At 31.7% G+C, this 288358-nt stretch overlaps 20 protein-coding genes across 43 annotated transcripts in view; 7 read left to right on the top strand and 13 right to left on the bottom strand.

Moving 5' to 3' along the window:
• Nucleotides 1-803, top strand: part of LOC148229867 (venom protease) — a 7348-nt gene extending 6545 nt beyond the window's left edge. Inside the window, exons 8-10 of one of the 2 annotated variants that reach the window (XM_088197946.1) lie at nucleotides 1-22; nucleotides 95-279; nucleotides 348-803. The exon at nucleotides 1-22 is cut by the window's left edge and continues 80 nt beyond it. In XM_088197946.1, the coding sequence (XP_088054072.1) occupies nucleotides 1-22; nucleotides 95-279; nucleotides 348-491 (351 nt within the window). In that variant the 3' untranslated portion in view covers nucleotides 492-803. The remainder of the gene's footprint in view (nucleotides 23-94; nucleotides 280-347) is intronic. The other variant, XM_088197947.1, reaches the window with a different exon arrangement.
• Nucleotides 804-2316: 1513 nt separating this feature from the next.
• Nucleotides 2317-43709, bottom strand: nab (NGFI-A-binding protein homolog). Its single transcript, XM_088197933.1, has 9 exons — nucleotides 43586-43709; nucleotides 43347-43510; nucleotides 7098-7199; nucleotides 6255-7027; nucleotides 4516-4649; nucleotides 4353-4443; nucleotides 2834-2913; nucleotides 2690-2768; nucleotides 2317-2627 (listed from the first exon to the last, which is right to left on the bottom strand). The coding sequence occupies exons 2-9, from the start codon at nucleotides 43459-43461 to the stop codon at nucleotides 2454-2456; spliced, it is 1548 nt and encodes a 515-aa protein (XP_088054059.1). The 5' UTR covers nucleotides 43462-43510; nucleotides 43586-43709; the 3' UTR covers nucleotides 2317-2453.
• Nucleotides 43710-49701: 5992 nt separating this feature from the next.
• LOC148229865 (kinesin-like protein Klp61F) lies at nucleotides 49702-55618 on the top strand. The gene is made up of 16 exons (XM_088197896.1): nucleotides 49702-49944; nucleotides 50013-50163; nucleotides 50239-50391; nucleotides 51213-51520; nucleotides 51594-51842; nucleotides 51906-52159; nucleotides 52229-52458; nucleotides 52520-52683; nucleotides 52742-52881; nucleotides 52949-53247; nucleotides 53324-53491; nucleotides 53700-54140; nucleotides 54216-54438; nucleotides 54510-54655; nucleotides 54733-54948; nucleotides 55016-55618. Exons 1-16 carry the CDS (start codon nucleotides 49865-49867, stop codon nucleotides 55118-55120), a joined length of 3327 nt encoding a protein of 1108 aa, XP_088054022.1. The 5' UTR covers nucleotides 49702-49864; the 3' UTR covers nucleotides 55121-55618.
• On the bottom strand, nucleotides 55479-71931 carry mas (trypsin-like serine protease domain-containing protein masquerade). 7 transcript variants are annotated; one of them, XM_088197920.1, is made up of 13 exons: nucleotides 71801-71876; nucleotides 71479-71563; nucleotides 71206-71389; nucleotides 61231-61380; nucleotides 61028-61159; nucleotides 59823-60049; nucleotides 59541-59759; nucleotides 59013-59271; nucleotides 58674-58880; nucleotides 58288-58606; nucleotides 56510-56787; nucleotides 56281-56435; nucleotides 55479-56214 (listed from the first exon to the last, which is right to left on the bottom strand). In XM_088197920.1, the coding sequence occupies exons 3-13, from the start codon at nucleotides 71297-71299 to the stop codon at nucleotides 56047-56049; spliced, it is 2208 nt and encodes a 735-aa protein (XP_088054046.1). In that variant the 5' UTR covers nucleotides 71300-71389; nucleotides 71479-71563; nucleotides 71801-71876; the 3' UTR covers nucleotides 55479-56046. The 7 variants fall into 7 exon arrangements, with proteins under 7 accessions (XP_088054046.1, XP_088054045.1, XP_088054049.1 ...); XM_088197919.1 differs by having other exon boundaries at nucleotides 71206-71413; nucleotides 71530-71563; XM_088197923.1 differs by having other exon boundaries at nucleotides 56281-56432; nucleotides 71206-71413; nucleotides 71530-71563.
• Nucleotides 71932-77978: 6047 nt separating this feature from the next.
• Nucleotides 77979-81220, top strand: LOC148229863 (uncharacterized). The gene is made up of 7 exons (XM_088197984.1): nucleotides 77979-78068; nucleotides 78206-78436; nucleotides 78497-78600; nucleotides 79200-79286; nucleotides 79595-79684; nucleotides 79759-79844; nucleotides 79901-81220. The coding sequence occupies exons 2-7, from the start codon at nucleotides 78221-78223 to the stop codon at nucleotides 80041-80043; spliced, it is 726 nt and encodes a 241-aa protein (XP_088054110.1). The 5' UTR covers nucleotides 77979-78068; nucleotides 78206-78220; the 3' UTR covers nucleotides 80044-81220.
• A 1066-nt stretch (nucleotides 81221-82286) lies between these two features.
• On the bottom strand, nucleotides 82287-91295 carry LOC148229862 (NADH-cytochrome b5 reductase 2). 4 transcript variants are annotated; one of them, XM_088197967.1, is made up of 5 exons: nucleotides 91224-91295; nucleotides 85034-85244; nucleotides 83230-83348; nucleotides 82770-83169; nucleotides 82287-82694 (listed from the first exon to the last, which is right to left on the bottom strand). In XM_088197967.1, exons 1-5 carry the CDS (start codon nucleotides 91230-91232, stop codon nucleotides 82522-82524), a joined length of 912 nt encoding a protein of 303 aa, XP_088054093.1. In that variant the 5' UTR covers nucleotides 91233-91295; the 3' UTR covers nucleotides 82287-82521. The 4 variants fall into 4 exon arrangements, with proteins under 4 accessions (XP_088054093.1, XP_088054092.1, XP_088054091.1 ...); XM_088197966.1 differs by lacking the exon at nucleotides 91224-91295 and adding an exon at nucleotides 85678-85823; XM_088197965.1 differs by having other exon boundaries at nucleotides 82287-83169.
• Nucleotides 91296-94739: 3444 nt separating this feature from the next.
• On the top strand, nucleotides 94740-108792 carry LOC148229861 (uncharacterized). The gene is made up of 13 exons (XM_088197911.1): nucleotides 94740-94881; nucleotides 94954-95063; nucleotides 95130-95313; nucleotides 102939-103019; nucleotides 103088-103210; nucleotides 103283-103561; nucleotides 103627-103776; nucleotides 103836-104144; nucleotides 104209-104435; nucleotides 104500-105025; nucleotides 105098-105211; nucleotides 105289-105451; nucleotides 107157-108792. The coding sequence occupies exons 1-13, from the start codon at nucleotides 94825-94827 to the stop codon at nucleotides 107558-107560; spliced, it is 2727 nt and encodes a 908-aa protein (XP_088054037.1). The 5' UTR covers nucleotides 94740-94824; the 3' UTR covers nucleotides 107561-108792.
• A 3435-nt stretch (nucleotides 108793-112227) lies between these two features.
• LOC148229860 (FK506-binding protein 59-like) lies at nucleotides 112228-118731 on the bottom strand. Of its 2 annotated transcripts, none has more exons than XM_088197936.1 (7): nucleotides 118436-118731; nucleotides 114299-114441; nucleotides 114033-114153; nucleotides 113559-113963; nucleotides 113225-113481; nucleotides 112934-113051; nucleotides 112228-112860 (listed from the first exon to the last, which is right to left on the bottom strand). In XM_088197936.1, the coding sequence occupies exons 1-7, from the start codon at nucleotides 118653-118655 to the stop codon at nucleotides 112835-112837; spliced, it is 1290 nt and encodes a 429-aa protein (XP_088054062.1). In that variant the 5' UTR covers nucleotides 118656-118731; the 3' UTR covers nucleotides 112228-112834. The 2 variants fall into 2 exon arrangements, with proteins under 2 accessions (XP_088054062.1, XP_088054061.1); XM_088197935.1 differs by having other exon boundaries at nucleotides 112941-113051.
• A 1554-nt stretch (nucleotides 118732-120285) lies between these two features.
• On the bottom strand, nucleotides 120286-128631 carry Pex23 (tectonin beta-propeller repeat-containing peroxin 23). Its single transcript, XM_088197895.1, has 17 exons — nucleotides 127816-128631; nucleotides 127176-127757; nucleotides 126985-127109; nucleotides 126756-126909; nucleotides 125931-126380; nucleotides 125710-125869; nucleotides 125509-125645; nucleotides 125230-125441; nucleotides 125050-125158; nucleotides 124611-124757; nucleotides 124399-124549; nucleotides 124116-124315; nucleotides 122200-122409; nucleotides 122030-122128; nucleotides 121837-121969; nucleotides 121591-121767; nucleotides 120286-121522 (listed from the first exon to the last, which is right to left on the bottom strand). The coding sequence occupies exons 1-17, from the start codon at nucleotides 128467-128469 to the stop codon at nucleotides 121338-121340; spliced, it is 3885 nt and encodes a 1294-aa protein (XP_088054021.1). The 5' UTR covers nucleotides 128470-128631; the 3' UTR covers nucleotides 120286-121337.
• Nucleotides 128632-131132: 2501 nt separating this feature from the next.
• LOC148229858 (uncharacterized) lies at nucleotides 131133-132475 on the top strand. The gene is made up of 5 exons (XM_088197992.1): nucleotides 131133-131277; nucleotides 131700-131809; nucleotides 131887-132011; nucleotides 132073-132149; nucleotides 132218-132475. The coding sequence occupies exons 1-5, from the start codon at nucleotides 131181-131183 to the stop codon at nucleotides 132346-132348; spliced, it is 540 nt and encodes a 179-aa protein (XP_088054118.1). The 5' UTR covers nucleotides 131133-131180; the 3' UTR covers nucleotides 132349-132475.
• Nucleotides 132476-137520: 5045 nt separating this feature from the next.
• On the bottom strand, nucleotides 137521-139831 carry Ldaf1 (Lipid droplet assembly factor 1). The gene is made up of 5 exons (XM_088197995.1): nucleotides 139710-139831; nucleotides 139457-139627; nucleotides 138212-138485; nucleotides 137928-138140; nucleotides 137521-137865 (listed from the first exon to the last, which is right to left on the bottom strand). The coding sequence occupies exons 3-5, from the start codon at nucleotides 138246-138248 to the stop codon at nucleotides 137735-137737; spliced, it is 381 nt and encodes a 126-aa protein (XP_088054121.1). The 5' UTR covers nucleotides 138249-138485; nucleotides 139457-139627; nucleotides 139710-139831; the 3' UTR covers nucleotides 137521-137734.
• Nucleotides 139832-144910: 5079 nt separating this feature from the next.
• Nucleotides 144911-223995, bottom strand: milt (trafficking kinesin-binding protein milt). 12 transcript variants are annotated; one of them, XM_088197906.1, is made up of 14 exons: nucleotides 223799-223995; nucleotides 219406-219481; nucleotides 202752-202875; nucleotides 188826-188930; nucleotides 188646-188750; nucleotides 153377-153453; nucleotides 149402-149777; nucleotides 148996-149126; nucleotides 148089-148408; nucleotides 147769-148011; nucleotides 147560-147696; nucleotides 147278-147490; nucleotides 147043-147205; nucleotides 144911-146972 (listed from the first exon to the last, which is right to left on the bottom strand). In XM_088197906.1, exons 6-14 carry the CDS (start codon nucleotides 153425-153427, stop codon nucleotides 146021-146023), a joined length of 2586 nt encoding a protein of 861 aa, XP_088054032.1. In that variant the 5' UTR covers nucleotides 153428-153453; nucleotides 188646-188750; nucleotides 188826-188930; nucleotides 202752-202875; nucleotides 219406-219481; nucleotides 223799-223995; the 3' UTR covers nucleotides 144911-146020. The 12 variants fall into 12 exon arrangements, with proteins under 12 accessions (XP_088054032.1, XP_088054024.1, XP_088054025.1 ...); XM_088197898.1 differs by lacking the exons at nucleotides 219406-219481; nucleotides 223799-223995 and adding an exon at nucleotides 214005-214510; XM_088197899.1 differs by lacking the exons at nucleotides 202752-202875; nucleotides 219406-219481; nucleotides 223799-223995 and adding an exon at nucleotides 196826-197477.
• A 2774-nt stretch (nucleotides 223996-226769) lies between these two features.
• On the bottom strand, nucleotides 226770-229556 carry LOC148229855 (intraflagellar transport protein 81 homolog). Its single transcript, XM_088197926.1, has 10 exons — nucleotides 229360-229556; nucleotides 228896-229289; nucleotides 228714-228835; nucleotides 228516-228647; nucleotides 228311-228442; nucleotides 227928-228248; nucleotides 227602-227772; nucleotides 227403-227528; nucleotides 227065-227334; nucleotides 226770-227005 (listed from the first exon to the last, which is right to left on the bottom strand). Exons 1-10 carry the CDS (start codon nucleotides 229504-229506, stop codon nucleotides 226841-226843), a joined length of 1980 nt encoding a protein of 659 aa, XP_088054052.1. The 5' UTR covers nucleotides 229507-229556; the 3' UTR covers nucleotides 226770-226840.
• Nucleotides 229557-229672: 116 nt separating this feature from the next.
• Nucleotides 229673-231730, bottom strand: LOC148229854 (PXMP2/4 family protein 4-like). 2 transcript variants are annotated; one of them, XM_088197988.1, is made up of 5 exons: nucleotides 231403-231730; nucleotides 230634-230846; nucleotides 230326-230459; nucleotides 230116-230247; nucleotides 229673-230053 (listed from the first exon to the last, which is right to left on the bottom strand). In XM_088197988.1, the coding sequence occupies exons 2-5, from the start codon at nucleotides 230782-230784 to the stop codon at nucleotides 229883-229885; spliced, it is 588 nt and encodes a 195-aa protein (XP_088054114.1). In that variant the 5' UTR covers nucleotides 230785-230846; nucleotides 231403-231730; the 3' UTR covers nucleotides 229673-229882. The 2 variants fall into 2 exon arrangements, with proteins under 2 accessions (XP_088054114.1, XP_088054115.1); XM_088197989.1 differs by having other exon boundaries at nucleotides 231323-231703.
• Nucleotides 231731-233951: 2221 nt separating this feature from the next.
• On the top strand, nucleotides 233952-237066 carry LOC148229853 (peroxiredoxin-6-like). The gene is made up of 5 exons (XM_088197986.1): nucleotides 233952-234079; nucleotides 236171-236327; nucleotides 236448-236665; nucleotides 236729-236804; nucleotides 236876-237066. Exons 1-5 carry the CDS (start codon nucleotides 233997-233999, stop codon nucleotides 237002-237004), a joined length of 663 nt encoding a protein of 220 aa, XP_088054112.1. The 5' UTR covers nucleotides 233952-233996; the 3' UTR covers nucleotides 237005-237066.
• A 963-nt stretch (nucleotides 237067-238029) lies between these two features.
• On the top strand, nucleotides 238030-240086 carry LOC148229852 (salivary endonuclease-like). The gene is made up of 4 exons (XM_088197942.1): nucleotides 238030-238188; nucleotides 238255-238979; nucleotides 239508-239699; nucleotides 239766-240086. Exons 1-4 carry the CDS (start codon nucleotides 238128-238130, stop codon nucleotides 240033-240035), a joined length of 1248 nt encoding a protein of 415 aa, XP_088054068.1. The 5' UTR covers nucleotides 238030-238127; the 3' UTR covers nucleotides 240036-240086.
• Nucleotides 240087-240979: 893 nt separating this feature from the next.
• On the bottom strand, nucleotides 240980-244493 carry LOC148229851 (uncharacterized). Its single transcript, XM_088197916.1, has 3 exons — nucleotides 244236-244493; nucleotides 244026-244170; nucleotides 240980-243239 (listed from the first exon to the last, which is right to left on the bottom strand). Exons 1-3 carry the CDS (start codon nucleotides 244266-244268, stop codon nucleotides 241165-241167), a joined length of 2253 nt encoding a protein of 750 aa, XP_088054042.1. The 5' UTR covers nucleotides 244269-244493; the 3' UTR covers nucleotides 240980-241164.
• A 3202-nt stretch (nucleotides 244494-247695) lies between these two features.
• LOC148229850 (uncharacterized) lies at nucleotides 247696-254640 on the bottom strand. Its single transcript, XM_088197949.1, has 8 exons — nucleotides 254397-254640; nucleotides 252841-252960; nucleotides 250715-250820; nucleotides 250467-250638; nucleotides 248506-248622; nucleotides 248286-248431; nucleotides 248034-248223; nucleotides 247696-247961 (listed from the first exon to the last, which is right to left on the bottom strand). Exons 1-8 carry the CDS (start codon nucleotides 254546-254548, stop codon nucleotides 247837-247839), a joined length of 1128 nt encoding a protein of 375 aa, XP_088054075.1. The 5' UTR covers nucleotides 254549-254640; the 3' UTR covers nucleotides 247696-247836.
• A 5710-nt stretch (nucleotides 254641-260350) lies between these two features.
• LOC148229849 (uncharacterized) lies at nucleotides 260351-263502 on the bottom strand. Its single transcript, XM_088197976.1, has 7 exons — nucleotides 263409-263502; nucleotides 261503-261608; nucleotides 261256-261427; nucleotides 261078-261194; nucleotides 260864-261009; nucleotides 260616-260805; nucleotides 260351-260531 (listed from the first exon to the last, which is right to left on the bottom strand). Exons 1-7 carry the CDS (start codon nucleotides 263462-263464, stop codon nucleotides 260407-260409), a joined length of 912 nt encoding a protein of 303 aa, XP_088054102.1. The 5' UTR covers nucleotides 263465-263502; the 3' UTR covers nucleotides 260351-260406.
• Nucleotides 263503-270722: 7220 nt separating this feature from the next.
• The window catches only part of LOC148229848 (uncharacterized), a 20625-nt gene continuing 2989 nt past the window's right edge, over nucleotides 270723-288358 (bottom strand). The window contains exons 2-11 of the mRNA XM_088196951.1: nucleotides 274802-274950; nucleotides 274532-274739; nucleotides 274344-274469; nucleotides 271751-271805; nucleotides 271470-271645; nucleotides 271353-271404; nucleotides 271131-271288; nucleotides 271007-271062; nucleotides 270895-270942; nucleotides 270723-270816 (exon numbers count right to left, since the gene is read on the bottom strand). Coding sequence (XP_088053077.1) covers nucleotides 270759-270816; nucleotides 270895-270942; nucleotides 271007-271062; nucleotides 271131-271288; nucleotides 271353-271404; nucleotides 271470-271645; nucleotides 271751-271805; nucleotides 274344-274469; nucleotides 274532-274739; nucleotides 274802-274950 — 1086 coding nt within the window. The 3' untranslated portion in view covers nucleotides 270723-270758. The remainder of the gene's footprint in view (nucleotides 270817-270894; nucleotides 270943-271006; nucleotides 271063-271130; nucleotides 271289-271352; nucleotides 271405-271469; nucleotides 271646-271750; nucleotides 271806-274343; nucleotides 274470-274531; nucleotides 274740-274801; nucleotides 274951-288358) is intronic.

Here is a 288358-nt window from a genome sequence, read left to right as displayed (position 1 = left end):
GGATGGGGTGCAACGTCTTTCCGTACGTTTCATATCAATATTTGTATTACATTCAATGGTATGTTGTTATTTATTTGTTATTTTATATATAAAGAGGGTCCACAATCGTCTCGCCTTCAACAATTACAAATTCCGGTCGTAACCAATGAAGAGTGTAAAAATGCTTACGCTCGTTTTACGTCACAAGTCATAGATCAAAGAGTTTTGTGTGCCGGTTACGCACGAGGAGGCAAAGACGCTTGCCAAGGAGACAGCGGAGGACCACTTATGTGGCCTCAGGTGATTTAAAGAACAAACATTTGTGTCTGTGCTAATTGACTGCAATATTTACCGGTTTTTATTTGCAGTTCCCGCCCGGTTTGGATTCTATTCACTATTACTTGATCGGAGTTGTGTCGTATGGGTTTAAATGCGCCGAACCCGGATACCCCGGAGTGTACACAAGAGTTACTGAATTCGTACCGTGGATTCAAGCACACTTGAACGACTAAATTAGAACAAACCAGATAGATTTATAAGAAAAACATTTTATTTATTATTCAGTAAGGTGTTACATCAAAATAAATTATCGTTTTATTGACATATTTTAAAAGTTTATGTAAGCCGGTTGTGATATTTCTTGAATAACGTTATTTAATTTTCTCACAAATAGCTTTAATGATATAATGAAACAGTATTAATAATTTTATTTTATATAAATCGATTTGTTATTGTATAAGGAGTGTATATTAAATGTAATGTTGATTTTTATTCATTTATATTTTGAAATATTATCCATATATATTTTTATAAAAATAACGCAATATCTCGTTTTATTCAGTGAATATTTACAAATTTATATATATATGACTATATAAAGCATTTTTTGTATAATTAAGTAATAATACATCATTGCGGTTCTTTTTTAAGAAATACAACTTGATTATAAATATATAATACATATATGACGTTATAGTGTAAGACTGGAAAGTAATCAATTTGATATATTTTTGAAGCAATATAGTCTATTTTTTCGTCTATGAATGTCGTAGAGGTTCATTTCACAATTGTTCTCATAGTTGGGAAGTATAGAATCAACATCAAACATATCCATTTTATAATATCTGTATATAAACAAAGAACAGTATAATAAGACTATTAAAAGTCAATAAATATCATAGTAATGTATGTAAATTGTAGTCTGTTCACTTTCAAGAGTCAATGGACAAAAAAAACATCACATGCTCTTAAATTTATGATTTGTGGTGTTCGGTAGAAGAGATGCACTGATTTGTATAGTGACATAAGACAATATTATTTTATTGCATTGAGTCTTTGAAAGTGAAAAGACTATTTGTATGTACTAGCACGATAGACCAGTAGTATAATTCCAAGTGACCAATACCTGAATGACCTGGGTTCAAATTTCATATGGACACGACTATTCTTCGATTTCTAACGAATCTGGGAGATTGTATTTAGTAATTGTTGTGTAATTATGTTTCTGATCCATCATTATAGATAAGGTTTTCCTAGATTTTTCTAATCTCACAGATTAATATTGTGATAAATAATAAAAAAATAAAGCCAAACTTAGTCATCCATCGTGACATCTATTGATTTGTAGTCTAGTTTAAAAAAAGTTTTAAAAATTGTTATGTTTTTTACTATCTTGATCTTGAAAATTTAATTAAATGAACTTCTATTAAAATAGTCATTAATATATCACGTTTTATTTGCAAGCTAGCTTCAAATGTCCCAAGAAAAGTTATATTTAACTAACCCACAAAAACCAGTGTTTGTCGTTAGTGAGTAAGGTTAAATACACGACGCCACTGATTATTACTTAGATTGTTTTCTATTATGATTGTATCTAAATAAGAAAAGTCCACTAAAGTTATTTTATTCCTAGACATGTCCAAAACTATATTTTAGACAAAAATCATTTAACAACACGATTTCATGACTTTTCATATGCCGTTAAAATCTATTAAAAAATGTGATATGTCTGATACTGAGTCTAGATCAAGTATGAAGAAAGTGTTACTCATATTAAAACAATAAATACAAAGACTTATTCGAGTTTGCTGTCAAACAATTGACACATGTTCTTGAATTTATAATTCATCATTAAAAGAAAAGCATTGTACCGTTGATTAGATAAAGTACAAAAATGGCAAATACACATATTTAATTTATTATTTATATACAATTATGATTATCAGTCTAAAGTAATCGAGGAACTTTAAGTTCAATTTTTGTTTAAATTAATAATTCTAACGTAGAAAAATTGCAAAATTTCACACATGCACCATATTGGATATCGTCGCCTTACTTTTATATTTACATATACCGCCTCAGCTCAAGATCATCATCGACGGTATAAAACTCAACTATACTAAATTATGGCACTTTTAAGTGATACAATACGAATAATAGCACATTAATCTATGAAATTAGGCACTGGTTATGTCTCAGTTGTCTTCAATCGACGATCCGCTCTCACGTTTGGGCAACAGAGTTCGAGATAATGCTAGAGCTGGATTTGCAACAGCAATAATGTGATCACCGCTGGCAGCTACAACCCTGACTTTACTTTCTTTGACTATGCATTCGCTCTCAACGTCGATTCTATTATCGTCTTGATCCTTAAAATAAACAAATAATATAGATTTGTTATGCAGAAATATGTGAATGTTAAATTATATACCTGAATTGGCGGAGAGCTTGAGTTACTGAAAGAATATCTAGAATCGCCGTCGTCGGAGTCGACCCTAGTCCAAATTCCTCTGTAAATTTATTTAGTGTTATATTTATAGATAATATTAATTAATAACTGTGATTGATAACTTACGAGGAATTTGTGTATTGCAATTTAGACTGTTCTATTTCACCGTCGCCTCCGCGTCTGCCTTCGTCCGAATGCGGTTTATCCTTAAATGATTTATTATTCATATTATAAACGTTGTGTGTAATCAAAGTAACGTTAATAAGCATGCAATGTTATTTAAAAATAATAAAAAATAAAAAGCTCACCTGAACATTGAAGAATGTTAGATTATTAATTGTATGAAAAATAAAAAAATAAATATAAAAAAGTAAAAGCAATTAAATAAATACAAATAGGTATAAAAAATAAGCATCATACATTTACATAATGATATTTGATTTTTAGTTAAATAATTTAAAAAGCAAAGTATATCATTATTATTTATAGCTTGACTGGATTCCATCATTTACTTCTTTGAACATCTTTGATTTTCCAAAAAGGTGATAGTGCAAGTGAGTTTATAATGATATATTGTATTTTATTAGTATTGAGCACGTTTAAGCGTTTCAACATATTACAATAAATGTTTCAGCTCAAACTTTACATATTACAATTGTATATTTATTTTGGAAAACATAACTTAAACCATCTTAATCATAATACTTTTTAATAATAAACTTGAATTGTAAAGGATTTAGTACAAGCACTAAGTAAAACATTAATAAATTTACTCAACAATACAGTATGTATGATAAATGATTGATTCTTAAGTTTACTACATAGCAATTTCCTCTAAACTTAAACTTTATTTACTATATGTTGATGGATACTATCTAAGTAAAAAAAAAATAGTGTTATAATAGATTTTTAAATGTATGTGATGCTTATTTTTTATGAATGTGACGTCAAGAATTAATATCAGATATGTACATTTTTACACATTTACAAAATTAAATTGATTAAACAATTGTTGTGACGTGATCGGCTATTAACTGTATATATGACACCACTAGGTGTTATATAGATCTTAATAGCTTCCTACAACAATAAAGTTAGTTTTATTTTTAGACATATACATCATATGGTAACATTAAAATTATACTATTTCATGATCTTATATTAAATTTAATACAATGCCACAAAAGATTCTGAATTTTTTAATTTTATTCACAAGTAAATGTGAAATGTCTGATATTGATTTTAAACGTAATACATTATACAATAATAGTAAATGCTTAAACATAATATGTGCATAATATTATTGTCATACTTACGGTTTATCTACGGTTTTATATACATATACATACGATACAATATCGACCCAGATAAAGAAAAATATTTTAAAGCATACGGTTTGTACAATATATTAGTTAAATATTTACAAAATAATAGTAATGTTTAAGTTAAATTAAATCATATTCAATTGTTAATCTCATTAATTGTTCCCCAATGACTAGATACCGAGTGGTTAGTTGAAACAGTACGAAACCGTGACGGGTTAGATGTTAGAGTGTGCAAAGCTTAGCCGTAGTGTTATACTCTTTGGCTATTTGGGTCGTGATCTTCTCTCGTCAGAAGTCAAATCCACCCGCTCAACACGAACCTGATCGCCTCTCGGTCGCTTCACGCCGACGCTACCACCACTGCCTCCGTCTGACTCGGATCTAGAGCGGTTGCTGCATGTGGATGATATTCTGTAAGTAGAACATATAGTAAAGTTTATTTTAGATTGTATAATGGAGATGTTTCTATGTTCAGTAACTCACTGAGAGCTTCCTTTCGAATAGTGAAATCCTGAAAGTCTAACCACTTGCCTAGCCAAAGGGAATAATTCGTCCCGTCTTGTGAGGAGCGCCGGTACGGCTCTGCACATTTGTGCAGCGGCTTCATTTACGGATACCTGAAAATAAATATTAATGTTTAGATTATTTTACATATTTAAAGGTATAAAATAAAATTAATATTAATCAAAAAAATAAGTAGCCCCTAAACCAGCATCAATAAAAATTTGGCTAAAAAATAAAAATTTTGTGACCGCACAAAAATTTATTGTATTAAAATGATTTATGCCTTTGAAATAATATTTGTATTATCTAGTATAAGAGCTTCATGTGAATCCTAAGTTCTTCGTCTCTCATCCTAGTCGAACTTCCAAATAATAAACTGTTAGGTGAGTCTACTGTGTGCGAGGGGAGGTGGGAAACAGTTACCAACCATGGAGCTACGCGGGTAATACCGAGGCTGAGCGACAACAAGGCAACTTACTTACAGGATGTCATTTTAGATTTTTCCATGGGACGACTACAAAAATTGGCTAGTCAGTATTCGTTTTTTTACTATTTCATTAAGATTTATAGTATTTCATTAAATTCAAGGGGGTCCCTGCTTAGAATCCATGTAAAAATCAATAAAACCGAAACGTGAAAACGCTCGGTTATGTAGCGTCCATATTAAATATTTTTATAACAATGTTTATTGCTTTTGACTTCTGAAAAGTGATAATTGCTTTTGCGCTCTCCTATTGACCAAAATTCGGTTTGAATACACTTTGATCAGCCCTCTTATATTAGAAGTCCATAGTTATATCGGTAAGGATAGCTATCATATTTTAAAAATATACTGTAATATCGAAATGCAGACCAACTATGGAGCAATATGTGAGTCTATACTCATTCTTCCGCTTATTTTTCCCTGAAAGATGAGTTGCCCAAGTTTGTATTTTGGACTTGAACTAATGAAAGTTCTAAAACTATAATTAGTTTTAGAGCCTTCATTAGCTTAGGTTTGGGTTTGAACAGCAACTGTCAAATTGAGTATCATAGACATTTTAGAGCAGGATATTAGCGCCTTTCAACAAGTGGGCAATATGAAAATAAATTAGCTACACAAAGTAATGGACGATCACGTGACCAAAGCTACGATTGATTATTTTTAATTTTCTTAGCTTAATATAAGTTTCCTTGAGGCACTATATATTTTTTATGGTCTTACTTTATAGATTGCTATATGTTATTTAAAGTTATTTATAAAAATACAAAAGCATGGAAGCAATATATAAGAAATATTTTATTTTTATTAGGTAATGTAAAAAAATGGTATCCTTTTCTATTTTACTTAATCGTAATAATACAACTAAAATATTTTCTTGATAGGAAATAGCTTTCATAAATTTTGTGTAACATCTCTAAATAAAAAATAAAAATATAGAGATATAAAAACATTTACAATCAAATTTATTACCAAATAACTTAGACTTAAAAATATATTTATTTAGGTATTATATGTACTGATATTTTAGTAGCATAACTTATTGATTACGTAAAAACATATCCTATAATATTATTTTATTGCCCACATTTATTTATATTATGAATAGGGTTGAAATAACGTAAAATATAAGATGACCATAACCCGTTGAACGATTTTCATAAATCAAGTTTACGATCGGATTTCGATATTACATTACGGATATGATATAAATTTAGAGATAGAGATATTACACTACCTCGTGCAGAGTAAGAGGTTTTTCCGGTTTCCTCTTGCAGTCGAATCTTCCGTAAATAGCCGCATATTTCCTAATCTCCTCCATTCTTCTCGGGTCGTTTTCGGGCATCATCATTACCGCTTCCAAATCTTTGCACATCTTCTTCTTAGCGTTCTGAGGTTTAGGCTCCAACTGAGGCAAATGCTTACTCAATCGCTCAGCGGCAGATGCTAATCTTTGTATTTGAACTTCTAAGAGACACGGAGTCATTTGAACTGGCGAGCAGTTCACCGAAGAAGGACTAGAGCCCGAAGACGGAGGACAGGTTGGAGTTTGAGACGGAGAATACGATCTAACGTTGTTTGTGTTTGAGGAGTTGGTGGTCGTGGAAGTGGCCGTGGCTGTTGTTTTTGTGCTATTTACATTCGAGTTGTGTATTGGACTTGCGTTGGGAGCTGAAGAGTTAGAACCGCAGCTGGTTTCTGGTAAACCCGGAGAAGGACTGTATATTGGTCTACTGTTTTCGGGGCTAGGAGCTGCTGGTCTTTGTATGGGAGGAGGATGAGCTGGAGTTATGTTAATCAGTCTTGGACTACATGATAAGAAAGGACTCTCGGGCGGGCATATATTTGGTACAATTGGGATTTGAAATATGGCAGGGTTGGTCACCCATTCTTGTAAGGCTTTTTGAAAGCGTCTGACGTGCAAGGGTTTAGAAGCCATTCCAACTAACGCCATGATTTCTAGAAACTCTTCTTCGCCAGCGTCACATAATTGCTGAACATCATCTCCACCTATACAAAATTTAATAATTATTGATCAACTCAAAATATGTATATTCCAAAGTGATAAAAGAATAATTACCCATTTCTAATAGAGTGTCATAGTATGCCAGAAGACTAGCTCTTTGCAAGACCCTATATAATTGAAGTTCAGCTTCGTTTCCAGGCGAAGTTGTAACTACCACTGCAAAATAAATAAAAAAACATTTTATATAACATACGGTACAACGGTAGATCGTATTGTGAGGTAGACACAAAAGAAATTTGCATAGATTTTTTTTCTGCTAGACTTGAAAATCCCTTACATTATATTAGCGACCCTTTTATTTCTAATATAAAAAGAAGTGAGTATATTCTTTATATGGCTCTCAAATACAATTATTATTTTATCGACCATGACGAGTTCTAATTAAATAAAGAATTAATTTAAATAGTTGCTCGCAATTTTCTTTCTTGCTTGGTAGTATATTATATCGAAATATATTTTTTAATGCAATTATTTTAGACAATTTGAATTTGTATTGAGTATGCGACTATTTGCTAATCGAATATAATAGTTTTGTTAATTATTTAATATTAACAATATATTATCGAAACTTTAAAAAGCAACGGAGAGTATTTTACATAAAAATAGTAAGCCTACGCTAGAAAAATATTGTTGTGTTTTATAAAAATAACAATCGTGTTTTACCCTTTAGCTGCAACGGTGTTTTTGAAAATTCTACATTATCATATATTCATTAGTTCTTGATATACAAAAATATAATTAAATTTCTTAAAAACTGTTTTATGCTATTGTAATATTAACGAATTAACAAGTTCACAAATTAATTTACTTTTTTGAGAATCATGATTTTGATTAGCATTGATTTTACATAGTGACGAACAACGATATAACGTTGTTTAGCGTTGTAGCATTAAAAATACGATATAATCAGGGCTCAAATAAAATACTTTTAAACGGGCAACAAAGATTTATAGAATTAGTCTTTTTATCTTATTTAAATAAGAAACAGTTTTGAATCTAAATAGAATTTTCCTATTTTTTAATATACTATACGTTATTCCTGCTGCTTGAATAGCATTTTGTATAAAATGCTTTAGGGAGGGAACGATTGTGATGGCAAAAAAATGGCATTCGTTAACCGACAATCCAGGTAAAGGTGAGCTTCCACGTGGGGTAAGGTTTCGTAACGGATCTTTTCATTCGTTAAAAACTGAACCCCAAAAGTTAGAACCCGCCAACCATATTAAAACTGACTGGTACCGAAAAAAATCATCAGGGGTGGTGGAAGCAAAAAAACTCTGGGGGTTGGATAAGAGCGGCTCTCAAACCACACCCTCATCACACACACATTGAAATTAATTTGTAATAGTTTGAATAGAATTAAATTTTGCTAACTACATACAATGTCACTAAAAGAAATGCTGTAAAATTTATCAAAATATCTTTATAAAAAGTGTACGTACATAAACAACTATTATACACATGTATATGTATATGTTTTTCGCTTAAGAAAAAAACGGTGCTCGGATTTTTACGGACATGATTATTTCGGACAGGATTTTTGCGGACATATATTATTCCAGACAAACATATTTTTAATATTGTATTAAAAAAATAATTAAGGTAAACTTTTAGATTGTTGAATTTTTAACTACGGAGTTCAATGTAGCAATTAACTTGAATTAAATATAATGAATCAATATTTTACTTTGTGAAAAAAATACGATTTCAATAATAGAAAAGTAATTAAAATAAGTTCGAGATTGTCATTTTCTGCGATTTTTCACGAAGTAAAAATATTGCTTCATTGGGTTTAATTAAAGTTTATAGCTACATTGAACTATGTTTTATAATTACAAATTCAACAATCTAAATTTCTTAAAATAAAATATTAAAAATATTTTTTGTCCGGAATAATCAATGTCCAAAATAACCAGTGTCCGCAAAAATTCTGTCCGGAAAAATCAGTGTCCGGAAAGTTCCTGTCCGCAAAATTCGAGTCCGGAATAATTCTGTCCGGTAAAATCACCGAGCTGAAAAAACAGATGAATCTGGAATATTTGAATATTTGAAATATCAGGATTTATTATTCAATATTTAATATTATGATACTAAATTATAATATCAAAGAATAAAATTAACCACTTAAGGTCATCAATATTTTAATTATTTAAACAGCTAGAGTTTTTTTTATTTTTTATACGGTGATTTTAGGCCGCGTAGTGACATATTATTGACTTTTTCAACAAGCGAAAACAGTACTTTTGTAATTTGATACTTAAGAAAAATTACTAATATTATTTTTCTTATTTATATAATATGGGAGATGGGGGGGGGGAAGTAATATATAATACATTTAATAATATTTATGTTTTAAAAAATAGATATAATTTTTAATTTTTTTGTTTAATTAAAATTATTTTTAGGTATAATAAATTGCTTTTATAACAGAAGTATTTTATACATATTAAAAAAACATTATATTATTTTTATTCGATGTAAAAAAACTTGTAAGGTCTACTTAATTTAAAAAAAATACCCTCACTTATTATAATGTAAGGCACTAAGATCAATTGTGACGTCACAATTTTTTTGTTCGTTTCTCACGCGTTTTTTATCCGCGCAACAAAAATGCATATCATGTATAACAAAAATAGCCTTTCATTATCCCTTTCGTTCGCCGCAAGAAAATATTACATACAAATTTACATATAACAAAAAAAAAGAGAGTAAAACAATAATGATCCGAGTTAGGAGTAAAAAATGATATTGGACCAAAAAAACGGGTCCTATCATAAAAAACAATAGTGAAAAAACGCGTGAGATGAGCTCGATGGAATTTGAATACAGAACAGGGGAGATTGTTTGGACAACAGGGTTACTAACTAACCCACCTGTGTTTTTTCACCCGACAGGTAAGCGAGTAGTTGATAAAAAAAACTCATCTCGCCTAGAGAAAAAACTAATTATGAATGCTTCTTCGTTGCGAGCAACGAGTTATGGGAAAAAGTGAGAAAAAAAATCGGAATGAGTGAAAAAAACAATAAAACTTAAAGGGTGTCGGACTAGACGGGAATATGTTTTATAGCACCGGATAAAACGTGAGAACTATCAAATTGGTGATAATGGAACAATGTTATGATATATTTGTAGAGTGCCAATCAAAATTAAGTATTTTTTACAGAAAAAATCCTATAAACATATTATTAACAACCAGTCGGTGACTAATACCTGCAAGAATTCTAATATCATATGGACTGTAAGATCGAAATAGTGATTATTATATATTTATACTTGTAATAGATCTTCAAAAATTTGGTTTTCCTAGACGTCTGAAAAAAAAAGTTTTAACAAAATGGGAAGCATTGAAACTGATATTTCAATTTTATGTAATTATAATTTTTTAATTGTTAAATTTATGCACCAAGCCTTTGTGAGTTCTATTTGGTCACCGACAATACGTTTGTGGTTCAATCGATGGTTCAAAATCTATTCCACAGATATTTTGGTCCATCACATTCAGAGCATTAATGAAGTGTTTGCTTAATGAAGCTCAATTCAATTTTAAATTAGTCAGAATATTTTCATTACATATTGTCATCATCGTCTCACGGTGGATCTGGTTGCAATCAGGATATACCAACCGAGATATATAGTTGGGAATTAGGTCTGATGATGTTTGTTTCGCACGGGTTAATTATTCAAAACCGTAACGCGGCGCACAAAGGACTAAGGGCAATTAGGATGTTTTCTGGGTGTGGTCCGTCCTGTGATCAAACATTGCGGCGTGAATTTGCATCGGAATAATGTATAGGCATATAGTGATGCAAAAAGGAGGATGCGGTGCGTTAAAAAGGAATTAGCTGTCCTATGATCTGAATCACAATGGGACCGGCAGCTTCCGAGACGAGATACTTTGCACATTCATACTACTATTGTCTGTATTGTATTCAAGAAACTGTCGAACGCACATGATGGAACCAAAACACGCGATTTCATTAAATACATATTAAAATATAGTCATTTAATCTTAATTTAAATTAACCAAACTAACATGTTCGAGTTAAATTGAATATTTATAACTCTTTTTATTTCAATTCCATGAGAGATTTACGCTTTTAAAAACAAACCCTTTAAAAGTATCTCTTGGAAGTGTCATTGTTTCATTTTCCCAAAAATAAAATACCAATTACAAGTGATTCATAAAAATAGTATCATTAATAAATATTTTACATTTTAAAACTATGACACATTGATATTCCTACAAAAAATATTCTCAGTATTTTTTATATGTAACTAGCATTTTAATACAATATTTAATTTAATCTCATTAGTCAAATAAATCAGTGGTATTGTCAGTGATCCAATATGGAACCTAATGTTTTTCAATTTATATTTTGTCTGTGAAATCAGATTATTATAAAATTATAATTTCGATCGATTATAGCAGATTTGGTTTTCCTAGATTTTCATAATCTCACGGATGAATATCGTAATGGGTAATTAAAATAAAATCAGTGACACCTATTGATTATAAGCTCCAACACTAATTTATAATTAATGAATGTCACTGATACACAGACTTTAATTTCAGTCCGGTGTCTCACTACTTACTTAATAGTTTTTGATTGTGTTAACACCGTTGTAACATATTGGGTTAGCACCATATTGTTTTAGTTTATTTCATCTTAATTAAAATTGCTTTTAATATAAAACCACGAGAATTAATACTATCAAAAAAGTTTTATTTGTGTGTTTTCTTAATTATTTTATTCTAAATCGACAACGTTTAACACTCTGACCGGTATCGCCGTACATGTACGGCAATTGATCTTTCAATTATATAGTTATATATTTAAAATTTGATTTAATGTAAATGATTTTTATAGAAAGTAATAGCAATAAATTAAAGAATACGTAAATAAACATAACAAAAAATACATTATATTATTTTTTTAAATATACATTGAGAGCCTCTGAATTGATATGAAAAAAATCCACTGAAGCAGAAAAATGTACAAAAAATATGTAAGGTAAATAACCGAAATTTAATGTTAGATAGTGTTAAAATACATTAAAACAAACTAATACAGAATCGTAGTAAAATAAATCAAAGTAATTATATGTTGAGAAACACTGATTTTTTTCTACAATTTACTATTCGTTAAGTATTATTTATGTGTTTTCTAAATTATTTCATTTTAAATCAACAAACATTATTATAAAAAAAAAGAATTCTTCATATTAAATAAATTATCTTATCTTTGTAGCAAAAATGCTGTTGAACAGTTTTGCTTAAAAAAATATATATACTCGAAGTTCCATTCAGGTATGGAATGTCAGAATAAGAGAAACAAGTTGTTGAGTCTATTAAGGTATTTATCGAATGTGACAAACATTTTATCGGTGTTGTTTCAAAAATTTAATTGAAATTGTCTAAGATCAAAATTTATTTATATGTATTTTTTAAATTATTTTAGTCCAAACACGATTAGCAGTATGCATGCGTGCATGCGCAAGTATGCTAAACGACTCCGTCCATTGAATACCTAAACATCGTCCTATATTTTGCATAAATTAACAAAAAAGGGCGAAAGCGAAACGATGACACGACGCGGGGCGAAAAAAATGACACCCTATTGATTCTTCTCACACTTAACGGGGTGAGCGAAGAAGTCGTTTTGCATACGCCTTTGTCTCTTTTTTCAACAGAGGACACACTTAATCCCGATTACGTATGCATATAGATGCATCGCCGACCCATTGTCTATCGGGCAAAAAACGTGAATAATTAAGGTCGCTTATCACGAGAACGAAGTAGCAAAAAAAATCCGTGCACCTTCTGAACAATTGCCCGGGGGCACTCTCCTTGCGTTCAATATCGAGTTTTTTTTAGATTTTCGCTCATGGGAAAGCAACGGCGGCGGTGAGAGCTTTGTTTTTTTGGACGCTCCCAAAATTTGCATATGAATTTTTTTAGACACTGAGAATCTTTGGAGAGACTCTATGTGAGAAATGGAGACGTGATTGCACATATAATTAACCGTATGAATCAAAAGATGAATGTGTTTTAATAAAAAAAAATTGCACATACCCTTCTTAAAAAATATTAATAATAAATTACAAAGGGATAATTTTTTTTAACTTTCTTTAACGGGTGCAAAAATTAACAATACGTGTTTTTGATCTAAAGTATAGTTGGATTATTAAAAATATTTATGCCTAAAATCAATATCAGACAAATTACATTAAAGTATTTTTAATTAAATTATGTATTGATTAGATTTTGTGGTTAAAGTTTGATTTGTATACGAAAGTTCTATAAATTCTTAAAAAAATTGCTTCTGTAAATATCTTATTATACAAAAATTTGATAGTCTTGTTTTAGAATGGCAACCATTAAATCTGTTCTTACTATATACGACCTACCTCAATTTGATTTAATCATAACGATATTCATCGGTGAGATTAGGTAAATCTAAGAAAATATAATGTGATGAGCAATCGAAATGATAATTATTTAATAATCATAAATTTCGTTCTCAAATTATGGGGTCATTAATTTCATAAATTTATACTATAATATAAAACGGATTGATCACCCCAATGCAATTTGTGATTCAAAATAATCAAAACAACATTAAAAGATTATCGCGTTCAATGGGGATGATTTCGACAAATCAATAATCGACCTACCATTGAGAGAGATTGATGAGGGTTGAGAAGGGTCACTAACCCATGAACAGGTATATACCGCATATTTTTTATACACGCGTATAAAAAGTAATACTTCTCAATTTGTATTAAAAATTATAATAAATCTGTATTATTATTTATTATATTATTAAAATTGTTGCATATAAATTAATTGACTTAATTATAAGAAAAAAATATTTTAATAGAATGATAAATATTTTGAGATTTTATAATAAATTACATATTTTTAAAATTACGTAAATCGATATTTAATGATAATTTGCATCCCTCGTATATTATTACAAGTAAGAATATTAACTGTGGGTTTGAGCAAGGAGGGTAGCGGATGAAGGGTTAACGCTCATATTTTTTACACGTGGACTTTTTAGTTAACCACACAAGAGCGCAGGTGGGTACTGCGTTGAAGGGCAGGATTAGGAAGTGAATAAAAAAATGATTCCATGTCATTATATCGCTAACACGAAATATAATAAAATATTTCGTAATGAGAGACGTATATATCAAACTAAATATATTTGATGAATTAATTAAGAAATATTAATATATTCTTTTTTTATTTAGAGCTCATCATTAATAACTGTATTATTATTTCAATAATATATTTAAAAATTGATCTTGAATCTTTGATTTATTTTAAAAAATCAATCAAAAAAAATCTTAGTAATTTTGCTATACCAATGAAGTCGCTTACTTAAAAATGTGATCATGATATAGCATCAATTGTACCATTAAATATACATATAAACTAAGTAAAAAAATTTTAGTAGTAGTTTTGACATATGCATATATGCAAATCACTCATTGTATAAAACGTGTTGCTTGTTTAATATGCACGAGAAGATTTTTTTTAACAAACTTAATATCGCATAATGGACGATTTTTTATTGTTTAATATAAAAAATATAATAGGTAAATACGGTCCTGGGAAACTTATACGAGAGAGTACAACAAACCAGGAAGAAGAATAACCCATCTTCCGCGTTTTATTGCTACAAAAAATGCACGACGAAGGGTTGAAAAATAGTTTCCCGAGCTTTTTATATGCGACCTTATTCTGTTTTAACTTAAATGCACCCCAAGTAGATAGTGGCTTGATTGCAACAAGGGGCGCTTTCGTCGTTTTGAAACCGATAAAAATATCTCATTTCACGAAATAGTCGCGGGTCATTCAAGCCAAAACAAATATGTATAATTTTGACCCTAGTCCATCGTTCTACGAATCTCAATATTCAGTTTATATTTTAATATATTACTAAAAATTTCTAAATTAATCGATGCAAAATAATGATTTTACATTATTCAACTTTTTTTAGATTTCTATTAAATATTTTTTTAATACACAAATAATGTATACTGATATTTTTAAATGCTGCAAATTTAAAGAAAAGTAGTGGCTTTTAATCTGCTTAATTTACAGTTGCATTCAAGGCAGGTAGTGAGGAAAGAGGCAGATTTATATGAAAACATTTACCGATTATCAACCAAAATTTGTTTGCCATTATAAGTATTATGACCGAATATGTTCAACTTCTTTAAACATATGCCGATTAGCAAAAAAATAATAATAGAAGGATCAATTACTTAATAATGTTCATATTAATAAGTCTTTGGTAAGGGTTCGTTCACCGGCTAAATAAAACAATAGTTAATGTTTACATATAAATGATCCCATAAATTCACAGCTTTATTTAGGGCAGGTAGTACAAAAATAGAGCCAGATTTAAAACTCAAAAACATGGTTTAATAATACAAGTTTTATGACTGACTCGAGGAATAACGATTGCAAATATTTTTTTTCGATTTCCTTGAATATTTATCGGTCAACAAAAAAACGAAGACTTAAAAATGATTATATTATGAAGTCTTAATAAATGTTATAAATCTAATCATTTATTTGCGAAACATTAGAGAAAATATTATGTAATGAAAAGTGACGCATTAAATATTTTAGTCAAAAGTATAATAATATCTCATTTAAGATTAATTAATAATTATATATTCGTGTGTTTTAATATATGTTCTAACATTTTTTGGGTTCGTTTATATTTTATATAATTTACATGCATAAATATTGCCTCAAATTGATGTATCAATTGAAAACACCGAGATACGAGAAACACTATAGGAAATGATAGGCGTTGCAGCAGTGTAAACACAATCAACAGACTGAAATTAAAGTCCGTAAATCATGAGCATTTATTTTATTAATAATTTTATTTTATGTTTTTCTCATTGCGTCATTATGGTTATAAACATAATACAACTTACAAACAATAGATGTTACTTTGCACGAACTATCTCGATTTTAATTATTCATCACGATATTCATACATGAGATTAGGAAGATCTAAGAAAACCTTATTTGTTATGTTTTTAATTATATAATAATGACTAATTCTGATAAATCAGTAGGATTTATATGGGATTTGAATCCAGATCTTCTAGACATTGTGACTGTACTATAGCAAGGCTATAAAAACTGCATCTTAAAATATTTAATTCATTGAGAATTGTTGATTTTATGAACTAGTGAAAACTTTGATATAGTTTTACATGTAGTGAAACGTATCCTATAATAATAAAATAAATAAATTTATTTCACTAGATATTTTAATTTGTTTCATTATAAAATTGTAATAAATATTGTAATTAATAATATTTTTATTTATTATATTAGTGATATTTTACAGCTACTCATTATTTCTCTATTTACTGCATAAGACAATTTTTATTTTTATTAAAGCATTTGATAAAGTTAACCATACTTTACTTGTAAAAAAGTTATCTAATTTCGGGTTTTCTGAAGATCTCATAAATCTATTCTCAAATTACTTGACCAATAGATATCAATTCGTCAAGTATAATAACTCTTTTTCAGAACGATATAAGACCCCTACTGAAGTACCTCAAGGATCCAATTTGGGTCCATTGTTGTTTTTATTGTTCATTAATGACATAGAAACAGCAATAGAGCATTCAGATTTTTTATTATATGCAGATGACTTAAAAATTTACAAGAAAATGCATTCGATTTCTGATTCCCTCGATCTACAGGAGGATCTCAACTCTATATGGAAATGGGCTTGCTATAACCAATTGCCTTTCAGTGTAAAGAAATGTCACACAATTTCATTTTCAAGGTCGTTAACGCCGGCAAAATATTCATACCATCTAGGCAGATATTTTCTGAAAAGGTTTTCTTCAACTAAGGATTTAGGAGTGACTTTCGAAGAACGTTGGAAATTTAGCCAGCACATTGCAGTGACTCATAGCAAATCCTTAAAAATGCTCGGTTTTATCTTGAGAAATGCGCGTTACTTCAGGAATACTTTAGTATTGCGCACTCTTTATGATACTCTAGTCCGCAGCATACTAGAAACTAGCTCCATCATTTGGATCCCAGGCGTAATGAATCAATGTAATGAATTGAAGCTGGAAAAAGTACAACGTAAATTTATTCGATATTTATACTTGAAGGAATACGGGTATTATCCGTTCTTGTTTCCCTTGCTTTTATTTTGGGAGCCCTGGGATACGTTTCTTTGTCGACTCGCAGAAGTATTTATGTACTTAATTAAACACTTCTGGAAATTGATCAAGGGCATCGTAGACAATCCTTCAGTGCTCGAGCAGCTTCAAATGTGGGCTCCTGAAGGTGGTTATAGTTCTCGGTCGCGTCCACTATTCTTGCCTGTAAAGTCTAGAACTGGAGCACTTGCCAACTCTTCTCTGGCCAAGGCTATTCATCTGCTCAATTCTGTCCATAGAAATATTGACATTTTCTCTTGCACATATGGAGTTTTGGTTCAGTTCGTATGGGACAATGCACACCTGTTGAGGTGATTTGTGTCTGTTGTTTTGTCTTGTTTATATTTGTATGTATTATGATATATTTGTACTTTTGACTATCGTGACGCATTGGGTTTGCCTGTCAGGTCACGATGGTTATAATTTTAATAAATAAATAAATAAATATATAAAATAAATAACATATTTGCAAAGAACATTGGATAACTAGTCATAAAGTTATTTAATTCGACTATTTTCAATGAAATACTACAATGCTCTGGACTTTTAAAATAGTTCATTAATGAAATTCATGAACTATTTTGAAGTTTGAGAAACTCTTGTTAAAAAAATAACATTTATATATCACCTTGCCGAGCGACCCCCGGATAATAATAACAGCGATGATTCCTTTCGTTAAAACTACATAAAGGGGTTAAGGTCAGATTCTATCAGTCGTATGGCGGTCTTTTAAAACAAGAAGAAAATACATTTCTGAAGTCATACAAGAAATTTGCTCTGACATAATAATGAGTAACGGCACACTACCACGCCACTTTATGACAGCCAAAAATTTGCATACCCGGGCTATGGCTTTTCGAGGAAAGCCTGATTTGAAATTCATCATGTAGTCTTAAGTTTTTATTTTATTTTTCTTCTTTCCATAGTACGTTAATTAAGAACGGTCAACTTCATCTACATACGACATGCGATTGCCTATGGACGTTGAATAAAAAACTTCCGAAAAAATTAGGAAGGGTTCGAGCGGACAAAGGTGCGCATGCCCTTTTCCATGGGAACGTACATGGTCAGTTTAAATATTATTTATCTTGTATTTTTTGTCGATAGTAAAAAACGCGATTACGTAGTAGACAATCTTCATGTTTTATTTGCTCCTACAGGGTTGGAGGGTTAACGAAGGGATGAATTTCCATACGGCTGATGGGGCTGTGGGAAGTGGACGATACTTTTTGTGGTCAAAGTCCGTGTTTTTTACGACCGTCTCATAAGATATAAATCTGTTGAGTGTCATCGATCAAAGGGGTACAACTGAGCAACGCAAGCTGGACCAAAATGAGATCGAATATAAAGATTAGGGTAAAACGAGCGCTGCGACAAAATGACAACTGTGCTGCGTGAACCGAAGCGTTTATGGAAACAATAAAAGGCTTGGGTATGTAATTATTTATGACTATAAAAATTATTTCCTGTGTCACTCAAAGTATGTATTGGTATTAAAGATTAAGTGCAGTTAAAACATAAAACTAGTTAAAAATTTAACTGAGAGTATATTTACTACTCATGAAAAATGAAATTTATTTATAATAATTATTATTCTGATCTATACATATGTATATGGACTTTTCGAAAAAAATAATAAATAGTCAAGATTTATTCTCTGCTATTTAATAAATAATAATCTCACATTTTTGCGTCTAGACGAAAAGATTTTTTCTTCATACAAACACATACATTTTTTTTGGTAGATATAAAAATTTTATCGAGTCCCTATAGTAGACCGACGATGATTCGTTTTTAATTAATACAAATGGCCCAAAGTAGACTTCCCGTTCAGCATATGTCTCACGTCCGCATCGTTTCATTGTGGCCATTACGCCGTCGAGGGATGACACAGTAGAAAAATAATGCGTCATAAAAAGCACACACACACACTGTACACAAAAACGCAAAGTATCAAAAAAGCTCTTGGGTGTTCATTCAAATTAATTGAAAGTTGCCTTAAAAATCCATTAAGGTTTTTATTGTGTATTCATATATTGAAGGGTTAAGACGTCGGCCTTTAAAAAAGTGTGTAGTGAAAAAACTACTCACACACTGAGCAGTGGTCACGGTTGAATAAGTCGTGTGTAAAAAAGTTTTCGTTTGATGGACGTTAACTGATATAATGCCATACGAATATTGTAACGTTTCAATGAAAGGAAGAAGGATGCTACCGCGGCGGTGGGAAACTGTCGGTGTGCGTGCAAAATAACAATAAAATGTTAAGAGCTACTGTGCATGCGTGTGTGTAATCAGAGTAAGTAACGATATGAATTAAAATGCCGATTACCAATTTATTTTAAATCACTTAATGCTTTGCACAATAAATATATCACCATTAAATACATACTGGATTATATAATACTATATAACGGCTTTAAAAAAACGGGGATCACAAATAAATTACTCTTAAGCCAGTCCATGCATAAAAAAAATGTCATTATCTGTCAATAGCAAAGGAATTCGGCCGAAATTGAAAAATGTTTCCCATGGAGCATATATAATTTTCAGGAAAATTTTAAACCGTTACAATTTACGTAGTCTAATAAGTTATTTGTTTGTAAAGCAAAAATGTTTGATTAACATATAAAAATTACGATATAAATCATCTGATATTGAGCCTTTGAAGTGGAAAAGACGACTATAAATGAAGACAGCTAAGCTATAAAAACTGTTCTTAACATAATAATTTTAAACTATAACTAATAATTAATAAGCGTCATAAAAAAATAATTAATGTCGTCTTAATAAACATCATCTCCAACAACAATTCAGTTAAAAATATGTTTTGCGAGTCTAGAATCATTCAAGGTATTTCACACTGAGTAAATTGCAATAAAATTTATTGTAGACGTCATATACAAACTAGCTTTAATACACAGTTTCGCCTGGAATAGATTTAAACTCATTTTAGTCAACCTGTTATTACAAGTTTATTTAAAATTGTCTTCACATATTGCAGTAGCACGTAATCGATGTTTTTCACGTCTCTGTTCAGGTTCTTTAGCGGTTTAATTGCTACGTATACTATGTAATAAAACTAAGTTTGTATTTTGGACTTGACCTAATGAAAGTTCTAAAACTATAATTAGTTTGAGAACTTTTATTAGGTTAGGTTTGGGTTTGAACAGCAAATGGAAGTTTCGCAACTGTCAAATTGTGTTTCATAGACATAGAGCAGCATATTAGCGCCTATCAGTTAAATTATATTTTCGCTATATCTACTGGTAAAATTGGACTTTACTAGTAAAAATTTACATAACTTCATATAGAAAAGTTGAAATAATATAATTTTACCAGCACCTGCCAGATAATTTATATTTTTACTGATAAAAATATATATCTACTGGTGAAAATATATTTCGATATAATTTTACTGAAATGACATATTTTTAAAAATATTTTCGGGACTATTTTTTTTAGATTTTCTTTTAGGAAAAAGGACATGAAAGTGCATGAATAAGTTATTTATTTTTCTGCATTAAATCTAGTTGTCAAATTACCGATAATACAATCTATAAAAACATTAAATTTGTGTAATTCAGCTGGTGCTGTTGATTTTTTATTATAAATGTATTAACAATTTATATATTACTGTAATGACACAATTTTACCACCAAATCTCATGATTAAAAACTGAACGATTAAGGAAACACATTTTTTTTAATTACTCCAATTTAAACACTTTTGGTTCCGTGTAACGCGGCGATGTACAATCGCATGATTGCACTTGACCTACATTTGGAACCTCTTCCATTGCCCATGCACTGTTTAGATTTTCACGTTTAATTTATAATATAAATAAACGTTAAAAAGTACATAAGAATAATATTCCACAATAGAAATAAAAGGATATAAAAGGGTGAATATAAAATGTTTACAACACCTGAATTACTTCAAAACTAACGAGAAAGTGACGGATGGCTCAGGATATAAGGTGAAAGTGTTATTAATACGATTATACGCTGATGATATATATAGTAAAAATATTATTACCATATTTTTTATTACTATACATATAACACGAGTATTGTAAAGGTTAATTAAAATCAATTTTTTTTTAATTAAAATATTTTTATTTTAAATTAAATTTATTATCGATAGAATTTACTGTAAATGGACTTACTATATAATTGGATACTTTACAGAAATGCTAAAAACTATATATAGTTCATTAAACGCTTCTTTAAAATTTGCATAGCGTATGTATCAGAAAACCTAAAAGTAGTGTTAGCCAATTTACACTTAAACTTTTCATTTGCAAATTTATATAAATTTAAATTCTTGTTTTTTAATACAAATGAAATTGAATTATTTTTTACAAGTTATGAATGCATATTTTGATTTAATAGCAATTTAGATTTAACTCATTATAAATTATTATAAAATCAAATATTTTAAAATTAAATTTGATTGAATTAATATTAATAAATTCAACGTTTTACTGTAACATTACGTTACATCATGATCAAAAATGTGTATTTTTTACACTAGATAGCTTTAAAATAAAAATATATACCACAGATAATAAAAACCTTCAATGTAAATATAATAAAAACAATTAAAATTTGAGTTTAGTCAATCTGTTACGACATGTAGCTTTTTAATATTAATGTGTACACTTTATTGGGAAAGGATATTCAATTATTGAAATTAAACTAGATCCTTAACATAGACAAGCAAAAAATAAAGATTGCGAATAAAGAAAGCGGAACATTGCCTTCAAAGCACCCAATTTCTAGGTAGTACTTTCACAAAAACATTATTATTCAAAGGGATTGTAGTTTTTTGAAGCGGCTCCGTTTGAATTAAATTTTTTTTGCAAAATATTTTTGACTTTATTGCTTCTTGAACGTTTGAAAAATATTAGACATTTATCAGTAAATTTAGATATTCAATCTGAGTTTTCAGATCGAATATCTAAATAAAGAATAAGCAAATAAATAACGAAAAATCAACAACAGCACCAGCTGAATTATATAAATTTAATGTTTTTATAGATTGTATTATCAGTAATTTAACAACCGAATTTAATGCAGAAAAATAAATTTATAATTCAATAGATTTCATATGGTAATTCCTAAAAGAAAATCTAGAAAAAACAGTCTCGAATCAAACCCGAAATTTTTTAGAAAAATCATATCGGAATACATTTTCACAAGTAGATATATATTTTAATCAGTGAAAATATACATTATCTGGCAGGTGATGATTTCATATTTTATATACATATGTATATATAATATATATGCATATTTTAGAATACGTCAGTATATTATTTCTGTATATATATATATATATATATATATACAGAAATAATGTCTGTATATATAACATATATTAATATTTTTATTATTATTATTTATTTATTAAAATTATAACCATCGTGACCTGACAGGCAAACCCAATGCGTCACGATAGTCAAAAGTACAAATATATCATAATACATACAAATATAAACAAGACAAAACAACAGACACAAATCACCTCAACAGGTGTGCATTGTCCCATACGAACTGAACCAAAACTCCATATGTGCAAGAGAAAATGTCAATATTTCTATGGACAGAATTGAGCAGATGAATAGCCTTGGCCAGAGAAGAGTTGGCAAGTGCTCCAGTTCTAGACTTTACAGGCAAGAATAGTGGACGCTACCGAGAACACTAACCACCTTCAGGAGCCCACATTTGAAGCTGCTCGAGCACTGAAGGATTGTCTACGATGCCCTTGATCAATTTCCAGAAGTGTTTAATTACATAAATACTTCTGCGAGTCGACAAAGAAACGTATCCCAGGGCTCCCAAAATAAAAGCACTGGGAAACAAGAACGGATAATATCCGTATTCCTTCAAGTATAAACATCGAAGAAATTTACGTTGTACTTTTTCCAGCTTCAATTCATTACATTGATTCATTACGCCTGGGATCCAAATGATGGAGCTAGTTTCTAGTATGCTGCGGACTAGAGTATCAAAAAGAGTGCGCAATACTAAAGTATTCCTGAAGTAACGCGCATTTCTCAAGATAAAACCGAGCATTTTTAAGGATTTGCTATGAGTATCTGCAATGTGCTGGCTAAATTTCCAACGTTCTTCGAAAGTCACTCCTAAATCCTTAGTTGAAGAAAACCTTTCCAGAAAATATCCGCCTAGATGGTATGAATATTTTGCCGGCGTTAACGACCTTGAAAATGAAATTGTGTGACATTTCTTTACACTGAAAGGCAATTGGTTATAGCAAGCCCATTTCCATATAGAGTTGAGATCCTCCTGTAGGTCGAGGGAATCAGAAATCGAATGCATTTTCTTGTAAATTTTCAAGTCATCTGCATATAATAAAAAATCTGAATGCTCTATTGCTGTTTCTATGTCATTAATGAACAATAAAAACAACAATGGACCCAAATTGGATCCTTGAGGTATTCCAGTAGGGGTCTTATATCGTTCTGAAAAGGAGTTATTATACTTGACGAATTGATATCTATTGGTCAAGTAATTTGAGAATAGATTTATGAGATCTTCAGAAAACCCGAAATTAGATAACTTTTTTACAAGTAAAGCATGGTTAACTTTATCAAATGCTTTTTCAAAATCTGTGTATATGACGTCCACTTGAACACCAGAGTCCAATGATCTTGAAACATAGTTAGACAAAACCATTAGATTAGTGACAGTGGATGGAGATTTACGGAAACCATGTTGTTGGTCGAGAAGCATACACCTGCAATGATTAAAAATGTATTTATGCAAAACAATTTCAAATAATTTTGCAGGTGATGAGATCAAAGCTATTGGCCTGTAATTGTCAATCTGAGATTTGGGACCCTTTTTATGAATCGGAGTGACTTTTGAACATTTCCAAAATTCTGGAAAACAAGAGGATCTCAAAATTAAATTAAATTATTTTAATTAATATGATTTTAATTAAAAAATATAATGTTTAATACATATTTTTACATAAAAATAGATCAGAATTTTTACCTAAAAGCATCTATGATCAAAATTTTTGCTTTGTGATACTTTTTTCTTGTACGAAATTTTCGTTCGCAGTTACCATTTAATATTACCGAAGCACATTTTTTCACAGATTTGTATGAAGCAGTAAAAGGAAAATTAGCAAAATCGCTTAACCATAAGTCATCCAAATGTGTATGTTTGATATTTTTTCAATAGTAATTAACCTGATATCATATATAAAGTTTCTATAAATATACTGTTTGCGAAACGAAGGAACAGTCAGATGTAATTATCTATATAGCAAATAAACTTCTGACTGTTCACTGTTAAGCATATGTTTTTAGAACAGTTATTTTTTGTAATCATTCACATAACAAACAATAACCCCAAAATAACAATTTTAATTCTGATATTTTATAATGTATTTATGGTTTAAATATATCAGAAATTTATCTTAGTAACACTGCAGCTTTTAACAAATCGACGACGATATTCAGTTTTTCACACACACACATAGAAACAACACAATAGACTCAGATCATCCCCTCCATTTGAAATTTAAACAATTTTTTAACCCACAATCCCTATTTCGGGGTTGGTCCCCTCGCTAGTTTTACCCAATCAAAAAACTAGTTTTGGCGAGTTTACGCATGGGGTGGGTTATATTCCGCAAAAAATACTCACACACACACAAACCAATGGTGTTTATAAAGGCACACTTACATGTTCACGTTTCGATCCTGTTCTTTGCAATGGGGTGGAAATTAAAATGCGTACTTAGATAGATAGGGTCATATGTTTTAGCGTAGTCGCTAATGATAATGATGATACACAACGGCAGCCAGAAATCGAATAGGATAGCAATAAAACAAATCGGAAAAGTATTGACGAAAGCTGCCGCCTGTTCTTATGGTCAGGGCTATCGTTGAACATCTGTCTGGACAGCCGCTCGTCTAGTTATTATTACGATTTGAGGCAATTACCCAGTCTCGCCGCGAGCATGGTGCTTTTCGATAATGGAAGTCTCACATGGTGCGCCCATTCAACCCTATCGTATCGAATGCGTAGAGACACTATTAAAGCTTTGTTTGATTGACAAGAACATTATGCTGAATTGTTTAAATTAAATTTGATATTGTTTTATATATAAGTTCGTTTCACCAGAGCGATTTGTCGCCATTACATTTTCGACACATCGACCTTTGAAACAATGCCCTTCTTCCCAAACACAAAAACAGCTACCAAACTCCATGCATGCTAAAAAGAAGTTGAATACGTGTAGTGAAAAGGAAGCGAAGAATGCGCTGGCGCCCCTGCACCGCATAGCATACCAGTTCGTTTTTGAAGGGGTCTGGCAAAAAAATGGCAGCACCGACATCGAGTCTGCACGGCCGAGGAACCGTTTTTTTTGCAAGCATATCGGCTCTTCGTTAAGTTAGACGTTTGATTGCATGCCGGATGCCAGCACACTCGACGCTGCTGAAAGAGTCGGACCTTTATTAGCCATCATCACGCCACGCCACTGAATTTGCACGGTGCATTTTATTTATGTGTATGTGCTGATGACACGATCGCATTTGTGACCTTAGACTCGCTGATGCGTGTCGTTGGGTTATTTTTGGCTGTGTTCTACTTTTAAATGGATACTACAAGGAGTATTATTATAGTTTTTAATACTATACACTCTAGAAATGTCATCGAGTCTTAAAAAATAAATACAGCATGTTGTGTATGTGTATTCAGGGCCGCCGAAAGCGAACCAGGGCCCTGGGAAAATAATAATTCTGTGTCGTAATATAATTTTTAGAATGAATATTAACAGGGACTTATTTAAAAGTATTTGTGATCACTTTTTAATATTTCCGTGTCAACAAGTTTCATAGTATTTTATTAGATGACATGTATTTTTCTAGCTATATTTAAGAGGGTTCAATTTTTAGTATCGTATAGAACTATACGTTCTGTATGAAAAAAAAAATATTTTTTTTACAAAATGGCGGCCAATGTAAAAATCAAAAGTGTCATAACTTTGCAAAATAAAATCTCACTGAAAAATTTCGTAGATAAAAAGTGTTTTAAACCTTAATTTACATTTAAAAATTTTTTTTAATTATTTTTTTTTAATAATAAACGAGTCTTAGGGTATATTGACCGAGCCCCCGTACGAGCTTTTATGTGACTTGGCATATAGTTAACGCTTGTATTTGGTTCCTTTTAAAGATATAGACTTGAATTTTTAATACGAAATAGAGCTTTCGAATATACTTACGATACCGTTTAAAAAAATTAAAAATTAAAAAAATAAAGTTTTTTTTTTCCAAAACACGTTTAGTGTTATGAGTCGATCGACCCACCATACATACGCTCATAAGACTTGCAATATAGTTAAGGTTAGTGTGAGTTTATTTATACATATTTAAAGTTGAATTTTGGTGACAGTATAGAATTTTTGAGCATTCTGTATATGTTTGTTAGCAAAATCCAATGTGTAATTTTTTTGCAAAATAGCGACAAGTATAAAAACTTAAACACTCGTAACTCAGTAGGTATTTTAACGAAAAGATCGCTATGTATGAAACGTTTAAAAGCCTAAACTTGATCTAAATAAAATATAAAAAAAAAGTTTTTTGCTTCAAAACAAGCGATGTATCAGTTCGATCGGACCCCTATACGAACTATTTTGAGACTTTCAGAAGAGTTAACGCTCTTAACTGCTTGGTTTTAAAGATTAAAAAATAAATTTTTAGTATCGTATAGAACTACCGAGCACCCCCTACGTTCTGTATGAAAAAAAAATATATTTTTTTTTACAAAATGGCGGCCAATGTAAAAATCAAAAGTGTCATAACTTTGCAAAATGAAATATCACTGAAAAATGTCGTATGCAAAAAGTGTTTAAAACCTTATTTTACATTTAAAATTTTTTTTTAATAAACAACGAGTCTTACGGTATATTGACCGGGCCCACGTCAAAAGCAATACTATCTATCATGCAGTGGTAACGCTCGGATTATGACTTACAATAAGTCAGAATCCAATAGGAGTGCGCAAAAAACAATTATCCTTTCTCAGAAGTCAAAAATCCACGTCAAAAGCAATAAAACCGTGCCGACGCCGTCGCAGTTCTTTTGATCTGAACCGGAAATTCACTATATGGCAGCACTACAGCAAAGAAAACACGACTAATTATCGATTAAATTTTATGAGTAGATATTTTAATCATTTTTAACACCAAATTAAAATATTTCGCATAAATATGATTTCAGAAAATATGTCGCAACGGTAGCTAATTGTGGCATAGAAAGGGTTAATTCGTACATACTATTATTTATTCAATAAATTATATTACGATGTCAAAAAATATATAAAATACCAATTTTGTCATCAGGGTCGGAATCATTATTTTCCCTGAGCCCTTATCTCTCACTTACTCTCGTCACTTAATACGCGAGCGAGCGGAAGGGAAGGTATCTCACGGTACGCGCCTGCTAGCTACTCCTCTGTTTTTAGTCACAAGTCACCATTTATTTGTTCATTTTTGATTAAGGCTAATTGCGTTTCATTCTAAAAATATTTAGAGATATGGCTGATTCCTTCTTCACGATTATAATTATAGTATCAATGTTGTCTACGTAAATAGTTTAATTGCAGTTACACATTTACTAATCATATACGATCTCTAACATACATAAATTCCGAAAGCCGTCGCAATGGGAACGCTCGGTAACTAGCGTTCCCACTTAAGCTAAAAGTACATCTAGGAGACCAGAAACTATACTTTTTAGGTTTGCAAAAATATTTTTCACAATACCAAAAATGCATTGAAGAAATGATTATTTGATTTTTAGTTTGATTAAAGTACGTTCTGAATATTCTCTACGTGATATGACAACGGTCAAAGCGTTGCAACAAGTTAAAGACAACCAACAACTACTAAATAAGCAGTGAGGTGCCAGATTAAAATCGAATTCTGTAAATCAATGACATCTATTTTATTAATTATAAATTATTATTATAGCGTTCAATCAATAGATACTATTTATCACGATATGTATTCGCGAGATTATAAAATATGGGAAAACCTAATCTGCGATCATCGATCGAAATTATACATATATAATAATTGCTAGTTCTGATTGTCTTGTCAAGATTTAGTTTCATTCAATTGCCACATCTTGTGATTTCAATAGCACTTTGCAGTTTATTGGTAGCAATAAGCAATAAAATTGACATATAAGGTATATTACTCTTTTAAGTCATTGTGCGAATCTTGTATTCTGAATTTGAAAAGCAAAAACTAGCGAATGCCCCAATCGGATCCCAGGGCCCCAAGTCGACAAAAAAGCTCGCATTTTGACGAACAAATGACAGGAGGTACCGCGTTTTAATTAAACATGAATCATTGTGTGTTAAAATATTCAACTGTTTGGGAAACGTCGACTGAGTCCATTGTGCGATTTTTTGCCCGGCAGCAAAAAACGGAATCGGAGGTCTGCGAGGTCCGGCCCTCGGACCCTCATTCAAAATTCAATGCGTGCCCTAAAAAACTAGCCACCATTTAATATCGCGGCGCGCGTTTTGCACAGGTGAAGAAGGAAGGAGTAGAAGTAGAAGAAGGGTTGCTGGCCCCGTGGCGCAGTGGTTGCATTCCGCACAGTCGTTTTTGCACCGCGGCGGTGCGGTCGCAATAAAAATTTTACGGCCCGATGCCTTTTGTCGGAAAACTGCGGCACTGTTGAGCACATTTTCTTTAGAATTGCCATTCTATGCTATATGTTCACTTAATTTAATTTCTTATTGTTTGAGAATATCTTCTGATAAGATAAATTAAAACGAAATCTTGACCACTAGTATGTCACTTTTGAATCAAAATATTTTTTGCAACTTATTTATTTTAAAATACAAAAGCAGTTTTAAAATAGGTCTCATTTTTAAAAATTGTTGCATAATCTCGACTTTGGAACAAAAATGGTCGATAGTGAAACTTTTGTATAAATTTCGGGTAATAAGTGCTTAAAATGCCAACAAAATTTTGTGAAAGACATTTAAATATGTACTACAATTTCGGATGATAAATTTATTTATTATGTAGTTTCGAGTATATTTTTTTTAAATAGTCAAAATCAATTAAGCACATGTTTGGTTTCACATGTGTAGCGATGATGTACAAATGCATAGAAATGCTTGACCTACGTCTAGAACCTCTCCCACTGCCCATGCAGTGTATCCTGAGTTGCTTTTTGGAGTGCACGCGTATCGCTGAAGGTTTTTCACGTTTACTTTATAAGTCAAAGAAACGTTAAAAACTACATGTGAATACTATTTGGTCGTTTTATTACAAATTTCGTTCTATGTCTCAATTTACGCAATATTTTCTGGAACGTATCTACCGTGTAAATCGAGGGATGAGTGTTATATTTAAAAATCTCTCTATATAGTAATATATTATGTATATTACAAAATTATGTCAATTACAAAAGCTCAATAACTAATTTGAATACTTTATTTAAGTATAGAAGAAGAATAAATACACGAGGGAGATTTTCGTCTCCTTCTATATTGAGCGCAAATTACTCATTATTCAAATTATGTTGTAAGCTTTAAGTTTGACAAACAAGTACGTTACACCAACAAATATATTCCTTGCAAACTAATAGAATATCGAAGAATGATTAAGGTTAGATTAATTGGAATACCAGCACGATGTTATAATTAGGTGACCTGGGTTCAAATCCCATATGGACCCTAGTGTTTTTTTTTTAATTTTTATTGTGTCTGGGAGATTCAAAATAGCGATTTATATATAATTATAAATTCAATCGATAATTACACATTAGGTTTTCCTTAATTTTCCTAATCTCGCGTATAAATATCGTGATGAATAATTAAAATAAAATCGAGCTAGGTTATACATAGTGACATCTGTCAATCTAAGCTATAATAATAGTTAAAAATTAATAATAAAAAAACGTTAATTCACAGTCATTAATTTCATTTTAGCATTTCATTATTTACTTAGCAACTTTTTATGTGTTTATCCTATTGTGCTGTATTGGTCATACGTCTGTCATTTTACACATTAAAAATAAATATTGTATAAACCTTGCTTTTAAAATAGTCTCACAAATAAAAATCGCATATAATTAAGTCAAGCATTCTTGCTAAACAATAAGATACCCTATTTCCGAAATATTTTGTTTGAATCATATAAAATATTCGCTATCCATCAGTGTGGGAGAGCAAGGGATTCTTGAATTAAAACCCAAACCTCTCGGACTGACCGTCTGAGGTAAAGTGCGAGGCACTGCAAACGCAATGCATGCAGTGCAATGCAATGCCGGCCCACAAAGCTGATTGCCCACCCATAAGGGTTGGACTCGTAGGGCATTATTACCGGTAACGGCAGTGGTGCACGCAATGGATTCAATGTAGTTTATACTTCGGTGTATAGTCAAAATACCCTACTGATTCTCATAACCGCCAATTTCTCTGCCACAAGTATGATTATTAAATATATAAAGCTACATATAATGCCTTAAAAAATATTATTTTAAATAACAAAGATTTAATTATATAATATATAGTTTAGTTTTTATATTTAAATTAGATAATGAATTACTATTGAAAAATAAATTAAGATAAAAAATGTTGTAAATTTCCTGAAATATTATTAAAAAGAGATAGGGTTATTATTATTTGTAAAATAAATTAAAGTCCACATTTGTGCAGAAAAAATAAGAGCCGTACAAAAATACTGTTGTATGGTATGTGATTTTAGTAATAAAAATATATTATTTTTTGTTATTGTTTAAGCGAGTTATTGTAAAATTATGTTATAAATATAAGGGTTTAAAATAAATATTTGTATATAATATACAAAATTTGGAATAGATTGTATTGAACTTAAAACATATTTATATCAGGAGTTTGGGCTGCCTGTATGGTATAGTAGAGCCTGTTATAAGCAGGGTCCTAATATTTATACATCACTTATACAAAATTTTGCTATGACTTGTTCATGAAACGATATTAACAAGCTGAACAAATGAACAAAATTTTTTTTTGAATCATAACTTTTTAAAAACGAATTTGGAATAAAAATTTTTTAAATGTTTTTTGAATTAGCTATTGTAAAATAACTAAACATTACATTGTATGTCGTGTACCAATAAAATAAAAAGTAAACTTGTGATTAAAAAGGTTACGAGCCACTGACCTACTTTAAAAGGCTCGAGACCATTTCAGGGCCAAATATTAGCGGCAAATCTTCGGAAGATCTTCCAGATAAGTTCAGGATTGACGAATGTCTATAGAAAGGTCGACAGGTGTAAGTAATAAAATAAAGACTTGTAATGTGTTGATTATTTAGAGACAAAAAACAGATAGAGAGTAGGATATCGTTTTTTTTATTAAATAGGTTAGTTAATATTATATTAGAAACATCTTTGCTAAAGGGTTAATATAAATAAATACGTTGCCGTAAATTCTCAGTTTAACGTTTTTGTATGAAGTTGAAATGAAGTAATGAAATAATCTGAAAGACAAACAATACTTTTTAACCTTTAACTACTTCAATGTGCTACTATTAACCAGCCCAATAAATCAACACTCGAATTAACATATAAATCAATTTTTATTACATATATTTACAGCAAACAAAACGTAAATTAATAAAAATTGACAAAAATTCGTAAACTAACTCTGGAGTCTTAGATTGAAAGAAATTTTTGTAAAAAGCTTTTTAGGTAGTATTACACAAATAACTATGCTGATTCATTAAAACAGCTTTTAGACTATTACTACAAAGATATAATGATCACAATTAATGTTTTTCATTCACATATCGATTTTTTTCGGATAAAAGTATAGGTAAAAATTTGGATGAGAGGTAGCATCAACATATGACTAACATGAACACAATTTTCAGTAGAAGTAAAACGATAGGTTATTGATGGCTAACTACTTTAAATCCATTCAAAGAGAAACTGACATAATAACTAATTAATATAAGATAAAAAATGTACAATAGTATTCAAACTTGATTTATTTTATAGTTGTTAAGTATTTTTTTTTCTTGTACATACATTTATTACCATTTCAACTCATTAGTATTGTATATCATTAATTTCTTAAGGAAAAACATTTTTAGATGATTCGTTTTCATAAAAAAAAATAGAATAACTACATATACTATAACTTGAAGTGATACACCTAATTATAATATATAACAAACTGAATTCAAATCAATCATCAAATATAAATTTAAGGAATACTTTCAGTCTCTTAATAAAGTGTTTCTTTTAAGAAAAAGTGCAATATAGGGATTTATCAATACTCGAGAATTCTCATAAAATGTTTTTTTATTACAAAAATAATTCATACTAATATTTTTAAATGGTTTACAACCGCTGAAATTTTGAAGAAAAGTAGTAGTTTTAAATCTACTAAATTTATAGCTCCATTTAGGGTAGGTAGTGAGAAAAGAGACAGATTTAAATGAAAACATTTACCGATTAACACTCAAAATTTGTATGACTGACTATATGAATAACGATTAGTAAACATTTATCGATCAACAAAAAAATCAAAAGTAGGATTAATGACTCAAGAAGGTTTATATATAGTAACTAATGTGTTTTGCAGTACCTAGACCATTGTCTCTTATCTGCTTAACTATTTTTGGTGGATGTTTGTATTGACAAAAATCACATTTGAATGTTTTTTTTTTTCATTCTTTATTTTCCATTTTTTTTATTCATTTACACACATATATACATATGTAAATACACACATACATACTAGATCATTATTTGGCCTAACAGAAAAATCAAATTTAATATTTTTTTAATAAATTTATATTGGCGCCTTAAATTAGTATATTAATTTATTAACTGTATTATTTTATTTATAAAGTTCAGATGGTTAATTATTGTCAATATTTTTTTATTGGATATTTTACTCAAAAATTTCCTTTTATTTCATGAATATTTTGAGGTTTAGTGCAATTCATGCAATGAAAATATTATGGTAAATTATCTTTTGGAAAGGTTTTCCAAAAGCCTAATTTTCGTCTTTCGTTTAATCACGTGTTTTTATTATGACTTTTTACAGCAATATTACGAGTGACAATCGAATAAAGAACATCTAAACCGAATTTTGCCCAATAGGAGAGCGCAAAAAACAATTATCCCTTCTCAAAAGGCAAAAATCCACGTCAAAAGCAATAAAATCGTGCCGTCGCGGTCACAGTGAGAACGCTCGTTACCGAGCGTTCCCACTGCGACCGCGCCGACACGATTTTATTCCTTTTGACGTGAATTTTTGCCTTCTGAGAAGTGATAATTGCTTTTGCGCTCTCCTATTGACCAAAATTCGGTTTGAAAATACTTTGATCAGCCCTCTTATGTTAGAATTCTATAGTAATATCGGTAAGGATAGCCATCATATTTTAAAACTAGGTGTAATATCGTAATACAGATAAACTGTGGAGCTATATATGATATGCGAAGTTTGTTTGTACTTATTCTTCCGCTTATTTTACCCTGAGAGAAGAGTTGGCTTTGTTTGTATATTGGACTTTCTTGAAAGTTCTAAAACCATAATTAGTTTTAGAACTTTCATTACGTTAGGTTCGGGTTTGAACAGCAAATGGATGTTTCGCAACTGTCAAATTGAGTTTCAATGACATCTTAGAGCAGCATATTAGCGCATATCAGTTAAATTATATTTTTGCTAGTAGAAATATATATCTACTGGTGAAAATGTGTTTGGACTTATGTATATTTAGTATTAAACTCTAAGCGACGTTAGAGGAAATAGAAATACTATATAATAGTACCACGCACGAGCTAACAAATTATAACGTTCAATTAACGTATTACCATACGGTATCCACAACAATGTTATTCAAAACTAAGGTTACACACGTCGCCTCTCATCTGTTCACAGTTCGTTGGTCCAGATTTTTTTTCTATCTCAACCCCCTCGATTTTTTATGCATCTTCTTCTTGAACGATATGCAAATCATCTTGATTGTTTCGTCTGCATCGGCATTGTCTAGTCTTCGATCCGAACCATCAGATATAATATTTGTGTTCCACTACGCGGGGCAAAAAAGGATAGCAGCTGCCTATTGTCCGAGCGGGTTGCTTTTTTCTGACCCCGTTTTGCATCCTCGTTTTATAACACAAAAATTACACGCGGGACCATTCAACGCCTGATATAATTTAAGACGCCCGTTAAAAATGAATAAATTAAAAAAAATTAAGATATCCGAGTGCGACTGTATGAATGAATATGTTCAGTAAAAGTTAGTAGGTCATTAAACGCCACCTGTAGAGTGAGCGAATATGTCATAATATGATGAATAAGTTCAGGCGGATGATTTTTTAAATGTTCATATCAATGTATAAAACTCAAAAGGATTGACGAATGTCCGTAAGTATTGATGTATTTAGAAGAAAAAATATATGCATATAAGGAATTCGATAAGAGTGGACGCTGCGTCAAAGCTGGCTATGTGCTCTCGTACGATACGTCGTTAAAATTGATGTCTGAGATAAATATGGCCAATGATCCATTTCCATGTTGGTCGACGGGTTGCATAACAGAAAATTCCGCATGGCGGTGTATATGTGTTGTACATACAGTGGGTATGTAAGTGAGTGGTTGCCGCAGTGGTATGATGTAGTTTTTACTTCGCGGAAAAAGATGTCGTTTTTATACTACCACTCGGCTCGGGGGGAATATCTCAGCCAGGGGTAAAGAACAAAGCTCGAAAAGGAGCATTTTTTTATAATTTATATGACATTGTACCGTATGATAATAACCAATACTTTAATGCTTTATTACTATCCTAATTAACTGACAATATATATCTCCTGTTATTATTACAGACAAAACTTAATGAGACCATTGTATGTGCTTACTTGCAATTTTGAAGATGTAAGACAAATTTTGACTGGGTACTATTTTATACATAATATATACGACCTAGCTTGATTTTAATTTAATTGTGATTAGTCTAAAAGACATGGGTTTGAATCTTATAAATAGTGTTTTGTAATAATTTCTATCGTGCTTGGGAGATCTGAATTAGTAATTATTACATAATTATAATTCCAGTCGATCATTACAGATTAAGTTTTCCTAGATTTTCCTGATTTCACGGATGTATATCGTGATGTATAATAAAATAAAATTGAGTTACGTCTTGCATCAAATAATTATAAGCTGTAATAATAGTTTATTATTAGTAAATTAGATCCCACTGATTTATAGATTTTAATTTCAGTCTAGTTTCTCACTATTCAGTAGTTGTTGATTGTGGAAGCTTACATAATGACAATGGTGTATATGTTATATCGAATCAGTGAAATAGCTTATTGCGCGAAATGGCAAAATTTTTGCCAAATATCTGAAAAGTGCAAGCCCGTTGCTTCATTCATGAGTAAGGTAAATTATCTGCAGAATGTATGCATTAAGCCAATGCTTTGTTAGCACTTTTTGGAACTAAGCCAATGTCATCTTTGACAGTTGCCAAACGTCACGTTTATTGAAGAGTCCAAACCAACGGTCGTTCACACCCAACCTGTCCATAATACCTGTTAATAAAATTTGTACATCGTCATATTTCTAGATTGGTTGTTTTTTATATAATTAAATGACATTTGGTCTAGTTACGTAAACCACCACCGGAGCGCTACTATCGCACTTAGCCTGATAGACTATAAGAGATTAAAAATTGCCCATACACCATTGAAACTATATAAATATTGAAAATATCTGTTATAAAAATTTGTACGTCGTCATATTTATAATTATATACTTTTATGACATTCTAAATAAAGATGAACATCGCTGTAGTTATTGCTTGATTTAATTATATATAATCAAATGACACTTGTTCTATATAGTTACGAAAAACACTATCGGTGCACTTTGCTAAATGCACAAAATAAACAAAACAATTCCTACCCAATTCACACTTCCTGCAAACAATCTACCTAATTACTGAATAAAGCAATGGTAAATTTTTAGCTATTTCGCGCAATAAACGATTTTAGCTGTGTGACATATACATAACCATGCAGTTTTTTAGCCGATTTAGTGATTTTCATTATTACATTATTACTTTTTTCAGGATAAGGCCATTTGCGAAGTTCTTAAATATATTTGTTAATATGCTGCAGAGTACTAGGCTGAATTAATTTATTTAAAATGTTTCAAGTCGCAAAAATATCCGCCATGGCTGACGCCAACGCCGTTAAGACCAAAAACGGTTGCGCTCCGCGCGGCTCCGTCTGGTCTGCGGAGTGCAATAAAAAGCGCAGCCGAACGGCGATAAACAAAATAAAAGATGGCCGCCGCTGCCGCTTTCAATTTTTTTTGCGCGCTGGTGCATCGCGCTTTTTTCCCCCACATGCAACCCCCACCGCATAAATATTGTTTATTGTTATTGCGCGTCTTATGGCGAAACTATCTTGGTGTCGGGCGCGTTTACTACGCTCGTAGCATCGCCGGACGACGTAGCGCTACAACGGAGCACACATACTACGACTTTTATCGCCCAGACGACTGTATTAACGCGGCGCAGATATAAAAACAGCTATTCCTTTACGCAGTAAAAGCTTTAATGTAGTAGCATAGTGAGAGGCTGGCATCTGGGCAGTCGTTGAAAGCGCCAACGGGCTCTAAATTCGCGCCTTTTTGTTAATTTTGAATATTGAAAATCATACATTTAGCACAAACTAAGAAAATATATATACATATGTATATGCTCCCTACAATCATATATACACAATTTTTTAACACTGCTAAATACAGGCAACCATTAAATTTTTCATTATAAGTTCAGTTGATAATACTTGCTAATTGACTGCAGTTTATGGATCTAAATATCATAGTAATTGTCATTTTTTGGCAAAAAAAGTGATGTTTCATGAAAACGCTTATCCACATTCTAAGCTACTTCTTTAAATTAAAATATTAAGTTTTTAGCCATCTCTATATTCCTCGGCCCTTGTTCCAAATGATTTCCATTTTTAACTAAAAATAAAAGTCCATCTAGATGTCTAGCAATTCAACTAGGTTTACAAAAATGCATTGAAGAATTTTTGATAAGATTTCTTAGATTTTTAGTTTGCGTTAGCGCAATGCGTTGCAACAAGGTAAACACAATCAACAACTACTAAATAAGTTGTGAGACGCTAGACTGAAATAAGAATATGTAAATCAGCGACATCTATTTTAATAGTTATAAACTACTTTTACAGTTTACAATCGATAGATGTCATCATTCACGACCAAACTCGATTTTTGTTAATAGTTCATTCGATATTTATCGGTGGAAGAAAAATCTTCTTATACATATGGTATAAAAATCTTTCACCTCAAAAATAGTGAAACTTCATGTATGTACTAAAATATAAGGCTTTAAAAATATTAAAGACGAATAATTCAAAACAAAGCTATTTTTGCAATATCAAAGACCAATTCATGAACTCAGCATCATCCTCAAGATCAAAGATGTATTTATAAATGAAATTGTATTATGTTATAATTTTGACTAAAACTAATAGTTTGCAGTCCATAAACTTAAAAAAATATGCAGAATAAAATTGGTTTATATCAGTGCTAGAGAATTTAATTAAAGTAAAATAATATCAAACCTAGTAAAAATAACCTAAAAATATTGCGTTACGCAACCAGCTATCCTGTGATGTACACCAGGTGTACATTTCATCATACTATGTGTATAACTTTGTATATATGTTGAATAAAAATACACTATTTTTGTATGTACACTGAGTATACATCACCAGCTTGCGTTGTTTTTTTTCACCATAAGAGTGGTTAATGAAAAATATCTTAAAAAAAAACAAGTCAAATGGCATTCGTAAAAAAACTATAGTTTCACGATGTACGGTTAAATAATTGCTTAATAAAATTAAATAGCATTTAAAAAAATTGTTTTAACTACTTTCACTTCCACTCCCCTCCCCAAAAACTTATTGTTACCTGGTCTATTTTTATAGTATTTTACACATATCTACTATTTTTTTATTTCATTATAAAGTCATTATATAGGCATTCCTACATGTTTAATAAATCATTCTTGTAAGTCAAAAATTAAAACAGTAACATATAAATACAGTCTTCGAAAATGTATTGCCGGCAATTTACGGCCAGAAATTAATCGCTAGCAGTTGATGGCATAAACAATTTATAGCCTACTAATAATCACTAGCATAATTTACCGTATAGAAGAAATGAGATGTATTTATATAAACTCACTTATTCAGTAATCGATTGACGGTGTGGCAAGTCTAAAAATTAAATTCTTAAATCAAGACGTATTTTAAGAGGTTGTCTATGAAAGTGTTAATGAAACCCAAGTTGACATTTGCGAAACATCCATTTGCTGTTCAAACCCAAACCTAACCTAAATTAATTAATATAATGGGTGTTAAACAATTATAATTATTCTTAGGTTTGGGTTTGAACAGAAAATGGACGTTCCGTAACTGTTACAGAGAAGTTATATTTTCAATAGTATGAATTTAATCTTATTAACTAGTCAGTTAAAATGTATAAAACAAAATATTTATAATTCCACTAGGCAATATCAGTGAAACTATATTTATTTACTGTGTGGATGGTAAAAATTACACCTATAGAAAAACATATATTAAATTTAAATGACGAATAAATTTATGTAAAATATTTTAGCGATTATTTGTAATCTGTTAGCGATCATGGCGGTAAACTGCTAGCGATTAATTGCTGGCGGTAAATTGCGGGTGATAAATTTATCAAGTAATCATTAAAAATTCTATTGTCACTGAATCCAATACTGTAAAATGTCTAATTAAGACTATATATAAACGTACAAAAACACGCATTTACTGTTTTATAGTATCGATACATTTTAACGAAAAAATGTATGATTCGCTATTCATAAAATTAAAATACTTGCAAAAGTTATGAAAAAATATATAGATATCGAACATTTATAATCTGTTCGCAACATCTAGTACAACGCGCATAATCGTAAAAATGAATGCTACATATTTATTATTATATTGCAATGAGTTTATTTATTGTTTGTATTTTTTGCCCCAAGCGTTACAAGCGTTTCTTTTATTGCAGTAACATTTTAATCAATAAAATAATATCCCCTCGCTTTCTTATAAATATATAATATTATATAAAACAAGCCTACCGACTTATTACGAGTAAATATCTCGATAATTGCACTTGATTTATCGCCGTTTCGCAATAATTCAGACAGTGGCGCAATTTATTTTTGCGTCTATTAACATGTTACACATTTACCGTGTTGCCAGTACATATTTTTCCATAATTTTCCATTTTTTAAGCGCCTCGCCCCGATGCAACGTATAGTTCGGGACAAACAAGAAGGTGAAACGTGTTAGTGTTAGTGAATCTGTGAGCATATCCGTACTAGTCCTTCTTGATTGGTTTGTATACATGTATTTGCAACGAAAATAATGATTTATTGTCGTAAAATGCATTGTATTGGTTGACGGGTTGTCGTTTGAGCGAAGTCAGTTGAAACTTGACTTAGGACGAGGCGGTCAATTGTTTTGTAAAGAAAATACAGAGTGTTTATAAAGTATGTAGATATGTCGGAATACAATAAGATGCGTATTTTTAGGTAGTGCCTAAAATACGCATAACAGTTATGCAGCAGGTAGTCGCCTTGACAAAACTGGGGATCAACCCAGCTTACAAAATTGTTCAGAATTACAAAACTAACGAAAAACAAATAGTTTTAATAAATAAGTGATAAGATGTATTCACAATTAACAAAAGAATTTAAATTAAAAAATAACATAAATAAAAATTAACAGAAATATTTAAATTTTCAATGAAAAGCGAAATATCTTTTTTTATATTCTAATTTTTAAGTTTATTTTACGATTTTGTAAAAACAAAAATAATCTAAAATTATTTATTAAACGTTTTTCTCTAAATATTAGTAGGTAAAAAATAATATAAAATAAATTAATAAAAAACTGTTAAACACTCGATATACACCCTGTGACTAATACAGACGCATTTCACCTTCTTGCTTGTCCCGGACTATACCTTCGGCTTAATTGCATCGTCTCTGCTCTATAAAACTTTACAACGCAGGAACAAATTAATTAACATTGGCGACAAAAAACCAAAAGTACGTACAATAAAGCAAAAAAAAAACATACTTAAACGGCCGGTGTTGTCAGTGCATGCAGCTTGACTTTTACACTTATAAAACCATTCGGCCGATTCGAGATGTATCATATCGATATGTGCTAACGTAAGTACTGTGTAAAAAGTTGCAAATAGTTCACGTGTGACGAATTATTCAATTCGCATGTTCCCGTCGATGTTTTGGAGTCAGATAAGAAATCGGAATTTTTTTATTGGTCGCGGTGCAGCGATCTGATAAGTGATAATAATGCATCGCTTTTTAATTGGTTGAGCTTTATCAAAAAAGGTTACCGGAAAGTCGGTGTAGCATGTAGCATCGGATGGAGTGAACGTTGCACGTAGACACATCACAATTATATTATACATTGTAAATTAACATCAATTAATTAGGAGCTATCACAAAGTATGAATGTACCAATAAATAAGTTACTTTCATCATACAATGTAGAAGACACAACAATTACCTAATTAAAAGTCAAATTTCACGTGAAATATTTACCTTAATTCATAGTATATTATAATATTGAAATATACTTGTTAAATAAGTGAATATAAACTTCTGTGAACAATTTAAAAATATGTTTTAAAAAGCTAATAATCTGTACGGGAAAGGACAGTAGAATATGGAGAATGAGGCAAAAATTCTAAGTTAGTAAGCTTGCGATCTTGCATTACCATGGAGCAATAAGCAGGGCCGCCGAGAGCAAACGCTCGTTACCGAGCGTTCCCACTGCGACGGCACCGACACGATTTTATTGTTTTTGCCATGAATTTTTGCCTTCTGAGAAGTGATAATTGTTTTTGCACCCTCCTATTGACCAAAATTCACTTTGAATATACTTTGACCGATACTCTCATATCAGAAGTCCGTAATAATATCGGTAAGAATAGCTATCATATTTTTAAAACAGTGTAATATCGAAGTGCAGACAAATTATGGAGCAATATGGGATATGAATTGAAATGAGTTGGCTTAGTTAATTTTTTGAACTTGACTTAATGAAAGTTCTAAAATTATAATTAGGTTAGGTTTGGGTTTGATTACAAAAATGGACGTTTCGCAACTGTAAAATTGAGCTTCATAGACATTTTAGTGCAGCATATAATTTCACTAACGCCAATCAGCCCTTTTATATTAGAAGTCCATAGTAATATTTGTAAGAATAGCTATCATATTTTTAAAACATAGTGTAATATCGAAATGCAGACAACCTATTGAGATGCGATAAAGAAATAATAAATAAAATTATATTATTATATAATTATTATTTTTATGTATTATTTAAAAAACATGATTTAATGTAAATTATTTTTAAAGAAAAACCATTAATTAAAGAATACTAAATAAATAAACATAAAAAAATTATAAAAAAATATTGAGAGCTTCTGAATTGATATAAAAAAATCCACAAAAGCCGAATAATATATAAAATATATGTAAAATAAATTAATGAATCTACGACCTAGCTCGATTTTAATTAATCATCACAATATTCATCCGTGAGATTAAGAAAATGTAGGTAAACTTAATTTGTGATGATCGATCGAAAATATAATCATATAATAATCACTAGCTCCACAATAAAATTTTAAAAAAATACCAAGGTCCACGTAGGATTCGATCCCAGGTCTTTTAAGTCAATAGTAAGAGACTTACACCACTAGTCTATCGCGCTGGCTTAAAATTATAATATGTAAAAGTTTATAAATAATTATATGCATATCACTCATTATGTGTATTTTTAAGTTTTTGATCGACGTAAATTATTACGCAATTTTTGCTGAATTACTCCGTTGTAACGTATTGGGCTTACGCCTGTCAGGCTACAACGGAAGTTTTAAAAAATAGTATTGTAAATATACTATGTGTGTAATTAAAAATAATATGAAATGTTAGTCACAATCAGAGCTACAAACCATTTCATTGAAAAGTTACTAAACATTTATTATTTAAGAAAATAATCACTTAATTTATTTTTAAAACTCTATCTCACTATAAGTTGCGGAAATTACAACTAGAGGTAAAAGTGGAACGCAAATAAATAAGAACCACTTTAATAAACAGGTTTAGAATAATTTATCAAAAGTCTTCACGCTTGCACCACTTCGCGTCGCAAAAGAAATGCGAAAACTTGGTATGAACTTCGTAAAGATTTAACATAAATTTTATGTAGGTGCGTTTGTTTTAAGATAAGCACTACACAATAGGAAGAGGAGCACATTGACCGTTTCGTTTCGTTTTTTATCAATACTTTGCGGTTATAAAATTCAGGCAGCAGTAATTAACTACATTTTCAACGTTCGCAGCATATCGGGTAGAAATGCCGCTATATAATAATAAAGCGCAATATTTTCATGAATGAACCAAATATTTTATATGTCATTAAAGCGTTTTGGGGACTTCCGACTTACACTATTTTTAGAAAATTGGTAAAAAAAATTTTAGCACTATCTTAAGAATAAATAGCAAAAAAGTAATGAACCAAATAATCAATATAGACGAATAATAAACAAAAACGTTTAATTTACTTTGTTCAGATGTATTAAACTATCTTGATACAAGAATATAATATATTTTAAATAAAATTATGACTTTATAATGAAAGCTCATTTATTATATCTATATTATTACCTATTATATAATAAAGAATGTTCTGCCACTTAATATCCGTAGTTAATTAGTACGTATTAATTTTGATAAATAAATTACAACTAAACACATTGTGAGCAATTGCTTTGAATAATTAAAAATATATAGTTTGTGAGATGAAATGTTGGGAGCCGCTGTAACGTATCGCGTGGCTTATGATCTTACGAACTAGTGAAAAGTGTGTCGTTGATATAGCGAAAAAAAATAGAAACTCACTGGTTCCATTGGCGTTCCTTCCCAATATTTTGTTGGAGTTGCCGTTGAGGGTGTCGTGATGGGGCGCGTGCTCGGGGGCCGCCGCCCGGGGGCTGCGCGGACCCTCCATACACATACGACTAAATATGCTTAACACTCTCGACGACAAACATCAAAACAAACGCCTGAAATATCATATTTGCAAACGTTTTAATCTACTTTAACTATAGTTTATTTTTTAATATATTTTCTTATCTTACGTTAGCTCTTTTGGTTCGCAATTATAATGCCGTATTAAGCAATATTCGCGAACGACATCTAACGCATGTAAACAAAGCAATTAGCCACAAGCGGATACGTAACACGCGAGAGTCCGCATGCAACTGACGTCGAATGCATTCGTCCCCTACGGCTACCCCCACCAGCCCATCAGCCTATAAACCCCCGACACAGACACTCCCCATGCCCCCACTATCACTATATTGCGCAATATTCACTGACGTCTCTACGATTTTATATCTGGGGTTCATTTTTTACGTAATGGGCGAAGAGACTTTATACACGTGCACTTTTTTATTCAAATATTTATTATTATTGTATAACCAATTATTATCGGCAACAAATACAAATACAATAATTTTATCATAAGCGGTCAGTAAGCTTTTATTTTATTTTTTATTACAAATTGTCAACCTGACTTAAGGTTTCCTTAATCGCTTGGTCATGGTTCGACTTTCGAATTTGTTTAGAGATAGCAAGTCAAAGATAATGACGATGTATTCACATCACTTTTAAATTCTATAAAAGTGTTCTGACATGTCGTTAATAATTGTGTATAAATAATTAAATGTATAAACAAAGGAATAAATATTGTTTAGAATTTATTTTATATGCCAACAACGTTTTGCTACATAAATATGTTGTAAAATTCAAATATGTTATTAGGTACGAACGAATAATGAGCACCCCATGAATAAATTCTCTGCAACGAATCTACTTAAAATGCGGATTATATAATTTTTTACCTCCGACATGTCATTTATAATTGTATATAAATTGATAAAACGTATATCCAAATTGACTCTCGAAAACAATAAAGTATCAAAATAAAACTTAAATAAAAATTAATTTATATCAAATTTTTTATCTCGGTGTAGTACAGTATTAAAATGTAGCTATATATATTATCGTAGAAATATGTAATACAATCAATAGATAAATATGTGTAGAAATGTCACTCCTTTCTCGAGTAAATCGACTTCGACAGAGTTTTGCTTCCAGTAATATCATGCCATCATATATGTATATGTTTCAAAAGCTCTACTCATGACACTGTAAGGAAAATTGGGCATGATAAAAGCATTCATCTTTCAAGTCTTCGTTCATTTTTGTGGCTTACACTGGCAAATATATTTTTCAGTTTCTTATGACTTATGTATTGTTGCCGCTTGAATGAAAAATCGTTATCTCATTGTGAGACGTTATCCATCGAGGCTTTCAAATAAAAATGTAAAAGTGATACTTTGAAACTTACCTAAAAGTGTTACTTTCCATACAGATGGCACTGCTCTTAGTGGTTTATGAAATAATTATGTAGTAATTATGTGTCAAGTTAACTTTCTTGTAATACTTTGTATGCTACTAATAAGAACGTTACACGGTTAAGAAGGTTTAATTGGATTTGTCAGTGGGAATTATCACAGTGTTCCGTACGAATTATCGTTAAACGCCAAAGAAACGCGTCGCGTCTAGTTACACACGTTTTTGCGACAAACCAGCGCATACGCGAAGCTGCGGCGAGAAATCCCGATCGACGAGTATTTGTACGGATCGATGTATGTAAAAAATAAAAGTAAAGTTCCCACAATCCCGTCGGCGTGTCTGAGGCTCGGGTCGTGTAGCGCAATATGGACACCAGGCCATCTTCGGACACCAGGAAAGCGATGTTAACTACAAGACAAGATGGCACTTCTTGACTCGCTTCACTTAAGATGACGCCAACTGGCTTTCAATCTTATGTAACAATAAAGATTCGTTTCAAATTTGTATTGACATTATAGCGTCGTTCGATCATTAAAGATAAAAAGAGCATCGAAAGTAAGTAGTACTATAAAACATAATATAATATAATAGCATATGAAATGTTATCTATAGATTTAGAAATCTGATACAATAAATCTATTATTTGAGTAAAAAGGTTAGAGAAACACAGATTTTCATATCCAATAAGATACAGCTAACTATTATCTAAATTTTTAAACCAATTATTTTTAAGCGCATTACGTAAATGATGAAAAAGTTGATTTTGCGAATAAAATTGTATGTAATTAAAATAAATTAAGAGTTTTAATTTATTTTAATTATACATATGTTCAACACTTATTGTAAATTAAGTAATTATATTGCTATGCGTGAAGTTATTTTTTTTAACTGTGGGATATTGCATCAATGCGTTTACAATAACTAAAAACATGTTATGCATTATTAATAAAGGTCATTTTTAATTTCTTTATTTGCATTGAAGCAGAAAGATTATTAGGATCAAAGCTTTCAATATCAAAGCATATTTTCAATACTGTATTACCGAATAGAAGTAATTTATAATTTGTTGTAGGACCGGTTAATGTATTGCCGTTTTCAATTTTTCATGTGCAAATAGCAACTGAAAATTTTGACCTTCTTTTCATTTTCCTTTCAAAAAATATAAAAACTTATGTTCCGGATAGTTTTATATTTTATTAATCATACTATTAAAAAAAATATTTAAATGAAAATTTTATATTAAAAAAATAGCTTATTTTGCCGTGCAACAAAACATTTTTTAGTTTTTTGCTATAAACAAATAAGGATAAGTTACTGGTCAATAACCATATTATATTTTACAATAGTAAGCTAAAAAATATTAATTAAAAATAATAGCTATAAAAAATTACTACTTTCTTAATTAGAGTTACGAAAAATTAATTGTATGCCTCTAAAGCAAGATGTGTTTTCATTTGCAAGATGTGTAGGTAAAAGCAACCCATCCCAATCTTTGCGTTCTTATATTTCACGCGACAAATGAGCGGAGCCAAAATAAATAAAATCTTTTATTACAGAGCACTCTTCGCGTGGCATGCGATTTAAATATAATATTGGGCGTTATCGTTTTTTATACATTTAAAAAAATTAAGTAAAAAATCCGCGAATATCCCCAATGTAGCCCTGGCCTAGCTCCCAGCGATTTTATTTGTTCGGCTTTCTTAAACCACTTGTCAAAACTTGTTTCCAACAACAGCCAAAAATAATTAAACGTTATCACTTTTTAGGGACTTGCGAAAAGATAAGGAAAGTTCATACGTTTTATTTCTATCTAGATGTGTAGCTTACTGTTTTTCCCTCGTAAGTCATTAGTAAGAGAGAGGTGACAGGTTTTAGGTTACAATTGCAAGTCAATGCATATTTATGCCATTGGCAATGAAGGCATAATCTAGCTTATTTTATGTTCCAATGTGTTACATGACATGAAAATTTATGTTAGCGCCCAAACGCTAACAGGTAGCTCCTCCGCGACGCTAGCTCAGTTAGCGTGCGCGTTTTGAGAATGAGTTTTTCGCGCGGTGCATTCGTTTCGGCGTACGCGCACGCTCGCCGCGCATCGGAAGCAAAAAGCGGTTCCGGCGGCGGCCACCGTCTTGCGTCCGTTTTTTCTCAAGTTCTCATGGCCTCCGGAGGCGGGCCGAGTTTTTACGATATTCGAATGCCTCCCCGCCGGCTTATATTATTAATAAAACTGCTCACATCGCGCGGCGTCGACCGGTCCGTCGCTTCATCGGCCGTTTTCATCATCCTTTTCACAATTGCGGGATTGGATTTTTTACTCCCCCGATACGCCACCATATATATAAATCGCCATAGTTTTACGCCGCCCCTGACAAATTCCGAGCTTTTTCCAATGTTCGCCGAGGTAAATTCAAATACAGGCTCAATAATTCGTTCCTTGAAGTCCTACGATGTTGTCGAGTTTTTTTTAATTGAGAAGCTATCGAGGTACCGAAGCATTGTTTTTTTTTACTTGTCTGGTCTTAATTAAGGTTTTTTGCTGTTGCTGGTAACAACAAAATTGCATATCTCATTACGTTAAAGAGAAATGAGTAAAAATATATTTAGCCGATGTTTCAGGTAAAATTGTAAATAAAAATTCTTATTAAATTCTATTTAGATTCTATTCTAATGGGTTTTCATTGTATATTTAAACATCCTAACAAGATTCCAATCGAATAAAATAATCTTATAAAAGTCTTATTTACATTGTATAATTTACTTTAGCGAATAAACTTCGACACGTATTAATATATTCCCGATAATACCTATTGATATTTTTGTTTCTGTGGTAAAGCTCAAACGAATAAAGCACTATCAGAAAAATGCCAACGTAGAAAAAAGGCGCAAACGATAAATTAGACACACATAAAATAAATTATTAATTTTTATCATTATAATAGAATAGTTAATAAAATTCAAAAGAGCTGTCAATATATTTTTATTTTCAGAATTAAAATATGGATTAATATTAAGTTTCTAAAATATGTTTTTGTATGCTATGTAACGTACGTTTTATATGGTGAACAAATTATTGAGAACACGAAAATTCCGCAAATATTATTTTTTATAATATAAGTGGTATGTAAGTTTTCGACCCAGTTGTGTTTGAAAATACTGGAAATTCATACTTTACGATTACATGTATCAAATGCTGAAATATGGTATGGTTCATATTATATATCCCTTTTTTTTTGTTTTATTCATATTTTATCATCAATATGCCTACTCTGGTAAAATAGAACAACCCATAAAAAACGTAGCAGTGCTCTTTTTTGAAATTCCAAAGTAGAATCAGGCGATCCAGAATTGAAAAATAAACAGTATGACGGATCGCTAGTATTCTGACTGATGTATTCTGACCATTTAATATAAATTCTGACCCAGGCAATATAAATTCTGACCAAAACCATGTTAAAATTCTGACCCGAAAAATACGAGCCTTTTATTATTTGTGCTTCCTTGTTCTGATTGTAAATGAATCGCATATTTAGACGAATTAGAAACAGGGATTTCATTGGGGGGGGGGGCTGTTTATATTTTGAACAAAATTATAGAAATTAAAAACATTACTATATTTTTTATATTAATCAATCAATCGTAATAATGATAAGTATATCGAACGTATATCCGTATCGTGTGCTTTAGAGCTAATAGTAGGGGCGTAAACCCAAACTTGCCATCTCTTACTCAGTTATAAGTAATGATAAAATGGATAGCTCTCGAACTGGCTGTGTTAACGTAAATATGTTTTAGATAGTTAACATACAATAACAAGTAAATACATAATATTTATTTTAAACAGTCAGTGCACCAAAACTGCGAGCCCATATATCTGTCATGTGATTGGTTAATCGCCCTGTGGGGTGGTATCGGTATGTGTAAGTTAACACAGGACAGTATTAGATAGATTTCTTAAGAAATATAACTATTGCAGAAGGACTCATACCGTCAACTACTCCGTTAAAAAATTCTTGATACAAAAGTGATGAATTCAATAACATTCTATAATTGAAATTGGAATAAAATATATGTTTTTGTTTGTCTATTACAAAATGGTAACCAATCAAGACACTAAAAAAATTGTTGTTCCATTGAAAAAATTGGTACTTGCTAGTTAGCACGGAACCACGCTGAAAAACCACCAGTTGCTAATCCACACTGTGTTTATCGTGCTGTTAACCATCTTACCGTTATTATATTCGTTTTGGTTGGGTTTGGACAGCATATGGACGTTTCAAAACTGTCAAATTTGAGCGTGGCGCCGTGCTATCTAACAAGTAGCAAAAAAATCTTAGTTTAATCCTACTATAGGCAATTGATACATAATTAAGTCGTTGCTTTCAGTACGTGAGCTATGGTAATTACCGCTCCGATGAGTATTTCGCTAATCGCAGGTATCCAATATGGTGCTCTGGCTTTTCTTCTCTTCATAAACGATATATAAGCGGCAATTAAGAACTCAGAATATGCACGAAAATACTCGATTTGATATAAAATAAAATTATAAGTAAAAAATCTTTAAAAAAAATTATTACAACGATATAAGAATTTTTTAAAACCTTAATTTATCGTGAAACATGAATTTAAATTTGAAGTTCCTCTAAATTGGGAGCCGCTGTGGAGTAATAGAAACCTACACCAAAACTATTTTAGCTTCAGAAACTGCGAATAAAATTAAGATCTTGTGGAGTAAAAATTGAAAAATAAGTAAAAATTCCATTAACATATTTTGGCCAAAATAATAAAATTTGGATCGTCGCGTCGTCTATGGTCCGATCAACTAACGTCATCTATGGTCGCGATCGAGTCGGTAACGCAGGCGACTGCGTTTATAGCGACGGCCGTTGAATCACATGACCTAGCTGTCCAATCAGATTCAAAAGCGCTCAACGGACAACGGTCGGAGACAATCAGTACGTTTCTGAGTTCGGCGGTTCGAAGTCTCGGCCTTCGACATGAACGCGTCTTCGGGACAGGCGGACCGCCCGATCAAGAAGGACAAGAACCAGAACATCCAGGTGTTCGTCCGGCTCAGGTGAGGCTATTCCCTTCCTCACCGCGCGTTTGTGTTCGCGTTTCGTTACCCTTTGTTTGTGTCCTCAGGCCGCTGAACGCCCGGGAACGCGACATCAAGTCCATAGGGATCGTCGAAGTCAGCGGAAACAGAGAAATTGTGGTCAGGCAGCCGGCTTTGGATAACAAGTTGACCAAGAAGTTCGTATTTGATAGAGCGTTCGGTCCCTTTTCGAAACAGGTAAACTAACTATTGACGCACAGTGATGAATAAGAGTTGACTTATATTCGCTTGTTTGATTCGTGTCGATTTCAGGTGGAAGTGTATCATGAAGTCGTCAGTCCGCTCATCGAAGAGGTTCTCGCGGGTTACAATTGCACCGTGTTCGCTTACGGCCAGACAGGCACGGGCAAAACTCACACGATGGTCGGCGAGAGTTCCAGCGACGGGGATATACCATGGCAAAACGTAATATTTTTTATTTATATTAGTGCCTAACAGTTAAATTATATTTTCGCTGGTAGAAATATACGTATGTACCAGTGAAAATCTATTCTGGTATAATTTCATTGAAATGACTTATTTTAAAATATAATTTCGCGATAGATTCGTGACTGATTTTTCTAGTGGGGGGGGCAAAAGTTGGTCAGTCAGTATTCATTTTTTAATATTTCCCACTAAAATGGTTTAAAAAAATATAACAAGCGAGCGTTTCTGATGATGTATGATGTAAGACTTGACGCAAGACTGCATTTAAATTTTCCATTTTGTATTGATGGATTATTGTGAGTTATTTTTATACACATATTTGGCGATCCTCTTGAGGCCCCTCGATCCTATGGGCCCACATACACTGCTTGTCTGCCTGTTTTAAGTGTTGCTGGGTTTGGTTTTTGAGAACATAATAAAACAACCATCTACATATTTAACATCTATAATTTATTTGGTATGTCATTTTTATTAACCTTAAAAAGAATCAAAAGCACTTGTATTTCGCTGCTTTATTTATGAAAATCTTCAATATTGTGTTACTCATCCAATTGCACGTAAAGATTTGTATAAAATAAAATGGTGTAGTTTCCTTCAAAAGCAGTGTAGAGAGGGTCCTGTGAGCCCTATCATATTTATATCAAATCTACGGTGAATTTGAATTATAATATAGACATTCCATTTTTCATCTGATAGTAGTGGGACATTATTTTTGTCTTTCGTAAAGTAGTCTTCTTCCAATTGGAAAATTTTAAATGTGCTATTAAAATTATAATGACTTGTTTTATTATTCAATTAAGGATCCCATGGCTGGTATCATTCCTCGTTCGTTAAGTCAGCTGTTCGACGAACTCAGATTAACGAACGCCGAATACACCGTTCGCGTTTCATATCTGGAGTTGTACAATGAGGAATTATTTGATTTACTATCGTCGTCCGAAGACAATTCTAAATTGAGAATATACGAAGACGTCACTAGGAAAGGCTCCAACATTGTAAACGGACTGGAGGAGATGACCGTGTACAACAAGAACGAAGTTTATAAAATTATGGCTAAAGGCCAAGAAAAGAGGAGGACGGCCTCCACTTTGATGAATGCGCAATCGAGGTGTTAAACTCATCACAATCGATTTTGATAATCTTTTTTACCTTATTATTAAGAATTTATTAACATTTTTTAGCCGGTCTCATACTGTATTCACTATAACGGTACACATGAAAGAGAATAGCGTCGATGGCGAAGAGCTGATGAAAATCGGCAAGTTGAACTTGGTGGACTTGGCCGGCAGTGAGAATATATCGAAGGCTGGCACTGATATTCCATCGAAGAAGGAACGAGCGCGAGAATGCGTCAACATCAATCAGTCTTTGTTAACGTTGGGCCGTGTCATAACGTCTTTGGTGGAGAGACATCCTCATATACCGTATCGGTATGTTATAATATTATCATCTATAGGTTTTATCATATTTGTAATATCGGTATTATTTTATAGTGAATCTAAGCTAACGCGTCTCCTGCAAGAGTCTTTGGGAGGAAGAACTAAAACGTCTATCATAGCCACGATTTCGCCAGGTCATCGCGACGTCGAAGAAACGTTGAGCACTTTAGAGTACGCTAACAGAGCTCGCAACATTCAAAACAAACCAGAGATTAACCAAAAATTGACTAAAGTGGCAGTGCTGAAAGAGTACTCGGAAGAAATCGATAGACTCAAACGAGATCTGACGGCTTCGAGGGAACGAAACGGTATTCGCTTTGCCTTTTATTGTTAATATTATCAAAGTTGTGTATCTAATGATTAATTTTATTATTCAGGTGTATATTTGGCAACTGAGAGCTATGCGAATATGACTCTGAAGTTGGAAGAGCAAGAAAAGGAAATTCAAGATCAGATCCTTTATATCAAAGCATTGAAAGAGGAAAAGGATCGCGTCGAGTCGCTGTTTGGTGAAATGTCAAATAATCTCAAAGAAACTGAGAATAAACTCACCGAAACGAATCAAACGTTAGATCATACCAAAAATCTGCTCGTCGATAAAAAGAAGGTATGCGTCGACGGTATATTTGTTTATGTATTAAAACAATAATTTTAATGATAATTAATAGGAATTGGTGCAAGCTCACTGTGAAATCGGTGAACAAAAGTATCTCGTGGACGTTCATGTTGAAACTGAAAAAAAATTGAGCGAACAAGCGAATTGTCTGTTGGAAGTCGCCGATACGACGACGACGGACGTTGATTTGTTGCAAAATGCTTTGGATAAGAAACGGTATTAGATTGCTCGTTTGATTAAATTAATTAGGTGACTTAATAAATATTTTTTATAGATCATTAGAAAACAAGAATTTGACTGTTACTAAAAGTTTCGGTAGCAAGTCTCAACATCAAAGGGGCCACATCAAAGAGTATATGAATTCGTTTATAGACTCGAATCTCGAATCCGTCTCTGCGTTGCATACAACTTTAGGTATGTTTATCGTAATACAAAGTATGATAAATTGATTACGCGTTTTGTAATAATAATGTTTTTATAGATTCTCATCTTAATAATTACGAATCAAATCAAACTAATTGCAAGAAAATAATAAATGAGATGTTTAACAAAATCGTTGAAACCATGTCGATGAATAACAGTATGAAAGAACAGCACGTTAATAAAATCAGTGAAAGAACCACAGTAGAATTTAAATATTTAAAAGAGTCCGGCGAAGTAGAATGTAATAGTATAAATGAAAAGCTCGAGAGCTTAACTTCGCTCTTAATAAGATTAGACGAGAGCCGTGAACGTGATAGGCACGAGATGGAAAACATGAGCGCGTTCGTTAAGCAATGGGTAAATTTATTGTTTGCTTTATACATTTAGAAGGCTCATCATTATTGTGTTAATATATGCATATTTATTTTTTTAGAAAGATTCTTCAATTACAAAGATGCTAAATTTACGAAATGTTCAGAGTGAGTGGTGCAACGATATAAACGTTCACATGAAAAATATAAACGATCAATACAATGCCAGTGAGAGTTATAACGTCGAAGAGGTTAAGAAGATATCTGATTTACGTAAACAGCAAGATGATGTAAGTAAACTGATTCTTAATTGTTCTAAAAAAATGCTTAAATACAGAATATTTTAAGATTTAAGCTTGTGAATCATTTTGCTCATTTTCATGACACCACTGGTTGTTATCTCGATTTCTTCGTATTGATTTTATAGACCTGTGACTAACAAATTAAATATTTAATAATGACTTTAGTTGTCACAAATAAAGTATATATGATTTACAGGAAATCAACGCCGATTTGAAGAGTCTCAAAGAGATGATTGTCGCTATTGAAAAGAAACGATCACAACATCACTCGCAATTGAACGTTTTGGACGATAGTCATGTCGCATGTTTGAAAAACAATCAAGAGTCCTTCACCACGTTGATGAAAAGCGGCGAAGACTCGATGGCTGTGAAAATCCAAGATATGAATCACATTGTGAATGCGTTTGACGACACAAACAAGTCGTTTGTGAAGGATATATCAACCAAACTAGATGATTACAGGCAAAGAGTCGCTCTTGGACAAAAGCTGGATCAAGAAGTCAAAGTCTCCGTACACGAAGTCTCTGAACAATCGAAGAGCTCGTGGAACAAACACTTCAAAGAAGTGGACATGGTTATGCATAGAATCGAACAAACGAACACTGAAACTATTACCGAACAATGCAAGATTTACAATGTAATATATCAATGCTTATATTTTTTTAATATTGCGCATCAAACGTATCAATTTAATAATGTATTTAATATATAGGAATTCCTCACACAATGTCACGGCGAATCAGATAAGATCATAAAACCGATCGAAGACTCAATTAAAGATATGTCTGAACAACGCAGTTACCAAAATGATAAATGTGAACGTTTAGAAAGTACCATGAGTAAATTCCGAGAAGATATGAATACGGATCTTTTGGATTATGATGAGATGGAATCGAAGTTCTTGAACGAAGAGTATAAATCGTATTCGCCGACTGGTGAGTCTTGGAATTATTTGTTTGTGTAATGTTTTTAAAAATTATTTGATTATTAATTTGGGTATGTTTAGGTAAAACTCCAAATAGGAGAGACTACGTGTATCCTCAGGAGTTGGCTGCTACTTCGCCGCACGAGAGGATCATCATGAGGCATCGGAGGATGTATCGCGAGAATATGAGAAACAGGAGCATCAATGGAACGCTTTCTCCTCTCCAGGTCGTTATTATTGAATATAAATTTAGATCTAAGATCTTATCTCGTGAAACTGATCTTGTGCAACGCTTAATCAACAGATTGATCACATCAGTTTGGATAACACAATAGAAGCGTCACCATTAAAGCATTCAATTGAGAGCTCTAGAAACTTATCCGAAAATTTGAGTCCGAGCGTTTTGGAAGACTCGGTTATATTCACAGAGCCTAAATATTCAAAGAACTTGTCAGCGCAGAACAATTCTCTTTCTAAATCATCTTCGGAGAACGATATTTATATATTGAACAGTAATAAGGTGAGTTAATGCATTATTTATTTCATGCTTTTGATGTTTATTTAATATACGTGTCAATTTATTGCAGACGTTAAAAGAGAATTGGAATCACTCTTCAAATGATAAAAAAGAATTGATCTCCAAGATACGTCCTCCTTCAGTTAAAAAAGTGTTAGGAAGCAAGAACTATTGAGCTTTTGTATATAAATTGTTTACGATCACAGGACTAATATCACATACGTTGATATGTTAACTATTTTCGAGTGTTGAATTATTTGTTAATATCTATAAATTCATTAAGTAATGTGTTTAATAGAACGATACGTTTGAAATCATATGATTTTTGAATGAACCCTTTTGTGTTTGTATTCCTTTTTTTAGATTTACTAATATTTTTAATGAGTTGATTATTAAGCTTTTATAAAATTTATATACTTTTTTATTAGACTTAATTTTTTAATGAATTTTCTTAGTATAATTTTTATTAAAATGGTTTGTTAATTGCGTATACTTATTCTGCGCATGTATAGAGCAAATAAAACTGCGTATCATTTCATCTTTATAAATGAGTGAAATTATTTATTTTAAAATATTACAATAACATATTACACAAATAAGGTATGTCGTATTTTAGTGAATGTTAATTTAATATATATATGCTTGTCGAATAAATGCATTCAATAATAATGTGCATCATGGAGTTGTTAATCTTTATGTTTACAAATTTTAATATGTACATATAAATCAGCGCAGTCTGACGCTAAGCTTTTCAGTTAGTCAGACTTCGTATAATAATTTTTTGGTTTCGTTCGTATAGAATTCTGTATATTGTTGAAACGTAACCGTCCATTTAAATAATAAATATTTAATCTATAAGTGACCGATCGTATATTTTTCAATTAAAATATATACAAAAATATTTTATATCATATGTATCCTTTTTTTATTATTATTAATCATATTCGGTCACTTGATATAAATAACTAAAAACTAAACCTTACATAATTATCGCCGACAATTTTTTTGACGAGAACACAACTATTTACAAGTTTTTTAAAAATAAAAATGGTGTTACGAGCTTTCACATTAATATAATGTTTGCGTTATTTCACTATGGGTTTATAAGTTGTTTACACTGATGATTTGGTTTATCCAGCCTATGAACGAAGATACTTTGACGTATACGCCCGGTACGTCGACGCGTCCGCATCCAAAGCCCCACGAGACTAAACCAGCCAGTTCATAGAAACCGTCGTCTTGACATGCCAGAGGTCCTCCGCCGTCACCCTAATTTAAAAAAATATTTCAGTACCAATTCCACCTATTAATAATTATTATTTGGATCATTTTTACCTGGCAAGCGTCATTCCCTTCTTCACCTCCGGCGCAAAAACTACTCGCCGGCAAAATGAATATCTTCTCAGTCACGGCGTTCACTTTTCTAATGCATTCGGCGTCGCTAACAATCGGAATTTCAGCTTCTCTAACCCTTAATGGTATAGGCCCTGCTATAAAATATGTTAAATATATATATAAATAAGGGTATATTTATTGCGAATATATGACAAGATTTAAGGAGTACCTTCTCCCATGTATCCGTATCCGGTGACGGTGCATCTTTTTCCGGCCGCGTGACTCACACCTCTCGCTGGCAGACATATAAGGCAGACGCCGTCTTTCAGTTCAGCTTGTCCGTGCAATTTCAATAACGCTATATCATTATCCAAAGTTTGACTGTTGTGGTTGTGGTGGATGTACGTAGTAGCTACTCTTAAAGTCTGAGCTCCGGGCGATCCGTACTTCCTTGTTAGATCGTGATCTCCGACTCGTACGTAAATAGCGTCTCCAGAACGAACGATACTAAAAATATAATTATTAAAAGCAGATAACATACTGTGTTTATATAAAATACAACAATAATTATCGAACAGTTTATTAAAATAATACATCTCAACATGCAGTCGTATATCTGCAAAAAAACTTATTTTCCGAAGAAATGTGTTAATCGACATGCTGGACTGTTTTGGATTTAGGAAAGTGACGCTCTGATAAGAATAAAATAAATTAATGCACTAAATCTAGCGAAAGATTCTGAAACTAATGAAACTGTGTGGAATCCAGAGTCAAATGATCCGGGGGTGCTTCTTATATTCCGGAATGGTAAGTATTCACTTCATCGATAGAACAGTGAAGGAGGCGGATTATAAAACTGTCCTGGATTTTTTTTTCATCCCTTCAATGGAAAAGCACGAGTTCTAATTTGGATTATACTCGAACGGGCGAAAATATTCAATATTGTTTTTTTAAAGATGAGATTAAAAAATAAATAAAATTAATACTACAGTTGGTGGTTTTTGTGGATGCGAAAGTCTCAGTGGATACGATAGGGATGCTGTCAAAATTAGTGTCATACAGCGAAGGACCGGAATAGATGCTTAGAACTAATCAACAAGGTGGTCGCCAATGTCTGGAATTGGACATGACATCAGAGGAAGTACACACATTATTTTGAAACGTTTGTATACTGTTTAGCAATTGGATCGACCAATTAAAAATGGTATTGTAGAAGGAGGCTTAAAGACGACGAGCACAGCTGTTGAACAAACATTAGTCAACGATGAAAATATTACTGCTGTTAAAAATCTGATGATGGATAATAGACGAGTGAGCATATAAGAGATCTGTTCCAGAAAAGTTTTATTTCGCTGGAGCAGTGGTGTAGTTCCTAAAAAAATAAGTACCGGATCGCTTCCCCCTTTTGGGTGATCAATGAGATTTTAATTTATGTGAACCTGTAGACGATTATCCTGGTTATTTTGCTTGTTGAGTAGTACTTGATGATCCAATTCGTTGACAGCACTGTAAATCAGACAGCTGTCAATAATCACGCGTGTTTAAAGTGTCAAATGATAGTTTGCATCAACACATTCACGAAAGGGAGCACTTAAAATTATTCAATTGTGCTACAGAAGAAACATTCTTTTTCGAACCAAAATTTTTTGCCCACTGGTGAGCAATACAATGAGATTCGTCCATAGCCCACAGGTAGGCAATATTACCCATTTTGAGAACCAATGGATTAAAAATTTATATAAAAGTCGACTATTTTTTTATTTAACTTTGTTCATGCGAATTTTGATTCATAAACATTTTGCTTAATGATAAATAAAGTCCATTCCATAAGATATGATCTATCACCTTCATTGCAATTAATGGCTAATACTATTTGGATCTGTTTAATGGACCACTGCAACAAACTATCTCAAAAAACGACTAGGAACACTTGGTCCTTACTATCACATTCCTCTAGTGCTAAAAACCTCTTTAATAAGAATATCCATTAATATATTGTGTACATACTTTGTAACACAATGAGCAGCCGTTAAGACCCATTGAGTTCCAATCAAAGCAGCGCCGCAAAGGTACTGATTGAGAGAGTTGATCAGCGCCACTTGCCAGCACCACTCTCCGGGATCACCGTCCTCGCCGCCGACGACTCTACCGGCTCTTCTACTTCCATTGTTCGATTCCAGTTGATTGTTATCCTTTATGTTGTGCAATTCTTCAGCGGACAACCGTCGCGACGTCCTCGACGTTCCCTTGACTCCGCACACATATTTACTATACACGGGCGCTCTGAGTGTGGTCGTTAACGAAGAAGTGGGCTGATCTAGAGGCACTTGAGTTTTGCGTAAGAAATCAATGAATAAATCAAGCATTTGTTATATGTATTAGATAATACTTACAGCTGGTGGTGGGAGTGTGAGCAATAATTGTTGGAGGATATGGGGAAGTTGTCGGATAAATAGGAACAGCTGTATCGTTACGACCGAGAGGCTGTTGTGTGTCTTGAGTTTGTTTGTTTCCAATTATCTCTTGGATTCTCGATTTTGGTGCACAACATTGTGTTCCACTCTTACGGCATTTAAATATGTCAGTCATTTCAGCATTTCCTATAAATTCATTAAATATATTATAATAGTATAGATATAATTGTTTTTGTGAAAGGTTTGTATAAAATATTACAAAAGAAAAATTATTTTAAATATAATATATGTTCACTTTAAGTAATAAACAACACTTACTGAAGCATGTGAACGAAAGATAAGAAACGATACACGATCCTGGACATTCTTCTCTTGAGTCGACCGGTAAAGCTCTAGCAGTCGTAGTCGGAGCTTGTGTGGTAGTCGTTCTGTGCGTCGGAGGAGGAGCTCTCGTATTATCGCAGCAAACGCTACCTCTCTTGCAGTTGGATGTGTGAGGAATCAACACCGATGGTCTTTCGCAAAAAGCGGCCATGATACTCAATAAGCAAAAGCCTGGACATCTCGGAGCCGGTGGCTATGAAACATATATTATTTATTGTAAATATTCAGTTACAACATGACATGCATTACAACGGGGTAAAAACAATCAACAACTTCTAGGTAGTATTGAGACACCAGACTGAAATCTAAAACTAAATCAGAGATGATCGATTTGAATTATAATTATATAATAATCACTAACACCGATCTCCCAGACATAATAGAAATTGAAAAACACTACAGCTCATACAGGGTATATAAAATTATACATAAAGACGATCATTGAAATGATTAAATACACACCGGTGTAGTCGGTCTTGGTGTGGTCGTCGTTCTCGGTGGATAAGTTTGCTGATCATTGACTGTGTTTGTTACACAGCAACTAGCATCGCCCGGACAATCAGCGTCTGAATCGATATCGTCACAGAACAGAGCAAATAATCCGCTGACGCATTCTCCCGGACATGATTTCGACGATGATGAACCGCCATGTTTGTTCTTAGGAGGTGGTGTAGTGATTTGCTATAATTAATTGTAATCTGTAAGCATTGTCTTATATGAGGAATTAAATTATTATATTTATACCACTATGGATGTCGTCGATTGTGGTCTATATGTAGTGTGCTTAGTGTTGTTTGTTATCTTTCCACTGCCTTTGTTCGGAACGATGAGATTATCTGGTGGTTTGTCTCCATAGCTATCCCTAGATACGCAGCACCTTAATCCAGTTTTGCATAAATCGCTCGTAGATAAATAAGCTTCGCAATATTCGGCGATCCGATCGGCCACGCATACTCCCGGACATGTTTTCACTGCAATGCAATGCACACTAAAGACTCTTAAATAATAATTATAAAAATCATATTTACAAATATGTTAAACACAATGATAAGAATTAATGATTCGAAAAAAATGTACATTATTCCATTTAAACATTGTCTTTCAGATACATAAAGCTTAAGGCACGATTTTTGCTAAACCAGAAATGTGAATATCTCTATTATTGATTTTTCAAATTACTTTTCATTCGTCAATTTGAAGAGTTCAACATCTGTAATTTACGACCAACGATTCACTGAACGAAGAAAAAGTAAACCATAAGTATCACATTCTATGAAAAGACAACCCAGAGAGTTGAAATTATCTCGAGCAAAGTACATTAGATGTCACTGATTCATAATGCGATCATAAAATCAACATTCTATGTATAGATAAATTAATTATCTGAACAATAAACAGTGCATATTATTGTACAGTCATAAAAGAGCATCAGTAAAACCCAATATTAAAAATCTAAAAGGGTACTAAGAATTTTAAAAGTAATCAGTTCTTTGAGACATTTTTTACATTGATTCTTGACAATTGGCATTGAACACAATTTGTTACACATAAGTCATTAGAATCCAGAATACTAACTAATTCAAATCAAGCTTAACTAAAAGTTGGTGAAAGAATAAGACTCAAACATTGTTTATAAGGATACTGTAAGCAATGTGCGTACAAATTAGAATATTATATAAACAATACCACTAAAATGTAAGATATACTCCTTTTTATTTTTACAGCACTATTCATACCCCATATAATTCGATTTAATAACAATACTACACATGCATATTCATGTAAAATCAATTCATAACCGAGACAATGTTTAAATTGAAAGTGAAAGGGTTTCGGTGCTCCAGTGCATAGTTAAAATTTTAGTGCGTCAAAGCTCCAAACGCTTCATATTCACCGAAATCATTTCACTTGTCGTGATCATCATGCCAATGGTAGTACCTAATAATTACCACTGTCTTTCTTGTTGTTCTGCTTGTTCTGGTGGGGCTTTTCAGACGTTGTCACCTTTGTCGACGAGTCGTCGTAGTTATCGTTTGTTTTCGTTGGTTGAGAACCTGGCCTTTTGGTAGAAGTTTCGTTTGCTAAATTGATGTGCAAATCTTGTTATGATTTTAAAGTTTTTATGTATGATTGATTAAGAATATAAACTCACCAGTGGCAGAATCTATGCAACATTTCATCGATGGATTTGGACACTGAACGTCTTCAAGCACGTCATAACATATTAAAGTGGCTAGAGTGTGTACGCACATTCCGGGACAATCTTTAGCGTCTAGCGTTGAATCGAGAGTGTCTAATAAACCTGCAAACATAACAACAACAAGAAGATTTATATTTGTTCATATGATAACACTTTAATAAATAATTATTGCTTAGTATCCGACTTTAACAATATAACAGTATAGCTAAAAAAATCTATCTCTTTTAGAAAATGAAATATATTGAGTTATATTCAATTCGTATTACAACATAATATAGAATTCTCTAGTTTACTTACTATCAAATACTTCAAATACATAAATATATTGATGAAAGAAATTGTTTTAACGTAGACCAAATATATCAATAAAATCATTGATCTTAAGTGAGAATGTGGTTAATATTTTTATTTTATTTTATTCAACAAATAACATATTGTTATGGTAATATTTTAATATAAAATTAGAAGAAAAAAATTCAGCACAATCTACGCAGATTTTTTTTATATCTGGTAACCCTTCTATAGAAAATAAATTTAAGGAGACCAAATTTTTAAAATATCAATGGAGAACACTAAAAATAAAAACGCCAACTCAGAATTTTTATATTTGAGTAGGACAAATTACTGTAGGAGCTAAAAAAATGTCATTTCGAAAATCAAGAGGCAATTTATAAAAAAAATTTTTGAAATTTTTAGACCAAAGGATGACAATCCTCCTTAAAGGAAGAAGTCAGGTCAAGTGGTCACCTTACTTTATTAACGTTTGTCAGTAAGCATAAAAGATCGAAAATATTAAATTATAATATTTAAATTACAAAATTAAGAATACAGTGAAAAATATACTTTATAATTAAACACAAGTGACTGTTTAATAAACATTATTCAGTTTAAAATAGGAAATTGGAGTTATCAATAAAAAATAATAGTAATTGTAATAATATGATAAATTAAGGGAAAATACAAAGAACTAAATAAATTAAGGAAATGTTTATATATAGTTGTAATAATCATTATCTTGGGGTACTTAAGCCTAACTTAGCTGTTGATTGTTCGTTTGAATTTGACGTTTGATTATGTTAAGCATATGAGAATACGGGACAAAGGTAGGACAGTTTGGAATATAGGCTATAATAGCAAAACTACTAATTACTAGTGTTCTGATTCATTTGCCACGTGTCTGAAAAACCTGTATAAGATGTTTGGACCAACCAAAGTGGGATAGTCCACTGGTATCCGTGATGTACGGACGCGGGGCTAAGCCTATTTGTTATTAAACATTCAGAAGGACGAAGATTTGACGAAGTATAAGATTCAATAAGCAATTAAAGTGTTTCGCTGGTCTTTCGAGCCTAATAAGACGGTCTTCCCGCAAGGAATAAGGTCGCATGCCACAATGAAACAAAATCTTCAACTTTTTCTCGAGGGGAGAAGTTGAATAACTTGCTTTACTGGTTTGTTAAAAAATAGTATTTAAAAAGTTAATCTTAATTAAAAAGTAGAATTTTTTACGTCTACAAAATTTAAGTCTTTTTAATAAATTGATATTTGAGGTACTCCTAAAATGTATTACATACATTTAAATAATAAGTTTATTTATATTTAGAGCTATGTGACAATATCCATTTAAATTTCAAAGACAATATAGTGTAAGTAAGCAAATGCAGTGTTTCCCAACTTTTCTTGAGTCGCAACACTAAAATACTTATTTTTAAAAAAGTTTTTTCACACTATTAATATATACACATAAGTTGACAACTTTTCAGAACTACAACTGTGAGTATTGGTATTATTTTCTATAGAAATAATTAACATTAAATTAAATTTAAAAAATATGTTATAATAAATATCATGCTTTTTATTCATTATTTCTTCAGCTAATGTAAATATATTACTATCTGGGGACCTCGAAACAGGGAAAGATCGACCACCGTACATGTACGGCGATATCACTTAAAGGGTTAAAAGTCAATGGCCGAAAAACGGCGGGCGCCCGTCGCTCGACTTGGAGGACTTTGCGCGTAAAAAACAGTTATTTTGTATGAGATTGATAAAATTTACACATGTAATCGAGCGATGTAAACATTTCTGTCGCGTGTCTGAAATGATAACTGTACTGACGAGCTCGTCGTGATGTAACGTTATGCGTGCGTACAGTTGTTTTATTCATACATCATTATGAATGAAGTTCCGCCGGAATGTCGCTTATGGTCCATTTTTATAGGTCGCAGGCGTTTCCTTTCCGAATACGAAGTAACTGTTTTTGAAAATTCTTCGCTAGTCGCTGCGCACGCAAATATTTTTTTGCGCATGCGCAAACTAATCGCGAGAAAAACTTGTTTCTTATTAAAAATCAGATGGAATGTTGAACGAAAAGGTTTGTAAAATCACCTCAGTTCGTCTCAAACTTTTTGGGATCAAGAAATAAGAGAAAAGTTTTTTCATTACTGCACTAGCTCTACATTATAAATAATCATCCTGGCACTTTTGTTTTATTTACAATATAAATCGTATTTTGATTTTTTTATATATTTTAGAAAAATAAAAATTAAAGCAAAGGTTAAAGATCCAGTATCCGCACATTGGTTTGCTACGGTACCTCGTAACAGTGAGAGTCTAAAATATATTTATTAAATTATTTAACTACTAGTTAATAGTGAAACACAATGAAGCAAAACCGCAAATATTAAATACAATACAAAAAACATATATAATCTCATAGTACGGTCTCTTTCTATTCCACTCATAAACCCCGCTAAAATGATACTTTAACGGATTATCTTTGGTACATATACTATTAATTGGGTCGTGCGGATTTTGCTATTTTATTTGTTTACTAATATAACAATTATATATAAAAAATAAGCTAATCTATGAGTCTTAATTTTCAATAATTTTCCGCCGGCATAATTATTCGAGTCTTCTCAGATAAAACCGTTGCAGTTATGACACGAACCAGTTTTCTAGCTAGTTCAGCTTCTCATCATCATCAGAAACATCATTTCAGCTTTTAACAGGAAGAGCAAAAATTTGTCATTTTATAATATTTTTATTTTATTGAAATTCATAGTATTTCATTAAACGAAATGCAATTTTATGAGCAAATTCAAGGGGGTAGGGCAAATGCCCTCACCTGTCCCCCCAAATTACGTCCCTGTTTAGAATTCACGTCGAAAGCAATAACACAGAGAAAGCACTCGGTTATCTAGTATTCATTATAAAACGTTTTAAAACAATATTACGACTTTCAATAAGTGAAAATAAAATGAAGCATATCTAAACCAAATTTTGACCAATAGGAGAGCGCAAAAAATAATTATCCTTTCTCAGAAGTCAACAATCCACGTCAAAAGCAATAAAATCATGCCGGCGCCGTTGCAGAGAGAACGCTTGATACCAAGCGATCCCAATGCAACGGCGCCGACACGATTTTATTGCTTTTGACGTGAATTTTTGACTTCTGAGAAGCGATAATTGTTTTTGCGCCCTCCTATTGACCAAAATTCGGTTTAAATTTACTTTGACCAAGACATTTATATCAGAAGTCCGTAGTAATATCAGTAAAGATAGCTGTTATATTCTTAAAACAAGTGTAATATCTATGTGCAGACCAACTATGGAGCAATATGCGAGATGCAACGTCTGTCTGTACTTCTTTTTCCGCTTATTTTCCCCTAAGAGATGAATTGGCTTAGTTTTTATTTTGGACTTACTAGGTTATGTTTCAGTTTGAACAGCAAATTGTCGTTTCGCTACTGTCAAATTGATTTTCATAGGCATTTTAGAGCAGCATATAATTTCACTGGTGCCTATCAGTTAAATTATGTTTTCGCTAGTAAAATATATATGTATGTATATATATTTACTGGTGAAAATGTATTACTGAGAAATACGTTTACTGTAACATTTATACATTGCATGTAAATAGATAATGTATATATTACTATATATAGAAAATTTTAAATCGTGTAATACCTTCCTGATATTATTTTTTATTGGTAAAAATATATATTTACCGGTAAATATGTATTCCGATATGATTTCACTGAAATGACATATTTAAAAAAATATTATCAGAGTTGATTCGGGACTGTTTTTTTTATATTTTCTTTGAGGGATAACCCGAGAATTTCTGGTTTAGAATCAGAGACGTTATTTTAGCTATTTATAGGAGGAGGGGGGTGGCAAATGTTGGTCGGTCAATGGTCATTATTTTGATATTTAGATTTTATTAAAATTCATAGTGTTCATATTAAATGACATGCATTTTTATGGCCAAATTCAATGAGGAGGGAAATTTCCCAAATAATCATCATTATTTAATATAATATCATAAATATTAATTGATAATGAGCGGAGAACATAAAAATCCATATGAGCAATATCTAAAGAATACGACAGATGCTAAAGTACATTAAATTTGGTATTTTTTGCCGTACTGCTAATAATATATCTTAGTAATTATTGTGTAGTTCTTTCAAATAAATTACTAATTAATATACCACTTCTTCCATTCCAGAGAGGACTCAAATCTTGTTTAACGCGCGTATTCATTTTTATTCGTTTTCGTTGTTTCAAGTTTTAAAGACTTGAATCTGTATTTCCTATTCTGATTTATTTGCGACATGCCCACTATAAATATTGTTATGGCCAGGAGATGCTTGAAGCAACCCGAACTGGAAACTGTCTTATACCGCTGGCCTCCGCAATGTACGGACGCGGGGACGATAATAATTTGATTAAAACCAATCCGTAATGTTTTCACATTGAATCTCTACGAGTTGAAACCAATCACAAACGTTTTTATTTGTAAAACCACCAACAATGTAATGCGTTACATGCAACTCGTGAGCTACAAGTGGAGTAAAACTTTAACTAAAGATAAAAACATTGTCTGTTTTGCCGCGCGTCGTTTTTTCTTCCTGAAAGAAAATTACGGCATACAACTATCGACACTGCATGATAATTTAGAATGTTTTGCTTATACATATATTGATACTTCCAATCATTTAACTATTTTACTGAAAAACGGATATAAAAAACGACAATAAAAAAATTATTTCTTCCAAAAATACATTATTTTTCAAATTGTAGAAAAAGATGGAGAATATAATTTAGTAAAAGTATTATACGTTTTAATTTTTATCTAATTTAACCCGCACCTTAAAAAACGTAAAAACTAGAACAACCTGTATTAATAAATTTGATAAAGATAGAAAATACAATGAACGAAAACCATCTAGTAAAGATTCTAACTGAACTTTTTAATGGTAGCTAAATATAGTATTTACGGCAAAGATAAGTTAAGATACATTGTTAACTTGTTCTTGCCATAAATTAGTTATTATATTGATTAATTAATTTATTATAGAAAATGCAAAAGTATGTAATATTATTTATTTTACATTAAGCCATATTTTATTGAAAAAATGTGATAAGAATAGTCTTTTTAATTTAAAAAAATATTCAAGTGGCTTTAGCTACCATTAAACTGAAATTTTGGAATCAAATACAGTTCCTTATTAAAAATAAAAATAAATTAATGTACAGAAACAACGTATGTTTTCTAATATTTCAATAATATTTTTTACATAAACCCTTTCTCTGGGGACGGTTTTAAGTGATTCTAAATTACCTGCAATGACTTCTTATCTTAAAAGTGCATATTTAAGCTCTACATTTAGCTATCGCTTGTTGTTTAAACAGAGAAACATTAATGGCCACTTTTATCTGACCTATTAAGATTTCACCTTCGAACAAAACTTTCTTCATCAAAAGCATACAGCATAGTAATTATTTTATTATCTGAAGTCTTGACATTGGAAAGCCCTATTTGGATACAGTGTGTTTAACTAGAAAACAAAGTATGCGGAGAAACCGAGAGCATCCAATTAATTAATTTATTAAGTTTAATAATTATTACCACCCTACATTTCTTATATTTGCATTTTACCAAAAGACAGGATAAATATTGTTTCGCGTATTTGTGAGAGCTGTAAGAATAGAGTTTACTCATCAACGAAAGGGTAAATATTGTATTGTCATGACTTTATGGTTTGTCATCGCTTGAGTCAGGAGATGATTCAAGCGGAAACAACCTCCGAAGAAAGTTTTTTCTCGGTATCGAAAGGCAAAACGTTCCCGTTTTCCGCGATTAGCATACGAATCCGCAACGTTTTCGATCGAAACAGTTAACGACCGAACTCCTTCCATAATTACGTAATCCGAGTCAGTAGTTAACGATGGCGTTAAACGCTCATAACGTTTGTTTAACCGTTACGAAATTATATAAAACGATCTTACGTGCGTGCATCACTGCTTGTTACGTTTTTTTCGAGTCGTCTCTCTCGATAGGAACAATGTTCGAGTCACACTTGGGCAGTGTCGTTGTCTTTTCTTCTCTTATCTATTTTCATCATCGCCTCGTAACCGATCCTTTCACGGGACCGCATCGACGGAAGAGATTCGCCAGTCTGTGACGTTTCCAGCATTGTTCTGTCGAATAATTGTGACGACAAAATAATACTTTTCTCGATCGCAATTCCTGGAACGGCTGTGCCAAAAGTGAAAAGCCCACACGACGATTATATGTAACTGTGTAACTGACTTGAGCGGACCTTGACTTTTTCAGACGCTTTCAGTGTTTATTTTATCGAACATCTCATTCACTTGTTTTATAAACATATTCCATTTAAATAGTTACTTTGAATCGATCAATAGGCTTAACAAACACAAACACAAAGCTACGCTAAATTGATTGAAGAAAACAAGCTCTTATACTCCGAACATCGACGGGTCGAGTCTAGCCGAGCAGTCATGTGAATCATAAGAGTTCAACCCAATCTTCGAGATGACTTGGATACTATTGACGCAGTATTATCGTGAAAATAAACAAGTATATATGTTTTTGTTTAAATTGTACGGATAATTACAAGAGACACCGCACAATAACATTATCCTTTAATCTAAAAATTGTAGTTTGTCAGAAAAATACATAAAAAAATGCGTCTTTACCAAAATGGCAGTTTGAGTGCAAAATACACAAAATATTCGCGTTGCGTAGCATTTAACATTTTTATTAAAATTATGATTTTGGAGTTTTTTTGAGCATGTGTATTTCAATTAAAGGTACAATATGACATTGGTAAGTCATTTTCATCCAAAAGTGGAGTTAGCAAGTTTACACATGCCCAATCATCTTCAATTATCTTCGATAGCGAATGACGAAACAAATGTTAAATGATCTTTCAATATCTTGATAAAGTGTCACTGTATAGAAATGAATTCGAGATGAGATTTAAAACTTGACGCAATTTTTTTTAAGGTTATGTTTATTGTCATTAGTATATCTGCAAACTTTTGCATATATGACTATTGTGGATTTTTTCTACTCTCGTACTTTATTTGAAATGGCATAAAAGTAAAAATGAAAATATAGCTTGATTATGACATTTGTATAAAAAATTATGTGCAAAATTAATTTGTGCAAATGTATTTATTGTGGGAATTTACCTTTACCTCATTTGCTGTAACATTGTATTTAAATAAAAATACTCACACATCTGCATCCAAATAATGCATTTAACTTAGCAGTGAATCTGGTAAAAAATATAGATTTAATCAAATTTTCTAAGATATTTAAATTAAAAATAAAAAATGATCAGGTATTGTAGTAACTGAAGTTCGAGTGTATAGATATTTATCTATGCTCGTACAAGACAACTCAGAAAGAAATTTTGTCAACAACCATAACATTTATCAATTTTATCGTTATGCTATCAACATTAAAAGTCCACTTTGGAACATTTAAAAAAAAGATTTCAGCGTTGGCTTATCTGACAGATATTTTTACCAAATGAATAAGTTAAATCTCTCCATTCAAAGTTATGGATGCAACTGAAATCTTACAAGCTTTCATTACTGAGTTACCAATTTGAAAGAAGATGGCAATATTCTTGCAAACTACATAATTTTAGAGGAAATACTTTACCAATATGGAGTTGAAATACAAAATTCTATGTATTTTTTGAAAGGGGATATCTGTTATCACTTGGAAACCTTGAGGAGCTCATTGAAATGTGATTTCCATCTAGATGAGATGAATGCTAAACCAATAATACGCAATGATTTTATTTCTGATATAAACTGTATCAAAAATACAGATTACCTAACCAATGATAAAAAATAGTAAATGCCCCCCCCCCCCCCAAAATGACGTCCCTGTGCAACTTTGGCAGCTAGAAATCGCAGACTTTTTATTAATTATAGATATATTTAGTATATCAAAGATAAAGTAAATTTAATAAGATGAAGGAGGAAATCTAAAATAAAAGCATATACATACTTCGGGAGCTCTTCAAGGGTACAACTTGCGCACTCTGCTACTTCCTATATTCATTAATGACATAAATACGACAGTTATAAATTTGAGTTTTTTTTGTATGCTGCTTGACGATTTAAATTTGCTTAGATACATTTGATCTGTGGCAGACTCTTTTTCTCTATATAATGATCTAGATTATCTATGGATATGAGCTTCCGTCACTGGCTTTTAGTGTCGGAAAAAGCTTAGTGGGAAAGTTTTGACTTAATGATCTTCTACTAAAGATTTGGAATCACTTTTCAATTAAGTGGAGATTCTCTCTTCACATAAACGACAATCGCTTGCGAAAAAATTCTAAATGCTCGTCTTTGTTATGAGAAACGCGTTTTATTTTGACGATCTGTCAGTTATTCGTGTCCTCGATGATACTTTGGTTCACAGCATTCACAGAATCGGATTTATAATTTGAAATCTTCGTAACTAAATACTCATTCTTAATCAAAAAAAGCTTAGAAAATGTTCTTGAGATACATTTATATGAGGATATTTGGTTAATATCTGTTTTTGTATTATTTTAGGATTGAGATACGATTCGCTGAATTATCGCAGAAAATTGTATGCCACTAAGCATTACTTTAAAATACTGAAACCAACTATTCTCAAGGAATTCCAGTAATGATTTCCCTCACGATCCCGTCCTCTTCTGATGTCCATTAGAGCCATGACTTCTGCACTAATCGACTCGCCTATAGCTGTCACCATCTAGCACCTTAATTGCACATTGATCTGTTTAATATGAGGTTTGTATTATTGTAATATTAATATTTTATGTTTTTTATTTGTATATGTTATGAATTGTCTTTTAGCCATGGAACTAGTGAATCATAAGTCCATAATGCGCCGGAATGCGTCCATTTGGGCAAGTGCAGTTACGCATTAAAATTGTGTTCCGTTATATTATAAAAAAAGACAATCGATAGACAATTGAACAATTCGACGGTTGACAACCGCTGTAAAGACGCGGCGTGGCGTACCAGAAAAAAGCCGCGTAATAACTGTAATTTACAAGAGCGGCGATAATTCTTTTCGCGAGATCATGGGCGCTCCGTGAATTGCGGGCTTATGTCCGTCGCGGATAATATTTGAAGAGCAAAAAAAAGTAGCACAATATCATTCATAGAAGACTTTTTTCTCCCATCTGTTTCGCGTATCATTCGCCATCGTTTTTGGCAATATTATCTCCCGACCGCGCGTTCGACTTTCATCGGCATTTTTATACGAGCTCGGATCGATTTCTTTCGTCAATTAAATATTTATCGCGGGCGGTGCGTTTCACTGATTTTTTTTATCTAAGCTGAAAATCGAATTTTAAGCAGACACGGAATTTAGCACATCGTACACATTCGTAAAGACTTGCATATTGTGTTGAATTAGAGATGTAAAAACTTTCATTCATGGCATTAAGGGGGCAGAGTTTATGCGTTAGATTTAAATATTGGCACCGATCTACTACTTTCTCAAAATTATAATAAGCATAAGCTTATCGCAGATTAGATTACATCATTTATTATCTAAAGTGTAAATACATAAACATTATATTTCATTACCTGATAAGAAACTTCCAGCGAACGAGTCGTCCTGCGCCCTGGAAGACCAGGGGGCTACTATGCACAGCAACAAGATTATTCTCCGAATGTCCATTTTCGATTCTTTATTACAATCACTTCAATAAATAATCACTTTGGTTTGTTAGAGTTAGAGTGCACTCTGTTAATAATGATAGACGATCATCTTGATTTTTAAGAACACTTATTACTGCGTTGAAATAACAACAATATAGAAGAAAAAAACATAAAAATATTAATGCAATATACACTAACTTTGAAGGTAAACCAGAGTCAATAAACTCAAATTGAACTGAAGCTGCATACCTGAGTGTTTCGAGATTAACAGGTTGCAGTCAGACTTAAAAAAAACATTATTTTAAATATAATAATAGTCAAAAGTAATGATGTTAAGATCAAATTTAAAAAAATCATAAAACGTCACGTATAATTAGGTCTTAAAACATAAAATGCTAATCAATCAAAAACGCAATGTTGCTAGTATCAAAAAATTAATAAATTAGCACTCCTTTCTAATTTAATTTAATTGAAGAGGTTTTAATTGGGCATTGTCGCCATGTATAATCACAGCACTCACTATTTTTCGAGAAATTATCGATTGATTCCAAATTGTTGGCAGGCGATGATGCCGGTCCGAAAGCGCGGATTGTACTGTTAACCGATTGCCGGTTCTTCCACGATCGGCTCGACGCTAACAGTGCGAGTACTGTCGTTATTCTTTAACGCTGTAAAAGCTGGGTAATATTTGGGACGAGTTTCGTTATAATTCTGACCCCCTCCCCCTTTGCCAATTTTATTGATTAAATTAATACAAACACATTCATTCATAAATACTAATAAATAAATATAGTTTAATTATTAATAATAAATATAACTCCTCTTTTACATTAATAGATTTTATTTTATTTTATATTTTTTGGTATTTCTAGGGTTGACGAAGCACCTTTGGAGGCAATAACAAAGCAAAGGTCGGTGGTGGAATTGGGGCAGTAGCCAACGAGGTCTTGGCGGTCTCTTCCGTGAACCATTACCGGACCGCAAGTCTTCTCTGCAACTTTTCCGCGATTTTTTCTCCCCCGCAGTCTCTCTTTCTCCATCTCTCTCTCGAGTCGCCTTTTTGCAATAATAATCGGCGAAGGCTCCTCTCGTTTTTTCGACATTCAATTAAGCTCGCGGTTAACGATTCGGCTATTAGAGAAGCTTTCGTCTTTAACGAAATCGGAGTATGGGAACGCAGCAGATGCTATAATTAATACTCTACATGAAAGAATAGTAAAAAAATGCGCCTCATCCGTCGGAAACCACCGCCTAGAATCCTAGATACGGCGAGGAAGTTGAGCAAAAGCTTATTTTTTATTTAATCAACACAAGTAGACATAAATATAAACTCACTTATTCATCGTTAATTGAATGTTGAAGTATAAGTTATGGATGTCGTTACATTCCAACGTAAGAACCTTAACGGTTTCCGACGCAACTGGTATTAATTTATGTAAAGATACTGTTTTGTAAATATGTAATACGCCCACGTCGGAATTCTTTCCGTGTTAATCATCAGAAGTCAAGGACGCACTAAGCTTTTTCAAAGATTGCTGTATAGATAGATATAAAAGCTTTTGAGCTTGACCAAACAAGTAAAACTAGTTCACGTGAGGACGAAAGTGCTGGAAAATATTGCACACTCGCTGTGCACTAACCGCAAGAAGATTATTCGAGACCAAATCAATTTTTCACAAATACGAAGTAGAACGAGACCGTTTTTTGCATTGGGCGAAATAACCGCAGAACGAAAGTGATATTGTTTTATTATTAATATTTATTTTACTGGTACATTAAGACATGTGCGATTTCTATTCATTCATGTATCTCTATTTATAAGCGAGTACAGTGTCGAATCAATATTGGTATTACTTAGAGAATATTAAGACTAAATAGCTTGGTGCTGTAACATTACATGCTTGTATGTTAAGCTTATTAACCCGTTGTAACGTATTGGACTAACGCATGTTACAATGATAAATATTATTATGAATATCTGTGTGCTTTTTTAAATAAACAGACGCATTGTTCGATGCAATGTATAAAATCAGGAAGCGGAGAACATGTTCACTGCAATTTATGGCAAAAATAGGTTTAACTTCCGCTCTATAGAATTTTCTATTACCTTATATCTATAGTCAAATGTTTAAAATACGTTAACTACATTTATAACAGTTAACACGTATTTATATATTATTAGCGATTTTGATTTTAACAGTCCATACTCTGTATGCGTAAGCGAGTGACGAGAATATTCGTTGCGTGACGCTATCGGTTAAAAATGGGAGACGAGAACGAAACATTTTTTGAATTGCGATGTTGGGAAAACAAATATTCAATGAAACTATTACTAACAACTGAAAAAAGCAAAAAATATATAGCGACTTTTTAAGGTATTACATTTTAAAATCAAAAAATATTACAAGGTTATCTCTTGATTGCCGATACTTTCCAAGCGCATGAATGTAAGCTGACGTTATAGTTCTTCGCAAACCGGGTACGGACCATACGCTTACTTATGATATCCGAGTACAGGTAACATAAGTTCATAGAGTTTGACAAAAATATGTTCATGAACAGTATTCATGGAAACAAAAACGAGCGGCAACGAGTGAGCGTTGGTCAGAAAATTTGGCCCCCAATAACCAGCAAACTATTTAATCCTATAATATATATGGTTAATAAATAAACTTGTTTTTAAATTATAGAATCTTTAGATTTAAAAATTAAAAAAGCTCTTCCATATACTAATAAGCTATTATCGGCTGTCGTTCACTAAGATTCAATATCACGACAATTGCTATAGGAGCGATTCTTAAATTAGTAACACAGAAACGATTTAACCGCTCTATTCACTAACGAATAACGATACAAAGATTTTATGCTCCTAAAATTAAAATGATTGATAAGAGTTTCAACAAATTCCACAAAAATTGCCGTAGTAATGTTTCCTCGCAAAACGAAAAAAATGTATAATAAACATCTAGTTTGTTTAACTACCTACATCTTATAAGCTAATTCAAAGAACTATATCCACTAGAACTAGACTCTTTCGCCTTCATTGCTGTAAAAGTAAATTTAATATGAACCATTTGAATGCTAAACAACGATATATCGTTGTTCTTGATAATGTTTCACAGTTTAGGGATACAAAATTAACATTTGTAAGTACCCATTAACCCAGAAAAATGATTCATTGAGAATCGCGTCAAATGCTCCATGGGTTGTCATTCATGAAAATATTATTCTTACCGAGCACTTTGATAAATTAAATCTTATTTAAATATACTATTATTAGGCTTACACGGGGGAAATAAAAAATAAAATAAAATAAACGGAGATGTTTGCAAACATAAACTTAAAAACAAACAAAAGTGTAGAAACTGCGAAAAATTACAATAAAAACAGTATACAATAACTATTATATATAAAACGTGTTCTTCAACATGTCTGTGGAGGAAAAAGTTTTCAGAGGTTTTCACGTCGCTGCACGTTGATAACCGTTGATCTAATTAATAATTCAAATTCCTGGAACAAGTGGACCACAGAGCAATTGTTTCACGTATATGTGTGTATTTATATACGTGTGTATAGAAATAGTAGAGATAACTGTACCTTGTACACGTAGTACCACCATACAACCAGCGAACTGGTCTTGTTGATTTACCGTTGTTTTGCTCGTAACCAAAGAATAGCTCGAAGCAGATCTTGACTGACTCGACGCTCGTCCTCATATGTTCTGTTTCGCAATGAATCGAAACGATATTTGTATATAAAATGATCAGCCTAGAAAATAATGTTTTTTTTTTTAAGATTATAAATGGCACGCCTTTTGGGTCACAGAGAATAAAAATTCATATGCATCGTATTTATTTTGAAAATGTAAAATAATTCAGAATTTTTTGATAGTAAAATAACTACACAAATATTTTGATGAATGAGTGAATACTTTCAATAAATTTATTTAATTTGAATTAAACAGATATTTAATTATAAATTTAAAAATAGTATTAAACGAGGTCAAAGTGATTTGTCACACTTTAAATTATAATGTAATTAAAAAGGTGATAATAGTCTTGTTTATTTAAAATAACAGTGCAGTTTTACATAACGAAAACGGTTCAGAAAAATTAACTTTCTACGAGGAATATCCGGAAAGTAAGATAGATGGAAGCGATAAATTTATTCGGTTAGCAACACGTATCCGCTAGTGTTCGTCTAACGTGGCAGAATTTATCATAAATTTTAACGTTTTACTAACAGTGTGTATAAAACGGCCGTGTCAATTCCTAATCCTACGAAGTGCGAAGGTAGACAGTGTCTTACGTGAGAAATTAGAAACATATTATGAAATTTATCGTCAACTTGCTAATGTTTATGGGAATGACGTTATTATTAACAATAATATTGTATATTTAAACCAGAAAATAATGATAAAATGAGAAGTAAGCCATCCATTATCACTGATAAACTCAATCAAAACTTTGTAAAAAAAATATATTTTTGTTAGGTAGGCGTTCAAACTATATTAACAATGGCATAAATTATTATTTATTAAGCGATTATTAAAAACTTACGCGCGTTGGGTGTTGTTAATACTTTTCCAGAATTAAAAAAAATATTGATATAAGATTTTTTCAAATGATCGTTAAGTAAAATTAATAATAATAATACAAATTTAAATTTGATTTAATATACATATATAATATTAAAAAATATACATAGAAAAAATTGAAAATAAAGTGATTTATTCGAAATAAAATACGAAATCATAGATTTAGTTTTCGTACGCTATTTTTTAACCAACTTTCTATTATACTTAATTATTTATAGAAATAATTTTATTTGTAGTACTTTGTTCTTTATTTTTTGGTATTTATACTATGAAAAATATTAAAGTATATAAGTAGAAATGATTCACATTTTGTATGAATAGATGTATATATAATCGATCATAATACTTATCAAATAAAAGTACCATATATTTGCAATTTTTTAAATATTTTCTTAAAAGCCTTTATGTTAATCTATATTTTAAATACAAGAAGATTTATACTAAAATTATACCTTATTTTAAAAATCATTTATTAGCTCGTGATATATGTGAAAATGTCAAAAATCTCATTACAGAAATTAAAAACTCAAGTATGATAATCCTGTAGGATTTATTCAACTTTTAAATAATCTTAATAAGATTATGGGCAGCTGTTTACTTATTATATATTTGATTTGTTGGCAAAATATAATGAGCGAATATTTTAATTAAAGTTTTTAGAGTCCTAATACATATAAAATATTATAAATGCTACGTCTGTACGAGATTCTTATTTATAAAAAAAATTAATTGCTCATATTATTCTTTTATTGGTTTTGGCGTGAATTTTTGAAGTGATAATTGTTTTTGCGCCCTCCTATTAACCAAAATTAGGTTAGAATATACTTTGACCAATACGCTTATATTAAAAGTTCGTATTTAAATCAGTAAGTATAACTATCATATTTTTAAAACATAGTGTAGTGTCGAAATGCACACAAACTATAGAGCAATATACGAGATGCGACGTCTGTATGTACTTCTTCTGCATATTTTCTCCCGAGAGATTATTTGTATTATGGACTTTACCTAATAAAAGTTCAAAAACTATATTTAGTTTCAGAACTTTTATTAAGTTAGGTTTAGATTAGAACAGCAAATGGACGTTTCGCAAGTGGCAAATTGAGTTTCATATACATTTTAGAGCAGCATATTAGCACCTATAATTTAAAATATATTTTTGCTTACTTATAAAGATATAAAATATAGCATTTATGCATCGCATATAAATAAATAATGATACGTGTGGAAATGTATATAAAACTACATATGGAAGAGTTGAAATTATATAATTTTACTTGTACCTGCCAGATAAATTATAGAGGGATAACCCAAGAGCGTCGAATGCCCCCATCTGCCCCCCCCCCCCAATCTTCCTAAATGACATCCCTGGTACAAGTTATGTATTTATGTGGAAGCGATATTGCTGAATAATTTCTTCCACAAGTTCTGTATAATAATAATAGAAGATATATTCATATGTACATATTGTTAATAAATACTGACACATTGGAGTTTAGGGAATTATACATTATATTTTCTGGTGGTTTTGTGATCACCAGCTTTACAGAGCAGCGTGACAATTTAGTTTTAAATTTAGTCTTAAAAAACTGTTTTATAAAAAAATAAATGAATAAAAATACATTAGGCTTTTTTATAAACAAATATTAGTTCATGATACCATGTTTTTATCTAAGATTTAATTTTTTACCTATTATTTTTTATCAATTAAGTCGCATTACCCCTTCCCTCATCTACTGATCCCCCTGTCCTATACCTGCGACATTATTTATAAAAGCAGTCTAGAGAGAAGTTTTGGGTTTTATCCCATTTATATCCAAATACAATAGACCTCAATACTAATATTGAAGTTTCTCCCATACCTTTTTTATTACGATATGAAGTATTTTTATGTAGCATTTTCGCTAAAATAAATGTATATGTAACTTTTTCGGTTTTTATTATTTAAATTAATTATTTCGAAATAAATTATATTAAAAATATTTCGCGATAAAAAATAAAATAATATTAGTTTTTTAAATTTACAGCTTAATGTTGTTTTATATGTATTTTATTTTTTTTCGGATGACATTTCTAAAAAATGGTCGTAAATCAATACCTTATGCTTCAATGTTGCCAGTGATGTTGTTGTGGTTGACATGTCGGCCGTCACTTGGTTTCTCCTATTAACTTTTTGAGAGTATTATCGATTGTAAGAATTGCCCTTCTGCTTATTGTTTTCAATCATTTAGTATTAACTTATTGGGATTTAATTTAAATAAACATTTCTATCTATAACGCATGCGCAGTTTTTTTTACATCTGACAAGAACATCAATTTATTATTAAGATTACAGCCAACAAGATGGTGATTGAAAAGATATACGCGATGCCAACGACCAATATAAGTTTGAGCGACCGGTTCACAATCTTGCAAAACGTCAGACCTGTCTCGATCGGTCAGAGACGTAGATACGGTTCGAAGATGCATAGCGATCTTGAGTTGGATCATAAACAGAGGCGTATAGTCGAGAGGCTTGCCTTAAAAACGATAACACAAGCCGCATCAGCCCTACAAAAAGTAAATTGTTTTTTTCAAAAAAATTGTTGAAAAAGAATATTATTATATTTTTATCTTCAGCGTACGTTGAAGCAGAGATTGGGAACTCCAAATCGACCTGTGAAAGTTTTGAATAAGTATAAATTGTCTAAACCTTTAAAGAGAAAGAATATAGGTCAGCGTAGGTGAGCTATATAATTACAAATATATTATTGGTTTGGAAGAAGGCCATCACAATATTAATGAGATTTTTATATGAAATAACTAGAAGTATTTAATATTTTTATGTTAATGAGATTTGCAACTAATAATTTATATAGAAATAGCTAGATTGTGTTTGTTATAAATTGTTAGCTATAGATTTATAATAATTGAGTTAATGTGCATATTCAGGGTAAAAAACTAGTTTCTATCAAGTTGTTTCATATGAAGTCGCCGATTTTTTTAGTGAGATAAAACAATTTAATTTTTTTAAACAAAACGCGTTGTTTACTGAAATGTTTTTTGTCAACGATTTAACATTTTTAGAGGTTGTTACGTTGTCAAATGTTTTTATAATATCACTCTGATTATTGAGTTTTGTATTTTAAAAAATAAGTCTGATTGTTTAAAAAAGAAATAAAGAACAGACTTCAAAATGTTGCTATTTTTCCTTTTTGGTAAATTTATTTTACCTTTAATATGAACTTTACTGTTTATGGAATGTTGTGAAAATCGTCTTCTAGGCCAACAATATGTAGTATATGAGATTTTTATTTGTTTGATAATCAAATTCTTTTTATAGTTTGATAGATGCGAAACCACAAGTCACTCGTAATAATAGAAAAGCAAGACGTAATCGTCCAATAAAAAGAAAAGATCCGAGAAATAAGTTTGTATTTCATGTTCAATACTGAACAATGAGCTCACGATAAAAACATGTTAAATGACAATTTGATCTATATAAAAAATATCACCGGAATGAAATAAAAAATTATAGTGTTTTTGTGACTATGAAAATTAAATAGTTTATCCGTAACTAATACTAAAAATGCAATTGTAATTTTTCAATTGAATGTGATAATAAACAACCTAAATTTCTCAGGATGGCAATGATTAACATGTTCTTGTCGTTAGTCTTTTAAATATAATATACATACATGATTTGTGCTATTAATAATTATAAACAAAACATTTTAGAGTAAATAGAAATGATGGCTCTCAATTGAACAATCAGCAGAATGTGAATTTCACGCGCGGAAGAGGATCGAGGAGGCGCGGTTTGCTTAGGTTCATATCGTTGAGTTAATAGCTTTATATTGCACAATATAATGCATTAATTAAATCAATGATTATTAATTTAGGGGGCAAACTGGTGGTCAGACCATGACTGAAAATTTCGGCATGAGCAATGCCGAAATGAGAGGAAGAGGAAATAGCCGAGGAAGAGGTAGGATTCAATGATTTTATATTATAGTATGTATTAATAAATATAATTATTTTTAGGTATAAATCGTAGTTGGTTCGGTCGTAAAGCTACGCTGACGAAAGAAGAGCTTGACAAGCAGCTCGATGTTTACATGTCAGGAACAAAATTGCATTTAGATAAGGAACTGGACTCTTATATGAACGCTATGGATGTTGAATAAATTGTCGATTGACATGCAACCCTACTTATAATAATATTTTTCCAGTCTTAATATATTTTAAGATGCAAAACTAAGTCATGAATTATATTATACAAAGTCATTTAGGTGTACCTTCAGTTTATTTAATCTCCTAATAGTATACCTTTCTTTTAACAGTTAAGATTTAAGTATATAGATATGCAAATAATACAATGCATATTATATATCGTTAAAAATAATAATGTGAAATAGTAACCTGCTTATTAATGGCTAGTTTTTAAATTGTTTCCTATCATCAATAGATTGTCTATTTTAAAATCTGAAAATATAACAGAATACACCCATACCTCGCTATACGGCCGCTCTTTATACGGCATTTCGCTATAACGGCCCTCTTTAATTATGGCTTTTTCCTATTTCGAACAAGGAATAAACATCCTCCTTGAAAACGATCCTGACGTCGAACGTAGCGCTAAAGTTTCTCGAGGAATTAACTCAGCCATTAGCTGTTATTAATCACTGAAGAACGAAATAGACAAAAAGGCAAGACAAACATCGTTGGACAATTTTTTTAAGCCAGGCCCATCCTTACCAGCGAAAAATGAGGACGACAGTGATCTGCAGGTTACCATTTCTTCATCCTCTTCAGATTAAAGCCATTTTAAAAAAAAATATGTATGTATACATACACATATTTTATGAAACATGAAGTTGTTTAATTTTTGTTTATGGATTATTGTTGGTTTTTGGAGTCTGTTATTATTTTATGTACAAATGTATGTACTTGTTATGTATGTATTTTTGATTTAAATGAAATAAAAAGATAAAATGCAATTTAAATGATAAACCATGTTACATTTTTAACAAATTTGGAACCGATCCCATTGAATTTGTATGAATTTGTTTTAGAATAATTGATTCGTTATACGGCTTTTCGCTTAGCGGCCAAGTTTCGTGGAACGTATCTAAGCCGTAAAGCGAGGTATGGGTGTACATTTATGTCAAATATATAATTATTATCACATAAAATAATATGGCCAATATGATGTACTTTTAGATTTTAGAAAGATTAGTAATGAACTTTGCATGTTATTGTAGTATAAGTAATAAGCATTATATATTTTGATTCAAATACATTAATATGTCATATATTATTTATTTATCAACAGTGAATAAATAAAGTCAATGTTTATTCAAATTGGTTTTATATCATTCATTTTTATATTATCGAAATCCTTTTATTATTTCCTTATATAAAATGTATTCAATTTATAATATCTTATTAAAAAAATGTAGTGGTATTTTTTTTTTCCTTAAAATTCATACACATTTTTTTCTCAACTCATATTGCATTTAATTAGATTATGTGCTTTATGATAGTTTAATAACAAAACCCTCGAGAAAATAAATGCTTTTAAAGATAGATCATTTGACATTAGAATAGAAATAAAAACATAAAACAAGTTAAGACACCATATATTCTAAGGTTTTACCAAGAGATAATTACCACAAATTGGTTGTTTTCTAAAGTTGCAATAAAAAATGTAATTTTCCTATATTATTAATTATTTTCTATAATTTATTTAAGGCAATAATGAATGGTATGATTAATATGGATCATATTCATGTTCTCCAAATCTTAAAAAGGTAAGAATTACAGTCTAGCTTTACATCAAAGCAAATCCCCCCCTTAAATGACGTCCCTGACGTTTATTTTAGTCCTCAATATTTTGACAAATGTAGATTATTTGGGGTGGAACTAGAATCTTTGTTTTTGTCTAATACATATATTAATTTTTTTGTCCCATTGGAACATGCCTATTCGAATTATTCGTTTTTAAAAATCCTTTTATTTTTTTTATAATTTGAAAATTGTTGATAGGTAGCAATTATATGCTGGCAAAAAATAATCTTATTAAAATTGTTAGAATCTGAGTCAAAGTCGGACCATAAAATACAGTTGAGTCAGTAAAATTTTAAACGACCCCACAGCCCTGCTAGGATCAACTACTCTTGCTTTTTCAGGGGCTCTTAACCATAAGAATATTATTTTCAACTAATAACATGTAAAATATATTACACATTTTAAATCATAAAGAATTCCCAGGATGTCTCGATGCAGAATCCCCAATGGTCACGTAATTATAAATTATATTTTAAGTTTATAAATACAATCGTACCAAGCAAGTAGCTAGTAACAACGTACTTTATTTAAACTGTAATTTGAATACATTAATTATTATGTGTAAAGTAATAATTCAAACTTTTCATTAAATAAGCATTTTATTGAACAAACATTTTTCATACAAACAGTGCATAATAAGCAAATTTTTCAAATACAACTTTAAGGCACCTATTATTATTATTTTATATAACTATAGAGATGATTAAAGCATATCACAGTAAAACAGACTCATAAAATGCAACTTGTGAAAAAATAACGTAAAAAACTAATACAAAAATATGTTTCTATATCTATAATACAACATAACAAAAAAATCAATAAGCGAATCTCATATCTTCCTTGAATCCGATTTTATCTAAATTAGGAACACATGCAATGTTTATCATTGGTGGCGGACCGCACATGAGGACTAATACGTCATCGCCAGGCGGAAACATATGTTCGCTTAACATTTTCTCGTTAATATGTCCACCGCTGAAATTCCATTCTGTAACAATAAAAAAATTAATGTGTAATTCTAAATGGTATATATTGACTTTTTGGAAAAGCATCATATGCATACCAGCTGGCGGAGTATCCAAAGTGTACCACAGTTTGAATTGATCCGGATAATCCTTCTGCGTCTCTTCCAGCTCTTTCCTCAGCAGGATGTCTTTTTGAGTTTGATTCGCGAACAACAATCTCATTTCAGTACTATCGTCTTTGTCTTTGCATATGTGTCTTATTAACTGCAGCATCGGAGTGATTCCAGTCCCGCCTGCAATCATATTGAGCTTCCTCGCCACAATTCTGGTTGGTGGATCTTTGCGCAACTTTTTAATGGCGAACTTTCCGCTTCCTAAATACACGAGCCTTCCCGAAGGCCCTCTGAAATCGATCTTATCGCCAATCTTCAAGTCTTCCAAATACTGCGACATCTTACCGCCGTCCGGGAAGCGAGGATGAACATTTTTGAAGTAAACCTATTAAAATAAAGAGTGTAAATATATATTCAATTGTATGATTCTATTTAAAAATTGTACCTTGACGACGAGATCGACGAATCCTTCATCTTCATCGCTTGAAACTGGCGTGTAAGACCTTATCACAAGATCATCGCCGATTTGAGCAGATAAATGTATGTGTTGACCAATCGGTAAGCCTGAAATAATATATTATTGTCATATTATTTGCAAGAAAGTTATTTATTTATTTATTGGAAATCTTCCTTTGAAATATGATATGCATTAGTCCCATGCGATAAAACGGGATAAACACAATTCACAAATACTAAGTAGTAAGACACCAGACTGAAATCAAAAATAGATATCACTATGCACAACCTAGCTTGATTCTATTTTAATAATTCATAACGATATTCATTTGTGAGATAGATCTGTGGAGATTTTATCTGACTTATACCACTAGTCTATGGTAATGAAATTTTGCATTTAGCAATAGTTATAATTGCTAGATAGCGTTTATGACAGTCGATGTTGTCGCAACTTCACGTCATAATACTTGATAAGAGCGTCACATGCTAATTATGTCTTGTCACAAAAAACTGTACCTTTTAAGTCATAAAAATTATCAATGCGTTCTTTGTCTTTTTTGTTTCCATTGAAAACGAAATCCGCTATGGTTATTAGTGAATTCGAAGAACACATATTCAAAGTTTAATGACCTTAGTAACAAGTCTCGCATTACTAAATTCGATACAACAATTATGGGTGGTCCTGACAACTCTTCATATTTAGATATATATTTTTTTATAAAACATTTTTAAAGTATTTTTTGCAAAATGATGGACACATAATATAGCAACATACATACAAGCAAGTGGAGATAGAAATTGTATAGTCAAACAAAAAATACGATAAGAGTTTTCACTAAGAAAAAAAGGGTAAAAAGTCAAGTCTAAATTTGTATCCTATTATTAAATATGATGTATCGAATGTTGTATATCCAAAGACAAGACAATAATTGAATTTTAATACGGTTTTGGTCAGAATTTATATTAAATGGTCAGAATAAGATGGCCAGAATAAATTCTGATCATCTAATATTTATTCTGACCGCTTATATTCTGAACATTTAACATAAATTCTAACCAACTAATATAAATATTAGTTGGTCAAAATTTATATTAAATACGTCGTCGGACGACATCCGAAAAAATGTTTTAGATTATATCATACCATTTTATAATAAATTGTTTTTTTTTCAATTTTAGATTTGTATCATACATTTTATATTTTGTTGTCTTTTATACTATATATTTAAAAAAAAAAATACAGAATAAATACATATAAATGTATTTTTTAATATTACCGAAATACTGATGAACCCTATGGGATGATATACCATAACTAAAAAAGTATGAAGTAATTGCAAAAAAACAATCAGAATGTCTTTAAACAGCCTAAGTGTAAATGTTTTTTAAAAATCAACAAAATCTGAAACAAAAAGTTGTTCAGGCGTTAATAAAAGTTAAGCTGCTGGTAAAGAATATACACAATCCGGGACTCTGTTTTTATCTGCTACCTAATTACTAGCTTTTGCGTTCCCGAGTATTGTTTGAAGTACTACATGCAAAAACAGGAGTGTGTTGGACGACTCCCCAATAAGCACGGCTCTTCGGCTTTTTAACCATTTATCAGATAGTACTGATTTGTTATCAATCAATTACTCGCAGTTGGTGGACGCAATGTTATTATGACAAATGTTTTAGTATGTATTTTTTCTGGCATAGAATTTTGTGTTGAGTGTTTTTTAAACTGTAAATTTAAATAGCTTGAAGAGCTCTTTATTATCAAGTGTGTCTCATTAATTATAATACATTAATACCTAATACGTGCTGTTTCGACGGCAATTGGAATCTGTACTTCCTAGTATCGTGGCTGATTTCTTCCTTTTCGATCAACGGAAGAGCGTACTTCACAGAAGAGTCTTCCAAAGTGATCTTCTTCTTCTTGCCCGACTTGAACCAAGGCAAAAAGAACGACGCCATTACTACTGTGGCGATAACGCACCCGATGCCGACCGTCAAAGGAATGTTCTGCAAACACAAAGCGTTAATAAATCACTGACGAACTGTAGCTCGTTTGTTAATAAATTATCATATCGCTCTTGTATCATTATCGTAGAATGATAAGAACAAGCAAATAGATAATTAGCGACACAACATTAATCCATATTTGACTCAAATGTTAACCTAATAGGTTCACTCAGCTACCTAAATATACGATAATGAGTCACTTGCTAACAAAAACCGCGAACATTGCAAAGTTTGTATTGCAACTAAGTGCTTATGAATCATTATAACTTATTTATAGAATTTAATTGTTGATAAGTGAAAATAAAAATAAAACAATGATGTATTTTACATCACGATTATGTGCCTATGTGAGAGGAATTCTAAATCATAACGGAATATTTTTTTCAAGGTAAAATTAAAGTTATTAAAGATCAATGATCAGTCAAATACATACTAATCCGACGTCTGCAGAATCCATTACGTCGATTTGTATTTATAGTTTTGTTTATAATCGAATTTTACTTTAGTAAACCGATAGACGACGAGCTTCCACCTACACCGGCGAAGGCGGAATGACACGGGCAAGGTCCCATTTCGTATAATGTTGCCATAAAAAAACTTATAAATAAATAATAGTTAATTGATATTGTACCTATACACGCTACAACACAACAAATATAAAATATAATTTACACCATACACACGGTGATATTAATAGATAACTAATTACATTTTATATTATACATGTGAGTCTAGAAAGCAATATCGAGATATATCACATTAGACTTTTATTATATTAAAACTCAACAGGTTGTCATTTTGTTATTCCAAAATAATATTTAATAAAGAGTGATCAAACATTAGTTTCCAAACTTTTAAAAAATAAAACACACAAACTAAAGCATGAATGAATATTTCATTAATTATAAAAAAAATAAAAGCAATTAAATTTCCGCTTCTGGACATTTTGTAGCAGCCGATTCTTTTAATGTAATTTTCTATGACTTTTTTGTATATTTTAATAAAATATACTAAAAAATATTATTTTACTTGAATAAAATGCTACGCTCTGCTGCCGTGTAGCACATAATTTTATATCATTTGACTCTTAAGCTGTCATTTTACTTTTACATTTACGTTTGACCGCGTAGCCTGATTTTTAACATATTTTGCTGGGAAACTACTGTTTACATAAATGACGTTATGACCGTGCGTGTAGAAAAATGGGGTCGTGAATTTAAAAGCAAACTCAGTTTTTACAATAATATTTAAGAACAAATTCATTTTAATGTTAAATAAATATAATTATGTCAAGAAATGTCCAAAACAGTTCTTATGATTCGATTATATTGGAAGCTAAAGAAAGGTCGCCAACGAAAAGTTGTATTATTTTAGATAGTGGGGATAAGTACTAATTTTCTCAAAGTATATGAAAAAACTGCTAAATCTTAGGTTTCTCAATGAGTTTTTTAGAATGTATGTATTTGTATGCATACCAAGGTACAATGGCTTTCTCGCAGAAAGGTTTAAAAAATAATTGTTGAGCTTAGTAAGGAACTTCTTTTTTTATTAACAAAAGCGGATCTCCCCTTTTATTAATGAATAATGTGTTTTTCTTTTATAATTGGGGGATTTTTACACAAATTTTCGAGTTTCTTACTAGTAATGAAATATAATTTTCGATTAGCTTAAGATTTTCATCAAAAAATATATTCCAAACTTAAATAAGGATCAAAAGTACGATTAAATAGGAACTGTATTTGCTAAATCATAAGTTATCAAAAGAGATTTCAGTTTTTTCCATGGTGGGACTTATATGTCCAGTCAATGGTCGTTCTTTTAATATTTCAATTACATGAAAATGTATAGTATTTCATTAAATAACAAGCATTTTTCTAAGCAAATTCAAAATTCTGTTTAGAATCCACGTCAAAAGCAATAAAATTGGAAACGCTCAGTTATCTAGCGTTAATATTAAAACTTTTTATAACAACATTATGACTTAAAATAAATGAGAATCGAATTTAACACATCTAAACCGAATTTTGATCAATAGTAGAGCGCAAAAAACAATTATCCCTTCACAGAATTAAAAAATCAGGCGACACCATGGTAACACTGACGTGACGGCGGCGTAGGGCAGCACTTAGGGATCTCACATTAGTCAGTCCGTGAAGCTGACAATTAATTTATTGTTTTAATCTATAAAAAAAGTTTTTTTATTAATTCCTGCAATCACAAAAGTATCATCGAAGTATATACTATAAAAAGTAGCACTTTGTGACATATTAAACGGTTTTGTACGGGTTTTTTGATATGAGTGAGAAGGTTATTAATTTATTATTTTAATTATTAAGAAAAATTAATTTATTATTTTAATTATTAAGGACAATTAATTTATTATTTTAATTATTAAGAAAACTATTTTTTTTAATTCTGCAATTATGCTTGGATACGAACCTCAAGAGTCATGTCATGGCATATTCAGAAAAAAATTCCGCTTCAAACTATCGGTTTTGTACGGGTTTTTTCTCATAATCTACCAGGAGTATAGAATAGGTTAGGAGGTAGTGGAGCTAATAATTTATTTATTATTATATTTACTTGTTAATAGCTATCTGCTATGGAATAATAGTATCTATTTACATATACATAAAGCCTATTATTGCATAACCGCAGATCTCAACGGTTACGACCAATCAGAAAAAATAATTTAATTATTTTAAATTTCCATGGATACACATGATCTTAGAAAATGGTATCTATGTATCTATAATATGTTTTAAATTGAATAGCTTACAGTGAACAATCATAATATATAATTTAAATAGTTCACATAAAACAAAAAAAGATGGTCGATAACGCAATGACATCTGTTGATAAAGGTATTTTCAATTGATTTAACGATTTAATATACTTATTCGAATTACAAATAAACCAGATACGCGTTAACCGCGAACATTGTACACATAGTTAATACGTGGATTGACCAATCGAGTGTTTTTGTATGTATTATTGTGCTACAACATTCGACATCAGCCGTGAATACAGGTGTCATTAAAATAATTAAAATTAATTTTGACACTTCAGAAAAGGTACCAATTTATTGTCTTGTATAAATCGTGATAAGGTGTTAACGTTGGATATATTACTACAAGTTTAATTTTCATACATAACATTTAATTCGGATATAAATTTGTCTTGACTTAGCATTGGATAATTTTTTTAATATTTTTTTTGTATTCTCTAAAAAAATTAGAATTGAATCTATTAAAATTTAAGTTTTTAAGGTTTACGGTATAAAAGTATTTAAATATTTTAAAGCTGCTGAATCTGTCACAAATTTTACTATTTATTTTATTGCAGACATTTTCAGAATCTTCTATGAGTAATTAGTCTGTCGTGTATTGTTGTTTTACTTTTTTTTAAATATTTCCTCAATACCATCTCAGGAATAAAATCAGCAAAGCGATTTTATCGAATGTTTCTTCGGTAGTAATATTGCTGTTATTATTTGATTGGGATGTGTTGTAAAGTACATCGACACGTTTTAAAATTGAATAAAAAATATAAGAATACGTAAAACATAAAATATTTTTAAATCCAAGCATTTCTTATGTACTATTGTCGATTTATCCTTCTTCGTTTATGATCTTGTTAAAACATTCTAAAAGTTATATTTTATTATCTTTTATACAATTCACAATTCAATACAATTCAAAGTTCCATAGTGTTTCACAAACTTTCGGTACGTGTGTTTAACTAATTTCGCTCGTACCTAATTTGTTTAACAGTAATGCACAAACAATTCGATTTATGGAACAATTATTTTATATATTACTCATTTAAGCTGTCCTCTTTCGTAATCCACTCCCCGCGATAAAAGTATTTCATAACTCATTGCATATTTGGACACACGCCAAAAGCAATAAAATCATGTCGGCGCCGGCACAGTGGGAACGCTCGGTAACGACTATTTCCTTTATGCTTGTACTACACTCTCTGGAAGTTGTCCGAACCGAAGTTCAACTAAAGTTGGTCGAGGTCGTCGACTTCCGAGTAGCGGCCACAAAGCCACAAATTTCATATGCCGTCCGGACGGCGAGCGTGAACGACGTCTGTGCTGCGGCCGCTGGCATGTACAGCTGGCATATTTGTGCGCGATCGAAAAATGTGCCAAATAATCGCAATTTTTAAATTGTCATATTATTAAAATTACGCTACTGATAATTATAAAAGTTTGTGTGGACACACACCAATACAATACCAGTGAAAACTTTTCGGTCGTAAATATTCAATTTACGCAAAATCTTTGTCGGCTTTTGCAAAATGACATAAGGCATAAAATGATACTTCAGAATACGAACACCACATCTGTGACTATTCTAGAATTTGTCGCCATCGATTCTAAATAAGAATTCGTTATGGTGTGACATTTATATAAACCGATCTAGAAAAATACATAAGGATATTCGAAACGATTTTTTTATACAAAATCAATTACCACTAATTATTTTTTAATTATTTAATTTTATATGAAAAAAAATATAATAACGATATCTGTTAGAAGAATATACTATCAAAATATAATTAATCCCTTTTGGTGCCCTAAAATATTCAAAGATGTCAGTAAGAGTCTGTTGAAGTCCCCGATAAGCATGTGGTATTATATTGCGCTGCAGTGCTCGTCATACATGTTGACCATAGGACGCCTACGCGCATACTGAAATTGAACCGAGCTACTCGTTCTATCTCAGTTTACGAAAAACCATACCATTATCTCTCTCACTCTCGTCACTTAACACGCGAGAGAGCGAAAGGGGAAGTATCTCACCGCTTGCGCTCGAAAGAGCAGCTCCGACTTCAATCTCTTTGACTTCGGTCTGTTTGCCGACAATTTTCGGAAGCGCTCGAAGCTGGTCAAGTCGACCTAAATTACCCCCCCTTTACCTCCCATTCTCGGTAGCCTCGGAGAACTTCCGAGAGATTTTAGAGCAGGCAGAACTGAACTCGACCGAAGTAACCCCGAATTAACCCACTATATTCTCCGTCCTTGGCAAACCATGGCCTACTTCCAGAGAGTTTAGTGTAGGCATTACATTTTAATAAAAATGTACGTTAAAAATAATTATTTTGGAGAGCTATGGATTTTATTTCCAATTTCAAAGTCCGTAATATTTAAAAGTTTAATCAGCACTGCTTTTGGTGATTCCTAGTTGATTTAAACGCTCATGGTAATTTGCACCAATAATATAAATCGATAAACTGCAGAAAGCCACACACGTTACAATTTACTCGAAAATATATTTTTTACAACAATTATATGCTTTGTGGTTTTAGCTAATCTCGCATTTCAGATATCGATTTTTATTGTAGACGTCTCGTTCAACCACGTCATTGTTACGCAAGAATATTTGACCTATTACATATTTGAGTATGAGTAAATACTACGAGTCTGAATAATAATACCAGTACACGCATCGTTTGCTATGAAAAATGACCGTGAACGTTACTAGAACTATTTCAGTTGGTGATAGACATATACCGAAGCGAATCTTTTTTCAGATGTTACAATTTTAGAACGAAATTATATAATTTCTAAATAGAATTGTTATAAAAGTGTTGTGTGATAATAGATAGACAGCTAAATAGACAAGATAACAATATAGTTATCATTGTGTATAACTCATAAATATGCATTTATAAACAGATTAAACTTAATGATTATCAATTAATAAAATATATGTATTATTAAAAAATAAAATAGTAATAATAATTAAGAAATATAAATAATCACTTGAATCATAAATAGATATTTAATAACATGTTAGCTTAAAATGATCCAGTTCGATGCTCTTAAAAGTAACGAATGCTCGAAAACAGGTTAGTGCTCTTTACAAGGAAAAATCAGTACATAAAAATAGTATTCTTATAAGCTACTTGTGGAAATTTAATTATTTGATTGATTTTTTCGAATTAATTAATATATTGTTCACTTACGAGTGACATTTTGTCAGAAAAATGAGAAAAAACTGGAAACACGACAGTAGCCGACCGACGGTCGCACACTTCACTTTTAGAAAGGTTTGTTCGCAAATAAATATACAGTTCCCAGGCGTTTGTGAATCCGGTGTGTTCGTGAACGTCTAATTTACGTTTGAGAACATAGTGTATTCACATTTTAGTACATATAATAATTTATATATTATATTTATAAGTATATAAAAATGCAAGAAAACATAAAAAGGGTAATTTTATATATTGATATTAAAAACTGCAACTTTTATTTTATCATCTGCAATAATTTAACGATCACAATAATTAATTTACATTTGTAAGTGAAATATTTAAAAATAATAAGTAAAAACATACTCTAAAATACTTTCAGGTCGTCAGCACGTAATGAATATTTAAGGTTCACAATAGCCGTATGTATGTAATTAAAAAGGCAAAGTAGAAGCAGTAGATACAAATTGAACCCATGCAGTACTCTGAAATGAGATAAATACTGCAGTATGAAAGAGTTTCAAAAAGTTCGTAAAAATGACATATAGATGGCGTAGTGGCCTCTTAGGGTATAAAAAACCGCACTACTTATTCGTGTGAAATTTTTTATTTTAGAATCGAGAGACATCGCCGCCTTCGAAAAACATCAAAGAGCAGAATTTTTTTTATAATACATCATCAGCCAACAAACGCCGCTGATTATATATAGTTTTTATCAACTAATACCCATAATTCCACCGGAATCCTCTTGACGCATTTTTTGCAAAAAATGCAGATGTAAAATATAGATAATATATCAGAGTCAAATTTAAAATTGAAATCCGCCAGCCAAGTTTTCTCCTGTTCTGATTAATTTGTGTCGTAACTACTTTCGCGTAGTTACGAAACAAATTACGCGGCCCCGGAAAATGTATATGTTATATCATTAATACTGACCCACAGCAAGTGCATATATATATATGACAAGGTCAAGGTCGAGAGTGGCAGTTGCTGAAAATTCATGACTATGGCTGGAGTATCACAGTCGAATTATTGAGCAGTAAGTTATAATCGCAATGAATCCCGGGATTTAATATATCACTAATAATTAATATATTATTTATAAAACATATAAAAGCACAGTGATATAATAATTCCAGAGAATTATTATGTCACTGTGTGCTTTTATTCAATTATGATACATATTAATACTATTGATTTTTATTTAGCTGTAAGCCTACTTTATTCCAAAGATGTTTGATTTTTTATAATTACTATCTGCGTTGTCGTACAGACAGGTATGTCCAGAAACAAAATTGATTAAATGTTCTTCGTCGTGAGACGAAACTCCCTGTTTTTGATTTTTTCCGCAATAAGCACACTGTTTCTGTTCGATAGTAACGCGACTAGGGATTCCAATCCCGGGATCCCGAACAATTTTCAATACCCGATGAGTCCCGGGATTATAAAACATAATCCCGAATTTTTCGGATTGATTGATTTATCAAGCACAATCGAATTATTATTGACAACATCGTTATATTTCGTGTACAAACTTGCGCGAGTTGCACGTGTCATATGTGAATCTTTGAGGCTGTGAGTCTGAACGTGCTTTTTCAGCAGCAGGCTGCTTAGGAACCAAAATCAGATCAAGGCTAAATGATAAAACACTTGATGCTTTGATGTTACTTTGTGAGTTTTATTCAAAATAATGTTTTCAATTAATTGTGTCTTAAATGTACATATGTACATACATTGTCAAAAGTTCATATTTTTCTTCTCAAATAAATATATAAGACCTTGCCTTTTTTATTTTTATTATATTATTTTCTATTTTAAGCCCAAGACTAAAATTATACGTACTTTATACATTGTACGTTATAAAAAACAGATGTAAAAATATATTGTATTATTCATTTTAAATTATTTTTATCGATAAAATAACATGAAAATTATCCCGGGACTGGTCCCGGGATCCCGGGATCGACTAACTGCAATACCGAAATCCCGGGATCAAAATTTTGGCCCGGGATTGGAATCCCTAAACGCGACTAATGCGGCGATACTTGTTTCGATGCGTCATAGTCGCGCGTCCGTGGCACGTGCACTATAGCATGCGATGACACTGGTTCCATACAGTCCCATAGTTCAAAGTATAGTTGCACGGCCGCAAGAGCCGCGATCGACGCATGAACGCAAGACCGCACTGTTTGGAATCCTACCTATAAATAACCGAACGTTTCAACTGCAACAGCGACGGTACGATTTTATAGTTTTTGCCGTGGATAAACAGGGACCTCTTTGAATTTGGCCAGAATGAATACTATGAATCTTAATGAAATTGAAACATTAAGACGACCACTGACTGGCTAACTTTTGCCTCCCTCCCACGGAAAAAGCTGAAATGACGTCCCTGCAAAGATAAAGGAGAAATACTTTTAGCAAAGCATGATTTTGAATGGAGATCTTTACCAGCATTGTCGTTAAGACGTCGGTAATCTAATATTGCTGCTGAAGAAATAATAAATAGTAATTTATATTATGTTTTTCCTATTTATTTTGTTACTTTTCTGTGTTGTATATAAATATGTTGTCGAATATATTTTTTGCATATATTATACATACTTTTTTTTATTAATTAATGTTAAAAAATATGATATGTTTTGTAATGACCTCGATGATACATGTCACGCGTGCGGGCGTCGCTCTTATCTCTCACTCGCTCTCGTGAGCGAGCGAGCGAATCACCGACAGTGCTAGTAGTGCTCGGGCCTCCGTTTAAAGGCCTTTCCAAACAGAAAGCAAAGCGAAGGCGTGGCGAGGCGTTTTTATTTTGTAATATACCGAGTCCTTCGAGTCTCGTCACACAGAAAGCGAACGCGAAGCGTTCCGAGGCGTTTTCGCGGCGAACCTAACGCCTTGACATGCCCATAGCGAAGCGAAGCGAAGCGTGAGCGCGATAGTATATTATATGACTGCATGGTAGACGACAGACAGTTGTGATTGTTCGCAAACTATTCGTTAGACATACGAAAATAAGTGTAAAATCGGTCTTCATAAGATTCAATTATGGAGACTATGATACTCTCTATAGTCTTCCCGGGTTTTATTTATGTCGTGTACTCAAATTCTGTGCCTTTTTTCTTATTTTTTAATAATAAAACAATCAAAAATAAAATATCATCACGCTTTCGCCCCGCCTTCGCTTCGCTATGTCCACGCATCTAGTGTGGCGTCTTCGCATTGCTCACGCTTTGCTTCGCTTTCGCCACGCCTTTGCTTCGCTCTCTGTTTGAAAAAGACTTTAAGCGTCTGCCGCTGATTTTTTTTAATTTTCAGCAATTAAATTAAAATGCTTATAATTATAAATATTATTATTATCATCACTATGAATAATTAAAGCGATATTTATGAATATTCCGATTTGAAATCACTAATTTTTGTATGTGTATGTAGTACACAACACAGTAAGGGAATGATTAAATGAAAGAAGGAAGCCCCGAGTAGCGAGTGCGCTCGTAAGAGCGGGTCAGATCGCCCCAGCGCAGGCTGTCAGGTGGCGTGCCGAAGAGTCTGCGACGGTACGGGGGCGCGGTCGCCGAGGGGGGATGAGGCCATGCGCTCGCCGGCGGTGGTACTGCCCCTCTCCACGCATTACTACGCCGCCTCTCAGGTCAGTCTCCTCACCCCGCCGTCTCCCGTCCTTCTCGCTCGTGCTCATGCTTATGCTCCCTTCTCGGACCAGGAGGTGACGATCGAGCCCGACGGCCTCGACTTGAACGCGCCGGGAGACGGCCAGCCCCGGCTGGTGAACGTCATCAATCCCAACGCGTATCAAACGCATCCGCTATGCAGGTGAGTCTCTCGTTCGTTCGTTCGTTCCGTTCCGTTCCTTTGCACTGAACTCGTCGCGTTATATAGGCAAACGGTCGACGGCGCCGAGACGCTGCTCTCGCCGGAGACGTGGGCGTCCAGGCTGCTGGAAGCCAGCGGCGGCGGTGGAGTCATCAGCGAACACTTTTCCGAAGACGATCGCAACTTGGCGGCCGCCCTGGTGCAGTTCGTGCAGAGGCAGCCGCTCGAGGAGCTAGGCAATATTGCCAAGGTTATTGCTTTTTCACAAATATTTATAATTCATTTCATTTTTGAATCAATATTCATTTATTATTTTATATACAATATACAAAAATATGTGACGTTAAAAAAATCTAGGAACATGTTTTTTCTTTGATATTTTAATTCTCTATGAATAACAAACTTTAAAGCATCTCCTTCATCACAATTTCCAACAACGATATAGCTTTAAATGTTATGGAATATATCGCTTACGAATTGTTGTTAATTTTACCCAGTTTTATCTTGTGTTTATAATTTTTAAATTGACAATGAACTGAATTGTGGGTGTTTTTGTTGTTTGCATTTTTTAATTTTAGGCTCTTTTATTTCTATCCCTAAAAATATGATACAATATTATCAAATGAGCTAGATAATTGCATGTGATTCAGAAAGCAATAGTGACATTGATTTGTTCTCTCATTAAAAACAGCGTTACACACACAAAAAGATGAAATTTATTATCCAATGATTTTCACCATTCTCAACGCTAAACTTATACTATAGAAAGTAAACATGTTGTCTACATCCATTATGTATACATAAACATCTACCTCCAGAATTATTTCTGGCCTATACTATATTTGCGTTAGCACAGTCAGTTCAAAAGCTATCCATTATATTATTATTCATAATTGAGATAGAGATGGAGCACACAATGCGGAAAGATAAAAGCTTTTAAACACATAAATGATAACGATTGATAAATATAAAAAATATAGTAATGATATATGATATTTATTCAAAATATAAACACGACTAATGATAAGTATATCGAAAGTATATCCGTATTGTATACTTTAGTAGATCGAATATCTGCAGATTTGATGAAACATCATTTTATAAGAATCCCTAAATAGCAAATTAATAAGAATCTGCCGAGTTGGCATAAACATTCATGTGCAAACATTGCAAATAATTTTTGCATGTGAATGAATGTTTTTATGCATATCGTTCAAAACGAAAACTGCTTATTGGGTGAGAAAGTTTCAATACACATTAAAAAAAATTTGAACATTTTTTTTAGATTTTGATTAATGTAAATCAATGATAGTTTTTAATTACCGAATGCATAAACTAGCGGCTTTATAAGATAATATCGTATTTTCGCTAAGTTTTATCTATTCGGCTAATAAACAGGGACGTTTTTGATTCTTTCTGCTAAGCGAATATATTCCGACTGTTATTTTCTTTCGATAATCCTAGAGTTAAATAATTCCACTAAATTCTCAGTTTTGGCTTTAGAGACCTTGTAGGGCTTTTAAAATTTTCCATGAATTTTAAAATTGAGTTCCGAACGTGTACGCTATTTTCATGTGAAACCCTTCGATCTCATTGTCAGTCCTCCCATAATTCTAAAATAATTTATTTCCTAATACATGATAAATTCTAATTATGAATTTGTTAAATAGCTAATAATTTCTTATAGTTGATTAATAAAGTTTTTATTTTAAAAAGTTGTCTCTTTAAATTTGTGTATATAAAATAATAAATAACATCCATTTCGTAAATATAAAAAATACTAACATTACATTCATTTTATTTATTTTTAATTTTTGTCTTCGATATTTATATGTTTTACGTTTATATTTTATCGATTTTCAATCAAAATATTTGAAATTTTGACTTTTATTTATAAACATTATGAACATTTTGTAAAATACAACACTTATTCTATATTTGTTTCAAAAATTTTCACTCGTTTCGAAATTAAGCAATACACCTACCTATCTTGTAATTATAATATTATAGAATACATATTCGTCAATTATAATAGAATACAGTATTAATTTCTTATTTAATAAATAACATTTATTTATATATATAGTAGACCCCCCAATAACACGGTAAATTGGGAATGTGCTATTTGAGTGGGTGTAGTTGGGGGGACTAGAAAATACTCATACAATTTTTTGCAATATGTATGTATGAATCGGGCGCATGTGGTGAAATATCCTTGTGGTGAAGTAATGGGCACCCAAATATCAAGTCCCCAATTGACCTTGTTATTGGGATGGTCTACTGCAGTGTTTCCCACGGTGGGGCGTACGCCCCACCGGTGGGGCACCACGCCTCAGAGGTGGGGCACCACGCTTCAGAGATGGGACACGTTGGAAATTATCAAATATTCCACATATAAATATAATTTGCTCGTTCACGACTAAATATATCCACGTGCGTAGGATTTCTTAAAAATTGGATTTATACCTGCTGGGCATGACGAATGCCTACCTTTTTTCTTCTGTGTGAGAAATTCTTTACCAATGAAACAATGAAACGAGGTCGTCTTGAAGCACATTTGAAGGCGAGACATAGTACTCATATTAATTCAGATATTACTTTCTTTCAAAATCTTAAAGAAAAATTTGGAAAACGAACAACATTAACAAATCTATTTTGTACAAAAACTGCAAGTATTGATTGTATTCTTGAGGCTAGTTACCAAATTTCATTGCTCATCGCTAAATGTGGAAAAAACCATACTATAAGAGAGGATCTAATCAAGCCATCAATATCAGCATTTCTTAAAACAGTTCTACAACAAGATGATAAACTCGTGAAGGCTATGCACTCTCAGCAACACTACTGTTTGCAGAAGAATAGACGAATTGAGTGAAAACGTTGAAATCCAACTTGTTGAAAAGCTGAAAACAAGAAAATTTTCACTACAAATGGATTAATCAACTTTGAGAGACAGTGAAGCCGTGTTGCTAGCTTACGTAAGATATATTGATAAAAGAGAATTTGCAGGAGAAATGGTATTCTGCAAATCATTAGAAAGCACCACTACCTCAAAAGATATATTTAATAAGCTAAAAGAATATTTAGATGTTAAAAATATACCAATGAAAAATATAATATCTTGTGCTGCAGATGGTGCCCCCAATATGATAGGAAAGAAAAATGGCCGCTTAAAATTAATGAAAGACGAGAATCCAGATATGACTGTGGTGTATTGTGTTATTCACAGGGAAAACTTGGTGGCTAAATACATTTCACCTGTTCTAAATGAGGTACTAAATTCCGTTATAAAGTGTATCAATATGACTAAAACTAGTGCTAAATCTGAGCGTCTCTTCAAGTTATTTTGTGAAGAACAAAATGCGGAACACGTAAGACTGTTACTTCACACTGAAGTAAGATGGCTCTCAAAAGGAAATTCCTCAAAAAGATTTATGGAATTATTCGATACCCTTTGTGATTTTTTAAGCAACCGATCTGATATGAAGTTTTTGATGAAGGTCGACGGTAAAGCATTTGTAAGCTATTTAACTGATATATTTGAAAAATTAAATATTTTAAATAGCCAACTTCAAGGATCGGAGAAAACACTTGTCGATGCAAAAGCAAAGATATTTGCATTTACCACTTTTATCGAATTATCTAAAAAAAATATTTTTAACAGCAATTTTGAAAAATTTTACTGGCTCTAAAAATGTGAAGTGACTGATAATGCTAAACGTGTTATTTTGGACCATCTGCAAACTTTATCAACTGATTTTAAAGAACGATTTGCTAATTTAAAAGAGATACATTTTCCAGCTTGGGTGACACAACCAATGCTGGTAGATATTTCAAAGGAAAATTTGTATGAAAAAGAACTTTCGGAAATGCAAAATGATGATTCGATTACAAATTTATTCAATATAATAGGAATAATGGCATGGATGTGCGAAGAAACTTACACAAAATATCCTAATATTACTTTGCATGCTAGAAATTTATTATTACCCTTTCCATCATCTTATTTAGTGGAATGTGGTTTTAGCGCCATAAGCGATTTACTCATTAAAAAAATAAATCGATTGAATATTACAAATAGAGGGGACTTAAGACTGAAATTAACCAAGTTAGATTCAGACATAAAATTTCTTTGTAGCAAGCGTAAGTGAATTTAATAATTTAAGAATTTATTAACAGTAGACTCTACTGTATATAAATGTTAACATTTTGCCGGTTAACGTTTTGTCATATAAACCCTGTCATATTGCAACAGAAGATTCACAATAAATAAATAAAACACATAGGATATTTTAAGTAGTGAATTTGTATCATTTACTTCAGTGGCAAATGAAAAATATAGAATTTTGGATTTACTACTGCATATTGGACTAATTTTTCATATTGGTTAAATAAGTAAACATGTTTTTATATTTCTTACATATTTTTTATCAATGAATTCAAGGAAATTATGGGAAGTTTGTTTAATATGAAAGCGGAATAAGTCCATTTGGCTACGTATCTAAATATTGATTTACAATAAGATGTAAAAATATTCATCACTTGATCTCAAAATTTAAGATATTTTCATAATCTTTGTTTTCACACATTTATTGCTTTTGAGTGGTTACCTAGCCAATTGATTCAGCTTTCGTTATGAAAATATATGTGAGCTGGGGACCCTAAAGTAACGAGACTTTGGCTGTGGAGTGGAGGGACATTTCACGAACGAGTTCTGGGTGGTTTAGTGTTGTAGAGGAAACCAGTATGAGTCCGTATTCGACGTTTCGTCGCCATGAGAAAACCCATTTGTGCGTAGCATATTTTTTTTACCATATAACATTTTCTCACTGACACCTGAGACCAACGCGCAACAGTAAAATGTTGTTTTCTGATGGGGAAAACAGCGACGGAAACTCTTGTAATGCTTCAAACGGTTAATGATGCATTGCGTAAAGCTCAGGTCTATGACTTATTTTCCCAGTTAAAAGGGGGCGAAATGACGATTGAAGATGAACCTAGTTATGGGCTCCCTCAACTTCAAGGACTGACGACAACGTTAAAAAAATCAACACTCGTACATATGGATCGTCGCCTTCTACATGGAGGTATTGAAAATATCGAGATAGAGCATCAGGAAGGCATTCTTCCATTACGACAACGCACTGGCTCACACTGCATTGTCTGTGAGGCAGTTTTTAAGCAAAAACGGAATGACACCGGTTATTCACTCGCCCTACTCACCTGACCTGACCCTCTTTGTCTTATTTTTGTTCCCTAGACTCAAAAGCGAATGAAATTAAAACGTTTTGGAATTGTGGAAGAGGTAAAACAAAAATCGCCGGAGGGGTTAAAAGACATGTTTTGAATGACAGAACTGTTTTGAATAATGTCACGAAGAGTACTTAGAAGGCGATCAAAATTTGGTGTATAAATATTGAAAAATAAAAAGTTATAAAGAAAGTCTCGTTAATTTTGGGTTCCTCTCGTATACAAATAAAAATGCCAATTCGGTCACAATTTAGTTTGAGTAAAAAGTTCGATATTATTGGATTCATCAATTAGGATATTGTTAAGATTCATTTTCAGTTCAAAGACTTGTAAAAATGTTGTAATATATCACTTACAAGCAAACCAAAACTTGTGATTAAAAGAGTTAGAATCAGTTGATTATTTTCCATTCCTTTTCTGTGTACTGAAGGCTAAAGGAAGTCAACAAAATAATAATAATTTACGTAATTACTGTTTAGTAGAACAAATTTACATCAAAGTCCAATTATCTCAAATAGAAATATTTATGCCTTATTCAACTTTCAAAATAACACACGCATTTATTGACACACATCGAATATGTATTTGTCAAATGTGTAACTCTTGCAAAACGAGCTATTTGTGAAATAAAGATAATTTTATTAGCGATATTCTAAATGATGTTTTTGATTATTCTATATACAAGATGATTTAAATTATATTTGTTTTAAAATTATTAGTGATTTATTTATTTTAAAAATTTGATCTCAGAAATTATTTTAATTCTGTGTGTATTTATTTTTGTCCACTAACGCTTTAGAAATAAAGAATTGTAGTTCTGCTCCAAATCGAATACGGCTAATGAAAGAAATATAAGAAACATCTATACTATTATAAACTATTCGAAAGTATTGATAATATAGATCAATAAGCTTATTGTTTCATATTTTAAAGACTAATTTCTTTCATACACAAATATTCTAATTCACACAATATGTAAATGTTTGTAAATAACTCTTATTTGACCCGTGTAGCATTTTAGAAACTTCTTTGCTAATCAAAAATATGAATCGTATTGGTTTGATTTATATAGTTATAGACTTGTAAATATTACTTTAACACTTTCTAGAATTATTCATTGTGTCATTACTAAGAATTGTGCTTATTTGTTTATGCACTGAGACATGATCATTACTGATTTCCTTCTACAAACAACAGCTTCTAAGTCTTTAATGACATCTTCAAAACAAAAATTTTTCCAATTGTCATAATCGTACCGGTCGAATAACCAATTTATCCATAACTAATAATTATTGGAAAAGCTTAATGGACTCAAAAGTATTATTTTTAAAAGTTGTTTCACTTTATCACTTATATTTGTACTCAAATAATTTCGTTTTATTAAAATATTGATAATTACATATTTTGACATATAAATATTTGATGCAATTATTATTAACCCGTTACGATCAGAGAACTTCCCCAAACAGTCTGCAAACCACTCGAAAGCAATTTTGCGTGATTTAAATGTCATTTTTTAAAAAAACTTAAATTTCGCATTTTTTTATATTGTTTTAGTCATTTTTTTGTAATATATTAAGAACTATACATTTAATTCCATTAGGTTTAAAAACATTATTTATCATAAAAAAAATATCATAGATATATAAAAAAAATAAAGCACAAAACATTATTTCATGATCAAAAAACTGTTATTTTTATTTAACAGTATTCACTTAACAACTAAAAGGTGCGAAAATATAAATTGTCTTTAACAATTATCAACAATTAAATGGTTTTACTTACAAAGATATTTGAAGTTAAAAAAAATAAAATTATTTTGTTCTTTGCTCATGCATAAATTAAAAAAAAAAAAGTTTCTATAAAATTGAAAATAAATATGGACTATTCCTCTGAGGCAATATTTTACACGTCATCTCCACTATCAACATTTTCAGTTGCTATTTTTTATGTTGATTCGACAATTTTGTAAAGTGTGAACTCGATCGATAAATATTTCAAACTGTCACGAAAAAAGTCTTCGTGAGCGATATCACGTAAATTGGTCATTGATAAAATAAACATTCTTTGAAAGATAAACACGCCCATTATCACATTAATTATTATTTTTTTGCTTTTGATTATTATGAATAATATAATTTTTTATGAAATACAAAAGAATTAAATGATTTAAAACAATCAATAACGTTAATTGTGCCGTGGCGGTGGCATTCAATTGCAAAGCGTTAAATATCTTGTTCTGCTCTTGTAGCTAACGATCATATCTATAAAGTTGTGGATTAAAAAAACATATAATTTACATAGAAATGACATACAAATTATAAATGAAAATAGATTACTAAACAAATGAGAAATAAAAATATTTATTAATTGTTTTACCTAATGTAGCTAGCTGGTTGTTGACATTTACAAGGTAGTTGTTGTCACCGGTAATGTCAAAAAGATATTTATTTTAAAATTTTCTGGTGATTTCTAAATTTTATAATACAGTGATTAATCCCTTATTTGTAACTGTTTTTCGATATATTCTTCAGGAGAAAATAAAGTATAAAATACATTAATATTTAGATAGTAATCCCGTAAGACTCGGCAACCAAAGAGTTAACACAGTTTTAATGATTACAGGGAGTCTCGGAACGATCTGTCGTAAACGCACCAAACTCACTTCTCGAACATCCTATGAGGCTTTACAATACTTCAAACACAGTTAGTGCTAATACAGTTTTATATGCTAATTCAAGTACATTTTAACACATATTTTATGCAATTTTTAGCAGGAAGATGTAGGATTACGAGGAACAGGTTTGGTAGACGTTGCTCCTATCCAAACTCTACCATCTTTACCATTATTGAAAAGATCTCCGAATGCATTATGGTACCATCAGAAGAGTTACAAAGTAGGTTAATCATATTAATTCGTATCATGTCGAATATATTTGCCGCTATTATATTTATATTTCCATGTTCAGAGTATTGACGATGTTGAAAAGGAAGAATGCGACATTGAAGTGAACAATTCGATGGTCAATAATAAGCAGCAGCAAATCAGGAAAAGTTTACCTCACAAGAAACGCATTTCAAAAAAGTTAAAAAGGAACGCGTCGCAGAATTCCCATATTTTAAATGACGAAGAATGCGACGACAAAGATCAACAAAACATCAACATGATGGACAATAGAGACATTCACTCGGAAGCAGACCCTCATAATTTGTCTGGAACAAATATGGTTGACGCTTCGGTGCATGCGGTATGTATTTATATAAAAAAGTAATGTATGTATGTGATTTATACTGATTTAATGCGGTTCGATAGAGAGCTATGTTTATATGTCAACTGTGTGGAGATTTTTACGGAGAAGACCAATTGAAGTTTTTCTATCATCTCAAGAACCATTACGAACCTCAAAATAATATGATATTAGAATCGATACAACACGACGACCATTCCATTGTAATAGATAAGGTAATATTTTTAGTTTTAAGCGTAAGTTATGTAGAATAATCAAATATGTGGAATTTTAGATCGAAGAGAGTATGGTGGGTTCGAACGAACCGCTACCTGATTCACTGGTAGATTTATCGTTGGACGACGCCGTATCGAAAGAGTCGTTGCTATATCAATCACAAGGAAAGATCATAGATTACACTACAGAAAAGTCACTGTTTAATGGATCCCTGAAGTCCTCGATGTACGACGATAAGGCGACTCTAGACGATGAAGCTCAAAAGTACAATTATGGCGATAAAGGATGGTTCTCCTGCAATCAATGTCCGAAAACATTCAAGCGGCAGAAGTTGTGCGATAATCATATTAAAGATTCACATTCAAAGGTATGATTGTGTTTTATTAGATATAAGCATTTTAAATGGTATCAATCTAATATTATTTTAACAGGCGGAAGAAATGAGCGAATTCAGTGAACCCGAAGATCTGATGGAAGGGATAAATGTGGTGGTTGAAGGCGAAAACGAAGAGTTTTTGCAAGACGATTTGTCTTCTCAACACTCAAACACTATAATCATACACACGGGGATGGACACTCAAGATCAATACATACTTCCACATTTAACTATTGACAGCGGTCAAGTGGTGCGCCAGAACAATCTGAATCAAAAGAACTGGTGTGTAGATTATCTTATGAGGGCATTTTTAAAAATGATTTTATAATATTTTTTTTAATAACAGGTATGTTAAAGAAGATATGCCAGAAAGCATGAAGAACAATTCGAACGAAATCGATGACGTAAAAGATAACGAAGAAGACAATATGCTCTCGGAGAATCCGGAAGGAGTCAAGCGAGAATTGAAAACTGACGATTTCGTAGTTTGTTCCATTTGCGGCGGAGTGTTACCCAACATCAAAGATTACGATCTGCACGTCATGCAGCGTCACATGGATCTGAAACAAGAAACGATGCAGTGCATGATCGATGCGAAAGAGGAAGTGAGCGATATGGAACCGGAAGAAGAAATCGGGCGCGAGCATGTGAACGAGGTCGAATTGATAGAGACCGAAGACGAAGATGAGCCAGAGGAGAAACCGAAACCGTCGGAGAAGAAAGACAACAAAACGTTGCTCAAATGTTTGGAGTGCGATCGGGAGTTCAAGCACAAAAATTCAATAGTATATCACATGCTTTCGCATCAGGGTAAAAAGGAGTTTCAATGCGAAATTTGTAAAAAATCGTTTTACACAGCCAGCGCTATCAAGGTGCGACAGTTGATCTAGCGTATGCTACTGGTGCGATTTAAATCAAATTTACGCTTAATTTTATGTTTGTAGGTTCACGCTCGCTTGCACAGTGGAGCCAAACCGTACAAGTGTGAAGAGTGCGGAAGGATGTTTCGACAATGGGGCGATCTTAAATATCATTACGTGTCTATACATTCGGATATCGTGAGTGTGATTCGTATTTTATTAATGTGCTTCGATTATCAATTATTTATATTGTTTTAATAATAAAACGTTTTTAGAAACAACATCAGTGCGAATATTGCGGTAAAAACTTTGCACGCAAATATTCTCTAATTATTCACAGGCGAATACACACTGGCGAGAAGAATTATCGTTGTGAATTTTGCGATAAAACTTTCAGAGCCAGCTCTTATCTACAAACGCATAGAAAAATTCACACAGGTGATTAATTTATTTGTATCCTACCTGTTAAGTAGTATTATCGAATTTGAATCATGGTTTAATTAAAATTTAATATTGTAGTCGGCGGCGGGTTAGAACAGTTAGTGTGGGACAAAATAAATTTATAATACAATGAAGATGAAAATCATTATGGTGTCATTTTACAACCTTCATTCTTACAGTGAATGTTAATTTTTCAGTGAAGCTACATTTTCACTAGTATAAATATAATTTCACTATATGTTTCAGTGAAATCATATAAACCGAATAAATTTTCACTAATAGATATATATTTCTATTAACGAAAATATGATATCTGAAACTCAATTTAAACATTTTATGCTTTTCAGATGACAGTTTAGAGCTGCATATAATTTCACTAGCACCTGTCAGATAAATTATATTTTCACTAGTAGAAATCAGGCGCGGGCGGTGAGATACTTTCCCTCTCGATCACTCGCGTGCTAAGTGACGAGAATGAGTGAGAGATAAGACCATGTCCTTATCTTTCATTCACTCTCGTCACTTAGCATGCAAGCGATCGAGAGGGATAGTATTTCACCGCCCGCTCCTGGTAGAAATATGTATCTACTGGTGAAAATGTATTCCAATATGATTTCACAGAAATGTCAGTGAAAACATATTTTCCCTGGTAATACATATCTACTGTGGGGCATCACAATAAACATCAAATTTTACTTTTAAAACTACCTAACTCAACGTTTACCACCAGAAGGCGAAAACGGTAGTAATATCCGTCCTAATGATTTAGTGTTAACGAGATTAATATATATCATACCCTCGTTCACCCCAATAGAATCACTATGATCTTTCTCACGGATGTGCAGAATTTATTATGTTTTTATTGAGGAGATGTGATGCCATTCTTTACTTGCTCTCTTGGTTTCTGGTTGGTTATAGTTAACCAAGATTACATATCTAATAACTTCTATTATTCATAGAAAGCCATCCCTTTCTGCTTTAATCCTTTCAATTCTGAAGTCAGCTAGTGCAATACCCATCTTGCAGGTACTTAGTGAAACTGCTGAGAATAATAGAATATGTGGTTTGCTAGTTCATAATTCATCTCCAGAAGGGAGGCTTATTTGCTTAGTTTGTACTATCACTGATTTTCCTTCATTGCTTTCAACTACTGCAATGGTATGCCTAATGTGATCGAGAAGAGTGCTACAGAACGCTGTTTCAAAGCTTTCTAGTCCATATATACACTTGCTGGACTAACAGACGTGCATCACAATACTTTTTACATTTTTTTTTTTTGCTACTTTGATATTTAGCTAAAATACAAACAATTTTCATTATTTTGTATTTGACAATTTTTTCATTGAATGTGTGAAACGATTTGAAATTTATTGATTAATTTAATTTAAAATAATCCATTAATTTCAAATCGTATTTTAAATATATATCTAAGTAGCGCAAAAATCACTGCTAAATTACAATATCGATCAGTAATCTTGAGAAAAAATAAAGAGCAGTCATACTACATTCAAAACATGTAGCTCAAAAATAGTTAAAATCGAGCTTAAAACTCAACCATAAAAATTATAACAATTATCAGTTGTAACTTTCAAAATATACCTACAAAAATAATACAACGGCTGATGCGTCTTAAATTTTAACTTAAGTATAGCTATTGAAAACCGAATAGTTTCCAATTTAATATCATTATTAAACCTTTTAGGTGAGAAACCATATCCGTGCGAATCCTGTGGTAAAAAGTTTAGAATGAAAGGCGATATGAGGCGACATCTGAGGACTCATAACAAGACGACGGACAAAGAGAAAAACTGCGACGTAGACATGAAAAAATCTAACGCTCAGACGCCCGAAAAGCGCAGCACTAAGAGCAAAGTACAATCGGCGATGGTGGTGCAAAAACAGCACTCCAACCAAGATATGAAGATAGAGATGGAGAGCCAAGTGGAGATCATAAACGACGACAGCAGCGGCGATGTCAAGCACAATTCCGGCGACGAAGCTAACGGCCAGGCGCCGAACGCATCCAACGAGCAAGAGGCGAAGCTCGTCTCGACCGGCTTCTCCAACGAGCCCATATACATGTGGCCGGTACACTTTTTGGTTTAAGATTATAATTCTGCAAATTGTTAATGCACATCTCATCCCTGGCAAATTGTTTACGTGTAAATTTATTGAATCTATTGGCAACGGTGAATTTAGTTATATTTTAATTTTAAAATTAAACGATATTAATGGTAATTTACGTGCGTTGCGGACCAATTTAGGTTGTTGAACAATTTCTGTGAATTTAACATATTGGAACTGATAAATTGACTTGGATAATGAATTTTTATATGTATATCTAGAAACGAAGAAGTTTGCCAACATAATCCAGTTTAAAAATATGTACTCAATGAATAGAACAATATTTATGTATATAATGAAGAAGAAATTATGCAACAACCTAATATGAATCTAAAGTTAGACCGCATCTTGCATTTTAGTATAATTTGTGAATTTATATCGCTTTCAGCAACAGTATAACAGTGACACGATTCCTGTGAACTTTTCTGTTTAATTTGTAAATATGTTAGTTTAAGTTAAGGTATTTTTATCTATCGACGCCGCGTCGAAGACTGTTCAAAGCGTGAAATGATGACCTGAGCGATTTTGTGTTTCTCACCTTTTCTCACTTAATTATTACGTATATTTACTTGCGCGCTTGACTATTTTTTGACTGGGAACGACGAGAGGGCGTTTGTCGCGTCGAAAATTATATTACTAAATAGCTGTGATAATTAAAGATGTCTAAATTATTTTTGTGATTGAAACTGCATAATTAACGTAGCAATAAACAGTACAAAGTTTTTGAACTGCCGTTCGATTTATAATAGTTTTTTCTCATCGCTTAATCAAAAAAGCTTTCAATTTTGATGACGGACCATAGGATGACACGAAACTTTGTAGACTACTATTTTTTTTGTACGTATCAATAAGATTGTATGTTTAAAATTATCGATTAAAATCCATACAGTATCATGATCCTCGGTATGGTTTACTTAATTTTACCTAAGTAAGAGTCGAAAATTAGTATTTCAATATTAAATATTTACGGTATATATTTTTATACCTATTGTTATAAAATTTCATTTCTCTCTATTATATGAATTTTTTAATTACGCTTTGTAAAATTCGTATGATATAATTGATGGAGGAGAAACCGACTATGTATGTATATATAGTATTTTTGTATGAAAGAATATTAAAAAAAAAACCACTAATAATGTTTTGGTTATATCATGTCCGTTAATACCAATATACTGAGACTGATTTTGTATTCAATAAATATTATAATTAAATTATAGTTTTATTACAAGTATAATTTACTCACAGATAACAGTTAACCATTTAGAAAACCTAATTACAGGCGAGAAAATTTTGATTCAAAAATTAAATAATATTTTTCGAAAGAGTTCTTCTTGAACTCGCGCAATAATTACCGTAGCCATGGTATAATAATGATGAACTTAACCACACATAAAGCGCTCCTTACATCCAGAAAAAAAGGGTTTCACATAAATAACACGTAATTACTCTCCGATGCATTGAAACAGTAAAAGGAATTTCGTTTTTTAATTGCTCACTTGAGTTTTAAAAAATATTGCAGGGCAAATTGACTAGTCTCGCTTAAATGACAGTTATGTTTAATGCATGTTTCGGCCTTTATTTGTCGTTATAATTTTTTTTAATATTATATAAACATTTAAAAATTCCCAAAAAAATAATTTTATTGCATATTATTGACACATTAAGTACACGAGACGCTGTCCAAAATGCTTCGAAACAGTTCAATGAATGTGGTTCTTACAAAACAAAGCCAATAACTAAAAAAACCAAAGAACCTAAATCAGGAAAATCGAGTGTTGGTTTGCAAGTCCATTAAAAATCGTCGAAAAATGGCTTCAAAGCTGGCTGCTGAAGTCTGCAAGCGGAGGGCCATCCACTTTTTTGTGGACGATGAGAAGCTCAACAATGTGGAACTCAGATGCCGTAAAGCCCGACTCAAACCGTGGCTTTTAGAAATAAATAAAACTCGAAGATTAGAGTGGATCCGAAAACACAGATTGAATATCTGAAGATTAGGCGAAAGACATTTGGTCTGATGAAACCAAATTTAAAATAATTTTAAACTAAAATTGGTTAATATATAAAAAATATTAAAAACTTTTTAAAGCAATAATTTTTATAAAAAGCATACTTTCTTAACATTTTTTGGACACCTGGTGTAGTACACGTGAGTCGAAGAGTCGGAGAAAAATGTCTAAATGATTGCATAGTACCCAAAGTCAAATATAATGGCGGAGCGTTATGATCTGGGGTTACGTAGCAGAGCAGGGGTAGGAAAACTGTACACTTACGAGGGTAATATGAATAGTTACATTTATATTTCAATGTTGGAGTCCACTTTAATGGTTTCTTACCGGAAAATATTTCCAAGCATAGACCATTCGATTCCAGCACGAAAACGCTCCATGTCATACTTCGCTAAAAAGCAGGGGTTAGTTTGCGTCAAAGGATTTGACGCTTTTAAGATGGCCTACACCAAGGGTGGCCAACCCAAATGATCTTACGGGCCACATATAAAACTATACATCCCCATATTAGATTTAGATACACTATAGACAATTTTCTTATTGCCGTTTATTTTCACGCAAAAAACCAGGTTTTCTCTTGGTAATAAATTGGGGTTCTTCCCTGTGAATAAACCGGTTCATCATGAGTTCACAGAATATAATTTAATTATTCTGCGAACTCGTAACTGTAAACTTATGTATAAAACAGGCAATATCCGTTATATATTCGCAAGAATATTATTTTAAAATCAAAGTTAATTTTTGAATATATGGATGCACAAATAATGTATTTTTTTAATACATTGGTTTTCATTACTACTCTCGCGGGCCGAAAAAATGTCCAAGGCGGGCCGCGGGTTGGCCACCCCTGGACTACACAGTCACCCGTCCTAAATCCTATAGAGCATTTATGGGCAAAATTAAAAACGTTTGCATAACACAATCAAGCTGCGAGAAAAATTGCAGATTGAATGGAGAAAATTGTCTCCGTTCACCTACAAGTCATTAGTTGACGTTATGCCAAAAAGGGTTGCAGCTGTAATTACAGCTAAATGTGGGCCTACTAAATATTAAAAATAAGCTTAAAATAAACACGCTAAACAACCTTAGTTGATTTTTTTGTTTATATTATTTAAGATATAACACATTTATTGGAGCGCCCCATTATTGTGACCAAGCCTGTACGAGGGGTTGCGGATATTAAGAGCGAACTCAATAAATGCATATTTCGAGAAAACAAGCTTTAAAAATGTTACAATGTTTTAGAAGCATTAAAGGCGAACTCATTTCAACCTTCAAATGCCAAATAAAACATATTGTTTTAATTCACAACTTGTTTAAAAAAATAAAGTTGTGTTACTTGAAAATAATATAAAAATAGCAGATATTAAAGCACACAGAACAACTACAGGGACACTGGATGCAGGACAGACGAGCGTCAGAATGTTAAAGAGTGGTGGGGGGTATCTTGCACCAATCAGTCGCAACAGCCGCTTCAACGATATGTTGAGTTCGCCATTTCAGTCTTTTCAACGTCCAACGCTCAACACATAACAATGCATACAAAAATATCATTTAATAGTACAGTAGGATTTGAAGAATGTATTCAACGAAAAAATTCATTGTCGAGTTCGCCCTTAATATCCACAACGCCTCATATCACTGGACGACAAAAAGCACCATAAAGCCATAATATTTACATTGCATCATTCAACCTCGGAAGGACATCCATCAAGCAAATGTCACTTTCTAGAGGCGTGGACATATTTCGTTGGTTGAAGAAACGAGTGTAACAATTGGCGGATGGTCGCTACATGGTTATGATTCATCAGCGAGCTTTGCAACCATTGATATTTAAGGCTGGTCTCCAATGAGGAATGGTCAGAGACGGTCAGGGCCAGAGAGGGACTCCCAGAGACGATCACTGCAGTAGAGAAGAACGAACCACCGCTACACCATCGCTGCCACAACTACAAGACCATCCCCTGGACATCATCCCTCTGCTCGGAGAATAACGACATTCGCCCACCATAGTTTTTCGCAATGTATATAATATTAAATTATTACTAGTTATCAACGGTGTCTTTCTTACTACACAATCACACCACTTAGGGATAGAAACCTTCTAAAATGTGAAAATTGGCTGGTTTTAAAAAATACTCCTATAGAAGTATAATAAATACCACAAAGAGCAATGTTACGATATTTACGTATTTTACATCTGATAAAATACGATGACAACAAAAGGAATTCACTAAAAGTAAACATCATATTCGACAAAAAAAGGTAGTATAATAATATATTATAATAATGAATTTTCGGAATATGGCATGGAAATATGTCACAGTTCAGACAAAGAATCCGTTATACATTTGGTGAAATCTGTAGCGACGGCTAGATAGACCACCCTTCGGCAGTGGGTAGCAAAAAAATTACTTGGAAGAACGCAATTAACACAGAATTTCATTGTAAATTCTTTTACGCTTTTGTCAGTTCCAATGGTTTAAATAAAAAGCCAATATTCTGCTACAGAGAATTTTCGGACTTTCAAAAACTTTTGCACAATTGTGGACCTGTAATTCTGTGATCATCAAATATGCAATGCATGATAATCACATATCAGAAAAGTTTGCAAAAGGATAATGAGATCAACGATAATAATTTTTAAAATTAATTTTATTGCAAGTTGAAAAAGACAGTTATTTTTATAATATTTATATGGTACGATGCGACTTTAATAGGTAAACCAAAGAAGTAATTTATTGAAACATAAATTATCTAATACATATTTTAATTTATATCAATGAACAAAGTCAGTAAATTTACATTCGGCTAAGAAAGGAATGTATCGAAGCAAAACAATGTGACGAGGCTACGATTTTATAATTACGCACTAAATCATTTGGTAATACTTTATCATATCAACATTAATATTAATCCAGATTGTCCGAATGCATCTTCATGTGACGATTTGTGAAGTGAAAACAATCTTGATACACAAAAACAATTCATGCGAAACGAACAGGCTTCATCACAATCGTGCAGTTTTGAACATTAAAAAGTTTCACACGAGCCTGGTTTTATGAACTACGCACCACACACGACGCGCTGCATTCACATATTCAGAAACTGTCCGTCTTTGTCTAACATTAAAATATTTGGATTTTCCTTTTCGAATTCGGTAGGAGCTCTATCTCTGTCGGCATCGTTCCATTCGGTCGGCGGGCCCGCTCCCCACTCGCCCAACGTCTCGCACATCACGTCCGGCTCATTCTTGGCTGACAGCTTCTCCGTCTATAAAAATAATCACAAAATATTAATCCATAACATACTGCCAATACAAAATATAAATAAATTTGATTCCCACCTATTACCTCTCTATCTTTTTCGGCAAACTTTTCGAACATGTTAGCGTACAGCTTCTTCTCTTTGTCATTTTGTTTCTTTATCGCCAACTTGCATAACGTCATCTGATTGGTGGCAGCCTGAAATAATAATATATATGAAGAATGACTTCCTGAATTTCAAATTTAAATAAAATTATTTTATAAAATATCTATATAAATAACATTGATTAACTTCCGTTAGTGGCAAAAAACTTGTTTTTCAAATATAATTTTAACCATAAAAACCACAACAAAATAGTTTTATCATATACCTTGTTTTCGGGTTCAATTTCCAGAACTTGTTGATAAGCTTCAATAGCCTCGTTGTTTTCGCCGATGCCTTGTAAAGCTTGACCTTTACGGAACAGTCCCTTTACATTCTTCGGATCGAGTTCCAAAGCCTTCACCGCACTATCTCTAGCCTTAAACGGCTGAACTGGATCTATCTTCAAATAACAGAGCGCCAAATTCAAATGGACCGACAGAAGCAAAGCGTTTCGCTCATCAGGATTCTCTTCACCGTCGAGATCTAAGAATATTGCATATCATTAAAAATAATCTTTGCTTTTAAAATGTAGGTACGAAAGCTAGTAATTAAATAATTACATGATTTGGACAGTTGAGTAGTGGCGTTCTTGTACATCTTGCAGGAGAGAGCGTATTTCCCAGCTTTGAAGTATTCCGTTCCCTTATCCTTGAAAGTTTTCCCTTGCTTCATTACGTATTCGTAATTTTCAGAGTCGACATCAGCCTTTTCGAAGTTCTTCATCGTAATAGTATATTCTATGACTGCATCAGACGGCACACCTAATTCCGGATTTCCAGCAGATTTGAAGGCGTACTTGGGTTGAATTACGAGCCGAGACTTCTCTCCCATTGTAAACTTTTCAAGAGCTTTTTCTACCCCGGGACAGATGCCATATTCGGAACCCTCTCCGAGGCAAAAAGATACCGAACGCGACTCAAATGGTTCGACGTCTCCGACTCCATGCAGTTTTCCGACGAGTTCGACTAAAATTATCATATATTATTAGTCGATCGATATATATATTTATTATTAGATTTAAGATTAAAACATACTATCGACGAGAACGCCGTCGACTGGACTGTCGGAGCCTGTTCCGTTAACAATTGCGTATCTTACAACGCCATTATCCTTCTTAGCACTCAGATCTTCACCTTGCCAACTAAGCATCTCCACCTAAAATTAGAATAAAAGCATAATCAATATATAATATATATGTATAAGATCGAAATAAATCCATATTCATAATATAGATAGACAATACGCAACCTTTGTCAAATCGGTTAAATTATGTGCATTATAAATGTAATGACTTATGTACCTCGAAATCGAGCCACGAATTTGGTGGAATTTTGGGCGGACTTCCGTTGACACCGTAAGCGTATTCCGGGGAACAGCTCAATACGCACAACTCGCCTTTCAGCATACTCGCAATGCCTTCGTCCCATCCTTTGATCACTTGACCTGTAATTCAAAAACATGAAAAATAAAACTCTTAATTAATGACTACCGAGTAAATACAAAATGAAGAGTCGAGTATAACACGCTAATACTACTGCCATAAAAAACATCACCTCACTTTAATCTCTCAATATAACACTTCTTCTACTAACACAATCAGTAAAAATTATTTTTACAATTCAATCCAAGTCCTTCCTAAAAAATTATAATTTTGATTGCATAGCATCATGGCAGATGTTTGAAAATATTACCACAATTATACTAAAGAAAAATTATATATTATTGTACAAGAATATGTGGAGTATTTGTTTCGACCTCTTCCTATACAGCAGCTAAAAGGTTAACACTAGATTTACGCACCCTTCAAATTGACATGTTTCTGATTTGATTTATATTTGAACAATGCAAATATATTAACACTATTTTTATTTTCAGAAACATATTTTTGAAAATCTGGTCACTATATATCTCTTTTTAACGACACCCATCAAATGGACGGGGTTATGTCCGTAAACCTAGTGTTAAGGCCGGAACAATTAACTTTGTTTTAAAAGACGACCATCACAACTCAAATTATTAATATTAGAGATATTTATATGACAAAATCTGACAAAGTACACATGTGTCTCTGTGCCCTAGGTACACGTTAAAATGATTTTATCAGTGGTTTTAAATCTGTAGGTCACATAAGATCAAAATAAAAATTATAAAATTAGTTATATTATATTTCTAGTTTAAATTTTTTTTACAAAAAACTGAAAATTTTGAAACTCAACATGCATAAATAAAATAAAAAATTCTGGTTTCGAGGATTAGTAGACAAAATGTACTGATTTTGTTTCCACGAAAAATGATGCAATCTAACTTGAGTAAAAAGTTAATTTTTCAGTTCTTTCCTGTTATTGAGGGACAAATTAATTCTAAAAAACTATAAATTCATTTGCTTTCACATTTTATTTATTTATACACAATTATATTTTCATTGAAAATGAATGTGTTCAAACTGTCTCATACTGAAAAGAAGTCGTACAATTCCTGCAAGAATCTGTTTTGTTGTGTTCATGGGGTGTTCACTGTTCTGACCAGCGCTCACTCGCTGCCGCTCGTTTCCACCTATCTGTTTAAATTTTAAACAGATTAGGTGTAAACGAGCGGTAACAAGTGAGCGTTGGTCAGAACAGTAAACACCCCATGAATAACTCTGTGCAACGAATGTAAATAAAAGATGTAATTTATATTATATATATATGAAATTAAAGAATAAATTTGACCTTCGATAACAGGAAAGTACTGAAAAATTAACTTGATATTTAATTTATTTAAAACAAATTTTGGTACTTGTTAATTATCACGGCATCACGCTTAAGTTTGACAGTTACAAAACTTCCATTTACTGTTAAACTCAAATCTAACCTAAACAAATTAACCAATATAGTGTTATTATATTTGTTTAGGTTAGGTTTGAGTTTGAACAGCAAATGAATGTTTCGCAACCGTTAAATTTGAACATGGAGCCATGATATAAAAAAGTACCAAGCAAAATCAATGCATTTCCTCAACTAATCCCCAAAAAGTAGCATTTTTTTAGTTTATTTATATTGAGTTTCAAAATATTGTTTCTTTGTAAATATTTTTTTAGCTAGAAATAAATAGTAAAATAAATTTTATAATTTTAATTTTGATCTTATGCGACCCACAGATTGAAAATCACTGATAAAATAATTTTAACATCTCTACCAATACAATTCAAAACATGATTAATTTTTGTTTTTTAAATCCTCTTAATTTAAAATTTACCATATATTTTTGTTATAACTCTTGTTGCGCAAAGTTCTCGCAAAACAGTTGTTTTCACATATCACGCAATAAATAAATGAACCAGAAAATGTGACCAGAAGTCCTCCTTTGTCCCTAAAAATGAAAAACAAAAATTTCCGAAATGAACTTTTTTTAAGCTTCCGTTACAAATTCTCCTTTGTCTAATTTGAACAAAACTTTCAAGATGGTCTTCCAACAAAAAAACTGAAATGACCTTTTTTAGCTCTCGCAGTAAGCTGTCCTATTGTTATTTTTTTGATATTTTCAAAATCTTCATATATGTGGAAGCACAGCGGTGGCCGGTATAAAATCGACCAGTACCATTTCGTTTAACGTGTTCCAGATAAAAGGGTCAAGAAATGATAATTTTTTTTATCCAAATAAATTGATATACTTTCTTCATGCTTAGTTGCCGATTGGTGTGATGCAGTTAACTAGACGACGGAAGAGCCGTTTTATATACAGTTAATTGCACACAAATATATAATTTATACAAATATTTGTACAATAATGCAGAGTGACAGTATCAAATGAGGAGTCATAGAGAAGAGTGAAAATTAAACCGCTTTGTGAGTTTGTGTCGTAAGTCACATGACTTAAAAAGATCCTTCGAGAAAGTTTTGACCAATGGGAGAAGGCTAATTTAGAGCCAATCGCGTTGTTGTTAAACTCCAATTCCAATGTAACCCTTTAGTGAAAGCGTAACTTTCAAGGCGATAATTATAAAAACGCTTATTCGATGCAAAGCCATGTTTATTCTTCTAGAAAGTTGTCTTGAAGCTTATGAAAAATAATTCATATTATGGTAATCGTGTGGCTTATATTCTTTATATATTATAATTCCCTCCAAATTTATGAAATATAATGTTGTTGATAAAAGTTCCAAGAACAACGTCTAATCAAAAAATGAATCATTTTTAACTGAATCAAACTGATGAAAATGCATTTATGCCGAAAATTTAATCCAGACATGACCTACTTTTGCTTTCACTTGCCGCAGTTTGCAATTGCATTTCTGTTTAGTCAGTGATTTACGAGTCGTTTTTATGACTAGCATTATACTTTTGACTACCTCAGGTGTTTTATATTTTGTGTACTGATAAGAGAAACTATTATTTTTCATGACTAGCATCTCCAAGTACCATGACCCTGTGTTATTTTATATAATACAAGACCGAAAATCACTTTATTTATTAAATTATAATATTTAAACAATTTATGGCATAAATAGACGCCCACCACATATTAGCAAAGTGTGAAATAGTAGCTGCAGTCAAAGGGTTAATGTTAGTAGCAACATTATTTACTCTGAATCGCCACACATAAAGGGGAAAAATGCCGAAATTAAAGAGAGGGTAAACCATTTTGTAGTGACTATTTGAGTAATTAGCACATATCGCAAATCAATACGCTTCTTTGTATTGTTATCTAGTAAAAATGTGGTTAAAAAAATTGTTTGTTTTGTGGTCAGCAGCAAAAGCTTTAAACGCTTATACATATACTGATGAGTAAAGATCCGATTCTGGGATTCCGCGATTGCTGCGATTAATATACATAATCCTGTAATTTCAAACAAATTTTAATCGTTCAATACACCTGCACTTGTCATGGGCGGGATCGCCGGGTGCTCACAATTTTCTGTTATCAGGGGGCAAATTTATTGTAAAAAATATTTATTTACATACAATTAAAAATGTAATTTTTTGAGTAGATTCGTTGCAGAAAGTTATTCATGGAGTGTTCACACTCGCTGCTGCTAAACGTATTTATGTAGCAAAACGTGGTCAGAAAAGTGAACACCCTATGAATAACTTTCTGCAACGAATCTAGTAAAAAAAAAAGTAATTTATAAATGTGTAAATTTGACCTCCAATAACAGGAAAGTACCTTTGTCAGTTGTGTGCCGCGTAAGGTCAAAATTGAAACCTAATTAATTTACATTTTTATCATATTGTACAACCATTGCATATAAAAATTGGTGGATTAATTTTTCTCGAGTTGGCTACCTATCTACAACCAAATAGTTCCTCAGTTCAAAGGTTGGTGAATACGAAAATTGGAATCGGAATTGTGCAATGGGTGTCGAAAAATAAGCGAATGACGGGCATTTTTGTCGCCCGCCCGGCATCGGCCATGCGCTTCGCAGACAAAGAAAACGTTTCTATCGACGAACGGATACCTTTTCCGAGGGTGAACTCGAAGGGTTCGTCGCGCTCGCGGCTCGAGTCGAACACGGTGCCATCGAGAAGCCGGCCCGTGTAGTGCACTTTAACCCGGCATCCTCCCGAGGGCTTCTCTGCGCCTTCTCCCTCTTTCAGGATGCGCTTGAACAGCAAGCCCTGTCCGTCGGTGAGATCCTGCTTGTCTTCGGCGACGGGCGTGCTCACTTCGTCGACCATCTTCGCGTCGAAGGTGGAAACTTCTACTTTATTTTACCGCACGCCGCCGCCGCGAGCGAGACTTTGGTCGTAACGCACCAAAATTCGACCATTACTTTTCCTACATATTTTACCTCTTTTATTCTTATAAGAAAATTTCAAATACGTTTAATTTATTTATTAATATGAAAGAAAAAAATAATAATGATGATATCGTACACATATTTGTATTCACACTATTTAAAACAATAAATAAAAATAATTACAGTCATTAGCAGATTTACTTCGTTAGTAGCCCGAGACGTAACAAATTTCTGGGGGGGCCGTGATCTATATATTTATATATACACAAATATTTAGAGCTCGGTTTCAAACCTACCCACATTACACGTCAAATATTTTCTAATTAGAACAGATATTTTTACATTGTATTTTAGTCAGTGGCGCTCCTAGGATATTGTGCGCTTGGTGCCGAACTACATTGATGGCGTGCCTCCTTTTTAATTCGATTATTTCAAATATATAAAAATTTATTACAAACTTGAATAGCTAAAAATGAAAATCAAATTCACAACTTAGAATAGTAAGGTTCTGTAACATTCCATTTAACATTTATTCTTATAAGCTATTAATCATGATATTAAAAAAGACAATAATTATAAAGAATCTATTTATTAGGTCATCATTTAAATTCGTAACTCTATACAAGAGACTGCACAATTAATAAAATTCAGAAGAAAAGCGATATAAAAGAGTACAAGTAAGAAAATAAAAATTATCGATCGTTATTTTATTGCAATGCAATAATAAACAAGACATCAGAGAAAAACAAAACACCAAAGAAAAGTAAATAGTTATTAACACAATTATAAATTAATCAATACAAAAATAAAACTATAAGCCAAATTAGATCAAAATGAAATAACTTAATAAATTCACATCCTTCCAATTTATATTATAGACCAATAACAAAAATAATAAATACAGTTCTTATAGGTTTATAAGTTAGAAAGTAAGAAAAAATATGAAAATTTGACATACCTACTAATAATTTGGAAATTTTTCAATTTCAGTATAAAAAATCTTATAGATAGATTTTCCTTAACAAATTGATTAATAACATCATCAAAATTTTCTGAGAACTGCCAAATTACTAAGACAGTCTTGCCCTATTGAAATGCACAAATATGACAAAATAAGTTTTAATTTAGCTGAAAAACCACTCACAGCTGCCTATTGCTATTGTAATCGTCAGAAGAATTTGGAGAGAAATGCGTAATACAAAGTACATCATCTACATACACAACATTGAAATCCAGATCCATTGGAGTTCTTACTAAATTTTTAATTCGCTCCCAAGCAGCAATTTGCAATATTCAATATACGTTATTAATTATTAATTGCAACAAAATTATCTTCCTATACCAAATGTAACCATCAACAATGGACAAATAGAAAGAGTAAAATATTAAGGTATATGGATAAATGAGAAATGGGGCTCATATAAAGAAGTAAGAGCTCGAATATAAATTGTACTATGAATTATGGTATGATAAATTAAACAGCAGAAAAATAAAATTTCCTCTTAATATCACTTGGGGAAACAATTATAATTTAGATAGTGCTAATAAGTAAAATAAAATTTTGATACTTTATATGCAAAAAATATTTATTATGCCACATGAACTACATCTAAAAATAATACATACATACATATATAATAACAGCACATAAAATACTGCCAGTAGTAACCCTGATTTCCAGATCAAATAATTAAGCTGCTTAAATGAAAAAGTTAATAATTTTCGGACAATCAGGATACCACAGCACCGACAAAATACTTTTTAAATGAGAATTTATATAAATAAATCCAAAATAATTTATATATTTTATAGTTATACGTACATAAGACTAACACACTGAGATTATTAATTTCATATTAATATGATCATGCATAAAAACAATACATTTTGTATAAAAGTAATTTTCCATGTTTTGGTTCGGAAGACCAAATTAAAAATACATATAAAATAACTTATTATGACCAAAATAAAACTCACAAATATGGATGAATTTGTCTCCTTATTTATCACAGTCAAGCATAATTCAGTAATACATTATAACACACATACATTTGGTCAACGTAAACGTAAAAAAATAACATAAATTAAAATTAAATCACATATTCATCAAATAGATGCGAAAATGACACAGATTGACTCCTTTGGTTTTATGACATTATGGCTTCAGCTATATCATTTTAGTCTGTTTTCTCAGTAATTTGTGATTGAACATTTGAGGTATATTATATAATACTACAATTAAGTATTGTATAATTAGCAAATGACACAATTACATTGATTAAAGCTAATATGTAGCTAAATAAAGCTTTTAACAATTATTTAAATATAGGAATGTAACTTTTAAGATTGCCAAAATAATAACATTTTTTTTACCTTTAGTTTCACTTCTTCGGATATTCAAAACTTGTGTTAAAATATTGCTTAATAACTACATGCAAGTTCTCTTAATTAATAAAATTTTAGAACTTCGAAAAATGTTAACATTTATAATTTTTCTCTTATTATAATTATTTGTACGATAATGTATATAAGAGGAAAACAATACGTATATAAAAATCATTTGAAGCATGTAAATGATGTTTTGGGTATTCTTTATGAACACATTTTTTTAAAGATATATTCAGCAATAGCTACTGTGTCCTCGGGCTGTAATATGCAACCAAGCTGCAGTGATCCCTATATGCCATCCCGAACCCAGCTCCGTCGTTTCTGATAAACCAGCTCGATGGCACACAGTTCCGCTCAAAGTGATAGCCCAAACTCCTCCTTCGCCGACAGACACATGTCGAAAACCATCACTACCATCTATCAAATCACATATAAATGAGCCGCAAATATATATTTTTTGTATTCCATAATAAAACATTACAAACCTGGTGCTTCGTTACCGAGAATTATCCATTTCGAACCCTCCGGCATTGCATCTGTAACGCCCTGTCTGATTGCAATCTTTCCATGATTATCCACAACCCAAATGTTACGTTTACCGACTGATATTTGTTTGATCGTGCCTAATCCGGTAGCGTTTTCAACAACGTGCCAAAGCGATCCTAATAAATTGAAATAATAAAATATACAAAAAATATATGGTCACTCTTCATATTTTAACGAATTTCAACCTTTTGTATTGCTGTGCGTTATCCCCATACGCCAATATACTTCTCCTTTTCGACCGACGGCCCAAACTCCAGAAACCCCCACGCTTATTCCGCACAAAGGTTGAGTGCATGTAACATGTTCCCAAGATGTACCCTAAAGTCGAATAAAATCAATAAAGAATTCTTAGCAATTATATTCTATTGTATTACTCACAGCTGGAGAATCTTTAGTAACTCCAATGCGATACAAAGCATCGCCATTTGAAGCAATCGCCCAAACAGAAATTGATCCATCCGGAGACTCTTCATCGGACTATAAAAAGAGGAGCGCATCAAGGAAACGTTTTATCTCCCATACTATTTGATAGTATAGTATTTACTCACCCAGAGAGAGACATCTAGAATTTTTGTATTGCCAAGTTCCTGCCAAGGTCCGGAAGTATTCAGTTGTGCCCTACGGTACCACCTACGCCTTCTGACACAATCTTTGAAGAGTTTCTTTCCGTGATAAGTTGATGGAAAATCAGTGGCGTATTGCCATCCATCGCGGTCCACTCCACCAGGAGCATGAAAATCGACTAGCCAGTCTGATATCTAAAAGTACACAGTAAAATAAAATCATTATCCACAAAACATATTTTCTAATGTATATCGGACATTTATTTGCAAAATGTAGGTCTGCATATTAAGCACTACGAGAGGATGCCCAGTGCACCATTTACACATCCCTGGTTAGTTTTTAGCAAAATTAAAGAATAAATCTAAAAAAAGGTTGAAAACACAAGCAATTATCAAAGTAAAGTACCGTTACTTTGTTTCTGATATCGAGTAAGTTCGCGTTTGCTGATACTGTTCAACGCGGTAATGAAAGTTTGTATAGGAAAAGGACAATGAAATGGAATTTCTTGGAATCGTTCGGTTGAGAAGTTATCCCTTAAAGGCGCGCAAGTGTTCGTTTGGTCTGCCTGGACTGATAACAAAATGCGATAATGGGATGGATTTTTAGAAAGGATAAATGGAAAAAACGCATTGAACGGATGCGCATGAACCAATGGATCAGCTGATCAGAAATTCGTCAGTCACTGGTGTGAGTTTCCTCGAATCAGTTGACATTTTCTCCTCCGGTCTTCGATTGTAATTCAATAGTGAATTGTGATTATTGAGGAACCTTGTGGCGATTTGATATTACGCAGTTTACTTATCGTATTGCAAAGAACAGTTTTAGCAAATCATTCATTTTAAAAAAAAATTATAAAAATAATAAAATGTAATATAGAGAGCTTTTTGTTTAATTTAAAAAATATATTCGAAAAAAAAATAATAAAATGTGTTGTGAAAATTTAGAATTATTTCTTATATTATAGATAAAAATACTACCGATATAAATGGCAATGATTTTTATGATGAAATTAAGTTGAAATGAAGAGAAATCAATGAACTTAACGATAAAAGCACTCCAGTTGTTGACCAATAGGAGAGCGCAAAAAAACAATTATCCCTTCTCAAGTCAAAAATCCACGTCAAAAGCAATAAAATCGAACCATCGCCGTGGCAGTTGGAACGCTCGTTATCGAGCATTCCCACTGCGACGGCACTGACACGATTTTATTGCTTTTGACGTGAATTTTTGACTTCTGAGAAGTGATAATTGTTTTTGCGCCTTCCTATTGATCAAAATTCGGTTTGAATATATTGATCAGTCCTATTGTATCAGAAGTTCATAGTAATATCGGAAAGGATAGCTATCATTTTTTTAAAACATGTACTATCCAAGTGCAGACAAACTATGGAGCAATATGCGAGATGCGACGTCTGTCTGTACTTCTTCTTCCGCTAATTTTCCCCTGAGAGATGAGTTGGCTTAGTTTGTATTTCGTACTTGACCTAATGAAAGTTCTAAAACTTTAATTAAGTTAGGTTTGGGTTTGAACAGAAAATGGACGTTTCGCAACTGTAAAATTGAGTTTCACAGATATTTTAGTACAGCATATAATTTCACTAACGCCTATTAGTTTCAGCTTTTTACAGGGGTTTCAGCTTTTTACATTTCAGCTTTTTTTTTTTTTTACTTTTTACAACTTTAATATATAAAAATTAGATTCTGATGCGTGAATCAAGCTTGGATTATTAGTCTAGTATCTTACGTACTAAGATATTCCAGTTTTATGTATCAGAATATATACACTGCAAGATAATATGGAAATGTTAAAGGTATTGAATCAAAAAAGTTTAAGAGCTTGTGAGAGTTTTGCGAGCTTTTTATATTGACAGTTAAGAATGAATGTATGATTATAATTTACCCAATGCCAGTGCCTATTCAGAAGCTTGGTTAATTCTCTGGTGCGTTTATGTTTTCCGGTCGAATCACTCCACATGTATCTATCAGTCGGTAAGCCAGCTGCCGTGTAACCAGTTAGAGGATTCCAGCGTTGATTTTCATACACGAAATAATTTTGAGTGTCTGTCATCATGTTGATTCCATCCTTACTCTTTTCCAATCCTGTGGAATTAATTACGTATATGTACATTTTACCAATACATTTTCACTATACAATTTTGATAAGATTTATGACTTAATTATACCTTTCATAATAGTTCCTCCCCATCCTCCGGTATAAATCCACGGAGTGTATTCGTTGGAAATACCCCACACAACGCTTCTGCTGCATGATTCAACTTTACGCAAATGACCTCCCATGCAACGCCACACCATATCTTCCACTCCAACTATGACCTATAAAATATTAGTAGTTAAATTAAGCTGCATAATTATATAATATTTAATTTTAACTGACATTCTTTGATCTGTAGACAATACGGAAAAGACGAATAGGTCCGTGAACATCTAAGCTGGCTACGGATTCTGGAGCTAGACGATGTTTATACAGTGGCAACTGTTCCCCGTTACACCAAACAATATAACCTTCATCCGTTGATATGATCTAAAGCAAAAAAAAAAATATTCAGAGCATATAATTAATTTTAAAATGTATTAATATATAATCCTAAATATTTATAAACCGCTTGAAATTATTGTTGTGTTTCATAAAAAGAGACTATGCCATCATATATATGTAGATCTACTATCAACATAAGTACAAAACTAAAAAAATATAGACTTTTTTATTCTAATAATTAAAATGTAGAGTAAAAAGACAAAAATTCAGGTTCAGTCGTAGCACTTTATATACATAAATCTGATTAAATGAAATTCAAACTTAATTTATCTAATACCTTAATATGAAATTCTTGACCAGGTTTTATGTGAATGTCACCACTCCGATCTTCATCTCCCCATGCACCATTCTCAGCCGTGTTACGAACAATAACCTCTTCAGTGAACCTTTATAATAATAATTAAATATAAATATTATGACCCTATTATACAAACATTAATAAAAATAAGAAAATTACCTTGGATTAAAATGGAAGGCGATATCTCTGACCATTTTCTCGGCTTTATGTTTAATTAACGTGCGAATATGACCTTGAAGATTGATAGTGAACCTCTCGGCATTGTCTAATACGCAACCGGATATTTCAAGTTCAGTGCCAGATGAAAAATTATTATACAAAGATGTAATAAAAGGATTTGATGTCGTATCTTTTCCAAATACATCCATTTCCTATAAATTAAATGATCAGTATTAAAATATATATTGTACACAGATAATTTTTATAAAATAAACTAACCTGTATGTAAAGACCGTTATCTTGTCGATCCATCGGATTCACCATTGGATCCCATGTTACAACATCACCGGCGGCAGTGGTTCCCCATAGAGCCTCAGCACTCGGACGTCCAGAAATTTCATGGATTTGGCACGTTACTATTAATTACATAAAATATTATATCACACCATTAATAACATATAATTAAGTATTCATTAATACCATCTATCAAAATAGACAGCCATTCTTCTTGATCAGTATCATTAGTGAATTGAATTTTTAATGGATTTTTGAAACGTCTCGGTGCGTAAATTGCTATACGGGGACAACCGGCTTCAGAGCAGCTCAATACAGATGTAATCTCGCTCAGGATGAGAGAGCACTAAAAATAAGATATTCGTCATTTATATAAGCATGTACGTAATTCACTAGAAAATATTTACTTTAGTTGTTGCTCCGTCGGGATTTAAAATAGTTAAAGTGCCTCCGGTCGATCCAGAATGACACTCCAGAGAGAGGATGCAGTCTTCGGAAGTACTGTTTGGTCCGCCCGAGCACCTTCCTTCTCCACTGCGCACCCAGCTCTTGGTATCGATTGCCTTTTCGTACACCGACGTGTCAATTTCGTTAACCTGAAGCCGGCCTCTTAGATCTTCTAAAATTTGAAGGCGCCACTCTTGTGTTAGTTCCGCTTGCGGCACGCTGTGGAAGTCAGCAAACCAGTGAGGTAACTGAACAGTGTCAAAAGTGCAACCGCCGGCTTCGACTAGAGTCCAAACGGCATCGCATTCGTCCCAATATAGAGCTGCGTGATCAGTTTCGTCATCGCCGAACACTTCAGAATCGGAATCAAAGACGCTGCTATCTGCTTCGGGATGAGCTTCCATTCCAACCTATTAATAATAAATATTAATCCATTGAATACTGTACGCATAGATTTGTGCAGACAAAAAGCATATTTATTGTAACATATTTAGTCACTTAAAAATCCATATTAATAACCGAAAATGTATTCGAATATGATTATACTGCAATGCCGATTGAAAATATACACGCATTACTGAGCGATAATAGCAGTACAGTTACATTTGTATATTTTTAGAGAACTGCAGAACTTTATATACATATATGTAAAAATAATAAGAAGCTTTCACAAATTAGTTATAGGTTTATTTGCATTTAATTTTAATCTCAAACGCAAATTTAACAGCTGCTTCACCTTGACAAAGCACCGGTTCACGCGTTAGATATTTATGAGAAAATCTTACCACAGAACCGACACTTCGTACTGGACTCCAAGCTCTTGGATTTTTTAAAGTAGTTTCAAAACTTTTTCCAATCAAATCCATCAATTTTGCATTCTCTTTTTCGGCGTTGTTTTGGGTGCTTGATTTTCTGCTGCATGTTTCACCAGAGTCCGATCTAAAAACATAATATAATATATCTAAGCATCATTTTTAGACATGCAATTCTGTAATTTTAATCGAATATAGATACATTGGAGGTGTAGAATTTGTTACGAGAGACGGCTTTAACGGTAAAGTTCTCGGTGCAGGTGCAGAGCGTGACTCCTCCCAAGAACCCGAGATCAACGAAGATTCGTGGGTGCTTAACGGACGATTCTAAACATTTAAACAATCATATTAATAAAAACATGGATCAGGATAAATCAATATAAATAATCTCACCAAAGAATTTAAGCTTCTGTGCCGACTTCTAGGAGATCCTTTTAATAAACTGATATTACTGGAAGCTCGGCTCAAATGGATCGGAGCTTGTATAAGTCTCCAGTTTTTGCCGCTCAATTCAAATGGTGTTATACCAGAACGCCAATAAATACATCTGTCCATTGCTCCCACTCCGAAGACTTGATCGTTTGAAGCGATCGTTATATGCGCCATGTTGCCTCCTATTTCCAGCCAACCTTTACCCATTGCCGAGCTTTCGCTCGTGCCGGCAGTGACTCCGTTGATGCCTTTTCTGAACCAGACTCGACCGTCTGAACTTACGCCCCAAACGGCATCGTATCCGACTGTTAAAACGTTCAATTTGGTTTCATCTGGAGCTTTCACTTCCAACCAAGAATCTCCCGTGGGACAATCGCGAGTCACTCCCTTCCTAACCAAAGCTCTACCGGTCCATAACAAAGCCCAAACTAAGCCAGTGGGACCGACTGATATTTGTTTTACTTCACAACCGGGAGGTACTATAATATTGGTCCATCTTAACCCTTCTGGTGCCGTAAAGCTGGTGCCGGCTCTAACCATCACCTACAATTGATTTAATACAGTTATTTCGAAAATAAAACACAAATATATTTTTACTTACTCTTCCATGTGCTGTTATAGCCCAAACGGATAAGTTTCCAGATACGGCGTTCGGCATCTGATGCCCACCGATCGAAACATCGATGAAAGGCTCTTGCGTGGGATCTTCGTGCAGTGGCGCAATAGCACACCACGAATTTAAAGCGCTGTATCTCCTATATCGTACCCGTTTTCGCCTTCTAACACAAGACTTCCATTGTTTAGTTGGTCCGAATTGAGCCGGAAAATCGACAGCGTATGTCCATCCATCATGGTCGAGGGGCTGTCCGTCTAGAGACAATTCGATAGTCCAATCCCCCTCCCATTGCCAAGCCATCGACGGGACTCTAATGCGGGTGATGGTGCGGTCGATAGTGCCATCTTTGTTAGAGAAGTGATATCGATCGGTAGGGAGGAGCCTGCCGCTGAATCCTTCCAGTGGAAGCCAGCGCTCGTTTTCGTACGCTTCTTCGCGCACTCTAATGGGAAGATCTAAGCCGTGGGCCAACACGTACACTTGCCGATCGCCGCCGACGGCCCACACCATGTGGGGAGCAGCCGATACTTGTTTGAACTCCAACCCGAGGTATGGAAACTCGCGCCATGCTCCTCCGCTTGTGGATAAAGCGAACACGCGACCTTCATTGTTGATGGCTAGCAACAGAGAACTAGGCATCGTGGTCAGACGAAATGAAGATTTTCAACACGAGATCATTTTTAATGTAAGCTCACGATATAAAATAATACGTTTTAAGGTCTAAAATTGAGATATTTAGCGTAAAAATAATTATTCGATAATGTATGACATCAGCTGTCATTCAATAACAGCTGAAAAGTCATAGACTAAATTTAGATTTGTTGCACATTATCTATGGAATGTTTTTTTAACCTTACCGGGCCGATTGTAAGAAAAGATCGCGCGTTTCCATCGTAGGTACCGAAAGACCCGACCTTTATTCCAGTTTTTAGATTTTCTCGACAAGAAATAATTGCACAAAATGAAGTATGTGCATTTGAACAATCATTACATATATTAATGTCATGAAATTGTTATATTTTATTGTTTTTTACATGGCTATGGAGTCGATGGAAATTTTTCCCGACTCTGACTCCAACTTTTTCGCAAAGTCGGACTCCGACTCCAACTCCGAATTTAAAAAATTCGTTAAGATAATCTTAAGATATTAAATTTATTTTTAATTAATTAATTTATTTATTTTCAATTAAATAACAACAAAAAATAAAAAACATATACTAATTAAAATAATATTTTTTTAGTATAAGACCACTCACATGCTTAATTTGGTGGCCGGTTGGCTGTTGTTGGGTATTTGATTAAGTGCATAATAACTTTTGTTTACTCTATATTACCGACTTAAAACGCATGACGCACGACGAACAATTGAAAAATTATTGGTCGGGGTGGAAAGAATTAAAAAGGAATCGAAGTCAGTCGATTTCTTACGACCCAAACTCCACTTAAAATGTTCCGACTCCACACTCATGGGTTTTTACTTAAAATAAAATTACACAAAGAAGCATCATTATTCACGCATGTCATTTTCTAAACTAAGTGCGAGCGGAGCAGTCTCCACTATTCCTACTACTGATATTGTGACAAGTGCTGCTGTTTCTCAAACTTTTCTATTAAAAAAAATATATTTAAATATTACATATTTATTTTTTCATTTATAAACTTATGTGCAGGCCTTTAAAGCTTATCATCAATACGCTCTTGCACATGAAAATTTACATACCTATCAGGTGCATACGGTGAGATACTTTCCCTTTCGCTCGCTCGCGTGTTAACTGACGAGAGTGAGTGAGAGATAAGGACATGCGGTCCACATGATCATATGCTTCTTATTTGCATTGCTATATTATTAGAAAATTACTCCTCTCTACTAAGAGTTTTTGATAAATTCACTGTTTTAATTGTGTTTTCATTTTGATTCAATTATGCGAAGTTATGATGCGTATTTTCAGAGTTCTGTCATATATTGTATACCTTCATTACAATTATTTCATGACAGGCGAGACACCGTATTTTGTTCTTAAACATAGTTAAATAAAATACTTATTTATTCACCCATAATTAAAATTCCTGTGCTCTGAATTCAGTTTTTGTCTTTGACGTTTTTATTAAAATAATTCGATGTATAAATAGCACGCTGTGAGAGGTCTTACAGATTGCATTCTTGGCGTAGCTTCTATTCAATGAACCACTTTTTGAAATTACAAAGGGTTAGGGTACGTCTCGGGCACCACACCCGCTTCCCGCAGTTGCAACTGAGATCCAGCCCAGCCATACTTTCGCTCCGGAGTACTGCGCACTCCGGCACTAGGCCAGACCTCTTTCCGTGGTCGTAGCGATTGACGACCGTGGACGGGATTACCAACGCGAAATATTGTCGATGGATATTGATTGATGATTGCATCACTATCCAATTAGAAACAGAAGTTGCAAAGGGGTGGTGTCACAATCTGTTAATGCTTGACGACTTTCAGCTGCGAATTTTAGTGTCATAGAGAGTCGCGATCGCGTCCCTTATTCTTAAACAGCTAGGACGTCAGCGCTTGAGGATGCTACCCATACAAGAGTCATCTTGCTTCTTAGCAAGCTTATCAAACACAATGATGTTTTCGGCGATAGTTATTAAGAGTTGGAAAAATTGATGCTGAATCGCTTTTTCTTATATTCCTATATAATTAAACGTTTCGTGTTTTTTTTTTAAAAATAATACGTTTATTAAAGAATGTGTATATATGAGCATATATTTGAGTATATGCATATATAAGGAAACAATTAAGGTCATATATGACTTAAATAAAAAAACAAGTACATAAAGGTATATTGTACATTGGTCCTACATATTCTAAAGCTTTTTAATGCTTAAATAAAGTATTTTGAAATACTCGATTAGTCGGCTTCGAAAAGGCATTAGTAATAAGCGAAAATAAATAAATAATGTTCTGTAGGTACATATATATACACAATTATATAGCATATTGTTTGAAGCTCTCACATGTTTTCATAAAATTTTCATCATTTTATTCTTCTTCCATTATTTGCCATTTTTATATTTGAATATATGTATAAAATACACGTGTAAATATGATATTATGAAATAATATAAAAACCTGTCTTATTCGTCAAATGTCGAATAAATTAAATAAGTAATCAGGTGCTGTTCGATATTGCCCCATATATTTAATAAAAAACTATTTTTTTACATAACTAATGAAATATACAATTTTACATAATAATATCATTTAAAATAAATATTAATAATAATTGTATATAATAAAATGTATTTACAGACATGGCCGTAAAATATGGTGTTATGAATTAACGGAACGCTATTGAAGTTTAATTCCAATCTGACGATGGAGATTGACAGTGTGAATTCTGCACTACAGAACTTAGAAACGAAAGTCACGAACTATGTTAAAAACATTAAACAAGAAACTGTGACTCTGGCAGGCAAGAACATTTTTTTATATGTCTAATACAAAAGTCAACTCAAATAATATCGTTATACCAATTATGTATTCCAATAAAAATATAATGTATTACTAAATATCTCTACGAGACGGCAGTTGACAATAATAGCAATAAGTCGTTTAACTGTTGAGCTTATGCTTAAGATATTTTAGTATGTACTTTGTAAATTTTAGTGATAATATTGATCTATCTATCAATTAACTTTTGCAGAAGTATTTTATCAATTATTTTAAAAACTTGTATTTTGTATTTTTATCCATCCTATAAATTAATGTACTGTTTTTTGTTTTATATATAATAACTTGCAAAAAAATATTTATTGATCAATTTATTTCATATTTGAGTTAAATATTATATTATATTGTTTTAATGAAAATTTAATTTCTATCATGTATTAACAGAAATTAAACAGATCGAACGTGAATTAAGCAAATTACACAATGAGATTGAAGCTTTGACGCCCAAATATGAATCTTTGAGAGATGATTTAAAAAATGAAACGGAACAAAATGTCAGTATACAATTATTTTTATTTTATTCATTATAAGTTATACTTTTGAAATGTCATAACATTTATTATATTGTTAGGAGATATTGAAGAAAAAACACTATGAACTTCAAGAACAGTTGGTAAACATAAAAAAAAAAATCACAGAACTTCGCAGTTGCTTACTCGTACGGAGCAGCGACAATTTAAAAATGCTTAAAGCAAAGTAATTATATACTTAATAAGGTTTTGATAGAATGTGCTTATTACGATCGTAATATTTTTAGGGAGCTTTTGAACGTCGGAATCGCAATGACTGGTATTAGATGGGATTTCTCGGCGTCTAACGATGTCATCAAAGGATGTATGATTAATATCTGTTTTATTTTATTTTTAAATCAATGATTGATAAATATATTTATGTTTTACTAGATATTGCAAATAAAAGTACAGGTTTATTGAAACCATTCGAGTTTAGTCAAAATAATGAAGATCAGAAAACAGAACTATGGGACTTCATCGAGAGTACGAACACCTCCGATTGGACTGATATATTGAAGTAATATTGTGTAACAAAAAGTAAGGAAGAGAAAGAAAATTTTTCATCTAATTGAAATTTGGTGATATTATGTTTAATTATGTAACTTAAATAATATTTAAAAAAAAAATATATTATTCTACAATCTTCAATTTTTTATGTCAATTCAAAGAATCAGTCAATACAATCACTTTTGAAAATAAAAATAATTTATTAGAATAGTTTTATAAGTCATAGCTTTAGAGTGAGTCGAAAAAAACCTTAAAAAGTATGATAAAAATTAAAAACATTGCTTGTAAATTGACAGCAGCTGACCGGTGGTAGTAGCTTAAAATGGTCGCTGCACTTGCAATATGTATTGACATAAAACAATCGTTTTTTGATGGTGAAGAGTCGAAATCCATTACAATACATTCACAAATGAAAGTTCAGTATGGTGATGCATCAGGGATTCTATATTTAGGTTTTTTCAAGGAAGGGGGGGCAAAAGTTGGACAACCAGCTGTAATTTTTTTTTAATATTTTTATTTCATTAGGATTCATAGTATGTATTTCATTAAATGACATTCATTTTTCTAGATAAATTCAAGTGGGTCCCTGATTAGAATCCAAACCAAAAGTAATAAAATTGTGCCATCGTGGTGGAAACGTTCGGTTATCTAGCGTTCATACAGTGGCGTAGCTAGGGTGTGTGCCGCCCGGGGCGATCCTTAAAATTGCCCCCCCCCCCATACATTTTTTAAAACAAAATCTGACCTTCCGAAAAATCTGTAACTTAGTTAATAAGTAATAATCAAAAACTTTCCGGAACAGGCGGCCCCTTTGCCTCACTTCTCAATTACGCTAAATACCCTACACATATTATATGCATATTGCATATTATTTATTCTTGTATGTAGTATTTGTTTTCTTATTTAAACAAGGTGTTTTATAAAACAATAAAAAATGTAATAAAATAACGAATTGTCAAATTATCATTATAATTAATTTTAAATAATAGAATAAAATGCAATATATTAAATAGTATTATATAAAACACGACAAAATCAACATATCATTACAGAGTAAAAAAAACACAAAAATTTATTAATTATATAATTAGCCAACAAATCATGTATTATTATAAAAATATACTTAATTATTTTAAATTTCTACTTAAATAAAAGAAACTAAAAATTACAAATATATGTGTATAATTTTTATAATAATAATAATAAGTATGGATTTTTACAATATTCTGTCAAATAATAAATTAAAATAAATCACAATTAATTAATTTTACAATTAATTTAATATACAATTATTAAAATACTTATATTTGTTTAAAAATTAAAAAGCGCTGTAATTTAATAATAATAATAATAATAAGAACATAGTAATAATAAGAACATAAAATACACACAAAAATACAATTTTTAAAATATTAAAAATAAATGAACTAAAAATATTAAATACTACATAAAAGAGATAAGCAAAAGTTATTAATATAAAATTGGTATTAAATTATTTAAAAAAAACTATAATATAATATAACAATCATCAACTGATAATTTTTAATTGTTTTTGAGCGTTAATATCCTTAAACTATATTCTACAATTTACATGATTACTTTTCTTGCTTTTTGTCTGGCAAAGTCGTCGATGACATCATCGAAGTCTGCTCCCTCCGTTAATTGTTGTTCTATGGATAATATAGCGAGATTTCTCAACCGTAAACTATGCATCGATGATCTTAAGTAGCTCTTAATTAATTTTAATTTTGAGAAACTTCTCTCACAGCTAGCCACGCTTACAGCAATTGTAAGGAAAATTCGTAATAGAATGACAATATTTGGAACGGAATTCCCAAGATTGTATTTTTGAATGAATTGTAAAAGTTCAAGGGGGCGGGGCCTTTCTTCAATGAGTCTGTTTTGTCTTTCATGGCTGCAGCAACGACGAAGCTAATTAATCTTTGTCTTTCAACAAAAAACTCTTTCTTGTTAATGTCATCATGATCATCATTTATCTGAAAATTATAATTTTCGCTTAAAAGATTAGACGGAGCAAGAAATCCATATTTCTCAGCAAGAACATGAAGCTGTTCAAATCTTGTATTGATTTCTTGAATCACCCTATCCAGAGAAGAAAACATTTCTCTTCGCAATTCAGTCTCATATGGTAATTCAGCATCATGTGATCCTTCATCAAACATTCTTTTTTTCTTTTTGCACCGACGCTGACGCTCCATGACAATTCCTAGATCAACACAAATTTCCTTGGCATATGTTATTGCATTGTCCACTAGCTTATCCCTATTTTCCATTAAAAATGCCTTTAAAGCCTTAAGTTTTACATCACAATGTTGTATATTTATCCCTTTGGTTTGAAGGTAAATCTGTGTTTCGTTAATTTCCGTAAGAACTGATTCCCATAGGCCGAGAAAACACAAAAATGAAAAGGATTGCAACGCACCAAGTAGTACGCCAGCTTCCGACCTTTTTTTTTTATTATGTAATATTTATTATGTAATATTTAACTTTTAAATTCAAAAGATTACTTTAATTTCTCAAAAAATATAACATTAAAAATATTCTATTCATTATTAATATTGTGTAATATTTAAAAACTGATATCTATATTAAAAGAATAATCGTTATCAGACAGGTTTTGGTGCTTTCCTGTTGGCTGTTATTTTTTTATTCATTTATTTTTAATTTGAGCTACAATTACAAAATTTGTATGTAATTAACTTCTTAACAAATGTAAGTAATTAATTTTTTAATTTTGGTGTAAGGCAGAAATTCATTTCAAATTTACAAATAAACAGATGATATTTTAAATTAGTACCCACTTTTTTTCATTTACGGTGTTTATTTGTAATTGTGTTATTTTTATAGTTTAATATACGACGCGAATAACGTAAGGCTGATTTTTTAGCAAGTTCAGATTTTGATTGAATAAGGTTATATGAGTGATTTTGCGATTTCAACCAACTTCTTAAAAATATAAAAAAAATAGTGTTGGCAAAATATCTATCGTCAAATGAAAAATTATTTAATTTAAAAAATGAAGTGTTTTCGTTGTTTTCTAAATTATTTTTTATCGTTTTTAAATATTTTTTAGCAAATTTTTTCGATGAATCTTTTTAAAAGGCCACTATTATATTTAATTTTAAAATTATGTATAAGTAGATAAGTTTTCGACAAACGTTATAAATGATCCATAGGTACTTGCTGTCATACAGTGGAAAAACGTTACAACATCATAACTTACGTTATTCCACAATTGAAATTGTTCATTTTTGACTAAATCCAATATCGTATTATATAGATACTAGTTAAGTATGAAAAATTTTTCTAATGAATAAATTGTGAAATATAATATTATAAATATCCAAAAATAAATGTATGTAAATGAATTTTTCATTTCAGTAAAGTTGAATATTTACGTATTTACGACTTACAAAGTTATTCGCGTTGCATATTCAATTTAATAACCCAATTTTAACAACCATTAATTGTAAAATTTTATTTATAATTCCGAAACTCCTAAAAAACTACATTCATATGTATCGTGTTTGTATAAATAAATATAACGATGCATTAAAACGTACTTTAAGAATTTCATAAAAAAACACAATAAAAAAAATATTATTTGATTTACCTTGTATTAAAGTTGTAATTATATAATTCCAGAAGACCACGAAACCACTGATACAAATTTTACGATGACCCGTTCGCCGTCACGTCCAAAAATGTAATGAAATATTTCTCTATCCTAAAATGTACTATTTTCACACATCTGTTTGCGCATAAAACTAGAAGAAAGCTGTCGCGCTATTGCAATTTGCCGAATTGAATATGGTCAACTCTGTAAGCTACAAACAATAGGTACCTTATCTCGCCTTTCTGTAACATAACCGTCGTAAAAAGTAGGTAAAATTTGTCTTTCGTCGTCTCCATCGGTATCCGCCTTTCTTTGTAATTAGGTACCATAAAGCACGTATTTTTTTTATACTCGACTTGAACAAGCAATGGGGAACATCTGGTGAAACTTCGAAGAATTCGGCCAAATTTTCGGGTAGGGTAAAAATATTTGTATCTATAGTGGCAGTATTTTATGACCGGCAGAGTCATAAAATCGGCATTTCTTAAAATAATAAATTGGTTATTGTAAAACTATTTCTATTCGTGGATATATATTTATTAGTGCATTTAGGGTTGAGAATCACACTAGTCGACCCCATCGCGAATATGCCGCCCCCAAGCAATTGCCGCCCGGGGCGGCCCGCCCCCCCATAGCTACGCCACTGCGTTCATATTAAGATTATAACAATATTACTACTTGTAGTAAGTGAGAATCAAATGAAACACATCTAAACCAAATTTTGACTAATAGGAGAGTGCAAAAAACAATTATCCCTTCTCAGAAGTCAAAAATCCATGTCAAAAGCAATAAAATTGTGCCAACACAGTGACATAATCGTGACGACGCCAACACGTTTTTATTGCCTTTGCCATGAATTTTTGCCTTCTGAGAAGTGATAATTGTTTTTGCACCCTCCTATTGACCAAAATTCGATTTAAATTTACTTTGACCAATATTCTTGTATATTGGTCAAAGTAAATTTAACTCGGGAACTTCTGGTTTGAATCAGGGTCATTATTTTAGCTTTTTCTAGCTTTTTTTAATTTCATTAAGATTCATGGTATTTAATTAAATTATGCATTTTCCCGGCTAAATTCAAGTAGGTGCAAATACCCTCCAAAATAACGTCTCTGTAATGCATGTCTATCACTCCAGCAAGTGTACAAATAAATTAGAATGTTATGTTGCGAACAGTTTTATCTCCAGTAACAATTTTTCCTATAAAAAAATATTCAATGCTGTTATATGGCCTTTTACCTCTTCATCAAAACCGAAGAAATTCCTTACACAACCATCTGTGGGAAAGATAATCTTTTAGGAATAATGAGGGCTAATTTTGTAGTACTACATATTCAGAACAATTTTTGTTTGACACTTGTATTCATGATGATGAAATGAAATGTATACTAGTTTCTTGCTGCCTTCCATAGCCATTTTAATCTACGTATATACACTAAAATCTGTTTATTCTATGCCAGTTGGGTGGACTTGTGTAAAATGATACCGAGACATGTGTATGTATTTTATCTTTATTAATGTATCAGTAAATCTTAAGTACATACTCAAATTTAATATACATTAATCGGTTATTAGCAATTTATTTGTCAAAATATAATCCATACATTATAGTAATGTAAGCATAGTTTATATAATAATTAGATATTAGTAAACAAACAAGATAATTTTTGAATAATAATTACATATTAGTCAAAGCTTTATCAATATAAATATTACTATATGTTTTCAGTGTCAAATTTTACTATCGTTAGTCATAATAGTGGCTATTTAACTAAGTTAGCTTTCTGCATGCCGAAATACATAACGCCGAATAGCGTGCATATTACTACGGTTATTCCAAACGTCGATAACAGAAAACTGCCAACGATGATTGCTCCCATTATTAAAAGAGAACCTGTAACATATATTGTTTTAATAATAATTTGTATTAAGCAAATATAATGCATTTTATCTCACCTTCGGCTATGAGAAAGCCGCTAAACGTTACGAAAGCAGTCAAGAAAGCAAAGAAAACAAAAACGAGTATAGGCGTGAGGAAGCTCAAGCACATAACGAACAGAGGCATGGACAAATATGGCCTTTCGGCTAAGAAAGTAGCCAATTCTTCGAGAAGTTTCATTAGACCATTTTTTAACAAAACATCCTCAATGAATTTTAAGATGGGCTTCCCTGAAAGCACGATAAATGTTAAATTAGCGTATCCTAGAGGTGGGTGTTAATTGATTTAAAAAAAATAATACAAATAAGTGCTGTGAGTCCTCCTTGGAACAAGTTCATAGGCAGATTTAGCAAACCGGGTATCGGCAACTTCGGTAAGATGGGTGGAATTATATTGGGGATTTGGGGTATCAAGTTGGGGATCGGGGGAATCAAATTGGGGATTGGGGGAATCACATTGGGGATTGGGGGAACCAAATTGGGGATTGGGGGAATCAAATTGGGAATGGGAAGTTTTAATCTGCGACTTTCACCAGCATTTTCATTTTCGTTCTGTAAGATTCCGTGTCTGGTTTCCTGAAACGAAAATTATATGATTAGCGTAAGTATAATAATATAACCGCCTTGCTTATTATCTTTTATTAATAGTTATGGTTATGCCACAGTGTACGAAGTACACCATAAATTTTGACGGTCAACAGAAATTCATGCAACTTCAATTCTGTCATTTAAATTATTACTATATTTAAGGTGCATTAGATGATACTCAAATAGAAAGGAGTTTTGTGTGGCTATTTTGAATTCTATTCTGTATCTGCTTTTAAAGATGTATATTTTCGTCTTGTACCACATTTACTTTTCCAGGTAAGGTAACTTGCTTCCATCTTCCCATGGTCCTTATCGGACAGTATTGTTGATTTATGTTAACGGTTCCTAACTTTTTTGAAGTAATAGAGCACTTTTGATAATAATAAAATTTGCAGAACACCAAAATCACTAATTTAAATATAAATTAGCATATATTTTATTAAAAATAATGGATTAATTAATGGTATTTTTTTAAAATATTTCAAGTCAAAAACACATTGCTTGTTTTTTATTCTTCTTGAGAGAAATAGTAATAATATTTACATAACACAAAATCTATATATTAAATAATCGACATGCTAAAATATGGATTTTAGCATGTCGATGGACTCCTCATTGGTCAGGAATAAGTGAGGCGTAGATGCTCCAGTACTATTATGACTGGTTAGTGACCTTTTTATTTTATTTGCTTTATACTAAATATTTAATACAATACACGTGTATTAATGATAATTACTTATTAATGAGCAACATTTTTAAAATAATTATTACATACAATTTAATTAATTTGTAACATGTATCGATAAAACATGATTCGTTGTTGCTATGCGAATTTATTTTTAATAAAAATATTTGCAGTTAGCTTGTTGGTTCCAACAATACTCCCCCTCTAGCATTTTACAATTGCGAAATAAGCTAGGAAGTGAAATGAAACTCTTTTATTCAGACAAAAATGTTACTAAATTTGCTGCAGTTGTTGTTGTTTTTGGAGCTGTGATACTATGCGATACTTGATGCGCGGAATCTTTGTGGCACCCGGCTTAGACCGGTCTCTGGCCGTGTTCACAAAGGGTGTTCACAAAGGGACAGCTGAAGATCTGAATGGCTCGAAGTTCTGGTTGGTTTGAGACCTTGTAATCAGATTAAAAAGCAGATGCTGACGATGCTACTGGAGTTAATAATACTGATACTGCCGCTGGAGCTGATTCTGACGATGCTACTAGAGCTGTTGCTGAATGCTGACGATGGTGCTGGAGCTGATGCTGATACTGGAACTGAAATCTCTGCGGCACCCGGATTTGACCGGCCGGCCAAGAAAGTCTGGCCGCGTCCACAAAAGTGTTCCATTGCTGACAGTTGCTGGTTGCTAGATTATTTTAGGTCGACGAGCGATTATCGGAGGTCGGTGGCATCGGCGTGTTCTTTTGCTTGTGTGGGCGCGAGGGGCGATGGATGAAGAGTGTAAGCGGTTGCGTCATCAAGGTGTTAGCGATATCAGAGGTTGGTTACTATTTCTGGCCTTGAATGGCGTGGCTCGAATTAGATTTTCGTGTCCAGATCACGTCGGCAGGTCACCATTTTAGCGCCCGCCCTCCAGGGGCGTTGTCGTAGTAGAAACCAGGAATAAGTGAGGCATGCTACCGCAATAATATGACGGTTTGTCCTTGTGACGACTCGCTAATATTTCATTAGCTCCAAACTAATATTAAATATTTAATACAATACACGTGTATTATTAATGATAGTTACTTAATCAGGAATAATGAACTTTTCTGCTTAGAATTATATAATATAATCAAAACCATACATATTTTATTAAAACTTGTAAATAACTTAATAATAATAAGAAGTATATTTAAAAAATATTATACTAGTTAAACTGTAACTAAGTACCTTATCATCTAATTAGTTACCATCTACTTTTAATGTGATATAGCTACCCTTATTTATTTTACTATATTAGTGTTTAAATAAAAAAAACATTGCTCTCAAGGTTTCCTTATTGGTTATTGTAGAGAATTTTATTTTTACAGTACAATTCAATACTGAATAATCTAAGTTTTTCTTCTAAAAACGAAAATTCAAAATTCACCTGCAAAAAGATTTTGTATCAATTCATAACGAAACTTTTATTTTTTCCCTTCAATGTTCAATTATAACGAATTCTATAAGCGAAGGAAACATATACAGACACACAATTTTTACAGAGGCTATGCTTTAAAATGCTGACGATTTGTTAGTATATGAAGAAGTATTTCAATCTATTCCTTGTATATTTGTATTATTATTATGCTATATAAAAAAATATCTTTTGGTTATAATATTTGGAATATCACTTAAAACTTCAGATCATTTTTTAAAGGTGTGTTTTAAAAGAAGTCGACTTGGCACATAAGGCCACAATAGTGTAGTCCGTAAGGCGCTGGACTGATAATACAGAGCTAAAGTTTCGATTCTCTCAGCTGACTCGAATTTTTGTTTATAAAAATAGCTATTATTAAAAATCGGCCCCAAATATAAAGTGACATTGATTCTTACTTGTAATTAGAGTTTAAAATGAATAACATAGATATCACTGATATACAGACTTTGTTTTAAGTCTAGCCATTCACCACTTATTATGTAGGTATTGATTGTGCTTACCCCCGTTATAATACATTGGGCTTACGCCTGTCAAGTTACAACGAAAGTTTTTAAGAGCATAGCAAAATAACCGACGGTGGGCCTAGATTTGATATCTACTATTATACTAATTCGACTTCATAAATAATATATAACATATAGTTAATCTTACTTCTGAAATAATAATATGTATAAATATTTAATATTGTAGTACAAAAAGTTTTAATAAAAAAAAACGTAAATCACTTTCGAATTAACAAAGTTTAATTAATATATAATTAAAATACTATTTTTTATTAAAAAAATAATGAGTTATAATATAAATAGTAAGTTTTGAATTATTATTAATGACTAAAAATTTTAACCGTATAAAAAAGTATGAATATGATAAAAATAGGATTAATATAATATTACAATGTTGTTGAGAATAATCTTTATAATTTATTTTTATTTAAATAAATTATTTTCCGAAGATTCTCAAACTAGGTATTGCTATCGAATGTGTTCTTAAAAAATATTTATTACTTCCAAACTAGTGTAATTTTTCAAAACATAATTGATAAGGTGTAGCTTTTTCAAATTTATTTTTTAATAGTTTTCGAACTAGGTTTTACGTATTGCTGTCGCAAAAATGACTAGGTATTTCAAGCTAGTTAGCAATACGCGGAACATAACAAATAATTTATTTTAATATATAAACTTATAAGGATATCCCTTACCATTTTTTTCATCAAGTTATGACTATTTCGCAAAAACAATGTATATTATTTGCAAATACGCAAAACTGCTTCGTAACAAAAGCGTTTTTACTATTATTTATATTTTTTAGTGTTGATAAATACATTTTTAACTAATGCTACTAATATTTTATTTATTTATTGTGTTAACTTTTAATTTGTTATGATTGTTTTATTACACTACATTATAATTATCTAGCGATTTTAATATAAAATATAAGAATATAACTTACCATCTTTCAACGAGCAAGAGTGAACCGAAGAAGGTACTGCTTGAACTAACACTGTCCAAATTGTGCGCCTAAATAGTGCATCGAATGATTTTTTCAGGGTTTTTTAGGGTTTCTTATCACACCTATAACCCGGATTTGAACTTTCACTTTGATAAGTTTCGGCTCAATATTTTTGTATACACAATTAAGCTATGAACTTTGTATGAAATAATAACTATAATAAATGGATTGCTTTGATTATAACAAATAAATTTAATAAAAAAAAACAAACAATATTTTCTACCAATATTTAATTGCGAAAATGTATTTTTAATTTACTCAATGTAAATTGATTAAATTTAAATTGTGCGCCTGGCTAAGAATGCATCATTGTTTTTACTCTCGTTTATTATTGTCACCATTTGAGTCGTTCACATTCAAAAGTTGTTATATAGACTGTATTTACGGATTGACACAAGATTTTGCTCATAAAATACGTATTTTATTAAATTGGTATGATTACTTATAAATGACGACGTGAAGAGAGAAGCGGTTGCTTCTTCGATTTTCGCCTGAAGTTTGTTTGCGGCTCCTCTTGGTAGCAAGCTTGAACACAGAGACGTCATTTCAGATTTTTCTTGTGGTGGGGGCAAAAGCTGGCCAGTCAGTGATCGTTATTTTAATATTTCGATTTCATTAAATGACATGCATTTTTCTGGTCAAATTCGATGGGGTTCCTGTTTAGAATCCACGTCAAAAGCAATAAAATCGTGTCGTCCCCGTCGCAGCGGAAACGATAGGTTATCTTCCGTACATATTAAGAGTTTTTATAACAATATTATGACTTAAAATAAGTAAGAATCGAACGAAGCATATCTAAACAGAATTTTGACCAATAGGAGAACGCAAAAAACAATTATCTCTTTCTCAGAAGTCAAAAATCCACGTCAAAAGCAATAAAATCGTTTCGGTGCCATCGCAGTGGAAACGGTCGTTATCGAACGTTTTCACTGCGGCGGCGCCGAAACGATTTTATTGCTTTTGACGTGAATTTTTGACTTCTGAAAAGTGATAATTATTAACTATTGACCAAAATTCGGCTTGAATATACTTTAACCAACACTCATATCAGAAGTCCTTAGTAATATCAGTAAGGATAGCTATAATATATTTAAAATAAGTGTAATATCCAAGTGCAGATCAACTATGGAGCAATATGCTAGATGCGACATCTGTCTGTAGTTCTTCTTTCACTTATTTTCTCTTTAAAGATGAGTTTTCATAGTTTTTATTTTGGATTTGACCTAAAAAAAGTTCTAAAACTGAAATTAATTTTGGAACTTTCATTAGGTTAGGTTTGGTTTCGGACAGCAAATGGGACGTTTCGCAACTGTCAAATTGAGTTTTATAGACATTTTAGAGCAGCATATTAGCGCTTAACAGCACTTCTATTTACGTTAGTAGAAATATATATCCACTGGTGAAAATGTATTGGACTTCACTAGTAAAAATATAACTTCACTAAAAATATACATTCACTGTAACATAGCATGTAAATAAATAGTGATAAATTTGAAAACATATAATTTTACTAGCACCTGCCAAATAAATTATATTTTCAATAGTAATAATATATAGTTACCGGTGAAAATGTATTCCGATATAATTTAGTTAGTAGTTAGTAAAAATCAAAAATTTTTTTTAGATTTTATCTTTTGTTGGATAACCCAAGAATTTCTGGTTAAGAATCAGGGGATAGAATCATTTTAGCTTTTTCCAAGGTGAGGGGGGGGGGGCAAAAGTTGGCCAGTCAATGGTCGTTGTTTTTAAATATTTCGCTTTTATCAAGATTCATACTATTTAATTAAATGATATACATTTTTCTCGCCAAATTTCTTGGGGGTCCCTGTTTATAATAAGCGTGCCTCCACCTGTCCCTTCTCCAAATGACATTTTTCTTGTACAAACTCAGCGAGTGCTTGTGGAAGAGCTCTATTTGAAGGTACTGGTTGTTGTCGGAAGCGAATCCAAAGTGGAAATTATTTTTGGATCAACTGGTAAGTTTTTTTCTCACCCTCATTTGTCTGTCCATTGCATTGCTATTTCAAACAGGTTGCATTTGTGTAGGTTCGGAACGCTACTGTGATGTATTCCGTGTATCTGAAAAAAATCCAAAAGGCTATTTGTGATGCGTCGCCTATTGTTGTGGATCAAGCGCGAATCCCTTGATTTATGACAGGTATTTTAAAGTTCCATCGGCCGGTATTACATATGTGACTTTATAGCGTAAGATTTTGCTTCTCACGCTCAGTGCGTAAATTTGAATTGCAGATGGTTCCAACAAAACCATAATTGAATAGTTCTGTCTTGCCACGCTCGATTATGATGTACAGTATACATACGCTTGCATGCAAGCAAATAAAAAAATATTTTATTCTTTATTGTATTTGCAACTTGTATTCCGCGAAGCAATTTAGTTTGGGTTCTGGAGACAGTCCTTGTATATACGTCTTTTGCGACTCTTAACTTTGATTGTGCAATAAGACATTTATTTCGTTTGATTGCCATTATGTAGAGCTTGAGATTTTTCAGTGATAAAAATCGTTATTTACAAAAAAACTATATGCTGTATTTTAATTGATTTCATTCTAGAACCCAAAAAAATTAACAAGTATTCAATATGAACCATATCACCTTGAACAGTAAACTTCGATAAGTTATTTTTATTGCTTTTGAGTTAATAAAATCGGTTCTAATATGATATAAAATAATGATGATAACACTGTTATTACGTATATTTTACCTTCGTACTGGTGATGAAAAAATAAATAAAAGTTCAGTATCAGTTCGATGACATTTTATTGCCATAATATTACAAGAATATTAAATAATTCTCTTAGGATCTCGTTTCCCTCTATATACATACATATTAGAAATGCTTTTAGTCGTTGGTATATAAATATACCTTTATTTGTCAAAATTATAAAAGAAACAAGTCTACTATTTTCCGATAACTAAATTAAAATTTCATTCAAATAACACATACATAATATCATTATGAGCATCCATTCATACTATTATAAAAACTAATTATAATAAAGCATAATTTGAACTAGAAAGTCAATGTAGCTAATGAACTTATCTTAAACACAATAAAGATAAGCAAAAGCCAATTGATATGAAAGTCTTAAAAAGCAGTAAACTTTGACCGCATTTTAAACCTGTAATGGCTGATGTTAAAAAATGGCAAAATTTACTATGCACTAAAAAAGCAAATACTGTTTGAATATTGTCTCTCCCGCGAGGAAATAAAACAATATTGACAATAATTAATTTCATTGAAAATAATACACATCTAAAATTGAGAAAACATACGTTATTGTCATTTAAAAAATATTAATTATAAATAATTAACAGTGTATATGTATATTATATACATTCATATACAATAAATATTGATCGAATGCAAAAATAGTAAATACTTTGTGCATAATGTATTAAGTAGCGATCGCAAAAATCAAGGTCTGATAAATTAACATTCTCAATTTAATTGTAGCATTACAGACAAAGATAGAAATTATTCAATTAATATTATACACAAGAAATAAATTAAGTGAAAAATTCGTTACAATTCGTTTTCTATTATACAACTTAACAGATAAGAAAATGAAAAAATATATACGTACATTACAATCTCTAATATCACTAATGTTTTTATTGAAATGTATCTATAATGAATGTAACAAGTTTAATACTATAAACTTCAGAACGAATCTAGAAATCTTCTCACTTTAGATTGCAACGATGGAAAAAAGGATCATAATTATTTAAAATCAATTTGATTTATATTTAAAAAAAAAAACACCCAATTGATATGTACAAATTTCAACACAAAATCTCATTTCAGTGAAAAATTCTAGTTTCAGTTTAATATATAACAAATATCACAATCTTAAAGTAAGCCTCCTTTTCGGCCGAATAACAAAGTACTGAGCGTACCGAGGGTGGTGAAACCTTGGCTAGATTTTTTGTCGGAACTGTTCGCGGGCACGTTTATCGGTCTTCCGGTGTTGACCGTTCCCAAGTCTTCTCGGGGTCTGGGTCGACGCTGCGCTCGATTCAAGTGAGCTTTGATCGCCCCAGTTCCCGGTTGAGAGGGGACGCCCATCGCCGGCGGAACCGGCTCTGGCGTTTGTTCATGTGCATGTTCGGCGACGTCCGATAGTGTTCCGACTCGACCTTGCTGTATCGCTTGCTTCAAACACGTGAGCTGCTGCATCGGACTCTGAAGACCGCGCCTCGAATACATAGAACCGCTCGACGGAAGAGCTAGAGGAGTGACTCCCATGCCTATTAAGTTGTTTATGCCGATACGTTCGACTTTATCGACGATCGTGTCTCCGAAGCGATTTCTTTTATTATGACTCGTCGGTAGAGGTGAAAACGTCCGTCTTAGCATTTCAGCACCGCTGTTGATCAAAGATTGAAGAGGCGGAATTGGATGAGATGCGTACTCGGGGGGAGTAGAAGGTGGCGTTGACATTGGAGAACCCAACAACGGACTGTTGCAGGGAGTCGCAGTGGGAGACCACATAGCAGCCGGCGTTGCGACACAAGAAGGCGTCACGGCTTTAATCCCTCTCTCGTTCAAAATATTAGCTATCCCTACGTTAGTAGAGAAAGTGCACGTTGAATTTCTTCTGGAGAGTGTAGCTCGGGGAGTCGGACAAGGCGAATGTCGGACGCTTTGAACGCGAGATCCGACTAAACTGGAAGTTTCGCTTGCTTGTGCGCTTCCCCACATGCTACCAGCCAAACTGGCGACTTGGCTTCCTCGCATGCTAGCTGCAACGCTTCCGGCAATACTACCAGCCATGCTGCCATCGTCTGGGTGCATTACCATACTAAACAAACAATTAACAATCATTATAAAAAATAGTAAAGCATACCGGAAAAAAACAAAAACCAACATACCTATTTGTAAAAGTGTATACTAAATTAGAACTATCATATCGTTTGCCTATTTTTGTTGGATATTCGTCATCTTCTTCTACATCATTAAGACTATAAATTGGCATTCCTAAATCTACGGGCATTTTCCCTCTAATTTGTACACCTGGCCGATCTTCTAATAGACCTATAAAATAAAACAATCAAATTAGATTACAAATAAAGCTATAAACAAGACAGTTTGCTTTGTTAAACTCACCGGACATGGTAGGAGTGGCGAGTTGAGCCCAGTGATGTAAAGTTTGCGAACCCTCCATAGGTTTAACTATTTGCAATCTATCAGGAAGCCTCCAGGTTCCTGCGCCAGTTCCGGGAAGAGCGGCCGATCGATTACTGCTAATCATACCGGTCGACATTATACTATCGGGAGTTCTTATACCGAACGGCAAGCGGTTAACGGGAGAATTACGACCTGCGACGAAAACGTATCATTAAATCTCTGTATTTGACTACGAATAAACAAAGAATTTGTAAAATTTACCATCGCATTCATATTGATATTGACCAGCGGCTAATTTCGCTCGTCGAGCTCTGATCTCGGCGGGCGTGAGTCGCCTCAGAGCAGCTTCCAAGTCGGCCGCTCCCGGTATCCCGGGAATGCCTGGTCTAGATTCGCCTCTGCAAATAACAAACCGACTAATGAGCATAATGTTTTTTTAAATTATAAGTTTTAAGGAGATCATAACTCACGGATATATATCTTCGGAATCACCGTAACTGCTCACAATGGAGGCATTATCCATCGCTGAATCGGACGAACTGCAGACACTCATGCGAGGTCCACTGGAAGATATCGCACCGAGTCCAGTATGCTGGGACAACCATGCCCCAGTTCCGTCGGGAGGCGCTGATGTGACATTCTTATTATATCTATCTATACCGGAAGCTTTCGACGCACATTTGACAGTTTCGAAGACTTTCTTAAAGGAAGGCCTGAAAGTATATTAATAAAAAATATAAGAATATGCAAGAATGCTTGAGATGAGATGAGCCAATGAATTAAAACTCACACTCTATCTCCAATCCCGGAATCCATGCTCATATCCGAGTACAAAGATGATTCCAATTCCGATTGTAAGGAATCGTGTTGGGAGATTCCCGCAGCCAGAGCCACGTGCGGCATGATGTGCGATATGTTCGAAGGAACGCCGCTGCGAGCCATGGGTTGGCCGCGCTTACGCTGCTGTCGCAGCTGCTCTTTGGCTTCTTCAAGGAGGCTTGTCACCTCGGCGTAGCGGTCTCTGAATTCCGCTAGTTCGGAGACAATTTTGTTTTGATTTTCGCGGGTTATTTCCAGGATTGCCAGTGTCTTTTCGTATTCTAGCGTCATCTGAAATTTTGTTTAGTATTATTATATATTCACATGGTTTCGCTTTAACGCGGTCAGAAAATGTTGTTAAATTTCAGCGATATTTAAAAATAATTTGCGGGCAGCAAAAATAAATTTACAAGGACTTGAAAAAAATAGTAACAGATTATTCAATAAGGATAAATCCAGAAGAATCTGCTGCTAGATATGAATATGATAATAATGAATTTGAATAAATTCTAAGCAGCAACGAAGAGGAATATAAAAATTGTTATCCCATTTTATCTTAATGTACATATTATAAAGGATTATTGTTATTGTAAAGTAATAATACATAATATTTTTACTACACTGTCATTTTTTGTATTGATATATGAGAATGTACATGTACATATATAATTGTATTTGTTCGCTTTACGCGATTTTTTGTAACCTATTCCCAATTTTATATGAAGTTTTATGTCTCGATTTATTTTTTTATTTTTTGTAACTTATCTTTCGTTAATGTACATTTTCTATGCCTTGATTTACGTGAAATTTCGCAGAATCTATTACCGCGCAAATCGAGGTATAGTTGTATATAAATGCCATTAGGCGATATTTATTACCTGTCGCAACTTTTCCTCTGTCTCCTGAAGCTTCGATGTCGTGACATCGAGGAGGTCTTTCTGCATCTGATATTCTTCTTTGGTTCTAGTAAGCTCGTCTCCCATTCCGTCCACTTCCAAACTAGCGCAAGCTGAAAATTATAGAAATTAGTCAGTGCGTCTAAAAATGATACATAAATATAAACACACAGTAGTGGCAGTTTTTTCTGGTTATAAAGTGTACTACAACGAAGATCCGTCGAATAGCAGCGCATCGGAGCAAGTATGGTCTGACAGGGTGCAGTTTTATTATGAAAACACACTGCAAGGCCACCTTGGTCCGCCACGCCGAATCGTAGAACGAAGAACTTGAGTAAATAATCTAAGCGGACAAGGAGCTGAAATAGTTGTATTTCATTTTAAGTACCGAGCTGAGCCGCAACGTCTTTGACGAGCCTGGCCTCTCTCTCTTCGACGAGGTCCGTGTCGTAGACGAGCTTGGTCGCCTCGGCTCGCAGCGATCTGTTCTCGTCCTCGAGACCTCCGATGCGACGACGCAGCAGCTCGACGGACACGGCACCCTTGGCACAGCTGAATACATCTTCGCCGCCGGAGTCATCCACTTCGTTGGTCAGCACTTGAATGAGCTCCGCTTTCTTTATAACGTCGTGAGACAGTTGGGTGAGTTCGTCGCGGGCGGCTCGCAGTTCGGCTTCGAGAGACTGGACGTTGGCTTCGAGCTTATTGTTGTGCGTGAGAAGTTCTTTGCCGATGCGCGCGGTCAATTCCAAGTCCTTTTCTTTCTGAAAGTCGATCGAAGATTAGATGATAATAATATCAATACGATGGTCAGATAAATGCCTATGGGGAGTATTATAACTTTAAAATATTAATGCTTCACAATTTTCAATAATTTATATATTTTATAGACTATTGGATGATGCGATAACATTACTCATTCTGATGAGATTTTTAAGTTAATGATCAAAACTATTAATAAACGTGATCAATCCGAACGTTGGTCACAAAGACAAAGGTTTTTATAATATACTTACGTATTACATAAACTCAAGACATAAAGTTTACTACCACATAAAATAAATACGATGTTTGCATTTCAATGATAAAACATAATTTCAATGACAGAAATTAAATGTTTCTCAATTAATTTATTTATCTACGAATATCAAAGACAAACTCGTCTCAAACTCGATAGCTAGTTTCAGCCCTTAATATTAATAACTTTAGACAATCATCTCGAAATATGCCTTTGATGAGTTTATAAAAAGTGTTATTTAGTAACTATTTTAATTTTTCGCAGGGTTAAAACATTTTACAGGTTTTGATTTTATCTATAGTAGCCATGAGCTGCGATTTTCGCGCTATCGCACAATAACCAGATTGTTCTGATTTATTTGAGCCCAAGCGGAAGTTTCCAGCTCTTTCTGATACCGCTGGCGTCTGTGACGTAAGGACTTGAGGATAAGCCTATCAATTGTTAAGCATTTAGAAAGTCGAAATAAACGATTGAAGTAGCAGCAAAATAGTTTCGCTGGTCTTTCCCGCCAGCGTCAAGGTCGAACGTTACAAGACAAAAATACCCGATTTCTCCTCAAGAGAAGCTAAAACATTGACCTGGACGTCTACATGTCCCTTTAACTCAATCGCATTTTTTGTGTTACACGGTGCATGAGGAGTTGTATACAAAATACATTTTAGAGATATGAATGCTATCGTATTTTAACAGCTCTGTAAATAAGTTTAATTCAAAAAGTAATAAAAAGTTCACACGTTTTGTGAAGATAGTCTGGGAGTTTTTTCGATTTATAAAAAAACGTGCGATTGAGAAAGGCGCTTCCGCATCTAAGCCCATCATATGCAAGATTAAAATCGGTTGGAGAAGAAATGATAGGGCGTCTTTACAAAATTTCTCTGAATATTAAAAACATGTGCGGGTCAAATTCAAGTCAGATTGTATTTTTTCTTAATAAGTCAAAATTTTACAAGAGAGAAAAATTAAAATTTAAATACAAAAATAAAAATACATTTCTGAAATTGTATTTAAGTCTTTGCGTTTTTAAGGTATGGGTTAAATGAGATAAAAATTTTATATTCAATACTTTTATTAAATTATATATTCTCGATCTTTTTCTACAATTATTTTCCACATATTACTAAAAAAAATTATATCTGATTCAAAAAACAATATATTTTTGGAAGCAATAAATTCTTAAATGTCGTTTTTCATATCCGTTTTTGTAAAATATTTTTTTCACTTAAAAACTGTTTCAGGGGATCTAAATATATGATCGTCGTTTAGAGCAATGTCTGAAGAATACAGTGGATGAGAGAGGAGTTTCCAAGAAAATCCATTGACTTTTATTGTTTTTTTGGATACATTAAGGCGAGCGCTGTCTTGATGTAAAATTATCTTTCTTAAATTCATAAGGGAAGGTATTTTTACGGTCTGAGTTGCTTTTAAATGAATTAGCTGAGCATACAACGCGTATGTCGTAATTGTCTGCCTATAATTCAATAACTCATAATTAATTATGTCCTTCATATTCCACCAAATACATAACATTATTTTATTGGGGTGTAATCATATTCTCGGGGTTGTAATTGGGTGTTGATTGGTTATATATATATATATATATATATATATATATATATATATATATATATATTATATATATATATATATATATATATATATATATATATATTTATATTTATATATATATTTATATATATATATATATTTATATATATATATATATATATATATATATATATATATATATATATATATATATATATATATATATATATATATATATATATATATATATATATATATATATATATATATATATATATATATATATATATATATATATATATATATATATATATATATATATTACAATTGCTTATGCAATATAAATTTTATGTATTCATTTGCATTCGTTTGATATAAACAGAAAGAGAGTTAGAGGAATAAAAAAATAACCATGTCTGCTTCCTTTATCGTGTCTTTTTTCTATAAAAAATGTTGGGTTTTTATATAATCATCCATCTAATATCTCAACTATTTGATTATTGAATAAAAATGTATGAATATTCGTATGTTTTTTTGTATTAATTTATTTAAGAAATTAGTGGAAAAGTGATTGGTAATAATATGTATTTAAATTAATCATTGATTACTTTCATAATCGTTAAACTTTTTGAATTGTATAAAATATTCGTCAAAAGAAAAATGCTTAATTTATTATTTTGTTTTTGATCAACTTTTTCAAATCACCAGAATTATGATCAGCTGTGATTGAATTAATTTTTCAAAATTGATGGAATATTTTATATAAATATATACAATAGCTAATAATGTTTCGAAATTTAAATTTAAATTAAAATTTAACGGATTTGCATATAAATTAATTAATTAGAAATAAATCAACAGCAATAGAATTATTGAAGTGATTGAAATAAAATCTCTGCGTCTTTAAACAACAAATACAAAAACGTAACATGAACCTTTCAAAAAATTACGACGCACACATGTTTCTGAAACGATAATAAACGTTACGACTTCAAAATTTTGTTTCGCTTAACGAACGAATTCTGCGATTTTCGGTCATACATATTTAGTAGATACGGCCGATAAACATTTAATTCACAAATGTTTTTCAAAGGCGTAGAAGCATTATTTATTTGAAAAAAAGCGTCTAATTGTCTGGAATTTTGAAACAAAATATATGCGCATAAAGACCATTGATCAGTATATATATTTTTTTAAATTTGATTTCAGATAGCATGAACGAATATTTGAATATTTCTCAACTTCTGAAACTATTTAGGATATTTATAAGACAATCGATCAAACATGAACCGAACTCATTAGAATTTATATACCCATTAATTCGTTTCATACACAGAGATATGGACTTTTGGCAAGTGAAAGAATTATATATATATAACTTATGAATTGTAATATTTGTATTGAGATTGAATTAAACCAAGCTTTCACAATTTATGAAAGCATAGCTTTGTTCTTTGATCGTCTGTGTTTAAGAAATTTTATTTGGCTTCATTCAAACTAGAAACTGAATAGCACCTTTTCTCAATTCAACACTGGAGAATATCACGAATTATCTTGCAAATACAACATTAAAATAGGTAGGATAGATTCTTTTTTAGGGCTCCACAATTGAAATAAGGTTAAAAGCTACTGGCATAGATCCTCGTATTGTATTTGTACTTATTTACATATTTGTCATCTATCAATGTTTTTATTTTGAGCTAATATTGATGTTTAATGATGAATTATGAAAATGTATTATTTACCTACACTTCGACCTATAACTATAAGTTAAAATTGTAATAATTTGGGAGCACTCACCTCTTCTAGAAGCCTCGTAACCGCCTCGATGTCATTGTACGTCTTGGTCATTTGACTCACTCTGCTGCCGCATAGAACTGCAATAAGCAAAAGAAGGGTTCGCGTTAAGACGGTTGGACGCCGTTTCGGGGGTAGGGGGGTGTTTGGATCGATAGGCGAGGGCGAAGGCGAAGGCGAGGGCGGACCGGCGCACGGGCGTCGCATCGATCGGCGCGCCCTGCTCCCGCTCGCGATGCAGCTCGCGGATGCACTCGCGATCGTCGTTCAATCGTCGAACACCTTCTACCAGCAGATCCTCGACGGAGTCGCGGCGCACGGGGACGGGCGCGAAATCGTCGTCATCGTACTCGTACTCGTCCCCGCTGTCGTCCCCACTGTCGTCGTCGGCTCGCGACGAGGGCGGCGAGGTCGACGAGGGTGACGAGGGCGGCGAGCCCATCGCGACCGACCGCCGCACCTCGACTGCGAATCGATCGCGAGAGCGCTTCGGGAAAAGCGCGTGGGAAAAGTCGCGATGCCGTTGTTTACGTACTCGATCTCGCGGGGTCGTCGGTCAGCTGCTGTCGATCGATCGTCGGTCAGCTGTGTCGGCGGCGACGAGCCCCCGCGGCGGGCGGGATCACACTGTGGCTCGTCGCCCCCTAAAACCGGAGAGGATCGATCCTGCGCCCCCACCGGCGCTCCTTTATAAACAATTCAAAGGGGCGAACGGCGCGCGCTCGCCCACGCACACGCGACGCGTTGCAACAATAACACGGATTAACCCACTGAGGGCAAGACCTTCATTCACGTGCAATAACCTAGTAAACGGCTGCGCGAAACCTTTCAGGATCATGATTCAACGCCTACTAATAAAAATACGTTAATTCGCCTTCCCAAATAGGAGTTCTCAGAATGTGTCTCTTTCACAAAATAGTTTACTTTTTGAGTTTGATTTGGTTCAGTAAAATATGAGCTATATTTTGTGTGTTGCACACTTGCATTTTCAAGTAAAACGTGTGGGTGCAACATGATTTGTCGCCTAAAATTTGGCAATGATCACGCGGTATACATTGCAGAACGTTCACCTGATCATTACAAAACTATTTAGAAACTACAGAGGAGGTTAAAATGTTATAGGTAACTTATTCAGAACAAAATCTAAAAGTGATTAGTAAAATCAGAATTCAAAATCAGTGACATCTATTTTATATAATTATCAGGTGGCTTGATAAGAAATGTAATTTTTGTGACTACTCGACATATTTTTACAATATTTAATTCTTCACAAACTATCGAAACATTTTCATGAAGTAGAGATGGACATATTCGCTGAATGATTCGAGCGATTCTGAAGCAATTAAATGGTATGGTAAAATGGTAAATCCTAGATTAACATATATATTTATTTATTAATTGTAAATTTTCCGTTGCAACTATTCGAATAATGAACAGTGAACAATTAAATATTCGAATACAATTTATAAATATTTTTCGAATATTCACACCTTGACGATATTTTAATTATTCTTGATTTAAACAGTAAAAACTTAAAAATAAATATTTTTATGTTAATACTTTTTATTTAAATTTTTTTTTGAAAGTAGATTTAAAGTAGTCATTTAAATTATTTCTGCTGCCGAAAAGACTCATTTAGCTGCTGTCGCTGTGAGTTTATTGTCAACAATATGCAGCAACTACAAATCGGTAAAAAATATCAAAAATATATTACAATATTAAATTATTTGAAATTAAACATTAAAAATAGATAAAAAAAATCGATACTAGTCATTGAGAAAGTCCACAGCTACATAATATCAACTCAGAAATATGAGTAATTTGTGTGGAAATATTAGTAAAAGGTGTTTCTCTAATTATTTTTATGCAAATTCCTTTTTGACAATAAGATAATAAAAAAATAAACAATTGGCTCCAGCGGTACATCTGAAGAAAAAAATGATTACCAGCATTGTTAAAAATGGTTCGGTGATTATTGCGCAAATTCTGATCATATATGATCAATATACACAACATATATGTACATTTAAGAATATGTAAATATATATAAAAAAATATTGTCTGTGTATATAACATATGTAAATATGATTTTAATTTAAAAATATAACTTTATAAAAATATTTTACAATTATACAAGTAACTTACATTGGTATGATACACTTACATTTCCAACCATTAAACAAATTATTACGTAGAAATAAATAAACATATAAAATAGTTGGAATTAAAAGTAAAATATATATTACCGTTAAACATAAAAATTCTATTATAAATATGAACGAATTACTTTAAGAATTTTTAAGAATCGGGCGAATTTATAAACATATATATGTATTAAAACAACAATAAATAAAAAATCAATTAATTGTCGATTCGTCGGCGTTCGCCGCTTTTAAGGTTTTCTTATGGCTCCCTTTGGCGCATTTTTCATCTGAATAAAAGTCAAACAACACAAGAACTAAAGCCCAAAGATCATGGACAGCGAATAATTTACGCAGATTGAGTGTTACGCTGACTTTTCATTGAAAATCTTCCTCTCTGATGAGCCACATTTCCACTACTCTGGGTATAGTAATAAGCAAAATTTGCCGCACATGGTACGAGCTCATGTGATTCACAAGAGTTCATTGCATGCCCAAAAAGTGAATGTTTGGTACGCATTGTGGCCAGGCGGCGTCATCAGGCCTTACTTTTTTGAAAACGATGAAGGTCGGATTGTAACAGTCAATGGTGAGTCAGGAACGTAATTTTAGCCTTTTCCAGAAGACGACGACAAAAGTTGGCCAGTCAATCATTTTTATTATATATCTATTTCATTAAGATTCGTAATATTTCATTAAATGACATGCATTTTTTTGGCCAAATTCAAGGGGTTCGTGTTTAGAATCCACGTCAAAAGCAATAAAATCGTGCCGTCGCCGTCACAGTGGAAACGCTCGACTATCTAGCGTTCATATTTTTATACCAATATTACGTCTTACAATAAGTGGGAATCTAGTGAAGCATATCTGAATCGAATTTTGATCAATAGAAGAGCGCAAAAAACAATTATCCCTTCTCAGAAGTTAAAAATTCACGTCAAAAGCAATAAAATCGTGCCGTCGCCATCGCAGTGGAAGTGGGAACGCTCGGTAACAAGCGTTCCTACTGCTTTCGATTCTCACTTATTGTAAGTTGTAATATTACATAAAAATCCACATCCGCACAGTTATAACCGAGATACCGCCCGAAATGTAAGAAAAAGTCATCGAAAATCACACCGAAAGGATCGGCTGCTGCAAAAGTTCCAGTTAATTTATATTATTTTTTTAAATTAATAAAATACATTAAATGCTCAATTACAATCACCACGGTAAACCTTCGCAATGTCCAGAAGAAAAAACAATCCATTTGGACATAAAGGAACTCATAAACAATGTGTCAAAGCACGTCATTATTACTATCGCAAATACAGAGAACCCATATTTTTTGTGCACCATGGTTGCGCAAAGAATACGGCATCGGGCGACAGAAAAAAATACTGTTAATATTCAACACTTGAATTACGTGATTTTCAAAATCTGTTTATCTATTAAATTTTACTCTTTCAAGGCGTGGACATATTTCGTTGGTCGAATATATGAGCGCAATAATTAGTTGAATGTATTTTTGTGATTCGCCGGAGACCTTCCCAACCTACGATACACAAGGCCTGACTTCGAGAGACGCTACAGCAAAATGTGACGCGATTTTAAAACCCGAAAAAAATTAATATTGTACGCCAATGCAAAATGAAAAAGATAAATTCAGAACAAACACCAGTACAGTACTAACACAAAAATGGGCTGTGATTAGGGTTGCTAATAATCCCGTCCTTGATCACGGTTGAGTGTCAAGTTGTACCAGAATTTCCCAGATGACTTTTTTGACAAAAATGTCTGAGGGGACCTTTTTTATTTGTCCCGGTTTAGAGCTTCATAAGTGATTTTTTACTTTACTACGTATCTGCAGGGTTTTGTACAGCGATGCTCTAAAATATACGCCAATCACACGGTCGCATTTGAATGCGATTCATATTTGAACTTTGAGCCGGACGCCACATACTAAATATACCGATCGTCTTTAAGTGAATGAGTACCAAGAGATTATAACGACAAAATATTGACACATCTCATAAAAAATAATCAAGATTCAACAAGAGCAGTATATATGTATATATGAATGGTAAATTGTTAAAGCATCAATAGAGGTGAAATGACTTATTCAGTACTCAGTTTTAAAAAAACGTCGAGTGATTATACCTTTGTCGAGCAGTAGCGTTCGAACGACGCGAAAGTATAAACTTCCGTTCCTGTCCCTGGCGATGTGGTACAGAAAGTCGGGATACTCTCCGAGACATTCGCGCAGATAGTCCTCGTCCAGTGGCGGAAACTCGTCGGATTCTGGATCGCACGACGAGGAAGGCGCCTCCGGGGGATGCTCGACTCCGTACTCCGACAGCCACTCTTGGGTCGAGCAAAAACTGCACTTTTCGCTAGAGCAACCCTTCGCCGGTTCGCCCGACCCTTCACCGCCGCAACGTCTATTCATCACATTTCACCGCGTTTCGATAATGTACTATTTCTACGATCGACGTCTTCAAACTGCACGTATAGAATTATTATTTTTATTATAAGCGCGCGTTTACATTGCATATAAACATCCGGCGAACGACTGTATTTAGACGCGAGTTCACGGGCCCCGACATGCTGCATCCGGTAAAAAAGTACCGACCCACGTTCTTAGCGATTGTGCGTATAAATAGCGTATGAATATACGTACATATGTGTATAATAATCCCTTGCCATATGTGGATTTATTAACCATTAACCGTTCGAGGCGGACGGAATAATGGCTTGCGATTTTCACTCGCGTTTCATTTGCTAATAAACGATTGGCTCGGTAACATAAAAACGCACATTAAAAACCACCACAGACGCGTAATGACGGATAATATAATAAACTAATTTCATGATGATTTTTAGATACTGTTGCATGTTTGCGGAAATTTTAATATTATAATGCACGTGTCCATCAGGATTTCTTTTATGTTATGAAAAGACTAGAGAAGAAGCAATTACACATAAAAAATGATGATTGTAAAAACAACACTTCCTTAGTTTTTCATGATTTTAGCATACTACAAAAAGTTGCCATACGAAACAATACGTCACAATTATTCCACGTTGCACAAACTCAACGGTTCTCCAATATTTCACGCCAGTTCCGCGTTTTTATATAACAAAGTGTTACAAACGGTGCTGAATTAATATTTCACGCGTGCGGCCTCGAATATTCCACTAAAAAGCGAACGTATTACTTATCATCTATTATAATCGTGTATCTTCCACTCTTATATATTCACACAAATAATACAATGAAAAAGGGTTAACGTTAACGTTTCGTCCGCAGCGATTCGCGTCATGTACTGAGGCTTCGCGGTGGTTGTTTCGTGCGCTATATAAAATATACATTCATAAATACATTGCGTTACATATATGGGCAAAATTAAGTGGCAGCGACGTAGAGGAGAAATCGATTCGGCAATGCTGACGATTTAAATTGTCTGCAGTGTCGTGAAAATTGTGGAAAAAAGGGTTACGTTTCTTATGTACATACGTACGTACATTTATGGTTAAACACCGGACGTTTTGAGAAATTCAAAGAGACGTGGTTCAATAAACTTCAAGGTGTAATCAGATTGGAATGAATTCAGAGGATAACATCTAGGCTTTTATGAAAGGATTCTTCTGTTACTGTTAATAATCGTTACATTTTATGAAAGACTAGCTGTATTGATTTTAAAATATGAAAGTGAGACACAGATAAGCAGCGGGAGATTTATTTTTACATATAATGTATGTATTTAATTCCCGATCTAAATAAAATGTTACATATGTAATTTGCAGTACCCTGCTCACAACATATGCACATTCTTACTTTCCCTTAATTAACATATATATTTAACACTCCACGTCATCCGGAAAAAACATAATAACTTGAATAATATCCATTTCCAATATACACCTTTTAAATATTACACTATGTTTTAAAAATGTGATAGCTATCCTTACCGATATATCTACAGACTTCTGATATGAGAATTTTGGTTAAAGTATATTTAACGCACGTTACCGAGCATTCCCAATGCGACAGCGCCAACACGATTTTATTGCTTTTGACGTGCATTTTTGACTTCTGAGAAGTGATAGTTGTTTTTGCGCCCTCCTATTGACCAAAATTCGGTTTAGATATGCATCATATGATTCTCACTTACTGTAAATCGTAATATTGTTATAAAATATCCAAATATAATCGCTAGATAACCGAGCGTTCCCACTGCGACTGCGACGGCACAATTTTATTGCTTTTGATGTGGATTCTAAACAGGGACCCCCTTAAATTTGGCCAAAAAAATGCATGAGCTGAAAACAACTTAATATTGAACCATTTAAAAGCTTTCAATCACGCTTGTTTGTTGCCTTTACCTCAAATTATTTTTACAGAAATTACAATAAAACATTTTAAAGCCTATTATATTATAAATTTTGCGCAGTTGAAAATAAAACACACAATTGAGGAATAAAATAAGTGCTTGTTATGAATTTCAAGTGTTTAGCGCCCGAAATTCAATTGACAAGCGCTGTGTTGCCAGATCTCCCTTGATCGAAATATTTTAACGGCCGTCCCAAGCTGTTCGAACGACGTAATACAATAACGAAAAAAAGGGAGCAAATAATATATCCAGTTTGATCATGTGTATAAAAGCAGAAATACAGAGCGCAAATAATAATGACGACATCTTCAAGTATGAAAACGAAACAAATAGAACCAACCGCTTCCCTCTTCACGTCAATTCTGGTCTTGCTCGAGGTCCGTCTTTGAACTTCATGTATACTATTATACAAATTGTACGTGAATGTAACATATAAATTGCTGCACAATATCAAATTTATTAATAAAATATATTCAAATAAAAAAATTAAGAACACGCGTTGAACGATGTTTTTGTGCACTGACTGTTGATTATAAATGGACTGTAACTCAACTTTTGTTTACATTTTTATATCTTTAGAATCTGCGAGCAACCAATGTATGATTAGTACATAATTCAAACATTTATATGTTAAGTATAAATACAAAATAGAATAATCTACGATAGTAGGTATTATATTGCCCCACTTCAATTATTGTGCAACAATATCATATATGATTAATTAATTAGATAAATCGATGTTGAAAAAATTACAAAATAGGGCAGTGAGAATAATTATGAATAAAAATAGATTAACTAGTTGTAAAAGTACGATTAAAAGATTTAAATGGTTGGATATTCGGAGGTGTGAATTTATATAATAATATTCCTAGGACAATCTGCAAAAATAAAAATGTAGCGGGTTTCCTCAATGGAATAAAGAAACACATTCGTGCGTTAAAAATAAATTATAATATTCAAGTACTTTTTATATATTCTGTTTTATTTGTACAATACTGTGCAAAAGTTTTGGGACACCTGATCCAGTAACATTACTTGAAAAATAACATAGCATCTCGGTTTTTATTACAAACGATTTTTTCTTGTTGCTGTTTAAAACATAAGAGCAGTACTGCGATTTTTTTTATTAGTTATTGGACTTTCTTCGAAATTATACGAAATAATCCCAAACTTTTAATTAATGTTCAGAAAATCGACTGCAATTAATCCTTGCACTGTACGAAATTTATTGCTGCCAATTAGTAATAAAAACCCGAGATGCTGTGATGTTATTATTCAAATAATGTTACTGTATCAGGTGGCCCAAAACTTTTGCACAGTACTGTATGTTTTGATTATATTTGTTAGGTGAATAAACAAATAGTTATCTTAGCTAAATACATTAATAAAATAAACATTTGTTTCAAATTTAAGCCACACCAAGTAATGGTATATTATTTTAAAGCACCGCCTTCAGAGTTATATTTGTATGTAAATATAATGGCTCACTATTTTTATTTGCATTAAATTTTAATACCGAGCAACGCCGAACTATAAATAAAAATACGCATTCATTCAAGGCTTTCACAAAAAAGCGAACCTTCGAAATGCGACAGTACCGCAATAACTAAACTGTTTTGTTCCCATACGAATCGATTTCCGAAATGGTATTTACGTAACGATATGTCGTAGGACATAAACAAGCTTTAATTGACAACTTGTTAGCGACGTTCTCTGTCTGAATTCGTGCATACTGAGAGGCATATATAAACGAATTAGTCATATTTTAACGTTAGTGTAACGATATAATTAGTGTTCCGCACCGGCTCTACTTCAAAGTCACTGAAGTGTTTTACAAAACGACACATGCACATTAGTCTGTGATACATAGATAGATAACGAAAACGACAATATGTGGATTTAATTGCATTATAATGCCCATTTCACACCGATGCAATCGATGGTCTGTGAAATGAGAAAAAAATGTTGCCAAACTACTATACATGCGAGATCTGTTGGGAATACCTCGCTATCTCTTATCGCGCTCGAAGAGTTCGTACACGATATCATACAATGTAGACGAGCTACAGTGCCACATTTACAGATTTATTAGATTAGATATATTGGCGATTTTAGATGACGCATCTCATTTAACGCAATCGATAAACATACTTAAATTAGTGGCATCCCTGTGGATAGAGATCGCATCGCTTTGACGCAGACGGTTATTTATAAAAATCACAAAGCTCCGCAATATTTTGTTAAGAGGCAAAGTGCACCAGAAATGTAAAAATATCTGGAGCACCGCACAGTTGCTTTGTTTCAAAAAATCTTCCCGGTGGATGGTTAGCGTGAGAGAAGCGTCGCGTATAATGCATTACAAAACCAGTAAAATATGATACATGGCATATCTCTTGAGCTAACGGAGAATTAACGAGAAGAAGAAAAACTATTGTTGTCTTACATAAGCAAGTTTATTTACAATGGGGGATCGTGGGAGAAGATAAGCGCAACTAGATAACCCGGCGCTGTTCGCGCTTAAAAGGTTAAAAATGCGTATTAATTAAAACTGTTAATATAAAAACTGAAATAAAATAAGCTGCGATTTTACCTTGATGAGCTCGTTCGACCGAGCATTCGACTTCAATAATGGCGTTCAGCCTCGAAAGAGCATATTTTTTGTGATAATAGGTATGCGCACACATTTGCTCAATGCTGAAAAGGCAACCGTTTTATATAACAAAACACACGGTTGTTGTTATATTTAGGAATGAAGACTTAACGACTACGTTATTATTACAGTGCTCGTTTGTATGATTATAAAATTATTCTCTGGCGAGCGAAAGCCTCGTGACTTTTTGTCGTTTTCGATCCGTTACCTATTCAAGAACAGACATTGGTAGATGTTGGATCGGAAGGTTCACTGTCTGTCTGTCGGTGATAAATTATTCTAGTCACATCCCGACAGACACGAGCAGAAAAACTTTCAGTGCTTCGACTTCTACTGATTATATATCGACCAACGGTGGATGTTTTATGTCTGCGTTAAACCGATGTATTACCTCTTGCTATATACAGTATTCTTAAAATACTAGAATCGAAACCATCGGTATTTGCTGAAAATATATTACAGATCAAGAGAATGAGATTCTTCAAGAGAAGTATAGTGTAATTAAGAAAACGATCAAGATCTCATAAATTAACACAATCAGTATTTATGCAAGAATAAAAAGAAAATATAATTAAATTAAACGTAATTTCATATGTTTTTTACCTTAATGTTTTATATTTTAAGATCTCTGTTTTCAATCCCTTTATGTCTTGATTAAGTGTAATATAACAATGTAACATAATAACACAATACTAAACAAATATTGTGCTCTTTAAAAGTTGTTTTCTGGCAATTAAATACATAGTAAAGAAATTACTGAAATACCTAAATTTTAGAATTAGGTATATGTCGATTGTTGATTTGTATCGACTCATGAAAGAATTCAAGAAAACGATTCTTCTCTTTGGATAATAGTACGGATGAAGACCAAACGTATACATAGCGCCTATACCTACACTTCAATTCGGAACTCGCTTCATCAAGAACTTCAACCATTTCGAGTTCGTACTAAATTAAAAAATAGATACATTACCACGTTAATTTAAGCACGCGTTAACTTTCCACCGTGCTAATCAAACTGTATATAAAGCAGCGTCAAGGCGTGGCTAATTTACAAGAATTAGCTTAGTCACACGTAAAAATCGATCATGAACGTTCATAAAGCAATAGGCTAATTCAGTGGTCGGCAAACTTATTGGCCGAAGAGCCAAATATGTACATTACAACGATTCAAAATAGTTCTGAGAGCCAAATCTGTTTTTCAATTTAGTAAACCTTTATTATAATTTTAGACCTTCATTGAATTACGGGTACACTGAATAAAACTTGATTTCACACTTAATAAAGACTTATTCGTTGATAAACAATAATATGAAAGTAAGGTATCCATAAATTTAAATCATGACAATGACTGACAAACACTTAATGCGAACAATGCCTTGCATCTCCTTGGAAAGTTTCAGTAAGTCAGGTTTATATATTTTTGTCTTTAATTTTAGGCATGATTCCAGGTTCTCATCAATAAGACGACTTCTCAGTTTACTCTTGATAAAGTTCATGCTTGAAAAGGATTGTTCGCATTAATATGTAGAACCAAAAAGGGAAAGAACAGCAAACGCAAGTTTTTTCAGCTGATCGTCAGCCGATCGAAGTCAGGAATACTATTCCAGACGTTGAAAATGATCATGTCTTCATTCTCCAGGTCTTTCAAAGCAGACCACTTGTGTTGTGAACTAAGATCACATTCGTTCTTCTCCAATATTTCCAAATCAATACAAAGACGTTGAAATTTAGAGCTCTATATTTCCTTGTTTTTTAAATCCTGCAATTGTATTTCAAAGTTATCAATGTCAATGCCAAAAGGAGAAAATTTAAACTCAGTTATTGTAGCATTAATAGGATTTTTGACGAATGCTAAGGTCGCTTTGCTGTTTTTAAACTCCTGAAATCTGCTAAGAAATGCTTCCCTCGTATTTAAAATTGTTGTTTTGAAATGGTGTTTGTCAATAGAGTAATTATTTTCTTGGCGATGCTTCAGCAGGCTCGGAAAGTGAAACAATGTTTCCCTTTCAAAATCTTGAGCAAAAAGGGATAATTTGTTTTCGAATGAAATGACTTCCTCTAACATCGAAAAAATTGTGCTTCCTTTTCCTTGTAGTTTACGGTTAAGCTGACTTAGATGAGACGTAACGTCTACCATGAAATGAAAGTTTTGGATCCACTGATTTTCTGTAATTTCTGGATAGTGAACACCCTTCTCAAGGAGAAATGCTTCAATTTCTGGCAATAGGGACGCGAAACGTTTTAAAACGTTCCCATTTGATAATCATCGAACCTTGTTATGAAGCGTACTCACTCTCCATTTCAACTAAAAATTCTTTGAATTGACGAGATTAAGAGCTTTAGCTACAATGGAGTTGATAATCGTGATCACTAATCTCATAACTTTACTAATTTCTTCCGGAAATGTCTGCGCACAAAGCGCTTCTTGGTGAATAATGCAATGATAAACCAATAACTCGTGATTAATTTTTTCTTTCAAAATTGCAACAAACCCTTTTCTGACGCCGATCATACTTTTGGCTCCGTCTGTAGCCGCCAAATACGCAGATTGACAACTGTCATACTACTACGCTGCGCTGCGCCCCTACCGGACGAAACATGTACTACATCAACGCTCACGCATACATTCAACGTTGCATGGAAAGGACACTTGACCAGAATTAGCGTCCGTGCCCGTGGATATTTGTGCAAGAGCCGCACTCAAGGAGCCAAAGAGCCGCATGCGGCTCCGGAGCCGCACTTTGCCGACCCCTGGGCTAATTGATCTGACTAGACACACACAGCGGTCGAGGTCGTCGACTTGCGTCAATATTTTAGCCTTTTTAGATTTGGTGATTCGATTAGCATACAATTCGTGAGAATCGTGAATATGAACTGCAATGTCTAGATTTGAACAATGGACGTAATCGTAGCCGAAAAGCGGCGAGAAAGTCTAGCAAGGTGGAATATAATAAAATGTACATCTTTGAGTGTCGAGAAGTGAGTCGATCGATAGCGAAGCGTCTGAGTAACGGGGAAACTGTGGAGGTTATCGAGGTTAGTCATGAGCAGCAACATTAGGCGGACAATGGCAACAGTTCTGCGGGCGACCTTTTGATAAGTGGTTTAATTATAGTAATAAATTGGGCGACCGAGATGAGAAATGATGGTTGACTGTTGAGTACATAAGTAAGTGACTAATTGACATATGGAAACAAGCATAGCTATCACTGAATGGTAATACGGCATTTGTGTAAACACGAAGGAATCGCAACCGACTTATTGTTAACGTTATTGAACGGTCTGTTTATTTATATCGCTTAGTTGAAATCATAATTATAGTTACATAACACTGTGTTCTAGTTAAATAGATAAAATTAAATTATTGTAATACAGTAAATGTTCTTGTATGCCTAGAATTATTTTATTTTAAATAATTAAAATATTTCGTACAATATATAAATGAGGGTGATCGTTGATAATATTATTATTCTTATAAATCTACCGTGGTAACATAACTAAAAGGGTTAACTATAAACACACAGGTATGTATATGTAACAATGTCAGACTGGAACTAACAAAAAATCGATGACATATATTATTATGCTATAAGTCACACTAAAAACTCATAACCGGCATATTTTTTTATAGAACATTCTGCTCTGGATTTCTAGGTTAACGCAAGTTTTTCTTTTGAAACTATGTAGGTAAGTACTTAAATAATAATATAAATTACGGACTCTTCAATCACATACACGTTTCATTATATTGTCTTAGGTTTTTTAGGAGTGTAATTTATATAACTATATAAATACATACCTACCTAAGCATCAATCAATGTAAAAGTCGATGTAATCAATATCTCGATTTAAAAGATGATGCCAGATACAGCACGTTCTTTTTACGAAAAATAATTAACATTAAATTTCCTGAGCTCTATTATACTGTTGAAAAATATTAAGCGTGTAGAGGTTGAATTGTATTTAAAATGACGCATTGACCGCGAGAAAAAACTTGTCGCAATACGCGTTAAAGGCGCAATAAACAAAATGAGATTAATATTTACGACAAGTGCATTTTTTATATGACAACCAGATATCCTAGGCATTAGCTAAAAACACCGTTGACTAAAAGTGCGGGGTATTTAGTGTGTCCTTTTTATATAAGCACTAATTAAAAAAAGGTAAAAAAATAAAATATTTTTACCAGTGAAAATATAATTAATCTGGTAGGTGCAAGTAAAATTGTATGATTTCAACTTTTCCATACGTAGTAATATATACATACTCATCATTATTCATTTAAATGCGATGTACGAAGGTTACAGTGAATGTGTATTTTTGTGAAAGTTATATTTTCACTAGTCCAAATATATTTTCACCAGTAGATACATATTTCTCCTACCGAAGATAATTTAACTGATAGCGAAATTATATGCTGCTCTAAAATTTTATAAAACTCAATTTGACAATTGCGAAACGTCTTTGCTGTTCAAACCCAAACCTAACCTACACGAATTAACTAAACCCAACTTGGACTAGAAGTACCCATTTAAGGATAGCTATATTGCTGAACATGGGAGATTCCGACAAATGATTCTGCAAAAAAACGAGTTGCGAAAAATCAGGCCAGAATTCCTCATTTGAACTGTAATGTTTAGATTGTTATATATAATATATATTATTTTTTTATATGGTACATATAAAATAAAAAAATCCCTGATATGCGTGCGTGACAAACACAAGGGCGGAATTGCCAAATATCTAACTGTTTAAACTCTGACGGGTTTGAAAATTTTCGTAATTAGTGAGCGAGTAATGAAACCTCAAGTCAGACCAAGCACATATCATTCACTTCCATTCGGAATTTTAAACTTAGGATACAAGAGTTTGTCCGAGCTCGCACAAAGTGGAGCTATGCCAATCATCGACAGAGACTGATAAGATCGAGAAAGCAGCCGCTTCCCTCTTCACGCCATTACTGGTTCAACTATGATGTCAGAAATACAGAGTTCAACCCGATTTTGGATTCTAAAGACGCAGTCAAAGCTACGAAACCTTCACGTATTTAACACAATAATAATCATTTATAACTATGTAAAGTAATGGTGCGATATAATGATAAGCAATGCGCTATATAAATAAATAGAATCGCCAATCATCCATACAGATAATTACTATAATTAGATTGCAGAGATTGTCAATTTAATTCAATTGTTTCAGCCACTCCTAGTTTTGCATGACAACTCTACTACTATTTTGTAAAAAAAACAATCATATTGGCACTATTGCGGGTAATGAATAGTAAATATGAGTCATGGCTCGAGGATCACTATCGATTGAAACACTTCAGCTACTAATAATTGAAATTGTACACAAAAAAGCGTGTGACGCTGCCGTAACTGCAAAGCCGCTAATTGCGCAAGTTTTTTCATAACAATTTGCAAAACACATTTTCAAACAAAACCGAAATGCTAATTTTTATAATTTGAGTTGTAACAAAGGTCACACAGCTCGAGTTCTTTCATCATATACTCCGAAAGATATACAAGATGGTCTCTATTATATTAAATACGGGAGATAACAATGAAAGAACGCCAATGTAAACAAGCGGAGTTTAGATAAAATTATACAGCGAGTGTGTACACAATACGCATACAACATGAAGAAGTTTCGTCAATAATCATTAGTCTGGTTGTAGGGAATCTATTGTGTGGGATCTTCGAGGTAGGAAAGAAAAGAAAAGGAACGACAGGTGAGAAAGGAGAATGCGAAGAACATCACGTATAGAGAGTCGACGAAAAGTATCAGCATCAATTAAAATATACGTACCGGCGGTAAAAAGTGGATTGACCGAATTTAATTATTGCCAAGTTTTGAGTCAAAAGCGGATTGACGAGTTGTAAATTTATGGGGACTGAGAGAATGTTATATTTAGATATGGGAGATGAACGATTTTTTATTCTACATAGTCACTTCTTCGACATAGCACGACACTGTGCGCTCGTTAATTTCGAAAAAAAGTAAAATATTTAGTGCGAAAGCGGAATTGAATTTCTTTAGCATAATCGTGCGCGTTTATTTTAATAACGTTGCAAAAAATTGACAAGTGACGCATGCCAAGTTATGACGCTTCTTCATTGATCGAATATTTTAAGATCAATGAAATAGATCAGCTATAAATGTAAGATGTTTTATCAATTGCATCTGATCAACGTATTAAATAACAATAAATGATTAGATAATACAATTATGCGAGAAGAAAAAACTACATAGCTTTTTCTAGGTCAATACTAATAATATTAAGCCCACTATACTTAGATATGCAAAGGTGGTTTATTATTAAGAATCGTGCCTATATTCTCAGTGAATGCATCAATATAACTGTTATTAATCAATGTATTGCTGCTAGATTGCCTATAGGCATTTCTAAGATTAATATCTAATCAAATCAATGCTATTTTTAGCTATAGTAGCCATATTGATTCGAATGCATATGTATACATATTACTTTTTCTTAATCTAGATATAGTTCCAGTCTAGCGGCGCCAAGTCAACGTATTATATATGGAAATGTGTACAGTAAAATGTGAACTTGGCCGGCTTTCATATCAATCTCGTGATGGAGCCTTACGTAACATTTTTCGTCTCAAGGATTCCGCACTATACAGTTATATAATTGGACTAACTATGATATATTTATTTTGTACGCGGATTATATATATCCTTAACCATCCGGCACGCCTCGCAGGAAGGGCGGTTAGATTTATAACTGGTCTGTGTGCATCACCTCGGGCTGCTGCATTCCAATGTTGAATACCTTTATATATATGTATACATATATAGATAGACTAATGTGTGTAAACAAAAACAAAAATCCGGTATATATTATGCGTACGCGCTTTGATCTACGCGTCTTCAAAAATAATTACAATTTAACTGTAATGAATTATTATATTAAATAAATATAAACATATCTATAATGTTCTTGGTAGACGATACGAGATTGCAGAGGTGGTTAACCTAATGTATTATACGATAGAGCGGTTGAAACTTCAAGGAGATCAACTCATGCGAAAATATGCACTTGTTTTTAAATTGATCATATACGTATGCACATACAAATATTAAAATTGTTAAGTATTGCAAACTTGTATCAAATGTTAGATACACTATAATTATGTGTGCAATCAAAAAGAACAATGCACATGTAATCACATAATAAAATGCTAAGAACCACTGAATTTGTTATATTATGGTTTACCATGTAAGTAAAATAAAATAAGTATGATAAAAAAATAAGATAATTCCTTACAATATAACCACAGATTTTATTATCCATAATTTACCATCTAAACACGAAAAACACACTTAATTTAGAAATATTACGAATATTTTTATTTATAATATGCTGATTATAAATTATATTAATTAAATAAAAAGTTACAAACGTGGCCGTACCAGTACGCCCATACTGCTTAAAGGGTTAAAGCAGTGCTTCTCAACCTGAGGTGAAATAGAGAGGGTATGTAATGTTTTATTCTTACAATAATATGGGTAAACATATATAATCGCTTTCAAAAAAGTACTTCATTGCGATCAATGATTGTGGGGGGCCGGTTTTACTTGGCTACTTTGGAGCTATACGTTACATTAACAAGACAGACGAAGCGGCAGCGAAATAAACTATGTACTTTGTTCTGAGAAGGGTTATTTATTTGACTTTAGATTCCATTTGAAATGCGAAATTCTTTGAATGTGTCGCAATTTTCGGTAAAAATGTTCAACTTTAGATTCGCAGACGATACTTCTACGCATCGAACAAGATAGCCATCGTTTATTCATTCAAATCAACAGACCCAAGATCAAAGCCATTATAATCTTAATTGTTATCGTAAAAAATATTATTTTCTTCATAATAATTTATAGTACATAGTCAAAATATTTTTTTTATTTTCCGAATATGTTTAACTAATTATTTAATATTTTTATTATAAAAAATAACGAGAGCTACTGTGTCCCATTATTAAAATAGTCAACTCTGAGACTATAAATAACATGGAGGTTCATTTTACAAAACAAATGTTGCTCAGATTCCAGCATTTTTGGATTTTTGCCCGTGGGCAGTATTTTACCAGTGAATGGTTTTAAAACGGATTTTTATAAGATTATATGTGTGTATTATTTTGATACGTAATATTTGTATATATTATTACAAACTAAAACAAAATTATAATATAAATTGTAAATTATTTTAAAATATAAATGTAGTGTGAATTGCTTTCTACCTCCGAATAGAAAAATCGCTGCTTCATAAATATTATATAATCATAGTTCAATAAATTTAATAGTTTAATAGTAAACCAAAATTTGACCATTAGGATGTCGCAAAAAAAAAAATAATCACTTCTCAGAAGTCAAAAATCACGTCAAAAGCAATAAAATTTACGGCTCCGTCGCAAAGGGAACGCTCGTTACCGAGACTTGATCTAATAAAGTTCTAAAACTATAATTAGTTTTAGAATTTTGAATAGAAAAATTGACGTTTCGCAAATAGTAAATTGATTTTCAAAGACATTTTAGAGTAGCAGTTAAATAATAGGTATTTATCTACTGGTGAAAATGTATTTGGACTTCACTAGTGAAAATATTACTTCACTATAACATTTAAACAGCATGTGAATAAATAATGATAAGATGTAAATGTTGAAATCATATAATTTTACTAGCATCTGCCAGACAAATTAATTTTTTACTAGTAAAAATTTATATCTACCGGTGAAAATGTATTCCGATATGATTTTACTGAAATGACATATATAAAAAAAAATATATGAAAATTCCACACAGGGAAAATTCTGAACATAACCAACTGCTTAATATTTTTCTCTATTTTTTAGTAAAAAAAAATGGGTAATTATAGGAAATGTAAGTGTATCATACCAGTGTAAATTACTAATATAATTGTAAAATATTTTAAAACTAAGGACAGAATACCGTAGTCCGTAACGTCTCAGACTAGTAAATCTGAGGTTACGGGTTCGAGCCCCGGCAGCGGCACTCGAACTTTTATTTATAAAAATGCACTATTATAAAAAAAAGTATTAACTACCAGATATAATGAATACCTAATCATTATATCTGATTGACTTACTCAGTTGGTATATATTTATACCAGTATAACGCATTGGGCCTACGCATGTCAGGTAACAACGGAAAATATTTACGTATTATTAACCCTTTCATCGCGACTGATGTTGGGGAGCACCAATTTATGCCATAGGTTATGAAAATATTATTTCAATAAATTAAAATATTTTCAATCTTAAATTATAGAAAAAAAAATATAATACAAAGCTCAAAGGTTCATGACATCTTTAGGTGTCCAGTGCATACTAGCGATTTTCTTGATAACTTCTATAGGAGTCATCCGCGGTTAAAGGGTTAAATATGTATATTGAACATCTATGATCAGAATTTTTGTTTGAAATTTTAACTGTGCGCAATTTTCGTTTGCGCAATAATCACCGAACCAAATGAAACAGATCGATGGACGCCTTTGAAATGTAGCGTCACTTTCGACCATATGTATGCAGCGGATTATCTTTGATCGTGTGACTCGGTGGAGTAGATGACAACCTGGAGACTCATGGTGGGAAAAATAGATAGAGAAATACTGGACTGTAGCTGGTCTTGTTTAGTGAAGGCAATTAGTGGCTGGAGGAGTTGAAGTAGTATGGTCGATAATTATGTAGTGAATGTGAATCTAGATGCAGTTAATCGATACATAATTTAGGAATCCCCTGAATCTATAGACAGTAATTAAAGATCTAGTAAGCTCTACGTTTAAATTGGAATAATTTCAGTATAGACTGAAATTGTGGTTAAAAAAATTTACATTTTAAAACACGAATCAAATTATCTAAGTGGGGAACAGAAATACTGTGTTAAAGGGAGAGTCATTAAAAGTATAATAAACAAATATGACATCACTTTTATGAGTGAATACTGCTGAAACTATACATGAGGAAAATCACACTTCGAAAGCAATTAAATACTTTGTATTATCTCAAGATATACTATCATACAATTTATATATTTATTATGGATTATGGATGTATTACAAAACCGGATGCAGCATTGACTCGAATTCTTAAATTATCACTTTCGACAGCCCTGAATCGCACGCACGACACACACTCATATCAATATAATAAAATAAACACACTATTTCAAGCGATGAAGCAGTAGCGCAACACACACGTGCGTACCGAACGTACTAATTAATTAATTCCGAGCGCGTGCGAAAAACGGATCGAGCATTGTTTCCAATTGAGTCCGAGTGCCGAAGAGAAAAACGCGAATTAAGTCATGACATTATCAGCGCTAGTGATAGTATTAGTCATAATGCGCGTGCGACTCGCGCGATACTCGGACCGAGACTGACCGTATGCCGGCGACGAACCCTGGCGACGAGCGCGCTCTTTACGAAAAGACGACGATATACTGCACAACAGGGATCACGCTGGAGCTGTGCAATATTCGAGGTTTAATTGGGCAAACGGAGACGACGATAAGGATGCAAAGATGGTAGGCGCCGGTTCGGGTGGCTGCGTGCGCATGCGCGGAAACGAGAATATTTCGATTGATAAACCGAAGGTCGTCGGACTCGTGCGAAATGCAATCTCTCGCTTAAACGGCGGTCGAGAGATTTACGAATGTTGTATTATGCTAACCTCCTACGAGACGCTGTGTAAAAAAAGAGTTCCATGCTAATTCGCAGCGGATGTTGTGAGTTGTATCTCAATACGGTCACTCATTGAGAATCTGCATTACCCCTTCTCCTCGAAACACGTTCATTGATAATCTACAATTCATGGTGTTTTAGCCTTTGAAATGAAGTATGAATGAACTCTTATTGAATGCATGAAAGCACTCGCTGAAATATGTACGTCGGCTGATTTAGATTGCAACATGGTTTCTTAGATAAAAGCTGTACATTAGACACTTGCTCTTAACTACTTGACAAAAATAATATATAATACCTAAGTATAGAAATAATAAAATACTATTCCGCAGAACCATAGTTCCACACGAAGATTCAGTATTACATAAGACAAGTAGGAGTGCTAGAACACGTTATCCTATCTATATAGAGCTAACGTTCATTGTTTGTGCAGAAACTAAACATTTCATATCGAAGATATTTTAATGCCATATAACGAAAGGGCAACAATGCTTTATTACAAAACAATCACTTGCAATAAGCGAAGCGCACACAATTTTTAAAATTATAATATTCATTAGGAAATCTCTCTCGAAAAAAAAATTGGCAATTAAAGGGTTAACCCTTTAGTTCCCGAAATACGATATAGCCGGTTTTTGCTATTTTGGCGAGAATTTCCAGATCCCACGGCATTATTTTAATGAGCATTATGGTATTTGCTGCGAGATAAGTAAAATATATTTTATTATTCAACTAATAATTTTAGTTGTCACTATGCGCTACCTAAATTGATTTATATTTTTTAATTTTTCATCTGCGAGATTAGGAAAATCTAGAAAAACCTAATATGTAATAATCGACCGGTATTATAATTATATAATAATCACTTCGATCTCTTAGACACAATAGAAATTAAAAAACAAACGCTTGATGATCGTTCATTTCTTAATATGTCCACGTTCATTTCCTAATATGAATCGAAAACTTAGTGAAACTAGAAATTTAAAATAAAGTGAAGAAAAATAAAAGCCACACCCTTCGGTGATGTACAATTAGTGTACATGTAAAAATGTGTAAATATTGGAAATTGAAATTGGAAAAACACGAAATAATCTGTATAACTATAAATTGAATGCAAGTATTTATTAACAATATAAAAAACCTCTGTACGCAAATATCACTCACGTGCAAAGCAAAAATTTCAACTTCATAGCTTTGACAGTATTGGTAAAATGATTTTGTTGAAAGAATATTTATTTTTGGCACTTCTAACAATTACTTAAATTTTTGTTAATCTTTTGTTGTAATCCGAAAGGCATAAACCCAATGCGTTACAACGCAACTGGGTAAGTAAATCAGACATAATGAAACGTGAGTTTAGCAACCTTTAACTTATCATTAAGAATGAGAATGGAAAGCGCGATATGTTCTCCGTCTATCTAGAGCGGCAATGTCAAACACGCGGCCCGCGGGCCGTATGAGGCGTACCGAGCAACGATTTGTGCCTTTTAAAACGTGCTATTTTGATATACATAAGTTACTTTTATTTTCATACAATTTAGCATTCGAATAATTTAAAATATATCAAGAATACTTGAGTGATTGATCGCGACAGTAATCTTAAATATGGCAACCTAATGCAGTTTAAGCTTGATCGTCACCATTATCTGTGAAAACGCCAGGTATTGCCAAAATATTAATAAATATTATGTTTGAGCCCAGCACAAGTGTGATTAAATAAAGAAGAAGAAAAAAACAGAAATGGGTACTACAACATTTTTTATCACGTGCAAGAATAACATATTATGTCTAATAAAAGTTGAAAATATTAAGTCTTATGAAGGTTCTTAATAAATATAATTTACCAATGGAAAAGATAGTTAGTTTTGCAGCCGATGGTGTACAAAATGTTTTTATTGTAACGAAAACTGATCTCAGTATAACGAAATATATTGATCCGAATTTAAAAATGACGTTACAACTTGCACAATATTTCTCCGAATTTAGTTCGTCCTTGACTTGGCGTGCGCCGGACGTGTTCACAAGCGACATTCAAGGTATTTCGCCGACCCTCAAACTTTTTTTATAAAACATTTTTTTAAACAAATTTTATTGTGTTCATTACAGTATCCTTAAAAATGGACAAAAAACGGTCTGTCAATCTTGTAAGAGGTTATTTTGATGCTGTAGTAATATAGTAATTAAAAATAAAATAAAAATATGTCTTCTTCTTTACATTGAATATAACGAATATTCAGTATAACGAATTTTTCGGTCCCGCGAGCTTCACTATACTGAGGTTTCAGTGTATTAACATTTTCAAACAAAAATTTTCACTCTGGCAAAAAAATATTATTGCCTTCTTTGAAATTTACAAAATATACTCATCAAATTAATTTATTGAAATTAGAGTTCGATGCAAGATTTTCCGATTATAAAAACTGCGAATTACAGTTTCATATTTTTAATTCACCTTTGTCGATGATGTTGAAAATATTGACGAAAATTTACAAATGGAAGTTATTGAAATTCAGAAGCAAAAATTCCAGAATTTTATACTTATTTACCCCCAGATTGGTGTCCCAAAATGTTGTCTTTCGCGATGCGTATACTGGCTATGTTCGGAAGCACATATTTATGAGAGCAATTATTTTCTATAATGAAAAACTTCCGAAAGATCCAATTAACCGATTAGCATTTATCGTCAATATTAAAGATTACGTCAGTTCAAAATATTCAATCAAATTATAGTGATTTGATTTGTGAAAAACGGTACCAAGTATCTTCAAAAATATAATGTGTTTTTTTAATAATTTGTATACTTTTGAATACATCTAAAATAGTATTATATGTATTTTTACGGTCCATTTTTAAATATTAAAAATATGCGGCCCTCCGCCTTATGTAAATTAGCTTATGTATAATATTATGTATAAGACATTATACCAGATAAAGATAATTTACTAAATTGCATATATAAAAATATTTAAAATAGGAACATTCATTTTATATCGCCACTGGTCAATATTGCACATATTTACTGTTTCATGAGAATATTGTGTATTGTGAAATGCGAGAAACACGTACTAAAAAATCTTACGCAAACAAAATTTTTAATTTCAAAAATGTTAAATGATTGTCAAACTGTTTATTTGGCGATTATATTTTTACAGGAATCAAAATATGAAATTAGCTATAATGTTCGTGTGATTAAATTAATTCCTTCCTAAAAAAATATGACAAGAATAATAATTAAATACACAACAAAGCCAAACTGCATATATAAAATAAAATCTAAGAATCTTCGAGTTTATTATCTCGTCATATTGTACAGCTAGAGCTATTCGCAATTTGATGTTAACATTACTATAATATGATACTAATACACAAAAAATTCTTGATCGATTAACAGCGAAACATATTTGTATGACATTTTCGATTTGTGAGCGGAAATTAGTTTATTTTATGAAGGTAAGCCAATAGTAAAAGGTGTAACACGATTTGGTACTCCAAACCGCTAAAATATCACGTGATGCAATAATGCTATTCTCGGATAAGACGCCTGCATCCATCCAGGTATGTACTTTCATTTTCTGCAAAACGTTTAATATAATTCGCACGTTGTAACATCTCTCTCCTTCGCCAATTATATAAAGTCCCAATTTTAATAGTTTTCCGGGTTGTTATTTATAATTATAATAATAATATGTTCCGGAATAACTTGAAAAATACTACGATTATAATAATATAAACCTTCGATTACAATGAATTTTTTAAGCAATTACAGTGATTATACATGAAGCTTTTTCATGACTAGTGGCAAAAGACTTCAGAATATGGTTAAAAATATAGCTTCACACGATTATTATGACATTGCTAAATGTGAAATTGTTTCAGTTTAGATTCAATGATATTGAAATTTTACTCTCTCTATCTTAGTAACATTGATTAGCTGGTCTCAATTGTTGTATTGGCTTAGCAAAATAAACAGTAACTCGAGGGACGAGATTTTCAAGACGCTGTTGAATTAACCAGACAATCAATTATTTAAATCCGAGTTGCGTGGTTTGCAGCTTATTATTCTAAGATATCGATGAGAGTTTTCCTTGGATTGATGACAAAGACCATTGTTTAAATTCAACATGGAAAGAACAACCTTATTGCAGATGTTTGCATTAATATATTTACATAGCCATATAACAATATATTTATAAGCAGGCTTTTTTGTCATGTAACGCGGTGGAACGGCGTTGCGGCACCTTTTTTACGGTATTTTTAATGCTTAAAAATCATTGATAATATGCGCAACATTTCATTTCTTTATTTTTACGTGTATACTACGGCATTATTTTTAAGTGTAAAAGATTAAAAAATAAAATTTCGGTTACTTCTCAACCGTTGGTCCCTCTAAAAAAATATCAAAACAATAACAGAAACGAAGGCAAAAAATATGGAAATATTGGTATGATAAGAAATAATGGAAAGTATGGATGCAAAATATGGAAAGATAAGAAACTACAATTTAAATAACGACATTTTTTACGATATAAATAACATCTAAACTGAATTTTGACCAATAGGAGAGCGCAAAAACAATTATCCCTTCTCATAAATCAAAAATTCACGTCAAAAGCAATAAAATCGTGCCGCCGCAGTAAGAAAGCTTGTTGCCGAGCTTTCTTTCGTTTTTTTGTAGCACAATTTATCATATATTGATAAATTGTGTTACAAATAGTCAATAAAAATAAAAAATATTTATTTTATTTTTTATTACTAATCTGATGAATGTTTTCCCAATGCGCCATGATGACCATAATAACTTAACTAACAAAACTATTTAAAATTTGGTATTTCATCAGCAATAAATGTCTGAACTGTGACTTAACTTCAAGGATCTATCACCACGACAACGTAAACACATACAAAGCGCGGAGACCACAATTTTCGTCAATATCAGATATGAAAAATATAAATATGTTCGAGTACTTTTTGAACAGTCTAGCAAAAGCTTTCATATCTTCGCCGAATCGAACCTTGAGAACGATGGTCGCTATCGAGCTGCCAAGGGCGTGTTCTCCACCGTCGCCGCCCCGCACAGAGGTCGTCAAAGTCGTATCAATTTTTTGCATAACGTCCAAACCGCACACAATCGACGAATATCAGTCACGAATCGAGTGAAAGCATTGCGAATATCGGGCCGTTGATCCGCGAGCGATTCGCGCCGATCGACTTTGGTTAAGTTATCAGATAACCGCGATCAATATTGATTTATCCGTCATCGTAAAAGGACGAAGACTATAGTTCGGCTCCGGCGCTCGAGCACGAGAGATTACCAAACGGGGCGTGCCAGAACGCGTATCAGAACGAGGTGATGACACAGATCGACCGCCGCATAATGGATAGTAATATCCGTAGATGATTCGCAATTATTTGCTTTAGTTATTCTGCATATTAAAATCGGCGGACCGCGAGTGTGAGAATTGCGGTCGCTCAATCGCAGGATACAACTTTATCTCGGCAGATCTCAAAACGTACCCGAAATTCGGTCGTCTGAAAAATCGTCGGCCGTGACCGTTTTGCAATTTTAAATTGCAAAAAAATAATAAGACGTCGGTCTCGTTCGATGGACATTTGGTGCTTGCTAATTGAACATATGTGGAGACGTTTCGTTTTGGACCACTTTTTGAGATTGTGCGACAAAATGCAGCATTCTGCTGCGGAAATCGAACCTGGTACCCGCGGTTAATAAAAAACCAGACACGTTCCGCAAATATTTAAATTGCACGATTAAATTTCATCGTCGGTGAGACAAATCAGTGAAATTTACGGTGAGACTAATATTATTCAACTATCGGCTATTGTTAAAATTGAGCGTTTTGAATCGCGTTGTAAATATGAATTTAATGGTAATTACAACAACAAAAAATAATGGTTAAATACGATTTTTACGGTGGAAGACTTTACAGCCAAACTAATGAATTTATTTATAGATGTGATATTAATTATGTTATCGCATGTAGGTACACTCTTTATAATTTTTAACATGCGAGAAATAATCTGTTTTATTAAATGTAAAAATACGGTTGAAATGGGTTTGTTTTAATGAATTACTTTTACATGAAATATATTGCACTAGTTAAAAATAGTACAAATTAACAGAAAGTTTTCTATTGTAAATTTATTACTCATGAAAAATATAATTTATTCCCAATACACGATTTACAAATTTCTGTTATATTTCATAAATACGTTAAAATACTTTTGTTGTATTTTATAAAAATAGAGTATGTTATTATTATATAAATATATTATTATTAAATTAAATAATTGTATTGTTTTTACATATATGAATAAGCCTTCGTGCATTTTTGGATAAGTAAACTATTTGATTTTTGTCTCAGTTTCCACCATTTAAGCTTTAGTTCAAACAATTTCATTGATGAGTTAAAAAACACATATGCGGAAAGGAACAGAGTTGGAACTTCCGATTTAAAAGGCACATGGTTCTGAAAAAGCAAGCCAAAGTAGACGATGTGAAAATCTGCTGCAATACATCTCTGAAAAATATCAGAATTGTTTCACCTCACTAACCAATTAGCTGACTTTTATTGAAGATTTCTATTGATTTAGTGGTTTAGTAAATATTTTTATAATTTGGTGTGTGAGAACCACCTACAAGTTCACAGAGACCGTTGATCAAACATAGCTTTTATCGAAATGAGCGTGAAAGACAAAACTTTCATGGCATTTTTCAAGCATCAGTTTTACGACCACAACCTATCGGCAAAATCAAAACAAAACAGGTCTAAAACTATACGTACTTTAAATGGAAGGGTTAAAGTTAAAAGCATCATCTGTCGAGAATGCCTTGACAAAGGGGACAGCACGTGGAATGCGAGATTGCCGTCTCACAAGTTGTTCAAATTTTAATGTCAGTTCGAAACTTGTTGAGACAACACAAGTGTAACCTATAAAATGTATGCGGAGCAACAAATCTAAGTTCGCACGAACTCGAACCAAGAGAGGCGCCGATCATCAATACACAGTGAAGTTCGAGAAAGCAGCCGCTTCCCTCTTCGTATCAATATATATTTGACTTTTTAAAAACCGAATACTAATAAAATAATTCCGAAACGCATAAATTTATGCACATTGTGTGTTAAATAAATTCTATAATAAAATCTTAATTATTTTATTTGCGACTAAATTGAATGAAAGCATGCCAAGAAATGCATAATATGTGACCGAATTTTCTTGTAAATAATTTGGAAAAATCTCTATGAACTTATTTTCATAAAAAAAATATGAAACACAATTATTCTACAATGAGTCGAACAAATCACGCGTGCATAAAACACTCACATTAACTGTATATAACATTATATAGAAACTGTTTATTAGTAACTACTCTCAGTATAATAACACATCAATTACTTTAAACATGTGACTTGTGTATCATTTAAAAGATACACAGCGTTCATAAATATATTTTGACATGACTAAAATAGCTCATTAATTACTAATAATTGCACAAAATTAATTCTAAGCTGTTATTTTCATTCGTCACGTAGACCAAACGAGTCCAGGTTAAGCCATACGAAACCACAGCGCAGGTGCAACTGTAATAATATACATACAAATATAGCATGCAAGGCGCTGCAGAATTCACACTCCAATTATGCAGTTAGAAACTGACGTCATTAAGGCTCCGAACGACTTCGGCCTTAATGAAGCTCATCTGACGACAGAATAATCTGATTGCTGTACACATCCAGGGTTTGTTTAACTGTCGTGTATTTCAGTACATAGCAGAGAAGCTCCCATGGTAAGACTGCACGACAAATTTACCGTAGATAATTAGCTAATCCAATACTATCGCTTCTGGGTCGTGTGATGTTATGTTAGTCAAGACACGCGAGCAGCCCTTCGGGCCTAGTTTTGAACTCAGGACGGAATCTGGATCAGGCCGAAATAAACATTTCTCACGCCGGCGTACGAAAATTTCGGTCGCGGCTGACGTAATATAGCGAAACGAGGATTGCGCAACGGAGTTAGGCTATTTCTTGTGAAAATTTCACGAAAACGCGATGTGATTGATGACAATATCGTGGATGAACACGGTGAGAAAATAAAGTGAGAGGCTTCGACGCGTGATTTTTTCAGACGCTGAAGTATGATCGGGCCAAGGTTGGCGTTAAAGAACTTCCTTGACCCGTATTTGAAAAGCTGCGGTCGTTAATCGATAATTCTGCGGCTAGACTAGTATATTGTGCTAGATTCGAGCGCGTTCCGTATATTCAAAAAATAGCTTATTCTAATAATTAATAGAATCTGATATAACATTTTGACGGTTGAGAAATGCATGCGCGAATAGTATCTGAATATTATACCATCTATATTTGCCAGTATGTGGGTCATTATTAAACAATACCGAGGTGGAGTAGCCGTCAAGAGGTAACTCGTTTTGTGAAGCGACGGAAGAACGTCTTCCGTCGGTCGGCGTCTCGCCGATCTGCAACAGCTAACCTGTCCATGACATGTCCGTCCACAGTTTTGACAAAATATGACTTTAGAAAAATATAGTTACCGTAGGTACCGATATAATCGACAAAATTTTAATAATCACATCTTTAGTAATTATATTATTTTTACATATAATACATATTATTTATTTTTGTTTAAAAGTTATAGATAACTAAAATAATGAATTAAGTATAATCGAAAAATGGGTAAAAAATAATGTACTTTAACTAAATGTTTCTCTCTTGAGAGGATGCAAGGGGGTGTTCGGAAGCGTATAACGTCTGCTCGAGAAGACCGCAGAATAAATATAAATTAAATTGCAATCTACTTCAAACTCGAATATTTCGAGACGGACCGATAAAGTTACTAGATTAATCCATTTACGGTAACCACTGCCACCACTAGTACTTGGGCCCTACGAGTCCAACCCAATGGGCGGCATCCAGCTTTTGAGGTGAAATTACGGCAAAATAATTTTGTTAAAATATTATAAAAGTGTTATATTTACAAGCTTCAAATTTTTAAATGTCATCGATATTGCTTTCTATGAATAGAACCAACAAAAGGTCGCGCGCACGTATTGAGTTAGAGGCTCGCCATTATGCACTTGCTGGGACTACGGAAAAAATACACCTTTTCCAGAATTGACGCAATTATAAATTTCTAATTTTACAATACCCGTATTTTTTAACAGCATTAACGGAAAACAATAGTTAACAATTATAATTATCTATTATAAATTCAAAAATAATCAAAATACGTATAAGAACCGCCATGTCAACTTTCAACTGGCCACAGCTGTAGTATAATATTTTTCAAAAGAGCAACAAGATTTATTTTATAAAATATTACAACATTTCCAGCAGCATAAATAACGACATAATTTTTAAATTATATAAATGCTTTAGGTAAAAAAAAAGTTAATTATGAACGTCATACTTAAAAAGCAAATCTCCCACGGTTATTTATACTAATAACTGCACCGTTTTTAAGTAGTTTTTAGCACAGTGTATTGTTTTAAGTGTATTTTTTGTACGCGTTATTAAATCGTTCGCATTTCTTCTTTAATAAAATTCTAAAAGTCTAATTTTTATATAATATTATAATACGTAAATAAAATTACGCAAAAAGAATTAATATATCCTATGTTCAAGATCATCAATAACAATAATGTGTCATATAAATAAAATAATCTTCTTCATGACATAAAAAACGTTTTTCTCAGAATGTCTATCATTGAAATATCACGATCCTATCTCATGTACACACATGTTTATTACCAGCACGTAGATATTTACATTATCGATGCATCGATTGATAACGATTATTCTTAATACACTTTTTTCGAACGCATAAACTTTCGCATTTACGGTGAAAGTGCACACAAAGAGCAAAAAGTCCGCTGCGACTTTTTGTCCCCAGCATCCCGTCTTCCTTTGATCGACAATAGTGAAATCAGAATTAATTATGCACATGCATACATGAATAGCAAAATCAATCGAACGCTGAAGAACCAGTTCAGGTCGTATGCAAACTCGTAAGAGAGTTGTTGTACCAGAGGTCGTTAGCATCGTGCATTTTCTTGTTATATAACTAATGATAGATAACAATAATAGCAACGCGAAGAGCAAACGATTTAAGCAGAAGAAAAAAAAACACGCCCAAGAGATAAGCGGATATGTTGAAAAAGAAATAGACCATTGTTTGAATGAGCGATTAATATAATATGTGTGTATTTTTATAACGATCGATGGGATCGCGATAGTTTAAAAATTTTAATTATCAACAATGCCTTTATAATTTACGTGTTATCGTTCAGATCTGATGGTTCCGTCGATAAATCGGCTCAACATTTTATTTGTTCATATGAACATTATATAAAATTTTAAGCCCTCGCGTATGTTTGTTGGTTTTATAATACTCACATGACTAAGCATTCACAAATAGAATCGCAAGATTTCATTCAACATTTATAACCTATTTAGTTTAAAATAGTTTAGTTGCTATGCTCTCTTTTACAACAATCATTGAGTCCAATGCTATAATGGAATCTTTACTTAGTCGTTAAACATCAAACATAATGGAACATAATATAACACGCCAGAGTGAAATCGATTTGAACTAATAATAATTGACGTTTTAATAAATAAAACCTACTAATTAATTGTATAGTGTAATAACACTAATGATATCATAATATATGTGATTTAATTAATGGTATATCGGCAATAATATACACCTGTGAAAGGAAAGTATAATATTTACAACAGTGGCGTACTACTAGGATAAGCAAATATTTTATACTATTTAACCCTTTGGCTACCGAAATCCGATATATCGGCTTTCGCTACACTAGCGAGAACTGCCGGATCCGACGGCTCCGAAATCGTAGTATCCAATACATTTTCAACCGTCTGTAGGGTAATTGCTTCAGGGGTTTATAACATTTTTTTCAAATATATGTTATAAATATATTATAATCATTATTTTTATACATATACACACACATATATATATATATATATATATATATATATATATATATATATATATATATATATATATATATGTATATATATATATATATATATATATACATACATACATACATACATACATACATACATATATATATATATATATATATATACATATATATATATATATGTATATATATATATATATATATATATATTATGTATATATATATATATATATATATATATATATATATATATATATATATATATATATATATATATGTATATATATATATATGTATATATGTATATATATATATATATGTATATATATATATATATATATATATATATATATGTATATATATATATATATGTATATATATATATATGTATATATATATATATATATATATATATATATATATATATATATATATATATATATATATATATATTCAACAGTCTGTAGGGTATTTTTACTTAAACCATTATTTAAAAATATCATATTTTATTAATTTACGAAAAGTTTTATTTACATTATAAAAATAAATAACATATTATATACCATTGTTATTGATTCCTGGTTGGAGTTCGGCCGCTCAGATCTCGTATTTTTTAATACGTCATGCGATAATGACTCTTATTACAGCGCAAATAAGAACTAAAATAACACACAATCGCATATTCATCATTAATTAGGTCAAGTTCACTGCAGACAGCGTCGCACGCCGCGACAGCATGTTTACAAACTAAAATACACATTTTGACTTTTTAATTATTTAATAAAAAGTCCCGGCAGTTCTGGAACATTTTTCCAAAAATGCCCGGCATCCAAAGGGTTAAGCAATTTCGAGATAAAAAATACGTCACTTTATTTTAAACAAATAAAAACTAAATAAAAACAGTTGCAACGGATCTGCTGTTTTTTAATTTTGTAACGAAAAATTTCAATAGAAGCAATAAGTATAGGGTATATGAATATTATGCATTTAAATTCCCTACAAGGTATACTAAAATATTCCCTTTAATAATGGTACTTAGGAAAGCACTTCATCAATATGTAGATGCGCACAGCTATCCGATTTGTTTAAACCATTTGTTCTCATCCGGGTGTTTGCAGTTGGTGAAAGCCTAATTATTAGTGTTATAAGTTGCTATGTCCTGCACTTGTATTTAAAAATTAAATCTATCCATCACGCTGTTATATATTAATGTATTTTCCAGCACTATGCACCATAAGATCAAGCCGCGCAGCGGGAAAATTTTGTATTTGCTCATTAATATTGCCGATATTTTAGTAAGCATTAATATATTATGAATAACGCGTTTGTAAATATGACGAACGTGTATAAAATACATAAAGTCCACATGCATGTGCATACAATTGCGCTTTAACTGCGCAAAAATGGAATATAATAAAAAGAAACCGAGCCAAGGAGAACCGTTCGAATGTTTTGCGTTTGTGTGTAATTTTTCACAGCGATTTTCGCATAAGCCTGCGGCCAATTTTCCAAACAAGCCCTCAGGTTTTTAAAAAACATTACGTGTACAATGTACATACTATATCATGTTATTCTTATATTGGAAAATAACGATTTTTGGCTGCGTAGTCTGAAAATTGCGAGCGTTAGCATAAAATAAAAGTACCGAGGATGGATTGACGTCACGGTCACGTTTCAATGTCGAACAAACGTGTATAATTTTCTCCATATTACATATAATCTAAGATCTTATTAAAATCGCAACAACAATGAAGTGGCATATTTAGATAAGATGATAAGTTGCACTTTTTTATATTGTTATTCTTGAAAATGCTCGATTATCGACGCTAACGTTCGCGACAATGTCAACCGACAACTGAGGTGCGATATATAAAATTGATCGGGTAAACTGAAAAGTGTTAACTTCTTATGTACACACAGATACGCGACTCCATAATTTGATTTAATATATGGTAAGCGAATTCGATTTTGATGAAAAAAATGGCAACAGCGCCGTAATAAATCGATATAATATGCATCACGTGTTAGTAATAATTCATTTAAGTGGGTGGTTGTTGTGCGACGAAATTACGTTAATTTTCATAGCGATTTGGTTGTATAAATTCCACTGTAATAGTATGGTGAGCGAATGAGCAAGCAAAGCGAATCAACGTGACCGATTGTTCTGAGCTGAAATTGATTAAGAAATAATGTGTATTAAAAATAACTGAAGAGAAAATATTTGTTGCTGAACGTTAGTATAAAATCGTTCAATTTTCGGTTTTATCAGTTTAACTCAAAAACTAATTTTGCATACTGTGGTTTTGATACAATGACGCTCGAGTCAAAACATTTATTTTAAGCTGCATACTTTGAGCACAAGTGAAATAATGATAATAAAATGTGCTATAATTATTTTAATGTTAACATTGTATTTGTTATTAAATTGATATAGATGGTAGTAAATTTGTATTTTTTACTTGAAACTTCTCTGAAAAATTTGCAAATAAATAAATAAATATATTATGAACTATTATTTAACACAATTTAACTAAACAATTATATACATATAAGATGATTAAATTACTGATTTAATAAATTCACATAGGAAAACTTAAGTGATGCAGAATATATCTTTAAATTTTGTAAAGTATTATTTAGAATAGCGGAAAATAAAAAAAATCGCAGCCTTGTAAAATAATTTTTAACACATTAAAATCGTGTACACAAATTTGTGCATTTCATTTCAATTTTATACAATAAAAAAACACGTTAAACCGCTCAATTTATATCACTAATATTATATTAACTAAAATAGTATTTTTTTTATTACTTCATTCCATTACCATATATCGACCTTTCTGTGCACATCTATCAATCCCTAGCTTATTCCAAAGTTTTACCGCTATTATTTGCACACTACTGGATCTGTTTGAAAATCAAAAGCAAGCACAATAGACCAGTAATATAACCGGTGACTTCGAATCCTAGAGTTTTTCAATTTCTATCACTTCTGGGAGATCTGAATTTATAATTATTACATGATTATAATTCCGATCGATCATCACGTATCAGGTTTTCCTAGATTTTCCTAATTTCACGGATGAATAACGGCTACATTAATCCAAATCGAGCTAATTCGTGCATATTCGGTATATAAAAACTTTAATGAGCATTATTGGAGAATCATATAAGTAAAACGCAAATGAAAAAAATAGGTCAGTGGCTCTCAAACTTTTTTTAAACACAATTTTATTTATTATTTTATTGGTACACAATCCAGTGTACTGATTTTGGCATTGCGAATTTATGATTATTTAAAAAAAAAAAGTAGCGGTATTCAATGTGTTATAATAACTGTTTAAACTATAACGCAAAAATTCTGGTAAAATAATTATCAGCTAAAACTTGAAAAACTTAATTTCCGAATAGTTTTATTTAAAATAATCAGCAAAATGCATATTTATAATCACTGTTAAGGACTTATACACAAATGTCTAAAATATAAATTAAAATAAAAAAAACTTGTTTTTAGACACAATATATACAGAAATCTACCTAATTCTTGCGGCCTTTGCCAGGCGGATTTTTTAAAAATGAAACGTATTTTTGAATCAGATAGGATGATTTTTAATAAATAAATATTTTTTAATTATATAGCGGAAAATCTTCACAGGAGCACCAAAAACTCTTGTACGGTGAGCTCTGGCGTTATGAAATTTTTATTTGTCTTGTATTTCTAGGTTAACCAAACTATTTCAGTTCACAGTCATTTTTATCATGAGCTTTGAATTTTTTGGTATAATTGATAAAGGAGCAGCGAAATTATTTTATATTATGCTTATTAAATGCCATTCTATATAATAAAAAAGTGAGAAAAAAATCTAAACTAAAATGTAACATTGTGATTGGTAATTGTTATTTTACTTAATTTTAACGACCTAATCTTCAAACATTAATTTAATATTCCATTTAGCAATTGTCGAAACATTGCTGATTAGGTGAAATTAATTTAAAATAAAATTCTCAACTTATTTAAGTTCCATATGATAACTTCCTTATCCATAGTTGATAATCCATATAAAAGGGTAGATATTAATAAAAAAAAATATAACTATACAATATATTTATACAATATATAACTATACAATATTTAACAATATATAACTATACAATATTTAACAATAATAATTATTTTATTCATGGTACAAAAATATTTAAAAAAATAAAATAATACTCGGAAAAATGGTTCGAATCTCGTCTAGATAGTTTCATAATGCAGAGACATCTATCAAACACGCGAAAAACAGCGGAATAGTAAGATAAAGCGCCATCTGTTACGCGCTTAATAAATTAATATAAAACGCATCACTATTTATTTTACTAATAAATAAAATATAAATATGTACTCACGAAAATAGTTTAGGGTTTCCCTGATCTGATCGGGAGACAGCTTCAAATCGGCGTCTTCAATCTTCAGCGCCGGCGAGGGTATGAACCAATCTTGATTTTCATAACCTGAACGAGTAAATAAACGCAAAATATTAATATTTATATTAATTTATATTTATATATTAATTGTTTTAGGCGTACCCGAGAACGACGTCAAGGTGTCGGCTCTGAGCTTATACTTTGGTATGTTCTCATGCAGGAGGCTTATGATCTCGACCTCGGGCAGTTCTCCGCCGCTGCAGACCTCTGTGAAAGGACACGAAACTCTATAAAAACTAGGAAAAAACCTATAGGAGACATAGTGACACAATAGTCGGTGACAGACTGACTCACTGGCGACATTGAGAGATGACATGATTCCATCACATCGCGGACTGTAATGAGCCAGCCTTCACCTCGAGAACGTATAGAGCTTGGGTTCAAAGGTCGCTCAGATATTGAGAAAAGCAATCGGTAAACTTTGGCACACTTGCTTTTTTAACGAGAGAACGCAATTTGCATAGCCTTTGCTCTATAATGAAACATATGAACTTTGACGTTATATGTACTTTATATTGTAAAATATGAATATCTTATTTTATTAGTGTCCAATAAAATAAATTGTATTCACAAGCAAAAAATTAAAATCAAAACTTGAAATGATGTTCATAGTCACAAATTTGCCATGATAATATTATTTTATATTTTTTTAGAAAGGCTTATTATTTTTCGTATAAACTTGATTTTTTATTTATACATTCAAATAATAAGCATTCGAATCTATTCCATATACCTGTATATTGTAGAATGTTTGTTTTCATCCAAACAACACAGGGGCATATCGTGATAAATATATCGATAAGATTGACCTAGAATAACTTTTAAGATAACAGGATCAGCATAATAAAGATTTTTATCAAGTGAAAAAGAGTGGTATTGAAAATATTTAAGAAAAACGAAGCATGGAGAAACAATAACTGCAAAAAAGCATTACAATTATTAAAAATAAAAAAAACAAAGAAATTGAACAGTTTTTGACCAATCCTACAAAATGTTCGGATCAGAACACTTTAAGAAAGAGTCTTTAATTGTTTTGTGATAACTATTATTTAAAGCAAATTGGTGTTAATGGTGTGGACTGTTTTTTTAGCAGCGGGAGCTAGAAATATGCGTTATTTAAAATAAATAAATTTATAAAACCACTTTAGAAGAAGTAATACCTTTATATTTTATTAGGCTAGTTTTTATATTTTAGTTAGTGGGTGGTCTTCATTACTACTTTAATATTATTTTTTAAGTGTGCGGGCGACATATACAGTAGCAGTAGGCAACCATGGAACTACGCTGGTAACACCGAGCTGGAGCGGTAGAGACAAAGTTACTCGAACGGCAACGCGATGGAAGGACGTGTTGACACTCTTAACCACAAAAATGAATCATTAATATTAAGACTTTTTATAACAATATTACAACTTACAATAAGTGAGAATCGAATGAAGCATATCTAAGCCGAATTTTGACCAAGAGGAGAGCGCAAAAAATAATTACCCCTTCTCCGTAGTCAAAATTCAACGCCAAAAGCAATAAAAGAAGCCGTAGCAGTGGGAATTTAAAATAATCCAAAACACATAGCATCTAAAGTAAAATCAAACACTCTCGTACTTTTTATTGTTAATAAAATTTTAGCCGTGAAAATATTCCTCTTGTTTTGTGTTGATGTTATCGACAACAAGGCTTCAACAAATGAACACTGTAAATTATTTGTCCTCTTGTCTGTCGATTAAAATATTTTGAATTCTTTTTTTATTAGTCTGTAAGATGTTGGTTTTCTTACACTAACTCTTTGTAAAGCTGAAAGAATTATATAATTATAAATTTTAAATTTCTTCAATGGATTCTAATGATTTAATAGTCATTAGAATTCGTTAAAAAATTAGGCGAATTCGAGTGTTGAAAAATTGTTATATTGTTATATGGTTTTAAAACCTTGCAAGAAGTATGCATATTAGGCATGAACCCGCTTTTATTTAATCCAGTCACATTTTTTAGATTTTTTTAAAGGATAACCCGATAAATTTTTAGTTAAAAACAATGGACGTCATTCTAGATTTTTCCAGGGGAAGGGGGGTGTAAAAGTTGGCGTCATTACTGGTCGTTTTTTATATTTTTAATTCAAATTCTTTGTATTGCATTGTACGTGCATTGTTTTTGGGCAAATTCAAAGGGGTATGGGGGGGGGGGACAAATGCTGACCCACCACCCAAATGACGTTCCTGCAAAAAGTGTATGTAAATTTGTAATTTTAAGTTTTTTTCGACTATCAACATGTTAGCCAGCCTTATACGCCATCATGTTTCAAAATGGCGGCTATTCAAATAGTTATAAAAAAATCGTAATTTCATTAAAAAAATATTTTAAATATTTTTTGTCACAATTTTTGAGGACTGGATACCCACTGTAGTTTAAATTACATATCGGCATGAAGATGATTCTAAGAATAATTCTTGTAACTATCATGGCTAAGTCGGTTAGCCAGTCTGATTTACCATATTGTTTCAAAATGGCGGCTATTATAAAATTAACAATTCGAATCACCGTTTATATAAATCCTAGAGAATAAAGTACAAAGATCAAAAATGTTTTGTAATATATAATAATAAAATAATAATATTAATAAAAAGTTTTTTCTACATATTTAAATAAATAAATCAAATTATTTTTTGCGAATTTTACAGGATGGAATGTTTTATTCGCCCGATTCTAATACATAATAAAAATGTGTGGGTTCTAATCTTTGACCTGAGTGTATAAAAATCGTTGGGCTTTCATGTTAACTCATAAAGAGGCAAAACCTGTAAACTATCAAAACATGAAAAGGAAAATAATATAAGAGTCATCAAACTTTATAAATTATTTTATATATCGGTTATCTATGAGATATTAGGAAAATAAAGATACAGGGCTAGTGAAAATGACAGCGATTACTCTCAATCGGTTGGCAATAATACCGTTTTTGCGTGTTTAAAATGGCCGCGTCAATTATTCTGTGCGAAATGAATACTACTGCTGAAATGCATCGTCAACTTATTTCTGTGGCAATGTCATGCATAGAAACAAAATAAGTGACGAACATGGTGACGAAGAAAGGAATGAAATCATCCGTTGTCATTGATGAAATAATCTGAACTGAAATATTGCAATACTTCATTAGGCTATCACGCTGGGTGTCAAAAAAGCGAGCAGGCGCGAGACAAACATACATGCATCGTGGTTTATAGTGTCCATATTTAGATACAAATAAAGGGTGTGCTCTAAAGATAATTATTTATGATCCAAATATCTCCCGAATATATATTTTAATTCGTCGACAAAATGTATCTATTCTTCACCCTTTCACTGCGGTATTATCGATCGCATAGTACGCCTACTGTTATGAACAAACTGTTGTATTAAGTTTCAATTAAAATCAATCACAAGTCTTCGGTGGCATTCTCTTATCGTGGGGGTCTTCGTACAGTAAAGCACAGATACACGTACCGCCGTACGAGCGGAAATCGGAACAGAAAAACGACGAGCGTCCAGTCAATGGCTTTTCTTTTTTGGACACTTGCCACCGTTTGTCTCAACGAGCTTTCTTTTTATTGAAAGAGTCACGCCGTAAAAGCGTCACTGGTATATTTATAGCGTAACGTATGTGGTTACTACGCGCGTTTGTCTTGTTTTTTAAAATTTCCTACCAAACCCTCACCCACTTTGGCAGAGCGCTTGCGAGTCGACAGGATAGCGTCAATCAGCTAATTGAGACCGACAATAGAGCAACTCTAGTAGACCATTTCGCATGCGTACATAAATGCAAAAAATAACAACAAGTATACAGAACGTCGTTACTCTTGATAAGCTAGCTCCAAAGGTTGTCAAGAAAGCAGATTACACCGGTAGCTGAGACAATTCAAAATATATATTATAAATAGTTTATATCTTGTCGAAAAAATATGGATTTGCCTGTATATAAATACGAGTTTATAATAATAGACGTATTCAATAGCACCAACACTATCCGTACCTGCCTCCGAAAACATATTTTCATAGCAACTGATCGCGTATGGAGATATTCACGCTGAGTTAACAGCGCTCCTTTCGCTTTCGAAGTGTGCGAATATTGATTGTGTAACCGGAAAAAAATCAAACAGTTCGCCGAAGAACAAATGGTGCAATACACGTCACCTAAGTATTTGCAAACTAGCGATAACGTTCTGTTTTAAGACGATTATTATATTTTATCGCATTTGATATGCTATATACACCAGGGGTGACTAATTTAAATTTTTCCAATATACTAATTTGCATTTTGAAATAATTATGGCATGATTGTTGTATCGAATGCCATATTTATTACGTTAATACATATATAAAAAATATATATTTACAGAGAAAAAATATAATCTATATAAATATATAAACAAATAGGTAATCTATCGGTGAGCTCACTACTCGACTAATTTATATTCAATATTTTTTTAAATATTATATAATAATATACTTTATTAATTAATATGTTACTACATTTAAAGCAAATGAGTCTGAAATGTAACAGACTTATGTGTGTGCGAATATGATAAGGGTAATTGTGGTAAGTCTGTGTTTATTTCATTTTTTTCATAACATAATTTATATCATATAAACTATCATTAACCCTTTCAACGCGGCTGATATTTTTGCGCGCCATTTCAAAATTTTCTAATATGTGGGGGAGCACTTATTTATACCATAAGTTATTTAAAAATTATTTCAATAATTTAAAGTGTTTTTCAACCTTAAATTTAAAAAAAAACATTACAAGGCTCAATGGTTCGTGACACTTTTAGGTGCTTAAAGCATATTGGCGATTTTCTTGATAACTTCTATACGTGTCATCCGCGGTCAAAGGGTTAAAATTGGTTCAAATTATGCGGGAGGGAGGAGGGGCAAGATTTAAAGATAAAGCTCTGTGGAATACGACGTATTGTCGTTCTAAAATTTGGGTCGCGCACTCAAAAATATTGGGTAACACTGACATAACATACAAGTTTTCTAGGAAGTCGCAACGCTGCAGTTCATTTATCCGCGTAGGGTTATTTTTATCAATATTATAATAATTTAACTCTATGAGTTTTGTGACCGAGTGACGAAAATTTTTACTTTTTATTTAAAACTAACATTATTTTTTCTAAATTATCTATGCACGCTACTAGTGTTTCTTCTCGAAAAAAATGTAAAATAGTGTATTAAATGTTTTTTGTTAAGAATTAAATTGATATGAATATTTTTAAATGGTCTTAACCGCTGCAATTTTAAAAACAAGTAGTTGAAATTCGTTAAATTCACAGCTGAATTTCACTCCGAAAACTTTGTTTGACAATAAAAGTTTTATGACCAACTCTAGGAATAACGAATAACATTTCATTCCGACCTCCTCGAGCGTTTAACTAAAAGAATGCAAGGATTTTAACGTGACTATATAGCATCTAATGTGTTTTATTAACAAAAATCATTTTGAATGTTTTTCTTCCTTCTTTTCCAATTTTTATTTTTTCATTTACACATACATACACATATATAGAGTACGATTGCGATAAGGATTCCTTTTTGTGAATGTATTGTATACAGGGAGAAGCGATATTAGCGCGTATGCCTATTGACTTGGAATCTTCGTTGTCTCGCTTTATCTTTTAAGGACATTCGTTGATTCGTCATCGCTTGAAGTGCAGTGTTACAAGGAATGTGCTTGATTTTCTTTTATAGGATTTATTTTAAAATGAAAGATAACAATTATTATGAAAATTAAATTTATTTTATTATTATGAATCGATTAGGTTAATTAATATTTTTAGAATAATATCTAAACTCGGAAAAGGAAAACCACTTTTTGCTCAATCCAAAGAAATAAATTATAATTTAATATCATAAATGTATGTTAAATAAACATGTATTTTCTTTCTAAATAAAAAAATGACTAAATATTCCGAGCCACAATGTACACGCATACAATTAAAACCGGAATCCTTATCGCGAGCATACTCTACACATACATACATAGTAATTAGTATTTATTTTAGTATATTTCTTATTATCTCGTATATTTTGTTTATTAATGCGTTTTTACAAGTTTTAATAATTTTGCGGTGTAGTGAACGGTTATGGTGTCAACATCAAGTTGCGGACAAACCATGGAGCATTTGACGCGATTCTTAACGAAATATTTTGTTGTAACTGAAGTTTAATTGGGTATTTACCAGGCGCGTACGGTGAGATACATTCCCTTTCGCTCGCTCGCGCGTTAAGTGACGAGAGTAAGTGAGAGATAAGGGCGTGCGTTACATGCGTTCAGCACGCCCACTTCTTCTCACTCACTCTCGTCACTTAACACGCGAGCGAGCGAAAGGGAAAGTTCCTACGTGTTTACGAGTATCAATTATGTATCACCAAAACGGGGAAGCGTACAAAATTGCAGAAGAACTTTAATTCTAAAGATTTTACCGCTTACAATCGAGTAAATTAATTTAACTAAAGATACTAAAAAACGAATTTAGTTAGCTTATATATATAAAACAAGCGTGCCAAACGCGATCGAAAGCTTTAGCAATATCTAAAAACACTGCTTCTGTAGACATTTTTTTGTCATTTTTTTTCGCCGGCTAAATGAAATAAGAGACAATGTTTTTATGTAAATGCTATATAAATCATGCGATAAAATGTTGCCATCTTTTTCAGAATACGAGGGGAAAATATTACGCGGTGGAAAGTGACCATGCATTAAATATTTTACTCAGAATTATAATAATAACTCATACAATAATTTCAGTGTTATAATAAATGTTTTGCCATTCTCCGCGTTTTTTTTTATAATATAATTTACATTCATAAATATGGTCCTACACTACACGCTACTCTATATAATGTAATAAAATAGCTCATAACATTATAAACATGAACCAAACGGTTTAAGTAACGTTGCGCTATTCGAATAATCTTATGAATTCAAGAACTAAATATTTAAGTAGGCCAAATATTAGCTGCAAAATAACAGGAAGCTGAAAAAAAGTTTGTATTGTATGTAAAACACGTGCCAATTTATTTGATTCTCTAAAAATAATGTTGAAAAAAGATTAAAATTCGACGAGTATTTATGTTAAATTTTCCATTGTAACATGACAGGCATGAGTCCAATGTGTTACAATGGGATATGGGAGTATTAAGACGCCATACTGAAATCAAGTCTGGGAATCAATGACAACTATTTTATAAATTATAAACTATGATTATAGTTTACAATCAATAGATGAACTGAATCCATAATAAAACTATGTAAACATACGGGCTACTTACATTATTATTCGAATTTCGAAAAACACTCGTTCAAAAGGTGCATGTTATAAAATTTAAAATCCAGAAAATGTCCAGATAATTAGCTGGTCAGGATTAGGAGCTAAAAATATCAATCAAAATAAATTTTAGGAATCCAGAAAATATGTCATAAAAGCATAGTTTCAATACGATTTTCTGAATAAAACTAATAATATTTTTAAGAAGTAATTGATGAGTTTGAAAGTATGCTATTAATTGATGACGAAAAAAATGATGAATTTATGAGTAAATAAGTCATTCCATGGAAAATTTCTTATTGCGAACAAGAAAGAGAAAGGCATCATAAAGATTATTAATCGGTCATCCGATTTTTTATTTAATGGACCACATGAATTCATTCAATCTTACAGATCAAAACAAAACCTCTTGCAGGCATCTGCAAAAACAATGACAATATTCTTTTCTAATTGTCTTTTACCTCAACTGCGATGATGACAGTTTGTGCTGTTAAAAATCGATTTGGAGACTGAAGAACATCGATGTATCAATTAAACTGTAATTGTTTTGATTGTGTTGTTGATTATTAACTTTTTTTAAACCATATTAAATATGATTCATTAGCTTGATCTTTAAAAAGCGCATCGGGTCAGTGCGAAGTCTATGTATTGGACGCACTCCAGCACCACACGACCCAATACCACTCTTATGTAACACCACCGATCCGGAAGAAGTCGCCTACATTTAACCGCAACGCCGGAAGGAAACGATCGCATCTTTCAGCCGCGTTACATAAAAGAAGAAGCGATGGTGGTGTATACCGTCGTTCCAGGTACACAACAGCCTGTGCTTGTCGCAAGCCTCGGAGTGCGACACCTTGGCAGAGCGACTCCTGGTGGCCGCCGCAGCAGCCGTGTACATGGTGTGGCCTACTCCTCCGGAGAAGACATGGCGCCCGGACGACGAAACCGAACCGAACTGAACCGATTCGCGGGAGATGAGGAGATTACGCGGCGACCAGAAATAAACGGGCGCGATGGACGCCGGCCAACGACTTGACGGGGTGCACCGCGACCGACCCACCGGATGCAACTGAGTGCCTCAAGTAGAGGCATGTTGATGCCTTCTTTGGGCAATGTTTATTTACTTGAGGGTCGATGATGAAGGAAGGCGAGATATAGATAAGGTTGTTCATAGTCCCACACGAAGTCCAACTTCATAAACATAACAAATGTAAGCACCGGTACTCGTTTCACTTGTATGTAAAATGCAAAAATCACATATATTTATGTGCTGAGACAGGCCTGCATTTATTCTTTAAAATCAACAGTTTCACGATGAAACAACGTGTTGGTAATATTTCTTGATAACAGCTAAGTAATTATTGATTGAGCTGCATAATTCTATATTTGTTTGAAACTAAACTGAATGATCTGTATTTGTAATACATAAATATATAAATAAAATTTTTGACCATAATATGTGGTAGTCACTCCGACTTAGAATGCAAGTTATGGATATAGAAAGGTTCAATTGAGTTCAGGTCCATAAATATGCTTTGGTAAGCTTTGAAACAATAAGTTCTGAAAGTACCGAGTAATATATTTAATTTACGGTTGACCATGCTGGCGCCGAGATGGTGAATCAACTTTTGATTGCCAAAATCAGGGCTGTGGTAGTTGTAAAAGAAAACTTGTTATATTTCAAAAATGTATATATATTGCATATATATGAAGCAGAGTAACCCATTATGCCATAAACTCAACAACCATTCTTCATAGGAAGCGTAAAAATTTACATAGAAAACCCTGTGTTAAAATATATGAAATATGGATGTCTTTGACATATGCGCAATTGATTCTATTACATCTACGTTTTATTTCTGCAACTCAACATTATTTATTTAATACAGCATCTATCTATTTTTATTTATTATTTAGGTTTGGTGACTGCATGTCAAATCAACACCTGAGTTTTAGCGAAGTATGCCAAGAAGTATCTTAGATAGATTTTCCAATTGTAAGAAGTTAAAGTGAATTTCATTATAGTTTATATCAGTGGTTCTTAACCCATAAACAACATATTTCAGAGGGTCCGCGATTAGAAGATTATCATTATTTCTACCAACCTAGAACTTTAGTATACTTATCACTCGATTTAGGCGGTAGATAAGTTCCAAGAATTGTCGCGTAAATCGAGGCATAGAATAAAATTTGTAATAAAACAATCGAATGCTTGTGTACTTTTTAACGTTTCTTTAAATTATGAAATAAACGAGCAAAATCTTCAGCGACACGCATGCACTCCAAAAAGCAACAGCATGGGCAGTGGAAGAGGTTCCAAGTGTAGGTCAAGTGCAAGAAGTGGGAGTGAGCCATGCGTTTGTACATCGCCACACAAATATGTTTGATTTAAAGAATTTAAAAATTATTTTTTTTAAATCGCGTAAATCGAGGGAAAAGTGTATTAATATTTTTGTGGAAGAAAGAAAAACTCACTCATAGAATATATTACCAGAAAGGATATATATTTTTCAATATATGAATAATATAATATAAATCTTTCCATTCAAGTTTGTGAGAATACCATTATAGATACAATTGAAATATTAAAACCTTTTTGGCTAAGTTACCAATCCGTAATACGAAAGTAGATGCTAACTTCCCAAAGATTTAATAAAAAAATACTTTGTCGATTTAAAAAAAATATATAACTGCGAATACGCAAAAGTTAAACCATGGATTCGCTATTATTTGAATCATGATATAGACTGAATCGAAGATACTGATCTAATCAAGAATGAACTCATTTATCTTGTCGACGAAAAACTTCAACTCTGGTGTTCCTTGAATTACACATCGCATTGTCTTGTAAAAGGAATTTAATATTGTAACAACATGTCTGCGAATCGGTATTTTTAAAACTTATTGTTAGGGGTGAATATCGCAAAAATCAATTATAATTCCAACATGACATGCGAGATTGTCAAATACAACATCACAAGCACAAGATCAAGAGCAGCAATGTTTCCTTTGTAATTTAATTCCTTGCATTTAAAACGTAGGTACGATGATTTCATCGGTACGACATAGTAATACATAAAACAAAAAACTTGCTAATGTCATTTAACTACATATGTTAAACTAGGAATTACAAATTCGGAGATGTTTTTAAGAATCCGAATTTTCAGATTTCTTGAAACTCAAAATCTGCTATTCGGACTGAATCAAAGTTTTAGATCTTTTGGTAGTTTTAATAAGCATTTTCGACATAATGTAAAAGAAGCACTGATTCCATTTTCTTGATGAAAATAATAACCGGACGAAACAGAACATTTTATAACATAACATCGAATCAGAACTGTGACAAAACAGAACAAAATAGATTTAAAATTAATTTTATATTAGCAACTAATTATTTGATAAGTCAATAATTCCATTAATAATCAGTAAAATAAAATAAATGGTCTGCAAATATAACTATGTATTTAATTAGTAGATATAATAAATGATCAGTTATTGGTTAATCCTGTACTCCACTAGCGAATTTTGCTTTAAAATAATCGTAGGGTTTGAACAGCAAATGGACGTTTCGCAACTGTCAATAATTTTATATTATTAACATATTTTACCGTATTAACATATTTTGCAATAAATATTAAAGAAGATACATTCGTTGGTATTATATTATTTGTATCGGATCACGCACTAGTGAATAATTAATTATAGAAAATTTAAAATTTACAAATGCTGTGTGTGGGAGTCGTTTCGAACTTAATAAGATTTGATTGAGTACAGTAACAATAAATACGTTTTGTATTTCGCGAAGTAATAAGTTATGTCTTGTTTGTTTAATAAATTTGAATACCAAGTTATAAAATAAAATATTTCTGCCATCGAACATATCTGTATATGTAAAGCAGATAGATATATTATGCCATATAATGCCACAGACAAACCTTATAGTAAACGTATTTATGGAATAACCACGTTCTATCCGACCCAGAAACGAGAAACTATTCGATGGCGGCGATAAAAAAATAAGCGACCATTTCTCACGCTGGCTCCAAGTTCTCACGCCGCTCAATGATAACATGATTGTAAAAAAATCCTCAAATCTTGCCAAGTAGTGCGTCCATGGAATTATTGTCGGCTTGGGCGTTTCCTCGAACGAGAGCAATGCACCAGTGGGGTTGATACGCGTTCGACCCAGAAAACATTGAACAATAAATAGTTACTATGCTGCTCTTCTTGTATAATATACATTAATGTGAGACACCTCGTTCTATTTTAAATGGTCTATGCCAAACATTTACATAATACTTTGCGACGTGCTAATCGATAAGACCGGTGCGAATCCTTAGGCACGTCTTCAACAGGTGACACTTGAAACCTGAGTTATTTTATAATCGATTATTGACTTACTAGAGAAGCTGACATTCAGGAATGCCATTTAACCTTTTCCAGGGAGGTCAAAAGGTGGCCATTTAGTGGCCGTTTTTTTTAATATTTCCATTTCATTAAGTTTCAATAAATGAGATGCATTTTTCTGGTCAAATTCAAGAGAGCAGGGGCGTCCCTGTTGAGAATCACTCGGTTATTTAGCGTTCATATTAAAAATTTCTATAGCAATATTACGACGTATAATATATGCCACTAATTGAAAATCGAATGAAGCACATCCAATCCGAATTTTGACCAATAGGAAAGCGCGAAAAATAATTATCCCTTCTCAGAAATCAAAAATCTGCACTGCAACGGCGCCGACACGATTTTATTGCTTTTGATGTGAATTTTTGACTTCTGAGAAGTGATAATTATTTTTACGCCCTCCTATTGACCAAAATTCGATTTGAATACACTTTGATCAGCACTCTTATATCAGTCAATAGTAATATCGGAAAGGATAGCTATCATTTTTTTAAAACATAGAGGTATTTTTATTAGATTTGAGCTAGAACAGCAAATGGACGTTTCGCTACTATCGAATTGAGTTTAATCGACATTTTAGAGCAGCATATAATTTTACTAGTCAGTTAATTATATTTTCGCAAGTTGAATATATATCTACTGGTAAAAATTTATTTGTACTTCACTAGTGAAAATAAATCTTTACAATGGTTATAAGTATGTATTACTGCAAATGGAATTGTAAAAATCATATAGTTTTACTAGCACCTGCCACATAAATTATATTTTCACTGTAAAAATATAAGCTAACGGCGAAAATGTGTTTCGATATTAATTCACAGAATTGATATATTTAAAAAATTATTTTCGGGATAGATTTGAGATAAGGTTCTCAATCGAATTATTTGCCTAATTTTTTAATTTATGAATAGTCGAATTATTGACCGAATATTTGTAAAATATTCGAATGAAATTAAAAAAATTATAAAATGGAACGATTTGTATATTTAAGCAACATAGGTAATCGTTTTTCCTCTCAATATACTCGAGTGGCTAGTGCGGCTCTAAAATCTATGGTCTTGATGCGCCTTTATTTTGTTTCGAAATGCAAAACAATGAAATGCTTCTACTCAACAAAAAATGCGTTTACGCCTTCGAAAGACATTTATGAATATAATGTTTATCGGCCGTATCTACTATGACCGAAATTCGCAGAAACAAAATATTGGAAATGCCTACCCTTTATTAATTTTAAACGCTTATCTCAAAAATAGACGTGCGTCGTAAATTTTTGTGAAGTTCGTTTACGTTTTTGTATTTCTTGTTTTAGACGCAAAGATTATATTTCAATCAGTTCAATAATACGATCACTTTATGTATATCAAATTCGTTCCAAACATGATTAGCTATTGAATAGACATACAATAAATTTGATAAAATTATGTATTTAAAATGTCACTTCACTTTTTCTGAATTAATTCAATCGCAGCTGTTCTTAAATCTGATGATTTGAAAAAGCTGAAATGACGTCGCTAATCCATAAGTATGCAAAATAATAATTTAAGCATTTTCATTTTGACGCCCTCACTAATCAGTAATTCTCACAGCATTGTGATACATATTTTACATAATTCAAAAAGTTGTATGATTAAAAAAGTAATTAATGATTAATTAAAATAATTATTACTAATCGATAATAATTTTTAATTTAATAATATTTGTAGGCAATTAATTGATTTTCCGCACTAATTGGTTAAATAAATAAATACTTCATCCATTTTTTTATTCAATATTCGAATAGTTGAAAACTACGAGTAATCAGGAACCCTAATTTGAGACTGTTTTTTTAGATTTTCTTCGAGGGGTAACCCGATATATTCTGGTTTAGAACCAGAGACGTCATTTTAGCTTTTTTTTAAACATTTCTATTGCATATGTAGTATTAAATTAAATTACATAAATTTTTCTGGCCAAATTCAAGGAAAGCAAATGTCTCTACCCGCCTCCCCTCAAATGACCTCTCTACTGAGATTCCAAGCCAGAAGAAACTATATATGACAAGAATGATAAATAAAATCGCACAGTAATAAAGTAGGTAGAGTTAGTGGCCAGTTTGAGACGGAAAAGCAGGATAGACGAAGAACCGTTCAATATAGCTTGCTGAATTTGAGGACAGGACAAAATTAACACTGAAAAAAAGTATTCCAGTTTAAAAACTATTCAGCAATGAGTCAACAACTCCACTTCTTCTCTATATTCAATACTGACACAAATACAAGATTACTACTTGCAACCGATGGTTTACGATCAAGAGGAAATTGTTGTTTCTGTGATTTACCTGTGATGGTGGAAGCTTCCTTGGTCACCGGAGCCGTGTTGGGGCGCGTGCAGCCCGCATCCTGCAGGGCGGCCAGCTTGCCGGTTAGACTTCTGGCGACAGCTTGTGTCGCGACGTTGCCGTCCTGAAAATTTTAATCAAAAACTGTTTATCAAGACAACAGGCGCGGTAAATGGCCGAGCAAACAACTATAACCACTTTGGTGGACGACTAATGGATTCGAACGCGAGCGCTCATCTGGGAGCGTTCACACAGAAAGGAGGTCTTGGCGCAGATATGAAACAGTTTTACAGTCGCTCATGATGTTGTGAAAACGTTCGTAATGTTTTTTTAGCGATGCCGTTTACGCCAATAAAATAACAATAGATACACCGATTATGTCGCGGAATAGCCAGACCGCTCTACGATCTCGCTATTTTAACATCAACAATCAACAGAGGCGAGATTTGTGTAAAAATAACGTCAGACATTTTTTATTTTAAAATATATAAAGTGAACTCAAGAAGCGACTGTTAAATTGACCGCAAAGACTAAATCTAGCAAAAAATTAAGAGCCAATTGTGGTTTGAATTCACCAACCATCATATTCAATCATGTAACTGGAGAAAGGTCAGCGAAAATCTCATGACTGAGAAGACTGCGTGTGATTAGAACGTCTTATTCCATTCTTGACTCCATTTACAATCATTCCGGTTGTCAATGAAGTCAAGATTCCTAACCTTTGATAGCAGATTGCATGTGAAGAAGGAACGGTGTTATTACAATTAAAACTTAATTTGACACATACAAACACAAACGATCTTAATTAAAGAAAAACCATTGTCACAAAAATATTTTTTTACAAAAGAGAGTAAAAACAAAATTTCTTCTTTGTTACTTCGTTTAATACGTTTTAAATATAAAAATTATATATTAAAAGGTAATTTATATTGGGAATAAAATAATACAAAAAAAAAGATAAAAATAAAAACCAAGTTGGACATTGGTCCTTTTTTGGCCATTTCACATAGTAATGAAATAAATGAATATCCCCTCGATATTTAAAAAAAATTATTTATGTAAAAGAAACATAATATGTACGCACAGACTAGAGAATATGTGTTTGCTCTTGTGTTTTTGCGGCGTTTTTGTAATATAAGCTGCTCAATTTTTCTATGTAAAAAAGGGTCGCTAAGAATCGAGTTTCTAGAATTACACATAACATTTTATACTTAATTCTACTCTTGTGTCTGTGACCATCTTGCATTTAACAACAACGAGAAATATAAAACTTTTAAAAACGAAAAGTGAGAAAAAATATTTTATTGACTATTTTAACCTTTTTAAATATGAAGGAAGAAGACATACATAAATTATCATATGCATTGCTTAGTGAGATTAATTTAAAAAACCACTAATATTAAGGAATTTGAAGGGCTGAAGGCTGCGACTGAGATAGCATAAACACCCCGCGTAGACCTGTGGGGTGGTGCTATTACTAAGATGATACGCAATGCCGGCCAGCCAGCGAGAGTCCGTCTCATTGGTGCTCGGGAGCAAAACAATATATCTTTTTAGTACTACGGGAGGGTAAGGAACCGCTCACCCGGCTGTCAGAGCTGGGTGCCCACCCGAAGGGTTGGGCTCGTAGGAGCTTATTACCGGTAACGGCAGTGGTGCACGCAATGGATAACACGTAGTTAAACTTTTGTTTGGAAGTAAATAAATATATATTAAATATATAAATAAATATATATTAATTAGTAACGAAATATTATGTATATTATGCATGTCGCGTATGCCCGGAATTGATCGACAGGGTTGCATAAACTAAATGAGGTAGCGTTCCACGTGCGTGGTGATATGGATCAGCACATACCTAGTAAGCTACCTCGTTTTTTTAATGCGACCCTCGTTGATCGATAAGAACGTGTATGCAATTGTACCATCGTCGTCGTTAAAGAAACATTATTATTAGACTGTTAGATGACCAAAATTCTGAAATTGGAAAGCAAAAATGAGAAAAATGGCAATGGGCCATATATTTCTTAGTTAAATATACATATTCGACATTGTTATTAAATTCAGCTATTTTTTGATGGCACGCATACTTAATTGATGTGAATGGATAGATTTATGATAAGATGACATGTATTATTTATCATTGAATCACTTAACCTTTGTCAATCTAAAAATTTGTGCTTCAACAAACGAATATATGTTTTGGTAGAATTTCTGTTAAGGTACTACTACATTTACAATGCGTTTATGAACATGAATATGAATCATTTAATAAAATGAGTAGATAAGAAGCTCTGAATCACTACATCAAATCGAGTCACTCCTCATTTAGGATATCATCAAGGTTAAGGATACAGGCAAATATAAAGCTAGCACCGCTTGGCGTTCAAGCAACGCGTGTGGTGGTGATCTATGCAGCATTGGTACAGATTTAGCGCATGAAATGAGCAACCAACATAAATACACACATCCAGAAAAGCATTACATAAATGTCACAGAGCCGAGAGTTCGAGTGGTGGAAAAAAATCCATACAACCTTGACCTGAATAGACTTAGGTATATTTCGCGCTACCCTCGAAGCACGCGATTACCTATTTACCAAACAACAGGTGCGCTCAAGATTTAAATCACAAAAACACACACCGGCAATTTATACTTGATGATGCACTCGACGTTAGACGACATTATAACGGTCCGATAGTCGGGCATACACTGACTGGTGCTGGACGAAAACATTATATTTCGAAATCGCTCCTAATTACTAGTGAAAGTTTCTAAGAAATAAGGGTATGTTGTCAATAAACTTAGCTTGATAAGAAACTCACGGATTTTCGGAAGCGTCGCGACAGCGGCAGTGCATTGTTATGGCGTCAAAGCAGAGATTTGCTCAGTACGGAGTCTGAATGGGTTATGGTGTAAAATAAGTTTGTAAACAGCGCTACATCCACCGAGCATGCGCAGAGGATGGAGCCGCATGAACCTACTCCATGACCTCTCACAATGGCTATCGATTCGCCAGGACCAGACGTATAGTTGCCAAAAAGGTTGGACATTTTTCTCATAATGCATAAAATAGTGTATATGTGTAGAATGAACGCAGAACAAAGCACTTAGATACAACATTCCGAATCTATGGTGCATAGTAATATTGAACCAAAGCACGTGCATTTACACTATAATAATAAATAACCGGTTTTATAAATATTTAAAAAAATAATGAATGGATCGTATATCGTCCGTTGACGGTTCACCTGTCAGCTGGGCGTCAATGAAACGCGCGCAGATTAGCATTTCTGAAAACGCATAGGTGTATGTATAGTAAAACCTACACAATATTCGATTTAAATCGGGGAACGGCACGTGTGAATCACGCCTCGGTTATTTCAGAAGCATTCGTATTATTATAGAGCGTCTGAAAATAAGCAAGTCAACCGGTTAGCTAGTAGCTACAATGCGTGAGTAACGGTTGATAGGTTAATTGTTTCGCGTTACGTTTATATTCGAGGTAGAACGATATTGATGGGCGATTCGCTAACCTTTTCATTTATTCGATTCGGCGTGACTAATGCTCTTGATTCTTCGAAACGAACGGGATATTGAACGACTCAAGGGGAAAAGCAACACTGTCATGGGACGCGAGTGAGTTCATCGTCACTGCATTTCCATAAATACTCTGGTTCTCATACGGCTCAGCCGTCGGAACCCTCTGAGCACGATACACAACCTGATCGTCTTATGTAGATATACTAGGCAAACTAATAACATAGGTACGGATAAAGATATCTAATTTAGTGCAGCGAATATAATTTAAAAACTTGCTTCCGGTATTAGAAAATGAAATACCGGTAATACCGAAAATATATTTTCTTAATCCATACATCTTATTTTTTGAAAACGATATCACCATGAAAACGACGATACCCATATTGCTTGAATAAAATGATGCTTCTTGTGTGGGATTAACCAAAGTAGTTTTATCGGGGTAGGATATGTAAGTAGAATAATATTATCATTTTTAATCCTACAGGGTCGAAATATCAGTCCACCCTAGAGTACGCTCGGGATAAGGATGCCGGTTTGTTATTGTGTGCGTGTACATGTATATGAGAGGGAGAAGCGATGTAGCGTGTACTTCGTTGTCTCGCTTTCTCTTTTAAGGACAGTCGCTGATTCGTCAACGCTGGTATTCGTAATTAAAGTGCAGTGTGGCACAGAAGTTCGATCTTCTCTAGTGATTTATTTTAAATAATTTTGTTTTGATATTGGTTTAACCCAGATATGACCACTGTCCCATGCGTAGGTCACTAAACTCGTGGCACTGTTTTTTTATTTATAAATGAAATTTTAAGAGAACAAAATTTCTTGGGCATATCTGGGTTAATTGATATCAAGGCTTCAAAGCTGTAAGTTATTCGTTCTCTTACCCGTGGATTAAAATATTTTAATCATTTTTCCATTAATCCGTACGTTGTTGGTTTTTTTACACTATTCTCTGTAAGGCTTAAAAAAGTTATTATTCTTATCGTTGCGCCAATGCTATTTTTTAAATTTATTCAATGGATTCTAATGATTTAATAGAGTCGTCGAGCCATTAAACAATCTGCGAATAATTTCTTTCCCCATTTTACATCTTTTTGCTTTTAAAGAATAGCTAAAGAATTCATTATTTTTTTGACTAGTGAAAGATTTTGAATTTTGAAAATATTTAATTAATGACATCAATGTCTGGTTTCTTCGATTATATAATATATTTTTAATTGTCCGTTGAAATTTCCAACTTAGCTCAGCTCTATGTATGTTAAATAAACATATATATTTTTTTAAATAAAAAAATTAAATATTCTGAGCGAAATTGTTTTGAGCCACTGTTCACGCACACAATAACAAACCGGAATCCTTATCCCGAGCGTACTCTACTTATGCGAAAATCTCACCGGCCGATATTTCAGCACAAATTAGCATGTTCGATATTTTTGTACCAACATAAACGATACCATGCAGTTCCCAGTAATTCTAAATATTCCCCATTTTTATGATAGGGATGGCTGGTGAAGTGAAAACAAAAGTAGGTGTAGCATACACGAAATTTGTACATTTTTATCTCGATTCAGACATATGTATTTTCACCCAAATAGTCCATGGAATATGCTTCACTATGCATAGGTGTATAATTAAATTTAAATATAAAACGTATATAAAATTTGCGTGAAATGTATGTTTTTTTAATTTTTAATATAACGGAGAATTAAAATAACAAACTTATAATCAGTACATATTTCATTTAAATTATCTCTGCTGGCAAAAATACTACAACTCGGTATGCTTAAAAAAACATTTCTATAATACTATATTACAGACTACAAATTAAATATTATTCGTGTCGATTTAAAAGAGATAATAAAACAATATCAGCCATTGAGAAAGTCCACAGCTGCATAATATTAACAAGTAAATTAAGTATTTTCTGTAATTTCGGCAATTACAAATTGTAATTTTTCATTCGATATTTTCTTTATTGACAAATTGGGCTGTACATCGGAAGTAAAAATTAACTAACTGCGTTGTTAAAATACACAAAGACTAAAGAAATTATACACAACTGTGTTTTTAGTTTTTTGGTGTTTACAAAAATAAAAAATGGGTGGGTTGACCCTTGTCAACCCACCCCTTTGCTCGGTTGCAAAAAACCGTGCTATTCCTGTTGTCTTCATCTACATTACAATAGTGAATTTATAGATATATTTAGGACCTAAATGAGATTTCTGATTTTTAGCAAATAATAATATAATCGATCATAAACCTTAAATTTTATTCCAGGATAACAGAAAATTTAATTATTAGCAGAGTTAAAAACGTACTAACAACTAATAGTGTAATTCGACATATAAATTGAGTTAGAACTCTATATTTTGATTATTATATTACAGAGTGAAATTAGATTTAAATTGCTAAATTCTAAATTGACCAAGTAATCAAAAAACATATTAATAATAAGTAAATTATACGTCACGTTAGAAAATGAAAGTTGACTTTATCGATTTATTTTAGTGCTAAATATAACAGTGCGTTGAAAATAGTTGAATTAAACAAAACAAACAAGAAAGATTAATATATGTTGTCAACAGGACTGTAAACTTACAAACAGCATCAATCATCTCGACAAGAAAATTTAGTGAACTATAAGCATAATTAAACTCAATTGCTACATTAGTTTTGTTATTCAAAGACTATACATGAGTTGTTTAAATGTCAGAAGGTCGGTTGTATCTATTTAAATAGGATACACTTAAATGCGCAATTTTTAAAAGAAGAAAATAACATGATATATACAAGATAAAATCTTATTAATTATCATTGTTAATTACAACATTACCACAATATGCTTTTAGAGCAGCAACGACACGAACAAGAAGCAACAATGCTATCATAACATCTGTATTTTATAGCGGTACCATATTTCTTCTGCAGAAAAAAATCTTTTTCATTCGATATCTTGATATTTTGCGGACCACATTTTGGAAACCCCATCATCAAAGGCTATTTTCATCGGTTGCATTTCGAGAGAGGTAGACAAAAATCGACCACCGGGAAAATCAAAAGATCCCAGGCACGCGTGCCGGAAATGAGGACAACATCATCAGCATCTCAAATGATCCAGAGTGCATATTTCTGGGCGTGGGATGCTGGAAGTGTTAAAATAAAGTTATCTGACTTTTCCGGCGCATTTTTCTGCTATCTATACATTATGCATAGGTACTACGTTTTCAATTTTCTCATATTAAATCGTAGCCAGGAAGAGAACACAAAGAAGCGAATACGATTTATGTAAAGTGAGAGTTGGAAAGCGAATTTGCGGATGAATTCCTTTGTGGCGTTGAGCTGAAAATCGCTCACGTTTTATACGATACATTAATATATATTTTCATATGAAAAATAAAATCAACCAACGGTTTTAGACTATTCTGCCATATTTTAATTGATATGTACGTACATATATCACGTGTCTGATTCTATTATATTCAAAAGGTGTGGCTATCCATGTAAATTATATATTTTTGAAAGCATCAAAGAAAATATTATAGTGCGTCAAATCAGATGAGTTCGAGGTAATCTAAAATTTCTACATCTGAAAATTATTTAACTGTGAAAATGCTACTTTAGATAAACTGTTGAAAAAAAGTGAAACCATATTTATGAGAGCATGACTGAAATGGTCCTAATTAAACTTAAGGTTCCTAATTAAAGACTTTTGAATATATTTTTAAGAACATAATCAAGCTAAATAAAAAATATTAAAACCCACTTTTCAATATCCTATACATAAAATACCGCGTATAAAAAAGCAATTTGCTTTATATCGCGGCCACAATCAAATATGTTAATGTCAATATATTTTGAAAGCAATTTGCGTAGTTTCGCAATCACCAGTTTATCATAATGCATCATAGGATACACTTAAGATAAAATATGGTTTGCAAAATAATAAGCATTAGTGAGTAAACATATATTATACATTTTTTTCAGCCTGTACATTTCAACATACAACATCAACATACAGCGGTTCTTAAACATACGTAGTCCATGGACCCCCTCTTGAACAACATTTTTTTGCGGACCCCGCCCCAACCCTAATCCATCCGGCACGTGTGAAACTGGCCTAACTCTTAAGACTTAATTTCTGGCTCAATAAATGTATTGCTTATTATTTAAATAAATGGTATTAATAGAGATCACTATTTTTATTAGTATATATGATATATTAGAAGAAAAAAAATATAATAATAAAAACAGTAGTAAAAAGAATAAGCAAAATATACAAATAATAATAAATTTAATTCATACAAAACATTTCTTAGTCATATATTGGTTAAAATAATTCTTATTATAATATATTTCTTCAAATATGTTTTACTTAAAGAGATGGGTGTAGTTTTTTCATTGAAAGTTTTATTCTGAGGTTTGCTTTTATATTGAGTTAGTTTATACACTTTAATTTAATATATAACAATACCAAAAAGGAACGGAGTGCGCTATTTGCGAAGTAACAAAAAATTAGTGAGTTCAATTTTGTTGAATTATAATTGCATTAATCCAGTTGTTGGCAAAGTGAGAACATAGAAAATAATTCCTAAAGCTTCATTTAGTGGAAGGTTCCGTGGTAATAGCTTCGCGGACTACAGTTTAAGGGCCCGGGTTCGTTCTCAACGTGTAAGTACACAGGGCGATATTTGTCTATTGTTCTCGATGTTCGGTTGTCGAGATGATTATTTTATCGCCCCTTTCACTATTATTGTAGTATACAGTCAGCTCTCGAGTTACGACGGGATTCCGTTCCATCACCTTGGTCGTAACTCGAAAAGGTCGTAAGTCGAAAATCATACAAAAAATAATTAAAAACAATGCATACATGCGAAATACAAAAACCACTTTTATTGCTGACTTCAAGTTGTTAACTAAATACTTTTTAGCAAATATCTACATAAATCATTTATTTATAAGAATTGATCTAGAGTATTTTTATCATCTGTGCTACTGATATCCATTGTTAATTCTTGAGATTTTTCAGCGAGTGCAGTGATAGTGCTTGTTTTTCTTAAAAAAACGTCCATGTTTATTTGTACAGCTTGTTGTTTCTTTTCTCTATAAATTTCATAATAACACGCAAGTGCTTGCTGAATAAGGCCGTGTACCCTCGAAGATCTATCGATGTCTTTGTCCATATTTTAAAATTGTTTAATAGCATCATTGATTTGGCTAAAAGCTGCAGCCATGTCTTTTAACACAAATTTTTTTGGTGGTTCTTCGAGTTCATCTAATTCTTTTAGTTCCATTACATTTTTTTCTGCAACTCGTTGTTCCTCAATCTCAATCAAATCTTGGTTTGTGAGTTCCTCAACGTCATTTTCCAAAAGATGAATTGCATCTTCATTATCAACTTCCAGATTAAGTTGTTGAGCACATTTTACAATAATATTTGCTATCTCATCTATTTCCCTTTTTTTATTAAAATACATATTGTCATTATATATTTTTAAGAGTTTGTTCCATATGCTGTTCATACAATTCGTCGTTACTTTGGACCATCCTTTTGAGATATTGTTTATTGCATGAAAGATGTTGTAATTTTTCCAAAATTCTCTCAATGTCTGATGTTTGTCTGTTCCTGCAATTGCTTGGGCAAAAGTGATTCTTAAATAATGGGCTTTGAAGTTAGCAATACCCCCTTGATCCATCGGCTGTAGAACGCTGGTGGTGTTTGGAGGTAAATAAACCACTTTTATATTTGGATGTGATTCCCCTAAGTGTGGAGGATGGCCTGGAGCATTGACAAGAATCACTAAATTTTTAAAGGCTATGTCGTTTTCATCACAGTTCTTCTTTACTTCTGGAATGAAACAGTTATCAAACACAGTCTTGAAATTATGTATATGACATAAAAAAAAAAATTTTTACAACTTTTTTTTTCGTCGTAACTCCGAATGGTCGTAAGTCGAGGTAGTCGTAACTCGAGAACTGCCTGTATATGTTTTATACTATAAAGTGTTTTTTTTTATAATTTGATTATTTCAAAAATTAACATGGTTATTTCTTAAATCATGTGACTTCTGCGTGTATTTGTTTTTATGCACTGACTCCTGAAAAAATATTATATAGTTTTATTTACATTTTTATCTACGAGGTATTTTATCGAGCTAATGTTTTTTTCTTTATCAAAGATTAGAACATATTGTCCTTTCAATAACATACAATATAATCTAATATGGGCGTATCATCTGCCGCAAACGAAGCTATTCAAATATAAGATATCTTCTACCGATCACACTATAATTGGGCAATAAAAATAAATACTAACAATAGTCTCATGAAGGAAACAAACTTGTACCGATCGATTTCAAATGAATAGTAATTTAGGTAATAAAATTGATTAAAAAATCAATAGACAGTTTGACGTCTTAATATTTGTATCATTCTCTCTATATTTAAACATTGTTACGTATGAAGGTGTACTGTTGACACAGGTGTACACAACTACATTAAAACACACAGTTTGAATAAAGCAAACCAGATAAATGCATTGATCGCTGGAATACAATAAAATTGAAATCAACCATTCTCAAACATGGCTACGTGACCGGTGTCACGAGGGCCGCGGCACAGTTTGAAGATTGCAGAGATTAGCATCCAAAGATGAAACGTCGTGAATCGATATTTATTCAATGAGCAAGATCAAATAGTGATGACAGAATTGTTCGTTCAGACGACTCGAATATCAATACAATGTTCAGCAGCTCTTGACGTCAAATCGATACAGTGTTTTAGATAACGACAGTTCTGCAAATTATTATGAAACATGAAACCAAACAAGGGTCGCGTAATGGCTTTAATTCAATCAAATTGATTGATGGTGTCAAAGCGTTATTTGATCAAATATTAATTGTTAATGCATGGACTTGTTATCTAATCAGTGCGAAAGTGAGCTTTTGGAAGTGCACATGTGACTTAAGCGTATTTAAAGAATTTAAAAAAAGACAAAAAGTTATCAGTGAAAGATTTGTGTACAAAATTGTGACGCGGTGCTAACTGCGAAACCGCATAGCAACGTTCAGTTTAATAATATTTATATGTATATATGGTATGAACGGAAAACCTGTTCATAATATTGTAAGCTAAAATATTGGACGTGTAAGGTTTTGCAAGAGTACAAAAACAATAATATAACATGCACTGTGCACTGTATGCAAAATAAACCAATTTAAGAAGAGCTATTGATGCTTAGTTTATTATAAATATTTGCAGAGTATGTTTATATACTAATAAAATAGTTTTTTTGTAAATAAATATATTTAAAAATAATAATATTCTCACGCTTTTATTTTTATTGATTTGTGAAACATTCTGCATTTTTACTTACTTAAGAAAATAGTTATATTAAACTCACTACTACTTATCAATTATCATGATTTGACTGTATGAAGATCGGTAATTTGACCTGCATATTTAGAGAGGGCGATCATAGTTCTAATTTAGTATGCTAATTGTGTGATTAACCCGGAAAGCCTGCACCTTAACGTCCAGATGTCAAAAGTGGCTGATGATTTGAATGTGACTCAGTAGAAGGAAGTATTTAGATATAGTACATCAATTCCCAAGACAGTGTGTATTTTGTTTACAGTACAATTTTACATAGCAATGATTACATTCTATCTGCACAACATTATCGATGGTTACAGGGACAAGCAATTTAATGCTTACAAAACCAGGAAGGCCAAACGGGCTCCAAAACTTTCCAAAGGGGTTGCACGTCTTCAGTAGTAGTTGATCCACAATCGGCACACCGGCGCTCGGAAGTAGCAGCTCTTCCGCGCCGGTGCCGTCGACAGTCTTGTCTATTCCCAGGCACATGTCTTCCGAAAATTAACACACGTTTTCACACACGAGAGGTCAGATCAGACCATGCTGATACGTCCGCCTCTTTGCACTTTCCGATCGCAAAATCGAACCGAGACCTCGAGCCAAAAGTCGCTACGGCTGCGATATCACGTAGCTTTGAGCCGAAAGGGTGATGGTGGGGAGGTGGCGAGAAGATGTGGTCACAAGTGGAAGGTTGCACGCGGAAGGAGGCTGCAGGGGACGTCGGCGACGGTCGGGGCCAGGTGAGCGAATATTGTGTTTTATCGTAGTCTTTGAACGCAGTCAATACACGAGAGTGGTATATTCGTAATCGTTATCGTCGCATGTGAAAGAAACTGCGCTAAAGCATTTTTGATTGCAGGTCGTTTGTATTAAAGAAATATCGATAGAATTATTTACAGCGATTGTTAGGTACATAGTTAAACTAAAAGCGTGTGGCAAAAATTTTATAATACTATAAGATTGTAGCAAATAAAATTTATATCATGGGATGTCTATTCTGAAAATGGTAAACAACTATTTGAGGTAATAAATCTTTATAGGCATAATCAAAACGTAATTAAATTTATATTTATATCATTCGGCCGCTTTTAAACTCTGTTATCGAATAATCGATAACGGTTGTTGTGAATGATAATGGAAACGATCAAAATCATATTTATATATAACAACTTGCGTCAAGCAGATACCATAAAGCAAAAAGCAGAGATCACATGTTGCGTAGTGTAACTGTAATACCCGCACTTCACTCTCCGAAAGTTGTCCTAGTGGAAGTTCGACCGAAGTCGGTCAAGGTCGCAGTTTTTCGAATAGCGTTCGCACAGCCGGGAATTTCATACGCGTGCACGCTTCTCAACCTCGCGTATTATAACTACGTGCGTGTTTTAAACACAAAAAAAATTAAAGCCAAATGGAGAAAAAGGAGATGGTGGATGATTGCAATGCACCGGAATAGATCAATGTTAGTAAATAAGACATTTTATGTTGAATCGAGGCTTCACTGTCACTAATAAATAATAAACAGGAAACGTTCAAGTGTGCAACTAATGAATAATTTCTATTATTTTTTAAGGAAAAGTATGGAAAGTCAATTTGCTGAATTGAGATTTTATATACAATATATAGCTTAGGTCTTTCTCTTTATGATACATGCAAAATTGACTGCGGATTTTTGCGGTTTTTAACACATTGCATACCTTAAAAATGTATTATTCTTAAAAATGGGACGGGGCTTAGTCGCGAAAGTTACGACCTAAAAATTTGTTCAGAATCACCAAATATACACATATTTAAAAAAAAACGATACCGGGTATGATAAAATGCTAGTCAAATACTTTTTCTTAATATAAAACAGCAAATTTGTGACATATACAATTTTTTTTTTTTACGCTACGCGGCTAAATTTTTTTATTACGCTACGCACGGCCGTTAAACACGGAATTCCTCTTCCTCGGGCCTACAATTAAAGAAATGTTAACGTCAAATTTAAAATACAGTTTTGTAATGATTGTAATTTTTTAATAATATGGTTACCGTGGTAAAATCAGTAAACGTCAAATTGTGGATCGCGTACTAATGAAATAAAATAAAAATTTGTTTGGAATGACTAAATATATACATATTTAAAAAAACGATACCGAGTATGATAAAATGCTAGTCAAATACTTTTTCTTAATAAAAAACAGCAAATTTGTGACATATACAATTTTTTTTTTTACGCTACGCGGCGAAATTCGCACGACCGTTCAACACGGAATTCCTATTCCTCGGGCCTACAATTAAAGAAATACTTTAAATAATTGTATTTTTTAGCACTTATAATATTATATATTTGACTAAGAGCACTTATGGAATCAACTAAAGTGGTGAAATAATTTTGGCCGTCCAGATCGGGCAAAAATACCAAACAGTGGCGCGATCGTGAAGACGCCCATATTAAAATTGAATCGTTCTATCTCAGTTTGCGATAAACCATCTCTATCTCTCTCTCTCGTCACGCGAGAGAGCGAAAGGGGAAGTATCTCGCCGCTCGCGCTCGAAGCGTCTTCGGGTATTACTTTCGGAAAGCGAGGGAATTTTTGGAGGCGACGAAGTCGGCCGCCTCGACCAAAATTACCCACAGTTTACCTCCCGTTCGCGGTGACCTCGGAGAACTTGCGAGAGATTTTAGCGCGGGGACAACCGAGCTCGACCGAAGTAAGCCCGAATTTTCACATTATATTTCCCGTCCTTGGCCAACTGTCGCCTACTTTCGGAGAGTGAAGTGGAAGCATAATGTTCTTATTTCAACTGTTACTCTTTGAGGTTTGAGATATAAATATACTTATATGACGAGGATTAAATGCCTTGGCATTCATCGTGTCAAGGTTTAAACTCGAAGAATGCCAGTTTACGGATTTCGAGAACTACTAGAATGCCAACAGTACGCCCGTGTGAAAAAATCGTTATATGTATTTTGTTAACACGTTTTGACATACATTGTTCAGTTCATTCAGACCTGTTTTGAACGTAAAAATTCCGGAAAAAAAAGTCGAAGGTATAACGGCATTTTTGGATGGGTGCCGCACACCGAATGCAACGCATCTTCTAGCGCAAATATAATGGTTTTTTAAGCGCATTTATTGCGATGGTGAAAAGTAGATTATGTACATGTACAGCATCAATTAATACTATAAATAGACAAAGAAAATCCAACAGAAAGACAAATTAGAGGTGGATTGCGGTGGTTGGAATTCAACGTATATTCCCAGCAATTAGAGATATTAAAGACAACAAAATTAACATCTAAAATAATATAATATTTATTAGATAGGACATTTTGCTGCATCTGCCATATTCTCCGGATATTATTCCTTCAGATTTTAATTTGTTTCCTGACTTGCAAAAAGCTTTGAACATGATTTTGTTTTAATAATATTGGAATATTTTTTAGCAATAAAAAAATATATTACTGATTAAAAAAACCTAAACCTGATATAATCAATAACAAAAAAAGTATTAATGGCACTACAACAAATAATTTTGTTCAGTTGTAGAATGTGCACCAAATCAATAATTAATAAATAAATTTAAGGAAAAATGGTTAAATTTTGTACAGTAGAATAAATTATGATGTGTACTTCATATTCCGATTTCCTACGACTCATATCATTAACGGTTAAATTATATGAAAATCTTAGGTATAAAATAATGCGTTTTTTAATAACGGCTGAAATAGCTTAATCCGTAAGGTTCTAGTTAATAATTCAGAGATCGCGGGTTCGAATCCCGCAGCAGACTAGAATTTGTGTTGATAAAATTGCACTATTATTAAAAACTGCCCATCTGCAGTGACATACATATATCGATTGTAAACTGTATCAACGGACTGTTTTTTCGCCGCCTGCTGCATGTCAATTGCCAGTTTTGCGAAAATTGCAAGTAAAAAGCAGAAATATAATATATTTTAAATTTAAAGAATAATAATAAAAAATTAGAGTTGTATTAGTAAATTTTATCGATAATTTTTAATTTGTGGGTCGCGTAAAATTAAAATTGAAATATAATTAATTTACATCTAAATATTTACAAATAAATTTAATAGCGTCTTAAACGTAAGACATTCGCCGATTATCAATTAAATTGATAGTTTTATCAATTAATTAAAAATTACGGTGTCATTAAATTTCACATAATGCAGCACAGTAGCCAAAGACGATAATTTATACCTGTCCCGTGGATTACCATCAGCGAACATGACAAGTAGGTACTACTTGACCAGTTAGTTAAGTGATATTAGTATATAATTAATAGAATAGATGTCACCGATTCAGTCTGGTGTCCTAATACTTACCTGTAGTTATTGATTTTTACGCATTGCGCTAGAAGAAAAATATATTTGTTCAGCTATTTTCTTAGGTGTGGCTCAAGCTTTTAATAAAGTATGGCACAGAGGCTTAATTCAATAACTAAATAATTAATTACTTGAATCGTACATTTTCAACAGATTATTCAGAATTAAACAAAATAACGAATGTTCTGAATTAAAATAAATAAGAGCTGGAGATCCACAAGGTAGTGTCCTAGGGCTGATACTATATTTGTCTTACACGTATGATTTGCAATAAATAGAGAATGGTACAATTGCAACATTCGCGAATGATACAGCAATCCTGGCAATGGGAAAAGAAATAATGAATACTACCGAAAAACTTCAACAAGCCGCTGAGAGGATCTACAACAATTAGAGCAAAAAATGGAATGAATTAAAATCGGTATATATCAACTTCACCAATAAAAATATAACTGATCAATTGCAAATTTTCATAAACGGAAGCACTATCCCATTTGGAAATACAGCTAAACACCTTTGCATGACATTGGACACCAAACTGCAGTGAAAGAAAAATGAAGAGCTTGAAATGAAATATAAAAAGCTATATTGGCTTATGAAAAGAAACTCCAAACTATCAATATATAATATAATCAAGATATATAAGAAGAAGAAGAGCTACAGTAATTTATTATTCTCTCATTCTACATAGTCGAGTATCAAATTTGGAACGAGTCCAAGTATTTATAATTTATCACACATACCACACCCCTAACATTTGTACATTTAACTTAAAATATTGTGATTTTATTAATTAAACACACATTACAAATATTAATGCTGCAATAATCCCAATATAATCTTACAGTCGCATAAAATCGAATCGATTGATAGATTTTTTAAATGTACGCTTGAAATGTGGATCTGTATTATCTTAATTAATCAGCAAAAGTTGCGTTCATAGAAGCAATGGAAGCTCTGCTTCTTCTGTTTCACTAATCACGTTATAATAACCACTTACTTAAAAAAATACATTATTTGGAATTGGTTTAGTACTACCTATCTATATATGTATAATGCAATACGCATGTACATAATATATACACATGCATATGTATGTATATGCTTAAAAAATGTAGCTAAAAACCGATAATACAAACGTATTTAACGCTCGAATGAAGATGTTTAGCATCATACTTCTTCACCTTGGACGCAGCCTACTTTTCGAGTACTCAATAATGGAATTGCACAGTATTGTATTTATCAAAAAACATTGACAATGCCATATTGCCATTATATGCACCTATCGAAAAATATATTTTCACATAAACTGATATCTTATCGCCGCTCCGGTGCGTATTGTTTTTGAAGGTATGTTTTTTTTTGCATATATACATAATAATTCAATTACATTTTTAAAAAATGGCTCACCTTGAAAATGCTACGTCTGTGACTCGCTCTCACTGACTGAAGATGCCTCCTCGCGATTCATTTGAAGTGTGAAACACTGCAATGTTACAAAAAGCATTCGTTTAAAAATGAGATAAAATGATGGGAGAAAAACACGAATAATTCAAATTAATTTGCACGTCTTATATGTTTATGAAATTAGGAAGATGAAGAAATATTCCATCATATATATTAGTCTCTGCATTGGGAAACAATTAGGACACCCGTGATTTTTTTCAGAAATAAACAGTGTCTCGTGCCAGAAACTAAAAATATAGTTTTTTACCATTAGAACGTAATGTTTTGTCTATTAAAAACATGTTTAGTGGATCATTGCCCCTTTTTTACTTAAATTATTTGAAAATGGATCACTATATATATTTAAAAGTAATGTTTCTCTTCTTTGTATACATGTATAGGTGTATGCACATCCGCGATAATAGATTGCGAGAACGAATTGTTTGATTTTTAAATGACTTTTTAGATATTATTGGAGTTATCTTTTTGCCTAAATTATAACAAAGTAAAATAATTTTCCTAATAGTTCTAATGTTTTGTCCTACAAAATTAATCTTCTTATCTATAATTTATTTATCTCAAATACTCGCATAAAAAATAATGGTGAAAAACGCTTTATAATTACCGAAATTCTAGAAATTACTCATATTCTCAATTTAATATTATGCAGCTGTGGACTTTCTAAAATTAGGAAGTGTCCACAGCTGCATAATATTAAATTGGGAATGAGTTATTCCTGGAATTTCGTTAATTACAGTATTTTTCACCATAAATGACTGGTGTTGAATTTTCTATATCTTTTAAAACAATACGAATCATATTTTAGTCTATTAATTCATTTTTGAGCATCCAGTTTTAGTTGCTGCAACCCATTGTTGACGAAAAACTCACACCAACAGCAACTAAATGGGTATATTCGACAGCAGGGGTTTTAACATGTACAAGTTTAATCCTACATTATTTTTTAAATAAAAATAAATAGTCTTGATACTTAATAAAAACTACTAAATCTTTAGGTCTAATTAACCCTAGATATTACATTGGAGAAAAATATAGATTAAAAATTAAATATAATAATTTAGGCACTGAAAAATAAAAACATACCAAAATATTACGCTACGCGGCCAATCAACATGTCCATATTTTCTACAGAAAAATAGCAATTTATGAGTAAAATAATGAAATATTATTACAATTTCTTCAGATATTTTTATTTAAATTTAAATAAAGGATAATTTGCGCTTTATGTAATAATTAGTACATTATTTTATGTTTATTTTTATTAATATTATTTACTTATCATACAATAATATTGCAGATAACAATTTAAGTCGCGAGCCGTCTATTGGATTTAAAAGCTTCACTAGCTCTGTTTCTAAAAAAAGCAAAGCATACGACTTCAACCCATTTTGAACCAATCAAAGTTAGCGATTTTTTGTTAAATGAAAGTATGTAAAAAATAGGTAAATCACTCTTGAGAATGTTTATATGCACTGGGAATAGATCAGACGCCATCTGTGATATATCTTTGTGTAAAAAAATTGTGTCAATGGCAAAATTTTAAAATAAAACTTTAAAAAAAGAGTGCAGGTGTAATCTTGCCATCAAAGAGTTGGCAATGGTATTTTTAACGCGAATCGTAATGTTTTAATAACAAATTTTGCATTCAACACGAAACGAAAATATGTATAACAAATTCTATTCAACTATTAAATATGCATAAACATTGGGGAATTAACTGACGGCCTTCGTCGAATAGAAACGTAATTGACTGTTATTTGTTAGATCGAGTGCTGTGTATCACAATGATGTAACCACTGAAAAAAAATTATTCAATATTTAATGATTTAAACATGTATTTTTATATGGATTTTGACAGAAATACTACCTACCTATTTCAGAGGGTTTATTATCGCAAATTCTAAAAATCAGCAGTGAAAATGTTAACATATCAATATACAAGGTCCGCCCCGAAGGTAATTTTACTGAATTTTATTATCTTATTTAAATATAAATATTTGCGGTTATTTTACTCAATGTACGACATTTGAGTTGTAATGTTTTTTTACACTGATTGTAGCAAAACTAGAAGTAATATTTAGTTCATCGGTTACAATATTTAATATGTTTTTCAGCCCCATAATTAAACTTATGGAGGAGGTAGAAATGTCTGGACTATTAGAAGATTGAAAATGTGTAGACGTTTTTCTTCACCGAAAACTCGCAAATTGAAAGCGCTGTGTGAGCAGGCGCGTTGTCGTGGCGTAGAACAAAATACAGACTTACAGACTCCTTCGACTGTTTGTCCTGAAGGTAAAAATGAATTTTCATGTTTTGGACGAGGATAATTTCACAACTCCAGGTGAACTGGTTAGGAATTACCAAATCTTTTTATCGTAATATATTGATATAATATAAGTATTCTTGAGTAACTAGCGAAATAAAAAAACTGGAAATTTTATCATCAAGTCATTTAAAAAAAAAGCATCAGAAAATAGAAAATATATTAGATGTCCAAAAGCATGACGTACATGCCTTTGGACTTCTAAGTATCACTCTGTTTTATAAGACTTTATCAGCATAATATATTCATGGTTTAAGTAAGTTTTCTCATATTTATTTCGAGCTCTATGTGTCACATAATATCAAAGGCTTGAGCGACTTCCAGGAATAATGCTGAACATTCATTTTTTCTTCAAATGTTTTATCAATACCACTAATTTGTGAATTAAGATTAAGTGCTCTTTCCAGAAGACAAATTGATAAGACAGTATTGGTTAGAGGCGCATAATGAGCAGTTTCTTAAATAGCTTGGTAATAAATAAACGGAAGAAACGATATTGGCCAGATAGAAGTGACATTTTTTTGTCGGTTTTCCAGATTTTGCTATAATAATCACATCAGCTATCTTTCAATTCTCAGACAAATATGAAGGGTAATTTTCACGATAGTTTTAAACGATTTATTAAAATTATATTCACGCGTTTTTCTTGCGCTATTGATTATATATTTCGCATTTCCTCTTATCATATAACATAAGAAAGTAAGCTATTATATACGCTTAATTGGAGTTGTTTTCATCAGTTATTTGCATGATGTTCTCCTTGTTTTTTGGTATGTTCTTGGCGAAATGCCGTATTTTCGATCGAATACTAGTGGTATTTTGCGGATCTTATAAGGGTAAAAATCCAGGCATCGGACCTAAGGGCGTAATTTCGTCCTAAAAAAGGGTCCGCTCTGATCGACAACTCAAGATACACTGACCCGGGGCGTGGTTTATAAACGTTGATGTCAGAAACAATATATTTAATCTTAAGAGAAGCTTATTTACCTTCGCGATAAAATGACATGAGAGTGATATCAGATGAAGTCAACGAAATTAGATGCAGTACCTTTTCTTTTTTAGCATTTATTTTAAATGACAATGAACATAAAACAACACGTTATTTTAATTTTTATTTACTATAAAAAATAACGTAAGTTAGGTGCAAAAGAAGGCAATTACTTGATACGAGATGCAAAATTGAACGTTAATTACTGAGACTTTTAATGAAGGAATGTTAATAATTTCAGTAATTAAAACATATTTATAAACAAAAATATATATGTAATAATAGACGAAAGATTGATCTTTAATTGATAAATTTGATTTTCAATTTACTTAAAATAAATACTTTTGCTTATGAATTACTCATAAACAAATTATTAGCATTAGTTGAGGACCTTGATATTACAAACAAATAAACCTATAAATTCAAGTTTGAGAATATTTCGAATAAATTTGTAGTATTTCACATAAAATTGCGCAATACAGAAACCAATGAATAAGAACAGAATTAGCAAAATTAAACAATTTTTCTCTCAAGTTAATATTTGGAAAGCGTTTATTTAAATACGTTCTCTCAGCAATTTTCCAATAACGTTTAATTTTAATTAGACGAAAAAAAAGTATTATTACCGTATTAAGTAAATATAAAAAAACAGTCGCGCATGCGCACAAGTAGCATTGAATTAAATCGCGATTAGAAACAAATGGTATTATTTTAAATTAATTCGAGGTTTTAAATATAAATTACATCTGTGCATACACATTTAAAAAAACGTATAATATCTTCACGTGCGTCTCGCGTGAGTCACATGAATGTACGATTTTATAAGCCTTAAAAAATCGTTCATTCACTGACTTTTTCACGCACGAAACGAGAGGCGTTGGATACCCGAACGCAAAATCAATACAACGACCTAACCTCAATTTTTTACAAATGTCAAACACTCCAAATCGTTCCAGAAGTCATTAAGAACATTTTTATAGCTCAGCGGCGATTTACACTGACTTATTGCATAAAATTATACTTACACAATTGCGCGGAGGTGTGGCGATTGATAAATTTTAAAACTGTCGCGCTCGTAGCGCTCGCACTTCTTAGAGAACAATGTAATAAATCATTTAAAGCAATATTTGAATACATCAATATCGACTAGAAGAACTAAAACGGATTATTTAACGCGGCGCTCTGACACAAACACGGACCGCGGGTAACTACAGTTCGACTCGATGAATAAACATTTTGGTCTACACGCGCGGGAAATCGGCCATTACGTCTAACGAGCTTATTGATATCAATACAATATTTTTATTTTTACTAAACTCTGTTGGTATGCCTCCCTTTTATTTTAAATAAAATTAGCTTTACTAGTTTTCAGCAATTAGTATATTTACAATTGTAATATTTTAATAATATATAATGTAAATAAAAATAGAACAATATATATAACAATTTAAGGGAACAATAAATACCTCTTATAATTTGGTTAAGAGAGAAAAAAAAGAATAATTAAGTTAAATTTATCTGCAACAATTGAAATCGAAACAATGCGTGATTTAGAATTTTGTGCTTATGTTTTAATTTCTGGTTGTTTTTATCGTAGTCTTCGAGTAGTAATAATCTCTTGTGTAAGAATAACAACGTTCTTTAATCATTGGTACCTGTAGCTTAGAATGTATATTTTTAGATTGGTATAAAATGGCGCATAGTAAATTATTTATATAAAATTTGTGTATTTTTATTTTTTCGCTGTTTCTACTAAATATCGGTCTAAAGACCGCGATTGAGGAAACACCTTTCATAACTCTTTCCATTACCGTATCTGGCCAGGTTGCAGCGCGTGCAGAGCGCGTAGACGGTCAAAAATAAAGGTGATCCAACTTCAGTGTCCGAACTTATCTAAAAATCTTCGATTTTGTTATTAATTGAACATTTAATATCTTTTATTTATCAATTTAGTAACATTTTGCAGCAGCTGATCCTTTCTATGTAATTTTCTATGATATTTTCATACATTTTGGCGGTATCTCAGGTATAACCTTGCGGATGTTGGTTTTTAGGTGCTCCAACGCTTAAAGTTTATTGACGTAAACATGACTCTTAGCGTAACTTCACAAAAAAATACAACGGCTTTAAATTGCATGCTCTTGGCGGCCAGTTAACGTTACCAAAAGGCTTTACCATATCTCTAAAGCTATTTATTGTAATTTTTTCACTACGTTGCGAATTATAAGCTTAATAGGACGATACAATTAACCATAATCTTTCCGTAAATTTCAATACAAAATAATTTTTTTGTAGAACAATTAAACAATTTTAACGCGTAGAGCGGTTGTTAAGCGATCCATTTCGTTAATGTGTTGTTGCAAACTAACATTTGACACTTTGAACACGCGTGATTATTGACAGATGGCAAAATTGTAAACTCGAATCGGATCAACCTGTATGTGTATATATTTCACTTCGTGTAATACTTTTAACACGTACGATATTCCTTCTTACTACTAAAAAGTAGTTTTGCGATTGTATTCTAGGTACAGAATTGCGATCGATCGCTCATTTTCCGATTTTTTAGGCCAATAACCTTTCTACCCTAGACATTATGTTTTAACATGTATTATATAATATATAAATAGCACGAGGTCTAATGACAATATCGAAAAGTTTTTCATTAGACATTTGCGACAAGGACACAGGAATGGTATTTAGATTTTATTAAATTTATTGAATAGGTATGTAACGTTTCGCCCCAATGCCAAAAATGCAATACAAGGATAATTCTAAAAGTAATGATATATGGCTGGTTGTAATAGAGGCGGGCGATTAGAATTGTACGAGGTTCGTTCAGTGAGTCATTTCTTCTGTGCAAAAGAAAAAAAAATGCTACTGAAATTCTCGCTAATATATCTGTCTATGGTGTCGTAAATTTAAGACGAAAAAAGAAATGGAAGATTATTAGTTATTAACTTATTTCCGGTGAACTCATTAAAAAACAATATCATTTACTCTACCGAAAGGTTCGCGCGACCTGGGTGCCGAAAAAGAAAGCAGGCGTCAGATTTGTATGAACATAGAAGCTCATTTCTAAGCTCACCAAAAGTATATTTATTCGCAAATAGTTTCTAGACTAAAGTATTTTTCTTGAAGTCTTGATTTTAGAATCAAATTGAAGGAATGAGTTCCATGGTCCCTTTTTGGAAAGAAAATATACCTACGAGTGAAGACTCATTGATTCAGTGTGAATTCGTTAAGAAATACAATCATACTATAGACTGATTAAACCAAATTCTTCAATACAAGGTGAAAATTACTACCCTGATTGTAATTCGAATAATGGTAGCAACTACCGAAAGAAGTTTTTCAAATTCAATCTTTTAATTTAAGACCTCAAAGCAAAACAACATGCAAATAGCCATGTTTATCGAATCGAGAAGTAATAGCCACTAGACATATTTTTGGGTACTAATTTAAAATTATTTTTTTAAGACCAAAGCAAGTGAGTACTATGAAATCTGCTGAAAAAATGTTATCATGCTACACGAACCTATGAAAGAATTAGGAGAGTCATAAATTTAATTACATTAAATTTTATTATTTACATTAAAAGGCAATCACTTTCTTAAGTTTCATGAGTTGACCTAAAACATCAGTCAAGGTATCTTTCATTTTAAAATTTATGACGTCATTTTACAGCGATATTTCAGAAAATTGTCTTCTGTTAGTTTCCAAAATCAATTTGGAAATGTACATAAACATAGTATATGAAAGAGGCGGATGCTCGGTTAGGGTCACAATTGATGATTACATTGAACATGTAGAGTTATTTGACAGATTAAGTGATTATTAATGAAGTGACAAATCTTTCAAATTAAAGTGACATTAAAGGGCCGTCTATTTACTCAAAAACCGTTTTTCTGAAGGCATAAAGATGCTTGTTCAACGAACAAGTAATATACAAGATAAAATATATATATATATTAAAAGTTTAAGTGAAAGCACAGCTTCAAGGTGCAATAAATTTTAAATATTTAATCTCAACACAAATATAATGGTGATTACAATATTTTTAATGTTTACAATATCAGTGTCTGAGACTGTTTCGTAATAGTAACAGATCCTTGCTTAGAAGCAGCTTCTTCAATGCATTCAATCTTGCATTGGAGTAACTCGAGTAGCTGACTCCACATCATAGATTGTTCGCCCAACATTGATTGCCGTTCGCTCACAAATTTTTGCTCCTATAAAAGTAGTATAGATTAAATAATAACAATAACAATACATTTTAAAAGACTGTTACCTCTTTAAGTAATGCAGCTTGTTTTTCTTGTTGATGTATTTGCATTTGCAATGTTTCCAAACGAGACGGTTGACGCGGTGTCATGGAATCTGAATTCCGTGACGAATTTTCTTGTTCTATAACATCGAGTAATTGTTCGGCTTTTTCGATTCTTTGTTTCAGCAGTTTCCATTCTTCTTCTTTAGAGTCGAGCGCCTTTTTAAACGTTGTTACTTCTTCTTCCAATGGCTCCATTTGTGACGCTAGATGTATAGAAGTCGAGTCGTATACCTAATAATTAAATATTCATGTCATTGGCAACAATATTCATATACATATAAGTAATAAACGTGACTCACTCTCTTCTTTTGATCGTGTTTTTGTTGAAGCTGTTGAAATTCATCTTTCATCGGCTTTAAACGACTAAGCAGTGGTGCAATGTCTTGCTTTACTTCGTTCACTTTCATAGTGATTTGTGTAATAAGCTATTGTTATAAAATTTCAAGAATAATGGTATTGAAATACATGTTATATTATAATATATAAAATAAATATTACTTGTAATATCTCCTGTGAAGATTTTGTTGTTATATCATCATCTGTTTTGTTATCAATATCTAACGAATCTAAGTTTATGTTCATTTTTTTATGATTTAGTAGAGCCATTTCCAAGGACGAATCTCTAGATTGTAATATTTCAAGTGTTCGACTTAATACTCCTGTTTCAGCCTAATTGGAATATATTAGTTAGTAAGAGGTATTAAACGAAGACATTAACTTCCATAGAAAAGTCAAGTTAATATTCGAATTACTCTAGTAGATATTCTCGAGAAACATGATTTTTTCTTTCGGGTTTTTATATAATTTAATTAAATATGAATTACCTTCAATGATGAAAGAGCTGCCCTTTGCTTCTTATACACTGTGCTCTTTGCACGTAGTTTGTTAACATATTTTTTTAATTCTTCACCTCGTAATACAGTATCACCGAGGAGTTGTTGAACTTTAGTTTGCTTTTCAGCTAATTTAGTTTCTGTCTCACGCAAAACATTTTTTAGTTCTTCCAACTTTTCTGCAACTGCTTCTTTATTGCGTTTAATAATTGCTGCTTGATGCCTAAATGGCGCTAGCTTATCATCGTGAGGATCGGATAAAGCCATTTTTTTCTGAATTAAAGTCTCTACTTCGTGATTGACATTATCAATCTAAAAATAATAATAATATACATATTAATCATATAAATAAAATATTAAAATAACATTAATACTTTTTCTTGTATTTGTAGCAAATTCTCTCGCTGAACGTTTCCATAATTTTGAACGTTTTGCAGTAATTCGACATCCCTTTGTATAACTGACAATTCGTGAGGTAATTTTTCTTTAACTAAATACTCATTAACCTATATATATTAAGAAAAAAAGAAGTAATTTATAAAAAAAAGTATTTTATATATAATATAATTTTTTGCAAACCTTCAATTCTTCATTCAGCTTTTGAATTAATTCATTCGGAGCTTTTGGTGCTGGAGCTTGACTTCGAAACGATCCAAGGTTTCTTTGCAGCATATCACTTGCTCTTTTTAGTTTCTCTTTTTGTTCTGCCAACTAAATTTCATGCATATTAAATCAATGGTGATAAATAATTTTAATAATAGATATTTAATTATTTACTTGAATAGAAAACTTCTTAGATTTTTCTTGTTGTATTCTTAAATTTTTAGCAATACCCAAAAGATTTTCTTTATTTGTGACATCAGAAAGATTTAACTGAGCGGTTTCCAAACGTTTTATCACTAAAATACATATATATTTATTTTATATATACTAAGTATCATTATAATATCTTTACATACCAACGTCTCTTTCTAATGCCATTTCTTTTATATCGTTGATTATTTCGGTTGAGTTATTCTGCCCCAGAGTCGACGTGTGCTTATGAGCTTCTTTAAACTCTGCCACTAACTTATCATGTTGCTCCAGAAGTTCGGCTATATCAGCATTTCCTAGAATATCGTTCGGTATATCTGGTCGGATCAGATATTTTGCTAAATAAGCCGTTTTTTTAACTTGCTTGCTATTCTTTAGAAGCCATTGTAATAGTAAAAATACTGTTGCACGTTCACCAGTGATCAAATTCTTACGAAATACTGATATATCAGTGCCCGGATCTGGTTTAAATTTAACATTGCGGATCATATCCAAAAGTTTAACGGGTATGGCTTCCTGTTCTTCTTCATTGATATTAAACTAAAAAATATATAATAAATATGTTGTTTATGTTCTAATGTTTGATATACTATTATTATAAAAACATTACCTTTTCACCAGCATCAAAATGAGCTAAGAGATCAACTAAAACTTGCAAATGCTGTATTTCACTTAGAGAATCAAACTTTATAAGATCATAATTTGTTCCAATCTCTTTGTTGAGCTCGTTTATAATAAATTTGAGTTGTTCAGTCATTTTTAAATTTGTGAAAACCTTTTTTAGGCAATTTCGTGTGAGTTAGTGTTGCGTGGAGACGTTGAAATGGAAATGACGTATAAAATGAGACGTTGCTATGGAAATGATTATATCAACAAAAAAAATGTATCAATACAAGGGTTATAGATTAAAATTTACACAAAAATAACAAAAATAAATTTTATTTAGGATTTGTTATAACAATATTTTATACTAAATTGATATACATTTTCAATAAATAAGTACATTCCAAAGCATAAGTTAATAACTTTCAAAAATACGTCAATGTCTGTAGGAATACATTTTAGCATCTAAGGGAAATGTTGGTCATAAATTTTCTGGAATGTTAAAGCTAACAATTATGCTAAATAATAATTTATATCAATAGTCCCTGTTGTTTGGCAAGACGCTCTGCTTCTATCTTCTTCATATAGGCGAGGAATGTAGCCCATACTAGACTGCACATACTGACGAACATGACTCTATTCCTTTCAGCGATGAAGTAGAAGTTAATTGTTTGCAAGAATGGCCAAAAGCAGATGCACATCTGTAATTTAAATAAATTTATGTATTATCGATTCTTATAAGCAATTCAATTATAATATTTACCTTGTAAGTTGGTAAGAATTTTGTTTGAACTTCATTGATGCTTTCGTCTACAGTTTTCCCTTCTAGTATACTCATACCGAAGAAGAAACAAACCAAAGCACTCGGTCCGTATGTTACTTGTTCTACAAGAGCCTAAAAAATAAATCAACATTAAATTTAATTATATGAAGGAAAAAATCATAAGTAGAATATCAAGAATATCACACATACCTTAGCAACTGAAGTTTTAAATGATGTCGTTGGCCAAAGTTTAGTTGAAACTCTTATCCACAAGTATAAAGTTGGGGCCGTAAAACATGAGGCGTATAAACAGAATCTGCCGCATGCCACCCAATCGTAAGTACCTGTGGATTTTGTATAGAAAACGTGGCGTTCAATTTGAGTGAATAAGCTATTTGGGGATAGAAAATATTTTGGCACATATTTATCATAGAAATATTTGGCAAGCATAATTTATGAATAATTCAGTCTCATTGTGATTTGTAAAGGCATTTACAACAATTACAGTGCAGTTTTACCTAATCTTTTTCCATCTAACGTTTGCTGTATTAAACATGATGTAGGCCATATGACTCCGTATGTTGCCATTCCTCTGCTTACTGGATATCGTTTTGAAAATGATACAATTTTGGAGCCCAACGACGTAACCGAAGCCAAAACTCTCGACATTTTTTCTATATAATTCTTCAATAAATTAATATAAATGGCATTTTATTGCTGCTATAACGAACCTGTAAATAGTAAAAAAATGTATTTTTAAATTAAAAATTAGGGAGGAAATTGTAATATATGCTAAAAATATGGTTTATTTATGTAAATCTATTTGTTCTATATAAGTCAAAATTAAAGAAAATAATGCCTAATTCTTGATTCAGTAATTTAATATATACTTGGTATTGACTATTTAAATTCTTAATGAATTTCTAAATATGTAGTATCTTATAGAATTTAATTGGTTATGTAAATGAATTTGTAATAAATATGTAAATGAATTGAAATTAAAGCAATGTTATGGCCAAAATAAAGCAATGAAAAATAAGATTCGCCATTTTGCAATTCCTTACTTTTAAACGTCAGAAATTTAAGCATATTAATTATGGTAATATATATATTACCACATGTGTAAACTATATTTTTTATGCACACTTCTATTTCAAAACTTATATAAATAAAATTGTTCTACAGTATCAAATTTAGTTGTGATTACATTTTTTTAGGTTATGTCGACAGCTGATTGTCAGCTGGTTAGGTAATAATCGTCTAACTGGATTATTTTTAGAATTAAACCTTTGAGATTCGGTTCGAACGATGAGGAGCTCTCCCGGCAGCCGAGGAGGAACTGCCGATTCGCGATGAGGGCGATTTCATCGCACGTCATCATACTAACGTCATATTTCAAGGGCGAGACCTTCGGACGTTGCCAGAACGTGTAAACGAGAACGCTTGAAATGAGGAAATCCTCGCGGAAATAACGTAACTGCATTCCCTTGTGGTTTTTCATGATAATTTGACTTCAATTATAAGTTAAGACGTATAAAAACAGACACTAGATATGCACTGAATTATTGTGATCAAATTTAAGTATAATATTATATCAACGAATGGTTTGTATCTCAACTAATATATGAATGCTTCTGAGTTTTTAGTATAGATGGATGCATATATTTATATTTAAAAATGAGTACGATAATAAATAAAGCAATAAAATAACATTAAAAAGTAGTACTTTATTATGTGCTTTTATGAAATCAAATATATATAATACAATTAAGTATTGCACTTTTCATATAATTTTATATACATTAATATTATTTATGTATGAAAAACTTATATTAATTCTTCGTAGTCCTAAGTTTTTTGAATGTGTTGCCTCAAGTACAAGCCATATTGAATGCATAAATTTAATTAAATAATTTAATGATCATTAAGTAAAATATTAAAAAAAAATATTTCTTCTATGTTAAATATATCTTTCTATGTGTATATTATATAAAATACATTTTATTTTGGCAGAATTTACTTATAAAGTTAAATTATATATTTATATTATCAATAGTATTATATTTATTTAAAAAATATAATTTTTTTATTGAATTATTTTTATTTATTTAATTATTACTAGACATTTTTTTATTAATCTTATTAGATTATAAAGGTTTATTATTTATAATAATTATTAAATTAAATATTTAAAATACATTTAAAAAAAAAATTGTCAATTAAACTATCCTGTATCAATAATTGCCCTCGGGACTGCCCTGGATTTTGGCTTCAGTCGCAATATGAACGGCATGTGTCGAGAGACTCATGTTTAAACTTAGTAAACAGAGATGTAGTTAGGTTTTTGGTGCACTTGACGATTAAGTCAAATGCTCCTTTTTTATAAAAATCTGATAAACATAATTAAGTAGTATTTTTGCTCAAAATTGATTACTTTAAAAAAAAATATATTTGCTATCTATTATATAGGTAGCGCTGTCATGAAAGTCATGAAAATTAACATTGTGGGGGCTAAGGGATACTTTGTGAACATGTGAACGAAAAACCAGGCCTAAATTTGGTGCTCACTTTCGCTTGCACCGATATCTTATCGATAACAAAAAAGTATGAATACAAACTTTCACACGAGTTCTTTCCGAGTCAACATTTTATCTACAAGTTAAATCAAGTTTTGATAATAAAAAAAAAAAAATTGCCGCGAGCACGTAGATACACAACGACAGGGGATCTTAAATTTGTTGATTATTTTTATAAATTTAACTATTGATAAATCCTAATTAAAATTGAATGTAAATATACATAATTATTTTTATTTAATTATTCTGGCTACTATCCAATAATATTTTAAGTTCAATGCGAATTCGTATTCGGCTGGGAATTTCAAGGGCAATAACATATCATTATTATAACAACTATAATATATTTATTTTCAATAGAGCACACAAACATCGATTTTAGCGTATTCTTAAATTTCTGCGCTGGGATTAGTCGATCGCTCTGAGGGGCAGTACAGTTTGTGTAAGTACACAGAGCAGTATTGGTTTTTTTTCGAAGTACGATTATGGAGACAATAATCTAGTTGGCTATTTCGCTATCGTTATGGTTATATATGTTTAATTTATTTAAATCTTTGCCCTATCTAAACTGTATTTTTTAGTTTTACTTGTTTGTAAAATTAATAGTTTTATTTATTTGAATAAAATGTAAGCTGTAATAAGTAACTAGAGGTTTGGCAGCCCCAGATATATATTTTCATTTTTCTATATACTTACAATATTATACTAATGAAAATAATAACATTAAGTTGGTGAATAAAAATAAAAGATAAAATGTAAAATTGTAAACTATTTAAACAAAATGCAATGTCATACGATGAGAGATGTAACTTTTTCGCGAGTAGAACTATATTCTTAGAACAACTAGAGAGCACATATTCATATAAAATGAGGGTTGTTATATATTAACGAGGGTTTCCCTGTCATATTGTAATATTATTTAAATTATTTAAGAAGGTTTATATGTAGTCACAGTTTATCACTATATATCGGAATGTTGAATAATTAAGATAGAGAACAAATATTTATTTGCATATATACATAGCATAGTTCAATATTGTTATTGAATCATCATTATAAGTTATTCAACGTAACGATTCCATGAAGCAATAATAATAATATAAATATTAAACTGTTGATGCACAAGTATAATACATTATTTAGTAGCTGTAAACTGCCACACCCAATTTGAAACGTCTGGTGTATAATAATTAAAGACTTGACTATATCGGTCGTGTAGAGGTGAATTGCGTGTACGACTAGTTTGACTTCTACACATTCACTTTAGTATTTTCGTTTCTACGCGGCGCTCGTCTCGATACAAAGATGAGGTTAGGAAAGACTATTCCGAATTTCAAAGCCAACACCACCAAGGGTCCTATTGATTTTTACGAATGGCTTGGAGACTCGTGAGTATTTTTATGCATTTAATATTTTTTTATAAAACTAAAGGTGGTGCGGTTATAAATTCCAAATTAAATGATGCGTGGAACTATAATATTTTTTTTTATATAAAATGAGAAGAGTTTCTATATATTATATTATAAATCGATCAGATTGATTGATTATTGTGTAATATGAAGATACAGATAAATTACAATTAAAATTAAAGTTCATCTGAAATTTACTAAATGTGCAATGTTGTATAATACATTAGCTAATGTAAAAAAAATTCCGCTCGGCATAGGCCGCAATAATTAGGTAGATTTATTTATATAAAAGTATGTAAATAAGTTTTTTTTCAATTTTATATGATTTTAATATCCAATATAAATTTATACACTTTTTTCTTTAGGTTTTTCAAGCAAAGTTACGATTTTTTATATACCATATTAAAAAAATGTATTTTATTAGAATATCTAGTTTTAAACGTTTTTTAATAAAAAAGTTTTAGAATCACTATTTGTATTTTAAGTCTGAAACATTTTATAAATATCTTAATCTAAAAAGTAGTAATAAATATGGTTACATGTATGTATATTGAAATTAAAATTAATGAATTTATAAATTATAAATAAGATTAGTTTTCAACTTGGTTAAATAGACTAGCCAGCTATTGGAATATGTTTTTATATGTATAATAAAATATTTAAATTTTATATTAATTGTGGACCTAATATATTGTCTATTTAATTTAAATATAAAAGATTTGACCAATACATTTTTTTGTTATGAATTTAATATTTCATAGGGTCCAATAAATATAGAAAGGATACACTATTTTTTTGTATTCTTCGTTAATTGGCATTTGGGGAGGGGCAAAAAAAGGAATAATATACGTTATGCATAAAAATCTGCTCAGCAACAATACCCACCGCAAGCCACGTTCACGCGCTCGTGGATGTTCATGTATATTTTTACAATTTATTAGCTGATATTGGCAAATGTATAGTTTAACTATTTTAAAATTATTTATCGATTCTCATCTCTTCTTAACTTCAGCATAAACACTCGCTAGCATATGCAGGTAGCAACAGTGACTCGCACGTTTTGCGCATGTACATGCGCGTCGCAGGAATTGGGTTAACATATCAATAAACAAACATAATAATGATTGAAGTATTTTTTTACTAATTGTAAACCAATACTTCTTTGGAAATTCTTTGCACATCGATATAAACGCATATTTTAACTTTTATAGGTAGTGTAAATTATTGGATAAATTATGAAATATTAAAAACTACATGATAAATAATATATACAAAGCGATAGAGTTAATGTACTGCGCTACAATGACTTGGAGCATCAGCTGTTTCTGACAGCAGTTTGTTTTCAATAAATAATTTTGGGTTCTGGAGATTGTCCTTTTATACCTCCCTTATCTACATTCACCCTCATATCTGCCTCCGACACGGTTGTCGCAACAGCACAGGTGGTCCTACATGGCTGTTTTCGCAACAGTCCAAGTAGAAATTCGCACAGAACGCCTCCGTGGTAACTCGTCTACATATGTAATCGTTAATGGGATAAAACTTCTCCACCCTATATAACTACGGACTGAGAGTGATTATCATACCAATTAGTATTGAGCTCCAGGTCATTTTATATCTATCTTATGAAACCCTAATTGTGCCATAACATTTACTTTTTTGTTTTGAGTTTTCATCTCTCTTTAATCATGAATTTGTATAAGTTTTCTTTTTGTAGAAATTTAGAATTTTACACTTTTTTCAATATTTAATGATATAGTATAAAAACAGACTAAAGGTTATATATTACTTTTATTATTGTCTTATTATACATAAAACAATACTTGAATTTTATATTTATGGTAGTTCTACCTATTATACAAATACTTATATATTGTCTACTTCATTTAAATAAGAAAGATAAGAGTAATACTTATCTTATTATGAATAAATAATATTTTCTATGTGTATAAATATAGAAAACTTTTGTCAAGATACACTATCAGTTAGATTAGGTAAATTTTTAAGTTATATTACTTTTATATATGTATATACACAATGTTAATTTTCTTATGTATATTACTTCAACAGGTGGTGTGTTTTATTTTCACACCCAGCCGACTTTACTCCAGTATGCACAACTGAATTGGGTAGGATTGCTGTTCACTTTCCTTATTTTGAGAAGAGAGGAGTAAAACTATTGGCTCACTCATGTGACAAAATGCAAAGCCATGTCGATTGGGTGAATGTGAGTATTATTTAATTATTTAAAAATATTAGAATGCCATTCTTTGCAACTTTCCATTCCACAATGATCATACTTGATAGTAAGAAGTCAACATATTTGTAACGTGGACAATATTTTCAGGACATCAAATCTTACTGCTTGGATATTCCCGGCGAATTCCCATATCCAATCATCGGTGACGAGACCCGTGAATTGGCCATAATGTTGGACATGATCGACGAGAAAGACGTTAACAATCCGGAAATGGCCATGACAGTCAGAGCTTTATACATCATCGATCCAAGTAAAAAATTGCGATTATCCATGCAGTATCCAGTATCAACCGGAAGAAACGTCGAGTAAGATAAATATTACTTAATAATTCCCTACTTTGGTGATTATTAATATGTTAATTGTTGCAGTGAAATTTTACGTGTTATTGACTCATTGCAATTGACCGACAAGATGAAAGTAATCGCTACACCGGCAAATTGGGTGGTACGTATTATTTTATATTACCGTTAATTAATTATAATGCTAGTAATAATGATGATAATTTATATTTTAAGCCTGGTGAGAAAGTAATGATTTTACCAACTGTCTCCGAAGCCGATGCCAAAAAACATTTTCCAAAAGGCTTTGATACTGTCAATATGCCATCAGGGAATATTTATGTAAGAACAACAACCAATTATTAAGATTAACATATAAGTATATGTAATCATGTTTGAAATAACATATATTAAAAGTTTCAAATTTTTACTTGTGTTTTATTTATATTTTAACGAGAAGTGGTGTTTTTATATTAGCACGTATCAACCAAATTGTCCTATAGCCAATACATTTGTCAGTTTCTTTAAATTGTGTGTATGTAATAGATGACTTTTGTAATTATACCTGAAATAAAATAATAAATTTAATGTATTTTTTATCCATTATGAAGAAAAAAAGTGTATAAATATTTCATCTAGTATATATAACTTCAATAATTCGGTTCTTATTTATTCTTCTCACTTCTATATTTTGCTAATTGTATATATAAATAATTATGTTCCAGTAGAATGTATAGCACGTTTCCTGTGTAGAAATTCGGAATAGGAAACATTTTTTAAATATAGAAAGAATTGGCAAATTCATGTTTTAATTTAACCATACTAGTGGTTTTTTATCTTTAGTTTTTAATGCTGAACATATTTTCAGTGTCAACATGCATATACTTATTATAAATATATAATTTTATTTGATGTAGTTCTTTTATTATAACTAAGATGTTGGTTAGGTTAGTTTTACGTTGACTTTTACTAGATATGATGCTAGTTATTGAATAAAATTATTATTTTTTACATAAATATATTAAATATAATGAAAAATATAGCGGTAATATTTGTATTTTAGTAATTATATACTTGTGCAAATTTTAATTATATTTAATTATTCTCTCAGTATAAAATTTAACGACTTATTAACTATTATTTAGATAATTGTTGAAAATATATACATATGTATATAAATAATTTGATAAATACTCGAAAAATCTCTCCGAAGGAGCCAAGTAATCATTTTTGGAAACGGCATGTCAAAAACATTGAACTTAGTACTTTTGATAATTATATAATCGAGTTTTATCATTTAAAGTGCAATTAAAAATGTGTTATGTAATAATATTGATGTTATTTCACCTATGCTTCGGTCAAATAGATAACCAAAGGTCAATTCTATTTGTAAAGCAAACGTCATTCTCACTTAGCACCCACAGACATTCGTCTTGAGCGTGCCGTGGTGTAATAACATTTTATAACCAATAAAACTGTCTGTGTAAAAATGGAAAGATTATTAAAATTACTCTTTATTATATTTTTTAATATTGAATTAATATACGGAGGTAGGTGTTTAGTTTTATATTAATATGTACATAAATCGTTGATAAAATATAATTTCTTTGATTCAGGATGTGTTTTAAACATGAAGGAAGACTTAACTATAAATCATCCGTTAATATTGTCACCGAGCTCACCTAAATGGGTGTCATCGTCTGATTCATCTAAAGGTGTGCTCAACATCGGAAGAGATGAAACCGTTAGGTTTGCTTGCGTATCAGCTAAAATGTCACCAAAGAATTCCTTTAAAAATCCCGCTCTAAATGTTGATAATGTTGTGACAGCCATATGTAAGAATGGAAAAAACTTTGAAATCAATAAAAAAGTTTATAACTTTGATGATTTAATGTGTAACTCTCCGGTGGAAGCAACCGAGAAGTTTACTAATCAAGATTGTCTAGGTAAAGATACGGAGTTGATTCAAGTCGGATTTCAAGTAGGACATGATTTTGTGACAGAATACGAAGTGTGTTTTGATAAGAAGGAAAGGCATACGTTGTACTCTGAAGTTGTTCTATCAGGCGATATTGATAAGAGCGTCGTTCATAAGAAAGAGCATACGTGGCTTCCTAAAAATTATGAATCTTTCAGAAATATAAACATGAACAATTTATACACTTGCAACAGTCAAATTGATACGTTTAAGAAGATTCTAAATAAAAACTACTTTGAAGGTAACAAGTGCTGTTTAGAGAAAGCAAAACTGGTGAACGAAGATAATATGATGTTTTTGCCAGAGCAAGCGTCCACTTCACATTATTTGAACGTTGTACCACAATGGAGCACGTGCAATAGGGTAAGATTTTCTCTAATTCATTTTAAATTAAATAACCAGCACAATACACCAGTAAAAGACACGAGTTCAACTCCCATATGAACTCTAGTGTTTTTTAATGTCAATCAGATTTAGTGATTATTATATAATTAAAATTTTGATTGGAAATAACAGATTAGGTTTTTCTAAATTTTCATAATCTCATAAGTGAATAATAAAAATAAAATCAAGTTAGGTTGTGTATAGTGACATCTATCGATTATAAGCTGTAATAATAGTTTATAATTAATAAAATAGATGTCACTGATTTACAGACTTTAGTCTGATGTCTTACAACTTACTTAGTCATTGTTGATTGTGTTTACACCATCATGTTGCAATAAAATATGTACGGTTTTTGATCTAATATATCTTTTACAAGCAAAGACTGCACAAACAGGAAAATAACAAATATGGCTTATTAAGTTGTTTTTATTATGATATACCTGTAAATATTCGCATGCTGGCTAGAAAGGAGTGTCTTCATAATAGTATATATGTTTATTTAAGGCAAATTGGATGGAAGTAGAGAAGAGAGTCAGAAACTTAGCTATTAAGTTCAATCGGCCGCTCACAGTTTGGACTGGAACGTACAGAAAGATGACTTTGGCAGCAAAATGGGGCTTCAGCTACAAGGATATGTATCTTCATTATCTTAGCGATTCAGAGAAGGCAGTACCAGTACCACTTTACATATGGAAGGTAAAAATCAGTACTAAATCATATAAAATATCAATATAATATGTTACTTTATATTTTTTGCTTTAGGTCATATTTGATCCTAAAACTGAGAAAGGAGTTGCTGTTATAGAAATAAACAACCCACATTTACTGATAACGGATGTTGATAGCCTGATTTTGTGTGAAGATATTTGTAAGAACGTCAATTGGCTTAACTTTTTGGAACGTAAAACAATCAAAGACGGCTATGTGTTTTGCTGTGATTTGCATAACTTTGAATTTGGATTTGCTTTTAAGAAAAGTCCTTTCCCGAAGCCTCGTGGAGGTATTTTGAGAGATGAAGTTTCTCGTGGATGATTTATTTATCACTATATATAATATGTTATTAAATTTAAGTATAATAAACTAGCATTTTTTTTATTAATACAGAATAAACCATAACATATATTTACTTAATAATAATAACGACATTAAAAACAGTTTTATTTTATAAAATGATAATATTGCACATAAATTAATATCATATTGAGTAAACTTTTTAACATCTTCCTATATATAATGTAATTCACCTCAATAATTAAAGGGAATCATTCATATACAGGTATAACACGGAGAGTACAAATTCATTGTAGGTTTTAAGATGATATTTCTGCAAAATATAATTTATTTAATTATATAATTACATTTGTAGAAAAAACAACTCTAATCTAAATATAAATATTTATGTACTACTCTAATGTAATGCTAAAATCTGTCCAGTCTTTTATGATGCATGATAATAATATTGTATTTTATAAAATTAGACACAATGGGTATTTGTTTTATATTGATCGTAGATCAATATAAAACAAATATTGAATTATTTAACACATAAGTGTATGTATTATATATAACAAATATTAAAATAACTTGTAAGTACTTTTAGCCAAGTTTAAAACCAATAATAACATATTTATTGAAATGGTGGTTTCTTAAATTGCTGTAAGACGCGTTTCGGCTGGAAGTTAATTATTATATATGCAGAAATATAAAATAAATAAGCAAATTTTACATTGTGTCTTGGTTGCTTCCATTGTGCCACTAGTTGTTATTTTGATTGTTAAATCAAAATGAGACAATTACAGTAGAGATAGTAAGTTTTACATAGGGTTAGGATAACAACAAAAATACATTTCCAAAATAATATTAAAATCAAAAGCATTTTAGAATACAAAAATAGCTAGAAACATAAACAAATTATCAAATTGTTTATTATATTTGAAATGAATTTTACTTAAAGTAAATAAAAACTTCTCTTGTTATCTTTATTAATTTTATTAAAACAGAAAAAAACATAACATCTTAAAACTAAATAACAATAATGTTTATACAGTCTAATTTATATATAACAATCAATAATAATAGATTTTTATAAGGAAAATAATTGAATTTGATATACATAAGAGAACATCGTACGCTACATTATTTTTACTTTGTAACATTTATCCTATGATAAATGTTCATCAAAGTATTTCTCTCCTTCAGATTTAGTTAGCATAAATAAAGGCAAAGATAATCCATGTTCTCTACTGTATGTGTCTTCAGTCTCAGCCCAAAAAGCTCCCTTTGAGGCAGCCGAAGCGAACTCGGACGGAGGAGCAATATTATCGGATAGCGCTTCTGTTGAAACTTCATGTTCTTCAACCTTAACAGCTCCAGGCAAATTATTTTGGCGAGCACTTCTCTTAATCGGCTTTTGCAAGTTGCTGGTGAAAGCAGGTACAATCTGTGAGTGCGAAACCGTAGTGACCTCGGCAGTCAACGGTAACGATCTTGGATAAAAGGTATTCTTATTTTTTTCAGGTTCTTCCTGAGTATACTTTTTGAAATGTGTTTTCTTCTTTGGTATTGTAGGTATTGTTGGATGTAAATTAAGCGTTGCTAAAGTTCCAAAAGCCGGAGCTGAATTAGATGTATTCACATTAGAAATTTTACTTTCAGCTTCATCGTTACTATTAGGTGTAGTTGCTTGTACTTTTGGTTTTGTATTAAACTCCTTAACTTCTTTATAAGCTAGGTGACTGAGTTTTGGAGCTGATTCAGAAACAAACATGCATTCTTCGTTCTTATGACCGTTCTTGTCAATACATTGGTAACAAACCATATTGTTTTTATAATGTTTACTGCATCCCGTTCTGTCTTTTTTAGCGAACTCAGCCAATACATATTCTACGTTCTTCTTTTGCTCATTGTCGGTATAAAAACCAGGAATCGCCGTTTTGTAGTCGTATTCTTCTTCTTGGTTTTCTTCTTGATCGTCGTATTCGTCTGACTTTTCATCTTCTTCTTTGTATTGAGCGTTTTGCGAATTTACTTGATACTGCGGTTGGGTATAATAGTTTTGATACTGAGGTTGAGCTACTTTTTGTGGTGAGTTCTGTTGGAACTTTCTAGTGCCGCGTTGTGGTAAAGTTTCAATGTTTTCTGGAGTGGATCTAAGCGAAGAAGATTTTTGAACTTTCTCTGATTCAGGTTTTTGTTTGGATTCATTTTGAGTGCTCTCTTCTTGTTCTTCAGATTCATCATCTTCAGGTTCGTCGTTGCTATCGAACTTCTTTTCATTCACATAAGCATATTTATTGTTTTTAGGTTCCGATACATACGAGCAAGTTTCATAACTGCCTCCCGTCTTAGGATTTTGGCATACCTTGCACGTCATTGAATCTTTTTTAACTTCTTTGCAATTAGCCGGGTCCTTACTGGCTTCATCGGCTTCTTGAGAAGACAGAGCCTTTATTCTTTCATATTCATCCGAACCATATTCCTCATCAGATCCATATTGATACTCTTTCTGTTCCGCATTATCTCCATATCCGCTAAAATCTGGAGTATCATAATTACCGCTTTCGTCGAAATCCTTAGGCCTCGATTGATAATCAGCTAAATATCCATAATTTGGCAAACCATCCTCACCTTCTTCCTGCTGTTTAGCTTTCTTTGGCTTATTAGTTTTCGTTTTAGTGTATCTCTTCGATCTATATAATGCAGATTCATAAGCGGGTTGCCCATAAGGATAAGTACCTTTGTAAGCAGCTGAAGATAAAACTTGATACGCCGGTATCGGTAAAGGAACACCTTGCGTTTTGAAACTATATTTTTTATAAGGAGCTAAATGATCGTTTTTGAAATTTTGATGATCAGATTCATAGTCCGTTTCGGTTACTGGTGTGTAATCTTTGTTCGGTTGAGGGTCTTTTATATAATCGTGAGTGGTTTCAACGGTGTACTTGAGAGGAGAACTCGATATTCCTGAAGATTTAGCAACTGCTTTCGTTCTTTCGATTTCGACTGTATTTTCTTGATACCGTTTAGGAGGAGGAGACTCTAACTTTTGACTACTCTGCGGTGTATAACCGTAATTTTGTGAATATCTCCTATCAACTTGTTGTTGAGGGTGAGCTTGAGGTTGATAATAAACTTGTTGATTTCCTGGAGCTATACGCGATTCTGAGCTCCTAACATCATAGAATGGATGATAATCTTGAGATTCTTCTTGTATATATTTAAGAGTAGGATATGCACCTAAAAATATAAATAAATTAAGGCATTGAAGTGAATTGTTTACATAATACGTTCAAAATATTGCATCAGTTCTAGAAGATTTGCGTCACACACAGTGAATTGGTGGTATAAAAAAGTAGTGAAAAAGTGAGCAGTACGCATGGCCCCAATGCGTTACGAAGTTTAAAGAAAGAAGAAGTCATATGCTATTAAAATTAGATGATACGAATCGAACTAGCGTATTAAGGAGCTGGAGCTGGATCGTCGGCAAGTGCGAATGTCCTAGCTCTAACGGGGATCAGAAGAGGACGCGATTGCGACTCTCGAAGACGATCCGGAACCCGAAACTAGAATTTCCCAAGAATAGTTAAATTGCTTACAGCATCTTACAGTAGTTAAAATAAGTGCTTAGCGACATACAACTTCTGCGAGAAGTCAGCGAATCAAAGTGAAACGTGTTCATCACAACGAAGTCGAGCATCTTGGAAGATTTTTCGCAGACGTCGTTTACGCGTAGAGAGAATCCCCAATTGCTTTCAAAAGTAATTTTAATATATCTCGTGAAAGTTATAGGGATGTTCTAAGGGTGAATAAGATCAGGAAAAAGAGATAATATGTTCTTTTTAAAATGCTAAAAGGCGGATGGTTGATGGAAGCCTCTCCAAGAAACATTTAGAGAGAAAGAGTCTTCAGCAGATTGAATGCTATTAAACAGTTTTAAACAGTACTTAGAAGTTAAAAGCACCATCAAAATAATAATAATGTATAAGTTCAGGAACATATATAAAAAAATATATAAATGATTACCGAAATTTCCATCAGAAAAAAGAGGCGTAAAATCTAAGGCAGTTACGAAACCACCGTCATCTATGTCTCCATCGTTTTCCTCTGAATAATGATCCGGCACGTAATATTGGCAGCTGACGAATTTCGCAATGCAAAGTACTGCTACCTAAAAAGTTATTCTTATTGTTATTATGCTTAAATCACAGCTATCGAAAACAATGATAAATATACCGTCGATCTTATTATAGCCTCCATGGACACCATGATGGCGTTAAACTCGGTAAATCACTATGCGAACGCACTTGTCTTATCGACCACTTGGAAGAAAGTAATTGATGTCTGTCGAAGCTAAATCGTTTTATAGTAGGGTTTTGTAATGATTTTTTATTTGGATTTCTCATTTTTATACAGTTTGGTGAAAGAACTGAGCACTGGACCGAGCTCCGTAACGAACCGTGTCCGCAGACTCAATATTAAAGCAATGCACTCGGCCACCGACCTGTCCTATGACACAATAGTGGAAGCTGTTGCTGTTTTTTTAATCGATTTTTGCTAATAGATTTGGGTGGATAAACTGCTGCTGCAATGTTAAATGGAGCAAATGAGAAAACATTTGTCTGAAAATGTTCCGCTAGTACTAGTGACTTTAATTAACTAGAAACCATTATTTTTTTTTAGTGCTTTTAACGGAAGTTGACATTGTTTCTGACTCATTTATCCTGTTTGCTTTTGTTCTAATAAATGAGATGAGTGATATTTCCAAATCATTGTTAAAGGTTCATTAGCTAAGATGTTACTCTTCTTCCTTGTATCTTTCTTTGGATGATAATGTGAAAGAGTTTGTTACTTTCGGGATGATTTCGCAATAATTACGATATCCGTATTGAAGATTTTATCATAATATCAATTGGATCATTTCGGTTCTATAAACGTTCCACAACAACACATGTCTAATTTTAAGTAGTTTTCAAGAACAATGCCCAAGTAGTCTAATATTCAGTCGGTATACAAGGTCTTAGGCTGGAGCACGATGTGTCTGAGAGGCACTTTGTTGGTTAATATTTATAACATATATATTTTTATAAATATTTTATTGACACATTTAAGTACAAAAACTGATAAATAGGCGAAGTAAAAAATAAACCTGAATTAAAAAAGCTCTAGCACTGACAGTAAAACGAGTTATAGAGAAGCTGTCACAGCTATTCATCAAGGACTGGACACGTTAGTCGAACTTTTAAAAAATTGTCAGAGGACCCAGACGGTACGCGACAATTGGGCGACGGACAAATGGGCGATTCCGGTCAATTGGGCGACGGTCAATTGGGCGATGGTTATTTGGGCGACGGTCATATGGGCGACAGAAATTTAAAAAAACTTGCACGCTTTGCTTTATTTTGAATATAAATAAAATATACATTGAAACGGAAATGTATATTAAATGAAAAACAATTTTATTTTCAAATTATTAACTCATATTATAATTATATGCAATACCATGTAAATATTCTATGATATTTTTTATATTGTACCTCAAAACTTTTATAAAAATTCTTTGGTCTATTCTTTTCATAAAGATATCCATTCCAAAAATATTTTTCCTTGTCTTTTTGACTTAATATGTCTGAATTATCCATTTATAAAGAATATAAGCTGTGGTAACTCAAATTAGTCGCTCTCAACAATAATCTATAAAAAACAATTATCTATAAATAACACATATAATATAACCCACATGTGAATATAAAGCCACATACTTATTTTCTTGCTGTACTGAATTTTTTACCAAAAACACAATGACACTGTGACGAAGTGTTTTAAAACCACGACAAAAATAATTTTCAAAGACGCAACGAAACTTTTTTCGAATGTTTTCAGTCAAAATTCAAAAGTATACTGAGCGCTAGTTATGGGTTTTTATATTTATATATAACTACCCTATCTAATTTTAAATAGATAACTGTAAAATATGCGATTTTTGTGAAATCCCAAAGTTTATTCTCACATTAATTTCCAAGGCTCAAAACATAAAAAAAATCGCGGAAAGAGCAAAATCCACGATAAACATTTATCAGCGCTAGTTCTAGCTTATTATATTTATATATAACCACTCTATCCAGTTTAAAATAGATAACGGTAAAATATGCGATTTTTGGAAATTCCAAAAGATTGTTCTCACAGTAATTTATAAGTCTCAAAACATAAAAAAATCTCGTAAAGGGTAAAATCCACGATAAACACTTATCAGCGCTAGTTCTGTGTTATTATATTTTTATATACCTATCCTATCTAATTTAAAATAGATAACTGTAAAATATGCGATTTTTGGAAATTCCAAAAGCTTGTTCTCACAGTAGTTTCCAAGGCTCAAAACATAAAAAAAAATCGCGTAAGGGCCCACTAAGAACATTTATCAAGTAGGTATTTATAATAAAATTACCGACTTAAGCCGTGTGCTTTAAGTGTTTTATGATATCGGGTAACTCTCTTAAATTCTTGAATGAAAAAAATCAAACTGTTTAAGTGATATTTTATGATTAAATAAGCACAAATGATAAGTAAATATATACATACTATATCTTATGTAGGTATATTATATTTTGTTTAGACCGAATAATGTTTTCATCTTTTAATTATAAAAAATATATAAAAAATATTACTTATATTTTCGTATGTACGTATATGTATATATATATTTTAATATGTATTAAATTATGTAAATTATTTAATTAATTATAGGATCATGATTTGCTACACATTTATTTGTAATGCATTATTATTGTATCGCCCAAAAGACCGTCGCCCAAAAGGCCATCGCCCATTTGTCCGTCGCCCATTTTGAATCGCCCATTTGACCGTCGCCCAATCGCCGTCGCCCAATTGACCGTGTCCCGACCCAGATATGACGTTTGAACCTAGAAGCGATGCGATACAATTACTAAAAATATTTTAAATTTCAATCTTTTGCTAAATTTCTAGGATGTTATCTAAAAAAATTGAGTTAAAAGAGATTGTATAATCCTACTCTGAATTTCACAAAAGTAGCAACTGACCTTGAATCTCTGAAATTGTTCAAACTCCACGATGATTTATGCAAAAAATCTGTTGCTTTTAAAAAAAATTTTAAGGGGTCTTAGCAATTTAAATTGTCATGTAAATTAAAAAGAATATATTAAAAGAGCTCTAGTTCAACCCTTTATATAAATATAGATTTTAATGTGCACTATAGACTATATATTTTACTATAAAAAACTCGAGATGCATAGTGCAAATATATTAATAATTTTTTTGATTATGTTATGATATTTATAGGAAGATTTGCTTATAAATTGCTACAATATTTTATATCGAAATGAGCTAATATGTCAAAGCAAATGATAATCTCTATACTCGGATACGCTTCGTTTATTGCTTCAATAACTTATTGGCGATTTATTATCTCGATTGTTTGGAATTCAAGTGAAGCGAAATACTTATTGTTGTCTGAGAGAATTCAAAGAAAACATCTGAGATATCTCTACAAAAGATAGTATGGGTCGTATCCGTATTTGTATCCTAGAGTCTATTTGTCTACTCAATTAAGTACTTTTTAAAGTTACCAAGGGGTGGTGTCGATAATCCGTCAATGCTCGGCCACACAAAAATATAAACACTATCTAAGCAATGACGTAGTATAATGAAACTAAATATGTTTTATGCATAATTGTACTATATTTCAGAACAATCATAACATTACAAAAATACACATATACTTACTATACTATACAATAGTAATACAGTATTAATAATAGGTAATAAATTAGATAATTTTTATGTTCTTTTTATCAGTCGCTCATACGAAAAAGTTGATCAGTGAATCTTTGTAACTTTCAACGTCGACTCCATATACAATATCGATTGTCTTTGGTGACTTTAATAGGTTTGAGTAGTCTACAGTGATTCCTCCTCTTGTTGCACCTTAATAAAATAAAATTAAATCGTTAAAGTATTGTGTATAATACATAATTAGCAGCGAAAAACAAATATTACCTTGCGTTATCGCTTCAACGCCATAAGATTCCAATTTAGTAATCATAGATTCGTTGAGAGTGATAGCTGCGGTGACAAGATCATAGAACCTCCACATACCTTCGTCTGGATAGTTTTCAATGTGTTCGACTTTATTCATGAACAAAATTTCAGAAGCCTCCAAATCACCTAGAATTTCTTTTCTCCATTCCTGTGAAAATGTTATACATTTACTTTTTTTAATATTTCAAATTTATTATTACGAATTTTTACCATAGAAACCATCATTCTCATCACTGGTTCGATGGGCAGCAATAAAATGGAGTGATCGGTAAATTTGGAATCGTTTAGCACCGCATAGTTTGCCTCTGGGTCCATGTAAAAGTTAAATTCTACTCCTGGTACGACATTACCAGCTCCTAATAATATAAATTATTTAATTGCATTTATTATTATGTATTGAAAAGTATCAATAATAGTAAATTGTATCAACCTTCAGCACTTCCTCCTAATATGACGAGTTTTTTCAGTTTCATTAAGAACATTTTGTCCATTCTGATTGCCATTGCTATGTTAGTCAATGGACCAAGAGCTACTAAGGTTATTTCACCTAAAATAGAAAAAATAAAAGGTAAACATAAATTAAACATACTCTTCCTATATTAATTATTTTTTAAGTTTATTTTATTTATCATAATTCAGATTAAATTATAATTGTGTGAAAAAATATACATTATTAAAGTTTATATTGTCAATTAATATTTATCTCGAATGTTCAAATATCCCATTGTTTTTATAAAATTCAAGGTTGAAAAATATTTTGTTGATATTGAAGAAGTAAATGTTCATAATTAGATACATTTGTATGGTGTTCACACGTTATTTTTTCTAAATTATTTCCCATGAATTCAGCAATCCTAAAAAGTGCACAATAACGTAATAGCTAAGAATAGCCACATACGTATAATAAATAAAAATACGTTTTATTCGTTAATTATAGCAATTTATTTTGTATTGTATATTTCCTGTTTTTACGGGGATTTATAAAATCTATTTAATTATCTATGTATTGATAAAAGTTATTATTTTATGTTAAATAAACTATTTAAAGGTCGTGTAAAAAGGAAAGTCCCGTAATAATTCTAATTGTAGTGTAGTGTAGTTGTAGATTGTGTTTACTTTATCGTAACGCATTAGACTAAAGCTTGTCTTGTTGCAGGGGAAGATTTACAATAAATAAAATCTCATTAGTTCAAAACAGATGTAATTCAACGAAGCTCGAATGTTTAAATAAGATTTGTCAAGCTCTTGAAAATTAACGTCAATGTAAGTATCTTTTTATTTTTGAGAACAAAGAGAAGACAAACTTCTTCTGACGTTGGAGTACAATTAGGGCTTTTACCTAATATTCAAAATATGAGGCATGTGAAAGCAAATATGGTCAAAGATAATGGATTTTGACAGTATTTTGTATCGAAGAATAAGCCAGAGATGATTTGTTAGTTTTGTATTTCTTTAATAGATAACCCCTAGCAATCCTACTAACAAAATTTCTTTAAGATCTTAAAAAATATGGCTATAGCTTTGTCTGCCGATGGACCTATTTCTTATTTTTGTCTTTGGAAAAGTTAGTGGTCATCAATCGACGCAAAAATCTTTTTTATTTTGCTGTTTTTAGTTTAAAATCAGCATTTAAATTTATCAATTTCTATATTTTTCCTGACCTAGAGGTCAAGGTGTTAATTTTTATATGAGGCGAGATTAATTAATTAAAAAAAATATTATATTGTAACAATTTTGAGTAACGTACAAATTGCGTATATACTATAAATAGTCTGGATTGCAATTTTCGAAGATCTGTTTAAATTATGGATTTTGGTCGTAGCTAAACTAGGGTTGACGTGAAGAGGGAATCGGCTGCTTTCTCTGTTTCATGTCTCTGCCGATGGTAGTTGTAGCTCTACTTTAGAATTCATGCGATTTCGGATGAAAATAATTGATCTGACTAGATGAGATTTTCTTACTCGCCCATATTCAAAAGTTGGATTTGTTTATTTCCATTGTCTATCTTGCCAGAATATTAGCGTAAGCACAAGAGTTTGAACAATCTCGCACTGGTACTTGAATTTTACTTTCTGCGCTATCGACTTAATACATTAGCATTAGGATTTAAAAAGTCCCTAAAATGCCATTTTGGATGCTTTTACCCAATCTCTCGGATCTCTGATCGTCACGTACAAAATACATTTTTCAGCTGGTTGTAATGACGAAAAGCGTTTTGTTTATTGCGCTTTTAACGCGTTTCGTGCTAATTTTATAATTCATATTTAACAGAACGTTGATCACTATTATAAAAATAATAATTGAAGCTAAATTTAACGGTAAATATGTCATTTTTACAGACTCTTTGAAACACTCGTATACTAAAATTGAGATAGTGAATTATTTACTAACCAGGATTTTCGTCGACGAGCCTGATGAGTGCATTGACAGCATGTTCGGATTGTGCTAAGTCAGGTGAGGGCGGACTTGAAGTTGGTACGTCACCCATGCCATCTTTTCCAAAGTAATAGCTGTTATGCGGCGTTTTCAATAAAGATTCTCCGGCTCCAATATATACTGGTATCTGAAATAAATTGAAATTTAATAAAATTTCTAAGCTATATCTGCTTTATCTAATCAATGACTGGTAGAACACTTACGTCTAGTCGATCAACGGTCTGAAGCACCTTTAGAACATTGACAACTACGTTGTATACTTCTGTATTTCCGTTGACACAAGTAATACCTAAAATTTCTGGTCCGTCGCTTAAAGAAAATTATAAAGTTGCTAATTTATATATTATAGAAAATTGATGACAATAATGCTTAACTTTATATGAAAAATACTAAATAATAAAACATTGCTTCCACTACTCTGATACATATGAGGTGATACAAATATTGCTTGTAAAATAGCAAGATCAAGAACCCAAATAGTTTTTTTCTTTTCTGTGAAAGTACAAATTATGAAGTTACTATGTTTACAATATCAAAAGTAATAAAATAATACTTTTAATGAAGCAAATGTTTGATTTCAGTCTGATGTTGTTGATTGTGTTTACTTAGTCGTGACGCGTTGGACTAACGCTTGTCACGTTGCAATGGAAAATAAATAATTAAACAATCGATATTAGTAAATAGAAATTATTAGCGAGAATATTAAATGTTTAGATAATACTATATGCATATATTTTTTTTTTTTTTTTAAGTATTACCTGTTTCAAAAATTTTATAAAATATTTTTAAAGTTAATATTACTTATAAAAATATAAGACAATGTGATAGATATAGTTTGTATAAAAGTCATTGCCTTTGAAACTGTTAAAACACATTAAAATAAATGTGATAATACAATACGATTCTCGGAATTTAAGCATTGACGACAAAAACAATAAAACATTACCATTGAGAAATATTAGATGTAAATTTATATTAAAATTTCATCTACGTTTTTTAATTTTATTTTAATTGCCCGTTTATCTTTGGTTTCTTAATGTCTTTAATTGATGCTTTTGGTATTTGCTGATTCTTATATTAATTAGATCAGGCAGTATGAATAAAAATAAAGCTGAAACTTGGCCTCTTATCAGTATGTAAAGTTTAAATCAAGATATTCAAAATAGGCACTATATAATCTATATAATAAGTACCAAAAAAAATGTTAAAAGGAAATCTAAATTTTCGCTTCACCGAAGAAATACGCGACTTTAATGGGTTTTTGCATATTCAGACCAGTTGGGATCGAAGCGTTCATAATATGATTTTCCGCCTGGCGTCGTCGGTGTAATTAAACTTTTCACGCAAAAGTTGCCACAAAACGATTGTTATTCATGCACACACGAATAATATTAGAAATGCTCATATTTTAAATAAAAAAATATATAAGTCCATTACGCGTGGCGTCAAAGGTTCCGAACTAACAATGACAAAACTGAAAATGTCAAGGTAAGTTATTAAGTCATTAAGGCCGATCACTATTCACGCAATTATTTGTAATCGAATCGATAATCAAGATTTTAATTTTATTCTTATTATTTTGCATCTTCTTTATGCTATATTTATAAATTATGCAGGCATTTCTAAAGAAGCTGTAATGTTGAAATTAAATATATTAAAATTATTTTGTTGAACTTAATTCAAGTTTAATTAATTAGGATAAGAATAATTAAAGACAAACTATCATTGTCTATATAACTATTTTTAAAATGATTTATTGTGTAATTATTTTATGTATAATGACCATTATGACGCATTGGAGAAAACTGTCTTAATGGTCATATTTGTAATAAAAAAACGAAACTATTCATAATTGGGTTGAGCTCTATATAGTCACGAGGAAACTTATATTCAAGACCTTAAGAACAGGCTAACTGATATTTCTGTTAAAATGATATGAGTTAAACTATCTGATCTACTGATATGAGTTAAAGTATCTATTGATACCGCTTTAATGACCACTTGTATTACTCGAAAATAGCTAGAATATTTTTTTAAGAATTACTACGTTGTATTAAGCAAGATGGTATAAATTAAAATCATTGGCTAATTAGTCGAGTATTTAAACAGTTACTAGAAACTAACTTACTACACAAAAAAACTTTAAATCCCTATGGTTATATGTATGTAATTAAAATCTATAATACAGACAAAAATAATCCAAAGATTCCGATTAAAAACACGCATTACAGGTTTTCTAGTCAAATATAGATTGAATATGAGTACGTTTAATAGTTGCTAAAATAGCTGTAGCTTGAACATACGCAAATAATATAAGTTATTAGCATACGTTCTATTATGGAATTTTGCGATCTTTTCAGCTCTCAGGAAGTAAAACAGCGCGAAGGCGTCGTCTGTTCCTGCGTCAGTGTCGATCAGCAATTTGAGTTTGTTGTTTCCATAGTTGTCCCTGAAAAGACAAGTAATATTGAATTAAAAGGCATCATATAATATATATATATATATATATATATATATATATATATATATATATATATATATATATATATATATATATATATATATATATATATATATATATATATATATATATATATATATATATATATATATATATATATATATATATATATATATATATATATATATATATATATATATATATATATATATATATATATATATATATATATGTATATTTTGAAATCTCGGGATTCATCGCGATTTATGCTTACTTGTATTCTATATTTCGGCCGTGATTTTCCGGCCATGATCGCAAACAATTCGTGATCATGGCCGGAAAATCACGGCCGAAATATAGAATACAAGTAATATATATATATATATATATATATATATATATATATATATATATATATATATATATATATATATATTTTAAATCTCGGGATTCATCGCGATTTATGCTTACTTTTTGTATTCTATATTTCGGCCGTGATTTTCCGGCCATGATCACGAATTGCTTGCGACTGCCGCTCTTGTTCTTGACCTTGTCATATATACTCTTTCCGGTGGGGCATTATTAATTATATTAATTAATTGTCCATTTGTCTTGGATGAGTCATTTGTGCCTGTGTTAATGTTTTTGTCTAATGGTGTGGCAATTTGGCTGGTGACATTTTTTTGTGATTTTATTTTTCGTAATGACTCTAAAACCGGAAGCCAAGATTTCGATAATATGCTACTGTCATCTCTTTTGTTCATAGCGATTTTTTTTGTGGATCTCTATTTCGAGTGCTTCTCGTTTCGTACGAACAAAAGGGTTTTTTTATATTAGCTATAGTTGTTGTACTATAAAAAATTACATAGGACATGCACGTCTTCCATACATCCAAGGGGTAACAGAAAAGATCGGAAGAACCCTAACGAAGCACAAAATCAGAAATATTTTTCAGTCCAAAAAAAATAAAATCACAAAAAAATGTCACCGGCCAAATTGCCACACCATTAGACAAAAACATTAACACAGACACAAATGACTCATCCAAGACAAATGGACAATTAATTAATATAATTAATAATGCCCCACCGGAAAGAGACTATATGAAAAGGTCAAGAACAAGAGCGGTAGTCGCAAACAATTCGTGATCATGGCCGGAAAATCACGGCCGAAATATAGAATACAAGTAAGCATAAATCGCGATAAATCCCGAGATTTAAAAAATAATTATACTCGCGAAAATCTAAAAATCCATATGTATATATATATATATATATATATATATATATATATATATATATATATATATATATATATATATATATATATATATATATATATATATATATATATATATATATATATATATATATATAAAAAATAGTTAAAAAATAAAGAAACATAGTGAATGACCGAAAACTTACGCCGTTTGTGTGAGGACTATGGTGATGGTGCTCAGCACCAACACGACGACCGATAGCGCGAACCAGCATTGTCTGGATGTCATCCTCTTTGTGCGGAGATAGAACCGACTAACGACGTCTTTAGGTAGCTGTGTCGTTTGATTTGGATTCATTGAAGGCTCGCGTGCTTATTTATGTTCGTCGATCATCTGTTCAGTCGAGATCGTTCGCGATGATAGGTTATCTCTGCGAACGACACGACACTGGAGGGTCTCATCGTTTTGCGGAAAAAAATCAGACTCCCGCGTGTGTAGGCGAGAGACGTTCAACTCGCGACACGCAATTGAGTATAAATTTTATTCTGGGGTATTTTCAAACAAGGTGGTAACATGCACTTGCAGTGCTACTAATGTTAGAGGAAATTAAATTGCATCCTTTAAAGGCTGACCAAACATTCGGTTTATTGTTTCGGCCAAAACACCTTCTACGATTTTTGATCAATTTTAGAATTGCCAACAACAGTTTCTAATAATCATAGACACATCCATATTATCCTTTATATAATTGTTAAGCCGCTTCCGCTTCCGGACGCGCGCGCTTTAAAATGTAACATTCTATGCTCAATGTTCTACTGTGTAAATTGTATGGCTTTGTATGAAAGGTGTATATAATAATACACGTAAACAAAAGAAATATATTTAATTATAATATAATAAAAATAAAAATTGCGTTTATTCGATTGATTTCCAGCTCCTGGTAATGAATTCTGGTGTTTCGGCCAATGAAAAATAAGCATTCAAATATAAAACAAGATGGCCGACAGTAACGTGACAACGGTTATCAATAATTTTGCTATGCGACAATAATTTTCATTAATTTGTCATGTGAGTTGTTCGATTTGACTGAATATGAATATTCGGATTGTAAATTAACTTTGTATGTTATAACTATTAAATAAGGATTAGAAGTATACATTAATTAAATTAAATAAACAATCATAAAACAATATTCGTAATAAGTTCCGAGACCAAAAAGTGAGTTTTTCCTTTAACAATACATAAAAATTATCATTGTTCTAAGGCGTTGCTTTTAACGTCGGACAGTTCAATTTCAAGCAGATCTTGTCTTCGAAGAATATTTTATTATACTTTCTTTTGATGCCTTATATCTTCAAGGCATATTTGCAGAAAAGTTTGTAGACTTAGTATACATTCATCGATTAAAAACTCACACAAAAATCCGAGATAAAGCTGCTAATATAACTACCAAATGCCACAAACATTAATGATACAAGATGCACTGCTCATTAAAAAAATTAGAGTGAATTTACTTGTGATGGCAACTGCTTTTGTACAGTATACTTTTATCAGTGCGGTTTTGACGGCTCTGTTTTGTCGTGCTCACATTTGTTAGTGATTTACGAATTTAAGATATGAAAAACGCGGTGGAAATTTTCGTACCTCATGCTATATCGTAGGTTTTTATAAAATAACGTTAAACATAAGTAAAACGTCATAAAAGATTTAGCGAATAATTAAAAAAAAATATGAAGCAACCTTTCACTAGTAATGCTTTTAAAATTATATCATTAAGATGTAGTAAAGTTTTCTTTTAAAAACATTAAATTTATCGGTTGTTCAAAAAATATAAATTAAATATGTTAATATGCGTGGATTATATTGCCAGATGAAAGTGGCAAAAAAATCGGATAAAAATTGTACATCATAAGGGTTCATCGTATTTTTTTTTATAAAAATATTTCTCATCGTTCTCATAAACTATTTTGGATAAAAATAGTGTATAACAAAATATTTAGAAAATATATTATTCTGTTACATCAGCAGCAATTTTACGTTCTATAAATTATTCTGCATCAACATCAACTACCGCTCCTCAAATTATCCAAGAAGCTCAAGATTGTTGAACTATTGTGATAGTTTTACAATCAGATTTGCAGATGTATTACCAATAATATTTTGCACATCGGTACCAGTATCTGTAATATGGATGTCAATTATTAGCTATATTGGACGCGTAGTTTGCGTTTAACAGCCAAGTATGATGACGCATTTTTAAAAGTGATGGAACTAAGAATTTAAATTAGATCGCTCTTATTTTCATTAATTAGACCACCCTCAAATGCAATTGAAAAAACTTATTATTGTATTATTTTATATGTGATGTTTCTTTCTTCAAATAAATATTCTTCCCCCCTGAAATTCGCTAATGATCACCATAGCTTTACGCATTGGTCACACGGCTAAATTTCAATTGGTGGATGTGACTGGAACTAAATGAAAAATATGTCGCTCTCGTATTGATGAAGAATTCGCGTTTTGTTCATTGTTTTCAACGTTGAAAAAAAATGAGACCCATTTTTGCGATAGACGCCAGTTTGGAGACTTGAAAACACCTACTATTTGTATTAACTTAATTACACAACTTTACTCAAGCATAAACACGTTTCAAAGTATTAACAAATTACAACCATTTTATCCACGATTTTTATTAACTAATAAGTAGGTGAAGGTAATAAAAAAATGTTCAAAAACAAATATGAATTACAACTGAAGATGCTGCACGAACAACGATATGTTTAACGAATTTGAGGAATGAACATTTATAAATATTTATAATTGGGATCTTGTGTTACTTTTTATTGTAATATTTTACTACCGAAACACGTCGTTATGAACATTAAACAATGTCGTGCGATTGTCTTCAGTTTATATCAAATTTCTTATACTGATGTTTAAGTTACTTGTTTCTTGAACTTGTTTCATAAAAAGTTATCTATTGTATACCACAATTTATATAATTATTTTAGCGCAATTAACTGAAATGACTTATGATTTTTGTTATCTCTAAGCTAGTTGTTTAATTATAAGAATAATATGTAATATTTTTTTTCAAAAGCCAAATAAATAAATTTAGTTTAATTACGTATGCTAGAGGTTAAATTAATGTTGTAATTACATAATAAACAGATTATGCAGAATTAAAGTTCATTGAAGATTGAAGCAGGACATTGTCGCTAAAAATAATCTTGTTTACGGAAAAATAATATGATGAAATATCCGCATTTTTGTATTGATAAGTTATTGTTATAATTTTTATCAGAATCTTGAATAGTGTAGTTAATCGTACAATTTTGTTGCGCAATAAAAAATAGTTAAAACTTATGTTATAGAGTATGAAATTCGTCAAACATCGTATAAACTAACGATTCGCTACAATATTTATTAGTAACACTTGGTAGTATTAAAATTTAATAGTGTTACTTTTTCGACGAATTTAATATCTGAGATCTAGGAGACAAAATTAATATTCTTGCGTTCGGGCGACAAGACCCTAGATATTATGATATTATGGCTTTCAATGCCAATCCATAAATATTCTGAATGGCGAATCAAAATTGATGCTGTTGAAAGTATTTCATACGCCTCCTATTGTTAGATTTAGAAAAAAATCTGTAATTGAACAACAGGAGAACATTTATTTGCATAGTCAACGATAAAACTATTCGTGAAGACTTTTGTCCCCGAAGATCTTCCTACATCGTCTTTACCCAGTAGTATGTACCCGTAATATTGGATGATGACGCACGTATAACTTTTCTGTAACGTTCTGGTAATACATACAATTACGCGTATATCGTGATTTGTTTATCACAGAGCTGTGTCAAATGCATAAAGTAATAAAGTGCCCGGATTACTAGGCATTTATAATTTTATTAATTTATTATTTTTGTGTGTGTTATGTTTATAGATGTATGTTTTATTTTAAGTAATTTATGTTTAATTTTTATAGATAAGTTTTTTATTATTTATTTTTTTATATTAATATTTGTGTGTAAAAATAAATTGTGTTTTATTGCGTACGTTTGAGAAGCCGCGCGTGCTTGTCATCACCGGGTATGAATGAACAATGACAAAAAGGCATAGCACGGTCTCATTCTACGCTGGATTAAAAATATTTCGGTCTTAAAAAACCTTTTGAGAATTAGGAAACAACATACGTCCAGATCTTAATCATTTGGTCAATGGCGTGATTTGTAGTGTAAACTGGTTGTGTTGTATTGTCTAATAAATATCTAGATGAACTATTTTAACGCACCAGAGTTTACAAATTCAGTAAGTAAATTCTATTGCTGAGATGTGCAACATATTTCTTTGTATTTGACACCGATTATCCGGCTTTGTTGAGTTCCAGTGCCACTTAGTTTGTATAACACCGACGTAATTTTTATTTAATAAAAATATTAATAACCAATGACAAACCTTGTCGAAGGCTTTCTATTAATCTGTATATATGACGTATGCTTGAATTCCCGCATCGTGAGTTTTTGTCTCCGTTTTAGTGAAAGATAGAAGGTTAGTAACAGTAGATCGCGCAGGACGAAACCCATGCTGTTGGTCCAACAAAACTTGCCAAAAGAGATTAAAGACATATCTATAGATAATTCTTTCAAACAATTTGTATATATACGGATAGGGGTGACTTTTGCTCATTTCCATAGATCAGGAAATGCTGAAGTATTGAGAAATACGTTTTAGAGGAGCAGCGAGACTGAATTCACAACCCTTCAAAATTAAATCAGGAATCAAATCAGGCCCAGAAGTACGCCCTGTCATCAATTTATTAAAGCCGCGCCGAAGACCGAGAACAAGAAGAAGGAACCGACTGAGCAGAAGGCAAAAAATATTCCTCGAAAACAACGAAAATATTGCGCAAAACCATCAGCAATATTTTGTGAACCGTCCAATATTTTATCATTGAAGTTCTTGACCTTCGACGTCGACTGAGTAGCGCATTTAGTGTTAATGAGTTATTAAAACGCTTTGGGATCATTCATTATTTGTTTTTTGGCAACTATTGTAATAATTGTGACTCATAACGAAGCTCCTCGAGAGACAGATGTCCCGATCTCTTCCATAACTTTTTAGCAATGAAATGATCTCAGGAGAAAACCATCTAGGATATGTCACGTCAAGCACTCGAGGGCGCTTTCGAGTAAAGTGCTGATCGAACGCACAGTAGAGCACCTCATAGAAGGCCGTAAGGGAACGCACTCGCCCACTCAATTCCAATCCCCATTACCCAAAAGTAAATTGTTCAATAAATTAAAATATACATAATTTCCAAACGATCTTCCGCATACATTCCGATCGCTCACATTCGTGATTACGCTATTTTTATTTACGTTTAATTTTATCATTAGCGCCGGGTGATAATTATCTTCCGGCACAAATGAGAATTCGCTCTTAATTACTAAGCAATTATTTACATTTGAATAAATTAAATCTGATTTGTCACCAAAATTATTATCGGCACAATTTATTTGCTTTATATTAAAAATATTACTTATTAAACTTATGTCAATTTTGGCGCCAACGTTCGTAGATAAATTAAAATTGCCCAAGATGATAGATTTTTCAGCACATAAACATATTCAGAATTCGCCTGAATCTTACGAAAAAACGCGACAGGTACGTATTTTAGTTGATTCGGCGGAAAGTACAGCACACATACAACGATTGAAGCTCGTTTCGACTCGAAGAGGATCCAGAGATGTTCTCTGTCAGCATCAAGATGATCACGCCTGCGCGCATCACATACTTAGACTATGCTAATATTAAAGATGTTGAGTGTGGGTAGGCAACGAAATCTCCTCCAGCTCAACCAAGCGTATATAAGTATATATCAATCACTTTTATTCAGTTTTATCTTCCACGAGTTATTACCAACTTGTTACATAAAAAAGTTCATCCGAACTCTCACCACAATCTTAGAAAACCATGAAAGCATATTAGGAAACGACTGAATTATGAGAGTAGAATATAACGTTTATTAAAAAAATATTAAATAAAAAATACAGGAAAATACAAAGATATTTGATATACATACATATATAGCAACATGAAAATGAATATCAGGCAACGAAGTTTATTTTTTTAATAAAAATTATATATATATAATTTTTTTTATACCAATATAAGAACCCAAACTTTTGTATTTTGATCTTCAACAATTACTTGAAGTAGTGTAATAGAGTTTCTTTGTAGCAATCGCTGTCGATACCCATTATAATATTAACCTTATTTTCGGATTTTCGTATATCTTTATAATCAACGACCATTCCGCCTCTCAAAACACCTTTAATGTTAGATAACGAACAGATTAATATATTTTTTTATAAGTACCTAATAAATATATATATATAATTTATATAGTTAGTACCTTGCGTAACCGCCTCAACAGCATATGTCTCAGTTTTAGTAACCATATTATTGTTCACAATTATAGCAGCCGTAACCAAGTCACAAAACAACCAATATTTAGGGTCTTGATACTTTTGGTTTTTTTCCACTTCATTCATGAAAGCAATTTCCTTAGATTTTAAACTACCCAAAACGTTCTTTCTCCATTTCTGTAAAAATGCATATTATAAATATCTCTAAAATATGTTTACCTCAGAAATTATCTACCAAAGTAACGTCCAAATTCATTGCAGGCTCTAGGGGCAATAATAGAATAGCCCCTTCGTTGTATTCGCAATCGTTAAGCACCACGTAATTTGCCTCTGGGTCAAGATAAAAATTGAATTCCAGACCCGGCAAAAAGTTTCCCTTTCCTATTTGTAATGAAATGATTGATTTTTATAGATAAACTATTTTTATGAATAACATATTTTCGAATTACCTTCGATAGTTCCGCCTAATATGATGATTTTCTTCACTTTCTTCATAAATGTCTTATCCATTCTGACTGCCATCGCAATGTTCGTCAACGGACCAAGAGCTACTATTGTGATTTCACCTAATAGGATAAAAAACAATATCTATAATAGCTCAAAAATTAAAGTAATATAAACGCTTACCTGGATTTTCGTTGACTAATCTTACAAGAGCGTTGACAGCGTGCTCAGTCTTTAACAACTCCATTGGAGGGTGTTTGATATTTTTTGAGTCTCCCATGCCATCTTCGCCAAAGTAGTATTCATGCACTGGTGTTTTGAGCATTGCATCTTCAGCGCCTTGGAAAACAGGTATCTAAAAATAATTTAGGATAATTTGCTAATAATAACAAGCAATTGTACTGTACTTTTCAGTGATAGGTATACATACATCTAATCTATCAACGTGATCAAGTACTTTCATCACGTTAACAGTCACCTTATGAACTTCGGTGTTTCCATTGACACAAGTAATACCAATGATTTTAGGTGCATCACTGTAAAACATAAATTTACATAAAAATATGGTAATTTAGATATCGATGTCGGATTTCTATTGTTAGAAAAGTATATCCAGCTAGAAAGAAAAGGCAAATAGCAAGCAGTCCTATTGACAGAAACGCCTTTATCACTTTACACATTGCTTGAATAAAGCAGTAAAATATCACAATTTAGAATCAATAACCACTCTTTATAACAAAATCAGAAAAAAAGACCAGAATAAAAAATTGTATCGGTGGATTGAGAACTAAACAATAAGCAATCGCACAAGTTTGAGATGTTCTGAAATGATTGTAATAGCAAAACCTTAGAAATTATGGAAAGAAACTTAAGCAATTACTTATTATTTTTAACTAACACGAAGCAGTAAGATACCTGAAGAGAGATATATTTTGAGATCATTATTGATATTTGGATGTGATTTAAGTAATCCAAAGTCTGTGGATATGAAATGAAGTTGTATTTATATTGTTTTGTAAGCTCGTACATATTTTATTTTAAGATCTGCAGCCGATTTTCGTTAATTAGCAACGCTCGTGGATTCTAAAGACGAGCCAGAGAGAAAGCAAAAACCGTCACAGACAGTTCTCAATTGTGTCATAACGTTGATCTATTTCAGACAATAGATCAGAAAAACACTGTAAATAATTATTCATGCGGCATGGCACTTTCTTCATCCGCTGCTGCATCCATCTATATATTTTATCTTGTCATTTTCTCAACTCTCCTCTATGTTCATTAAGAAACTCAATCTCTATATTCACGGTTTCATCAAAAAACTTGGCTTCTAAGAAATTTCGTAGTCAAAATATTGATTTTGTTGCAGTGTATAATATCACACATGCTTTAATATTGCCAAATCTGATATTAAATTATGATTGCTTCTAATCGTTTCTATTTATTGGATAAACGTAAACAGAACGACTTTATTGAACTGGCCTTTGATTACCTTTTATCATATCAAACTTTTAAGTGGCAATTTTAAAGACAACAAAAATATATATAATCTCTACAAAGTATCAACAAATCTGGCATGTTAGCTAAGTTTATAAGAAGGTAGATAATTTATTTCTAAAATTCCTGTTCTTATTATAAAAACTAAAATTTTATTTCTCGTCTAGTATGGATGTTAATGAATTTTTTTAAGCATACATGTGAAAAATTGTCCTATTTACTATGTTTCGAATCTGATTTATGATAACTTATATTCAAGTTGATTTATTTTATGTCCCAGTTTTTATGGTTATTATTTCGATAAATTGATTTGTAAATCTAAATATACCTACATAAATTCATTTTATAGTACATAAAGTATATTTTATGTAACGAATTGTATTACTCCATTTTTAAATCTAGATAATTCAACTATGTATATATTATTGAATATTCTTAATTCAAAGGTTTTATCAAGCTGATACTGGTTAACAAATTATCGAAAAAATTAGAGCATATCTTAAGTTAAGTGCCATACTTATTTTTATACAACCTGTCTAGTTAAAAATAAATATATTACTGCAATTATTATAATTTTATCATTAAAAATTTCCAATAATAAATTATTTGATGTACCTTTAATGTTGATTAAATTAAATTAAATATTTAATTTCGGTTTAGAAATTAGATAAAGAGTTTCATTAACAATTTAATGTTTTGCTATGTTTTATAAAAATATTTTAATAAATATTTTATTTATATTATTGCGATACTTTTAAATCTTATCATGATTCTAATACTTTCATAAAAATATTTTTATCGCTGTATTTTATATGACTTGAATTATCTTTATATTCTCATACCCAGTGTTATCCAGTTTTGCCATTTTCTCAGCCCTGAGTAGTAAAAAAATCGCCATTGCGTCATCTGTTCCAGCGTCGGTATCAACAATCAATTTCATCTTATGATCTCTGAAAAAATACAAGAACATTTAGTATGTACCATAAAAAGACAATACAGACAAAAAATGGGAGAACCTATTATGGGGTCGCAAAATTCAAAAATATATTTGACTAAAAATATAAGGCTTTTATTCAACAAGATTAAAATGCCAGTGAATTAACGATAATTAAATTATATTATAAACCTATGTATATTCATTTCTGCAATGGCAGCATGGGTGTCAAGCGACACGACGCAGACCGCGTACTCTCTCAGTCTCTTAGCGACTGCCGCACAATCGACATGTGATTATGATGACGTGTGACGTTTCCATATAATGACGTATGGCTTGTGATTATCAATACAGATTCAAACATATGTTCTTTGCAAGTGCATACCTCACATTAAACTGCTAACATTAGCCCTTAAATGCATGATTTTTCCAAATTCAAAAAAATAAATATTTTAATACTTAAATTATGCTGAAAATGACGGCAAAAATAATTAAAAAAATATTTAGGCTTATTTGTAGATAATATTTATAAAAAAATGTTTGTTCTAAATATGCAACATCATGCATAACGCGAACAAAGTATATTAAAATTAAAAATATATAAAAAATATTTACAAGTGAAAATTCTTAAAGCAATTTTCACACATTGTTTGTGAAATTCCATTGCATTTCGCCATTTTGCATCTGTTCCTCTTGGTCAATATGGGCCAGTGTTTACAACTGCATGTTTTGTTTATTTTATGCAACTATTACAAAAAATAGAAATTAAAAATAAATAAACAATGGTAGACTAATCTTTTTGGAGTATATAAATTAATTTTATTTAAATTTATATTCACTAGCACCAATGAAAACAAATGTTGAAATTCCTAAAATGTGACCCAATGCACCCAACGATTTTTTTAAATGACATTATCACGCGTACAGAGACATCTATAGGATTAATTTGAAAACACAATGGCTCGGCGTTTGTTACACATATAGTTTAAATAAATTGTTGCAGATTTGCAACACCATGCATTTGAGGTTTAAAATATTATACATTAAAAAAATATTGTTTCATAAAATAATGAGTTTTATTCAAACTTTTAACAAGACAAAAGCATAACCACAAGACCCACAAAGACCATATTGATGATTAAAAAAGTGTATCCGTGTATCGCGTTATTTTTTTAAAATAAATTGGTTGGTCGAAAATGTCGGCGAATGAGCAAAACTGATCCGCCATCTTGTTTCAAAATGGCAACCATTAAAAAATTAAAAAATCGTAAAATATTAAATAAATAAAAATTAGAATTTAAACTTAAAATAATTTTATGTGTTTTTTGAAGACACGATAACTGCTGTAATTTAAATGATATTTTTATGTAACTTAATTGAAAATAGAAAAACGTGTAAATGATTCATTTGCCATATTTTTTTTAGATTGCTATTCAGAATATAAATATATAAAAATTGTAGCCCTGTTGAAAAAGTAATAAGTTGGAAAACGTTTTAAAATAATATTGAAATTAAAAATCTGTAGAATATAATAAAATTTGAGGACAGAATAACTGCCATAGTTTTAACCAAATTGTTTTAAATAGTTCTTGTGAGTATCCAGACTAAGTTCTTTAATCAACCTAAACCACTATTATTTTAAAATATTACAGAAAAAAGTGGTTTTAAAATAAAATTAAAATATTTGAAAAATGGTATATTGAAATATATAACAAAACAAAAAAATGAAGTAGTCAAAAATGATATATAGTAGTAAAAAAGTTATAGTTTATATTTTTATTTATGTGTGGTTTGCAGTAGTGCATAACTTATTATTTAATTTAATTGTTAAATAATAAAAATTGAAGCAAAAATTAATGATTGATTTTAATTAGCACATAATTAAACTTTACATATAAATTAGATAATCTATTATTAGTGACATATAGTATTATTATCAAGTACAACAGTAAAGTGATGCATACAGTTAAGAAACACAAGTAACCTTAAAAATCTAATCTACTCTAATAATTGAAATATGTATTATGTATAATCAATCGCTGGTACAATCATATTGTATAAAGTAAAAGTGTTTAAATCAATTTAAGTAATATTACAAAAAATACATTATATTTAAGTAAAAAGTGTCAAATTGTTGTATAATGTTATTTGAATAGAATTTCTGCACGCGTATGAGATTGCTGTTTAAGTTTGTTAGTATGATTGCTGATTTATGGGTGTAATAAGGTATTTGTCTTTTAATGCCATAAACTGCTAACTCACGATGGACAAATATTCACAGATTGAATGACGTGAAACACCACCACGATAAAAGTCAATAAAAAGCAATACCGCTGAAACTCCATTCTCTTAACGAAAGGAAGAGACTTAAACTAGAACGTTAATCAGCTGCGACAAACTTTGTTTTGGATTTATTGAAATCTAACGTTGTTATTTAAGTATGCAATATGCATTATTTAAAGATTATTTGTGGTTTATACTACACATAAAAAACTATAATGGTTTATTGAAAAAAAAAGTAAGACGGGCGTCAACTTTGATTTCTTATCGGTCACCAGTATCAACATCGTTAAAAATAAAAATAGGTAGTACCATATTACTAATGAACATTAAATTATGATATAATATTTGTATATAATTGTATATCATGTTACACTAAATTTTATTGCGTACAAAAACATTTAAGTTTTAAATTATTTGTGGCAAAATATTTTTTTTTATTTTTATTTTTAAATTCGTGATAATGTTTTAATTTACTAGTTATTAGCAGGAAAACCACAAAAACGGAAGAATGTAATCAGGAAATGTGTAATTACTAGTTATCAGCTAAAAAATAAAAACTTCTTATACTAAAAAGTGATTTGAAACTATTATTATTTTCTGGTACAAAAATATTTTTTTATAAAATGTATTTATATATGCGCTTTTAATTTTTGCATAAGTATATTTTTTATATTAGTACTATTGTGATATCCATGTCAATTGTCAGCAATATTAGACGCGTAGTTTGTGTTTATGACACATGTTGTCACGTTCAGCGATTTTTTTATATGACTATCAAACAATTAGCGTTATTTTTTTTACAAATTTCAGTAAAAGAGTGTAAATGTCGAAGAAGGGTTTTGGCGAGTATGCAATGTCCAAACAATGGGTTACTGGATTGTACAAACTTTTAATATATTCTTAACATTAATAATAACATTAATTAACATAATTAACATTAACGATATAAAACGATTGTATATATAAAAATAAATATAATTTAAGAAATTGTTGAATGTAATCGCTGACAACTTAGAATTGCTCCAAATTATCATAACAGGTGGTGCATCGTGGGTATATGGTTATGACATCCGATCGTCTCAATGGAAGCGCGCCGAAGAGGCAAGAATAAAAAAGGCACGCCAAGTTCGATCGAATTCGAAGATGCTCCTTCCTGTTTTATTTGATTACAACGGTATATTATACTACAAATTCTACAAAGTCGATAAAGAATATTACCTTGAAGCTTTAAGTCAGTTGACAACCTGATCCGTACCGCTCACTAGTTACCGATTCAAGCTTAGCGTAAGGTCTTTGTGTGGATTGTGGCTATACAAGGGTATTTATACCAATTTTTAATCAATGAAAGTTGAAGGGTCAATTTCCCTAGACGCACTGATAATACAATATATAACAACACAAACGTGCGAGACTGGGTAAGGGTCACAAACGAGATTACTTTTATGAAGATAAATATTAAAAATATGTTAAAAAAAATTTCATCGATAGTTTGGTTGCTTTGTAGAGAGTGGTTAAAGTACCAAAAAGTAACGTCTAGCGGATTTACTATACTAGTTATGTCGGTTATATACAATAAAAAGGAATTGAACAAATTCACGCCTTTAATCGTCTGTAACGAATGACTCGTTTTATTAATTCGTTGCAATGTTTTGTCCTACAAAATTTATTATTTGGCATAATAATGAGCAAGTATTTGGCTCGCACTTTTGTTATATGTTTTACATTTACGTCTTGACTGAGTCTTTTATTGTTTTGTAGTTTAGAGTGCATTTATATTTTTGTGATTCGAAACGCTTAAACTTTTATATAGTAGTTTTACACACAAAAAATTACACACATAACAATAAACACATTTACTAGTTTCTGAAAAAAATAACCATTTTCAAAATTAAACAATAGAAATTATTCATTGAAATCTTTTTAAGGTATGTATTATTTTTTACACTCAGTGACGTTATATCTCTAATATTTCATAGTATAGTAATTAAAAAATACTGTACCATTTTATCAGATACAACCTCTTGTACTTCATTGTTGCCTAATATTTCCTCTATTGGTTGTTTTAGAATATTTTCTATTTGATCGCATTCTGCCGGTTGTTCTTCGATATATTCTTTTTATTATGTTATTTTTTATTCATTATTCGATATTTATTTAAAAAAAAACAAACGCATTCAACGATTTTGTTTGATTAAGCGAGATTTGCTCTATTTCCATTATTTTTTTGTTTTTCGGTTCCAGATGCGTATGTTTGCTTCATGTCTTAAGATATTGGAAATTATACACCCATATCCAAATAACCACTTTTGGACAAATCTCACAACACTTTTATAAATTATTGGGATCATAAAGTATTTTAAAACTTTTAATGTCTTACTGTTTTTTTTTTTAGAAAAGCGTTAAAAAATTGTACCCTTTGATTAAATTTACACAAATATTATTATATTTAAATGTATACGTACGTAAAATTAGCAACGAATGTCTGATTTCGGGGATCAGACAAAGCCGCGCCGACATAGCCGCGCAAGACAATTCCGCGCAATACAACCCTGACATTGCCGCGCGAATCAAACTTATATTTTTTTAATTCAATTTATTTTATTTTGTGGACAACTCTATAAATAGTAGTATAATTACGATAACAGGCTGGCCCAAATAAAATTTGGAGTCCAAATTTATTATGAATAAATATAATAATGTAATATAGTTATATTTATTACACATTAAAAAATGCAATAAATATATATACATATATATTTAATTTTACAGTCATTTATTTTCCTACTGAATGATGACGATTTTTTTTCTAAAATGTAATTAAATGCTTATGATAGTTATTGCAACATAATTGCGCCAATATGTTTAGTTGTTTTAAAAAGCTTTAAACTTTTTTCGATTAGAACTGTAAGTGATTACAAAACGAAACGCACAGTGTACTTTCTAGCTTTCTATCATTAACAAATTTGCGAATATTTGGTACTTTCGTTAACCTTTCAACTTTTCTCTATAAAAGGGCTATGAAGTTTCATAAACATTTAGTTGAATTCCAATAACAGCTTAATTCAATTAACTATTTAGGCTTCTCGGAAATGTCATGCACTTAGAAAATTATTTACAGTGATTGTAATATTAAAATTATCATTTTATATCATATAGTTTGACTTTTTTTATTAATTGTTTATTTGTATAATCTCACTAATATGGATCAATAATAATTTTATTTCCTGTAATGAAATTATTTCAAAGCCTTAATCTAACCGGAGGGCCAAAGGCGAACGCCTCCACTTCATTCGTAGTTGGGTAAGGGTCACAGATATGATTAATCTTATCTAGATAAATATTAAAAAACATGTTTACAAGTTCATCGATAATTTGTAGAGATGGGTTAAAGTACAAAATTATAATATTTGTATCATATTTTTGGCTTACACTTCACTAATAATTTGTATGTTTTGGCTTAAAACGGCAATCACTATATTTACCATATATGGCCCCTTTCAATTTTTTTATTTTTACGCAGATAAGGAAGATATTTAGGGGACAATTTTTTGTGAGCATAAAGGAGATTAAGACGATAACAAATAATCTATTCCAAAAATATCCTGTGGATTGGAAGAAGCGCTGTATTATACATATATGATGGGGAATAGTTTAAGATTTTAATATTAATATTGAAAAATAGATAATCGCTTCAGAAAATATCAATACATCTTCGACTATGCAAATATCGGGAACTAAAAAAGTGGTCCGAAAAAATTATTATAATATTCAACGCCGGTGAAAGCGCCGCCTATATCAAATTAATTTATTTTAACAGCGCAGTGATCGAGAGCGGGGCTTATTGATAGTGTAAGTTTTCAACCAGACCATGCAATGAAAATTAAACATACTTTATTAATATCTCAACCATAATGACAATGTTTTTGTGCCGACTGGCATCGTGTAAATCAGCCTTAACTTTTTGCCTTCTATCAAACAAGTGGTATTTAAAAATTTAATCACATATACATACATATAATTTTAATATTGTTTTACGTGCTCCTTTAAATTATTGTTTCATATGCTCTTTTATTACACATTTTCAATTTTTCCTTAATTCATGTAAGTAGTTTTTTGGTAATTGTTAAAAAAGTAATAAGATGATGAATATCTTATATTTTAATTTTTCAACACTCTTCTAACGGCCAGTGCCTGTAAAAGGAATATTGTTAACCTTTAATTTTATATTTAAGCATATCGCAAAATTAAGCTCCAAGAGGCTTGCTGCCTTTGCGGCCCTAAAATTCAACAGCGCTTTTAAACTTCATTTAAAATACAGCGATAGAAGTAACACACCTTTCTTTACTTATCTAAAAAAACTTCATAGTATATTTTTAATACAATCAATTAAAAAAATCATAACATCTTAATGGAAAATAATATAAATACTAGTCTCTAGAATCAATGAATTTGAACAAATTTAATTATAAACATTTAATGTCTAAACACAAATAAATAAAATGTTGTAAAGGTATACAATTTATTTTTTTAGTAGATCTAGGTCCATAGTCAAGTAATTGTTTAATTCTTGAGATTAATGATTAAATAATGAATTTATGTATTTTCATTTTAATTTGTAAAATTATTTTCTATTTGTCTTATCTTGTTATCGCTAATAGTATATTTTTTCCTGTAAAGTAGAACATGGTTATAAATCAATAATTTGTCTTATACTTAAAAATAATTAAATATAAAAAATATAAAATAAAAACAGGCAAAGAAGTCGTATTTTGTAGTCCAAAGCTAAGATTTTTAGATAGTTTATTTATGTATTTTTATTTTGCTTTGTAGATTGTTTTTGTATCTAATATTGTTATTCCTTGTAATTATATAATTTTGTAATGGATGATTAAATAATATAAAAAAACTATATATAGTATATATAAAAAATAAATAAATATTTTTAGAACGTGTTTATTAAAATAAAATTACATGTTTAATCCATTAAATTAGAAGCTTTTCTCAAAACCATTTTGCTCTCAATGTCTTGAATTCTGTAACATAAATTTTGTCATTCATGTGTAAATCTGAAAATTGTAATAAATTATATATTATTATTAATTATATCTTACTTATTATTGAACATCTTAGAATTAGACACTTTATAGCGATCTGAAATTCTGTAAGATAAAGGCAGAAATGAATATTAACTTTTATAATTTATGGATAAATACCCATACTTACTTATACACTGGTTTTATTTCGTCTCCCCATGGCCAAGCTCTGTTTAATTGTTCCATCTGCAATTTTTTTATTGTTTATTAAATAATTAATCGATGATTTAAGTGCTTAAAAAATCGATACATACCTTTCTCAGTTTTTCCAATCGCTCTATATCTTCTGGAGTCAGCACTGGTTCTGGCTCTATCTCTTCTTCTTCTTCTTCAACTTGGATTGATTCTTCTGTATCGACCTTTTCGCTTGTGTCCAAGTCGTCTTCAGTCGTTTCTTTCATGGACAGGTCATCTGAATAACATACATTTAAGATAACCAAATCTGTTGAATATAATTGAGTGTAATAAAATAATACCATGTGTGTAATCTTCTTCTGTCGTTTCTTGATAATACTCATCTGGATCAATCTTAAAATAAAAAAAAAGTAATAAGAAAAAAATATGTTTTTTTAGCTAATTATAGATACAAATACTTCTTGTTCAGATTCTGGTTCTAGTTCTGGTTCTGGATCCGGGGGAAGCAGTTTATTTATCTTTTCGGTGACGGCCGCCAAAGACTTGTGCAAGGTTGCTGGTAATGTGCATAGAGCTGCCAATTGACGTTGCATGATTCGCAATTGTTCTTCCATCGACAATTCTTGAGCAATATCTGCGCTAGATCGAAACGCCTCAATTATGTCAATACTATGCACGCTCTCGTTTAATTAAGTTGATAAAATTGCTATTATGTAAAATAAAACAAATTCTATTTAACCTGTAGGTTCTTCATATATCTCTTCTACTGATTCTTCTTGTTCTGAAGCAATTTTCTGCAATACAGATCATGTCTATATGAAATAAATTAATATAATATCTACTACATCAGTGTTTCCCACGGTGGGGCGTACGCCCCACCGGTGGGGCACCACGCCTCAGAGGTGGGGCACCACGCTTTAGAGATGGGACACCACGCTTCAGAGATGGGACACGTCGGAAATTATCAAATATTCCAAATAGAAATATAATTTGCTCGTTCACGACTAAATATACCCACGTGCGTAGGATTTCTTAAAATTTGGATTTATACCTGCTGGGCATGACGAATGCCTACCTTTTTGTCTTCTGTGTGAGAAATCCTTTACCAATGAAACAATGAAACGAGGTCGTCTTGAAGCACAGCGAAACATAGTACTCATATTAATTCAGATATTATTTTCTTTCAAAATCTTAAAGAAAAATTTGGAAAACGAACAACATTAACAAATCTATTTTGTGCACAAACTGCAAGTATTGATCGTAGTCTTGAGGCTAGTTACCAAATTTCATTGCTCATCGCTAAATGTGGAAAAAACCATACTATAGGAGAGGATCTAATCAAGCCATCAATATCAGCATTTCTTAAAACAGTTCTACAACAAGATGACAAACTCGTGAAGGCTATGCCCCTCAGCAACACTTCTGTTTGCAGAAGAATAGATGAATTGAGTGAAAACGTTGAAATCCAACTTGTTGAAAAGCTGAAAACAAGAAAATTTTCACTACAAATGGATGAATCAACTTTGAGAGACAGTAAAGCCGTGTTGCAAGCTTACGTAAGATATATTGATAAAAGAGAATTTGCAGAAGAAATGTTATTCTGCAAATCATTAGAAAGCACCACTACCTCCAAAGATATATTTAATAAGCTAAAAGAATATTTAGATGTTAAAAATATACCAATGAAAAATATAATATCTTGTGCTGCAGATGGTGCTCCCAATATGATGGGAAATAAAAATGGCTGCTTAAAATTAATGAAAGACGAGAATCCAGATATGACTGTGGTGCATTGTGTTATTCACAGGGAAAACTTGGTGGCTAAATACATTTCACCTGTTCTAAACGAGGTACTAAATTCCGTTATAAAGTGTATCAATATGATTAAAACTAATGCTAAATCTGAGCGTCTCTTCAAGTTATTTTGTGAAGAACAAAATGCGGAACACGTAAGACTGTTACTTCACACTGAAGTAAGATGGCTCTCAAAAGGAAATTCCTTAAAAAGATTTATGGAATTATTCGATACCCTTTGTGATTTTTTAATCAACCGATCCGATATGAAGTTTTTGATGACGGTCGACGGTAAAGTATTTGTAAGCTATTTAACTGATATATTTGAAAAATGAAATATTTTAAATAGCCAACTTCAAGGATCGGAGTAAACACTTGTCGATGCAAAAGCAAAGATATTTGCATTTACCACTTTTATCGAATTATCTAAAAAAAATATTTTTAACAACAATTTTGAAACATTTTACTGGCTCCAAAAATGTGAAGTGACTGATAATGCTAAACGTGTTATTTTGGACCATCTGCAAACTTTATCAACTGATTTTAAAGAACGATTTGCTGATTTAAAAGAGATACATTTTCCAGCTTGGTTGACACAACCAATGCTGGTAGATATTTCAAATGAAAATTTGTATGAAGAAGAACTTTCGGAAATGAAAAATGATGATTCGATTACAAATTTATTCAATATAAAAGGAATAATGGCATGGATGTGCGAAGAAACTAACACAAAATATCCTAATATTACTTTGCATGCTAGAAATTTATTATTACCCTTTCCATCATCTTATTTAGTGGAATGTGGTTTTAGCGCCATAAGCGATTTACTCATTAAAAAAAGAAATCGATTGAATATTACAAATAGAGGGGGCTTAAGACTGAAATTAACCAAGTTAGATCCAGACAAAAAATTTCTTTGTAGCAAGCGTAAGTGAATTTAATAATTTAATAATGGATTAGGCATTACCATTTTATTTTATTTTACTTACACTTTTAATTTGTATTTTGTAATTATTTCAATTATAATATACGTTTGGAAAATTTACCTACTGTTTTATTAAAAAAGATCCCGGTGGGGTATATGACTTTTGAAAAGACTACGGTGGGGCATGGCATAAAAAAGGCTGGGAAACACTGTACTACATGCTTTAGTATCTTCTATTTATAATATTTTGTATTTATAGATACTTTCATATCATGCGTGATTCAAATTGCTACTAAGGAATAGGTTCAAGGTAAAGGAAACTCAAATATTTTCAGTAAACAGTCTTTTATTTCCACGGAAAACATATGTACAAGTTGGAAACAATCCGGGAACACATTCCAAATATTACTATTATACAAATCAGGGTAATTAATAGAAGAGGAACGCGTTCAAAATTTTCGTACTTATAATTAGCTCTATTAATACAATCGTCACAATAATGTATACAAAAAAAGATTCCAAATTCGATAGAACACGTATTATATATACTATATTACTTACACTACATATACATAAATGCGATACGTAAACGACTTTTATAATATTTTTAGACATTTCTCTTTCCTGAGATCGTAAATTTGTTGCAGAGAAAGTAAATGATTACCTCTGGGGAAGGATCGAGGTTTTTGTGTGTCATAGCTTGGCGAAAGTTGCGCAAAATCTTTTTATGAGGCATTTCCTGGAATAATTTAATTATTAGAGCATTTTATTATTGTTCTATATTAGACGGTGATATATTACTTCGTCTCCAGTTGTTTCTTCAATGATTGGCGGAGGGTTGGTGTCCAAAACTATCGGATGCCAGCATTTTCTCTGAGCTATTTCAGGACGAGGCGCTGGCCTAGGGGCTTGCAAATCCAATTCTGAAACATCAACCCTCGTAGACAAAAACTCTTGTTCTTCTTTGTTAGCGAGTTCTTCCAGTTCTTTAGCTTCTTCGTCTAAAACGCTAAATCGTATATAAATATTAATATTCACCAAGCACAGCTATTACACAATCTTAATAATTACTTTGTGACTAATAAATCCATGCTGTCATTTGAGTCGACGATCGCGTTAGCTTCTTTTAAGTTTAATTTATTGGTAGCCATTCCGTTGATTTCAATAAGTATATCTCCCACTCTGATGCCCCTTTTATTCGCTTCTCCCCCTTCCTCGACCTGAAAATTACATAATAAAATATAGTGTAAAAATTATACATTCAAATAACAGTGAGAAGTATTAATTTCATTTAAACGATGCGAAAGATAAAAAATATCTATTTATACACATTGGAATCAATCCAGAAGCAAACAATTAAATTGGATTTCACTGTGTATGTGCGTTTATAAATAAAGTATATTCTTAAATTCATTATTTAATATACTTTATTTTAAAATCTATTTTACAATAAATTTGTATATGGCCGAAAATTTATGTGTTAAGACAAATGTCAAAAGTGACGTTTGTTGATTTTTATGCGACAAGGTCGATTGAATTGATGGATCTGTTAGAGAAAAATGTAAATGCGATATCACTTTTATGTAACACTGAAGATCTATTGATAACAGATCGGAAATAGATCGTAGCAGCTAACCGTGTCTAGTTGACTTTGAAAATAAAACGGGAGGCGCTGCAAGGGACCCTTGCAGGGTTCCTGAAGTTCCCGATGAACACTGGTGGGAAATTATATATGCTCGTCTTCCCGGATATCTTGGCGTGAACGCAGCCGGACGCCGCGGATTCGACTACCATCTCGGCTTTGGAGTTGTGCCATATGACAATCGGGTTTGGCAAACAATAGCCGGCCTGATGATCGTCACGCCCTTTTGATCCAAATGAAGCGATTTTCTTGGAAAATCTCGAGACCTTCGTTGGCAATGATGTCGCGTTTTGAAGCAGCTGTATTGCTTAAATACACCTAATATTATTTTAAAGTACATAAATACTTTATTTTTGAAGACTGGTCAATATTAAAGACTTTGTATTAATTAATTAAAACTCATTGGTTGCTGATTTAAAATATGGGCTATTGCCATACTAAACTGTTTTAAAGTAATCTGAAAATCCGTTGATAAACATTTGCTTAAGACTATACAATCATATATACACAATTGATCACATACAATAATGTATTAACATTTTCTGCATGAAATAACTATGAATATACAAGAGAATTGTTTTTGTGATGGCCACTAACTAATAATTAGACAATTACTCTATGAAAAAGAATAACGTTGTGGAGGGCTTCAACGTTTAATTTGAAATCACACAAACGACAAAGGTTTGGTGTCAATAATGAACATTAGAAATCGTGTATAGCACCCAGTGTTGCACAATAGCCACACACACTTTTTAAAACCACAGCGTTCGTATCAATATCTGTATTGAAAGCAATAAATAGTAATAAGCGTTGAGGGAGAATATTTATAAAATATTCCATTAGAAAGAAGTGTTAATCAGGGATACGTTCTTTCTTCTTATCTTTTCAATTTATACCCTGAAACAATATTAAAAGAAAAAAATAATTAAAGTCAGCGGTGAGACTATTAATAACATTCATTATGCTGATGACACAGTAATATTTACTGAGATTCAGATATTCTTGAATAGTTTAAATAAAAATTGTATAAAAAGGACCTATGAATAAACATAGATAAAACAGAATGTATGACAATAAGCAAGCTCACTGTGGTCCCATTAAACATAAAATTAGAATGTGAAGAATTTCAGTAGTTGGTTGTTGGATGATGGATCTCACCGAAGAGGTTAAGGTCCGCATCAAAATTACTAGAAGGCAATTTTTTAAATTTAAAGCACATTTAGACTAGAATAAAAAAAATGAAGGCTGTCGGATAATAAATTGATAAACTTGTGAGCGAGCATAAGCTGCGTTTTCTTCAGCATTAGAATGCTCTGGCAGCAATATTGTCAAATGTTGCTGGCAACACGAGATGACTGCATAAGAATCAAGTCTGTATATTAAAAAAATACTAGTAAGGTTTTAACTAGTATTTTGAATTAGAACAGTTTTATACCTGTTAATTTTGCCCATGTGTGATAAATAAGATAAAATCAAGTATTTTGTTTGCGATATAAATGAACGAATGCTCCTAGATATTTTAATATCCACAAAAGGGAAATAATTAAAATTAAAATATATTTACATGTGTAACTGTAACCAATTCTTATTGAAAAGTAGTGGTAAAGTCTCTTAGACGTAATATATAAATATTTTTAGATAACTAAAGCTAAAGTAATCTTTTTAATTTACTAAACTTCAATGAATACTAAAATAAGTGAGCGAACAAGGAACAAATCTTGATCCATTGCTGCTTCATATGATAGTTTATGACAATTGTGACAATTTTATAAATTGTATAAATAATATTCATTGGAAAAATAAATCGTATTATATAATGATTTTAGTTCAAAACGACGCATCCCTGTTGTTATAAACTGCTCAAAAAAATCTTCGTAGAATGCCAGATGGTAAATTTGTTTTTAGATATCGCCTCTAATGTTTTGTTGGTATCTTACATTTACTCTTTTTACTTTCCTAAAAATATAAATCAAATTTTGAGTATACACTAATGTACATTTAATTATTATTCTTGAGGCGTATTTGAAGACCACTGAACTGCAAAATATGCACATTCACTGCGAGACATCATAACGAAAATAAACACTTATGTTTTCATCACAATCAATTAGCAAAGGTGGGCTACGACGTGGGTTCATTCACAAGCGCTCACTATAAATACGACTATCGTAGCATAGAATTAGTATTAGAGAAACACTAATAAAATTATGGTTCCAGACTCAAATATACTTTTTTTACATATGTACAAACATTAATATGTTTATTATTATTAATTACCATATTAATAATTTATTATTTTTATCACATATGTATATAGCAGAATATTATTTTCTAATATAATAACATAAAATTTTTTTTTGTGCTCCTTTCTAGAAAAAATAAATAAATAGAAAATATGAAAAATATTTTAAGATTAACGTTGATATTCGGATATGACAATGAAGAGTCTCTAGAATATAATCTGAGGCTCAAACCTTACAGCTTTGAATTTTATACTTTACTTGTAAATATTTAATAAAGATAATTATAATTGATTATTGAAAATAAGCAACGCTTATAAAGCCATAGAGAAAGAGAAAGTTATTTCACATAATTTATAGCTGATCGTAACGCTAATTTATTTGAGACAATAATTTTTGGAGTGTCATACTTCCTTCATTATATTTAACTTTTTATTCATATTGTTTCAGCTATTTTGGCTTCCAAGAAACTTCAATCAAAGTCTATTGATAAAGTCTATATGTAAAGTAACTTTTTGTCTATATATATTTTTTTTCATGGTTTATTGGTTTTGACAATTACAGGCCAATAGCTTTGATCTCATCACCTGCAAAATTATTTGAAATTGTTTTGCATAAATACATTTTTAATCATTGCAGGTGTATGCTTCTCGACCAACAACATGGTTTCCGTAAATCTCGATCCACTGTCACTAATCTAATGGTTTTGTCTAACTATGTTTCAAAATCATTGGACTCTGGTGTACAAGTGGACGTCGTATACACAGATTTTGAAAAAGCATTTGATAAAGTTAACCATGCTTTACTTGTAAAAAAAGTTATCTAATTTCGGGTTTTCTGAAGATCTCATAAATCTATTCTCAAATTACTTGACCAATAGATATCAATTCGTCAAGTATAATAACTCTTTTTCAGAACGATATAAGACCCCTACTGGAGTACCTCAAGGATCCAATTTGGGTCCATTGTTGTTTTTATTGTTCATTAATGACATAGAAACAGCAATAGAGCATTCAGATTTTTTATTATATGCAGATGACTTGAAAATTTACAAGAAAATGCATTCGATTTCTGATTCCATCGACTTACAGGAGGATCTCAACTCTATATGGAAATGGGCTTGCTATAACCAATTGCCTTTCAGTGTAAAGAAATGTCACACAATTGCATTTTCAAGGTCGTTAACGCCGGCAAAATATTCATACCATCTAGGTGGATATTTTCTGGAAAGGTTTTCTTCAACTAAGGATTTAGGAGTGACTTTCGAAGAACGTTGGAAATTTAGCCAGCACATTGCAGAGACTCATAGCAAATCCTTAAAAATGCTCGGTTTTATCTTGAGAAATGCGCGTTACTTTAGGAATACTTTAGTATTGCGCACTCTTTATGATACTCTAGTCCGCAGCATACTAGAAACTAGCTCCATCATTTGGATCCCAGGCGTAATGAGTAAATGTAATGAATTGAAGCTGGAAAAAGTACAACGTAAATTTCTTCGATATTTATACTTGAAGGAATACGGGTATTATCCGTTCTTGTTTCCCAGTGCTTTTATTTTGGGAGCCCTGGGATACGTTTCTTTGTCGACTCGCAGAAGTGTTTATGTAATTAAACACTTCTGGAAATTGCTCAATGGCATCGTAGACAATCCTTCAGTGCTCGAGCAGCTTCAAATGTGGGCTCCTGAAGGTGGTTAGTGTTCTCGGTCGCGTCCACTATTCTTGCCTGTAAAGTCTAGAACTGGAGCACTTGCCAACTCTTCTCTGGCCAAGGCTATTCATCTGCTCAATTCTGTCCATAGTAATATTGATATTTTCACTTGCACATATGGAGTTTTGGTTCAGTTCGTATGGGACAATGCACACCTGTTGAGGTGATTTGTGTCTGTTGTTTTGTCTTGTTTATATTTGTATGTATTATGATGTATTAGTACTTTTGACTATCGTGACGCATTAGGTTTGCCTGTCAGGTCACGATGGTTATAATTTTAATAAATAAATAAAATAAATAAATAAATAAACATTTTTCATTGATATGATTTTATGCGTTGTATAATTTTATTTCACACAGAAAGAGATTGCTTCATAATTCATTTTTATCAGTTCTGTTTCAGAGCCCCTTTAGTCAGGCGGCCTGTAACTGTATAGCGGTTAAAATTTGTTTGCAAATTATTATTGACATAATTCCTTTTGAACGTTAAAAAAATATTAGACATGAGATGAAATATTCAATAAATGTATATTAGTAGTAGTAAATTTAGGTATTTTATCTGTATTTTCAGATCGAATACATAAAGAAGAAACAAAAAGAAATAAGGAAAAATCAACAACAGCACCAGCTAAATTATATAAATTGTTTTTATAGATTGTATTATCAGTAATTTGACAACTGGATTTAATGCAGCAAAATAAATAAATAATATTTTCAGTTACATGTAGTTATTCCTAAAAAAAAATCTAGAAAAAACTGTCTCGAATCTAACCCGAAAATATTTGTTAAAATATGTCATTTCAGTAAAATAATATCGGAATACATTTTCACCAGTAGATATATATTTTTACCAGTGAAAATATAAATTATCTGGTAAGTGCTAGTACAATTATATGATTTTAACTTTTCTATATATAGTAATATATATATTTGCATACTTATCATTATTTATTTAAGTAAATGTGTATTTTTTAGTGAAGCTATATTTTTACTAGTGAAGTCCAAATAAATTTTCAACAGTAGAAATATCTTTCTACTAGCGAAAATATAATTTATAATATGTTGCTCTAAAATGTCTATGAAGCTCAATTTGACACTTGCGAAACGTCCGTTAAGTTAGAACTTTCATTTGGTTAAGTCCCAAATACAAACTAAGCCAACTCAGGGGAAAATAAGTGGAAGAATAAGTACAGATAGACATCGCATCTCACATATTGCGTAATAGTTTGTCTGCATTTTGATATTAAACTATGTTTTAAAAATATGAGAGCTATCCTTACCGATATTACTATGGACTTCAAATTTAAGAGGGCTGATCAAAGTATATTCAAACTGAATTTTGATCAATAGGAGAGCGAAAAAACAATTATCACTTCTCAGAAGGCAAAAATTCACGTCAAAAGCAATAAAATCGTGTCGGCACTGTCGCAGTGGGAACGCTCGGTAACGAGCGTTCCCACTGCGATAGTGACGGCACGATTTTATTGCTTTTGACGTGGATTTTTGACTTCTGAGAAGTGATAATTGTTTTTTGCGCTCTCCTATTGGTCAAAATTCGGTTTAGATGTACTTTATTGGATTATTGTTATAAAAAGTCTTGATATAAACGCTTGATAATCGAGCGTTTTCACCGCGATGGCACGATTTTATTGCTTCTAACCTGGACTGAAAATTCACTATATGGCAACACTGAGCAACAAAGAAAACGCGACTAATTATCAGGTAAATATTAGGAGTAGATATTTTTAATAATTTTTAATGCTTAATTCAAATATTTCGCATAAAATACGATTTCAGTAAATATATCGTAGCGGTGGCTAATTTTTATATTTAATATTATCATAGAAAGGTTTAACTTGTACCAATTATTTAATAAATTTAATTACGATATAAAATGCCATTTTTGTCATGAGGGCTGAAATTATTGCTTTCCCAAGGCCCAGGTTCGCTCTCGGCGGCTTTGCCTATGACAGACATTGTCGAAGGCCTTTTCAAAATCCGTATGTACGACGTCTATTCGTCACCGTTTTGGTGAAATACAGAAGTTTAGTAGCAATGGAACGGCGGGACGAAATCCATCCATATGTTAAAAGTTAATACATTAAAAACCAATCATAATCACATTATTAATCTTAGTTTTTTTTTATTACTGAACTGTTGTTAACAAAATATGAATCGCTTCCGTACTTTATCTATTAAAAACTTTTGTCAAGTATTATAATTTGATTGTAAAAATAACAATCGATAACGGTCCATTGTTATTTAATCGGTTATTATTACCGACAATGATTTATGAAGTGGTTGACTTAACACCTTCACAATAATAATCAGAAATCAATAATGCAAAAATAATCAAATGTATTTTTATAATACAAGTTATAAATATTCACAGTGAAGAATTATGCAGTTTTCAATATAATGATTTACTGTGTAATTGTATGATATTAATAAATTACCATTATTTTATCTATATAATACATAATATACATTTTGGCATTAAATTTATATTTTTAAATCAAAAAGATATTGAATAATAGTTATGTAATACACTAGCGACGAAATATTAATTTACAGTGTAAATATTATTCAATATAAATCACGAATGACAAGACTAGAAACGAGACATACTTGTCACACTCACATCGTTTTCTTGTGTCTTGGCCAGTATTCAATATACATTTTATAGTATTATATATCAAAGAAAAATAATAAAAACACTATGCACAAATTTACTTACTGAAGACGTGGATTGTTCTTCGAATAACACACCATATTTATTTTCGTCAATTGTAATGCCACTGTACATAGAATACACTTGTAAAAGTCTAAACAGACCCTGGCGATATTTAGTGTTTTCCATGATGTTATTCTAAATGATTAAAACTCTTTAGATGTATTAGAACGAACGCGAGATCTGTAACTGATATCGTCAAAAACGCATTTAGGCACTGCAGCCGAGAAAATGCAATCGTTGGCAATTTTTTTGACAGGATTGCGAGATCATTTTGGCATAAATTGCTTGTTAGATTAATAAAATAAATTGCTACCAATTGACATTGATTTCTTATCGGCAGATGCAATTTATAGTTCTTCTTTATGTCTTTGTTTTGTAGAGAGGCGTGCCAACTATTGAACATTTACAAGAATAGCTTTAATATAATAAATACGGAAAAGGCGAAATTCGCCCACTGTGTTTTTTCGCTCATGTGAAACCCAGAATGTTCTCAAAAAGCATGTGCAATACTTAAAAATATATTTCCAGAATAAAAAACAAGCTTATGTAATATTTTAAGTCGCATTAAAATATTTTTAAAATCATATAACACATTAATAAATTTCGTTCAACATAAATGTATATTATAATACGATAAATACAGTTGGCAGATATTAACGTTTATGTTAACCTCATTTTTTGTTACTGAGCCAATAAACAGTCGAACGATTAAAGCGTACGTGAAAAAATACTTCATTGGATCACTGTTAATATATTCATATTAAAAGTCAATGTAGATAGAAACACAATTTTTAGTGTCGGAATCATAACGGATTTGAAAAATTCGATGATTGCATTAGACCAGTGGTTCTTAACCGGTGCACCGCGGTGCACCAGTGCACCGCGAACTTATTGCAAGTGCACCGCGAGAAAATTGGTAAAAACAAAATAATACGCAAAATGGTGAAATCTTAATGTTTCAATCAATTTATATTTTATTATATTCGTGATACCCCACAATGGATAAATTTATTACCAAACGAAATTGTGAACCAAAATATTAATGACACTGGGAGTACAAGTGGAAGAAGTAGTGACGATGTTACTAGACATCATACGTCTCATACAAAAGAAAATATATCCAGTAAAATCAAAAAAATGAATGGACAGTATTCTGAAGAATATTTACGTTTCAGTTTTACTAGCATCAATGAGGAAGGATATCACATTCCACTATGTGTTGTATGTGGAGAAAAACTGTCCAATAGCGCGATGTATACTGACTGACAAGTTAAATCGCCACTTCACTACGAAGCACGCCGATCTTGCATCAAAAAGTAAAGATTACTTCAAATGATTGTTAAGCATGCAAAATAAACAAGCGAAATATTTTGAAAAAACTGTTAAAATTTCCGATAAGGCACAACTAGCGTCATACAAGATTGCTGAATTGATTGCTGTACAATTAAAACCACATACTATAGCAGAGTCTTTAATTTTACCTGCATATTGTAAAATAGGAAAAATTATATTTGGCGATGAAGCAAAAAGGAAATTATGAAAATTCCTCTGTCAAACGATACAATAAACAAAATAATTAAATATGTCGGATGATACAGAGAAAACAGTTAACGATAAACTTTCCAAGCGATATTTTGTTTTACAAGTCGACGAATCTACTGACATTAGCGGTAAGACACAAATACTAGGATTCGTTCGTTTCATAAATGAAAACAAAATAGTGAATCAATATCTATGCTGCAAAGAACTTACCGAGCATACGACAGGACAAAATGTTTTTGATCTTATTTATTCATATTTAGAACAATTTAAAATACCATGGGAGTTATGTGTAGGAATTTGTATGGATGGTGCTCCTTCAATGGTAGGCACAAGAAAACCTAATATTATATCTACGCACTGTTTTTTACATAGAGAATCTTTAGTTTCGAAAACATTACCAGCAACACTAAAACCTGTACTAAATCAAGTTTTAAATATAGTGAATTTCATAAAATCAAGATGTTTAAAAAACTTTGCATTTCTATGGAAGCTATGTACGAGTGTTTGCTTTTTCACACTGAAGTCAGGTGGTTATCTAAGGGTAAAGATTTATGCCGATTCATAGAATTTAAGAATGAATTGTTAATCTTTTTTCGAAATAAAGGTATGGATGATTTTGTAAAATGTCTTCAGAATAATGATTGGTATGCTAAAGTGGCATATTTAGCTAATATTTTTAATTACTTAAATAACGTTAACACAAGCATTCAAGGAAAAAACGAAAAATTTATGACATCCATTGACAAATTGACATGATTTCGGAAAAAAATAACTCTTTCGAAAAATTTAATAATAGAAAAAATATGTTTCCTTCACTTAACGAAAACATTCCCAAGGGAGTTATTTCCGAAATAATAGACCATTTAACTTTATTGGAAGAAAAATTTGCACATTTTTTTTCATTCCTTAATATAAAAAAGTATGACCGGATACGAAATCATCAAATTAGTCCAATTGTCGACTGATCGTACTCTAAAAATTAAATTTTCCGAAATAACTATGAAGAATTTTTGGATTACTGTCCAAGAGGAATATTCAGTTCTTTACATGAAGGCACTGAAAATTTTGTTACAGTTTTCGACATCATATTTGTGTGAGCTTGGTTTCTCAACAACAACTAATATGAAAACTAAAAAACGAGAAAGACAGAAAAAAATTTAAACGAAGAATTCAGGGTAACTACATAAAATATTCGACCTAATATTTCTGATATCTGCAAAAGCCAACAAGCTCAGGTATCATATTAATTAATTTTTGATCGATCATATAAATTCCATTATGTTAAGCAGGAACGTCATTTTGGGTAAACAAAGGGGGGAAAATGCACCACTTAGATTTGCCATCCAAAGAGCACCTTTAAATATTAATACAAATATTTTTAATAAAACACGTAATTAAAAATTGGTTCTAGGGCAAAATTAACTACCTAAATTTATTTTCAATAACAAACTTTTTTTATATAATTTAATTTTAAAAAATATGTAAAAAATTTGTATGTAATTTTGTAGGTAACTATTATTTTTTTTAAATATGTAATAAAAATTAGGTCCACATATTTTTTTCGACCTCTTAATTCTGGTGCACCGCCACTTTTTCCCTTGATCAAAAGTGCACCGTGACTTTGAAAAGGTTAAGAACCACTGCATTAGACTAACATAGAAATTCTAATTTATATGTATATTTATTTATGGTAAATATTAATTGTCAGTCTATATTGTTAAAAACAATTAAACTGAGACCAAAGTCTGTAAATCAGTGACATATAGTATTTTATTACAGTTTATAATCAATAAATGTTACTATTCATGACATTTATTTTAATTATTTATCACGATATTAATCCAAGAGATAATGAAAATAAATCTGTATTTACATTTAATACAATTTTAATAAAAGTAAAATAAATATAATTCACATTAGATAACGACCACAATAGAGACTCCATAAAGAAATTATAATTACATGACTAAACATTGTCGCTTTTATTTATCTGGATTTAATAAAACTTTTATTGAAACACGCAATGTTTTTAGTATTATTATAAAGTATTTTAAGTATGTTATTATAGTATTAAAAGTACTTAATCTTTCAACGAGTATGAACTAGTTTGCATATTGAATACTCTCACTTTCATCGGTTAGTAATCCTCCAGACTCGCTTTATGATTCACACTTTGCTAATAATATCATGAGATTCAGCTGTGCAAATTTTCCAGTTAGACTTTAAAATAGAAACACAGCTTCATAATATCGAATATACTCTTAATATTCATAGTTTGAATTATAGACGTCCAAAATTCTTATCTTGAAATCTCAGACGTATATTTTACAAAATCATTTTTAGATCCATTAGTTAGGATTTTTTCAAGTGCTGACGTTAATTCAACGTTTAAACGATTTCAAGAGATTTCAAAGACCTCTGGGACGAGTCGGAAGAAAAATAAGAACGATGTCGAAATCCCGATTCGGTAATCGACGTCCGCGTTGACTAATTGACAGGTTCGGTGACATGCCAAGAAGATTTGTTTATAAACAGAAAGTAGTACAAATGCGTTTTGTAATCTTGTACATTCGCAATTTCACCTCGTAGATGTGAAACACGTGGACGAAAAGCAATAAAGCTTTAATATTTTAATATGTATATAACATGAAATTAAATCGATATCAAGGAATGTTTATGTAGATTATGAGCCTTGATTTGAGCGATAAAAAAACTATACATAGCAATGTATCGATTGTAGCAAATATAAATATTTTATATACTAAATATACTACAATACTAAAATTAACAATATTCAATAATATGTTTACATTGTATCTTACAATTGTAAATCACTTAAACGAATTAGTTATTTGCGTATTGAGATCGACTTTGCGAAAGCTCAGTATTTTTATCTTAGAATGTTCTCTGCGTAAGACAAGACAAGACAAGATAGAAAATCGTACATTTATTCTGAAAAACTATTTATGAAAACATTTCGACTTTTATACTAATTCGTAGCAACAGCGTTTCATGTGATATCTAAAAGTCCGACTTCTATAAACATTATTTATTTTACAACAGTTGCGTGCTAAATATAATGATATTTTGAAGTTATAAAAATGATTTTAAATGAGTTTGTTTATTGGAATATATTTAGAGCATGTGAAATCAGTATTTTTTGGGCAATGCATATAGAAAGAGCTGGAACATAATTCTGTTGTATATAAAGAAATAAAATGGAAAAATAAATAGATATTGCAAATCTAAGTTCATCATGTCAGATTTGTATAGTTTATATACACTGGAACCTCGACTTACATTTTTTTAAATTTTACTCGATATATCAGCAATGTCTTTACATATGAACAAAAACACGTAGCTATTAACAAAACCCTCACCAAATCCAAAATTGATATTTCTTGTGGCTTGCGCTGCAGTGCTTCAGTTTAAACCTGTATAAAAAAGGATACGTAAAGATTTTGTTATCACCATATTGTATACGAGAAAAAAATAAAGAACACTACACCTTTCATGAAATAAATAAAAAATATGGTTGTCTACTACGAAAGATATTAAATAATCACGTTTTGTTTTTAACATAATAAAAATCAGATGATTGCTATGCAACAAACTAATAAACAAAAATATAAATGAAAGTCAATATATTAATAGAAAAATCGCATATAAAATAATTAATAGATTTCATTTATATGCTTAACATTAAAAAAAACCTTTCGTCGCGTGTAAAAAAATTAGTAAAAATTATTTGTTTTTGATTTACTAAAAAAAATTTCGGCCAAAACCACATTGAACTATATTTTTGCCAAATATGGATAACGTAATTTGTCACAAATTGTAAGCTATAAATAAAACGATTTTTTTTTAATAAAATAATTTGTATACTTGAGCAACATACAATCGTTTTTTCTCTCGATGTACTCGAGTGACTAGTGCCGCTCCAAAATCCATGGTCATATGCGCGCCATTATTTTGTTTCAAAATGGAAGACAATCAGACGCTTCTCAACAAAAAAATGCTTGTCAATGAAACGCATATCGGCCGTGTATACTTTGACCAAAAATCACAGAATTCGTTCGTTGAACGAAACTAAATGACGAAAGATACTTCGTTTAACGCTTATCTCAAAAACAGGCGTGCGTCAAAAATTTCGTTTTACGTTTTTGTATTTTAAGCAATTTAATAATTTGATCGCGGTTAATTTATTTATAGTATTTTAATTTATATGCAAATACGCACAAAACAAACGCTAAAATGGATCTGATCTTTATGTAAATTAAATTCGTTACAAACATTATTAGCTATGGTATATACAATAAATTCGATACATAATTTTGCTGAATTAATTTAATCGCAGCTGATCTTAATTCTGTTGATTTAAAATATACCTGATCTAAAAGTATGTAATATTAAATTAGACATATTTTTTTGACGTTGTGTCTTTTGACTTCAGTAATTCGCACAGCATTGTGTTATGCATATTTTATAATATTCTAAAAGTTAATTAGTGATTAATTAAAATAGTTACTAACAACCAATAATTTATTTTTAATTAAATAATAGTTTGCAGGAATTTAATTGATTTTTTGAACAAATTGCTTAAATAAATAAATACGAATATATTCGAATATTCGAATACTTCATCTATTTTTTATTCAATATTCAAATAGTGGAAAACTACGAATAGCTGAGAATCCTAGTTGTGAGGTAATCGATTTTTAAGTTCTTTAAGTGTTAGAGAATATTAAGGGCTAATTGAC

Source organism: Plectrocnemia conspersa, unplaced genomic scaffold (assembly GCF_051122295.1).
Source record: "Plectrocnemia conspersa isolate PC_06_02 unplaced genomic scaffold, ASM5112229v1 ptg000011l, whole genome shotgun sequence".
Taxonomy (NCBI): Eukaryota; Metazoa; Arthropoda; class Insecta; order Trichoptera; family Polycentropodidae; genus Plectrocnemia; species Plectrocnemia conspersa.
The sequence above is the reverse complement of the archived record's forward strand: the minus strand, read 5'-3'. Positions and strand labels throughout refer to the sequence as shown.

What these genes read in the sequence shown, in the direction of transcription:
- nab (XM_088197933.1), bottom strand. Translation starts at nt 43,461, where the DNA reads ATGTGTATGGAGGGTCCGCGCAGCCCCCGGGCGGCGGCCCCCGAGCAC. An exon ending in AACCTCTTACTCTGCACGAG is followed by an intron (nt 4,650 to 6,254) that starts GTAGTGTAATAT and finishes ATTTATTTTCAG; the next exon opens with GTATCCGTAAATGAAGCCGC. An exon ending in CAAGCTCTCCGCCAATTCAG is followed by an intron (nt 2,628 to 2,689) that starts GTATATAATTTA and finishes GTTTATTTTAAG; the next exon opens with GATCAAGACGATAATAGAAT.
- LOC148229865 (XM_088197896.1), top strand. Translation starts at nt 49,865, where the DNA reads ATGAACGCGTCTTCGGGACAGGCGGACCGCCCGATCAAGAAGGACAAG. An exon ending in GCGCGTTCGTTAAGCAATGG is followed by an intron (nt 53,248 to 53,323) that starts GTAAATTTATTG and finishes TTATTTTTTTAG; the next exon opens with AAAGATTCTTCAATTACAAA. An exon ending in TAAATCGTATTCGCCGACTG is followed by an intron (nt 54,439 to 54,509) that starts GTGAGTCTTGGA and finishes GGGTATGTTTAG; the next exon opens with GTAAAACTCCAAATAGGAGA.
- mas (XM_088197917.1), bottom strand. Translation starts at nt 71,299, where the DNA reads ATGGACATTCGGAGAATAATCTTGTTGCTGTGCATAGTAGCCCCCTGG. An exon ending in TTGCATAGATTCTGCCACTG is followed by an intron (nt 61,160 to 61,230) that starts GTGAGTTTATAT and finishes ACATCAATTTAG; the next exon opens with CAAACGAAACTTCTACCAAA. An exon ending in TCACACTCCCACCACCAGCT is followed by an intron (nt 58,607 to 58,673) that starts GTAAGTATTATC and finishes GCAAAACTCAAG; the next exon opens with TGCCTCTAGATCAGCCCACT.
- LOC148229863 (XM_088197984.1), top strand. Translation starts at nt 78,221, where the DNA reads ATGGTGATTGAAAAGATATACGCGATGCCAACGACCAATATAAGTTTG. An exon ending in AAGAATATAGGTCAGCGTAG is followed by an intron (nt 78,601 to 79,199) that starts GTGAGCTATATA and finishes TTCTTTTTATAG; the next exon opens with TTTGATAGATGCGAAACCAC. An exon ending in AGGAAATAGCCGAGGAAGAG is followed by an intron (nt 79,845 to 79,900) that starts GTAGGATTCAAT and finishes AATTATTTTTAG; the next exon opens with GTATAAATCGTAGTTGGTTC.
- LOC148229862 (XM_088197963.1), bottom strand. Translation starts at nt 85,701, where the DNA reads ATGGATTCTGCAGACGTCGGATTA. An exon ending in ATTCTGCAGACGTCGGATTA is followed by an intron (nt 85,245 to 85,677) that starts GTATGTATTTGA and finishes TTGTGTTTGCAG; the next exon opens with AACATTCCTTTGACGGTCGG. An exon ending in GTCGAAACAGCACGTATTAG is followed by an intron (nt 83,349 to 85,033) that starts GTATTAATGTAT and finishes ATATTATTTCAG; the next exon opens with GCTTACCGATTGGTCAACAC.
- LOC148229861 (XM_088197911.1), top strand. Translation starts at nt 94,825, where the DNA reads ATGCGCTCGCCGGCGGTGGTACTGCCCCTCTCCACGCATTACTACGCC. An exon ending in ATTACTACGCCGCCTCTCAG is followed by an intron (nt 94,882 to 94,953) that starts GTCAGTCTCCTC and finishes TTCTCGGACCAG; the next exon opens with GAGGTGACGATCGAGCCCGA. An exon ending in AGCTAGGCAATATTGCCAAG is followed by an intron (nt 95,314 to 102,938) that starts GTTATTGCTTTT and finishes TAATGATTACAG; the next exon opens with GGAGTCTCGGAACGATCTGT.
- LOC148229860 (XM_088197935.1), bottom strand. Translation starts at nt 118,655, where the DNA reads ATGGTCGACGAAGTGAGCACGCCCGTCGCCGAAGACAAGCAGGATCTC. An exon ending in TACTCAACTGTCCAAATCAT is followed by an intron (nt 113,482 to 113,558) that starts GTAATTATTTAA and finishes CAATATTCTTAG; the next exon opens with ATCTCGACGGTGAAGAGAAT. An exon ending in TTGCCGAAAAAGATAGAGAG is followed by an intron (nt 112,861 to 112,940) that starts GTAATAGGTGGG and finishes TTATTTTTATAG; the next exon opens with ACGGAGAAGCTGTCAGCCAA.
- Pex23 (XM_088197895.1), bottom strand. Translation starts at nt 128,469, where the DNA reads ATGCCTAGTTCTCTGTTGCTAGCCATCAACAATGAAGGTCGCGTGTTC. An exon ending in ACAAATTCTACACCTCCAAT is followed by an intron (nt 126,910 to 126,984) that starts GTATCTATATTC and finishes TTATGTTTTTAG; the next exon opens with ATCGGACTCTGGTGAAACAT. An exon ending in GGGAGGAACTATTATGAAAG is followed by an intron (nt 124,316 to 124,398) that starts GTATAATTAAGT and finishes TTAATTCCACAG; the next exon opens with GATTGGAAAAGAGTAAGGAT.
- LOC148229858 (XM_088197992.1), top strand. Translation starts at nt 131,181, where the DNA reads ATGGAGATTGACAGTGTGAATTCTGCACTACAGAACTTAGAAACGAAA. An exon ending in AAAATGAAACGGAACAAAAT is followed by an intron (nt 131,810 to 131,886) that starts GTCAGTATACAA and finishes TTATATTGTTAG; the next exon opens with GAGATATTGAAGAAAAAACA. An exon ending in TTAAAAATGCTTAAAGCAAA is followed by an intron (nt 132,012 to 132,072) that starts GTAATTATATAC and finishes TAATATTTTTAG; the next exon opens with GGAGCTTTTGAACGTCGGAA.
- Ldaf1 (XM_088197995.1), bottom strand. Translation starts at nt 138,248, where the DNA reads ATGAACTTGTTCCAAGGAGGACTCACAGCACTTATTT. An exon ending in AGGACTCACAGCACTTATTT is followed by an intron (nt 138,141 to 138,211) that starts GTATTATTTTTT and finishes TCGTGCTTTCAG; the next exon opens with GGAAGCCCATCTTAAAATTC. An exon ending in CGGCTTTCTCATAGCCGAAG is followed by an intron (nt 137,866 to 137,927) that starts GTGAGATAAAAT and finishes TATATGTTACAG; the next exon opens with GTTCTCTTTTAATAATGGGA.
- milt (XM_088197898.1), bottom strand. Translation starts at nt 214,154, where the DNA reads ATGTGCCTGGGAATAGACAAGACTGTCGACGGCACCGGCGCGGAAGAG. An exon ending in GGAAACCCTAAACTATTTTC is followed by an intron (nt 153,454 to 188,645) that starts GTGAGTACATAT and finishes TGCTTATTGCAG; the next exon opens with TTCTATGCGGCAGCAGAGTG. An exon ending in CGCCACTCCTACCATGTCCG is followed by an intron (nt 147,206 to 147,277) that starts GTGAGTTTAACA and finishes TTTATTTTATAG; the next exon opens with GTCTATTAGAAGATCGGCCA.
- LOC148229855 (XM_088197926.1), bottom strand. Translation starts at nt 229,506, where the DNA reads ATGACTGAACAACTCAAATTTATTATAAACGAGCTCAACAAAGAGATT. An exon ending in GGCATTAGAAAGAGACGTTG is followed by an intron (nt 228,836 to 228,895) that starts GTATGTAAAGAT and finishes TATGTATTTTAG; the next exon opens with TGATAAAACGTTTGGAAACC. An exon ending in TGCTACAAATACAAGAAAAA is followed by an intron (nt 228,249 to 228,310) that starts GTATTAATGTTA and finishes TATTATTTTTAG; the next exon opens with ATTGATAATGTCAATCACGA.
- LOC148229854 (XM_088197988.1), bottom strand. Translation starts at nt 230,784, where the DNA reads ATGTCGAGAGTTTTGGCTTCGGTTACGTCGTTGGGCTCCAAAATTGTA. An exon ending in TTAAAACTTCAGTTGCTAAG is followed by an intron (nt 230,248 to 230,325) that starts GTATGTGTGATA and finishes TTTATTTTTTAG; the next exon opens with GCTCTTGTAGAACAAGTAAC. An exon ending in AATTCTTACCAACTTACAAG is followed by an intron (nt 230,054 to 230,115) that starts GTAAATATTATA and finishes TTTAAATTACAG; the next exon opens with ATGTGCATCTGCTTTTGGCC.
- LOC148229853 (XM_088197986.1), top strand. Translation starts at nt 233,997, where the DNA reads ATGAGGTTAGGAAAGACTATTCCGAATTTCAAAGCCAACACCACCAAG. An exon ending in TACGAATGGCTTGGAGACTC is followed by an intron (nt 234,080 to 236,170) that starts GTGAGTATTTTT and finishes TTACTTCAACAG; the next exon opens with GTGGTGTGTTTTATTTTCAC. An exon ending in GCCATGTCGATTGGGTGAAT is followed by an intron (nt 236,328 to 236,447) that starts GTGAGTATTATT and finishes CAATATTTTCAG; the next exon opens with GACATCAAATCTTACTGCTT.
- LOC148229852 (XM_088197942.1), top strand. Translation starts at nt 238,128, where the DNA reads ATGGAAAGATTATTAAAATTACTCTTTATTATATTTTTTAATATTGAA. An exon ending in AATGGAGCACGTGCAATAGG is followed by an intron (nt 238,980 to 239,507) that starts GTAAGATTTTCT and finishes TGTTTATTTAAG; the next exon opens with GCAAATTGGATGGAAGTAGA. An exon ending in TACCACTTTACATATGGAAG is followed by an intron (nt 239,700 to 239,765) that starts GTAAAAATCAGT and finishes TTTTTGCTTTAG; the next exon opens with GTCATATTTGATCCTAAAAC.
- LOC148229851 (XM_088197916.1), bottom strand. Translation starts at nt 244,268, where the DNA reads ATGGTGTCCATGGAGGCTATAATAAGATCGACG. An exon ending in AGGCTATAATAAGATCGACG is followed by an intron (nt 244,171 to 244,235) that starts GTATATTTATCA and finishes ATAACTTTTTAG; the next exon opens with GTAGCAGTACTTTGCATTGC. An exon ending in TTTTTCTGATGGAAATTTCG is followed by an intron (nt 243,240 to 244,025) that starts GTAATCATTTAT and finishes TTATATTTTTAG; the next exon opens with GTGCATATCCTACTCTTAAA.
- LOC148229850 (XM_088197949.1), bottom strand. Translation starts at nt 254,548, where the DNA reads ATGAATCCAAATCAAACGACACAGCTACCTAAAGACGTCGTTAGTCGG. An exon ending in ATAGTCCTCACACAAACGGC is followed by an intron (nt 252,961 to 254,396) that starts GTAAGTTTTCGG and finishes TTGTCTTTTCAG; the next exon opens with GGACAACTATGGAAACAACA. An exon ending in AGACCGTTGATCGACTAGAC is followed by an intron (nt 250,639 to 250,714) that starts GTAAGTGTTCTA and finishes AATTTATTTCAG; the next exon opens with ATACCAGTATATATTGGAGC.
- LOC148229849 (XM_088197976.1), bottom strand. Translation starts at nt 263,464, where the DNA reads ATGGCGATTTTTTTACTACTCAGGGCTGAGAAAATGGCAAAACTGGAT. An exon ending in GCAAAACTGGATAACACTGG is followed by an intron (nt 261,609 to 263,408) that starts GTATGAGAATAT and finishes TATGTTTTACAG; the next exon opens with TGATGCACCTAAAATCATTG. An exon ending in ATCACGTTGATAGATTAGAT is followed by an intron (nt 261,428 to 261,502) that starts GTATGTATACCT and finishes AATTATTTTTAG; the next exon opens with ATACCTGTTTTCCAAGGCGC.